Source organism: Dipodomys merriami, unplaced genomic scaffold (genome assembly GCF_024711535.1).
Source record: "Dipodomys merriami isolate MVZ:Mamm:240054 unplaced genomic scaffold, mDipMer1.0.p SCAF_2, whole genome shotgun sequence".
Classification (NCBI taxonomy): Eukaryota; Metazoa; Chordata; class Mammalia; order Rodentia; family Heteromyidae; genus Dipodomys; species Dipodomys merriami.
Genome location: NW_027203381.1, coordinates 56,655,786 through 56,944,143, shown reverse-complemented (window position 1 = coordinate 56,944,143; position 288,358 = coordinate 56,655,786). Strand labels below are relative to the sequence as shown.

General features: G+C 38.2%; 2 protein-coding genes and 1 non-coding gene across 13 annotated transcripts; 2 read left to right on the top strand and 1 right to left on the bottom strand.

The window, feature by feature from the left end:
* Positions 1-26,413: 26,413 nt before the first annotated feature.
* Positions 26,414-74,792, top strand: Dcun1d1 (defective in cullin neddylation 1 domain containing 1). 6 transcript variants are annotated; one of them, XM_070029668.1, is made up of 7 exons: positions 26,414-26,522; positions 45,582-45,798; positions 47,946-48,114; positions 50,153-50,283; positions 67,649-67,731; positions 67,962-68,058; positions 70,429-74,792. In XM_070029668.1, the coding sequence occupies exons 2-7, from the start codon at positions 45,624-45,626 to the stop codon at positions 70,506-70,508; spliced, it is 735 nt and encodes a 244-aa protein (XP_069885769.1). In that variant the 5' UTR covers positions 26,414-26,522; positions 45,582-45,623; the 3' UTR covers positions 70,509-74,792. The 6 variants fall into 6 exon arrangements, with proteins under 6 accessions (XP_069885769.1, XP_069885770.1, XP_069885766.1 ...); XM_070029669.1 differs by having other exon boundaries at positions 45,561-45,798; XM_070029665.1 differs by having other exon boundaries at positions 26,418-26,505.
* A 21,210-nt stretch (positions 74,793-96,002) lies between these two features.
* Positions 96,003-217,506, bottom strand: Atp11b (ATPase phospholipid transporting 11B (putative)). 6 transcript variants are annotated; one of them, XM_070029660.1, is made up of 31 exons: positions 217,224-217,506; positions 192,082-192,198; positions 188,238-188,327; positions 185,565-185,645; positions 181,247-181,354; positions 180,542-180,670; positions 179,905-180,008; positions 174,181-174,228; positions 171,639-171,703; positions 166,398-166,479; positions 159,510-159,660; positions 158,286-158,483; positions 155,888-156,130; positions 155,114-155,289; positions 154,085-154,153; positions 149,506-149,579; positions 149,322-149,425; positions 145,992-146,173; positions 143,719-143,922; positions 140,174-140,327; positions 137,824-137,926; positions 131,723-131,868; positions 130,630-130,689; positions 127,902-128,029; positions 127,276-127,414; positions 124,364-124,429; positions 123,778-123,881; positions 121,744-121,909; positions 118,504-118,589; positions 111,427-111,560; positions 99,181-99,261 (listed from the first exon to the last, which is right to left on the bottom strand). In XM_070029660.1, the coding sequence occupies exons 1-30, from the start codon at positions 217,248-217,250 to the stop codon at positions 111,455-111,457; spliced, it is 3,510 nt and encodes a 1,169-aa protein (XP_069885761.1). In that variant the 5' UTR covers positions 217,251-217,506; the 3' UTR covers positions 99,181-99,261; positions 111,427-111,454. The 6 variants fall into 6 exon arrangements, with proteins under 6 accessions (XP_069885758.1, XP_069885761.1, XP_069885759.1 ...); XM_070029659.1 differs by lacking the exon at positions 99,181-99,261 and adding an exon at positions 105,717-105,804; XM_070029657.1 differs by lacking the exon at positions 118,504-118,589 and having other exon boundaries at positions 96,003-99,261.
* On the top strand, positions 212,083-212,185 carry LOC138832759 (U6 spliceosomal RNA). Its single transcript, XR_011373687.1, has one exon. It is a non-coding gene; the product is annotated as a U6 spliceosomal RNA (small nuclear RNA).
* Positions 217,507-288,358: the final 70,852 nt, after the last annotated feature.

Genomic DNA, 288,358 nt, shown 5'->3' with positions numbered 1-288,358 from the left:
ATGTTTGCTAAGTATTTCTCTAGGGGCTGAGGGTGTGGCTGAGGGGCAGAGTCTGTGCTTAACATGTGTGAAGCTCAGGGATTAACCCCTAGTACATTCAATGAAAGAAAAGAAAGATTAGTTGGGTGCCTGTGGCCCACATCTATAATTGTAGCTATTCCAGAGGCTAACATGTGGAGGATTGAAGGTTGAGGCTAGCCAGGGCAGAAAATCCTGTGATATTTGATGCCAGTAGCTCATGCCTGTAATCCTTGCTACTCAGCTGGCAAAGATTTGAGGACCACAGTTCAAAGTCAGCCCAGGCAAGAAAGTCAGTGAGACTCCTATCTCCAAACACCAAAAAGCTGGAAAAAACCTTGAGAAAAAAAAAAAAAAAAAACTCAGAATACCCAGGCCCTAAATTCGAGTCCCAGAACCAGCACATATGTACATGCATACAGAGATTTGGACTGGAGGTGTGGCTTAAGTGATAGAATACCAGTCAAGCAAGTGCAAAGCCTTGAGTTCAACCTCCACTATAGGCCAAAAGAAAAAAAAAAATTAAGGTTCCAAAATGCCAGCCAAGAAAGGAAAAAAGACTTTTCATCCAAAAACCAATCCACAACCAAAAACAAAACAAACAAAAACACTAACAAGAAAACTTGGACTGAGAGTATAGTTCAGTGGTAGAGCACTTGACTAGCACGTGTGGGAGGCCTTGGATTTAACCAAACCACATTACACACACACACACACACACACACACACACACACAGAAGATGGAAGCAGACACAACTCCTCAGTTATAAACAACTGTATCATAAAGTATTTCAGGCAATATATCAAAGGCCTAATATCCATTATATGCAGGGAACTTAAGAAACTAATCCCTCCTGGATTGGGAAGGTGGCTCAGTGGTAGAGTGCTTACCCTGCATACATGAGGCCCTGGGTTCGATTCCTTAGCACCACATAAGCAGAAAAAGTCAGAAGTGGTGCTATGGCTCAAGTGGTAGAGCACTAGCCTTGAGCTGAAATGCTCAGGGACAGCGTCCAGGCCCAGAGTTCAGGCCCCACTATTGACAGAAGCAAAGAAAAAAAAGAAACTAATCCCTTCCAAATCTAACAAAACAATCATTAAATGGGCAAGGGTGCTAAAGAGAGACTTCTCAGAAGAAGAGATAAAAATGGCAAAGAAACACATGAGGAAATGTTCATCATCCCTGGCCGTAAAGGAAATGCAAATAAAAATAACCCTGAGATACCACCTTAGCCCAGTCAGGATGGCCCACATCCTAAATTCAAACAATGGCAAATGCTGGTAGGGATGTGAAGGAGGAACCCTACTGCACAGCTGGTGGGAATGTAAACTAATACAACCACTCTGGAAATCAGTCTGGAGGTTCCTTAAAAAAACTAAACATAGACCTCCCTCCCCTATGACCCAGCCATACCACTCCTAAGTATCTACTCTGAGCAACAGGAACCAGGATACAAGGACACATGCACCTCCATGTTCATTGCTGCGCTGTACACAATAGCCAAGCTATGGAAACAGCCCAGATTCCCCACTATAGATGAATGGATCCATAAATTGTGGTACTTATGAACAATGGAATATTACGTAGCCATTAGAAAGGACAAAACAATGACATTTGCAGGGAAATGAATGGAACTAGAACAAATCAAGTTGAACAAAATAAGCCAAGATCAGAGACAAAGGGCACATGGACTCCCTGATATGCAGATGTTAAATTCAAAATGCAATGAGATATGACAAAGTAAACAGGACTCAAGAAACAAAGGATCTCTTCTTAATTTGTCATTGTTTTTAGATGACTCTATGTTCTTGACTCCACATATAGTGTATACATGTACACATATGAGAGAAGCTAGGAGGAGAGCACAGAATCAGGGAAACGGGGAAAATACAGCAGAGGGCCCATCAGCTGCACTGGACATGGATGAAAATGAACTAAGCAACTCAAGGGCAACGATGGGAGGGAGGGATGAGAGAGGAAGGAACAGCTTATATTAAGCAAAAGGAAAGAAATGGACATATCCAATGTGGAAGAAATAGTTGTCAAAGTTTGTAGAGTGTACAAGCTTTATAGACCATGATAATGACAGTTTGTCCTGTAAAGATTAAAATGTGTTTGTGACTTTAGCTAAGTATCACTATCCCAAAATATTGTGAAATTTTTGTGATCACATAATAAGGAAATTGTAAAAAGTATGGGAGGCATAATAATAATAGTAGTAATAGTAGTAGTAGTAGTAGTAATGTCACCAGTGTCTCAAATCGCTAATCCTAGCTACTCCAGAAGTTGAGATCTGAAGATTGCCATGCAAAATCAGCCCTGGCAGGAAAGTCCATGAAACTCTCATCTCCAATTAACTACCAGAAAAGCCAGAAGTGGAGCTAGCTAGCTTTGAGCACAAAGGCTCAGGGACAGCTCTCAGGCCACAAATTGAAGTCCCATGATTAACACACACACACACACACACACACACACACACACACACACACACACACACAAAGTATTGTGGTTTTGGTTGTGTTGTTGTTGTTGTTGTGTTGTTTATTTTGAAAGAAGGTTCTATGTCAATTGTAGTTCTGGCTGGCATCCTTCCTAAGTCTGTTGCCCTGTTGCCCATCTGGGTCCCATTTCCACTCTGCAACAGCCAGCCTGAACCTGCTTCCCGACCCAGCATGGCCTATGGTGGTCTTTACCCTGAGCCTTCCCTACTCCTCTCATGGAGTCATCTGTCAGATACTTTCACCATGGGGCCACTTTTCCAGAGCACCAAGCAACAAATCATTCCTGAAATTCTACTGTATGTAAAATACTTCCTTCATTGTGCAAGTCACTATTATTTGTCACTTCCCAACTAAGTGTTGTTAAATAGGTACTATGCTCCCATGGGTAGAAAATGTAAAACTATGTAAGAAACCAAGAGAAAATGAATTTTATCAATAATGTTTCATTTTGTCTATAATCCAAGGAAAACACAATATCAATGTTTAGAAAAAACTAAAACCACATATTAAAAAGTAATTAATTCCCTTTCTCAGACATCCAGCTCTCCCATCCTACTAGCATTATGATTTGATTCTTTTGCATCTTTCCAATGTTTATATACTCAAAACAAAAACATAAGGACCTGTATTTCTAGCTACTCAGGAGGCTGAGAACTGAGAATCATGGTTCGAAACCAGCCCCGTCAGAAAAACTCATGAAACTCTTATCTCCAATTAACCACCAAAAAGTAGAAGTGAAGTTATGGTTCAATTGGTGGAGTACTAGCCTTAATCGGACCCTGAGTTCAAGCTCCATCACACACAAACACACACACACACACACACACACACACACACACACACACACACACACACACACACACACACACACACACACACACACACACACACACACACACACACACACACACACACTGGGGCCACCAAAAAGTAGAAGTGAAGTTATGGTTCAATTGGTGGAGTACTAGCCTTAATCGGACCCTGAGTTCAAGCTCCATCACACACACACACACACACACACACACACACACACACACACACACACACACTGGGCCCTGGTGGCTTACGCCTGTAATCCTAGTGTTAGAAATATCTCGGGATGTTGGATATTATTCAAGGACACCAACTTGAAAGGAACTCAGCAAGGCAAAGTTTACTTCTGCAAAAGGTACACCATCAGCCAAATATCTATAGCAAGTAAGCACACAGCAGGCAGGCTGATGCTCCTTTTTTTTTTTTTTGTCGGTCGTGGGGGCTTGAACTCTGGGCCTGGGCGCTGTCCCTCAGCTCTTCAGCTCAAGCCGAGTGCTCTACCACTTGAGCTACAGCGCCACTTCCTGATGCTCCCTTTTTATCCTAACACAACAGGCCCTGCCCCTCTACAACCATTGGCTAAACTCAAGCTCACATTTTGCAAAATGATGTGGCTAAATTAACAGGATGTAAGTAAAAAAGAGTTTCTAACAGGATATCTTAGTGAAAGTGCAGCAGGAAAAAGAAGTAACTAAAATGTAATTAACAAGAGCTAAAGCAGGAACTTTTCAGGAAAAACAATTCTCACAAGGTTAACAGAAAGGAATCAAACTACTTAAATAGAAAAGACACTTTTCTCATACTAACTACTTAGGAGGCTGAAATCTGAGGATTGCAGTTCCAAGCCAGCCCAGGCAGCAAAGTCTGTGGGATTCTTATCTCCAATTAAACTCCAAGGGGAAAAAAAAAACCTGGAGTGGAACATGACTCAAGGAGTAGAGCACTAGCCTTGAATAATAAAGCTCAGGGACAGTGCCAAGGCCCTGAGTAGAAGCCCCAGAATGGCACACACACACACACACACACACACACACACACACACACACACACACACACACACACACACACACACACACACAGAAAACAATAGTCTGAATTCTTCTTTTCATAGAAAAAGTAACATTCTGTGTCCGTTCCTCTGCATTTTTTATTCCATAATAATTTTTAGAAATTCATGCCAATAGTTTTATTTCACAGCTGCATAATATTCCATTTATAGCACTTAAAGAATATAGTCACTTCATCCAGAAAAAGCGCAGGGACCCAGACCAACAGGATACAGTGACATGAGATAGGGCAAGTGGACATGTCTGCCTTCATAAAAGGAATGCAGGCCTGCAAATACAGAGGCCCAAAATGGCTGAAGATATTTTACCAGTTCTCATCCGTTGGATTTGACTTTTTTTCTGTTTCATTTGTTCATCTCCATTTTATTAAAATATTCTTTCTTTAGTTAGAGAGATTCTCCTTTTTTTTCTTTCTTTCCTTTTCTTTCTTTTTTTTTTTTGTTTAAGAACTTGGGGCTTGGGTGCTGTCCCTAAGTTCTTTTGCTCAAGAATAGTACTCTACCACTTTGAGCCACAGAGCCATTTCTGGCTAATTGGAGATACAAGTTTCACAGACTCTCCTGCCCTGGCTGGCTTTAAACCTCAATCTTTAGATCTCAGCCTCCTTGAGTAGCTAGGATTATAGGCATGAGTCACCAGCTCCTCGATTCCTTGAGCTTTTTTCTCAAGGCTAGTCCTTTACCACTTGAGTTATAGCTTCACATCCCCAGCTTTTTTGGTAGTTAATTGGAGATAAGAGTCTCACAGACTTTACTGCCTGAGTTAGCTTCAAACTGTGATTCTCAGATCTCAGCTCCTGATTAACTAGAATTACAGGCACATTGTAATTGAATTACAGTACACACTGGAGTTTCCATTTTATTAGTGGACTGCCAGGATGTGGTTTCAGGGGATCCTGATTTGAAAAGCATGTATCTGCTGGGAAGTTGGCTCAGTGGTAGAGCGCTTGCCTTGTATGCATGAGGCCCTGGGTTCGTTTCCTCAGCACCACATAAGCAGAAATGGAAGTGGCGCTGTGACTCAAGTGGTAGTGCGCTAGCCTTGAGCTGAAGAGCTGAGGAACAGCACCCAGGCCCAGAGTTCAAACCCCATGACCGGCAAAAAAAAAAAAAAAAAGAAAAGAAAAGAAAAGAAAAAGCATGTATCTGTGCTTTCCTCAAAAGAGCAGAGTCAGCAGCATCGGCAACTTGAGAACTTGTTAGAAATTCAAAGTCACAGCCCTTTCTCCCTCCACTTACTGAATCAGGATCTCTGGGGAAACGCTCAGTCATCTGTTTTAACAAGGCCTCCCAGGAAATGTCCAGGAGTACAGATCTTTGTAGTTATGCTGGGCTGCTTCTTACAGCTTCTGGCTAGGAAAGTTGTTTCATTTGAGATGCACATTGCTAACTTGTTTGTTTCTTTTGTACATTCGCATTGTTTTCAGACCATTCGGGGAGATGTCTTGCTAATACCTTTATAAATGGTTCACAAAATACTGCCAGGAAAATCAACTTGGCGCATCTGTAAGGAGACCAATCCTTATTAGCTTCAGATTTCATTCATTCGTTCACTCATTCATTCATTTTATATTTTGTGCTTGAACTCAGTCTCTCTCTCTCTCTCTCTCCACCCCTACACTCTCTTTCAGCTTTTTCTGTTCATGGCTGACATTCTACAACTTGAGACAAACTTGTACTTCTGGCTTTTTGCTGGTTGATTGGAAATAAGAGTCTCTGAGATTTGTCTTATCCAGGCTGGCTCCAAACCTCAATCCTCAGATCTCAGCCTTTTGAGTAGATAGAATTACAAGCATGAGCCATTGGGGGGTCATCCAAATTTAATGTTTAAGCATATTTTCTCTAATAAGTTTGTTATTAATATAAGATTATCTCTAATAACTTTGTTATCAATACAAGATAATAAGTCAGCACTAGATTTACAGATGCAAAGACCTAATGGGATTAATCACACAGACTCTACCTCCAAGTGAAGTAATATGGGAGTGGGAATGCTTAGCAAGCAGGCTTGGAGCCTGTAGGTCTCAAAAGACAGCTGCTCCTCAGCTTTACCCAGCTAGTGCCAAGCCAAGCCAGGCAAGATTATGAGCCCATGGTGGTCATATCTTCCAGCTTATTGCATGGAATCTCTTGATTTTTAAATTGCATCAAGCTATTCAGATCCATTACAAATATTCTGTGTGCCTAAGTGCCTTTGGTGAGCACTTCTAGCTTGGAGGTAGCCAAGGAGGGGATGTATGTCCTTGCTGCCCTTCTGTGGGGGCATTTCGCTCTCAAAGGAACAAGCCAAACTGAGGCACCACCCTACTTCTGCTGGCCTCCAGCTGTGAATCAGAAACCCAAACCACTCCTGCCCCTGTAACAGGTTGGCCCACTCTTCTGAGCAGCTCCCTGAGAAGCTGAGGGTAGCAGTCATGGAAATCATCACAACATTCCATACTGAAAAATGGACAATTTTACATTGTGTAATCTATCAGTAAGCAAAACTACCCAGTAGTCAGGAAACTGGTTCCAGGGGCAGATCCAGGTTTTGTGGGTCCTGAAGCTGAAACAAGTTTTGGAAACCTTGAATATGAAAATTAGTGTCAGAACTGGGGTGTGATACAGCATGTGTTTAGTATGATTGAGGGCCTTGAAAATGTATGTATGTATCTATGTATGTATGTATGTATGTATACACACATATTCGGTGCCAGTGTTGGGCCAACTCAGGGCCTTAAGCTCTCTTTTAGCTTTCTCCTCTCAAGGCTGGCAGTGTACCACTTGATGCAAATTTTTACTTTCAGCTCTTTCCTGGTGAGTTGGAAATAAATGTTTCATGGAATTTTCTGCCCAGGCAGGCTTCAAACCATGATCCTCAGATCTCAGCCTCCAGAATAGCTAGGATTGCAGAGCATAGGTCCCTGGCATCTGGCCAAAGACCTTGGATTTTAATCCTCAGAACATATTAAAAAATGAAAGAAAAGAGAGAAAAAGAAAAGAAAAAGACAGAAAAGGAATTTAAAGACAAAGACATAAAAGAAAAAGAAAGCCAGGGACCAGTGGATCAGGCCTAGGTACTCAGGAGGCTGAGGTTTGAGGATTGGGGTTCAAAGCCAGCCAGGGCAGGAAAGTTTGTGAGACTCTTAGCTCCAATAAACTACTCAGAAAAAGCTGGAAGTGCCGGGCGCTGGTGGCTCACGCCTGTAATCCTAGCTACTCAGGAGGCTGAGATCTGAGGATCGCGGTTCAAAGCCAGCCCGGGCAGGAGAGACCGTGAGACTCCTATCTCCAATAAACCACCAGAAAACCGGAAGTGGCGCTGTAGCTCAAGTGGTAGAGCACTCGCCTTGAGCTGAAGAGCTGAGGGACAGCGCTCAGGCCCAGAGTTCAAGCCCCACGACCGACAAAAAAAAGAAAAAGCTGGAAGTAGCACTGTGGCTCAAGTGGTAGACACTAGCTTTGAACAAAAGAAGCTCAAGGACAGATCCCAGGCCCATAGTTCAAGCTCCAGGACTGGCAAAAAGAAAGGAAAGAAAGGAAAAAAAAAAAGGTGAATTTATGGCCTGGTGTGGTGACACATTTCTATAATCTCAATCTCTACATTCATGAGACTAAGGTAGCAGCATCTTGAGTTTGAATCCAACCTGGGCTGTATAGTAAGACTCTGGCTTCAAAACAAATAAACAAGCAAACAAACAAAAGAATGAAACTATGAATATAAAATTATCTATGAAAGTATCCATAAGGTTTTAACCTTTTTGGCAAAATTTAGATGCCAATAAGCTCTCCCCTAAACCCATAGTTTGTATATGCTTAGCATTGAGAACAACTGAAAAACCTGCAGAACTATTTCTTAGCAGTTCCCAGGAAACAGATTTAATTAATATTAACATTCTCCTACACTTAGACATTAAGAATATTTAAATTTTTATTATTACAAAATAATACAGCACTATAAGATTTGGTGTCCTTTGCTTTCTTTTTCTTATTGAGTTTGTATGCCCAAGGGTACATTCCTCTCAAATATTTTTTGCTAAAAATCATGACTTCCAGGCTGGGAAGTTGGCTCAGTGGTAGAGTGCTTGCCTTGCATGCATGAGGCCCTGGGTTTGATTCCTTAGCACCACATAAACAGAAAAGGCTGGAAGTGGCCCTGTGGCTCAAGTGGTAGGGCGCTGGCGTTGAGCTGAAGAGCTGAGGGACAGCGCCCAGGCCCAGACTTCAGGCCCCACAACCGACAAAAAATAAAATGAAAATCATGACTTTCTTGGTCCATTCTAAAGAACTAGAACTGGAATCAAAATGGGAGAGGGAAACAGTGAATCCAAAAAGAAACCTCAGCTGGGCACTACGGTCTATATTATCTATTAATGTCTATAATCTTAGATACTCAGGAATCCGAGATCTAATGCTCAAATTTGGAAACAAATCCAGGCAGGATAGTCTTTATGACTCTTATCTCCAATTAACCACCAAAAAAGCTGGAAGTGAGAATGTGGCTCAAGTGATAGAACACCATCTTTGAGTAAAAAAGCTACTGACAATGCTCAGGCCCTGATTTCAAGCCCCACAACTGGCATATACACACACAAAAAAAATCCTTTTATCCTTATTATCTTAATTTAATTCAAGACAAACTTTCAGCTTTTGTATTGAAATTCATACTATGTTCTTTTACTTTTCTTCAGTGACTATGTGTTTTACCAAAAGTGACAGAGTAGTTCACTCTTCAGAAAGCTCATTTTCCAAATAGTCAGAAATTATGGTAACTATCAAGAGAGATTTTTAACAGCCTAATCTCGCAGGTTTGCAATTACCTAATTTATGCTATCCCATTTTCATTCCAATTTAATGCAAAAAATTAGGATCTATATTGTCCCTATTTCTGTACTAAAAATCTGAACAGATGGTATACTGATTTTTATTCTGATTTGTGAAAGTTACTAAAAAGATACTTTTATTATAAATCTCATTCCCTTTGCTGTGAAGTCTGGCCATACAAGTGGGCAAAACACCCAGAAGGGAATGTACACAAAACATGGTCCCTCTGCACAAGTATTTTGTCATTTATTGGGAAACCAAGAATATACACTTCAATCAATTAATTTTCTAAATTTATGTCTTTCAAAAGTATATGTCAGTAACACTGTAGAAGGAACAGAACTGAGATTTTTGTGCATCAGTATTGAGCTGTAGAAGTATAATATTCTGTTCTCCATTTGATATCAGATCTCTTAAAATATATGTATGTAACAAAAGTATATGTCAGTAGCCAGGCACCAGTGGCTTACGCTACTAAGGTAGCTGAGATCTGAGGATTGCAGTTCAAAGCCAGCCTGGGCTGGAAAGTGTGTAAGACTCATATTTCCAATTAACCACACATACAAAAGTTAGAAGTGGAGCTGAGTTTCAAATGATAGAACGCTAGCTTTGAGTATAATAGCTCAGGGACAGTACTGAGGCCCTGCATTCAAGCCCCAGAATTAGCATACACACACACACATATACACACATGCATGCATGCATTCACACATGTGTGTATCTCAGGGAAATAATGCAAACACAAACTAGATATCTGAAAATATTAAGGATTGATTTTCAAGTAAGCTAATACTGGCACTGTGAATATTCAAGTGAAACATTATATAAAATTTGCATCAAAATTACACAGATCATAGGAATGAAGGGGGTTTGGAGGAGAGAAGACAGTTCTGGAAATTCAGTGATAGCTACATCTTTAGGGGTTAATTATACTATTTGGCCTACTTTGGGATGTATTTGAAAACTTGTAGCATAAAAATGATTACACTTAATTTTGTTTTCATTTGTGAAATCCAAACATTAACTATTCCTGGAGTTTGATTCCCTACACACCTTTTTTTGTTGTTGTTGTTGGTCGTGGGGCTTGACCTCTGGGTCTGGGCGCTATCCCTCAGCTCTTCAGCTCAGACAGTGCTCTACCACTTGAGCCACAGTGCCACTTCCAGTTTTCTGAGTGTTCTTTGTTTTTGTTTTTGTTTTTGTTTGGTCATGGGGCTTGAACTCTAGGCCTGAGTGCTGCCCCTCAGCTCTTTAGCTCAAGGCTAGTGCTTTACTACTTGAGCCACAGCGCCACTTCTGGTTTTCTAGTGGTTTTTTGGAGATACGAGTTTCAGGGACTTTCCTGCCGGGACTGGCTTTGAAACGTGATTCTCAGATCTCAGCCTCCTGAGTAGCTAGGATTACAGGCGTGAGCAACCAGCGCTCAGCTTTCTGAGTGGTTTATTAGAGATAAGGGTCTAACAGAGTTCTTGCCTGGGCGGGCTTTGAACTGCGATCCTCAGATCTCAGCCTCCTAAGTAGCTAGGATTACAGGCCTGAGCTACCAGCACCCGGCTGCCCTGTGTTTATTAGGTGCCTGTACTGGGAAGGAAAATGCTAAGCAGAAGAAAGATTTGTTTTTTTCAGACACTGCTTTCTTGAATCCTACCTAAAGTTTAATTCTATGCTTATTTGGCCAGTAGAATCCTGAATTCTCTGGGATGAGTCTACTCATGCTAAGTGCTAAATGAAACCTCACTATGGAAACCAGTCAGTCTCTTGCTGTATGTATTCTAACTGCAAGAAGCACCAACATTTGTCAGCATCTCAATTTCTGCCTTACCTGGCATTGGATTGAACTAATCAAGAGACTCTATAACTAGCATAAGGAAATAACCAAGTCAAAAATCTTCCAGTAAAACAAATGAAAAATTACAAAATTAAAGCTGAATTTTCTGCAATTTTTCAAATAAGGTAAAAGTTATTCCTCTTTAAAGAATTTTAAACTATTTTTAATTTTTTGAGTAGTTAAATTGATCATGTACACCTGGGCTGGTTGTGTAGCTCAAAAATAGAGCACTTACCTAGCATTCCCCAGGCCCTGAGGGCAGTAGATCTTTTCTTCTGGGGATATTGGGAATTGAACTCAGGGTCTGGCACTTGCTAGGCATACACTCTATCCATTTGTGCCATACCCCTGATCCTTTTTGCTTTCCTTTTGCAGATAAGGTCTTGTCTTTTGCTCAGGAAAGCCTCAGGTGTGATTCTCTCCGCTCCAGCTCGTCGGGAGCTTTCATGCCTGGAGATTTCAAGCATGTAACATCTTGCTTGGCATCCTGAAAGCATTTTTTTTTTGTATTCTCTGTTTATTGGGACTGTTTTCCCCAATTCAACTCATATATCTCTGCAATTATTCAAATCATTGTTACTAAATAGTAAATGGATGCTACCATTTCATGATATTAGGTTTATTATATATGATAAGAAAGAAAAATATTTAATACTTTGAAAGTTGTTTCTAATATCGTATTTCTAACATATATTAGTTCAGAGCTTCCCAACCTCTTCACTCTGTAAAATCTCTGTATTTCTGCCAACAGGGATCTTATTGTTAAGAGACTTTTCTGCAGCACACACTACACACCACATACACATAGATATCCTTCGTTATATCACAGTCCACTTATTGCAGCTTCACTATCGTGGATTTTAAAAAATGTGTATCTAATACTGTATCACAGTTTTTGCTATATCGTGGGATTTTGCGCTGTATAGGTATGTATATAATAATTATTTTAATTATTTGCCTAAAATATTAAAACAATATAAAATGTTAATCTAAACATATTAAATATTAAGTTTAAATAAAATACGGTATGTATTTCATTAGCGGATGAATACTACACCATACACAATGGAAATGCAGTGTGCCACTACTGATTGCATGAGTTTTCCAACATGGCTTGCACACGGCACATTATTGGCTGATGGAATGGAAGGTGACCAACCACAGCACTGTGTTCTGTATCCTGGCCGCTGATTGGCTCGATAATCGTAGCATCGTTCTGTTTGCTCTCCTGCACTGTGCCCAAACATTCAGCATCTCTCCTTGGCCACTTCACATCCAAGTCATTGTGTTGCTCTGCTGTGTTATGGTTTTGTGAAATTTTCATAAAAGTTTAAATTTATGGGCTGGGAAGTTGGCTCAGTGGTAGAGCATTTGCCTTGCATGCCTGAGGCCCTGGGTTCGATTCCTCAGCCCCACATAAGCAAAAAGAAAAAAGCCGGAAGTGGCGCTGTGGCTCAAGTGGTAGAGCGCTAGCCTTGAGCTGAAGAGCTGAGGGACAGCGCCCAGGCTCAGAGTTCAGGTCCACGACCGGACCCCTCCCCCCCCAAAATTAAATTTATATCAAGCCTTACGATGCCACCCAAACCTGCTTGCCTTCTAAGATTTCTGACAGTGAACCCTGGCATCTGAGTAAGATGCTTGCCATCCAAGAAAAGGTGAAACTTCTTGACATGTTAAAGGAAAGCAAAAACTACCTGGCTGTAGGTCACCATTACAGGATCAACAAATCTATTGTTCACTACATAAAGAAAGATCAGAAGAATATTAGGTCTACAACAACAATGACCTTTAACAAGACTACAAACAGGGTGGTCACTTCCCACAATAAAACCATTGTGAGGATGGCGTCTGCATTGGCCCTGTGGATAAATGACTGCAGGTAGAAGAATATCTCACCAGATACTAACACCATCCGGATGAAGGCCAAGAAACTTGATGGTTTTGCAGAAAGCACGGAGTTCATGATGGTGACGAGGATGAAGACAAGGATGACAAGGCAGAAGCAGGACTGTCGCGTGCTTCTCCCACCAGACCAACCCCAGTCAGTGCCAGCAAGGGCTGTTTTTCAAATTTCAAAGAGCTTTGGACTACAGAGCATTTCTCTGCATGGAGAAGCTGCCTCTGCAGGTACAGCCAGAGCCGAGGAGCACGTGAAGGACATGTTCAAATCCATCATCAAGGGAGGGGCTAAAAGCATGGATGAAACGAAGTCAGCAAGTTAAGAAGAGGATGAGGAATACAATGAACCATGGGATGGAGAAGAGGAGGAGGTTGCCCAATCACTGATCATCTTGCAACCATGGTCAGAAAATAGCGAAAGAACTTGAGAGTGGCTGACCAATGGAACCCACAGACGCTTCATTCATTGCACTTCGCAAATACAATCGAGAGTGGCATGTCAGTGTATAAAACCCTTCTCACTCAGAAGAAAAAGCAGCACCAGCAACTCCCCATAACTATGTTCATCACTCAGATGGAAGAGATCAGTTAAGCCTATGCCTTTAGTAGAAATGGAAGTTACTGACCAGGGCAAAGATACTGCACCACCTGATGAAGCGCTTGATGAAGCGGTGCCTTCAGAAGCGCTGTAACGCCCTCCTTGGCTGTGCAGTATATTCATCTCCTCGCCATCACCTTCATCGCCATCAGTTCTGCACAGCTACATAATTCATCCTTCAAATTGTACTATACTTCACTAGTGAGTACTCACATAGAATTTTATATGTTGTTAAAAGTACGTAGGTTTAAGAGTGTAGAAAGTGTTTAAGAACATATGAAGTGTTTTTATAAGAGTGTGGAAAAGGTTATAAGAGTGGGAAAGGTTTATAGGAGACTGGGAAGGGTTGGTAAAGCCTATATATATATACCTCTGCTACTTTGCAGATTTTCATCTATTGCAGGCATCTCTGGAACATAACATCTCTGGAAGATAACTCCCATGATAGGTGAAAGATCACTGTAATATATACATGTTATGTATATAATATATACATTAGGAAGTCTTGCTGTGTATCTGTGTATGTGTGTGTGAAAGAGACTCTAACCAAAAAAACCTTAGAGTTGAAAATTAATTTGGAATAACGTTTAAAACCAAGCTAAAATGAAATAATCCTACCTAAAGGAAATCATTTAAACTAAAATATTTCTTTTGTGTGTGTGTGTCAGTAGTGGGGCTTGAACTCTGGGCCTGGGCACTGTTTCTAAGCTCTTCAGCTCAAGGCTAGCGCTCTACCACTAGAGCCACAGTGCCACTTCCGGCTTTTTCTGCATATGTGGTGCTGAGGAATTGAACCCAGGGCATCGTACATGCGAGGCAAGCACTCTACCACTGAGCCACCTTCCCAGCCCATCTACTAAAATATTTCTATAACACTTCTATATATTGAAAATGGTTCCAGGCACCAGTGGCTTAGTTATGTAATCTGTAATCCTAGATACTCAGGAGGCTGGGATATGAGGACTGTGGTCCAGAGCTATCCTGGGCAGGAAAATCTGTGAGACTCTCATCTCCAATTAAACACAGAAAAAGCTGCAAGTGGAGCTCTGGAACAAGTAGCAGACAGCTAGCCTTTAGCACAAAAGCTCAGGTACAGCTCCAAGGTTCTGAGTTCAGCCCCAGGTTGGCATACACACACACAAATGGTCATGCCAATGAAGTGAGTCTGAGGTTCAGCCAAAATGTAGGGTGAAGGGTCTGTGGCTTCCCTCAGCCTCCACATATCTTCAAATTATCCTGGTGGTGGTCCACCCTGATAGGAAGAATACTGGAAAGGGAAGTCAGGGAAAGGTAGTTCAGATGCATTCTGGGCCAACATAAGTCATATTTAGAGAGAATAGATCTACTAAAAATCAAGTCAAAGCATGTGGATGATACAGACCATGAGTGGCTATTGCAATTTTGGAGTCAGAAGTGACAAGCGAAGATGATTTTTTAAAGACATTGATAACCACGCTGGTAAGGACAGATCAAGGGTCTGATTGTTTCAGTCAGAATATCAGGAGAGTGGTACCATATTAATCTGGAAGATCAACGTGGAAAGGAAAGTGGCTGAACCATGTGTAGGTTTGTGGTTATGGGCCAGTGTCTTAAAGCTTGCTTTTGTATGTTCAGGGAGGAAGAAGACAGCATTATAGACTGTAACCTATTCTTGAGATTAACACCTTTGTCCCATTTGGCATATTTTTTTTTGGAAAAGTTTTTTTTTGTAGGAGAGGGGAATAGGGAACTAAGCCTATATATGCTAGGTCAGTGCTCTACCTTGGAGCTATAACCCAGCCTGTTCATCTTGTAAGCTTAGAAAATTTAAACCGGATCACAGGGTTCTGAAGGAGAGAATGCCAGTGAAGCTTTGTTTTGTTTCAGGACATCCAAATATAGTAATTGAAAATCTTTTCTGTGTTTGAAGAATTTTCCACATTACGAGTTTGCCATCCCAGATCAAAGCCAGTAAGTAGTTCACTCTCCTAACTTGCTTTTAGGCTAGGAAGACTCCAATCTGTAAGCAAAAGGAAAGGAACAGTAGCCACACAAAATCACCTTTTATTACTGACCACTCTTTCATTCTATGAGGTTGACCATGTTTTCTTTATCCACTCTGTAAACGTTTGGATACGTTGCAGTTTTTGTACTACACACAATGCTACAGCCATTCTTGTACACATCTTTTCTTTCTCTTGGATAAATACCTAGTAGAGGAATTTCTGAGTCTCGTGGGGAGCTTTAAGACTTTTAAAGAAACTGTCAAACTTTTCCAAGACACTTTTTATTGTAAATTTCCACCAGCAAGGCCTAAAAGTTCTGGATTCTCTGTGTGCTCACAAAACTTAGGAAAATATAGCTATTCTGGTGGGTATGTAGTGGCATGTTTGGGGTTTCCTAGTGGCTAATAAGCCTTTTTTCCCCATGTATATTCGATCTTGGTAAAATGTCTCTTCAAATCTTTGAAGTATAAGTTTCTTGCTGGGTACCTATGGCTCACTCCCGTAATTCTAACTGTTCAGGAGGCTGAGATCTGAGGATTGCAGTTCAAAGCCAGCCTGGTCAGGAAAGTCCATGAGACTCTTATCTCCAATTAAGAACCAGAAAAGCTGGAAGTGAGGCTGTATCTCAAGTGGTAGAATGTTGGCCTTGATCACAAAAAGCTCAGGGATAGCACATAGGTCCTGTGTTCAAGCCCCAGGACTGGCGCGCACACACACACACACACACACACACACACACACACACACACACACACACACACACACACACACACACACACACACAAGTTTTTTTTTATCATTCCCTTTTGTAAGGCTTCTTTATGTATTCTGGATATAACTCTTTTTCAGGTATGTAGTAAATTCTTCTTTCTCTTTTTAAAGAAAATTTTAATTTAATTAATAAAGGTGATGTACAGAGGGGTTACAGTTACATAAGGTAATGAGTACATTTTTGTGGAATAGTGTTAACCCTCCTCTTTTCTTCCCACTTTCCCTCCCCCTGAATCCCCTCCCCACAAGTTGTGAAGTTCATTTCCAATCTTAATGTCTTGTGAGTATTTCTTCTCTTCTTCTTTTTCTTTTTATATTTTTATGATGTGTTACAGTTTAATTAGGTAATTTTATTTCCTCTCTCTTAAGACTCTTCTAGTCACCAAGGATAATGCAGAGGAGAGCTTTTTTTTTAATTTTTTTTAATTTTTATTCTTTGGGTCTGGTCGTGGGGCCTGAACTCTGGGCCTGGGCGCTGTCCCTCAGCTCTTCAGCTCAAGGCTAGCGCTCTATCACTTGAGCCACAGTGCCACTTCCAGCTTTTTTCTTTTTTTCTTTTTTTTTTTTTTTGGGTCCGGTTGTGGGGACTGAACTCTGGGCCTGGGCGCTGTCCCTCAGCTCTTCAGCTCAAGCACTCTACCACTTGAGCCACAGCGCCACTTCCGGCTTTTTTCTTTTTGCTTATGTGGTGCTGAGGAATCGAACCCAGGGCCTCAGGCATGCAAGGCAAGCGCTCTACCACTGAGCCAACTTCCCAGCCCAGAGCTTTTTATTTTGATATTCGCATGGAGACAAACTTTAAATAACCTTCTCCAGGGTTATATGCCCTCATATCCGGCAGAACTTGTCTTTTCTCAGTCTACATTTTCATTATAATTCTGTATTTACTTGTTACTTTTGAGATAGAGTTTTACTCCCCACCGAGGTGGATGCTTGAGCCACAGTTTGTCTACTTTAGGTTCCCTGTAAGTGCTGAGATTAAAGGCATGCACCATTGTATTTAGCTTCACTCAATAGTGATGGACCCTCAAGGACTTTCTGCTCATGCTGTCTTGGAACATCAATCCTCCCAATCTCTGCCTCTCACATAGCTTGGGATGATAGACATGAACCACTGACGCCAACTGTGGGTTAAGGAAGGGAGTCTCTTGAGCTTATTGTCCAGGCTGGCCTCAAACAGTGATCCTTCAGTGTTCAGTCTCCCAAAAACTGGGGTTACAGCTATAAGCCACTTGCACCCAGTTTTCTAATCTCTTTTAAAGTATTTTTCTTCCCTCCTGCATCTAGGTTTAAGAAGGATGCTAATTTGTGGTTTTAATTCCTTGATGTCTTCTTTTTGGCAATGAGATCTGGAAAATACTGGCTTCTTAGAATGACAACATCTGCCTTACTTCTTCAGGCATATGTGAGGAAAATTCTCATCACTGTGTTTTCTGCTGTTACTAATGTTTCGTTTTCCTCTTATGAAGCGATTTTCCTAAATTATTTTTAGGGAATGAAGCAGATCTTATCTATGGCTTTGACCATTGCATAATCAGTACATCATCTGAAAATATGCCTAGAGTTCTCTATTGGTAATATTACTGCAGACAAGAACCAAGACTGCTGGCGTGCCAGGACAAATGCCTTGGAGTAAAATTGCTCTGACCATAGACAGGAAAGGAAGTACCTCCTTCTGCTTCTCTTCTGCATTTTGGAGGGGTTAAAAATGTTTCCTAAGTAGTCACTAGCAACTGTCACCATAATTTCTTGGATACTTCCTTGATATCAGGGAAAGAAATGTGATAATGTTATGCAGATATTTTTGACCAATTAAATTGACTCTGCTGGTCAAAGTGTCTCTAGATGCCAGAGCTTCATCAGCTGGCAGAAGAATTCATGCTGTCATGGCATTTGAAGGGATCAGAGAGTGGATCTGGTCAATATGGTCCTCGTGGTGTAACATTAGACTTGTTATCATCATGGCTAATATGTGTTATTCTTTGGTCTGTGAAGCACAGAGGGCTTCTACCTGAGAGTGCCAATTTTTTTTTTATTTTTTTTTATTGTAAAGATACTATACAGAGGGTTACAGTTACATGAGTGAGGTAATGAGTACACTTCCTCTTGAACATTGTTACCCCCTCCATTGTTTTCCCCCCACCATCCCCCCCTCCCTCCCTTCCCCAAGGTTCTTTTTTTTTTTTGATTGTGATTAAGTGATTACATAATTTCCGGAAATTCACAGTATTGTGGAATAATGATGCTCATTTAAAGTCACAAGTTCATTCTAACTTTCCTGGAGCAAATTGTCTATCACAGTCTGTAATATATAACGGTGCTCACATGTTATATACCATATATGTGATCAGCAGCATGGGGATATTTGGTAGTGGTTCAACCAGATGAGTGGGAGTTCTTTGTTTCTTAAGTCCTGTTAGTTTTGTCATATCACCTAACATTTTGGATTTAGCATCCACTTATCAGGGAGACCATGTACCATTTGTCTCTTCGTTCTTGGCTTACCTCGCTCAACATGATTCCTTCTAGCTCCATCCATTTCCCTGCAAATGCCATTATTTTGTCATTTCTAATGGCTGCATAATATTCCATTGTGTATAGATACCACAATTTTTGGATCCATTCATCTGTGGTGGGGCATCTAGGTTGTTTCCATATCCTAGCTATTGCGAACAGTGCTGCAATAAACAGTGCTGCAATAAAATAGGGTAGATGCCTAGAAGTGGTATGACTGGGTTGTAAGGGAGGTCAATCTTTAGCTTTCTAAGGACCCTCCAGACTGCTTTCCAAAGTGGTTGTATAAGTGTACATTCCCACCAGCAGTGTAATAGGGTTCCTCTTTCTCCACATCCCCTCCAGCATTTGTCGTTGGCTGATTTGTGGATGTGGGACATTCTGACTGGGGTAAGGTGGTATCTCAGGGTTGTCTTTATTTGCATTTCCTTCACCACCAGGGATGATGAACATTTCCTCATGTGTTTCTTTGCCATTTTTATTTCTTCCTTTGAGAAGTCCCTCTTTAGTTCCCTTGCCCATTTAGTAATTGGTTTGTTAGGTTTGGGAGGGATTAGTTTCTTGAGTTCCCTGTATATACAGGATGTTAACCCCTTGTCTGATATATTGCTGGTAAATATTTTTTCCCAATTAGTTGGTTGTCTTTCTAGCTTGGTTGTGATAGCTTTATCTGTGCAGACGCTTTTTATTTTAAAGTAGTCCCATTTGTCGAGTCTCTCTCCAACTTGTTGTGACCCTGGGACTCTGTTCAGGAAGTTCCTTCCTGTGCCTATTAGTTCAAGTGTCTCTCCTACTCTGTCCTGCAGTAGTTTCAGAGATTCAGGTTTAATGTTAAGGTCTTTAATCCATTTTGAGTTGATGTTGGTGCATGGTGATAGGCTGGGGTCCACTTTTAGTTTTCTGCATGTGGCTGCCCAGTTTTCCCAGCACCAGAGGTTGAAGAGGCTGTGTTTCTTCCATTGTATGTCTTTGGCTCCTTTGTTGAATATCAGCTGGCTGTAGGCCTGTGGATTTATTTCTGGGTCTTCTATTCTGTTCCATTGGTCTTCGGGTCTGTTTTTGTGCCAGTACCATGCTGTCTTTGTTATTATAGCTCTGTAGTAGAGTTTGAAGTTCGGCATGGATAGCCCTCCCATATTGTCTTTATCCCCTAGAATTGTTTTGGCTATTCTAGGTCTTTTGTTGTTCCATATGAATTTTTGGACTGTTTTCTGTATTTCAGTGATGTACGTCATTGGGATTTTAATAGGAATTGCGTTGAATTTGTATATTAGTTTTGGAAATATTACCATCTTTACTATATTAAGTCGGCCTATCCAGGAGCATGGGAGGTCTTTCCATTTCCTAGTGTCTTCTGCAATTTCTTTCTTTAACTTTTTATAGTTCTCATTAAATAGTTCTTTTACATCTTTGGTTAGGTTAATTCCTAAATATTTTATTTTTTGGGAGGTTATTGTGAATGGGGTTGTGCCCTTTATTTCCCTCTCTTCCTGTACATTATCAGTGTATAGGAAGGCAACTGATTTTTGTGGGTTTATTTTGTATCCTGCTATTTTGCCGAAGTGATTTATGATTTCTAAGAGTTTGGGGATGGAGTTTTTGGGATCGTGGAGGTATAGTATCATGTCGTCTGCAAAAAGGGATAGTTTAACTTCTTCTTTCCCTATGCGGATCCCTTTAATGTCTTTTTCTTGCCTTATTGCCCTGGCTAAGGGTTCTAGGACTATATTGAAGAGGAGTGGAGACAGTGGGCATCCTTGCCTTGTTCCTGATTTTAGGAGAATTGGTTGTAGCTTTTCCCCATTAAGTATAATAGTGGCTATTGGTCTGTTATAAATGGCTTTTATTGTTTTTAGAAATGTTCCTTCTATTCCTATTTTCTCCAGAGCTTTTAGCATGAACGAATGTTGAATTTTGTCAAAGGCCTTTTCTGCATCTGTGGCGATAATCATGTGATTCTTGACCTTGGCTCTGTTGATATGTTGGATTACATTAATGACTTATGTATGTTAAACCATCCCTGTGTCTCTGGGATGAAGCCTACCTGGTCATAGTGAATTATTTTTTTTTATGTGTTTCTGGATTCTGTTAGCTAGGAGAGTGCCAAATTTTTAAAGAGATAACTTAGTGCCAATGGAAAAAAAACTGTTTCTTTCTGAATCATTTAATTGGCTATGATGTGTAATTCTTGAAATGATTCTCCTTTCTTGAAAATGGAACAAACCACTTGAGCTCAACAATTACTGTGGTTCATTCACAGAACTCTACTTACATGTTACCTTTTCTAAATGAGCCACTATTATTTGTCCAGTGTCTACCATCAGCATTACATGGAGGTTTTTTTTATAGAAGATAATTCTGGGGCACAGAGAGAAGTTAATAAATAGGTTAACTACTGGGTACTGGTAGCTCATGCCTGTAACCATAGCTACTCAGGAGGCTGAGATCTGAGGATCATGGTTCAAAAGTCCATGACACTCATTAAACACTATGTTGAAAGTGAACTATACAACTTGTGTGGGAGATGGGAGGGAAAACTGGGAAAGAGTGAGAGAAGGGGTAATATTGTCCAAAACGAAATGTACTCTTTACCTGATATAACCCCTTTGTATGTCACCTTTATAATACCAATTTTTTTTTTTTTGCCAGTCCTGGGCTTGAACTCTAGGTCTGGGCGCTGTCCCTCAGCTCTTCAGCTCAAGGCAAGCACTCTACCACTTGAGCCACAGCACCACTTCTGGCTTTTTCTGCTTATGTGGTATTGAGGAATTGAACCCAGGGCCTCATGCATGCAAGGCAAGCACTCTACCACTGAGCCACCTTCCCAGCCCCTATAATACCAATTTTTAAAAAAGAAAAAAATCCATGAGACTCTTATCTCCAGTTAACCAGCAAAAAGCCAGAAGTGGAAGTGTGGCTGTAGTGACAAGAGTTCTAGCCTTGAGTGAAAAAGCCAAGCAAGTGAGAGGGGACCTGAGTTTGAGCCCTAGTACAGGTGCAAACACATGCACATGCACCTCCCCCCCCCCACCAGAACACACATGTCATCATCAAATAATTATCACTGTGTGTTTCAAACACAGCTCTGGATACCTCCGGGGTCTCTTCTCTTCCTAAACACAGATCTCTACTTATAGTCTTCCAGAGGTCGCTCTTGTATAGGCTTCTCAGAGACCCATTCATCTTCTACCATAGCTCCCACATTGTTTGATCTAGAGTTCCTAGGTTGAGGAGATTAGACAGAGGTGCCGAGTCTATGTGGGTCTGTCACACACATCATACCCTGCTCAATGAATGTTGAAATAGATGACTTAATGAAAACAATTACAATGTCCTGAAATTTTGAAGGATGATTACAACTGAAGTGGAAAGGAAATCAAGAATTTATTGACTCCAAGCTTCTTTTGCTGTCAAGAGGACTGACAAGAGGAGGCAGGTATGATCTGCCTAGTCATCTGGTGAGAACCAAACTATAATAATTTTAGACTATCATTTCACCCATAAGCCCATTTCAGAAGTTATAAAAACTGATGCCATCCTTCAACATATGAGTAATATAAAAATGAAAATGTAAAAAGAAAATATCAAAGGATCTGAACCTCAAATAACATAGAAATAACATTGAACTGTAGTGACTCCATAGCTGAATATCAGTACTATTTATTAGATCTTTGGAAAACTCCTCCATCTTACTGGGTGCTGGTGGCTCATGCATATAATCCTAGCTACTTGGGAGGCTGAGATCTGACTATTGAAGTCCGAACCCAGCAGGGCAGGAAAGTCTGTGAGATTCTTATTTCTAACCACCAGAAAGCTAGACGTAAGGCTGTGGCTTAAGTAGTAGAGTGCTAGCCTGGAGCAAAAAAAGTCAGGCACAGTGCCCAGCCCTGAGTTCAAGCCTTAGAACTGGCAGGCACACACACACACACACACACACACACACACACACACACACACACACACACACACACACACACACTCCTCCATCTGAAAGACTGACACACACACACACACACACACACACACACACACACACACACACACACACACTCCTCCATCTGAAAGACTGAAATAAACTCAGCCCTTCTCAGGAACAAAAGCAACCAACAGAGTACTTGATTCTAAGTGGTGGGACTAAGACCCCAGACTCTGAGCTACAGACTTCACCCCAGGCATGTCGCCCTGTCACTTTTGCACAGATGGAGAAAAGTATTCTCTTACACATTTCACAGCTATGTTGTTACTCTGTAGGGCTGCATCCCCATCGATCAAGAATGACAATAATCTCTTCCTGTCTCTTAACCCCTCCCACTAGCTGTTCTTTCTAGCTGGACCTGATCTGCCAATTGTGCTGTCACCAGTGCCTCCCCAGAGCTCACCTGGCAAGCCTGCCCAAGGGCCTGGTGCTTGTTTTGCCCGACTCAACACCATACCTTCCATATCTTAGCTGTGGTCAGGCTACCAATAACATCAAGGGATCTTCTACTCTACTGAAAAAACAAACAAATGAAGTTCACATTTTTCTAAAATTTGTTATTTTGGGCCATCCTGATGATCTATGACTATAGCACTTTCTTTTTGGTCACAGAAGGATTTTTCCCTAATCTCTCAAAACATATTTGTCCAATTATATGGACTTAACTTTTTTCCCCCAGTACTAAGGCTTGAATTCATGGCCTTACTTTCTTGTTTAGCTTTTTTTTTATTCTGTCGGTCGTGGGGCTTGAACTCTGGGCTTGGGCGCTGTCCCTCAGCAATTCAGCTCAAGGCGAGTGCTCTATGGCTTGAGCTACAATGCCACTTCTGGCTTTCTAGTGGTTTTTATTGGAGATAAGATTCTCACAGACTTTCCTGCCCAGGCTGGCTTTGAACTGTGATCCTCAGATCTCAGCCTCCTGAGTAGTTAGGATTACAGGCGTGAGCCACCGATGCCTGTATCTTGCTTAGCTTTTTATGCTCAAAGCTGGTATTCTACATCTTGAATCATAATCTCCAGTTCTGGCTTTTTCCTGGTTGGAGATAAGAGTCTCTTAGATTTAACTGCCCTGGCTGGCTTTAAACCTTGATCTTTAGATCTTATCCTCTTTCTTTCTTTCTTTCCTTTTTTTTTTTTTTTTTGGGTTGGTTGTGGGGCATGAACTCTCCAGCTCTTCAGCTTAAGGCTAGCACCCTACCAATTGAGCCACAGTGCCACTTCCAGCTTTTTCTGCTTATGTGGTGCTGAGGAATCGAACCCAGAGCCTTATGCATGTGAGGCAAGCACTCCACCACAGAGCCACCTTCCTAGCCCTAGATCTTATCCTCTTGAGTAGCTAGGATTACAGGCATGAGGCACTGGTGCCCAGCTAAGGCTTCACCTTTTCTCTATTGATTTTCCTTTTTCTGTATATACGTGTGTGAATGCACATGCACACAAACAGAGGCACACATACACCATACATATGTGTGTAGTGTGTGTGTTAAATATATATTACATATGTATTCTATTTTTCCAGTTGTTTAATATTGGTAAAGAAAATTCTTCCTTTTCTAAAATCTTCTGTCTTCACTCAGCTGTTTGCAAAGGGAATTTTCTTTAAAATTTCTCCAATGATACTTATTTCCTGTATAGCCCTGAAGTGCTTGTGAAATGTGTTTTATTGCATCATCTATGATTTGACTGAAAAATTCAAGGTAGGAATCACATTTAGCAGAATGATGTGTTTAGGGGTCAGGAAGATTATTGGTACTTTAGGACATTTTTAGATTTGTACAGGTGGCTTTTCTGGTTTGTTAAACATCCTGAAAACATCTCAGAAATATGTTTTTTTAACCTACTAATTGTCCATTTGCCAAAGAGTTTTTTTTCCTTGAACTACATAATGTCCCAAGTACTAAATATTGCTGTGCTTCCTATTGGTTATATGTAAAAACTTAAGGTTTTTTTTTCTTCATGCTAGTACTGGGGCTTGAACTGAGGCTTAGAGCATTGTCCATAAGCTTTTGTGCTCAAATCTGGTGTTCTCTTAACTTGAGCCAAGCTCATTTCCGGCTTTTGGCTGGTTAATTGGAGATAAGAGTTCTCACACTTTCCTATCCAGGCTGGCTTTGATTATGATCCTCCGATCTCAGCTTCCTGAGTAGTTAGAATCCTAAGTGTCAGCCACTTGGGCCTGACTAACATTTCAGATATACTTTCCAGTTTTCTTTTCTTTCCTGGAGGTAAGAATATTTATTATTGAGCATCAACTTCAAGAAGAGAGCTACTGCCTAGGACATTGTGAGACCATTTATAGGACAAAACCTGTATGTGGCAGTTGAGCATTTATTTTTTTATTTTTTATTTTTATTTATTTATTTATTTTTTTTATTTTTGGTCCCGTTGTGGGGCCTGAACTCTGGGCCTGGGCGCTGTCCCTCAGCTCTTCAGCTCAAGGCTAGCGCTCTACCACTTGAGCCACAGCGCCACTTCCGGCTTTTTTTCTTTTTGCTTATGTGGTGCTGAGGAATCGAACCCAGGGCCTCATGCATGCAAGGCAAGCACTCTACCACTGAGCCACCTTCCCAGCCCCCTTGAGCATTTAAATATGGCCAGTCAGAATTCTTATGTACTTTAGGTAGAAAATACTGACCAGATTTCAAATTTGCTATGAAAAATATCTCAGGAATACTTTACATTGAATATATGTTGAGATGCTAATATTTCAGCTACCTTTGATTAAATTGTATTAATAAAAATATACAAAGCCCTTTAAAAACTTTCAAATGTCACTATTAGGAACTGTGAAACTTTACATTTACTCCAAGTTTGTGGTTGTATTATATTTGGCAAACATTGCTAGCCTAGAGACTTTGTATACTTGGAATAAGTGAATATGGTTGACTATACTTTCCTGATTATTATTTACTTATTTATTTATAGACAGGGTCTCAGGCAGGCTTTCAACTTGAGTCCTCCTGCCTCAGCCTCCCAAGGAACTACAGGAGGGCTATTTCCTGATATTTGAGGGCAGGTCACAATAGTCTATTAGGAAAGAATCTAACAAACTTAGGGTTTGATGAAAAATGTATTATAACAACAGAACTTTTTCATTTTGTATTTGAGAATACCAAGTCTTAGAGGAATTTTCGTGCTTTCTATACTATACCCGCTAACTATAGACAGGAAAGCAGGGGGTGATTTAGTACCAGACTTCCTCTGTCATCATTAGTGGATAATGTCTCAGTAATTTAACAAAAGTATATAGGGACAAATGCCCAAGATTCTATTGGGGGTATTGGTGGGTGTCATCTACCTTGCTCTTTGAATCTATTTCAGTATCGTATCTTTCCTTTCCTTTCCCTCCCTCCCTCCCCCTCTACCTCCCTCCCCCTCTACCTCCTCTCTCTCTCTCTCTCTCTCTCTCTCTCTCTCTCTCTCTCTCTCTCTCTCTCTCTCTCTCTCTCTCTCTCTCTCTCTCCTCTTTCTTTCTTTCTTTTTTTTTTTTGCTATTGAACAAAATTGTTTAGAATAAACACCCAAACTGAGCTGTGGTCTCATCTAGTTGTGACCAAACTGGGCTTGGCAAAGATGTTCAGGATAGACACTATGGCACATTATGACATCATCAATGATGGTTTCCAATAGTTGCCGATGGTTGGTCCTCCAGTTCCTGGCTGTTACTGCAAGTCCATTCCTCTACCATGAGTGTGGAGCAGCTAAAATCAACATATCCACATGTACCTTGAGGTGACAGACTGGCTCTGGTGATTATTCTGATTTCGCTATTTAGAAGTGATCTATGAGAATATTGCTTTTTATATTATGAAGTGGTTGATGATGCCTAATTTCTTGGGGACAGTCCCTGAGGTTTTTCCATTTGTCCTGATTAAGGAGCCCTCTTCGCATGGTTCAGAATGTGGAGGAAAGAGTCCCAGGCAGTCATTCCTTCAGCTTCACTGGTAATGTCTATTGGGGTGGGGGAGAGGAAAGCTTTTATGTCTAAACTAAACTCTTGTGAGTTTGGAGTGAACTTGAGACCATGGCCCCTACCTTAGACTTTGTGTAGTCCTGAGGCCTAATCTTATCTGCTTATTTCTTTAAAAATTGTTTTAGTCTGGGGGTTGAGAGTGAAGCACAGTGACACAATATGTGCTTATGCATGCATGAGGCCTTGGATTCAATTCCTATCAGAGACACACAAATTTTTCATAATTCTGAACAGATAAACTAACCACAAGCCAGGTGCCTGCCAGGCTATAATCCTAGCAAATCAGGAGGTTGAGATCTGAAGATCACAGCTTGAAGGTAGGCCAAGCAGACAAATCTAGTGGTTCAAGAGATAGAATGCCATCTTAAGCAAAAAAAAAAAAAAAAACAAACCTAAACAAGAGCACAAATTCAAACTCTAGTACCAGTGCACACATACACATAAAGCTCTGAATGTCCAGTTTAATTCAAACCAAAATAGGTTGCATTGGACATTATATAAATAGGACAGACGTACAAATAGGCAAGCTTAACCTGATATGTAAATATTGGACAAAACTGAGACTACATGAGTTAAATGCAAGAGGCTGGTGACTGTACATTTTAAACAGTGCCTCTGAACTTTAGTCATATATGTAGTTACCCTGGTTTAATTTTAGCTTGATGATGTACCAGAAATGTTAGCAATCTGTCTTTTCATAGTTCTTGTGCTCTTTCTGTTAAAGACAGAATCTAGAAGTGCAGGATCCTTAGTTTTACATTTTTTAAACAGTAAAAATTATTTTATCAGTGTGTATTTATCTATACATAAAATTTTAAGCTTTTGCAGCAACAATTATCCTCAGATTATTTACTTTAAAATAACACATATGTACAGATACTATGTTTTTCAGTATAGCTATATGTACAGTGTGTGTGTGCACACACACACACATGCACACACATGTAAACAGAGGGAAGGAGGGAAGATAGATTTAAGCTGGATTATTCTATTTACTTTTCTCCTTCCTTCCTTTTCCTTCCCTCCCCCCCCCTTTTTTTTTCTGGATCTGGGACTGAACTGATGGCCTGGGCATTGTCCCTGAACTTTTGTGCTCTGTGCGAGTGTTCTACCACTTGGAGCCACAGTTCTACTTTAGGCTTTTGGTGTTTAATTGGAGAGTCTCACAGATTCCTTGGCTGACACTCCTCAGATCTCAGCCTCCTAAGTAGCTAGGATGACAGGCATAAGCCACCGACATCTGGCTTCTTTTTTCTTTTCGTGTGTGTGTGTGTGTGTGTGTGTGTGTGTGTGTGTGTGTGTGTGTGTGTGTGTGTGAAAGACAGAGAGAGAGAGAAACTGGTTCATGTGTCAGAACTGGCTTGAACTCAGGCCTCATGCTCTCACTGGCTTTTTTTTTTGTCGGTCGTGAGACTTGAACTCTGGGCCTGGGCGCTTTCCCTGTGCTCTTAACGCAAGGCGAGTGCTCTACGGCTTGAGCCACAGTGCCACTTCCAGTTTTCTAGTGGTTTATTGGAGATAAGATCTCACCATGATCCTCAGATCTCAGCCTCCTGAGTAGCTAGGATTACAGGCGTGAGCCACCAGCGCCAAGCTTTTTTACCCAAGGTACTTTTGAGCTTAGAGTGAACTTGGGACTGTGGCCCTCACAATTAGACTCGTGTAGCTCTATCAATTGAAGCATAACTCCACTTGTGGCTTTAAAAAGAAATTTTTTTTGATGGCTAATTGAAGACTCACAGACTTTCCTGCCTGGACTGACATTGAACTTCAATCCTCAAATCTCAGTTTCCTGAGTAACTAGGTCTACAGGAGAGCTACTAGTGCCTGACTCATTTCTTTTAATTGTATTGAGTTTGTTGCCTAAGAAGTAATCTCTGGCTGGGTGCCAGTGACTCACACCTGTAATCCTAGCTACTCAGGAGGCTGAGATCTGAAGATCATGGTTCAAAGTCAGCCCCAGCAGGAAAGTCCCTGAGACTCTTACCTATAATAAACCACCAGAAAACAGGAAGTGGTGCTGTGGCTCAAGTAGTAGAGCACCAGCCTTGAGCTGAAGAGCTGAGGGACAGCACTGAGGCCCAGAATTCAAACCCCACTACCAAAAATAAATAAATAATCTCTGGGCATCAGTGGCTCACACCTGTAATCCTACCTACTCAGGAGGCTGAGATCTGAGAATCTCAGTTCAAAGCCAGCCCAGTCAATAAAGTCCTTGTGAGATACTTACCTCCAGTTAACCACTCAAAAACTGAAAGTGGCTCTGTGGCTCAAAGTGGTAGAATGCTAGCCTTGAGCAAAAGAGCTCAAGGACCTCACCCAGGTCCTGAGTTCAAGCCCCATGATCAACTCCAAAAAAGTAATCTTTACTAATTCTGTACTTTGAAAACTCAAAGCCTTACATCACATATTTGAAACCCCATGGAAAAAATTTATGCTTTACTTTCACTACTCTCTTCCATTTAAAAAATTTTAACAAATATGATGATGATTGAGGAATTATTCCCTATTTCACATTCAGTTCTGAGCTAGAAAGTGCAGAGATGGGACCAATTGTCCCTACATTTACTTTCTAACCACGTGGTACAACATATATCTGTCAGGGGCCATTCCATCACTTTAATAAACAATATGGGCTCTTTTTTTTTTCTTTTGGTGGTGTACAGGATTGAACCTAGATCCTGGGGGAACCTATGGCCTGGAGCAGGTTATGTAAGCATTCCACCACTGACCTATACCCACAGCCCTCAGCACAGACTTAAGACAGCTAGCATATACATAGATACATATATGTTACATAGATCAGCCCACGCTTTGACACTGAAAACTGAAAGATCTGTGTAACTTGGGTCTCTGCGATACAGCAGAGGGAGGTGGTTGTGGAGGCAAATAATTATCACATGATGTAACAAGTATATATGAGGGGCTGGGAATGTGGCTTAGTGGTAGAGTGCTTGCCTAGCATGCAGGAAGCCCTGCGTTCAATTCCTCAGTATCACATAAACAGGAAGAGCCGGAAGTGCTGTGTGCTGCGGCTCATGTGGAGAGCACTAGCCTTGAGCAAAAGAAGCTCAGGGACAGTGCCCAGGTCCTGAGTTCAAGCCTCAGAAACTGGCAAAAAATAAAAATAAAAATTATAGAAAGTATATATGAGATGGCAGAAGAAGAAAATGTGCGTAACTAATGGAATCCAGGGATTAGTCAGGAGACAGTCACTGAGAAGCTCTTCTTTGAGTTGATTATTGAGGTCATGGTATGAAATACATTGTGGTGGGTAAGAGAACAGATTGTGGCCAGGCTGAGTTTAAATCCCAGCTCTACTATTTACTTGCTGTGGAATCTTACACATGTTATTTAATCTCTCTGGGCTTTAGTTTTGTCTCCTATGAAATAGGCATTACTGAGCATAACTCAGCCAGTTGAAGTGAGGTTGAAGAGACTTATCATGGGCTTAGAACAGTGCATGATACAGGAAAAGTCCTTAGCCAAGTGCTGGCTAGTGTTGCCAGGAGTAGCAGAATGAGAGAAACCAAAAAAAAAACAAGAAGTATAGTAACTAAGCTTGCTAAAACAGAAAAATGAGTTATATTTGGGTGGAGAGTCATAATGAAGGGGCAAGGAAAATAGATGGATACAGGTAGAGGACCTCCTAGGCTACACCAGAGATGCTCATGATAAGTCAGTCCCTGGAAAGTTTTCAAGAAGAATTGCAGCTTTGCATTACAGAAAGCCAAGCTCTGGAACAGTATAGAGATAGATCAGGCAATTAGTTAATTGGATTTGGTAGTGCACATCTAGATTCTGATGGTGCACACCAGCACGCTGGAGTCTGAGGAAGGGAGATTGGGATTTTGAGGCCAGCTTGGGCTACATAGTGAGACACTTTGTCTATTAAAAAAAAAAGGCAACTGACAAGGAGATGATAAGATCTTGGCCAAGATGGAAGGTAGACCAACATTTCAAAGTGAGGAGAAAAAACTTGTGAGAAGTGACAACAGCTTAAAGATTAAGTAGAAAGTTATGGATGGCTTTAACTCCTACTTTGTATTTGATGAAAAGACAGGAAAGAGGCTTGGGGACTTGGGGTTTGTTGAGTTTCTGTGGCCTGTAAAATGGCCAGAATTAGGTGTAGGCCTGCCCTCCGGAGCTAGAAGTTAAGATTTTGGAATGCTTGGGACATAGGCAGTTACCACTGTGGGAACATGAGGACATAACACAGGCAGGTTTCTGGAAAGCCCAACATTTAAGATCAAGAAAGTACAGCCAGCCAGGAAGTAGTGGTCACAGAGGAAGAAAACAAAGAAGAAAATTGAGTCATAGAAAATGCTGGAACTTTGAGGAAGTGTTTTAGTGCAGGAAAGAGCTTAAGTAGAAGGAGAGCTATGAGCCACAGCACCACTTCTGGCTTTTTCTGCATATGTGGTGCTGAGGAATCGAACCCAGGGCCTCAAGCATGCAAAGCAAGCACTCTACCCCTGAGCCACCTTCCTAGCCCTCTTGCCTTTTCTTGCAGACCTGTTTCCCTAGGATCTAGCAAGAGGTTTGTTATGTGAGTGTCCACACACTAAATGCTGGTGGAGAGAAAGAATTAATGCTCTGCCTTAGTAGAGATTGGAAGATCCCCAGTGCATAGCTGTTTCCAGGAGGTGTTAGGAGTTACCATAAGAGTAGTTTTAAGAATATCTATGTTCTAGGACCGATCTGGTAGCTCCGCTTGTGTCGTGTGGGAAGGAGAGGCTACTCAGGATGGTATTATTATGTAATGCATGTAAACTCTTGACTCTGCTGTTGTGATTTTCTGCGTGGGGATGTCCATTTCCTTCTTTCCGTCCTTTGTATGTGAAGGTGCTTTCTCTTTCTTAAGAGCAAGTCTTTTGTAGTCCTTGCAAGTATGTATTAGTCCACGGGGTTCCCAGCTCAGAATTCTGTTAACTCCTCAGTTTAAGCAGACTTAGAACCCAGAGGTAGGTCAGATTCCTCTAGCTCGGTGAAGTTAATCCTGAGGGTAAAGATGTCCCCCCCCCCCAAACCTGTCCAGGGAAGGTTGAGCCCTGGGGCTTTGCAGACATGCAGCAGCAGGCTAGGCCCCATCTTGCGTCCTGAACTTGGGCCGTGGCCTCGCACAGTCCTCCCCCAGGCCCCTGCCACACTCAAGGGCGGCTAGACCAAGGTCTCCCCTGGGTCGTTCAGGTGGAGAAACTGATGCAGACCAGATCTCGGAGCCCGGCGAGTGCGGCACTAGCGGGGACAGCACGGCCGTTCACAGCTTTGGGTACTGGCGAGGAGGGGTGGCGCGCGAGCCTCAGCCATCCCCCAGGCGCTCGCCGCCCGCTCCTCGCGGCCGCCGCAGGTCTCCCGGGCCCGCGCCGAGGCGGCGGTGCGCGGGCGGAAGCGGCGGCGGAGGAAGCGGAGGTGGGGTGTCCCTCGGCGCCCCCCACCCTGCCGCGCGGGAGGCCGGCGGCGCGGCGGGAGGATGTCGGCGCGCGGAGGACGCGCACCGTCCGTCCCGCCCATTCCCCGGCCCCCGCCCGGGGACCCCCGCGCCCGGGAAAGCCCGCGACGGCCGCCGCCGCCGCCACCCGCGTCCCTCCGCCTCCCGAGGCCCGGGGCAGCCTCCGCGGGCCGCGCCGGGGCCGCCCCGCACTGCGCATGAGCGGGAGCCCGGCGAGCCCGTGAGAGGAGCCGTCGCCGCCGCCGCCGTCCATTCGCTGCGGAGCCGGAGGAGGAGGGGAGAGGCCTGGAGGACACCAACATGGTGAGGCGCTGCGGCCGCCCTCCCGCCCGCCCGCCCCGCCGCGCTCCCGCCCGCCGCCCTCCGCCCTCGGTCCCGCGGCGGCCCCGCCGCCCCGAGCCCCGGCCCCGCGGCCTCCGTCCCGCTCTCCGGGCGAGGGCTTGCTTGCCCGCCGCTCCCTTCCTCCTTCGCCCCTTCCCGCCCGGGCGCCGCTGCTACGCGAGAGCCGAGGAGGCGGAGCGGAGCCGGGCCTAGTCGGGAGCTCCGGCGAGTTTGGGGCGCGGGAGCCCCCCGGCGGGGCCCGGCGCAGGCTGGGGCGGGGGGAGGGGAGGCGTTGGGGCGGGGGAGGGGAAGGGGCAACGGCCCGGCCCTGCCGGGTCCCCGGGGCTGGCCCCATTGTGCCTGGCCGGGGGTCCCGGGTTCCGGTGAGCTCTCCCCCCCTCCGCGCCCGGCCCGGGTCGGGCCGGCTCGGGCGTTGGAACGACTTTGCCGGCGCGCCTCTCCCGCGCCGCGCTGCCCGGGCTCCTGCACCCCGCGGGTCTCCCGGCACTGGGGCTGGGAGCGCGGGGCACCAGCTCCTTCCCTTTCTCATCACACCTCCGCTGCGTCCCAGGCTTTTTGGAGGAAATGAGTTTCCCTGGCCTCGTAGTTGGTGGAGGTTCTATTTACCCCTTCTCAAAACGTGGGAGACGGCTGAGCTTGGGTGGGGGTCCGGAAGTGCAACCTGTTTCCTATAAAAATGAGAGAAAACAGACGTGCTGCCTCTGGAGCACCTACTTTATTTGCTTCGGGTGGGAGGAGTAATCGCTTTATTATAGCAGTTAGGGACCATTTGTGATTAAAAAAAGACAACAACAACAAAACCACAGTTTGCCAAGTTGCTCCTTATTTACTGATTTTTTGTTGTTGTTGTTGTTTGGGAGAAAAAGTCATCCAAGCTTGAAGACCCTTGCAGTCAAGTTGTTTACTTCGGTAATTAAGTGCCTGACCCGGGTGGATGCTCCTTGTTGTTTTTCCAGAAGTGTGGTTTGGTATTCTACAGACTGGGCTTGAGTGGAATTCCACTTAGGTTACTGTAGGAATAGTAAAAATGATACTGCCCTTTTGCTCTTGGGGAAGATAAACGCCTCTTTGAGTAGGGTGTGGATCGTGTTTAGGTGTTAGGGAATGCCCTGTTGTCTTCGGTTTTGTGTAATTTTCGCTAAAGGACTCTTAATTTAGTTCCATCCTCCAGCTTGGCAGTATTTTGGTGTCGTGTATGGATATGTGTATGCTGGTTTACCCTATATTCAAGATTTCTGTTCCATGGTAAGTCCCATGAGACTTTACCGTTTGTATTTGTAAGAAAACTTTCCTATGAAACACAGATTAATGTTTGAACTGATACTAAAATGTAAACCCAAAAGCTACACCAGGGAGTCTCAACGGTTTCTAATTTCTTAAGTATTTGGACAGGTTCATAGGCGTTTTCACACTAGGTATTTACTGGAGGATAGCAATCTTGAAGTAGTGAAATGCGTTCCTTGGTAAAAGGGCTTGGTAGTTAGGGTATTCTCCTATTGAGCCACATTCCCTAGGATCCTAGGTTTGAGGAGATTCTTCACCTCTTCAGGAATTCTGAATTGATGAATTCAGGTGAGCAAAGTGTTCAGCATGGGTTATTAGAGCTTGTAAACTTTTGTCCTTCAATTTACATTAAATGAGATAGTTTTGGAATTTAGCCATTAAGTCTTGTATTTGTACTGGTGGCAACAACATATTATTAAAACATTTTCCATTTTGGCTGAACTCGGTTTGTATCATCACAGTTGTTCCTTTAGAATCTCTCGTGGGCTGTATAAGAATTTTATGGTTAAAATATTTCATTGTGAACTTGTAATTGTTTCTTGATTGTTTGGGGGCTATTGTTTTTTGTTTTTTTGGTGTGTAGTGCAGTTTCTACATCAGATTGTCAGTTCTGGGGCACCCTAAATGATGAGATACCTGAAGTTTTTTCTACAAGGAATTATTCAATTACCTCTTTTACATGAGAGATCAGAAATAACCTCAAACTAAGACCATACTATTTTTTGGAAGTCTTTTTAAAAGTATGCAAAACTACAGGATTGGATTTGATGATATCTAAAGGTCTAACCAGCTTAATAACTTTGCTATTCTGATGATTTTTATTAAGTGTATGAGAAATGTGTAGATTGTGAAACCTACTAAGGTTTTATAAACTCAATATCGGAATTTTTAGACCTGAAATGGGTCTCAAAGATTTAATTAGCTCTCACAGAAGAAGAAAATCAGGCTCAGGAAGATTTTTTTTTTAAATTATTTTATTGTAAAAATGCTGTTCAGAGGGATTATAGTTGATCAGGAAGTTTGAGGTTCAAGTTTCTAAGATGGTGTAGAGCAGAAATATTTTTCTTCTGATGTACCTTCAGTTCTTTTGGTACCTGTAAGTCTTATAAATCACATTAATTCTAGAGAAGTGGTTGAATTATTCACTTGAAATTATTATTTTTTTTTGGGGGGGGGTCCGGTCGTGGGGCCTGAACTCTGGGCCTGGGCGCTGTCCCTCAGCTCTTCAGCTCAAGGCTAGCGCTCTACCACTTGAGCCACAGCGCCACTTCCGGCTTTTTTCTTTTTGCTTATGTGGTGCTGAGGAATCAAACCCAGGGCCTCAGGCATGCAAGGCAAGTGCTCTACCACTGAGCCACCTTCCCAGCCCTCATTTGAAATTAAATTGTGATACTTAAGACAACTTAAAATATTATGGTATGTTATGACATAAAATTTGAATTAATGGGTGGTTAATGATTCTAATTAGTATATTTTTAATGACTAAAACTATATGGACTATGAAATTTAAGATCCCATTTTCTGCAAGAACAGGAACTTGTAAATCTAAATCTGTTTCAGGTTGTCTGTCCAGAACTTGTTGCACTTTAAAGGAGGGTTCATCTAGAATGTGTGTCCCATGCCATATACTGTTGAAGGTACTGAGGATAGGTGTGTATGTCACTATACAGACACATTGCTCTGGGGAAGGTTACCTTTTAGGAGGGAAAGAGCAGTAATAAGTATATACGTTCGGAATTTTCTTACTGTGTTAGAAGGTATCAAGTGCTCTGGGGAAGGGGATTGGAGTGCTGAGGCATGGTGGGAGTAGAGAAGGACCCAAGGAAATAGAGTATATGCAGAAATATAGTGGAGATTTTGAGGAAGAGTAAGAACAGTGAGGCTGGCGTAATATGAGAGTGTGTAGAGAGGTTCATTAGAGCAAATAAAGTATGAATGTTATGGCGTGGGGATGGGTGTAAATGAACATTGTAAATAGTTACTACTCTCAAGAGAAATGGGAAGCCAGTAAGGGAGTAAGATAGTCCTTGTTTCTTGTGCCACATAGTGTTCTATGATAGTAGATAATTATTTTTGTGTTGGTACTGGGGCTTGAACTTAGGGCCTAGGCATATGTGGTTACCCTTAGCATTTTGCTCATGGCTGGTGAGCCACAGCTCCATTTCGGCTTTTGGGGGTTATTTGGAGACGAGTCTCTTGTAGCTATTTTTTTTTGAAAGTTACTAGAATTAGAGTTTTCTTTCTCATTAAGCTTTTATGTATAAAGTGGTTTATTCATGTGGGTACTGGGGCTTGAATTCAAGGCCTTGCCCTCTCTGCTTGAACCTCACTTTCATTCCAGCATTTTGCTGGCTAATTGGAGATACTATCTCTTGAACTTTTCTGCTTGGGCTGGCTTTAAATCTCAATTCCCACCTCTCATCTACCTGAGTAGCTTAGATTACAGGAATGAGCTTCTGGTGCCTTGTGCCTAGCAAACCTGCATAAAGTTTTAAGTTCTGTTTAGGATGACACTCCTAGTGTTCAATAAAAAATAGTTGACCATCAAGTTTACTTAGTCATACTACTGTTAATAAAAACACAACAAAACCTTTTGTAGATTGTGTTCTGGTGGTTTGTATGTGGTTTAATAAGACTGTATGCAGAAAATGGGCCTTTGGGGAGAAAAGAAATTGACATTTAGTAAGAATGTACAGTATGCTAAATTAGTTTACAACTGTTTAATCTGTATCCCCATTTATAGGCATTTTGTCAGCCTCCCTTTAGCATATCTGGAAATGTAGACTTCGTGGTTATAAACAGTTTGACCACAGTAAAGAGCTAGTATGTGGCAGAGCAGAGATTAAAGAGTAGTCTCTGGTTCCATGTTTTATTTTCCCAGTGGCTACGGTTTACCAGCAAACACCATTTTAGTATAGGTATGGAATTTCTGACTAATTTTACCTTGGTTTCTTTCTTGTCATAGTGAAGGCAAATTAGTTGTTTCCATATCAAATCATATGACATGATGTGAACATTAAGTATGTAATTGAAAATCAATCATGCCAGTAATCCTTGTTATGTGAAGGTAGATATAGGAGAATGATAGTCCAATACTTGGCTAGGCAAAAGGGTGAGATCCTACCTAAAAAATAACTTAAAAGGCAAAATGGTAGAGTGCTTGCCTAGCAAGTTCAAAATCCCAGTACTGTCCTCCCACCCCAATTAAAACTTTGGTACTTGTGGTTTAAAAAATAAAATAAAATTACTAATTTTAAATTGGAGAGTAGAGTCCATTTGAGTCAAATGGCAGTTTTGATTATGGTCTTCTAGGTTGGGCTAACTAAGCATTAAGAAAACCTGAGAGAGAAAAACATTTTTTTTTAGTGCTGATCCTGGGGATCCAATAGGCAAGCTCTCAACAACTGAACTACATCCCCAGCTGGAGAAAGCTGCCTTTTTAAATTCAGTATGTGGAGAGTCAGGCTCTGGGGCAGGGCGGGTTGGGGGGGGGGCAGTCCATACCTGTAATCCTTGCATTTGGATAGTGCAGGAGAGGATCATGAGTGTGAGTTTGAGGCCACTAGAGGCTATGTAGCAAATGTACAACCAGCCTGGGATACATAGTATAACCTGTCTCAAAACAGCCAGTCCTCACCAATATTGTGAACTTAACTATGTGGGGATCAAGTTGCAACCGTATTAGCCAGGCCATTTGATGAAGAGGAATAGTTCCAATAGATAATAGGATTCAGTTGCTGTGTGGACAGAAATAAGCTTTTTTTTTTTCTTTGAGGTGGTGGTGGTACTGGTACTGATTGTTGAACTCAGGGCCTTGTTCTTCTTAGGCAGGCCCTCTGCCTCTTGAGACACATTCCAGCCCTTTTTTTGCCTTCATTTTTTTCAGTAGGGTCTTGTATATGTGTCTGGGTTGGGACTAGCCTGTACAATCTGCCTGTTTAAGCTTTTCTTATGTCTAGGATGACAGGCATTCATCCAGCTACTGATTGAGATGGGGGTCTTGCATTTATGCTGGCCTTGAACCTTGATTCTCCCCATCTCTTCTTCCAGAGTAGCTGGGATTACAGATGTGAGCACCTGTTGCTCAACACTGAACATAAAAATAAATTGCTGAGGAAGTGGTGCTGTGGCTCAAGTGGTAGAGTGCTCGCCTTGAGCTGAAGAGCATAAGGACAGCGCCCAAGCCCAGAGTTCAAGCCCTATGACCGACAAAAAAAAAAAAAGAATAAATTGCTGAAATACATAACCTGTTCCATTATAGTATATTGGATATTTTTGTTTCAATAAACACTTGTTTATTTTTATACAATCTTAATATTTCTATTCAGAATGTATGTAGATGCCAAATCTTAGTTTTTGTTTTTCAAGGTTTATTCTTATTAAACAAATATTGTATGATTGTTGTATGCTAGCTATTGTAATAAGTTACAGAAATATAATTGACCCTTTGGTAATTATTTTTGAGATGGGGATCTTGCTGTATAGTGCGTACTCCTGGGCCATCTCTCAGGCTCCTGGGTGGTGAGGACTGTTGGTGTGAACCAATTTACCCCATTTGGAAATCAAATTTAAATTAGTTATTTCCATTGCTTGATAGAGGTTTAAACAAATTTGGGAGAACAATTGAAATCTGGCTAACAAAAGTAAAAATTTAAGGTTCTTTTTATCTCTTAGGTGGTCAGAACTAGCAAAAATAACTTTATGAGTCAAAACGTACTCTGTCCTAAAATCAAGATATTTTTGTATTTATAATGGTAGCCATCTTTTGAATGGTCTAATTCTGAAGAGTGATGAGGAGAAAATCATTTAACTTTCCATTAAAAGGATATTTTTGAAAAATCTATGGAGAAACCCAGTGCTGGTGGCTCATGCCTGTAATCCTAGCTATTCAAGAGGCTGAGATTTGAGGATAGTTCAAAACCAGCTTGGGCCGGGAAAGTTTGTGAGACTCTTAGGCCCAATTAACCACCAAATAAGACAAAGCTGAAAGCGGCACTAGCCTTGAGCAAAAAACTCAGGGTCAGCATCCAGACCCTAAGCCCTAGTAGTGGTACCCAAAACAACAAAACCCCAACAACAACAAAAATCCTATCGGGAAATGTTACAAAGTCAGTTTGTATTACAGATATACTTCCTGAGAATACATTAGCTGGCTTATTATGTATTGTTAGAGTAATTGCATGGCATGTTTAGAGATGGTTCATAGTAATAGAATGCCTCTTAAAGAAGAGGTCCATAATGTTAACTGCTCTTCATAGTGCAAGGAATTTAAGAATGAATGACAAGCAGCATAGGTCTGTCTGTAAGTAATAATTGTAAACTGTGGGTTATAATTTAAAAGAACACTGAAAGTTTTGTTTTTGCTTAATATTTGAAACCTCACATTGTTCCTTTTATTTATTTATTTTTTTTAGCAATAACCTGTGTTTGTTTTTTCTCTGTTTCAAGTCTTCCCATTGGAAAAGGAAAGTTTGACTACCAGTATCCCCTGATTTTTTTTGGGGGGGGGTGGGTGGTTGGTTGTGGCGCTTGAACTCTTGGCCTCAGTGCTGTACCTACTCTTCAACTCAAAGGCTCTACCACTTGAGCCACAGCGCTGCTTCCAATTTTCTGGTGGTTAATTGGAGATAAGAGTCTCATGGACTTTTCTGCTTGGGCTGGCTTTGAACGGTTATTCTCAGATCTCAACCTCCTGAGTATCTAGGATTACAGGCATGAAGCCATGGGTGCATGGCCCGATTGTTGTTGTTGTTTAAACCTCTTTACCAAAGCTATAGATTATTTTCAAGACAGAAGGTAACAACATGGGGCTGGGAAGGTGGCTCAGTGGCAGAATGCTTGCCTTGCATTCATGAGGCCCTGGGTTTGATTCCTCAGCACCACATAAGCAGAAAAAGCCGGAAGTGGCCCTGTGGCTCAAGTGGTAGAGCACTAGCCTTGAGCTGAAGAGCTGAGGGACAGTGCTCAGGCCAGCGTTCAGGCCCCACTACTGACAAAAAAAAAAGAGAAGGTAACAGCACTGGAAACAGTATTTCAGAAGGTAACAACACTGGAAACAGTATTTCTTGTTTTATTACTTGTCTTAAAAATGGCCTATTTACTTCACAACCCCCTTGCCCATCAAAAATCTATAAACATTCCATCCTTATGAAAAGACTAATGGAACTGCTTAATGGGACAATTTTAGAATTCTGGTTGTTAGTATGTGAAAAGGGAAAGGTTAATTCCACTGCCTACCACCCTTTTCATTAAAAGTAGGTTAAGAAGCTGATGCTTATGACCCTTTCCCCCAACCTGGCCCAGCACTCTAGGAAGTTAGTGGTTGCCCTTTTTGTTTTCCTTTTCACTTAAAGATGAGTAGAATAAATAGGAAGACTTCATATGCTTTGCTGAAGCTAGGCATCAGTTCTATTGTGGCTCTACTAGTTTTGGGTGAGTATAAGTAAATGACAGCAGGGGGTAGTGGCACAAACTTGTAGTCCTGGTGCTTGTAAAGGTGAAGTGTGAGGGCCACAGATCAAGGCCAGCCTGGGCTATTTTCTCTTGACTGTTCTTCGTTAGTTTATGGATTTGTAAGGAGTCTTTACTTATGTGTTAATGTTACATGAATTCAAGTTAAATACTTAGAACTGTAATACCTTGTTTATAGATGAGGAAATTGAACCAGAGAGATTAAACAATTTTCTCCAAATCACATAGCAATTAGAGGCACAGGTTAGATTGAACTCTTGCCAGTTATGTCTGTGAGTCTGCACTAATCATGTTATATTGTTTCTCTTGTTCAGGTAGAGGAAAATGGAAGATCTCCTCTTACTCAGATTCTTTATACTCAGAACTTTGCCCTAAAACTGAAGTTTCCTTTAGGAGCAGGTAGTCTCATTAGTTGAGTTGATTTTTCCTGCCCTTTTGACTTCAGATTCAGAACCTAGGAGAAGGTCTTTTATAGATTCTATAGAAGAGTAGTTTTAGATACTAGTAGTAACATCTGGTGTAGCTGCAGAATACTGTATATTATATATGAAAAATATGATTCTTTTAAACTAAAACTAACCTAAATTTTATGAGCTACAACTTAACAGGGACTCAACACAACAAGCTAATACAGATTGTGGACGATTTTGATGTTTGAAACATTGACTTCTGTGAACTAGATTACTAAAGTAACTAGAATTACATTTGAAAAGAAATTCCTTTAAAACTGTTAAAATCCTGAGTGTGTGTGTGTTTCTGGAGTTCAGATTGAAGTTGAAAGTGAGAAGATAAAAATTGAGGCTAATAGAACAGGCCCAAAGAAACATAGGTCCCATGGTTTTCCTTATTTGCAATAACTAACAGAAAAGGTCAAAAGCTATGTACATATGACCATATAAGATGATGTTAAGTGAAATGAACCCCAAGATAGGGACACACTTTTTTTCTTTCTTGCTATTGTTTTTATCATGTGTATAATATGTACTATATGATTTTTTTGTTTCTTTTATATGTTCTTCCCCCATGTTAGTATAACCCCTGTTTTCACTGTATTTGATTCCCGTGCCCTGCATCTTGTATATAAATTCTAATTTGGGGAGGGGAAGAGAAATAACAAAATGCTGAAATAAGGATACAGGTTGACCCATTGTAACAATGAGATGTACAAGATACTATGTTGGGGGGGGGGAAGTTGGGGAGGGAAGGGATAGTAGGGGAAAAACAAAGGAGTTAACAATGCTCGATAGGAAATAGACTCATTACCTTACTCATCTAACTGTAACCCCTCTGTAGGGTATTTTTACAATAAAAAACATTTCAGAAATTTTTACTGAAATGACCTTTACAGTTACCACAACCCTTTTAGCTCAGTCCTCTCATTTATGAATTCATTGTTTTGATGACAGTATATCTACGAAATTTTGGTTAGATTCTCCCATCCTTTAAAGTTGAAGGAGTGATCAATTTTTATTGCTTTTACAATTGTATTGTGGTAGAACTTACTTTTCTTCAAAACATGGTTCCATTGTACTGTAACGTATTTCATGACTGGGAAACAACCTAAGTTTGTTGTCCCTTGTAGAAATAAGTTTCTGCTACTCTATATGCTTTTGCAACAGTCTTAGTTTTAGAAATAGTTTTTTTTTTATCAAAAAATTGATGCTAATAGAAAAAGTGAAATGGATCTTTATATGTATGAGTTGTCCATTAAAATTATTTGTTTTGAAATTCTTAGGTATTAGTTGACCAAAAAAGGCATTTTCCCATGTTCATTGTTTTTCCTGGGGGAAATAGAGTGGGCAGATTTTCTTACTATTTTGCAATAGAGTTTGAAATTTCTTTTTCTGTTACAGTAGGTTTAGTGTAAAATATACTTGACTGTATTCCTGGCTATAACCAAATACACACTATCAATGTAGTAGTTTTTTTTTTTTGGAATAAGTATTAAAATAAATGGCATATACTACATTTGAATACTGAATCATTCAGCTGTTATGGTTTGTTCTTGGGAAGATCCCTATTGGGTTTGTAGGAGAAATAGAGAAATAACCTACTTTTTCTTCTACCTTCTCACCCCTCATGAAACAATTTTTTCGAGTTAGTCACACTTTTTCCTTTTACTTAGGTTGATAAGAAATTTAAACCTTTGATGCCACATTCTCAAATTGAGAACACCTTGCCACCAAGCAAGTTGGCCTGAGTTTTAAATAGGCCTGAGAAGAAGGCAGGTGTATGTAATCTAACATAGTCTTTGAGACTACAGAATTGAGTATATCCTTCTAGTGTTAAAATTTATTGTGGACTCAGAAAGCTGATGGAGCAATTAGAGTACATTCTAAGTACACAAGATAGAAAGTATTTAACACACTACACAGGAAAGGAATATCATAACCTTTGGGTGAAGCTGGAGTCTTTATTAAGTGTTATCCATTAGTTTTTATGATGCTGAAAATGGATATTTTCTAATATCTTGCTTTCTGATAGATTATTAATAAGAGTGAACACCTCTTTTTGGCATGCAGAAATGATTTAATCTGCATGATTTAAAATGATTTAAACTTTGTCTTCAATAAAGATGATTAAAACTTCAGGGAACAGTACTTGATTTAATGCAATATGGTAAAACCTCAAAAAAACCTGGTTATTTTGTTGCCTCCAACTCTTAGGAGAATGAGAGAAAAGTTAGGCAAGAAGTTATTTTACATTTTACTTTATTCTTATTTTTTGTGCCAGTACTAAGACTTGAACTCATAGTCTCATGCTCTCACTTAGCTTATTCACAAAGCTGGTGCTCTACTTCTTGCGCCACACCTCTACTTTTGCCTTTTTGCTGGTTAGTCAAGATAAAAGTCTCACAGACTTGCCTTCCCAGGCTGGCTTTGAACCGTGATCCTTAGATTTCAGCCTCCTCAGTGGGTAGGATTACAGGCAGAAGCCACTAGTGGCTGGCTTCTGTATTAGGTTTATTATAATTTCTATATGGCTTTGGGTAGGTACACTTTCAGATGAGTCTCCAGTGCCTCATACTGCGTTATGCAGCAGTCACTGGCGACTGCAGTGGCCCTTAGTATTTCTCTGTTCTATGTATTTACTGATTTATTTTTTGTTGGTAGTGGGGTTTGAACTCTGGACCTGGGCACTGTCCCTGAGCTCTTCAGCTCAAGGCACATGCTCTATCACTTGAGCCAAAGCACCACTTCTGGTTTTCTGGTGATTAATTGGAGATAAGAGTCTCATGGACTTTTCTGCCTGGGCTGGCTTTGAACGACAATCCTCAGATCTGAGTCTCCTGAGTAGCTAGGATTATGGACATGAGCCACCGATGCCCGGTTATTTCTCTGTTCTTGAAAGGCTCAGAGGAGAAAGGTCTAAAAGTTTAAAAATAGTTTTCAGTAACAAGTTGAAATAATTGATTTTCTTATTTAGTTTGAGTTAATTTCAGAAATTTAATTGGTTTCCTTCCTTGGTATTTGATTTCATTGTGAATAATAAAGCTTGTGGAGAAGATAGTTTTCAAAAAGGAAGAATGCTAGTTCTTTGAGAGCTTAATGTGCAACTATGTTCTATTTGGTGTTCGAGGTGGTAGCATCATAAGTGAATTAGCAGGTGGTTAGTGCATATATATATCTATATATTTATATATAGATATAGATATAGATATCTTAGGTTTTTTTTTCTTTTTGGGTGCTGCCCCTAATCTTTGCTTTCCTTTCTCTCTCTCTCTCTCTCTCTCTCTCTCTCTCTCTCTCTCTCTCTCTCCCCTTCCTCTCCCCTTCCTCTTTTTTCTCTCCCTTTTTTCTTTCTTTTTCTTTCTCATTCTCTCTCTTTCTGTCTTTCTTTCTTTCTCTCGTTCATTAGTTCTGCTAGCACTCTACCACTTGAGCTACAGTTTTACTTCTGGCTTTTTTGGCAGTTAATTAGAGATAAGAGTTTCACAGATTTTCCTGTCAGGGCAGGCTTTGAACCAGGATCTTCAGATTTCAGCCCCCTGAGTAGCTTGGATTAAAGTCATGAGCCACCATCCAGCTAGTTTCTTAGTTTTCATAGAGCACAAAGGTTGAGATTTTAATTATAAGCAGTAAAATTTGCAGAGAGAAGAGGTTAGCAGATAGATCAGATTCCTAGACATAAGCATTTTATACTATAAGAGATAGGGTTGGTTTTTGTATTTGCTTTTATAATCTTAGTTTTACTAAGACTGTGACAGGTAGAAATATATATTTATAAATATGTACAGCAAGCAGTGTGACTAATGAAAATGTTACTAAGACTTTGATTTGTGAGACTACTTTGTTTTTGCCTCATTTCTACTAAACAACCTGAGTGATTTGGGTGGTGGAATGGAGTCTTTACCAGGAGAGAGTGGTGGGCCCACTTTCCTTACCTCATTTTACTTTAGGTTCTGGTCAACTGAGAAATGAATCCTTGTCTGTGTATGGCAAGTGAAAAGAGGAAATTTGTCTCAGGCTGAGGATGATTCCTTCAGGGGAAGCAGAGGGGAGAAAGCCCAATTAAAAAATACCTCAGAACTGGGAATGTGGCTTAGGGGTAGAACACTTGCCTAGCATGCATGAAGCCCTGGGTTCTATTCCTCAGTAACACATAAACAGAAATGCCCCAAGTAGCGTTGTGGCTCAAGTGATAGAGTTAAAGAAGTACAAAGACAGTGCCCAGGCCCTGAGTTCAAGCCCCAGGACTGGCAAAAAAATATAAATAATAAAACAAAACCCCAAAACTCAGTTGGAAAGATGTTCCCTTCTATTTGAGTGAGAATATGAGACATTTAGTAGTAATAATAGGGTTCCTGAATACCATATAGAGAAATGTAGGATAATAATACTCTCTTGCCTTTCTCTACTTGGTAGAAATGGTGAGAAATCAAGGCAGATACTGTTGAGGAGAATGGTACTTATACATGCCTTATAATGGATCTTAGTGCTGTGGTGAACATATGTGCCTCACTGTCAGTGTCCTTTGGCTGAGAGTCCTTCATCTCTTAAGGTTTTGAGGTAGTTGTACTTCCCTTATAGAGTATCCATGTACTTGGGGCCTACCTGTGGAGAAATGAGGGAGGTGAATTCCTTACATCTGTGCTGCTAGATGCTTTTCAAAAATGGCACACATTTCATATTAAAACATTTCCTTGCTGAATAATGATAGATGAAAAATAAGTTTTAAGCTAAATATTTTAATGTTTATAAGTAAAAAATTACTTAGTCATTCATATAAAATTAAGAGTCTTATGTGATTTTTACATACTTTCAGTTTATTTTTTGGTTTCAATAGAACAAGTTGAAATCATCGCAGAAGGATAAAGTTCGTCAGTTTATGATCTTCACACAATCTAGTGAAAAAACAGCAGTAAGTTGTCTTTCTCAAAATGACTGGAAGTTAGATGTTGCAACAGATAATTTTTTCCAAAATCCTGAACTTTATATACGAGAAAGCGTAAAAGGATCATTGGACAGGAAGAAGTTAGAACAACTATATAATAGATACAAAGGTGAGTGTTTGTAACTTTAAATATTTTGACCAGGTTTTCCAAAGTTATGGGCTTGAGAGAAATGAACCTACTATGTAGAATATAAATTGAGTAGTGTGCCCAGCAGAACTCTGGTAGATCTCGAAATTATTTCAAGAAGTCTGAGAGGAGAAATGATTTCCTCTTCACCAACATATCTTCCTGATCCCTTTATTATCATCTCTTTTTTTTTTCTCTTTCGTTGTCCAATTTAAAAATGGGAGGTGGTGGCCCATTTTTATAAAAATCAGCTTAACCAGATTTTAAGAAAATTTGCACACTTTTATTTTTTGGCTGGTCATGGGACTTGAACTCAGGGCTTGGGCACTGTCCCTGAGTTTCTTTATGCAAGGTTAATGTTCTACCACTGAGCCACAGCTCTGCTTCTGGCATTTTGTTGGTTAATTGGAGGTAAGAGTCTCATGGACTTTATTGTCTGGACTGGTTTTAAAGGGTAGCCTCAGATCTCAGCCTCCTAAGTAGCTAGGAATATAAGCATGAGCCACTGGTACCTGGCTTTTTTTTGGCGGGGGGACTCTGGTTGTGGGGCCTGAATTCTGGGTCTGGGCGCTGTCCCTCAGCTCTTCAGCTCAAGGCTAGCGCTCTACCACTTGAGCCACAGCACACTTCCAGCTTTTTTCTTTTTGCTTATGTGGTGCTGAGGAATTGAACCCAGGGCCTCAGGCATGCAAGGCAAGCACTCTACCACTGAGCCACCTTCCCAGCCCCACAGTGACTTTTTTTTTTAAAGTATTATAAAGCAACATCTACTCTAAAAGGTAAACAAGGTTGAGGATGTAGCTCAGTTTGTAGAATGCTTGCCTATTATGCATGAGGCACTGGGAAAGAACTCCACAGCACTCAAAGAAAGGCAGGCAGGCAGGTAGTACATTATACATGAAAAAAGAGACTGGGGATGTAGCTCACTGGTAAAGCCACTTGGCTAGTTTGTGTAGGGCTGTAGATGATAGGGGAAGATTATAGTTATACTATCTTTTTCTTGCTTATTCTTCAGAGATAATTAGTATTTAGTAGCTTGGTATGGATCCTTCCATGTCTTTCATGTTTATAAAGAAATACATGGAGAAAATAGTATTGTATTATATGCTAACTTATGCTCCAAAGTTAAAAGATGTGCTTTAAAAAAAATGGAAAGGGGCTGGGAAGGTGGCTCAGTGGTAGAGCGCTTGCCTTGCATGCCTGAGGCCCTGGGTTCGATTCCTCAGCACCACATAATCAAAAAGAAAAAAGCCAGAAGTGGCGCTGTGGCTCATGTGGTAGAGCGCTAGCCTTGAGCTGAAGAGCTGAGGGACAGCGCTCAGGCCCAGAGTTCAGGCCCCACGACTGGACAAAAAAAAAAAATGGGAAGGAGAGAGAGATAGAGACAGAGAGAGAAAGAGAGACAGACAGAGACAGAGACAGACAGGCAGAAATTGTGATAATAGATTAAAGCCAGAGGCTTGCTTGTTCATTCCAGGGAAGCACTTTACCACTTAGCTACACTCTAGCTCAATGTATTTGTTTATTATTGGTAAAATTATTGCCAGATTGGTTTTAGGAAGGTTTAGTAAATCCTGTTTGATAATAGTATGAGAATGCTTCTATTTTCTTATATTGTATACAGTTTTCCTGTGGTAAATAAACACTATTTTTTTTCTTTAAATAGCAGATGTTTATATTATTGAAACTAAACTACTTAGTTTTTTTCTGATAGTTTTAAAAAGTGATTGTAATGGTAAAATGAACTTCAAGATAAAAAGAATTTCTGTATTTAAGACTACTAACTTAAAATGTCTCTTAAAATATGGATATGTTCAATCAGAACTTCTCATCCCCTACATAGGAATGTTTGATTTCTGGAATATGTACAAATAGGGGACTTTTTATATGGATAAATGAGAGTTTTAGAAATGTATCCATCTGCATATACATTCTCTTGTTCATTTTAATAATGCTGTGTAGAAGGCAAAATGATTTTAGCTATTATAAGGGGAAATCAACTATTAGTGTAATATTGTCACATGTCTTTGCTATATATTTTAAAATGGAAAATAAAGCATTGCCTTTAAAATTTAAGAATGTACCATAATAAAATATGCCACTAATTTGATATTGTATTATTTTTAAAGATCCTCAAGATGAAAATAAAATTGGAATAGATGGTATACAGCAGTTCTGTGATGACCTGGCACTTGATCCGGCCAGCATTAGTGTGTTGATCATTGCATGGAAGTTCAGAGCAGCAACACAGTGTGAGTTCTCCAAACAGGAGTTCATGGATGGCATGACAGAACTAGGGTGAGTATCTGACTGCTGTAGGAAATTAGACTCAGTACTATGAGGATATGAATTGAACTGTCATCAGTTCTTAAATGTAAGTTAAATTTCTACTGGCCCACAAATGAGCGAACATTCTAGTTCTCATGTGAAGTAGTTTTCTGGGTTTGTCAAGTATCTATACAATTATTACAGCCTACTCAGTTTGGTGTTATTCACACCACTTGTTTCTGAGAGAGGATGATGAGAAAGTTAATACTATATGCATTAATGGATATTAATGGGTTTAATATGGAAAAGTGAAATGAACAAGTTTAATGAAGTTTTTTCTTAATGTAAGGCTGTGTAGGATGGATTGATAAAGTGAAGACACCTTAGAAGTTGTAATTACAGTTTGTCCCAGTTGTGTCTTGACAACTGATTTATTGGATATGTATTTGGGTAAATAGATTGAAAAGTCATGAGTGGAGGTTTTACTTTGACCTTTAGTTGTCTGTTTTTAATGAGATTGTAGAAGTGTGTATTGTAGGTATCAGGCAACCTTCTGTTTTTAGTGGGTTGCTGTTGAATAATAATAGCTAACATTAGTTGGCCAATATTTTAGTAGCCATGCTGAGTGCTTTACTAAACTACATATTCACAAGTTTGTGAGTATTAAGGTACAAAGAAATTATAAAATATAATATTAGAGCCAGGATTGCAGTCTGGATTCTGCTGCTTGAACTTGAGGACATTGTAATCGGTCAGCGTCCACTCAAGGAAAATAAAAAGACACACTGGTAATTTGACCTGGGAAAATTTAATTTATTTGTTTTGCAGTGCTGGAGATTAAACCCAGGATTTCACAAGTACTCTACCATTGAGCTCCATCTACCCTAGCCCTGGCTAGGGGAAATTTAATTACGTGTTGTACTATGCAAAAGGAAATTCTTAGGATGTAACAGGTAGCAGTAACTGTAGTCATCCCTTGGACTGAATAAAATGAAGAAACCAGGAAGGAATTTAGAAACTAGAGAGTTGCCAGTGAGGCTGAGATCCAGTTCTTCTAGGAGGGAGGGAGGGAGGGTAGAAGTGTTGGGAGGCTCAGTTGATATTTATTATACTTTATACATAAAAAAAGAAGTAAATTTCCAAGAGGAACACTTACTCATCTAAAACAAGCTACTGTGTTTCTAGTTAGTTTAGGAGCTGGGCATGTGATTAACTACTAAGTAAGCAGTTATCTCTTGCAGTTTAAACTGATAATTGTAAAGCTGATTATTATTTATTTTATCAGTGTGTTGACAGTTCAATGAATTATGTATTTAAAAGTACTAACCTATTTTTCAAAGTAATTATTTCTAACATTTTATCATTTCAAATCTCTTCCTCAGCTATGCCCTTACACCCCTTAATCTATGGTCTTGCTTTTTGAAGCTTTAGTGACTTATGACCAACTGGTCCCAGATTATTAGCTGGAAAATTCCAGAATAAAGACAACTCATCAGTTTTGAGTTGTTCATTGTTCTGAGTAGTATGGTGAATTTTTGTATCACCTGCCTGACCTGCCTGGGATGTGTGTCTTCCCTTTGTCCAGCTTATCCAAACTGTAGATATTACTTACCCATTAGGCACTTAGTAATTTTTATTTACCAGATCAACTGCTTATGTTCAAGCTGAAAACTGCTTCCTTTAAGTGAAAAGGTATAAGATATTTTGAGATAGAGCACATTTATGTAAGAGGTTTTTGTAGTATATTGTTACAATTTTTTTTATTAACATTGTTAATCTCTTACTGTGCCTTACTTATAAACTTTTACATGTATATAGTATAGGAGAAAGTATAGCATATATATGGTTTGGTATTATCCAAGGCTTTAGTCATTTACTGTGGGTCTTGGAACATAAGCTCTGTGGATAATGGGGACTCCTTTGCTATTTACGTAAATATAAGAAGATAAAATTCTATATGATTTTTTAAAAAAGTTCTAGGAAATATAAACTTTCATTGGAAAAAAAAGCTAAGTTTTAAATTTATAGTGAGAAGTTAACCTTTTATAAACTTAATTTTGTAATATAGATGTGACAGCATAGAAAAACTAAAGGCCCAAATACCCAAGATGGAACAAGAATTGAAAGAACCAGGACGATTTAAGGATTTTTACCAGTTTACTTTTAATTTTGCAAAGAATCCAGGACAAAAAGGATTAGGTAAGACTATTTAAAAATTATATTTGGTGTTCAAATATATTTAAATACATTAATAGTCTTGTCTTTGCAGAAGCATGTTTTGCATATAAACTCATTATGAAAATACCAGTTTATTGGAAAACATTGAGAGGCATGGGACTTCAGTCAGAAGATACAGGGCTACTCTGGGTACCATAGGTGAACCACTGATTTTTTTTTCTACATAAAAACTATAAATACAGAGTATAAACAGTTGTTAATATTCCACTGATATTTTTATATATGCTTTCATTCATAGATGATCCTATAAAATAAAATGGTAAGATTTCTCAATCACAGAATACCATATAACTTTATTTTTTTAATTTGGAAACTAGAATAAAGACAAAATAATTATTAGTCATAAATCCTATTCAGAAATAACTGATGATAATAGAATCACTTAAGGATCTCACTTTGTTTAGATCAGTACTTTATACAGAAAAGATACAGTATAATTACAAATTTCCTAAAATGACAATATAATCTAAATGAACATGGTGGGGGGGAGAAGGGAAGGGAAGGGAAGGGGAAACAAAGGAGGAGGCAACAATGCTTGATAAGAAATGTACTCATTGGAAGTGGCACTGTGGCTCAAGTGGTAGAGTGCTTGCCTTGAGCTGAAGAGTGCAGGGACAGCACCCAAGCCCAGAGTTCAAGCCCCATGACTGACCAAAGGAAAAAAAAAAGAAAAGAAATGTATTCATTATCTTGCCCATCTAATTGTAACTCCTCTGTATGGTATTTTCACAATTTTAAAAAAAAAATGAACATAACGGTTTTAGAAAAAGGGAGGAATGACTACAAAATGCTTTCAGGGCAAGGTGACATGAGCTAAAGGATTTAGTATTTTACTGGATAAGGGAACAGAAAAGATGTCCTCTGAGGATAGTTATAAATGAGGATCTAACATCTCAGAAACAAGCTTAGATACTTTGTGAAAGAGAGGTGTTGGTTTGATTTTACTGGGAATGTTCATGTGGAGATGAAATTGGTGAGATACAATGAGGCTAATAACTGTAGGCTACTTTTAGAAATGGGATAAAAAGGTTTAAATTGGAATCTGAGGGAAATGAAGACCCCCTGGTTAATCCTTCTGATCAAAGATTTTGATGCTGTAATTTCTGCTAAATTCGAAATTGCAGTATGCATGGCAGTGTACTAAGCTTCGTGTCCATTATACCAGAAACTGAATAATTTTATGAGTTAATTGAGTACCAGGTATGTAGTAAGAAAGAGCAGTCGTTTTTTATCCTTAATGAGAAACTTAGGCACAAGGTTAAATGATTTGGAATGATGGAAGTGAATTTTGAGTCCAGGGCCTCATACATATTAGGCTAGAGCTCTACCACTGAGCTGCACCCTCTGGTACTGCATTTTTTTTGAAGGTACTGTAGTTGGACAGACTAATTGGGTTCCTTATACTAATTCTTAGTTATATTTTAGATGAAGTGGGGAACAGTATTGAGAAAAAGATTATATGACTCGGGGTTATATCAAGAAAGCAGTTGAAAGAGAAGGGATATGTATACTAGTTGTAATTGTGAGTTAGCCTAAAGTGGGAGTAAACATGATGGAACCAAGATTTTTGAATATTCCTAAGGCAAAATTTCGAATGCAACTTCCTTCTGGACTGATTGCTTTATAGGGTGGATTTTACTTTTTATTTCTAGTCAACAAAGAGTAGCTGCATATATTTATGAGGTATAGTGTGACATTTAAAGAGGTGTACAGTGTGTAATGATCAGATCAGGATGGGTTTTATTTTATAGGAAAAATCCTCATTTTGCGGATAAGTTTCCATTATATGTAGGGCAAGTTTCCATTATATGTAGCCATCAGTTAAGAGAGAGAGAGAGAGAGAGAGAGAGAGAGAGAGAGAGAGAGAGAGAGAGAGAGAGAGAGAGAGTGTTTGTGTGTGTGTGTGTGTGTGTGTGTGTCTTTTCTTTAGTTTCCTCTATCCTACAAATTAAAAAGCCCTTGAATTTGTATTAAAAGAACATTGGGTGCTGGTGGCTCATCCTTGTAATCCTAGCAACTCAGGAGGCTGAGATCTGAGGATCATGGTTAAAAGCTGCCAGGGCAGGAAGTCTGTGAGACTCTTATCTCCATTTAATCACCAGAAAACGAGATATGGTGCTGTGGTTTCTGTGGTAGAACGCTAGCCTTGAGCTGAAGAGCTGAGGGACAGCCCCAGGCCCAGAGTTCAAGCCCTATGACTCCCCCCCCCCCCCAAAAAAAAGAACATTGTGGTAGGGTACCAGTGCTTGGGCCTATAATCCTAGCTATTTAGACTGAGATCTGAGGATTGTGGTTCAAAGCAAAGACAGGAAAGACCATGAGACTCTTAATCTCCAGTTAACTACCAAAAAAACAGAAGTGGAGCTGTGGCTCAAGGGTTAGAGTTCTAGCCTTGAGAAAGAAATAAAAAATCCAAACAACTTAGGATAGCTCAAGTGTTAGAGCACTAGCCTTGAGAAATGTAAAAAACAAAACAAAACTACAACTTAGGGAGAGCACCCAGGCCCTTAGTTCAAGTCCCAGTACTGGTGTGTGTGTTTGTGTATGTGTCTCTCTCTTCTCTCCCCTTCCCCTCCTCCCCTTCTTCCTCTCTCTTCCTTCTCTTGTCTCTCCCCCTTCCTCCCTCCCTCCCTCTCTCTCTCTCTATGTCTCACTCTCTCACACAGAATGGTGTGATATTTAAAATGTAACACTATTTTTATAAGATTAAACAATGTTGTGAATGTCAAATTGATTTAAGGAACTGAATCTATTTGTTATTTATAATTTTACTCCTTATACGGGAGGACAAAAGAAAATGGTGTTTTAGTGAATAAAATAGTTTTGATTTTGAATCTGGTTTTTTATTGTACCGTGAAAGTAAATGACCTGATCCCTCAGTTCTGGGGGGCCTTGCATTCTCTTGACTTACTTGCCTTGCTGGTTTTATATTGTACCATGAAAGTAAATGACCTGACCCCTCAGTTCTGGGGGGGGCTTGCATTCTCTTGACTTGCTGGCCTTGCTGGCATTCTGCCACTTGAATTTTGCCTGTAGCCTAGCTTTTTGCTGGTTATTTTGGAGATGAAGACTTTTCTCTCTGGGCTGGCTTCCAACCATGATCCTTGAGATTGCAACCTTCTAAATAGCTGGAATTAAAGGCATAAGGCATTGACAGCTAAGATTAAGTTTTCTTTCTTTTTCTTTTTTTTGTCGGTCATGGGGCCTGAATTCTGGGCCTGGGTGCTGTCCCTCAGCTCTTGAGCTGTAGACTAGCACTCTACCACTTGGGCCTTAGCCCCACTTCTGGCTTTTTCTGCTTATGTGGTACTGAGGAATCGAACCGAGGGTCTCCTGCATGCAAGGCAAGCGCTCTACCAATGAGCCACCTTCCCAACCCCAAAGTTTTTGTTTTTTTTTTTTGGGGGGGGTCTGGTCGTGGGGCCTGAACTCTGGGCCTGGGCGCTGTCCCTCAGCTCTTCAGCTCAAGGCTAGCGCTCTACCACTTGAGCCACAGCACCACTTCCGGCTTTTTTTCTTTTTGCTTATGTGGTGCTGAGGAATTGAACCCAGGGCCTCAGGCATGCAAGGCAAGCACTCTACCACTGAGCCACCTTCCCAGCCCCCAACCCCAAAGTTTTTATAGCTATTGGATATATTAATATGTTAAATTGGAATTTTATATTACAGAAAAAGTTTAAAATTATATTTTATTTAAAATAACTTATTTAAAAATTGTATTCTAGTATTGTGCTTTAGAAAATTGAAATATTGTTTAGTAGTTATAGAATTTCTTTTCTGAAAGATAAGGAGAAACATGGTAAATTTTCTGTGTATTTAGCCACAAACAATATGAAGAGTGAACTCTGATATAGAAGTAGCTTTGGTTACTAGTAATGTTTCCACATTGATTTTTCAATTAGAAAAATGTACCTCACTATAGCAAGATGTTAAAATTGCTGGGAACTGAGAGGGAAAGAAAAGAAGCCTATGAGTGAGTGGGGGACAAAAAAGAAGGGAAAAGTAGAAGTAATAAAGACATGGTTTTTCTTTATTTTGCATTAATGTTAAGTGTTAGGAAAAGCTATGACTTATTTGATGAGCTCAATTAAAAAGAAAATTTCCTTGGCAATTTTTTTTTTTTTTTTTTTGCCAGTCCTGGGGCTTGAGCTCAGGATCTTGGCACAGTTCCCGGAGCTTCTTTTGTTCAAGGCTAGTGCTCTACCACTTGAGCAATAGCCCCACTTCCGGCTTTTTCTTTTTTTTTTTAATTTAATTTAATTTTATTTGTGAACATACTGTACAGAGGGGTTACAATTACATGGGCAGGATAATGTGTACATTTCTTACCAAGCATTGCAGCCTCCTCCTTTGTTTACCCTTCACATCACTTCCGGCTTTTTCTGTGTATGTGGTACTGAGGAATCAAACCCAGGGCTTCATGCATGCTAGACAAGCACTCTACCACAAAGCCACATTTCCAGCCCTTGACAGTCTTTTTTTTTTTTTTTTTTCCTTATTTTTTTTTTTAATTTTTTTATTGTAAAGATACTATACAGAGGGTTACAGTTACATGAGTGAGGTAATGAGTACACTTCCTCTTGAACATTGTTACCCCCTCCATTGTTTTCCCCCTACCATCCCCTCCCTCCCTCCCTTCCCCAAGGTTCTTTTTTTTTTTTTTTTTTTGATTGTGATTAAGTGATTACTTAATTTCCGGAAATTCCTTGACAGTCTTTTTAAGGGTTCATGGGGCTCTTAAATGACAAGATTTAGCTGAAAGAAGGCCTTAGTAGAAGAGGTGAGGCCCAAAGAAATTGGGAAAGAGTGGCAGTGACAACACTAATTTGTTAGTAAAGAGCCGTGCTAAATTACGAGTACTTTTGTTTTCTCGCTTTTTATAACCAGTCTTTCCCTTGTGGATCCCAGGGTCTCCTACATGCTAGTCAAGGGCTGGGTAATAAATCTACACCTACTGCCCAATAATTTGTTTTTGACACCAGAATAGAGTGCTTCTTCTACCACTATCTGCTTTAGATACCTATCATTTCTGTGGTGATTTGAACCTTGAAGTTGGAAGAGATTTCTTAAGTCCTCTATCAAATCTATAACCTACCCAAAGTAGCAACCTTAACTAATAATTCTCATTAAACTTTCAAACAAACAGGGACTGAACACACTTTGTCTTAAGATGTTCTATTCTCACAAAAATTTACTTTTTATAACATGGTTCTTTCTTCCTGCGATTATATCTTTGTCTTTATAACTTCCATCCTTGTTCTTATTTGTCCACTAGTGCAGCATAGAGAAAGTCTAACCACTTAAAGATCACTATCACTCATCTTTTGTCTTTTTTTTTCTAGGTCAGCATTCCAATTTAACTTTTTAATTTGAAGAGATATTTATTACTCTTATATACATATTTCTAGTTTGTTGGTTTCTTTCAGAATAGTGCACTAAAAGTTGAATACAGTATTCCAGAAGGAAGCTGTTTAAAGCAGAACACTAGGTTTTTGTTTTTGTTTTTTTTTTAATTTTCTTTTGCACTAACCCTAAAATTTGAGCACAGGGACCGAGCACTGTGTCCTTGAGCATTTTTGCTCAAAGCTAATGCTTTTAACACATAAGAGTCTCATGAACTTAGTTGCTCAGGTTGGCTTCAAACTGCAATCCTCATATCTCAGCCTCCTGGGTATAAGCCACTGGTGCCTGGCTGTTAATTCTTTTAAGTTGGTCAAAGATTATATTTGTTCTTAGCAACCATATCATTTTAAGAGCCATATTGAATTTTTGTTAGAGTAAAAGCTTTAGATTGTTTTCTTAGGAATTGTAGTTCAGGTGAAATATACCCATGAAGTGTATTTAAATATTTTAACATTATTTGTTAAACATTAAAGTTAGTAACAGTGATACATAGCTGTAAAAGGCTGCACTCAAGAGGTTGAGGCAGGAGGATTTTGAGTTCAGGGCCAGCTTATGTAACATAAAAGTTCCAGGCCAGGGGCTGGGAAGGTGGCTCAGTGGTAGAGTGCTTACCTTGCATGCCTGAGGCCCTGGGTTCGATTCCTCAGCACCACATAAACAAAAAAAGCCGGAAGTGGTGCTGTGGCTCAAGCTGTAGAACGCTGGCCTTGAGCTGAAGAGCTGAGGGACAGCACCTAGGCCCAGAGTTCAGGTCCACAACCGGCAAAAAAAAAAAAAAAAAAAAAAAAAAGTTCCAGGCCAGTCTGGTCTCCATAGTGAGACCCTAACTTGAAGAAACATTAATGTTTAGAAATAATTTACAGTATTATAAAGAATATTTTCACATGAACATTACAACTTGGAGAGGAATGGGAGAGTAGGGATAGTGGGAGAAAAATGAAGGAGTGGGTAGCAATGTTTGACAAGAAATGTACTCGTTACTTTTGTAACGTAACTCCTCTGTATATAGCACCTTTATAACAAATAAAATTTTAAAAAATGCAAAAACCCCCAAAAGAATATTTTCTTTTTTTTTTTTTTTTTTGGTCTGGTCATGGGGCCTGAACTCGGGGCCTGGGCGCTGTCCCTCAGCTCTTCAGCTCAAGGCTAGCACTCTACCACTTGAGCCACAGTGCCACTTCCGGCTTTTTTCTGTTTATTTAAGTGGTACTGAGGAATCGAACCCAGGGCCTCATGCATGCAAGGCAAGCACTCTACCACTGAGCCACCTTCCCAGCCCCCAAAAGAATATTTTCTTGTGTAATCACATAACAAGCTTTTGAGCTTAAGTGACAAATCATTATCCTCTCCATCATATAGGTAAACTCATAGCTAGAGATACTGACTTATTAACATCACATAACAATGATTAGTGAGACTAGTTCTCAGGTCTTAGGAGTATATTCTGTATGCTTTTTGTTGTGGTAACTAGAAGTATTTCAAAATAAGACATTGTCAATAGGTTTTTAATAATGATTCCCTTTGCTTTAGTGACTTGGTAACACTTTATTTCCCCCAGGGACTATTAATTCATTTCCATGTTTATCCCATACTGGATTGTTTTCATGAAGGTCCTACGTTACCATTGTTAATTTCATGAAGGTCCTACATTGCCATTGTTAATTTTGTTTGAATGAATAACATGGGTTGGCTGGGTGCTCAAATAGTAGAGTGCTCAAGCAATAGCTTGACTGCAGATGAGAAAATTAAGAGAATGACATTGGAAAAAAATGGAATACAAAAAATAACAGTACAAAAAATGATGCTGGATATTTCTCTGCTTGTATTTTAGCTTACTATAAAAATTAAAGGATTCATTCTACAAGCATCTCAGTTCTAGGCAATACTTTTTTGTTTTGTTTTGTTTTCTGGTGGTTAATTGGAGATAAATGGACATTCCTGCCCATGCTGGCTTTTGAACCATGATCCTCAGATCTCAGTGTCCTGAGGAGCTAGGATTATAGCCATGAGCCACCACTCCTGGCCTTAGGCAATACTCTTATTAAATTCTGTTACTGAATTCCTCTTCCAACAGTGCTTCAGAACATATAATAATTTAAAAAAATAACTTTCTATTTAAGTCGTTTGTCGGGCTTGAACTCTGGGCCTGGGCGTTGTTTTTCAGCTCTTCAGTTCAAGGCCAGCACTCTACCACTTGAGCCACAGCGCCACTTCCAGTTTTCTGGTGGTTTATTGGAGATGAGACTCATGGACTTTCCTGCCTGGTCTGACTTTGAACCCTGCTCCTCAGACCTCAGCCTCCTGAGTAGCTAGGATTACAGGCGTGAGTCACCAACACCTGGCTTAAAAATATTTTTAAGGCCCGGCAGGTGGCTCACGCCTGTAATCCTAGTTACTCAGGAGACTGAGATCTGAGGATCAGCGATTCAAAGCCAGCCCGGGCAGGAAAGTTTGTGAAACTCTTATCTCCAATAAACCACCAGAAAACCGGAAGTGGTGCTGTAGCTCAAGTGGTAAAGCATTAGCCTTGAGCTGAAGAGCTGAGGGACAGCACTCAGGCCCAGAGTTCAAGGTCCATGACTGACCAAAAAAAAAAAAAAAATATATATATATATATATATATATATATATATTTAAGCATGAATAAAATATTATTTACTAGGCAATCTTGTGAATATTATAATTTATAACACATTCATATTACATAATATGTATATTACATGAATCTTTACAACAGCTCAATGAGGCTAAGTATTGTTATTCTTATTTAACTTGAATTGGAAAGGTCAGCTTGATCAGAGGGTAACATCACTGGGGGGGGAGAGAAAAAGGCTTTTAAGAAACTAAAATTCATGTTCTAAGCTACTGTACTGAGCCTCTTTTCTCTGTCACTCAGACACTGCTATCTAACAAGATACTTTTCTTGTAGTTGTGTGTCAATTGTCATTTTATCCTTGTACAGTTTAATCTCATATATAATCTTATACATGTCAGCTTAGTTATAAGTTACCAATCTGAGCCCTTTATTTTTTTGTCAATCATGGGGCTTGAACTTGGCCTAAGCTCTGTCCTTCAGCTCTTCAGCTATAGATGGAGAAAAGATAGATTTAGGAGGTAATTAAGAAGAGGAGGAGTTTTCTCCAATGTGTCTCAGTACCTTTAACAGGGCATGTAGACATTTGTGGGGTTTTTGGTAGTCATAATGACTGAGGGCTTATTTCTAGCATTTAGGGATGCTGAATGTCCTATTGTGCCTAGGACATTTCTTCACAATAAGAAATTGTTTTTCAGTGCAGGAGGATAGTAGCATTTATTGAGAGAAAGGAATATGGAGGTAAGATTGAAGTTCAGTTTGAGCCCGGGCGTTTGTTGTTTGTGGGTACCTAGTGAAGAAATACCATAAAAAGGTAGCCATGAGTTTAGGAAATATAGACACAAATATCCTATTTAGGTGTTGTTGAGGTGTTGGATATGAAATACAAAAAAAAAAAAAGTTTGAAGATCCGCTATAGGATGTAGAAGTAGATGTTATTAATATACATTGTTACAGAACACCAGTAAAATAAATAGAAGCTGAAGGAAATGATATTTTTACCTGGGAAGTTCACTCCATTCTTTCAAATAGGATGGAGAGACAAAAGAAGGTCCTAAATGTATTTGGTAGCCAGAAGGGTCCTTCTGGGATTAGTTCAGTAGGGTGGGTGACAGAGGAGGAAATTTGGTAATAGTATTTATGGCTGTGTAGGAGGTGAGGAGAGGGCAGCAAGTAAATATAGACTGTAAGTTCTCTTTTTACCCTCTGAACTTTCAAACAACATATATGTATACTCCAGTTGACAAATGGACATTTGTAGATATGTCATAATTTGTAGGTATCTGAGTATTTCATTTTGTTATTTTATAAAAATAGCGAAAGAAAAAAATGGAAACACTCGTAATCTTAGTACTTACTGTATTTGAAGTGTGGGAACAGGCAAACTACTAATAGCAAATCCTCAGTCTCATTGGAATATTTACTGCACTCAAACCAGGTATATGTTGAGTTTCTAGAAAAAAGAACAGAATTAAAAAATAGTATTAAGCAAATTGGAAGAAATATTGAATATTGTAGAGCTTTAAAATAAAATAGGCTTAATCACAATAAAAAAAAAAAAAAAGAACCTGGGGAAGGGAGGGAGGGGGGATGGTGGGGGGAAAACAATGGAGGGGGTAACAATGTTCAAGAGGAAGTGTACTCATTACCTCACTCATGTAACTGTAACCCTCTGTATAGTATCTTTACAATAAAAAAATTAAAAAAAAAGGCATGTCTAACCATTAAATGCTTAAAAAATAAAAAATAAAATAAAATAAAATAGGGCCAGATGCCAGTAGCTCACACCTGTAATCCTATCTACTAAGAAGGCTGAAATCTGAGGATTGCAGTTTGAAGCCAGCTCACTTACAAGAATGACTCTTCTTTCCTCATAATTTGATTTGTGGCTTAAGTGGTAGAGTTCTAGCATTGAGTAATAAAGCTCAGGGACAGTGCCCAGGCCCTGAGTTCAAGCCCCAGAACTGGCATAAAAAGAGCAAAGAAACATAGGAATTTGTGCCTTTTTTTTTTTTTTGTGGTGGGGCTTGAACTCTGGGCTTGGGCGCTGTCCCTGTGCTCTTCAGCTCAAGGCGAGCTACCGCTTGAGCCACAGAGCCACTTCCGGTTTTCTAGTGGTTTATTGGTGATAACAGTCTCACTGCCCCACTGCCCGGACTGGCTTTGAAATGAGATCTTTAGATCTCAGCCTCCTGAGTAGCTAGGATTACAGGCGTGAGCCACCAGTGCCCAGCTGTGCCGTATTTTTTTTTTAAGTTGTGAAAATACTGTACAGAGGGGTTACAATTACATTGGCAAGATAATGAGTACATTTCTTATCAAGCATTGTAGAGCCTCCTCCTTTGTTTTCCCTTCCCATCTCATCTTCCCCCCACCCAAACCTCCCCCACCAACCAAAGTTGTAAAGTTCATTTTCGATATAACGACTTGTACTTCTCGTTGCAATGGGTCCACCTGTATCCCTATCTAAAAAATTTGTTTTTTCCCTTCCCCTCCACAAATTATAACAACATCAAATACAGTGGAAAGACTTGGAAAAAATTATATTAAGTGAAGTAAGCCAGGCCTAAAGAAACATAGGTCCCATAGGTCCCTTATTTGCAATATCTAGTATATGTCTGAGTCAAGCAGAAAAGGTCAGATAAGTTGATATTAGGGAAATGAACCCTAAGATATGCATTCAAATGTTTTTTTTCTTTCATGCGATTGTTTCTAACACATTTATAAGATTATTTCTTTGTTGCTTTGTATGTCCCTCCCCCACGGTGTATAACCCCTGCTTTCACTGTATTTTTTTAGTTCTCTTAAAACATAAAGATCTGATTTTTAACTTGCAGATATATTTTTAGGAATGATTGATGTATAAAGAGGGATCACACTCTTTCAGAATTGTCTATGAGGGTAGCTGGTAAAGGAAAAAGAAATATAAAAAATTTTAAAGTGATAATAATCTGAACATATTTCTCTGTGGAGTGTGAGAATAGGTAAAGGTTGTAAGTTGTTGAGAAGAGGATAGTTAGTCAACAAACATTAGTCCATGTAAAAGCAGGATGACAATGGATCCAGAGTAGGGATAAATGGGTTTCTACTTGAATAGAAGAAAGAAGGGGCACCTATTTGAGTTGGAAGGAAGATGAAGATGATGGATTTGAAGGTAAAAAATATATTCATTTATATATAAAACAATAGTTTATTTTTTCTGAATGCCTACTGTGTTTCATTCTACTGTTAGGGGATATGTATTTCTTGTCACTAAAGAGGATAACATTCACCAAGCACTGGTGGCTCATACCTGTAATCCTAGTTACTCAGGAGGCTGATATCTGAGAATCACAGTTGAAAGCCAGTCTGGACGGAAAGTCTGTGAGATTTTTATCTTCAATAAATTACCAGAAAACCAGAGTGTTTTTTTTGCTTTTTGTTTTTTTGTTTTTTGTTGTTTTTTGGGGGGTCCGGTCGTGGGGCCTGAACTCTAGGCCTGGGCGCTGTCCCTCAGCTCTTCAGCTCAAGGCTAGCACTCTACCACTTGAGCCACAGCACCACTGCCGGCTTTTTTCTTTTTGCTTATGTGGTGCTGAGGAATTGAACCCAGAGCCTCAGGCATGCAAGGCAAGCACTCTACCACTGAGCCACCTTCCCAGCCCCTGTTTTTTTTAATATGTATTTTTTATTGTAAAGGTACTGTACAGAGGGGTTACAGTTAAATGAATAAGGTGATGAGTACATTTCCTATCGAGCATTGTTACCCCTGCTTTGTTTTTCCCCTATCATTCCTTCCCTTCCCACCTTCCCCAACTTTTCCCCTCCCCCAAAGTTATAAAGTTTGTTTAGAAGTTGTGTTATGGCTCAAGTGGTAGAGCACTCACCTTGAGCTGAAGAGCTGAGGGACAGCACCCAGCCCCAGAGTTCAAGCCTCACAACCAACAACAAAATTGAAAAAAAAAAAAAAAAAGAGGATAACATTCAGTGAAGCTGGGAACTTTTCTGCCTTAGAGGTATTCTTTTTTTTTTTTGTCAGTTGTGGGCTTGAACTCTGGGCCTGGGCGCTGTCATGAGCTCTTTAGCTCAAGGTGAGCGCTCTACCCTTGAGCCATAGCACCACTTCCAGTTTTCTAAGAAGTTTATTGGAGATAATTTCACAGACTTTCATGCCTGGGCTGGCTTTGAAGTGCAGTCTTGAGATCTCAGCCTCCTGAGTGGCTAGGATTACAGGCGTGAGCCACAGGCGCTGGGCAAGAACCTGTATTTCTTTGAAGTAGGATGTGAGATTCTCTGCAAAACAGCTAAGTGTTAAGGAAATGGAAAAATCTGATGGGAGAAAATAAAAATGGCTTTCTTTTTTCTTTTTCTCTCTCTTTTTTTGTTGCTGAGGATTGAACCCAGGGTCTTACCTATGCTGATCATGCTCTGTCCTAAGCAGTACCCCCAGACCAAAATGATTGTTTTTAATAGGTAGATCACTAGACATCTCTTGTCTGTTAATATGATGCATTATTGTTGAACTGTGTCCCTCACTCTCAGAATTGAAGATATATTCATCTAGGATTAGAATTGTTCAGAGCTGTTGAATCTGAGAGGCAAAGCCAAAGTTATAAGGGATTAGAGGAAGGATATTGTTGAAATGAAACATCATGGAAATAGAATGGACCAGGGTGCAACTGAAGGACAGATAAAGTAGGAACAGAAGAAAGCAAGCAAGCTGACATGATTAGGGTATATATGAGATGGCTATTTTTTTTTAATTTATTAATCTAGCCAGGAAGCAGTGGCTCATGCCTATAAGCCTATCTTCCCAGGAAGCTGAGATATGAGGATCTTGGTTCAAACCTGGCTCAGGTTTGAAACTCTTTATCTACAGTTAACCCCCCAAAAGCCAGAAATGGAGCTGTGGCTCAAATGGTAGAGTTCTAGCCTTGAGCTAAAAAGCTCAGGGACAGCACCAGACCCTCAGTTTAACCCCAGGACTCATATACACAGACTCACAAAAATTATTAGCTTGAAATAATTATACAATACAGAGTGTATCTGTAGTGTATGCTGATCGATCAGGTTAATTACCATTTTCATATCCTCTAGACTGCTGGCTGTTTGGAGGTAGAGTTGCAGACTTTTCTGCCTATCTTTGAACCACATTCTTCAGATTTTTAGCCTCCTGGGTAGATAGCATTACAGAAGGCAGCCATTTATTCTTTCGGAACGCTTGAGCTCTCCTCTCTTCTAGATTTTCATTGTATAAAATTTTCACTGTAAAAGGGTCAATATACACTATAGTCTTTGTGTTGTGCAACACTAGACCTTATTCCTTCTAAAAGTATTTTAGAACCTGTTACGCAGCTTTACCCTTTACCCTTCCCACTAGACTTTTTGGCTTCCATAAATCAGAAATCAGCTTGCACAGGCTTATTTTGTTTCTCCCTTATTTCACTTAAAATGCCCTCCAGTTTTATTTGCTGTAAATGACAGTATTTGCTTATTACCTTTATGTCTGAATAATATTCCATGTGTGTATGTGCTACATTTGCTTTACCTGTTTATCCATTGATGAGAACTTGGATTGATTACATATCTTCACTATTTTTAGTAGTGTCACAGTAAATATAACATGCAGGTGTCTTTGGGCTTATTGGATAACCACCCAGAGGTGTCATATGGTAGATTATTTTTTCATTTGTGTGTGTGTTTGTGCACACGTGTATATGCATGTGTGTGTGTATGTTTTTCTCTCTGTAGGTTGTCTCTCTACTCTGTTTGCTTTGCTACAAAGCTTCTTAGTGTGATACAGTTCCATTTATCTATTTTTGCTTTTTGTTTCCTGTGGTGTTTTGGGGTTTGTTTTTTTCTTTTTTTTGCTTATGTGGTGCTGAGGAATCGAACCCAGGGCCTCAGGCATGGAAGGCAAGCGCTCTACCACTGAGCTACCTTCCCAGCCCTGGGGTTTGTTTTTTTGCTTTTTTTTTTTTTTTTTTTTGCTGGTCATGGGGCCAGAACTCTGGGCCTGGGCATTGTCCCTGAGCTATTCAGCTCAAGGCTAGCACTCTACCACTTGAGCCACAGCACCACTTTTGGGTTTTTCTGCTTATGTGGTGCTGAGGGCCTCATACATGCAATGCAAGCACTCTACCACCGAGCCACCTTCCCAGCCCCATTTAAAATTTTATAATTAACATTTTTTGTGTGTGTATGTGAGTTTCATCAGTGCTTTGTAAATTTTTATTGTAGAAGTCTTTCACTTCCTTGGTTGGATTTATTCCCAAGTATTTCATATCTTTTATGGCTATTGTGGATTGGGTTGTTTTCATGATGTTTTTCCCAACAAGTTCATAATTGTTATAGTATAAAAATGCTGGTGAGCTGGGCGCCGGTGGCTCACGCCTGTAATCCTAGCTACTCAGGAGGCGGAGATCTGAGGATCACGGTTCAAAGCCAGCCCAGGCAGGAAAGTCCGAGAGACTCTTATCTCCAATAAACCACTAGAAAACCAGAAGTGATGCTATGGCTCAAACGGTAGAGCGCTCGCTCGCCTTGAGCTGAAGAGCTGAGGGATAGCACCCAAGCCCAGAGTTCAAGCCCCACAACCTACAAAAACAAACAACAAAAAAAATGCTGGTGATTTTTGGATTGTTAATTTTGTATCCTGCAACTTTACTGAATCTGTTTATCTAGTCCAATAATCTGTTGGTGGAATCTTTTAGACAATAGGGCAGGTATAACCTGATTATATGACACAGAATGATGACAGAAGATAACATTAAGAAGGACTGTGAACTAGTTACCAAGGACATCAGTCGTGGATTTAAATAGAGGCTTCAAGATGATAGGGATGAAGGGAGAAGTGTTGCTACATGTTGTGTATTAAATTTGTCTCCATGAAGGCAGAAGAATGAAATTTGGTGTGTGGTCAATAGTTTCTACGAAAGTGACCAAACTCCTTTGGGAGGGATAACTGGGAACTTCCACTTGAAGGTAGGGCCAAACTTCAGAATAGCACAAAGGATTGAGGAAACATTTTCTGAAAAAACTCAAGATGCAGGGAGATTAGCTCTGGTGTAGTGGACATCATCCTAGGACACAGTAGGATCAGTTGAGGAGGATGGATAGGAAGTGAGGGAATCACAGATCCGGGATTAGAATAGGAGTACAAAAGATAGATAACTAGAGAGATCTGAATTTGTATAATACGTATGACAAAGAAATTAGTTGGCCTAAAAATTTAAATGGATCTGTTGTTTACTACCTTCTTACTTGAGTTTTTGTAGTATTGGGTCCACCAGGAGGGAGACAACAAAGATGGTGAGACTGGTTTATTGTGTTACTAAACCATTGTATTGAACATCCATCCACATTTGTGTTTTCTATACATGTAATAACCACACTTTATCTTCATGTAAGCCACTGATGAGATTCTTGAGTGGAGAAAGGATTATTAACAGAATAGTAATGTTCCTGGAGAGATTTTCCTTAAGCTTGGCCTTTTTCTCTTAACAGTGGGAGAAATGGTCATATAATCAGTTAATGTCTGCTTATTCTAGTTTCAAGTTATTTTTATATGATAGGAAAATTTCTTTTATCATCAGTTCATATTTCAGTTAATACACTTGCATACCACCCATCGTATTTATTTACAAGTTCATAAGCTAAATCTAGCTTCTACATACAAGGGAAAACGTATGTGTTCTTTGTCTCAACGCCAGCCTGACTTCACTTAACATAATTTTATAGAGGTCTTTCCATTTCATTATAAAGACAGAGTTCTTGAACACTTTCTACCTATCTGTTAATCCTCAGAAAATGAGATTGATTTAATACAATTTATTCATAATGAGCTTTTTCAGGTTTCTTTCCTTGATGATCTTTTAATTGATTTCTTATAAGTCAGAGGTTTTTTTTTGTTGTTGTTGTTGTTGTTTTTTGTTAGTCGTGGGGCTTGAACTCTGGGCCCGGGCACTCTCTCTCAGTTCTTCAGCTCAAGGCTAGTGCCCACTGCTTGATCCACAGTGCCACTTCCAGTTTTCTGAGTGGTTCATTGGAGATAAGAGTCTCATGGACTTTCCTGCCCAGCCTGGCTTTGAACTGCAATCCTCAGATCTTAGCCTCCTGAGTAGCTAGGATTACAGGTTTGAGCCACTGGTGCCCAGCTAAGTCATAGGTTTTTATCGGTGAATAAACACCAAATTTTTTACTTTTTAAAAATCGGAGCAGCATTTGCCCAACGTGGTCTTTCCTAATCTCTCATGCTTCCTCTATCAAAACTAGTTCTGAGATCACACCTGAATAGGTAGAATTTATTTGGTTTCTTGAGTTATAATTCTTTTTATCTTGGTGATGCAAATTCACTCATGAAAGACAACTTTCTTAAGTACTTTAATTCCTTGAGAAGGATAATAATTCATCCTCTCAGATGACAAGTATAGTCTTTGTCATATTGACAGTATTGCTTCTTTACCCCTTTTGGCCCCTTGTCTGCTTGTCTTTGGCAAACTTTGAAGAAAATCTTAAATTGTGGTTAATTTTGATGTTTAAAAAAAATTATTTTTCACTGCTAGAGAATCGAATGAACCCAGGGCCTTCTAGGTTTTTAGTTGTTGTCATTATTTTCATTTTTTTGGTGCCAGAAATGGGACTTGAACTTAGGGGGGCTGAGTGTTGCCACCGAGATTTTTTGCTAAAGGCTGGTGTTAGATCTACCACTTGACCCACAACTCACTTCTGGCTTTTTGGTAGTTATTTGATATTAGAGCCTCAGACTTTCCTGCTGGGGCTGGCTTGGAACCTCTATCATCAGATCTCAGCCTCCTGAGTAGGATTACAGATGGGAGCCACCAGTGCACACTCTTATGCATTTTAAAATCAATATACTTAAGCTTTCTTTGTAGTCAGGACTAGTTAGCAAAAATCTTGGTGTATAAAGTTTTTCAGATTTGGGGGAGCAGTCCTTTGCATTCCAAAACTACAAATTAATTCTCATCTAGGAACAAATTTCTCCAGTTCATTGCTTTTGGCCAATATCAGGAGTTGCTGAAAGTGTTTGAAATGCCTAGTTTGTGACACTTAATGTTAATGTGTAACAACATTTGAATAGTTATCAGCTTAATTAGGCTTAACTACATTATCTGACATCTTGGGACACCTCTATGAGGTAAGCGATATAATTTTTATCCTCAAGGCCTTGAAGTTCATTGATGAAGAAGTAGGATACAAACCTTGGACTTATAGGAAAATTTTAATAGGTAAATATTTAGGATGCAAGATTTTTTTTTAACACTTTCTTTGGTCTTTGGAGAACAAATGTTTATTAACATTGAAGTATATAAAATATTTTTAATATTGCAGATCTAGAAATGGCCATTGCATACTGGAACTTAGTGCTTAATGGAAGATTTAAATTCTTAGACTTATGGAATAAATTTTTGTTGGTAAGTTCACCTTTTCTGTAGTTTCATACGTTTTCTCTAAGATTATGTTGTGTTTAAAGATAAAACAACATTTTCAAGCATGATAAACTATCAGAACATCTGATATACAATGAGAAATTTGATTACTAGAATTCCAATCAGTTGTTTACATTCTTGTATTTAGTATTGTCTGGTCTGTATTTTTTGCAATTGTTTTAGGTTATTTAAATGTATTCTTATTTCTTAAATAGGAACATCATAAACGATCAATACCAAAAGATACTTGGAATCTTCTTTTAGACTTCAGTACAATGATTGCCGATGACATGTCTAATTATGATGAAGAAGGTAATGAAATTTTTTCCCCTACCATTTTTTTTTTTATAACCTGCCTTCCTATATCTTTTATTCCACACTCTTGAATTTTCTATCTACTTCTGTTTTCTTTGAGGTTGTACTTTTTTTGTTGTTGGTCATGGGGTCTGAACTCTAGGCCTAGCTGCTGTCCCCAGCTCTTCAGCTCAAGGCTAGCGCTCTACCATTAGAGCCACAGTGCCACTTCTGGCTTTTTTCTGCTTTTGTGATGCTGAGGAATCAAACCCAGGGCCTCATGCATGCGAGAGAAGCACTGTACCACTGAGCCACCTTCCCAGCCCTGGAGTTATACTTTCTTCTCCTGAACTTTTATCTGTGTTACTTGTTAGTTTCTTACTCTTTTTCTCTCTTTTGGGGAAATATTGGGCTTAAACACGGAACCTTATGCATGCTAACCACATGCCTCTATACTCTTCAGGATTTATAAAATACCGTTATTGTTAGCAATATATTTCTAATACTTCCTTTCAGTTCCGTCCTATGGGGTACATGTTGCTTAGAAGTAGGGTGCTTATCTAGCATGGCAACACCCTGGTTTTCATTCTTAGCATTGGAGGGGGAAAAACTCCAGGCAGTGTTGTTTCATTAAAGCACAGATTTTCAGTTTTCCTTTAAGAATGCATTTTCTTAAGTATTTTATTTACTTGTGTGTATTTTCAGTTTTTTTGTTAGTCTTTTTCCTTTTATTTTTTGTTGGTTGTGGGGCTTGAACTCTGGGGCTGGGCACTGTCCCTCAGCTCTTCAGCTCAAGGCGAGCGCTCTACCACTTGAGCTACAGCGCCACTTCCGGTTTTCTGATGGTTTATTGGAGATAGGAGTCTCAAGGTCTCTCCTGCCTGGGCTGGCTTTGAACCGCGATCCTCAGATCTCAGCCTCCTGAGTAGCTAGGATTACAGGCGTGAACCACCAGCGCCCGGCTTTTTTGTTAGTCTTATATGTAAGCTTGATTGTAAACTCTGTAAGTCCACTGACTGTCTAATTTGAAATGCTTTTCTGCTGCCTGGTGTGATACCATTGACATTCAGTAAATCATCAACGAAATGCTTCTGTTTCTTCATATATGCACAAAAACGATTCTCCATCCATTACTACCAGCACATGCACTTTTGTGGCTCTTGAAGTTGCGGTGATTTATATCGACTTCCTCTGTAGTCCCTTGGAGAACTGACAGGATGATTTTTTGAGATTATTAAATATGGAAATACTCTTTGAAAAATCTTTTATGGCCTTCATTCCTAGAACCATTTAGGCTGGCCAGAGATGATAGTTTTCCTTCTTCCCTTCTTCATTGTTGTGTATATATAGTCTTTACTAAAATGTGACAAAAATGTTGAATCCTTCCTGTGACTAATAATTGTATTTTCTGTTAGGATAGAGGGTTTACTTGTTATTGGGCAGTATTAGGGTTTGAATTGAGGGCCTCATGCCCATTAGCCAAATGTTTTATTGATTGAGCATACTCCCAAGCCCTCTGTTAGGTTTTTATATAAAGCTAGAAAACTTCCTAGCTTGTGTAATAGAGGTTTGGGGATAGGCATGTAGGTATATTCAGACATGTATATACTGACTCACTTTAAAATCTTTCAGTAATTGTCATGAAGTAGGATAGAGTTTGACACTATCATTTGTAAGAGCAGCTTGTTTCTTCCTGCAACAGTGGCAGTGTGCCATCATGTCTTGGTTGTCCCTTAGGCTACCAGTTTATATTCTTTGGCACTACTGAGATTAGAACTCTAGGTCTAGTGCTTGCTAGATAGGTGCTTTACTATATGAGCCATGCCTGTAGCCCTGCTGCCAGTTTTGACCAAATCATATTTCCATTGCCTGTCATTGGTTACTTTCAGAAAACTATAGTACTGTATTGATTGATTACCAGGAGTTATTTTCATCATTCAAGTAATATGAATACATAACATATTTGGTATAGAAACTATCAATACTAAGTTTTGAAAGACTTCTCATTGGGAATAGGTAAGAATGATATCTGAAAAAACTGGGCACTGGTGGCTCATGCCTGCTATAATCCTGTTACTCAGGAGGCTGAGATCTAAGAATCATGGTTCAAAGCCAGCCCTGGCTGGCTAATTAATCACAGAAAAGACTTGAAGTGGAGCCATGTCTCAAGTGGAAGAGTGTTAACCTTGAGCAAAAGGAGCTCAGGGCCAGTGCCCAGGCCCAGAGTTCAAGCCCTAGGAATGGCTAAAAAAAAAAAGAAAAAGAAAAAGAAAAAAGAATGATATCTGAGGAAGGAATTTGTAAAAGCCCCAAACGACTCTATTAAAAGACTAGCCCTATCTCTACTTTTTTTCTTCCATTTTTCCCACATTTTTTTCTTTGTTCCAGGAGCATGGCCTGTTCTTATTGATGACTTTGTGGAATTTGCACGCCCTCAAATTGCTGGGACAAAAAGTACAACAGTGTAGCACTAAAGGAACCTTCTAGAATGTACATAGTCTGTACAATAAATACAACGGAAAATTGCACAGTCAATTTCTGCTGGCTGGACTGAACTGAAGATCAATCCTCATATTCAAACTGAGGGTTGAGACAAATCTTTAAGGATACATCTTGGACCATATCGTATTTCATTCTCCTAATGGTGGTTTGGGCTTGTCTTCTAGTCTGGGCCGCTCTAAACATTTATAATTCCAACATTGTGGATTTCATCTTATATCTGTGGACCATCCTAGTTTGTTTTCCCATAAGTCTTAGAAGCTTTATGGTGATTATTTTGAGGTTTCCATTCTTGCATAAAGCACAATGCTGTCTTCATCAGAAAAGTTTGGCATAAGAATTAAACATAATGAACATCACAAACAATTTATAAAAACTTCTTAAATATATGCTTTGGGCTAGTTGCAAAGACTATGCTGATAGCACTTCCAGTGAGAGTGATATATTTAAGTGTACTGAATCTGGAATGGTGTTTTTGTTTTGGGGGGGATTTAATTTTTTCCTGGCAAATCACATGTATCATTGATATGAGTAGAATATCTGATGAAAGAAATGTCAAAATGAGAAAATTTTTTAGGATACTTGGTGCCTATCCAAAAGATGTATTGTGTTTTAGACTCTTGATTCCAAAAAGGTTCCACAGAACTAGTCTGCACTTACCTTTACCTAGGTGGTCCTACAGGGAGCTTTTATTTAGAAAACATCTGCATAATGCTAGATCACACTCTGGTCTACATTATGCACTATGTAATTGGATTTCATTATGCTTTTGAAATACTATATGCCTATCAGATACGTTAAACTATTTAATTTGTTTTGAATGTTTTGGATTGCTCCACAATACAATGTTCTAAATTTAGGCATGAGGGTTTATTTTTTGCTTTTTCCTTCTTTTTGGTCATCGCACTATGGAATACAAATGAAATTCTCTTAATTTATAAGAAGATAGTAGGAATTAAATTTTGGAAATGGTTGTGATGAGCCATGAAGTTCAATCTTTATAATATAGGTACTGCTCTTTCAGACAAGTAGTCCATTTTTGATGACTTGTTATTTTGTTGAAATTGCTTTAACTTCTAAATCACTGTGGTTGCCAAATATTTAAAAACTTCAAGAGCAAAGATTTTCAACCATCCATATACTTTATGCAGAATACCAATCTGGCTTTTATTTTTGTAAATTATTTAAACTTTTTTTTGTTTCTCTCAAATTAGCTCAGTTTTCACATTAAAGCAGTATGCTCTCTTGTATTTATTTTGCTCATTACAAGGCCCATGCACTGCTTTCCTGCTGAAAACACCCATTTGTGTTTACCTACATGTGAAGGCTTTAATTACTTTCTTAAATGTTTTGATAAGGCAAGTTAAAGATGATGAGCTTAAATTTTAGATGACCATGGCCATTATAGTAGAAAAAGATTTTCCTTGGTGTATCTTGGTACTGACAGTCTAGTATTGATATTAACAAAAGATGTACTTCAGAGTAGCAGTGCATTTTATACAAGAATATGTGTTTAAGAAACAATGACATACTAAAACTTGGATTTACTGATTTGAAATTGATTAGAAGTCTCATCCACCTAGATATTATGTTAATATTCCAGTTATAACTTCAAGGATACAGTTCTACCAAGAGAAAAATTTGAAAATTTTATTTGGTGAAAGGAATTATTAGAAAAAGCAAAAAAGAAGAATCCTGCTGTTTTCTTGATTTCATTGTAACTATGAAGAGGAACTTCAATTATGAAAAAAAATTCAAGAGATATTTTACTGTATTGTTTCCTGTCTTGAAGATTTTGAATTATGATATTGTTTTCAGATTATTCAAGTATGCTGTGTTTTGAAATGAGATTTCATTAACTTTTTTTCGACAATATAATTTTTTTCCATAAAAATTGGATATTGGTTGTGTGGCCTAGTGCCTTGAGTTTTACAAATATTTCCTTTTAAATGCAAGACCTTTTCAACAAAATAGTGTTTGTCATCAGTATGGTACTAAACATTTATAATTACTGTGTAATTATAAACAAAAATACATAAAGCTTTGAATATAATTATGTAGCATAAAAGTTAAGGTTGTTCACTATGATGGCATCTTAGAATTAAAACTATTACTAGGGCTGAAAAGAGAAAACTGATTTAATATGGTGTGATTATTCTGAGGATAAATGGTTATAGATAATGTTTTGTACTGAAAAAAGCTTACACATATGATTCTGTGTGTGTGTGTGTGCGTGTGTGCGTGCATGCGCGCATGTGTGCGCGTCTAAGAGAAAGACACACACTTGACTTGAATGCTTTAATTCACAAGCATTTCAGTCTTCATTCTGGTCAACTTCCCATGCTGATCTCTGTTTCAAACTGAACCACAGGTACAGTTTCCTTTTTTGCCAAATGTCAGAACAAGTACCCATTTTAAAATGTAATGCTTTTTAAATAGTAAAATGTATAAAATTAGAAGTACCCACATATAAAAATATTTGAGATCAAGATTATCTTTAGTGAATATCACCTGCATATATCTGTAAGTTCAACTGTGTTTCTTAAGATCCCTGTCATATTACCAACAGAGGCAATAAAAGCTTCAGTAAAATTGCCATGATCTTTTACATATTATTTCAGTGTATTAGTTTTATAAAAACTAAAGCATATCTGAAAACTTTCCCAGGAAGAATTAAGTACTCATGGAAAGAGTTTTGTAAGATTTTGGGGAGAAAAGATCTGCCAAATCCTGTTTACTACATTTGAAATGTTTACAACTATACTGGGCTGCTTTACTTAATTAACACCACTGTAGTTGTGTAATATGGCATTGTAAGTATATGTCCTTATTAGACTTTTAAAAAGACAAAGTAAATTAACAAACATGGGAAATATTTTAAATATCTTTTCTGGAGAATTCTTATTTATGGAAGGTATACTATTTTCCTCAAAGATTTAAGTGAAGTGTTATTTATTTTTTATTTGATGATAATCAAGAAATTTGAGTAGTTATAGCTAGTTTAATGTACACTCTGCTTAGATTCTTATACATGTTACTATTAGGATCACAGATTGTAAACTTGTAATTTTTACATATGAATGACAGAAGACCATTAGACAACATTTTAGAATAAAAAAAGACAGTAGTGCTGGGGAAATTGATTATGGTTCACAAAGTATGCCTTTGTAAAATTGAATCAACACTTAACAAGAATTAATTTATGTAGTTATAAATGTTGAACTGTGTATACTTAATAGGAACTACCTTGGCACCTCAATAGTTTTCTTTAAATGTTACCTTATACTTTTAATAATACGATTTATATTGAATACTTAGATGTTTTGATAAAATTTTATCAAATTTGATAATGTTTTCAAATGTGAATTATTTAACATATCTTAAGAGGACACAAAACGTGAATTGTGATTTCTATATAATGTGACAAATAGGGTTCAAATTATAGCTCATCATTTAATTGATTATAAACTTGAGTATATTTCTGAACTCTTTATTGCCTCCATTTTTGCAATCACAGCAGTAATTTTTATTTCATAGGTAGGTAGTTAAGGGCATTTGCCCTGACACTTTTACCTTTGATTCTTAGGGTAAAAGGGGGGAAAAGTTTTTTAGTTAATTGTGGGAATTCCTAATAGTACCAATGTCTTTTTCCAGGGTTATCCTTACCATTTGCTTTTTTGGTTGAATATGTGCTTTATTTTTATACCTGATTTTGGAGGCAGAAATATTCTTTAAACTTACAAAAACAAGTGTTTTTTTGTACTGCCTGTGACCAACTCATTTATGTGACAATTTTTTATTACTCTCAGTGGAAAGTTAATGTGGCTTTTGTGACTTGTTTCATTCATTTTTTCTTTTCTAAAAAAAATTGTCATAAGGAAATTATGATAAAAGGTGCACAGCATTTGTAGCAAATGGGATTTCTAAAAAGGTACATCTGTGGAGTTTTAAATGAAAATTAAAGGGAATCATTTTGTAGTTACTCTTTAAATAGAAATTTGAAAATATTTTTAATTTATGTGTATCTAAAAAATTTATTCTCTTACAAGTATTGCTTATTTTATCTATTGTAGGTTAGTAGTGTTTCATATAAAACTTGATTTGAGTTGTTTTGGTTTTCGTTTGGTTCTGTGGGGGTGTAGGGTGGGCAGGCAATGATGTATTTTGCTATGTATCTCTGATGACAGGCTTGTGATCTGCCTACCTTGTACCTCCTGTGTGCTGAGATTATAGGTGTGTACCACAGTGCTCAATTTGGTTGTTGTTTTTTTGTTTGTTTTTGTTTTGTTGTTCCAGTCCTGGGGCTTGAACTCAGGACCTGGATGCTGTCCCTGAGCTTTTTGTGCAAAGCTAATGTTCTACCACTTAGGCTACAGCTTCATTTCCATCTTTTTGATGGTTAATTGGGGATAAGAGGACTCTTCAAACCAGTCTTCAGATCTCAGCCTCTTGAGTAGCTGGAATTACAAATGTAAGCCACCAGTCCCTGGCTGTTATTTTTATTTTCTATTTTTTGTGCCAGTCCTGAGATTTGAATTTGGGGCCTGGGCACTTTCCCTGAACTTTTGTGCTCAGTGCTTTTGCTCTACCACTTGAGCCACAGTTCCACTTCTGGGTTTTTGGTTAATTGGAGATAGTGTCATGGACTTTCCTGCTTAGGCTGTGTTTGATCTCAGCCTCCCTAAGGAGCCAGTATTACAAGTGTAAGGCACTGGCAGTGGGCTTGATTTTTTTTAATAATTAAGAAAAAAAAAAGTAGGTAATGGCTGAGGGAACATCACCTCTCTGGAAAATCAGTGTACTAGAAATGTGATACCTGATATTAAAACTAGCTTTGAAAAGAACAATCTAAAGAAAAGAAGAATTTTGAACCAAAGCAGTGAAAATAAGTCATAATTTGAAACAGTGGAATGTTTGAAACATCTAGGGCATCATGTGAGTGGTCTAATGAGCAAGTAAAGGGAGAGGGAAGGAAAGAGTAAATATCTTTGTATTTAGAAAGTATATATTAAGTCCATGTTAAAGATTAATATTAAAGTTTTATTTCAGATTATGAAGTATTCTGAGAAGACACTGCATCTAGTGGTAAATTTGGGAATAGTAAATGAGGTTTACAACAAAAATGTTTTAGGGCATAAACCATCAGATGACCAAGAGGCAGTACTAATGTTACAGTGGTTCAGATTTATTTAGAAGCTTTCACAGAGATAGCATGTTTAGTTTCCAAGAAAATGCTAATGCTGTCAGCCCCACTAGTGTTGTTCTACTTTAGTATTGAAATAATAGGAATGAATGGGCTTATATTTCTACGATCAGGGGGGGGGGGAGTTAGCGGGGGAAGTGTTGGTATAGGTCCTGGTACTTGAACTCAGGACCTGGGTACTGTCCCTGAGCTGCTCTTTGCTCAAGTCTAGTTCTCCACTTGAGCCAAAATCCCACTTCTGGCTTTTTCTGAGAAGTTTATTGGAGCTATGACTCTTGCAGACTTTCTTGCTGGCTTCGAATCATGATCCTCAGATCTTAGCATTCCAGTAGCTAAGATTACAGACATGAACCACTAGTGCCTGGCAATTCCTAAGACTTTATTACAATATTAAAACAACCACCAAAACACAGCTTTGGTGCTGGGGATGTAGCTCAATGATGGAGCTTGTGTTAGGTTAAACAAGTCCCTGGGTTCAGTCCTCAGCACCAACCCCAGCTCCTTTTAAGTATAATCTATGTACCCTAACTAGCTATGTGCATTTCAACTTTTAGCAAATTCATAGAATATTTTTTTAAATCATCCAGTTTTAGAACACTTTCATCAGACAAGAAAGTTCCATTTATTTCTCTGCAGTTCACTTTTTTTTTGGGGGGGGGGGGAGGGTCCAGTCATGGGGCCTGAACTCTGAGCCTGGGCGCTGTCCCTCAGGACTTCAGCTCAAGGCTAGTGCTCTACCAGTTGAGCCACAGCGCCACTTCCAGCTTTTTTCTTCTTTTTGCTTATGTGGTGCTGGGGAATCGAACCCAGGGCCTCATGCATACAAGGCAAGTGCTCTACCACTGAGCCACTTTCCCAGCCCCTTCACTTTTAAAAAAAATTAATTGTTGCAAAGATGATGTACAGAGGGGTTACAGTTCATCAGGTAATGAGTACATTTTCCACAGTTCACTTTTGCTCCTTTGCCCAGCCTCGGGCACTCACAGGTAAGTCTTTCTGCATAAATCTTAACTATAAATTCCACCTGAGTAATAATACATTCCACTACACAATTTGTAGTGTTCCACGTTGTTCCCTGCTGTGTTATGTTTTATCTAGGTAATACCACTGTGTTCCATTATCACTTCATTCCATTATGAACAATGACAGCATCAATGTTCACGTACATGTCTGTGAAGATACTTTATCTCTTGCACAGATTGCCAGTACAGAATTATTGGGTTGTGTAGCAAATTTAATTTTTTTTAAAACAAACGTTTCCAAAATTGCTGTATCATTTAGACACATTCCTACTACAGCACAGAACAGTTTTTTCTCACGTCTGGGACAGGATTTTATTATTTCTCTTCTGGTGACCTACTATACCAGTTTATACCATGCTGTCTTAACCTATATACATGAGGGATGTACAATTTGGGTGAGTTTCAAATGGGGATTGTTGTAACTTAAGGTAAAGTATATGGACACCTACTTCCTTCAAGGTGGTATTTTTATTAGGTGGTTATTCCAAGGACCCTCAGTGGTCTTGGAGGAGAGGTAAAGTTTGGAGTGTCGCTGGTAGCTGGTGCTCTGACCACTACTGTACACTACTGTGTGTTTTACAGCTGTCCACCTAGTCAGTAGCTGGGGTCATTAACACTGCACTGACGATTACAATCTCCCTGTTTTCCACATCTTCCACTTCTGAGATAACTTTGGGAATGGAGTATCCTTAAAAAGTTTATTCACTTGTAGCTATCAACATTCTTATACAGGTATGGCCCAAACAACCTTCAGTGATTGCTTAAAAACCATTATAAAAAGCTGGGTACTGGTGGTTCACACCTGTGATCCTAGCTACTAAGGAAGCTGCGATCTGAGGATTGCAGTTTGAAGCCAGCCTGGGCAGAAAAGTCCCTGTGAGACTGATCTCCAATTAATCATGGGAAAAGCCAGAAGTGGTGCTGTGACAAGTGGTAGAGCACTAGCTTTAAGTACAAAGAGCATAGGAACAGTGCCCTGGCCAAGTTCAAGCCCCATAATTGACAACAAAACAAAAAAACTAATTACATGTATTCATACAGTGGGGTGATTTAAAAAAATTTAATAGGAAGTGGCACTGCGGCTCAAGTGGTAGAGTACTTCCTTGAGCTGAAGAGCTGAGGGACAGCACCCAGGCCTAGAGTTCAAGCCCCATAACTGACAAATTTTTTGGACATACACAAACAATTAGTATAATGAACCAGTATCAGCATGCTTCGTATGGCCGGTCTTCTCTATATGCCATCCCTCTTTTGGACCTTATTTTGAAGCAAGTCTCAACAGATCATTTAATTTGTAAGTATTATAATGATTTTTAAATATAATCATAATTCTGTTTTTCCATGTAAATACAATTTCTTAGTGTTAGTAACTAGTCAGTATACACTTATCCTGAAGTTCATCAGAATTCAAGAAAGTCCATAGGTTACATCATATGTCTTTATTCTAAACTTGAGGATCCTTAAACCTCTTGGAATTGATTTGAGAAAGCAGTTAAAGAAGTATAATTAGGTCAACTATATTGATTGCTTGTACTGGGTCCCTGGTTTGTTTGCCTGCCTTGCTCACTTGAGTGCTTTGTCACTTAAACCATGCCTCCAGCCCTGCATATTGCTGATTATTTTCGAGATGGAGTCTCTGACTTTTCTGCCCAGGCTGACTTTGAATTGTTAGCTTCTTAGGTCTCAGCCTCCTAAGTAGCCCAGCTTGTCAACAGACATAAAACACTTTGTTGAATTTAGAATATATTAAAGAGCTATTAAATCTTAGTAAAAGGACAGCTCAATTTACAATTATGCAAAATATTTGAATAGACACTAAAATACACAAATGACCAAAGTATGTGAAAAGATGTTCAGTACTGTTAGTCATTAGGGAAATGCAAATAAAAATGATGCTATATCTTGACCTCTGAGACTGCTTTAATCATATAAGTCAGGGTGGAGTGCCTGCCTTGCATACTTGGTGTCCTACGTTTGATCTCCAGCAGTTCCCCCCCCAAAAAGGAAGAAAAGATGGACAGTAGAAACTGAGGGTGTGGTTAAAAAAATTATAATTGTTGGTAGGATTGTAATCTGATGCAGCTGCTTGGGAAAACAATTTGTTCCTGGCAAAACATGGGAATTAGCATGTGACCCAGAAGTTTTACTTGGTATAAACTCAAAATTGAAAATGTATAAATATAAATATAAATATAGCATTACATAGAATATGGAAAAAGTAAAAACTGCAAATATTAATGTGACAAGATTATGGAATAGAACTTGGCAATGAAAAGGAAGTATTAAGATTCTATGGCGGGGCTGGGAAAGTGGCTCAGTTGTAGAGTGCTTGCCTTGAATGCATGAGGCCCTGGGTTCGATTCCCCAGCACCACATAAGTAAAAAGAAAAAAAAAAGCAGGGCATGGCACTGTGACTCAGGTGGTAGAGCACTAGCCTTGAGCTGAAGAGCTGAGGGACAGCGCCCAGGCTCAGAGTTCAGGCCCCACGACTGGACCCCCCCAAAAAAATTCTATGGCATGGATAATCCGTGAAAACATACTTGTGAAAAACCAGTCACTAGGGTACATCCTGTATGATCTCATTTACATGGTATTTGACAGACAAAGCTAATAAGGCTTGGTGGCTGGCCTGGGTAGTGGCAAATGGGGAATAACTTTCTTTTTATGATAATATGATAATGAAATTGTGACAGTGGCAGATGCTAAAAATGCTAAACATTGTAAAAACTAAGGTTATAAGGCAACCTTAATGGTATATGAACTATAAGGTTTTTTGTTTTGTTTTTAGAATACAGTGATAATGGCATTCTATAAATGTATCAGGAAAATAATGTTTTCTAACCCCATCTGATTTTAGAAACAATTCTGATGATCCATAGCATTGTTGCACTATTGCATGCACATGTGGCTCAAATTTTCCCTTTTAAAACAAGAAGAATTGCACCTTCAGCATCTTTGATGAAAGCAACTTGGTAAATGACTAAAATAGGGAATCCATCAGGACTTGAAGGTAAAAGTATACTTGGGTTATATCTGGAGAGAATGTGGGCATATGGTTTCTGACTGAAGCTTAGGGGCTGCTCAGCTTATTTTGGGTTCTCAGTGTTGTCCCTCTACTAAGTATCAAGGAAGACTAGTTGGTAGTTTCTGGGTACCTTTTTTTTTTCCTTTAGTGCCTGGGCTGGCTTTGAACCATGATTCTCAGATCTACGCCTCCTGAGTTATATTATTACAGGCATGAGCCATCAGCACTGGGCTTTGGGTACTTTTCCTATCAGTGGAAAATAATGACTGAAATGTTAATGCCCTACCCAAAGAAGTCTGTTCTGTAGTTCTTCTGAAGACTTTCCTGCTCTGGCTTCGATCTGTGAACCTCAGATCTCAGCTTCCTGAGTAGCTAGGATTACAGGTGTGAGCCACCAGCGCCCAGCTTCTCTCATCTTTTATTAGCACTTGGTCTTCATGCAAAGGAAAAGGTATTCTTTAGGCTAACTCTATTAGAGCTAGACCTTTTCCCAAGGTCTAGGTGGCACAATTAACGTTTCCAGCTTTGGCCTGTTTCTTGCCAACTTAAGCTGTTGAGCTATGGGGATTCTTCTAGGGGACAAGTGGTCTGTGATATTTATCATTCTCAAGACAAAGTTTCAACAAATTCATCAAATCACCAGTTTGGCTTTTATTCACAATTCATGAATCTAGTAGCAGCTCATCTAAAAAACAGGAGTTTCACTGAGTCTGGCAGAGGTAGTAGGTTTTTTAATAAGGAACATCAGATTGTTTCAGGTTCTTTTTTCCTGGTAAGGGTTATAGAAGAGGAGATGCTTATCAAAATGCTGGCTGACAAAGTCTAGAGTTTTAGCTGTTGACCTTCCTGGCTACCCAGAAACTTAGACGATAACTTAGTTTTTGACCTAAAGTGTTAGCATGTGTGACTCCATTTTGGCTGGTCTGTTGGGGAGTAAGACAGAAGTTTAGATCAGATCATTGCCTCTCAAGGTAATGAGTACATTTCTTACCAAGCATTGTTACCTCCTCCTCTATTTTTCCCCTACCATCCCTGCCCTCCCACCACCACAGCTGCACTTCCCCTTCCGTTTTATACCAGGCTGAGGAGGGAGGAGGCCATCCTTTGGTCTGAAAAAGACAATGGCAGGATGTGGCTCTGAAGGCAGGCTTGCTGTCACCCAAATGAAATTCAAGACCTGAATAATTAATTTGACTACTTAAGCTCTTTAATGACTGGTTTCTGTGGAGCCTGATCACTTGAGAGATGCTACCCTTCCATTTGCCCGTTGTTCAGGGCATATGGCCAATGTGCTCCTTTTCATTTAGTTTGAGGAAGTCATCCATGAAGTGGTAGTCCATCCAAAGAGGGTTCCTTTGGTTGCCAGTATCTTATTTTATTTTATTTTTTTACACCAGCCTTTCTCCTAACTAAGAGGTGTGTTATAACAGGTATATAGACGGGGATTAACTCTCCCTTTGTAGCCCAGGCTGGTTTTAGAGCTCTTGATTTTTCCAGTGCTGGAATTAAAAGTGCTCCTAAGAAAGTTTCTTGCAAGAATTTTGGCACAATCAACAGAGGACCTGATCTCTCTGTTTTCTTTTAGTTAAAAATCCACCTCTTTATATTAGAGAGTCTTGGAGATGTTACTTCCAGGATGTCTTAGAATATAGTTTGCTTCACCATTATTGGTTATAGGAGATTTGTAAAATAGATCTAGATCAAGTCTATTACTGGATGTATATTTTTTCATTGGTGGCTTATCTTTTTCCCCCATTTGTATCTCTCTCGGTAGTGCTAGGGTATCCTCATTTTCTTAATCCTGTTTAAATTTTTATTTTCCCATTGGTACTGGGGCTTTAATTCAGGACTTTGAAGGCTTGCTCTGCCTTTTTGCTCACGGTTGTAACTCTACCTACTTGAGCTATGCCTTCAGTCTGGCATTTTGCTGACAAATTGAAGATGGAGTTTCTCAGACTTTTCTGCCCAGCTGCCTTCAAACCTGGATCCTCACACCTCAGCCTCTTAAGTATCTGGGATTATAGGCATGAGCCATTGGCATATAACTTAATTTATTTTTTAAAAAGCATATTAGCCAGGCGCTGGTGGCTCAAGCTACTGAGATCTAATTCTGGCTACTGAGATCTGAGGATCGTGTTCAAAGCCAGCCCCGGCAGGGAAGCCCGTGAGACTCCTGTCTCCAATAAACCACTAGAAAACCAGGAGTGGCGCTGTGGCTCAAGTGGTAGAGCTCTGGCCTTGAGCAGAAGAGCACAGGGACAGCGCCCAAGCCCAGAGTTCAAGCCACATGACGGACCAAAAAGAAAAAAAAAATGTATTAGTTGTATAAAGAGAATTTCATTCATTGTGCTATTTCCATACATGCATATGATGTACATTATCAGAATCACCCATTCCATCACTTTTCTTCATCCTTTCTTTCTAAAGCAATTTAACAGGTTTCATTGTTCTGTTTTAGATATGCCATAAATATAAAGTACTTACATCATACTCACCCTCTCTATTGGCCCTCCTTCCTCCCACTGATTTCCTCCCTCTGCTGATACCCACCCCTAACAGAGCTTGCTTTACTTTTCTGTCCTGTATTTCTTTTTCATTCATTGTGCAAAGTAGGTTCATCATGGTATTTCAAACATACATAAACATATAGTCAGATCAGCCCCCGTTTCCCTGATCAGCTTTCAGTAACATTCCTTATGCCATCTTTCTTCACAGATGAAATGTATTTCAGCATCATTCTCCTCCCATCATTCGCTTCTCTCCTCTCTCCCAGACAGCCCTTTGTCTTCCCAGACAGCTCCATAGTTACAACCATGTTTTGCCTGTGTCTACAAATACTGTGTGTTTGCATGGGTGCACATGTATATAAGATTATGTATATGTGAATGTGTATGCATGTATGTACACGTATTTTTAAAGTCTAGATTCTACAAGTGAGCAAAAATGTGATATTTGGCTTTGTGAGCTTACCTTGCTCAACATGGATGATCTCCAGTTCCATCCATTTTCCTGTAAATGACAGTTTCATTTTTCTTTAGTAATATCCCATGGCATATGTAGCATATTTTCTTTATCCATTTGTTTGTTATTGGGCACCTCAGCTGATTCCACAGATTGGATATTGTGAACAGAGTTACAATAAATATTACTATGCAGGATTCTCTTTGTATTTGTTTTCACCCTTTGGGATAGCTTGAGTAGTATGGTCAATGGGGGTCATAAGATACCTATTTGCAGTGTTCTGAGGAACCTCCATACTGTTTCCATAGTGATTTCACTAAAGCACATTCCCACCAACAGTAGGAAGGTTCCTTTTTCCCAGCATTTATTGTTTCTTGATTATTGCCATTGTTTTTTTCATTTTTAAAGAATTTTTTGTTATTATAGAGGTTATTTACAGAGGGGTTACAGTTACATAAGTTAAGGGTAAAGAGTACATTTCTTTTTGAACAATGTCACCCCTTCCCTGGCTCTCTCCCAGTTTTTCCTTTCCGTCCCCACCTTTAAGTTGTATGGTTCACTTTCAACATAGTGTCCAGTGAGTACCAAGACTGCCATTCTTACTAGGATGAGATAGCAATCTTAGTGTAGACTTGATTTGCATTTTTTCCATGGTTAAGGTTTGAACATTTCTTCATGTAATTATTAGCCATTTGCATTTTTTCTTCTGGGAACTGAATGTTCAGTTTTCCCATTAATTTATTTGTTCTTTTCACAGCTTAGTAATTTGAACTCTTTGTATATTCTAGGTATTAAGCCTTTACCTGTTAAATAGCTGGCAAGGATTTCCTCCCATTCTGTGGTTCAACTTTTGGTTCTTATGATTATTTCTTTTCCTCTATAGAAATTTCCTCTCTCTCACTCTCTCTCTCTCTCTCCCCCCCTACTCTCCCCCCTCTTTTTCTTCTTTCTTTCTATTTCCTTCCTTCCTTTCATTCATTCATTCACTCTTTTTTTTTTTTTGTCGGTTGTGGGGCCTGAACTCTGGGCCTGGGCACTGTCCCTCAGCTCTTCAGCTGAAGGCTATCACTCTACCACTTGAGCCACAGCACCACTTCCAGCTTTTTCTGCTTATCTGGTGCTGAGGAATCGAACCCAGGGCCTCATGCATGCAAGGCAAACACTCTAGCACTGAGCCACCTTCCCAGCCCTATCATTCATTCATTCTTGTTGTGAGGCTTGAACTCAGGGCATTGAACTCAGTGTTTCATTCATGCTAGGCAAGCACTCTATCACTAAGCCACATTCCCAGTTCTCTACAGAAATATTCTAATTTGATCCAGTACTACTTTTCAATTCTTGCTCTTATTTTCTGAGCAATTGGAGATTTATTTAAAAAAGAAATTACCTGCACCTGTATCTTCTTGAATTGTCCTGTAGGTAGTTTCAAGGTTTCAGATCTTACATGAACATCTTTGATCAAAGAGAAGGGGGGAAAAATCATTGATCCAGGATGAGAAATGGGTACCTTGGGTCATTGTCCTACAAGTGAATAAACCAGGCTTCCCAGTTGATGAGGTTTTTTTTTCCCTTCCAGTATATATTTTATTTCTTTGAATAAAAATCAGTTATCTTGTAGCGGTGTGGTTCTGTTTCTGGGTCTTCTCTTCCACTGGTCTTTCTGTTTGTGTTTGTGCCAGTATTTTCGTTGTGGCTCTGTTGGTCTTCTATCTCTAGTATTGCTTCTTTGGTTGAAGATTACTTTGTTATTTGGAGGTTGTTTTTTTTTTTTTTGTCCATATAAATTTTAGATTTATTTTTCCATTTCAGTGGGCATTGTATTAAATCTAGAATACTTTCAGTACCATTTTAATGATACTGAACATGGGTGTCTTTCTTCTGGTGGTTTTATCAATTTTTTTTCTTCAAGGTTTTATAGTTTTCATTGTAGAAGTTCCTTATTTAAGTTTATGCTTACATATTTATTGTTCTGAGGCTACTGTGAATGGAATTGTGTTCCTAATTTCAGCCTGTTCATTGTTGACATATAGAAAAACCACTGATTTTTGTAAGCTAATTTTATGTTTTACTACATTGCTAAGTGTTTATTGGAATTGGTGGAATCTTTAGGGTATATAATATGTGTAGAATCATACCATCTGCAAATAAGGATAATTTGACTTCTTCTGTATTTGCATTCCCCCCCCACCCGCTTTTTTTTCTCTTTCCCTCTCCTTAGAACTCTGGCTAGGAATCCTAATACTATATTGAATGAGTAGAGAGTGTGGACACTCTTGCCTTGTTCCTGACTTTGAAGAAAATGACTTCAGTTTGGTCTCAATATAATGTTGACTGTACTCCAGTAATATGTAGACTTCATTATGTTGAGGTACATTCCTTTATCCCTAGATTCTTCAGAGATCTTAAGATGTACCAATCGATATGATAATGTAACTTTTGTCCTTGATTCTATTTATGTGCTATGTGGAATACATTCATTTACATATACTGAATCATCCTTTCATCCTGGAATGAAACCAACAATCTTGGCATATGATCCTTTGGTATATTGTTGAATTCAGTTTAGAAGAGTTTTATTGAGAATTTTTATATCAATATTCATCAAATAAATTGGTTTATAATTCTTTTTTTTTTTTTTTTTTGTCCGTTGTGGGGCTTGAACTCTGGGCTTGGGCGCTGTCCCTCAGCTCTTCAGCTCAAGGTGAGCACTCTACTGCTTGAGCCACAGCGCCACTTCTGGTTTTACTATTGGAGATAGAGTCTCATGGACTTTCTTGCCCCTGGCTTTGAACCGTGATCCTCAGATCTCAGCCTCCTCAGTAGCCAGGATTACAGGTGTGAGCCACCGGCTCCCAGCTAATTCTTTTTTGTTGTTGTTGTGTCTCTGTCAAGTATTGGAATGATACACTCAGATTTGTTTTATAGCATGCTTAGTAACATTCCTTCCTTTGCTATTTCATGGAAAAGTTTGAGGAGTCTTGGTATTCTTAAAAGTCTGATAGAATTTTGCAGTGACTCCATCTAGTTCTGAGCTTTTCTTTGTGGGGAGACCATTTGTTAATGCTTCAGTTTCATTGCTTGTTACAGATCTGGTTAGGTGCTTTATATCCTCTTGACAGAGTTTTTTGTTTGTTTGTTTGTTTTGTTGTTGGTCATGGGGCTTGAACTCTGGGCCTGGGTACTGTCCCTCAGCTCTTCAGCTCAAGGCTAGCGCTCTACCACTTGAGCCACAGCGCCACTTCCAACTTTTTCTGCTTATGTGGTGCTGAGGAACCAAACCCAGGGCCTCATGCATGTAAGGCAAATACTCTACCACTGAGCCACCTTCCCAGCCCTTGACACAGTTTTTGCAGAGGCAACTATATCTAGAAATTAATCCATTTCTTCTAGATTTTCCAGTTTGAGTATAGGTTTTTGAAGCATTCACTCATGATCCTTTGGATATGCCCTTTTTCATATCTGATCTTATTAGTCTGAGTCTTCCCTCCTTCTCTTGGTCAAATTAGCTATTTTTTTTTAAAGAACCAATTTCCAGTTTCCTTGGTTCTTTGCTTATTGTACTTAATTTTTTGCTTGTCTTCTTTTCTGCCCTAATCTGTGTGCCAGTTCTGGGCTTAAACTCTAGGCCTTCTGATCTTTCTTGACTTTTTGCTTATGCCTGGCAGTCTACTGCTTGAGCCACACCTCTAGCCCTGGCTCTTTTATTGATTAATTGGAGAGAAGAGATTCAGATTTGTCTGTCTAGGCTGGCTACAAACCATGGTTCTCAGATCTTAACCTCCTGGATTATAGACAAGAACCACTGGTGCCTGGCTTTGCCCTAATTTTATTAGTTTTTCCACCTGTTAATTGTGACATTGGTTTGTTGTTTTTCTTAGAGCTTGAGCTGTGTCAAACTTTGTTTTTATTATATATGTATGTATGTATATGTGTTTGAAATCTTTGTTTTTATTATGTATGTTTGTGTGTCTTCAAAGCTGTAAGCCTTCTTTTTAGCACTGCCTTTGTTGTGTCTCAAAGATTCTGGTAGGTTGTATTTTAATTTTCTTTAGTTTAGAAATCCCCCCTTTATTCCTTCAGTGACCCCCTGGTCATTCAACATTGTGTTCAGTGATTGTTCAATCTTTATATTGGAATATTTTTTTTCTGTCGAGTTCTAGTTTACTTCCACTAGGTCTTGTTTGTAGGGTTTTCTTCTTTTTTTTTTTTTCTTTCCAGTTTTCTTGTGTTAGAATTGCTATGTGTCATTAAATAATTATGATCTATTTTGGAGAAAGTTGCATGGGCTGCATGGACAGCTCTGTAAATGTGTTATATCCATTTGATTTATACTATCATTTAGTTCTGACATTGTTTTGTGGGTTATTTTGTATTGGTGAGATTTGCCATTGAAATTTTCCCTATTATTGTGTAATGTTTATCAGTGCTTTTGTTTTTTTGCAGATCCTGGAGCTTGAACTCAGGGCCTGGGTGCTGTTATCCCTGAGCTTATCTCCAATTAACTACCAGCTGGAAGTGGAGCTGTGGCTCAAGCGGTGGTACAATGCTAACCTTAAACACAAAAGCTCAGGGACAGCACCCAGGTCTGGAGTTTAAGTTCCAGGAGCCACACACAAACCAAAACCAAAAAAATTGTTCTCTTGATGGAATGTTAATATTAAATAACCTTATCTTGCTTGACTAATTTTACTTTTAAGTTTTATCAGATATATATATATATATATATATATATATACAGCTACTCATACCTGCTTTCAGGAGCCATTGGCTTAGAGAATTTTTTTTCCCTCTTTTCACTTTAAGTCTATATTTGTCTTAATCTGTGACATCTGTTTATTATAGACAGTAAGCTGTCAGGTATTGCTTTTTACTATAACTTGCTGTTCTGTTTTTGGTTTGGAGAGCTGAAACCAGTAACAGTTAGTGTTGTCTTTTTTTTGTGTGATGCTTGCTTATTTCTATTCTTTCATTAGCTACTCATCTGGTGAACTTTATTCTTTTCTGTATTTTCCTGGTTTTATCTTTCCCTGTGTATAAGGTTTCTTTAAGCATCTTCTGCAGTGCTGGCTTTGTCATAAATTCCTCTAGCTTTTGCTTATCATGGAGGATTTTAATTTCTCCCTCAGTTATGAAGGGTAAGTTGTACTGAATATACTAGTTGACAAGTATTACCTTTCAGGGAAAGTAGTATGTCCTTCCATGCCTTCCTTGCATTTAGAGTTTGGGGTGTGAGCTGTAGCTTTTCTTTTGCAGCTTCAGTGGTCTTTGTTTTAAATACTTAGTGTTTTAATATTGCTGCTTTACAGTCTTCAATTTGGTGGCTCCCTCCCCAACACTCCCGACCCCTGACCCCGTCCGTCTTGGGTTTTAAATTCAGTGTTTGGGCACTATTCTGAGCATTTTTGTTGAAGGCTAGCCCTCTACTATTGAGCCACGGCTCCACTTCTGGCTTGTCTGTTAACTGGAATTAGCAGTTTCATGGGCTTGCCTGCCTAAACTGGCTTCAAACTGTAATCCTCACATCTCAGCCTCCTATAGGTGTGAGCCACCAGCCCCTCGCTGTTTTTGTAAAATACTTTTTAACTATTTTAAGTCTTTGGCATCTAAATATAAATTTTAGCATCAGTTTTTCTTTTTCTTTTTTCTTTTTTGTCGGTCCTGGGGCTTGAACTCTGGGCCTGAGCTCTGTCCCTCTGCTCTTCAGCTCTACCACTTGAGCTACAGCACCACTTCCGGTTTTCTGGTGGTTTATTGGAGATAAGAGTTTCACGGGTTTTCCTGCCTGGGCTGGCTTTGAACCTCGATCCTCAGATCTCAGCCTCCTGAGTAGCTAGGATTACAGGCATGAGCCACCAGCGCCTGGCTCAATTTTTTCTTAAAAATTAATCTTTTCATAAAATCCTTCCTTGGTTTTGATAGAGATAATCAACAGGGAGTATATTTATTCCCATGTATGGCACCGGTGTCTTTCAACACTTTTAGCTTCACCTGGAGTGAGAAGTTCTCCCACCATCTAGTCGGCCCAGGAATGTCAAAAGTCAAGCCAGGTGCCAGTCGCTTATGCCTGTAATCCTAGCTACTCAGGAGGCTGAGATCTGAGGATCACGGTTCAAAGCCAGCCCAGGCAGGAAAGTCCATGAGACTCTTACCTCCAATGAACCACCAGAAAACTGAAAGTGATGCTGTGGCTCAAGTGGTAGAACACTCTCTCTGAAAGGCTGAAGAGCTCAGGGAACAGTGCCCAGGCCCAGAGTTCAAGCACCATGACCTCTCGCAAAAAAATGTCAATAATGCCAAGATCAAAAATGTTCAGAAACCTTGCTTTAAATCTACAGACTCATTTAGGAAAAGTGGTTATTTTAAGAAGACTGGCTTCTCCAAGCTGGAAACATACCATCATCTATCATTTATTTAGATCTTTCATTTCTTTAAGCAGGTTTTATAACTTCCTGTTTACAGGAATTGTACTGTCATTGTTTATTATTTTGAATGCCACTGTAATTTTATTTTAATTTCATGTTAGGTGCTTTGCTGAGAGTATATAGAACTAAAGTAGATTTTTGTACTTTGACCTTGCATCCTGTGACTTTGCAGAATGCCCTAATTGGCCTAGTACTTGTTTAATCTTCAAAGTTTACTACGTACAGGATGTGTCATCTGTGAATAAAGACAGTTTAATTATTTTTAAATCCATATGCTGTTGTTTTTTATTGCCTTATTTCACTGGCTATTACCATGTCAAATAGAAGTGGTGAAAATGTCTCCTCATACATTTCTCTTTGTCCCTAATTGTTGTTTATCATGGATGAATGTTAGATTAGCATTGTATGCTGCTCATGTGTCTATTAAAATTAGCTCTTTGTTTTGTTTTCTTTTTCATACATACCACATTAGGTAGTTTTGGGGAATTAAATGAATGACTCCTGTGTTCCTGGGACAAATCATACTTGATTCTGGTCTAGAATCCTTCCTATCCTATTGTCATATTTGGTTTGCTATGTCTAGTGATATAATTTGTATAACACAGTTATACATTTTTCTGTGCTAGTACCTGTGCTAGAACTCAGGGCTTCCTACTCTAATAGCTTTTTCATTCAAGTTCTGGAGGTCTCCCACTTGAGCCATAGCTCGCTCCACTTCTGGCTTTTTTGCTGGTTAATTGGATATGAGTCTTATGGACTTTCTTGCTATGGCCAGCTTTTATCTGTGATCCTCAGATCTCAGCCTACCGAATAGGTATGGTTTACAGGTGTGAGTCCCCAGAGCCTGGCTGGAAGTCGTCATCGCCTCCTCTTCTTTCTTCTTCCTTCTTCTTCCTTCTCCTCCACTTCCTCCTTCTTGTTCCTCCTCCTCCTCCTCTTTTATTTTTCCTCTTCCTTCTCCTCCTCCTTTTAAAATTCAGTGGCTTTTAGTATTTTCAGTGGTTGTTCAGTGATCACTACTATCACAATAAATTCTTCATTCACTTCTCTCTAGTCCCTAACAATCACTAGTGCATTTATTTTTGTCTTTATAGATCTATCCATCCTGGATATTCCACATAAATGGAATAAAACAAAATGTGTGACTGGCTTCTTTCATTCAGTATGATTTCAAAGTTTATTGATGTTGTGGCATATACATATTTCATTCCTTTTTATGACTATTGTATGGCCTGCATTTTGGTTATATGTTTATTGTTGATTGACCTATGAGTTCCTTTTTTGGACTATTAGATTGTAACTGTGCTATATTCATTTGTGTATCTAAGTGTTTATTTTAGCATTTGGTTTAGATAATATGCCTAGGACTGGAACTGCTGCTGCTAGGCCACATGATAATTCCGTGTTGAATTTTTTAATGAGAATCAGCCAAACTGTTTTACAAAGCAGCTGTACCAGTTCACATTTCTGCATTAATGTATGAGGGTTCCAATCATTCCACATCCTCATCAACACTTGTTATTATCTGTTTGATTAAAGCATTTGTAGAAGGTATAGGCTAACATTTCATTCTGGCTCTTTGTTCATTTGGTGGTACTGAGGTTTCAACTTGGAGCTTCAGGCTCACTAAATTCTATTACTTGACCCATACTCCAATGCCTTTTGTTCTGATTATTTTTGGTTGTTTTTTGCTTTTCCCCAGTTGTGGGGCTTGAACTCGGGGCCTGGGCACTGTCCCTGAGCTCTTTTTCCTTAAGGCTAGCATGTTACCATTTTGAGCCACAGTACTACTTCTAGTTTTGTGGTGGATCATTGGAGATGAGAGTCTCACCCACTTTCCTGCCTGGGCTGGCTTTGACCCATGATCCTCATATCTTACCTCCTGAGTAGCTAGGATTACAGGGGTGAGCCACCAGCACCTGGCTATCTTCTGGTATTTTTGAGATAGTCTTGATTTTTTTTTTTTTTTTTGGTCGGTCATGGGGCTTGAATTCTGGGCCTGTGCACTGTCCCTTAGCTCTTCAGCTCAAGGCAAGGACTTGACCACTTGAGCCACAGCACCACTTCCAGTTTTCTGAGTGGTTTATTGGAGATAAGAGTCTCATGGACTTCCCTGCTCAAGCTGGCTTTGAACAATGATCCTCAGATCTCAGCCTCCCGAGTAGCTAGGATTACCAGTGTGAACCACCTACACCTGGCTTAATCATTGTTTTTTTTTTTGGTGACAATTTATTTCACTTAGCATAATGACCTCAAGATCTGTTCTTATTGTAGTATGTGTGAAGACTTTCTTCCTGTTTAAGAATGAATGTTTATACTACATTTTACTTGTGTGTGCTTAGATCTTTGGGTAACTCCTACCTCTGGGCTGTGGTAGATCATGCTCCTATGAATCTGAGTATGCAAGTATCTTTTTGAACTCTTCTTTCAGATCCAGAAATGAGGTTTGCTAGGTCATATGATCACTCTGTTCTTGATGTGTTGAGGAACTGCCGTATTGTTTCTGCAATGGCATTCCCATTTAACAATTTTACCAACACTGCCCAAGGATTTCAGTCTCTGCAATTCACTTATCTTCTCTTGCACACAGTAGGCATCATTGTGATTTTCATTTGTATTTCTTTGATGGCTAGTGATTTTGAGCATTTTTTATTTCATTTTCTATTTTAATGCTAATTCCACATCAACTTGGTAGAAAATTCCAAATCCTTTGCACATTTTCAGTGGGGTTGGTTTGATTGTTGCTATAATTCTTTATGTATTCTTGATATTAGCCCCTTCACAGACAAGATTTGTATTTTCCCATTCTATTAGTTGCCTTCTGTTTACTGTGGCTATTGATTTATAAGACTTTTAAAGTTTGATATAGCTGGTTTGACTATTTTGCTTTTATTGCCTAAGCTTTGGTGTCATATTCAAGAAGTCATTGCCAAATGCAGTGCCATTAAGATCTTCCCCTTTGGTTTTTTTTCTGGGAATTTTAAGGTTTGGTATTTTGGGCTTAGATCTTGGAGAGGTTATATGAATTTTTATACATGGTATACATGTGGATTTCCAGTTCTCCCATTGCTTTCTCGTCAGCTATGCTAACCCATTAAATGGTCTTGTCACTGTGTGAAGACCATTTGATTGTATATGTCCAGGTTTACTACTGGGACTTTTCTGTGTATTGTCTTCATGCTAGTGTTACACTATTTCCACTATGGAACCTTTGTAATATGTTTGGAAATCAGGATGCTGAATACTCAAGAGCTTATTACTACTACTAATACTACCAGTCCTGGGAACTGAACTGAGGGTCTGGGCACTGTCTCGGAGCTTCTTTTGCTCAAGGCTAGCATTCTACCACTTGAGCCATAGTACCACTTCTGGCCTTTTCTGATTATGTGGTATTGAGGAATCGAGCTTAGGGCTTCATGTATGGGAGACAAGCACTCTACTACTAAGCAACATTCACAGCCCTTATTATTTATCTTGGCGCTGGTCCTTTGGCTTGCACTCAGGGACTGGGCATTGTCCCTGAGCTTTTGTACTGAAGGCTGGCATTCTAACACTTGAATCACAGCTCCACTTCTGGCTCTTTTGGTTGCTAATTGAGATAAGTCTCACTGACTTTTCTGCTTGGGCTGGCTTTGAAGCATAATCCTTAGATCTCAGCCTCCTGAGTAGCTAGAGAATTACAGGCAAGCTGCTGACACCTGGCTGTGTCCGCACAGTGGCTGTGGTTTCAGACTGGCTTAAGTTCTAGGAGGGGGTTGATTGATAGCCAATATGGGGGTTGGTGGGATCCAACAAGATGAATGAGATCACTGAAGCCAACCTTGTCAGCAGATCTGGAAGGCTTTCAGACATGAGTTAATAGTTTACAAGCCTGTGACTATTAACTAGCTTGGTGCCAGAAAAAAAAACATTTTGGCCTGCCAGAAGGGGCAGGCACTTGGATAGGTGGAAGGGTATAATTAATGTACAAGTGCCCAAGAAGGTAATCTCAATTCGCATGTGGGGTCTGTTCTTGTAGCTCAGAAGATACCACTAGTCTCACAAGACTGACATCCGTGGATCCACAGGCTGTACCCAAAGGCGAAGGGCATATTCTTAGCAGTATGTCCACCAACTGAAGGGAGACGATGCCCAGAGAAACTCCTGGTTGGCCAGGCTGAGGCCAGTGATTCCCACACCCAGGAAGCATGGGAAGGGCATCAAGCCAAGGTGCTTATTAAGACCAAGAAATCAAGTTCCCTTCTCGTATCTGTACCTAGTGGCATCAGTGGCCCTGTAGATTGCCTATTGAGAGAAACAAACTTATCTGCAAAAATAAATTTATTCAAATTATTTGAAGGGCCCTCAGATGGATTTATCTTAGGATGGATTTTTCTTTTTTTTTTAATTTTATTTTATTTTATTTGAGAACATACTGTACAGAGGGGTTACAATTACATGGGCAGGATAATGCATACATTTCTTACCAAGCATTGCAGCCTCCTCCTTTGTTTACCCTTCACCTCCCTTCCCCGCCTCCCCCCTCCCCCCACCCAACTATACCCCCCCTCCCCCCCCCCCCACCGACATTGTAAAGCTGGTTTTGACATGACATTTTGTACTTCTCATTGTTGCAACAGGTCCACCTGAATCCTTAAACGACTTGTTTGTCCCCATCTCCTCCACATGTTATACTGACATCAAATATAGTGAAAGCGGGGGTTACACTGTGGGGGAGGGACATACAAAGCAACAAAGAAATTAGGATGGATTTTTCTATTCTGCAATAAATACTACTGGAATTTTCATAGAGATTGCATTCATGGATTACTTTGGGTAGTTTTGACATCTTACTGTTCTTCCACTCTATGCACACAAGGGATCTGCTCCTTTGTGTCTTCTTTTAAATTCTTGTCTCCTTGCTAAGATTTATCCATAGGTATTTTGTCCTTTGTGATGCTATTGTAAATGGAATTAAAAAGTTTATTTGATGAATTTGATGCCTCAAATTCATGATCCTCTTGCTTCAGCCTCCTTAATACTGGGATTACAGACACGCATGACCATTTCTGACCTTTAATTTTTTTATTTGGATTGCTCATTGTTAATATATAGAAATGCAATTTTTGTGAGATTATGTTGTCCATTTTGCTTAATTAACTTATTAGCTCTACTAGTGTGTGTATAATAGTAATATTTATGGATTTCTATAACCTAAGATTATGTCATCCTTACCTGGCTGACCTTTTCTTTCTTAATTGCTTTGGCTAGCACTTCAGTATTACATTGAGTAGGGGTGAAAGTAAAGTATTTTTACTTGTCCTATTTCTGATTTTAGAGGAAAAATTTTGTCTGATATTAGCTATGGATTTTTCATGAGGTATTTTTTTCTACTCCTCATTTGTTGTGTGTTTTTGCCATGAAAAGGTGCTGAGTCTTTTTTCTAACTAGCACTAGTGGAGTAGTCATGTGTTTTTATCCTTCATTGTTAATGTAGTGTTTTATAACTGAGTATTGTATTTTAAACTATCCTTTCATTCTACTTAACAGTGGTATATAATCCTTTTAATGTGATGAATATAGTTTACTAGTATTTTGTTGAGGGTTTTTAATTAAACATGGATTTTGTTTTTATCTTTTTAGACTCTTTTTTTGGCATCAAGGTTAAAGCTGGCTTCACAGAATGAATTGGGAAATAATCCTCATTCCATCTTTGAACAAGTTTGAAGATGATTGGTATTCTTGATTCTTGCCTGTCCAGTATGGCAACATTTGAGACATACATCCACCCCCCCCCCCCAATACTTGGGCCAGTACTGGTCCTTGAACTCAGGGCCTGGGCACTGTCCTTTAGATTTTTCACTCAAGGCTGGTGTTCTACCACTTGAGCCACAGCTCCACTTAAAGAGGTACACATATTTTAGATGGCCTTGGAGGGTAGTTCTACATTAATTAGTGCAAGGAGTGTTTATATAATGTCTTTATTAATAAATGGACACAAAGTACACTCTATCATATTCTATGAAAAATGTCTATATTAATAGTCCTAGTAGAATATTTTGCCCAATGTGCTGGAACTCTCTGTCCAGCCAATTCATTCTATGGGTCTCATCTTTAATTGTTCCTCTTATGCCATCACTGTGAGTCCTAAATAGTCTTGTGACATTTGTCCTTTAAAATGTACGAAGCTGGAAAGGAGGAAGTCTGTTGGAAATGGCAAATGCAGGTAAACACAATACTTTAAAATAATTGTGTGCTTAAAGCAAAAAAAACTCATGTGTTTTATAACCTATAAAGTATATTGTGAAAATACAAAGGACTGGAAGAGGGACAAAAATAAAAAGGTCGATTGGTTCAAAGTGTTGAGTGCTAGTGGTTCATGCCTGCAATCCTAGCTACTCAGGAGGCTGAGATCTGAGAATTGCAGTTCAAAGCCAGATGGGGCAGAAAAGTCAGTGAGACTCCTATTTCCAATTAAGCAACCAAAAAGCCAGAAGTAAAGCTGTGGCTCTAGAGGTAGATCAGTAGCTGTAAGCAAATAAAGCTCAGGGAGGCCCTGGGTTCAAATCCTCAGCACCACATAAGCAAAAAGAAAAAAAAGCCAGAAGTGGCGCTGTGGCTCAAGTTGTAGAGTGCTAGCCTTGAGCTGAAGAGCTGAGGGACAGCACCCAGGCCCAGAGTTCAGGCCCCACGACTGGACCCCCCCCCAAAAAAAAAAAAAAAAGCTCAGGGACAGCACTTAGGCCCTGGGAGAGACTCTCTCTCTCTCTCTCTCTCTCTCTCTCTCTCTCTCTCTCCTCTCTCTCTCTCTCGGACACACACTCCAAAAAGCATCCTCCAAAAAGCAAAGTATGGAAGATACAAGTTCTAGGTGTAGCCACCAAAAACAGGCATACCTAAAATGCCTAAAGAGAATAACTATTAAAAAAAATTCTAAATCAAAACAAAAATAGAAAGGGGAAAAAAAAAAGGAAAGGCAAATGGGAGTTCCTGTTTCTGTTTTTTTGGGGGGCTTTTTTTTGAACTCACGACCTGGGAACTGTCCCTGAGCTTTTGCTCAAGGATAGCACTCTACCAATTGAGTCACAGTGCCACTTCTGGCCTTTTCTGTTTATGTGGTACTAAGGAATTGAACCCAAGGCTTCATGAACGTTATGCAAGCACTCTACCACATTCCCAGCCCAAAATGGGAGGCTTTTTTCTTCTTTAAAGAATATCAATAAAATACTTTTAATGCCTAAAATTTCTTGTATACATAAATTGCAAAACATTCACCTGTATTTGCAAAAGTATATTCTCTTGCAGGTCAACAGCATCAGAAAACAAGCTAAGCTTTGTAAAAGGTTTCCATTTAAACTTAGGCAAAAGACATGGATTTAATAACTCCAAAGAAATCTATATTCCACTTTTAATCATACACTACACACCTGAATATTTCTTAATCCACTCACAAAATAAATAGTAGTCTAATCAGCACACTGAAAATAAAATGACCGGTCTTATATTTATTCTCTTTCCAAAAATGTTTTTGATCTTCTATATCTCAGAAATGTAACGATAGCTGGTATGAAGTTACAAAATACAAAATTTATTTCTTGGAGAAAATCTTGGGGATTATATTTTGACATGCAGTTTTGAATTCCCATAGACTTTCTTATAGTCTTTGAACTTTCTCATGGCACACATGTAAGGCTGCCTGTGACATGTGGTAGGTGCCCTGGCCTCCAAAATGGATATATTTACATTTATAGTTTAGAAAAAATACACAGATAAGTCCTGAGAGTAGAAGGCTTAAATTCAAACATATCAATAAACATATTCAGTCAGGCTGAACATCCCAATGAAGACAGTGTAGATAAAAGCAAAACCTTGCTAGATGCTGTTTGTAGAGCTGTGCTTTAAATATGAAGAATAGGTTTAAAATAAAGGACATAAAAGATACACAGTACGACAGGATACTGGTAGCTCACGCCTGTAATCTGAAGATCTGATGATCACAGTCAGAAGTCAACCCAGGCAAGAAAGTCTGTGAGACCCTTATCTCCAATTAACCACTTAAAAATAGCCAGAAGTGGAGCTCTGGCTCAAGTGGCAGAGCACTAGCCTTGAGCAAAAAAAGAGCTCAGGGACAGTGCCCAGGCCCCAAGTTCAAGCTCCAGGACTAGCACCACCCCCCCTCCCCAAATAAAAAATGCTGCAAACAGTAAAGGTAAGAGATTTACTGCAGTTATGCAGTTACATTCATAACAAGGAGGGACATTTCAAAATGACAAATGGCTAATTTATCAAAATACAACAATCCTAAATATACATCTGATAAGTTTCCGAATGTATGAAAAAAAATGAGACAAGTAATTCCCAATTTAGTTGGAAATTTTACCAGATACCATTCAGTAAATGATAGAATAGTTAGGCACTCCAAATATTTTGAAATCAGAATACCACTACATCACCTGGGAGGTCACAGGAGAAAAACCATAAAGAAAGAAAATAATACAATACAAAACATACAATACAAAAAAAGCAAAATGCAACTTGCCAAATTTGACACAAGAAATAGAAAATTTGAATAGCTCCATATCTATTTCAGCAATTGATGATGTGATCTAACTTTACCATGAACTCTAGATGACTGCAATGACAAATTCTTGAAAATACAGTAGTAAAATATCCCAGATAATATAGAATGGAACTAACAGAGCAAATCAACCTTGTATGTACTACATGCAGCTTTTGATTTACTATATGCAGTTTTGACCAATTGTAGTAAAAATTATCTTTTAAGCTGGCATCAAAGGCTTATGCTGTAATTCTAGCTACTTAGGGGGCTGAGAGCCGAGATTGAGGTTCAAAGCTTGCCCTGGGCAGAAAAGTTCATGAGACTCATCTCCAATTAAGCAGCAAAAAGCTGGAAGCAGAGCTGTGGCTCAAGTGGCTAGCCTTGAGCACAAAACCTCAAGGACAGCACCCAAGCCCTGAGTTCACACACACACACACACAATATCTTAAAAAAAATAAGTTTCAAAAACAAAGACTTTAAATTCCTGCACATGCATTCCACAGCTCAGTTTGGGGAGAAGCTCTGTTGCCAATGCCTTCTTCAGTTTAAATCACCATATAATGTGTTTCTTTACCCTTAATTTTGTAAAATCTACTTTCCCCCAAGCAAGGTAAAAATGTGCTTAGAGTAAGTGAAACTTTGGTGTATCTTTAGCAAAGGTGGTGGTATGATGGAGAAAGTGAATCAGGCACGTGCAGTGCAGCATTGAACCTGCATCCTGAGTGCACTCTTTGGAGCCATACCCACAAGATGCTATTAGCAAATGCTATGGGTTCAAGTCCCCTAAAAACTCACAATGAAGTCTGACTTCTCTATGTCTGTTTACCACTGTTCAGAAGTTCGGGCCCAGTGTGACAGGGTAATAATAGAAGGCCTCTGGGGATACAGCATTAGCTTGCTTAGCAGGAGTGAGGCTCTGGGTTAGAAAATTTAAAAAGTTAAAACTTTTATTTTCCAATGTGTATGGGAAAATCTGAGACTCTACAATGGAAAAAAGGAAATTAGACCAAATGAGCAAATTTAGAAATCTGTAGGTCATCATAAAGTTAATTCTTTCAAACCTGCAGCCTACATTGAACTCCAGGTATTCACACAGGTAGAGTAAAGGAGGCTACCCGGAGTGGAGGAATCCAAAGGAGTAACTCCTCTGAACATTTACTGTTTATCAAAATGAGTTCCAGGAAATGGAAACATGGGTCTTTGTTGGTGGTGTACTTGCTTTTGGCTTTTTCTTTTTAAGGTAGGACAAGCAGGGACATAGGGAAAATGGGTGAATAAATGCAGTAGTGCCATTTGGTACTATATGGAAAATGAACTATGCAATAATTAATGGGCAGGGACAGGAGGGGAATATTGGGGGCAGCAAAATAATTCTATTCATTACCTGACATGAAATCACTCTGTACGACACCTTAATAACAGCAGTAAAATTATATATAAAAAAACAACTGTGTTCCAAACAGATGACCCTATAAGAGGGCTGAGAGGAAGATCTTCTGTCTGCTTCACTCCAGACACACACATCAGCCTGAGGGGATCACAGGCCTGCCTGCAAAAGGTAAGAATGTTATCAGAACACAGGAAAAGGGTTTCATGACCATTGGGTTCTCAAGGAGTTTTAAGAAGCAAAAAAGGCACTTAGAAAAAAATGGGACTTTATGACTATTAAAAAATGACCATTAAAAATGGCAACAATAAATAATCTGATAAAGTACTTAGCCTTACATAAAGGATTCTTTACCTTTTGGTAATAAAAGGAACCTAGTAAAAAAAAGACAATCTGAACAAATACATCAGAAAAAATGGTAAATCACCAATAGGCATATGAAAAGGAATTTAACAGCCATCAGGAGTTGAAAGTCGATTAGTTAGCGTCCACATCTGTTAGAACGGCTTAGACTAACAAACACCCCACGACTTGCAGCATGTGCACATCCATTTTTATTTATTTACTCATTTATGTGTGCCAGGGTCTTATGAGGCTGACCTCCGATTGTAATCTACCCCTACAGGACCTGGCATTTTACAGGAGTCCACCAACATGCATTGCTTGCTTTTTTGACATAGTGTCTGGCTTGCCTGGGATTATGAAGTGACATATGCAGCCACTTACAAACAGCTGTTTATATACATGTGGTAACGCTAGTCTTGTTTGAGTCACCTCTTCAATAACTTTTTAAGTGTTTATTGTAAAAATACTGTACCAGAGGGGTTACAGTTACATGAGTAAGGTAATGAGTACATTTCCTATTGAGCCTTGTTACCTCCTCCTCTGTTTTTCCTCTACCATCCCTTCTCTCCCCACCACCCCAACTCCCTCCCCCCAAGTTGTGACATTTGTTTTCAACATAGTGTCTTGTACATCTCATTGTTACAACGAGCCAACCTGTATGCTTATTTCTGCATTTTGTTGTTTCCCTTCCCCTCCCCAAATTAGAAAAATGTATTTACAAGATGCAGGGCACAGGAATCAAATACAGTGAAAACAGGGGTAATACCATGGGGGAAGAACATACAAAAGGATAAAAAAAAATCACGTAGTACATTATAAGTACATTAAAAGCAATAGCAGAAAAAAGCACTTGTGTCCCTATCTTGGGGTTCATTTCACTTAACATCATCTTATATGGTCATATGTTCATAGCTTTTGACCTTTTCTGCTTGACTCAGACATATACTAGTTATTGAAAATAAGGGAAACCATGGGACCTGTGTTTTTTGGGCCTGGCTTACTTCACTTAATACAATTTTTTCCAAGTCTTTCCATGGGAGATGTCATTCTTTCTGATGGAGGCATAGAATTCATATATATATCACATTTTCTTGATCCATTCATCTACTGAGGGGCATCTGTGTTGGTTCCATATCTTAGCTATGGTAAATAATGCTGCAATAAACATAGTTGTGCTGGTTGCCTTAGTATGACCTTGTTTGTGATCATTTGGGTAAATGCCCAAAAGTGGGATTGCTGGGTCATAGGGGAGCTCTATGTGGGGTCTTTTGAGGAACCTCCATACTACTTTCCAAAGTGGTTGAACAAGTTTACACTCCCACCAACACTGCAGTAGGGTTCCCTTTTGGCCACATCCTCTCCAGCATCTGTTGTTGTTTTGATTTGTTTCTTTTATGGCTAGAGAACCTTTTACTTTTATTAGGTGTATGTCCTGGGGCTTGAACTCAAGGTCTGGGGTGCTGTCCCTGGCACTCAACCACTTGAGCCACAGTTCCATTTCAGGCTTTTTGGTTAAATGCAGGTAAAAAGTTTCATGGGCCTTCCTGCTCAGGCTGGCTTCTAACTGCAATCCTCAGATCCCTACTTTCTGAGTAGTTAACATCACAGGTGTGAGCCACTGGTGCCTAGCCTTCAAATTGTTTGAGTTCACTAAATTTCCAAGTGAAATGCTTCTGTAAGATTTTTTTTTTTGGCATATTCTTCAATATGCACGTTTTGTGATGTTCTGTGTTAGATTTGTCTGCCCAGGCTGGAAATCTTTTGATTTAAAGCGTTCATTTATTTAGAGACAAGGTCTCATTGTATAGCCCAAGATATCCTTGAACTCAGTATCTTCCTCCTTTAGACTCACTGTATGATGGGATTACAGGTATGCACCACCAAACAGATAGAGCTCTTTAAATACTTTTTAAAATACAAAAACAGATGCCTAGTATGGCATGGTGGCCAGCTTGAAATCCCAGCTCTGGGGAGACTAAGGCAAAGCATGAGGCCACAGCACAAAGCCACCTTGGCTATGCAGAAAGGCACTGTCTCACAATTTACACACACCATGTTTAAACTGACCTGACCACAACTGTGTATCTGAGAAATAAACCATATAACATGTATTTCATACTTTGTAAATACTAACACATGGGCAGAGACATCAGTTTAACTTCAAAAATGAAGATTAAACAATTGTCTGTGCTCTAACTGGCAACTAGTAAGCCACAGAACCCTACAAGCCTACATCCTATCAGTTCCATTCCTTGAAGGCACACTTTCTAGCTCGTGGGCATTTCCAAATACATAGGCATTCTCATCTAGCTTTTCACAAGTGATGCTATTTTTAGTAGGGATGTCTGTCTCTACAGTTAGTGCATTTTTCTATCTTATAAAAGCTGGGTGTTCAAAAAAGTTCTGTATTAAAAAAATCCTTAAATGATATTCCTGTACTGTACAGATGATATAGTTAAATTTAACAAGACAAGTTTGTATTGCTGGTTATGATAAGCAGAGTCGTAAAAGTCATTAAAAAATAGAGCAACAATTAATTACATAGGAAAACTTTTATTTGGTAAAGATAATTTCATAAATTTAAAAAATTACTGAGGGTTATACAATAGATACAATTACTGATGTCAAAAACTTTTAAAGGTGTACATTAGACAGCCACAGTGTGAGGTCTGAAGTTTTAAACTTTGCACTGCTACAGTATTTCCAGCTGTGCACTCCTCATAAAATTCATGTCACCTTTACAAACACCACTGTGATTTTTTTGTAGGAATATCATTCAAGTTACTCACATTAAAGAGCATATTTTTTATGAAAATAGATGACACATTTTAAGTTACAAATAAAAGCATCCCTCTAAAGGGGGCCAAAATTTAATTACATAACATTTACATAAAATTCTTTGGTTAGTTTTATTAACACTTATTCGTATTATACTCCAAGCTGATTTTTACAGGGAAAACAAGCCTGGAACCAAGGAACATCTCTCTCTCCCCTATTCACCAGGATGTCTTCAGAGTAGCATGTATATATTTGTGCTGGTCCTGGGGCTTGAACTCAGAGCCTGGGCAGTGTTCCTGAACTTTACTTGCTCAAGGCTAATGCTTTACCACTTCAGCCATAGCTTTGCTTTGCTTTTTGGTGGTTAATTGGAGACTGTCCCACAAGACTTTCCTGCCAGGCTGGCTTCAAACCTCAATCCTCTTGATCTCAGCCCCCTGAGCAGCTAGGATTACAGGAGTGAGCTGCCTGTATGTGGCTTCAAGGTCACATATGTTGAATTGTAAAAATTTTAGTGGCCTTTACTTCTGCTTATCAGAGAAGTTTAATTCCACAATCTTCTGCAGAAGAAATAACCTCAAGTTCTGGTACTAGAATAGGGCTATGTGTAAACGTTTCCTAGGAGGGTGATTTGCTGTTTCCTACTCAAGGTTTGGGTCAGCTCTGAAAGCCTTTATTATATTCCCGAGCTTTAAGCCCAAAAGAAAGTTGAGAAATGAGACCATTAATTCTCTCCCCTCTCTTTAGCCCCATATCAAGCTAAATTAGCAACTGTAGTTCTCCTTTGCCAACACTGCTCCATCTGAGCAGGGAGCCCAAGCCCCTCTAGAAACTAATGGCAGCTGTGAAGAAGAGCAGAGTGCTTGTCACTATCTTCAGGTCTACAGGCTTGAGACTAGGCAAAGGTAAGCGGGGGGGGGGGGGCAAATAGATTTGAGACCATTTGTTAACTATCATGAACACATTTAGCATCTTGCTCTGGGTTTGGCAGATAAATTAGGTACTTCCCAAAGAGCTTGAAAGCAAGATTTTCTGACTACTTACTTTGTAGTTTTAGAATATGAATATTAGCACTGGAAGACTACTGAGAGATTGCAGAATGCACTGATACTTTCTTAAATCAACAGGAGAAAAGCCCCATTTAGAATGTATACTGTTTTTAATGACAAATTGGCAGGATGAGTACACAAGTGGATGCTGTTTAGGGTGCTAGGACGCAATGCAGGCCATCACCCATGCTAAGCAAGTGCTCTACGCTCAGCTACACTCTAGCCTTATTTATGAAAAAAATTTTTGAGAAAAAAATACGAGCTAGAGATGTAGCTTAGTGATAGAGTGCTTGCTTAGCATGCATGAAACTGAATTTGACCTTCAGCACCACCAAAACCAAACCCAACCCTTCTTAACTAACTATAAATGGTAAGTGCAAAATATTCCTACAGTCAAGCTCACCAGAGCTCACGGTGGAGCAGCTCACCTCCTGCTTTGCTACAGTTGTCCACGAACCACTCAATGACTCCAGTGTCCTTTGTGAGTAGCCTGTTTACTTGATGGCCCTGTAAACATTAGAGGTCATGCAGGCCTACTGAATGTTATATACTTTGTAAGACTATGTAAAGAAAGCAAATTTCGGTCTCTGAAGTATCCTACTATTTCTAGATAAGTTGTTTCTGAGCATGAACAGGTGAGTGTAAACACTGTGCATTATATTATCCCTTTCATGCTGTTCCAAAATAAAAAACTTTCCTAAAGCTATCTATGCTACAGTTACAAAGGGCTATTTATGATCACATAAAGTCTAAAGTAGGTAACAATGTCCTGGCACTGTTAAAACAGACAAGTAAACAAAGACTTAGCAAACAAAGGCAACGTCTCAATTCTTGGTTTGCCATTCTTTCCTTAACAGCTCAAGTCCAGAAGACATACATTCATAAAACAAGAAAGGAGTGGAGAGCTGAATAATGAATCTTCAAAAAGCAACTCTATTCTCAAGGGAACACCTTCATTTAACCATTTTCTTACAATTTTAAATGCACTTGTATTTAATCATTATACAGCGCCAAGAAAATGTTTTTAAACCTATACTCATTTATGAATCTTCAAACATTTAGAAAAGTAACAACACTGAATCTACCTGATAAATTTGGGATGGAAATTTGAGATGCAATAAGTTACTTAGGAGTTTAACTCTTCATAGCATCATAATTTCCTACAGCTACAGTTAATTTTCTGCCAATAAAAATTTAGCAATTTATGCTGCTTCCTTTACGTTTCATAGCCATTTCTGACAACATTCCTCATGAAGGGACCTAGGCAACATTTACTTTACTGGGGTAGTGCCATGTCTTAGATAGCATACATTAACCTAAAAATAGCAAGATTCTAAAGTCTAGTTTCTAAAAAGGCTAGAGCAATTACAAGCTGAAATTGTAAGTTGTGGGCAACTTATAATTCCAGAAAGAGGCACAAAAGAGGTATTCCTCTTTTTATTGATTTAATTACTTATATTTTGATTTGTAAAATCAAAAGTATTTGCAATATTTAAATACTGTCCAAACTTGTGTTTTATTGATATATCTGACCGTTACAATATTATCACAAAATAACTATAAACAGAACCTTTAAAGAGACAAACAGGAAATCTACATGTATTAGCCATATTAAAAGCATGCAAAGGATCCAATGAAGACACTAAATTAATAATATAATGGTATCTAATTTATCCATTATAGGTTCTTCACATTCTATCATAAAAAATACTAGTTAAGCCCATCAATTTGAAATTTGGCAAATGGAAGTTGATTTCTGACATTATATGTATGATATACCCTTTGCATTTATATGGTTAACTTTACTAATTGTATCACAGCACATTTAGAGAAATTTGGAATCAGTATAAATTTACCACTATACTGCAGTAAACAATAGTTGTAAGTGCATTCTCCTAATTTGCTCTGTGAATTTATAAAGCATTAATGAATTAACAACAAAGGTCACTGAGGACCAAGATTCCTTAAAATTCACATTAACTTTTCCCATGAAAAACTTTAAATATAACTCTAATAAAAAAATAAGAGTTCTCAAGGCAAACTTGCAGCATAATTTACAGAAGCATATTTAGATAGAAGATTTCATAACCAGGCTAATCCTAAAAAATACACATAACTAATCTTTTTTTTAATGTTGGTATTAAAATACAATGACCTCAGAAACAGAGTGAAATGCTATCAGAAGTCCCAAAGCAGAAGGGACAACCCAGACAAAGAGATTGAAAATAACTCTTTATTCACATATTTTAATAGGTCCAGATTAAAATTAAGGAGAGAGAAGCACAGTTCATATTGATGTTTTCTGTTTGTTTGCCACTTTAATTCTGAGTGAGTATGGACTACACCAGAGATGTCACAAGATAATTTTGGAACTATTGTGGCCACTTTCAGGATTATCACCCTGAATCTGCAGAAAGGAGGAGAATCATCTCCACAAAGTACTACTGCCTTTTAACAAGTAGATGAGTCCATTGTGGAGAGTGTCAAGATGCTCCTGTCGTTGGTATAGAAAGGATCCGATGCACTCCATGATCTAAAGCAACAATAAGAAAAAAATTTGGCTCACCAAGACCTATGTTTAAATTGAGAGAGAGAGAGAAAAAAAAAAATCCACTCAAACTGACTTTAAACTTAGGACCAAAATGAAATTTGAATTTTAAAATAATCAGTGATGGATGCATTTTTAAAAACTAGGGTTCTTTGGATTAGGACTGAGTGTTCATCTATTTGTACAATACAAAAATGGGGAAAGTTAGTTCTAATCATCATATAACATTAGCCAAAATTCAGAATTCATTAGTATTAAAACAACTTCTATATGAAGTATGAGATGCTTAAAAATCTAATAAATTTAATGAGTGTTTAAGTTATTAAGAATTGTATGGATTCAGTTTTACAGAAAAGCAACTAGGTCATATTTTTGACATAATAGGAAAAAATAATACCCAAATTCCCACTTACCAAAAGCCTTGGAATAAAATAGTAGTATGTTCATATTACTGGCAACTTCTTCTCAGCTATTCATTCTACACTAAAGATTTCAGGCTAGTTAGCTTCAATGTAGTAAATAGTTTATTTAAAAGATATCAAAGCCGGGCACCAGTGGCTCACACCTGTAATCCTAGCTACTCAGGAAGCTGAGATGTGAGGATTGCAGTTCAAAGCCAGCCTGGGCAGGAAACCATCAGAAAACTGGAAGTGGTGCTGTGGCTCAAGTGGTAGACTGCTGAAGAGCTCAGGGACAGCACCCAGGCCCAGAGTTCAGGCCCCAAGAGCAAAAAGGAAAAAAAAAAAAAGATATCAAAGACATTTGCCAGTAACAAAAAAAAACCCAACAACCCTTTTCTGGTCTGGAAAAGTTACCTACCATCTGAATAATATGGCATGTAAGCAATTTAATCTGTAGCTATATACTTAAACTAGCCAGAGTAAATTTAAAGTAACTCAAGACCAATAGTAGCCAGATAACGTTTTAACAGATTGTCCTATTTTAGGATGACACTACCAGGACCACCAAACAAACGTAGCTTTTTGCGGTGGGGGGGGGAGGGGAAGGGGGGTCAGTCATGGGGCCTGAAATCTGGGCCTGGGCGCTGTCCCTCAGCAATTCAGCGCAAGGTGAGTGCTCTATCACTTGAGCCACTGTGCTACTTCTGGCTTTTTCTGTTATGTGGTACTGAGGAATCGAACCCAGGGCATCATGCATGAAAGGCAAGCACTCTACCACTGAGCCATCTTCCCAGCCCCAAAAGTAACCTTTTTGATGAGACTAAAAACATTTAACAATCAATACTGTTGTTTTTGTTTTTTAAATGCTATTACTTGGGCTTAAAGTCAGGGTCTGGTGCTCTTGCTGGGATTATTTCATTTTTTATTTAACATGTTAGGTTTCCCACTTCTCCTAAACAGGGACATAAGAGGAAGAAATTGGTATTCAAGATGGCCCCAAGTCACCAGTAGTCAGTATTTTGTTCCCTAGAGACTCACTCTGCATGCAGTGCCACGCCGACCCCAGTAGAGTCTGCTTAGCATGGGAAACCATCTATCAGACCATGATAGGGGCTTCAGAGACCTATCTCTGAGTTTTGGGACTTCACCAAAGTCTACCTCAGAGAATGGGGCTTTACAGAAACCTATCTCCAAGTTTTGGGACTTCACCGAAGTCTACCTCGGAGAATAGGGCTTCTAAGAGGCCTACTCCTGGAAAAAGGCTGGCAAACCCCTGGGAAAAGATGTGTTTCTGTCTTTCTTCCCTCATAAGAGTGCCTGTTAATCTTTTACTGCTTCTACTGCTTTTTGTACTTGCTCATTGTCAACGTTCCCTTATTCAAAGCTCTCTCTTAAGAGTGTTGACGACTCCAATATCTGATGAGTGTCTTAAAAATATGACTAACTCACCAGAGTTAAGTGCTAACCTGAAACCCCTCTTATGGAGGCTAGGAGACAAGTTATAAGTAAATATAAAAGTATTGGGGGTTTCACAAAGTCACTTCAGCAGAAGGAATTATTTGTAAGGGATTTACAAGAAGCTATAGGCTCAGCTAAAACAGAAAGAATGTATGGCAATTGCTGAGATAATTATTTAGGAGAGAGAATTTCCTGCTATTTACTAAGAGAATTGCTAGGTCTCCTTAAAGTTTACTATTAAAGAAGAGACAGGAAAGATCTTATGGGAAAGTTAAGGCCTCTATAAAAATAGGTAATGGTTAATTGGTGACAAACATCGAAACCCAAACCCATTGTATTCCTTAGAGATAAGCCGAAGACAAATGCCTATCAGGTGCCCAGCTGGTGACCACCCAAGAAAGAAGCCATGCAGCAAGATTGTGTAACCTTTTGCCCTTTCTCATGAGACTTCTGTTATAAAAGGTTGCTATCCTCTGCATTAAATCGCACTCAGCACTCAGCATCCACTCCTCTTGTGTGTGAGTTGTCTGTTTGCCATCTCCCCACCTATTCCAGGTTCCTCCCTTAGGTGTCCTCCGTCGCCCCGACAGAACCCGGTCCGCGGCAATGCAGTTCAAGTTTATATTAATGATTAAATGAGCACAATCACAATGAAGTCTGGAATCTCAAACTTTTGCAAAGTTGTGCAAACAGAAAACAAGCAGCGACTATACCAGTCTTTCAGCATTTCCAGAAAAGCTTGAAAAAGCTTGAGCAACATCTACCTTAGATTTGGAAAGGACTCACTCACCACTCATCACTCAGATCTGTGTCTGCTACATATTAGGCTTTCATTATGTGCAGAAAAAAAGTGAGCCAAAATAAGAATCTGAGGATTTTTTATAGGGTATTTATGAGAGGAAGAGTTTTAACTGTAACTGTCTACACCCCAATTATCTGGAGTCTAGTGTCCAATTCCAAAGTGCTAATAATATATATATATATATATATATATATATATATATATATATGCTTTTTTTCTTCTTTATAGTAATTGTTTAGATAGAAGAAATCTGATCAAATAAGGTTTCCTTCATTAAAAAATCCTTTTAAGAATCATTTACCTTAAATACCCCTTTGATGGGTGGGAGGGGTGACTCAAGTGGTAAAGCACCTGTCTAGCCCAGCATAAGGCTGAGTTCAAACTCAGTACTACCAAAGAACTTCTGGCATAATGTTAAGTACCTGATCTATATATTATTAACTCCTTTCTTTTTCCTGTTTTCCTTTTGGCATGGGGGCTTGGACATAAGGCCTTGCACATGCTAGGCAAGCACTCTGCTTGTGAGTTACTCCTCCAGCCTTTTTGAGACAGAATCACTAAGTTGTGCAGCCTGGTCTTGAACCAGGCTGCAATCTCCCTGAGTGGCTGAGGTTACAGGTTTATGACCAGCGTACCTCTTTTAAAAGGTACAGAAAACAATTCATTGCTGAAATACAGCTCTTTAGAATATAACATACCATATGGTTTACAGTGCTCTCTTTGCAAATACCAGAGTTTGTTCCATGGCATACTCCTCTGGCAACCAATGAAAAAAACGTAACTAAAATTTTTATGTCTGGATGGCAAAATTTACTCATCATTTGAAAACACAGTTACATTTCTCAAGTACTGCTCCTTGACGTTACATTTAATAAGTCAATGGAGCAGTTAGTTCAGGGCTTCTATATCTTGCAACTATATCTTGTAGTGGAGGTCTCAGCTTTGCTCTATTCTTTAAATTAGACATAAAAAAAACATTGGGTAGAGGGTGTTCCAAAATAAAAATGGCAAACATATTTCACAACATAACTATACGTAGAAAAAACTTGTACATATAAAAATGACTACAATGTTGAAGGACCTGCGACAGCTGTCATACAGCCCTTTGGAAAGCACCAGGTAGCTCTATGCCTTGTAGGATCTTATCCCCTAGAGAAAGTTAGATCTGAAAAGACTTTTTAGATTATTTCTCTGAGGAAGAAAATCACAATAGTAAACAATAATACATCCTGACATACTGGGAAACTCTGGAAAGGCATTTATATTCTGCCAAATATGACCATTATTAAATAGTTAAACATTCGATTAGAAAAGAACCTTAGAAAAGAATATGATACATTTTTGAGTGAATATCAGTATAGACACTAACAGTCACCTTTTGAGAGAACACATCAAAATAAATCCAATAACCCTTGGGACAGGTTAAAAGGGATAATGAAGCAGAAAAATGGCTGCATGAAGAACTGGACAACTGATATAGGGAAGCAGATATGTGTGTGTATAATGCAGAATTTCTGGCTCATTTAAAATTAATTAAAAATCATTAGCAAAGCTGTATATTATGAATTTCTCTTGAAGTAGAAATTAAAATTATATACAAGTTCAACTTGTATATTATTCTGCTTCCAAATTTGTCTCTGTGCAGTAAAACCATGTTAATAAGTCCCAACAAATTTAACTGTTCATAATAATGTTTATGCAGGATGGAATTATTGCATAATTATATCAGAGAAAGAAATATTTTGGATTACAGGTTGTGATTAAATTAGAATGGGAATTGAAATTATAGGTATTATATTAACAAAGAAATGTGATATGTCAATTCAACTCTTCCATAAAGACGTGGCAGAGTGAAAAGTAGAAGTGAACAGCTAGAAAGCTCACCAGTAAAAGTTATTGGAATTTTACAATACATGAATGGTACCATAACTCATAACTTTAAAAACACAAAGCTAAAGAAGTTTTAAACATTCTTTTATCAATAGGTAAAAACAGTGCCTCCCCACCCTTTATTCACTGCTCGTGCAGAAGGGACAGTATCCACGTAGCACAGTTAAAGTCAGCATCTATCAGTGGTACACTGTTGCTCTAATTTTGGGATATATTTGACTAAAGAATACCAAAAGTAGAAAAAGCTATTATCTATTCTTTAATATCCCTCAATAATGATTCACAATTTGGGTAAATATAAAGAAATAAATCCACCTCACTTTTTAAATGAATTTTAGATGGCATTTACCAAAACATGGTATTTCTTTTGTTATTTAAACTGCGATAAATGTAATCAAGAAACAGATCTAGGAGGGACAAAAATGCTAAGACTATTCTGATCAATAATTTAAATAATACCTAAAATTTGTAGGTCAAGTTGTGTTCTAACTTACAAATTTTTATTCAGACACTAAATACCAAATAAAAAACTTAAAAATCACATTATAAACATCTTTAAGATGGGGGAAGGAACAAAAATACAGCTTGTGTTTAATTTTGAATGACTAACTATAAAATACACATGAGGAATAAGAAAAGCAAAAACTTGACTTCCCTATATATGGAAAATGTTTTGTAAAGACAAAAAGCAGAAAACAGTAGGAAATGAAACAGTATAGTTATAATAAAAAAGTTATACAAACCAAGAAAGAATACCATTTATACACTCCTATTCACCATATTTCAGGAAAAAAAATGTAAGACAGAATAAATTCTTTATTCAATGGGCGGAGTGTCTTCAAAGATGCTTTCTCTTGCTTTGTGAGTGGAAGATCCCTACCACAAAGCCATGAAGTGAAATCTACCATCAAAGTGTGTTGTGCTAATGACTAGTAGACTCTCTCTCCATTGGAACAATCATCTGCTCATTTACTGGGTAGCCAAAGCTGCAGGCTCATCCTGTTCAGTTTACAGGATATTCATCTGCAGCAAAGGCTACTTAAAGAAATGTCACACCTGCTGATGTGGGCGGGACTACATCTTCCTATAACTCGTTCCAGCATTCTTCTAACAGATGCGCATGCTGTTTCTCCTTCTGGGAAACAGCACATGGAGTCCAAGCACTTGATACTTGAATTTGTTTCAGTAATCTGGAGGAGTAGAAGGAAAGGGGAAAAAAATGAGCTATTTATAGGTTTGTACTCACCTGAACACTAAAGCAATGTACAAAACACCAATTAAAACACAAGGAAATGTATATAAATGAACATGTTTTTCCTATAATATGGAAAGGAATGAAAAACTTTAGCAGGTTATAATCTTATAAAATATTAAGGCTTTTGTTTCTAATTATAAGGCTAGCAAATAATTATATAAACACGAGTAGCCATTTAAAGCTACAAGGATTTAAATTTTTTTAGTATTTTAGTAATTTATTATGGTCAAACTGGTTTGACTCAACCATTCAGAAACTTAGTGAATTCTTTCTTCGTGGGGCTTTTATTCAGGTGAAATGTTGCTGCAACTACAATAACACATGTCCAGCAGTTGTGAATGGTGGAGTTAAGAAACACCTTGAAGGCTGGTCAGTAACAGCCAGGCAGGACTAGACCCAGGTAGGTCTAGGTTGCTCCTCAATAAGAATGGAAATAACAACACAGTAGCAAACACTTAAGTCGTACAACTATAAGCCAGTTCTAAGCACTTTACAAGGACCTACTCCACAATCATCTTTGAAGAAAGTATTCATTCCTATAAGCAGTTTATTCTGATTTTAACAATAAGGGGGTGGCACATGGACTGAAATTTATTAAACAATAAGTAGTAATATTAAGATTTAATTAATATTAAGATCTCATTCACCAGTTTCTCAAATATGCAAATTTATTTAGGTATAAATATCCCTAATCCATTCCATACTATTAACAGTTTTAATTATTAATTTGAAAAACAAATGATCTGACCACATACTGAATGAATCCCAACCTATTTTTGCTAGGGCTAAATTTCTGAGTTGTCATTTAAAAAAACATTGAAATTCACTTCCATTTACATACATCACACCTTACACAACAAATCTTCTAAAGATCAGAGGACAGAAGAATAAAAGTAAACTCAGTAGAGGGTTTACTTCTGCAAGGTTGGGAATCAGCATGTGGTGGCACAGCAACACAGGACGTTTGTGGAGACAACTGCAATGGACAGAAGATGGATGCGACAGATGCTGGAGGGTGTAGACAACCTGGCATTCTGAGTGTAAGCAACTGGTAAGATCCTGCAAGGTCTATGCTTGGAGTGCTCCTGGCACAGCATTGAATATCAACACCGAATTTACCTCGTTTGGCAATTGTCTGGCTGGCTGAACTAATGTCCTAAAGATCTGTCCTATGAAAAGAACTAAACCTTATTTATTCTTTTATTAAAACACCATTTGTTTAGGATTGTTTCTCTCCCCATCCTCCTCCCTTCTCTTCCTCCCTCCCTTCCTTTAATAATAATTCAGGGCTTGCTTCTTTCTTGCTAAGAAGGCATTCTACCATTTAAGCTATGCTCTAACCCTCTTTGCTCTGGCTATTATTGAGGTAAGAATATCAGCTTTTCTTGGGCAGCCAGTTATCCTTTTCATACTTCCTGCATAGCTGGGATGACAGATACAAACACCACCATGTCCAGATTTTCTGTTGAGATGGGGTTTGGCTAATTTACTGCCTGAGCTGGCCTCAGACTGCAATCATCTCTCTCATTCACCTGAGTAACTGGGACTACTGGTATGAATCTGTTTATGGTGTTGTTTCTCAAACACTGTTTTGTGAGATGTTTGTAGACTTTTTTTTTAATGTTCTATGGCCAACTAAGCTCGGCAAACACTAATTCAATCTAGTTCTAAACAGACTTTTGAAGTACAAGACTGTCAACGATTCAAGATAGTCTTCAAAGAGAAGACTATCCTAATTCAACAACCTGTGCTTTCAGTAACTGCTCCTTCCTCATGAAAAAGGAAATACTAACAAACACCAGAAGGAACATTAATTTCACAGGAAGAGTTTGGGAGATGGTGGTTTAGGAAGGAAACCGTTTTTCTGTTTTGTCTTTGGGTCCCTGGGCTGCAGTTTCAATTTGCTCCCACAGGAGGGCTCCGGTGCTGCCATATGCTCAAAGGATACACAGCACACACTTTACTCCCTGAAGGTTGTCCTCTAGCTCCCTGCTTCCTCCTGGCTCTCCTTTCATGTAGTCTGCACATTAGCCAATTGGATATGTCAGAGTTGTCACCATAGGGTCAAAATACTAATCCATACCACAATTTACTTTAAATTTCTTCAACTTCAGGAAACTCCCTACACCTTTCCTATCATGAGTAATTTTCCTTATGGCTTCTATTCTACTCACTAGCATCACTTAAAGTCAACTCGTGTTTTCTAAGCAAGGTTCTGTGCCAGGGGAGAGCAACCCTGTCCACAATCTGGTGAGGTAAAAATAATGAAAAAAAGTAGAAGAAAAGGTAAGTCAGCTGCAAATAATAACTGCAGTTATATTAATGGAGTGATTAGGTATGTGTCAGTTACTAAGCTAGAAGCTTCTCAGGATGATTTCATTTAAACCTATAAGTCAGAATAGGTACTATAATCATCCCATTTCAGGTGAAGAGAGGTCAAGCAGGAGCTTGGATTTGTTTTCTTCCATTCTAGAACCCCAACTCTTGCCAAGTGCCTATGTTGCCTTTTTAAAACTGTAGTGTGGGAGGGAAGAATGGTGGGGGAAAAAACAAATGAGGAGGTAATAATGCTTGATAGGAAATGTACTCATTACCTTATTCATGTAACTGTAACCCCTCTGTACAATATTTTTACAATAAAAATATATTAAACAACAACAACAAAAAACTGTGGTGTGAAGCAGATTACTCAGAAAAGAAGGCTGGAACCTAGATGTTACTAGGAAGAAAGCATGGAGGATCTGATGAAAAATGGCATTTGAAATGTACCTTGGAGTATGGGTGGGGTTTCAATAGCTGAAGGTGTAATAGGAGGATAGCTGTGATTGGACAGAAGTATAGAGTCAGCACAAGCATGACTGAAGGGTATGGAGCAGTTACTACTACTGACCCCATATAAAGTGACCAGGGTGACTGAAAGTAAGCCCCCTGGCCCAGTGGTAACCTGTGAGTACACTGTGACTGCCCATAAAAGTGTCTGCTCTGTCAGAGTTAGTTTAGAATGTCTTAGAGAAATTTTATAACTGTGGAATACACTAGTAATTTTTAAATTGGGGATGATTTTATTATATTCATTTTTTATTATATTCATAAAAGTACTGGTGCCTGAGGGATAGGAAATTAAGAACAAGAAAACAACAAACTGGTCCTTTCGCACATTCGTTTGGGAGTACTGAACTAAAGCAGTAACTAGAGAGCAAAAGGTCTTAGTTGAGTAGCATGGGCTTTGCTCACAGCTGGTATTAAGCAGCTTCCTTTTAAGGACTCACTGAAGATGACATCCACAGGGTCATAATGAGTGCCATATGTGCAGAGTGCTGCTTTGGTTTAGATCTGATGTTAGGTAGTTATCTTCAAAGGGGGGAAAGGAAGGAAGTGACTTCAGAAATAATAAATACTACCTGACTTGTTTTCAAAGGGATAAGTGCCAACAGGTTGTGGGAAAACCTGACTAGGATAGAATCTGGGATAAAGAATAATTTATCACTCCCAAGAAAGATTCATAAGACATTTAGAATAGACACACAAAACATGTGAAAGACAAAATGGAAAAGAACTAAGCCAAAATGAGAAATGGCAAAGATGGAAATGTTAGGTTAGTTCTCCCATGGCATGTCCCAAGCGTGAGAACACAGCAAACGAGTCCCCTGGAAGGTTCAGTGCAGTACTACCTAGTACATGCAACAACTGTCCTGCTGGCTGCAAGCCTCAGCTAGCAGGTGCCTACTGTCCTCCCTTCTGTGCTGGCTTTCAGCAAATTCATATGCTGAGCCGACTGAACCCTTATCTTCTTCCATCTAGAAGAACAGAAAAGCAACAAGTCTCATGTTACAGAATGATCTTCTCGTGTATATATAGGTTTAGAATTAAAACAGTAAGTTGGGTCTCAATCTGAGGCACAAATGATTACCCTATAACACATTTACTTTCGCAAAACAGGGCTCACAGAAGCTTAGGGGAAACACCACCAAACAAACAAAGCTATCACTTCCCGGTGTACAAAGCTCTCACTTCACATACAATCTAGTTAAAACTAAGTTTCCTTTAGTAAAACCCAATTTCTTCTTTAAATTAATTGCCACCAATATTTCAGGTTTTTCTTGGCAAGTGGTATCTCTAATTTCTCAACTGTCATGTTATGTCAGACATGTAAATGATGGGCTTGACCTGAATTTAACAAAATATTTTTTCTCTCTACGTTGTGTGTGTGTGTGTGTGTGTGTGTGTGTGTTTGTGTGTATTAGTTGGTTCTAGGCCTTTTTGCTCAAGGCTTTACCACTTGAGCCACAGCTCTACTGTTTTCTTGCTCGTTTGTTTTGTTAAATGGAGATGAGAGTCTCATGGACTTTTAACCTGTCTTGTTGGTTTGAAGAACAATCCTCAAATCTCAGCCTCCTGAACAGGATTACAGGGCCACTGTCACTTGGACCTTAAACTATGTTTTTAGTGAAGGGTCAACTATTTCATATGAATTTCAGTTCTCTTTAAAAAATGTTAGAGGCCTTATAAAGACATTTAATTTTAAAATGTACTGTAGATACCTTATAAATAATAAGAAATGTTTGCAATGAATACAAGATAACTTGCCTCATCTCTGTGTTTTTCTGCTCTTAGGACTAATAACTATTTCTCTAAATACTATGGCATATTTTGTAAATAAATTCAGTATTTTCATGGTATTGAGAATAATCATCTCAGGGCCTTAGCGTATGTAGTTCTCTTATTACATAGTTTTTACCCTTTAATTAATTTAATTACCCTTTAATTGCTTTAATTTTTGGAAAGGGTCTTGATTTTTGTCTGGGGCTGACCACCAATCACAAATCTGTTGTGGTGTTCTCCTGTCAATCTAAATAAATTTTATTTTAATTCCTTGGTTTTAAGAATACAGTAAGTTTGTGTGAAGATAGCCTAGAAAATAAGAACAGAAAACGCTCCAAATGAGCTCCTTTAGTTAAAAGAATCTTTAAAAAGTTTATGTTAAAGGTTCTTAGGAAGTATCGACCTGATTAAAGGTGTGAAAGCTCAAACTACTATCTAGACAACTGTCCTTTGTCGTAAGAGTATACAGACTATATCAGGAGAGACATATATGAACACTTGTTCTCCATATAGCTGTGTACAGATGCCTGCCTAGTAGACACTCAGTGCTTATGTGAGCAACTGTCATTTCTATCTGGCTTTTGGATAAACATTGTGCTTGTGTGTTTGCTTTTGTTTGTTGCTGATGGTGAGGAAGTTAATAGACCTCAATAAATAAATAAAAAAAACTACCTCATAGGCCCAGAAAGGAGACTACATTGGGAATGTATTTGGTTAGGACACTTTGGGAGTAGCAAGAAGTGGCACTACCACTCAGATTGACAGCTGAGCTCTTTCTTCCTTTTGTGACATTACCTGACTGGGGAGTGGCTTCATGAAGACTACCTGTTATAATGATCCTTCAGAGATGAATGTTAAACAATATTATGGCACCTGGATCTCGGATTTATGATCTAGTTTCCTCATTCTTTTTTATTTAAGCCTACATAATGTGAAAATATGATTTTATAACAATATGGTTAATCATAATGCAAAAGCTATCTTCACTTGACAAAATAAGGCTATAGTGTACTTTAAATAATGAGCTCTTCTACTGCAGTAAAATTAAATAACTAGATGTTAAAAAATGTGATAGTCATGGTCTACAGGAAACCACCTATGTATTGTTATATACATCTGTGCCTCAACTAAAGTGAAAGCAAATCCTCACAAATTTTTAGTTTTATTTTAAACATGAAATTTAGTTTACCACTTATGTACCCATTTGCATATTTCTTTGTGACTCATAATCATCATTCTGCTGGAATTTAGGATATTTTTAAAAATCTTGAATCTAATATAACATCAAAAGGTCTGGTAAAATTTTAAAGCAGCTCAAAATTACAGATTCATACAACTATGTAAAGATTAGGTAGGACTTTGTCAAAGCCATTTCTCTCTCTCTCTCTTTCTCTCTCTCTCTAGGTCCAAGTATCTGCTGCTTTTGCTCATTGGCTAGTGCTTCATCAACTGAGCCGTGTTGCCAATCCCTAAAACCATTCATTTGATCAAGTGAACATAGATAAGATTAGAAACTTTCAGAATAAAAAATAATTTAAAAAATACAGGATTATTAATTAATTTATAAGATATTAAAAGGTATCAAAACAAATATACTTTGGCTATACTGCTTTTTTTCTTTAAGATGAAATGAAACTAAATACATCATTTTGGTATGCTACTATCAAAAGATCTAGGACATCAGCTTTTATTCTTCTGTCAAGATACTTCTAGACTAGTGATTATTTGTGTGGAAACTGACAGAAATGATCTCTGTAGAGATAATGGTAAATATAAAATATATAAAACATACTGTTCAATTTATGGATGCAGGATATAGTAGAAAGGATAGTAAATGCTTAGGCAACCATTACTGTGTACAAACACAAAGACACACAAAGTATTTACAACATAGATTAAGGCAAAGTAAAAAATGGGCAATTCTTACTTCCCAGTAACTACAACTTAAATTTTATGAAGAATTTCTGTAGCTTTAGTTGCTCAACATGCAGATGCATTCTTAAGTATGAATAATATGACAAGCAGAAGCATTAGAATTGTGCTAGAAAAGATAATTAAGGTACAACAGTATATTACAAGGTACAGAGATCTCTGTCCTCGTATGTTCAATTTTCAGCTGAATTTTTTTCTCAAAGAAGATATATAAAAATCTAATTAGAGATAGAACTTGCTAACAAAAATTGCTCCATCTTCATTCATGCCTCTGCCCATCTTTTGGACATTGTTGAATTGACCTTTAGCATGCAGAAGTTAATGAGATTCTACTCCTACTCTACCTAAGTTTGCTCAGCTGATTCCTTGCCCTCGGCAAAGGCTGCAGTGCGATGAACTCGTCACTTAAAGCAACTGTGTTGGAGTACATCTATAAGTGGACAGAAAAGGGATGGGACACACAACAAGTCAGTGAGCTGTATTCATCACCTACGAGACAGACACAGGACAAGGTTTGTAAATGCCAAACATCTACTCCCACAAAATAGGAAATATGCATGGTACATATACATGATTGACATTGGCAGGATACTGGTTTTGCCATTAAAAAGTTTATTATTCAAGGGCTGGGAAGGTGGCTCAGTGGTAGAGCGCTTGCCTTGCATGCTTGAAGCCCTGGGTTCGATTCCTCAGCACCACATAAGCAAAAAAGAAAAAGCCGGAAGTGGTGCTGTGGCTCAAGTGGTAGAGCGCTAGCCTTGAGCTGAAGAGCTGAGGGACAGCGCCCAGGCCCAGAGTTCAGGCCCCACAACCGGACCCAAAAAAAAAACAACCATAAAAAAAAGTTTATTATTCATTCTTAACATAGTGTTATTCTGGAGAAATGCAAAGCTTACAATAAATACTAACAGTTCTTTTGATTTTGTTGGCTACATTGAAGTAGTTATTAACTACTTCAATGAACAATGAAGTAGTTAACAACTTCCCAGCTATTTCTCCAATATTTTGGAATCAGAAGTAGTGGTAGAGGCTGAGGGACAGCACCCAGGACCAGAGTTCAGGTCCCAGGACCATATACATACATACATACATACATATATATATATAATTTGGAAAAATATTTGGAGGGGGGATTGGGAGTAGAAAGATAGATGCGGTACATTGTATGCATATATGGACATGTCAAAATGAAACCCCCTTGTACAACTAATTGATGCTTTTTTTTTTTTTGCCAGTTCTGGGCCTGAACTCAGGGCCTAGGCACTGTCCCTGAGCTTCTTTTGCTCAAGTCTAACACACTACTACCTGGGCCAAAGCACTACTTCTGGCTTTTTCTGTTTATGTGGTACTGAGGAATCAAACTCAGGGCTTCTTGTATGCTTAGGGAAGCACTCTACCACTAAGCCACATTCCCAGCCTTGATACTTTTTTTTTTTTTTTTTTAAAGATAGTTCAAAAGACTCATGAGAAAATGACTCTTTACTAGTGGGAACTTGTGAGCACAGTTGAGATGTTTGAAATAATTACCTTCAAAGTAAGAATGAAAAAGTCTCTATGACTATCAGGAGTTTAGGTAGGGCTGAAACTTAAAGATGCCTGATAATGAGACAGAGGAAGTTTCTTCAATATATCATAAAATATCCTTTCAATTTGATTAAAAAATAATGAGTTTCCAGAAGAATGTACTATTTTACTATATTTCCAAAGACAGCTATAAGATATGCAAACTTCTGATATAGATTTAAGCAATATATTACAGAAAAAAGGGAAGTGTTTGTCCATATTGACTCCTATACATATAGGCAGATAGAGTGAGTAGAAAGATTCTGTATTTTTTCAGCCTCATTTGGAAATCAGTGTCACAGCGCAGTACTCTTTTCTGTGTGATGGATCACATAACAGTATCAGGTGCTTCATATTCATTATCTCATATATGTAAAGTAGTAATTATTATTTTCTTTTTACAGAGAAGAAATTGAGGCCTAGCAAAGTGACTGGATCAAGGATATATATCTTATAAATGATTGAAATGTTAAGCTTCACAGGCCTATGCTACTTCAATGGTACAAAGGTGTATATTAGTTAGGATTAAATTACCAAAGAAGGCAAATGCTACAGAAATGTGGAATTATCAACTGAAATTTAAACCAATGCACTGCTTAGGAAACCTAATTCAAATGACTACATATTCACAGAGCACTTTTCTTTTTTGCAGAATGATTACACAATCACATTTTCAAAAGTTTAAAAAAAATTGCTTGGCATGAAGCAAAAATTTAAAAAAATATTGAGAATAATTTGAAATTCTGAAGAGCTAAATGATTAATAAACTCAGCATTTACTAGTGAATAAATGCTGATGAGAATATACCAAATACTGTGTGGTACAGTTAAAAGGATAAATTCAAATATATTCCTGGCTCATGTGCCAGTCAAATATACAAAAAAGGCACATTCAAATAAGTAGTTATCATTTTAAAAAGGATCTACTCTAAACATTCTTTCATTTATTTCTCAATATGAAGGGAATGGAAGATATTTCTATCATAATTTTCATGAGGAAACAGGCTCATTAAAGTGTTATCAAGAGGCAGCACTGGGATTTGAACTGAGATTTATCAGATCCCCAAAATCATATTCTTTTTTCTTTTTCTTTCTGTGCCAGTCCTGGAACTTGAACTCAGGGCCTGAGCACTGTCCCTGAACTTATTTTCACTTAAGGTTGGATTCTCCCACTTGAACAACAGCTCCATTTCTGGGCCTCTTTTTGGGGGGTGGGGGGAATGGGTGGGCGTTAACTGGAGATGATAGTTTCAGGGACTTTTCTGTCCTGGCTGGCTTCAAACTGTGATCTTCATATCTCAATCTCCTGAGTAGCTTGGATTACAGGTATAAGCCACCAATGTCCAGCTTCAACATATGCTTAAGCACTATGTAACAAATGATTAACTGTTGTGTTTTTATTAGAAAATAGTTAATGAATATATCTTATAGAAATCATTCCATAAAAATTACTTAGTTTGAAGAATTTTTCACATTATTTTGTGAAAAACAATATGAAAAATTATTACTCAAAATCAAATGTTTCTAAAGGTATTTTTTTTGGGGGGGGGGTCCAGTCGTGGGGCCTGAACTCTGGACCTGGGCACTGTCCCTCAGCATTTCAGCTCAAGGCTAGCGCTCTACCACTTGAGCCACAGCGCCACTTTTGGCTTTTTTCTTTTTTCTTATGTGGTGCTGAGGAATCGAACCCAGGGCCTCAGGCATACAAGGCAAGTGCTCTACCACTGAGCCACCTTCCCAGCTAAAGGTATTTCTTATAGTTAAATCAATCTGACAGAATACTGTATATTAAAATTTTACAATTCTCTGGACTTAATTTGAGAATTTGATCATTAAAAACCCAAATTCAGTTTACAAAAATCAGTGAAAATAGAAATAAATAGAAACAACCTTGAACAATCATATTTAATAGTTTTATATTATTAAATGCATGATACAGAAATGTGCAGAGATAAATTATAATCAGTTATTTGTTACTAAAGAGTTGCTAATAGAAAGACATTGAATATAAGAAACGCTTACCTGTGCCTTTTCAGTACTTGTAGGATGGAGCTGCCGGTCAAATACTTTCTTCACAACATCAAGAAGCAGACAAGTAACAACCATAAGGATTATGGAAAACCAAACAGACCCACTTGATAGGAGCTGAATAAATACAAAGTACATATTCTGGGAGCCCAAAAATGGCCTGCAAAGAAAGATAGCGTGCTTTATAAAACTGAAAAGTAATGAGTGTGATGTCATATGCCTATAATCCCAGCAATCTAGAGGCTGAGGCAGAACAATCTCAAGTTTGCAGCCTAGGATACAGAGTAAGACCCTATCTCAAAAAGAAAGAAATGAACAGTGAAAATGAAAGACAAATCAAGACATGAAAAAACATGTATTTCAAGGAATATTTAAGAGTACTACAGGAAAAGGTTCCAAATTGAAATTGGTAAAACTTAATAGATATTACACACACACACACACACACACACGCACGCACGCACGCACGCACGCACGCACGCACGCACGCCGGGTGTGCCGGTCTTTAATCCTTGCTACTCAGGAAGCTGAAATCTGAAGATCATGTTTGGAAACCAACCTGGATAGGAAAGTCTTTGGGACTTTATTGCGAATTAACCACTAAAAAGTTGGAAGTGGAGCAAAAAAGCTCAAGGACAGCACCCAAGCACTGAGTTCAAGTCCCAAGACTAGCACAAAAACAACCACCACCAATTTATTTACTTTTAGTGGCAATTACATTTTATACTGATAGAGAATATAGGGTTCCACCTTAGTAACAGGATTTCAAGGAATAATGTAGGAAAAAGATAAGATTACAAAACAAGAAAAGTTAAAAAAATAAAATGAAAGGATTCATTAACTAAATCTTAGACTGGAAGATTTCTCTTCTTTAGAAACATATTTTAAACTCAGAAATACTAGTTCTACAAAGTAGCAGTTATTGTAAAGATATTCTTTTGGGGGGTTATCTTTTGAGGTATTTGTATGTATCAATTCAAAAGACCATAAGAAAATAGAGAAACAAAAAAATGAAAAAGGATTATAGTCAAACAATATGCATAAAAGTATCCTTTTATGATCCTAAATGGGAGGTGATTGACCAATTCAAGTTTTTTGCCTAGTGGATTAAAGGTACATCAGGCAAATGTAAATTTTCCAAAAGAAAGACACTAATCTTCAATAACTTACAAAGAATCTTAAAAGCATGAACTTTTTAACTGATCCTATAATGAAGATGAAGTAACTTTAAGAGAAGTTAGCTCAACTATCATAATTTGATAATTCTATGTGACTTCTTTTATTGTATACATGAATAATTTAGAGATAATGTGGTTAGTGTACAGAACATTAATTGTAATTGTAATGGCAATACAGCTTAAGTTTAGCCTATTATTTAAATTAAAGTAAATCCTGTTTTTATTTTTTTATCTCTGTGATGCTCAATCTCACATAAAAATGAGAATAAAATCATGGTAAGAGTCAATATTTGGGCTGGGAAGATTGCTCAGTGGTAGAGCGCGTGCCTTGCATGCCTGAGGCCCTGGGTTTGATTCCTCAGCACCACATAAGCAAAAAGAAAAAAGCCCGAAGTGGTGCTGTGGCTCAAGTGGTAGAGTGCTAGCTTTGAGCTGAAGAGCTGAGGGACAGCGCTCAGGCCCAGAGTTCAGGCCCCACAACCGGACAATAAAAAAAAAAAAAAAAAAAAAAGAGTCAATATGTTATCTAATATAAAATGTCTAGAAGTTTCAGATACTCAAGAAATATCAAAAAGGTAAACTTTTTATTTTTTATTTTTATTTATTTATTTTATTTTTTTGGGTCAGTCATGGAGCTTGAACTCTGGGCTTGGGCACTGTCCCTGTGCTCTTCAGCTCAAGGCGAGCACTCTACTGCTTGAGCCACACTACCACTTCTTCAAAGAAGTAAACTTATTATCAAGTAGTGTCTCAAAACTATTCTGAGCAGAATTTGCTCATAATATAATCTATCACATAAATATTTATTGTCATTAAATCAATATAATTAAAATACAATATAGATACTCACCAGAGAATACCGCCATAAAACAAAGAAAATATAAAATAAAATATAATAGATCCCCAGGTAACAAGATGGTTGATCCAAGTCCAAAAGTGAGTTTCCAAAGCCATCTAAAAAATTTTTTTGAAAAAAGGTCTTAGAAATATCAAATAATAAAGTTTTACTTTAACCTCTTAGATAAAACCTAAGAATTAAACGTATGAATTATCAGTATCTAAAAAATTACATGGCATAGTCCTTCAGAAGATAAGATATTAATCAGAGGGCTGGTAGGAAATTACATAATTTCAAGTTGAATATTTTTTTTCCTGTAAGAAAATTCATACATGAAATTTCATACATGACTCTACAAGTTGTGGTGTTTCACACAATACACAGAGAAGTATAATTTCAGTTATTTTTATTTGACCAAGATTAGATGCTTTCCAACACAATTTAAGAGACCTTTGTGACAACATTTAGTAAGTTATTAAATTAAAAACCAATGAATTTACAGCTAAAAACAGAAAATGGAAAATACAGAAAAGAGGAAAATTAACTGCCAACTCTATAGACATAAAATTTGTTCACATTTCTAGCTTTAGTACCATACCTTAACTGTGACTGTAATAACCATGACTGTGAAGACCAAAGTGCCAAACGTCCAGTTTCCAAACATCTAAACAAAAAGAACAGAGTATGATTTTATGTGTTAACATGTTAAATCCAATGAAAGGTAGTAAGTCATTTAATTCTCTACTAAAAATCATGTAATTTAAGCCAGTTATGTATGAAATGTGTCAGTATATTAATGAAGTTGTATACGAGAAAAAGCACTGCTATACTTATTACTATAATGCACAGTGATCCTTTGGATAACATCTTTTTATCTGAAAACCCAAAGAAGGGTTTATAGTTGTGTCCCATAGAAAAGTCATTCATTTAGAATGAATAGTCCTTAGTGATTGCTTTATTCCTGTCTACACTATACAAATAGTAGAAAAAGCCTTTTCAACAAAGAATTACTTTCAGAGAACTAACTAAAATTTCTAAAAGGTTCACTGGATAGCTTGCCACAGTATTTCTGGACACAAAATAGTAAGCAGGAAAAAAGAAATTAAAACAACATCTGACAGACAAGAAAATGGCCAATGGAATGCCTTCAAGTATTCCTTATAAAAATGCAGTTAATACCAGCCAGAAAGTCTTCTGAGCTATTTTTTTTGGTTGTGGGACTGAACCCTGGGCCTGAGCACTGTCCCTCAGCTCTTCAGCTCAAGGTTAGCATTCTACCACTTGAGCCACCATGCCACTTCTGGCTTTTTCTGCTCATGTGGTATTGAGGAATTGAACCCAGGGCCTCATGCATGCAAGGCAAGCACTCTACCACTGAGCCACCTTCCCAGCCCAGCCAGAACTTACTAAGGTTCATCACACATACAAAATCTCAAAGTAATATCAAGGATCTAATTTCCACAAATCAAAATATAATCAGAAACAACGTTAGCTTAGTTTACAAAGCAGTCACAATCTCAACAGTGGTTTAAAATTTCACTTGAAAGATTGTTTTGCTTAAAAATAGTTATAAATCTCTAATAATTAGTATTTGCTTGAGAAATATTCTACCTCTCTGAATCATACAATGCTTTGTAAAGCTACCATTCTACTATTTACGCCACCCCACCACTTCTGGCTTTTTGTTAATCATAGAGACAAGTCTCACAGATCTTTCTATCTAAGCTGGCTCTGAACTTCAATCTTCAGAACTCAGATTCCAGAGTAGCTAGGATTACAGGTGCGAGTCACCAGTGTCTAACTCTGAGAGGTTTAAAAATTAGGGTAAGCAAAAAGAACAGAATATCTGATACATAATAAAGAAATGTTAAATATTATGCTAATGAAGCAAGCAAGTGGAACAAGCACAAGTCTTGAGTTCAAACTCTAGTGCCAACAAAACAATAAAGATAACTAAATAAAATTAAAGGCAATAGTTAAAGTCATACTCAAACCATGAGTACTTTTCCAGTTTTGTATCTCTTGAATAATGACCACTAAATACTGAAAATTAGTGAGCTTCAACTTAATCCTTAGGGGAGTTTCAGTCTCCTCTTTTAGGACTATTGGGGCAGATTCTTTAAAACAACCAGTTGACCTTGACCTGGGAATGATAAAACTTTCGGTACCTACTATTATTTAATACATGTTATATTCCTTTCTTGGGAAGGAGAATTTAAGGCTTCCACTTGCATAAGTCCCTAGAAGGAACAGAAGTGTGCTTTTTTTTTTTAAATTTAATTTAATTTTATTTGTGAACATACTGTACAGAGGAGTTACAATTACATGGGCAGGATAATGGGAAGGGATGTGAAGGGTAAACAGAAGTGTGCTTTTGTGAGAACTTTGCGCTTGCCTTGAGCTCAAGAGCTGATGGAAAACGCCCAGGCCCAAAGTTCAAGCCCTATAACTGACAAAAAAGAGTGACATTCAACTGTAACATCAGATAAGAGAAATGCTCCATTCTGACACCTCCTTGAGCTGTTGTGATGAAGTAGCAGAGGGATTTTTGGAATCTAAGGAGAAGTGCATTAAGTTTATACTTGCTCAAGTTGTAATTATACTGACAAGAATTCTTTTTTTTTTTTTAATTGTGAAAATACCTTACAGAGGGGTTACAATTACATTAGCAAGATAATGAGTATATTTCTTATCAAGCATTGTTGCCTCATCCTTTGTTTCCCATTCCCATCCCTTCCCATCTCCCCACCCCCATCCATTCACTCCCCCCCCCCAAAAGTTGAAAAGTTTGTTTTCAACATAACGACTTGTACATCTCATTGTTGCAATGGGTCCACCTGTATCCCTGGATTCAAACAATTTGTTTTTTCCCTTCCCCTCTCCAAATTATACCAACATCAAATACAATGAAAACAGGGATTATACTGTGGGGAAGGACATGCAAAGCAACAAAGAAATCATCATAAATATGTTAGAAACAATAGCAAGAAAGAAAAATCATTTGAGTCCTTATCTTGAGGCTCATTTCGCCTAACATCAACTTATCCTACTGTTTCTGACATACTAGTTATTGCGAATGAGGGAAACCATGGGATCTATGTTTCTTTGGGCCTGGCTTACTTCACTTAATATAATTTTTTCCAAGTCTTTCCATTTCCTAACAAATGGGGCAATGTCATTCTTTCTGATGGAGGCACAGAATTCCATTGTGTATATATACCACATTTTCTTGATCCACTCATCTACTGAGGAGCATCTGGGTTGGTTCCCTATCTTAGCTATGGTAAATAATGCTGCAATAAACATAGTTGTGCTGGTAGCTTTAGGTCTTGTTTGTGATCATTTGGGTAAATGTCCAAAAGTGGGATTGCTGGGTCATAGGGGAGCTCTATGTGGAGTCTTTTGAGGAACCTTCATACTACTTTCCAAAGTGGTTGAACAAGTTTACACTCCCACCAACAATACAGTAGGGTTCCCTTTTTGACAAGAAATCTTTAAAAACCATTTTACCTGGCCATTTGCAAGCAGAGATATATCTTTTCCCATTAGAAAATAGGATCCAAAAAAGAAAATAAAGGCATGACTGAAACCCAAAATGGTCCAATAGAGAAATGTTTGAATGCTTAAGAGGCGATTTTTACTAATGTCCCTGTAAAATTAAAAAAGAGAGGCAGAGAAAAAATGTATTAGGACTTTTACTTTCTAAACAATTACAACTGGGTAATTTTATAATGAAAATTTTAAGATGACTGAAAAATATTAGCAAACATAATAAATCTAATTTTACAATTACTTCTAATAACAGCATTCATTTATGTAATCGAGTTTACATAATAAATTCCAATAATTTTTTTTTGGGGGGGTTGTGAGGCCTGAACTCTGGGCCTGGTGCTGTCGCTCAGCTCTTCAGCTCAAGGCAAGTGTTCTACCACTTGAACCACAATGCCACTTCCGGCCTTTTCTGTTTATGTGGTACTGAGGAGTCAAACCCAGGGCTTCAAGCATGCTAGACAAGCACTCTACCACTAAGCCACACCTCCAGTCCCTATTTTTAAAATACTGTTAAAGTTGACAACTATTCAATATATTACTTGTAATCTGAAATGGATAGCCTTCTAATACTGGAAAATACTTACCGATAGAGGGTGGGCTTGTTCTGTAATACATGAGGGTCTATATGCTGTTCCAAAAGACTATACATCAGAACAGGTAGGGAAGTAAAACAAATATTGTATAAAGTCAGGTACACGCTGTCATATAGTGTCTAGAAAGAGAGATTTGTAGACATTTTAAGATTTAAATTATGCTTTTTAAGTTATGCATATAATCATAAAACATTAAAATAAGCACAAAATGAGTTTTTTTCTCAATTCATACCAAAATCCATTTTAATAAATCTAATAAGTAATTCCAATTTGTTTTTTACACAGATATAAACATAATGGCTTAGGTTTATAATCATTGCAGGATTGAAATAATTTACTGTTAGGTGTTTTAGAAATGTAGTGAATTGGATATTTGTTTCAAAATCTCCGTAATTTGGTCATAGTGATGGAGTTTTACACAATCCTTTTATATTCCTCTGACATGGTACACTTATATTTTTTCTTCTATGGTTTTGATCTCCCCATCTACACCCCACATCTATCTTTTTTTTTATGTTGGTCATGGGGCCTGAATTCTGGGCCTGGGCACTGTCCTTGAGCTCTTCAGCTCAAGGCTAGTGCTCTACCACTTGAGTCACAGCACCACTTCCAGCTTTTTCTGCTTATGTGGTGCTGAGGAATCGAACCTAGGGCCTCATGCATGTATTCTACCACTGAGCCACCTTCCCGGCCCCCTACATCTATCTTTTTAAAGCACAGAGCACACATTCTTTTTCCTTAACAACTTTTCATAGTGGCCCAAGTCCTTGATGATAGATAGGGTCCTTCTCTAAAGAGCCACAGGTACTACTGTTGGTAATAATGGCTGAGTGCTCTATAATTCATATAATGTTTTTAGTGTGATTAATACTGTTTTCTTGAAAAACCTGATCAAAACAGTCAGGTAGGTCCTCTTGACATGGTCTTATTTCATTGTGGTACACTGTTACTAGCAATCAATTTTGATTTAAGAAGAAATATAGAGATACAAGTACAAGCAGGTGAAAACAGCATTTTCAGATAGGAACAACTAATGAAAAGCCTAAGATAACTAAGCTCTTATTTTTTTCAATAAATTAGAAGCAATGTCTCAACTAACCTGTCCAATTTAACAGACATTTGAACACTTTTTTTTGTGTGTGTGTGCTGGCCCTGGAGCTGGAATTCAGGGCTGGGTACCGTCCCCAAGCTTTTTCACTCAAGGCTAGTGTTCTACCACTTGAGCTGCAGCTCTTTTTATGGCTTTTTTTGGAGGTAAGAGTTTCACAGACTTTCTTGCCTGGGCGAACTTCAACTGTGATCCTGATCCTCAGACCTCTGCCTCCTAAGTAGCTAGGATCACAGGCATAAGCCATCAGCGCCCAGCTTGAACACCTTTTTTGTATGTGTCAAGGGTGCTTCTCTAGTAAGAGGCAGTAGGCCTAAGTCATGGCTCATTCATAAACTTAGCTACGTGATCTTAGGCAAACTGCTTAATCTCTGTACATTTTTCCTATTTTTTCTAAAAAATACGAGTATGTCAGGAATGGTAAATGTGTGTGTGACGTGTATAACAAAGACTCACCCTGTGACATTAATGCTACTAAAAACAAACTGTATTGCTTCTCTAAACCTAAAGCTTCAGAAATCTTTTTGGTTCACTACTCTATGTGCTCCTATCAATTCCTTAAAGCCAGCTTCTGAGGTAAAGCTTACATTATCCTGACTTGGAGTAAACTACTAAAGTTCCTACTGCATTTTAAAAACTTTGGAGAAAAAATAAAAACGAAGTGAATCTCTAATAGTTATTTGATATGGCTTTATATGTATTCTACAGAAAAAATATCAAAAATTATCAAGTCATGAGAATATCTTTTTTAATGTTTTTTATTATAAAAATAGTGTACAGAAAAAAAGTGTACAGAGGGGTTACAGTTACATGAGCAAGGTAATGAGTACATATTGTTACCTCCTCCTTTGTTTTTCCCCTACCATTCCTTCTTTCCCCACCTCCCCAGCTCTCCTCTCCCCCTCCCAAGTTGTAAAGTTCGTTTTCAATATAGTATCTTGTACATCTCATTGTTAACAATGGGTCAACCTGTATCCTTATTTCAGCATTTTTTAAATTTCCCTTCCCCTCCCCAAATTAGAAAAATGTATATATAAGATGCAGAGCACTGACATCAAATACAGTGAAAACAGGGGTTATACCATGGAGGAAGAACACACAAGAGAAACAAAAAGCATTTATAATTAAAACAGATTGTGAGTGAGGTCCTGGTGGTTCATGCCTGTAATCCTAAATAGTTAGGTGGCTTAGATCTGAGGATTTTGGTTCAAATCCAGCCCTTGCAGAAAGGTCTGTGAGACTCTTATATCTTAACTAGCGAAAAGCTGGAAATGAAGGTGTGGCTCAAGTGGTAAGGTTTCAGTCTTGAGCAAACAAAAAAGTTACAGAACAGAATGAGGCCCCTGAATTCAAGCCCTAGGAAGTATGTGCATCCCTCCCCTCCCCCCACCACATATCAGAGGTATCCAGGTCATAGGTTATGGTATCAACTATAATCTCAAACTGAAAACCAGAATAAATATTGTGACTATTATGTTGACTACTACTCAGGAAGTTTCATCTTGTTATTGAAAGGATTAAGAATAATGAAAAGCCACTCTAAATATCTCCCAAGATCAGACCACATCAGCTTATCTTAAAAAGGCAAAATACAAGCTTCTGTTTACTTACTTGTTGAGAAAACAAACAGTAGAACTGATATAAAAACTGGGGTGTGATAAAGCATACATTCTGAAAAACAGATTAAATGGAAATACTTAAAATGTTTAAGTCTTAAAACAAAAAAAAAATCTAAAGAAGGATCCAAAAACAATCTCAATGGATATAATCAGGAGATTATCTTTCCATAAGGACATTCCACATAAAATAGGAACATAAAATTCTTATTTTATTAAAAAAATTTCTGGCAGCATTTGAAGGAACAGTGAAAATATTACAATGAAGTACTCTTAGCTCCCATTTTTGTCAAGTGATATCATAATTTCAAATTCACAAGCTTGAACATTCTTATTCACTATTTTCATATGTAGCATAATAAATAAGTCACTTAGAACTTAAGAATATGGTAAATTTATAATGTAAAAATATTTAAAGCACAATAAATGGAACTATTAAAAGCTCTACCTCAATATTCTCATTTTATAAGTGAAAGCCAAAGAATAAACTAAAAGAAAACTGCCATATCATCTTATAATAATACACAATCTGTTTGTGTTATGGTATATAAGTTGTTTTGCTAACAGGGACTATTAACATAAGTTCCACAGATTCCTACCATTCCCCAAAAAGCCGGATATAGAACAGTTTTCCATCATCATTAATTTCTTTCTATTCTTAAGTATTTTATTTTGAGCATATCAAAACACTTTATTGAGGGATTCATACATTTTATTAGTCTACCAAAAGACCATCCATGGGACAAAAATGGTTAAGGAACTTTACTTGAAACTCTACTTGATAGAGTTCAATTAAAACTTATCATTCACTCAAGATAAAGTAAAGAATATGTATTATGGTATGATTTTCATAGAATAAAACACATCAATTTTAAGAATAAATTCTGATATCTGAATTTATAAACCATTTTTATAAGCCATTATTATCACCATAAAATTAGGACAATTTTTTTCCTTATAACTTTTCTAGTCAATTACTACAATGTATATCCTTGCTGCTCCAGGCAACTAATAATTTGCATTCTATTAGTATAACTGGAATTATTACCGTATCAGTGATTGATTCCAAAAATCCACAGGAAACTCACCTTATAAAAAAAATACTGTACAAGGGTGGCTATTCTAATATAATAAAAATGACCATGAACAAAAAGTAATTTGGAGAGGAATTTAAATCTAGCTATTGCATAGTCACTGTTTCGTGCAGCTTGTCTTCCTTCTTTACCCATAATTCCTGAAATAAAGAAGACAAAATACTGACATGTTAACTGATAATTCTAAAGTGAATTTCATAATTCTGTCAATATCTCAACTATTGATATATACTAGCTGAATCTGTAGTTAGAAAAAAAAAGTTTTTTGTACGTGTGCTGGTCCTGGGGCTTGAACATGGGAAATGGACACTGTCCCTTAGCTTTTTTGCTCAAAACTAACATTTTACCTACCACTTGAGCCACAGCTTCACTTCTGGCTTTTTGGTGGTTAACTATAGATAAAGAGTCTCATGGACTTTCCTGCTCAAGCTGGCTTCAAAGCTTGATCCTCAGAGGCAACAATGCTTGATAAGAAATATACTCATTACCTTGCCCATGTAATTGTAACCCCTCTGTATGGTATTTTCACAATAAAAATAAATAAATTAAAAAAAAAGCTTGATCCTCAGATCTCAGCCTCCTAGCTACTCAGCCAGGATTATAAGCATGAGTCACTGGCACCCAACTTGGAAAAATTAAGTCTTAAAATATATCTAGCAGCTATCAAAAGGTTGTTCTAGTTAAATGTTTACTACAAAGCTAAAATCTATGCCAGACACACATCAAACCTTTAGGGAATTAGAATAAATAAATATAATATTGAATTGACACACATAATCTTAGGTACTTAAGAAGCTGATATCTGAGGACTGCAACTCAAAGCCAGCACAGGTAGTAAAGTCTGTGAGACTTTTTTTATTTTTATTTTTTTGGGGTCCCGTCGTGGGGCCTGAACTCTGGGCCTGGGCGCTGTCCCTCAGCTCTTCAGCTCAAGGCTAGCGCTCTACCACTTGAGCCACAGCGCCACTCTGGCTTTTTTCTTTTTGCTTATGTGGTGCTGAGGAATCGAACCCAGGGCCTCAGGCATGCAAGGCAATCGCTCTACCACTGAGCCATCTTCCCAGCCCCAGTCTGTGAGACTTTTATCACCAAATTCATTACAAAAAACCTAGAAGTAGAGATGTGGCTCAAGTGGTAGAGTGCCAGTTTTGAGTAAAAAAGCTAAGAGACATCACTCAGGCCCTCAGTTCAAACACTAGTACTGTCACAAATAAATAAAAATTTAAAAAATGATAATACTGAAAATTTAGGAGTTGGCAGAAGCAACAATTATTGGACTAATAAGCAAAAAACACTGGGTAATAAACAGAAGTTAGTTAGCTTTAAACTCATTATTTCTTACTGATAAAAAAATACTGAATTCAAGTAATTTGAAACTAACAAAATATAAGCATGTTTAACTGTTTTAAAACTGTGGTGTTTTAGCCAAATTGTGCCTTTTGGGGGGGGGGGTGTTAGTTGTGGGGCTTGAACTCTGGGCCTGGGTGTGTCCTGTCCCTCAGCTCTTAAGCTCAAGGCGAGTGCTCTACCACTTGAGCCACAGTGCCACTTCTGGTTTCTGGTGGTTAATTGGAGATAAGAGTCTCATGGACTTTCCTGCCCAGGCTGACTTTGAACCATGATCCTCAGATCTCAGCTGAGTGGCTAGGACAGGTGTGAACCACTGGAGCCTGGCTAAATTGTGCTTTTTAATAATAAAAAACATAAATTTGAGGACTGGGAAGGTGACTTAGTAGTAGAGTGCTTGCCTTGCATGCATGAAGCCCTGGGTTTGATTTCTCAGCACCACATAAGCAGAAAAGCCAGAAGTGGTGCTGTGGCTCAAGTGGTAGAGCACTAGCCTTGAACTAAGGGACAGCACACAGGCCCAGAGTTCAGGCCCGTGACCGACAAAAACAAACACACAAACAAAAAAATGTAAATTTGAAGTAAACTTTCAAAAAGAAAAATGTACAATCTAAAATCAGCGTATCATTTTCTCTGGAAAATATAAGCTTTATTTAGGTTATAATATTTAAATGTTTCAAAAGAGCAAAAGGAGTTACTGCCTTTTTTGTTTGAACTGAAACTTTAAAAATTATTATTATTATTTTTTGGGTCCGGTCGTGGGGCCTGAACTCTGGGCTTGGGTGCTGTCCCTCAGCTCTTCAGCTCAAGGCTAGCGCTCTACCACTTGAGCCACAGAACCACTTCCAGCTTTTTTCTTTTTGCTAATGTGGTGCTGAAGAATCGAACCCAGGGCCTCAGGCATGCAAGGCAAGCGCTCTACCACTGAGCCAACTTCCCAGCCCCTAAAAATTATTTTTTAATAAGACTTTTTGTCATAGAAAGTTCAAGTTATTGTAAATGGATACAATTGTAAATGGAAAAATCATCTAGCCGGGCGCTGGTGGCTCACATCTGTAATCCTAGCTACTCAGGAGGCTGAGATCTGAGGATCATGGCTCAAAGCCAGCCCGGGGAAGGAAAGACCATGAGACTCTTGTCTCCAATAAACCACCAGAAAACCAGAAGAGGCTCTGTAGCTCAAGTGGTAGAGCGCTTGCCTTGAGCTGAAGAGCTGAGGGACAGCACCCAGGCCCAGAGTTCAAGCTCCATGACTGACAAAAAAAGAAAGAAAAATCATCTATATTTATAATGCCTAAAGAAAAAAGTTTTTAATCTTTTAGACATTCATTTGGCGTATTATAAAAAACATAACAAGCACTATATAAAATGTGTAAATATATGGACAATGTATATAGTTATTTTCCCTCCCTACTTCCATCCCTCTCCATTTTTATACCACCACTTCCTTTTCCCTCTTCTGTTTCCTTTTTCCTTTCCTCCTTCCTCCCCCCACACTCTTTTACTCTTTCTCTTTTCTTGACCTTTTACTCTATTAACTTCCATTCTGGAATCATATCTGCTTGCTTAGTCAATGGCTCAGAGCATCACTTTGTTCTTCTATGGTCCCAGAGGTATTGATATGCTGGGTAAACTCTACTCTGTTAGGCTCCTCTAGAATTCCAATACGTCATATCTCATTTCTAAGTGTGTGTGTGTGTGGCTTGAGCTCAGGGACTTGTGTCCTTGCCTGGCTTTTTCACTGAAGCTTGCTCTCTACCACTTGGGCCACACCTCCAGTCAGGCATTTTACTGGCTAATTAGAGATGGAGTCTCAAAGACTTTTCTAGCTGAGCTGGCTCCAAACCTCAATCCTTTAGTTCTCAGCCTCCTAAGTAGCTGGGATTGTAGGCATGAACTATCAGTACTTAGCCTTTTCTTCCTTTTTTTGGAGACAGGTCAGCACTGTGCAACTCATGGAATTGAGATGCTCAAGTTATAATATAGATGCCCAGTTATACTATACATCTCCAACAATATGTTCTTTTCCCTTCCTTCCTTCCTTCCTTCCTTCCTTCCTTCCTTCCTTCCTTCCTTCCTTTGTTCCTTCTTCCTCCCCGCCCCCCCCCCCCCCTCTTTCTGGTGCTAATCCTGGAGCTTAACCCAGAACCTGGGTATTGTCCATTAGCTTTTTTTTGCTCAAGGCTCTACCACTCAAATCTACCACCTGAATCAAAGCTCCAATTCTGGCTTTTGGGTGGTTAATTGGAGATGAAGAGTCTCATGGACTTTCCTGCCTGGGCTGGCTTCCATCTGTAGTCATTAGAGCTCAGTCTCCTAAGTAGTTAGGATTATAGACGTGAGCCACCAGAGCTGACTAACATGTTACTTTCTTATAAGAAATTCCTGAGCATGTAATTAGGTCATTAGACACACACAGTTAAGATTTTGTCATGCATACTAATGAAGGAATGAATTGCAAGTTTACTGAACACTGTACATATTCATCTGTCAACATATATCTTTGCTAACTCTATTAATCTTCATAACTGTTTCCAATCTGACAGATAATTTTAACTTTCATTTCTTTGATGGTGAAAGAGACTGAATACTTTTTAAATATATATATATATATACATACATAGTATTTATTCATTTTAGTTCTCATTTTGTGAAAATAGAGGGCTATTTCTCCTGGAGTGTCTTTCTTATCCTTGTTAATTTATTAAGACTTCACATTTGGGAATATTGAGACTTTCTTATCTATTATATAGGTATTCTTTACTAGTCTGTTTAAACATTTTTGATTTTGGGAGTTTGTATCTCTGCCATATATACTAGTCTTTTCCATATAGCTAACTACAATTCTCTGCTTTGGTATGATGCCTGTAAAAGATCTTCACACAACTCCAACATCAGAATTATTTATTGAATTTTCTTCAGTACTGTTCAGTGTCTTTAAAAATTATTTAAAATTTTAATCCATCTAGAGTCAATTTTTCTATTGTAAAGGAACTCAACTTAAAAAAATACCTAGTTTTATCAAAATTGTTTACTGAATAATTTGTTTTTTTACTTGAACCATTTCCTTTGTTATTTAAAAAAATAGCATCTTGTATTCTTGCCCAGGCCTTCTGGATTGTAATCCTTCTTTATTTACCCTGGGATGTAGCAGGCACATGCTCATCTTTTATTGGTTAAGATGGATACATGGAAAGAAGACTTGGAGACTTGCCCATTCAGAACTTGAACTTTGATTGCCCAATCTCAGCCTCTCGAGTAGCTAGGATCATACATCACCTGGCTCTAAATAAACTTTTTTAATGCTTAGTATATGAGATAGGGAGCAATCAAACTGTTATGGACTGTTTAAAAGGCAACTGTATACAAAGTAGAAAGGAAATTAAAAATTCAAAATGAATAGCAATGATCTCACACAGGAACTGATTTGGGAGATAAATGGCCACATCAGGCTTGACAGTTACTCAAGACAGGGTATTTTTTGTTTGTTTGTTTGTTTGTTTTTTTGTTGGTCGTGGGGCTTGAACTCTGGGCCTGAGTGCTATCCCTCAGCTCTTCAGCTCAAGGCGAGCGCTCTAGCACTTGAGCTACAGCACCACTTCCAGTTTTCTGGTGGTTTATTGGAGATAGGAGTCTCACGGTCTTTCCTGCCCGGGCTGGCTTTGAACCACGATCCTCAGATCTCAGTAGCCAGAATTACAGGAGTGAGCCACAGCGCCTGGCTGCTTGTTTGTTTTTTAAGACAGGGTATTAAAAAGATGGGCTAGCAGGTCTTCTCATTCAAAATTTTTACCCTTTAGTGAAAAATCCAAACCTATGCCTTTCTCTTGCTTTGTATTTGTAAAATAAAACAATAAAGGAAGAGAGGCCAAAGTATGTTAAAGTAGGAACTAGTAAGTAAATCATTATTAAATAGAATAATAGTATTTTAATTGAAGTTTCAAAAGTAAAAAAATTTGAAGGTTATTAAAACCAGAAAACTGAGATATCATTTTATTTTTTGGAAGTACAGGGGTTAAAACTCAGGGCTTTGTGCTTGTACTTTAACACTTGGGCCATGTCTCTAGCCCTTTGTGCTTTCATTATTTTTCTTAATATGCTTTTGTCTAGGCCAGCCTAGACTGTAATTTAACTATAGATGTTTCCCATATAGGATAATAGGTATAAGCTGAGTATTGATTGAGATAGGGAATCTCACATTTTTTTTGCCTGGTCTGGCCTTGAACTGTAATCTTCCCAGTAGGATTATAAAATTGAGTCAATGTGCCTGGTTGGCCGACATTTCATGTTTTAATTATCGTTTTGTCTAGTTTCTTGTCTTTAAGTAAATTTCAGAATCTCTAGTTTCATAAAGTAGTAAGAGTAATTCTAAAACAAGACTTTAAAACCATAAAAGCTATATAAATTTAAATATAATCTATATAAATCATAAACTTAAGAGTTTAAAAAGGGTAAAATAATGTATGAAAGTACTTTGTAAGATATAAAATGACATAAAAATAAAGAGGGAAAATGGGCAAAGATAATATTTACTAATGAAGCATTTATTTTCTCTAAAATTTAGCAACTAAAAATCCTCAATAGTGGGCTTAAGAATAGGATTCTAATGGGGACATCCTATTATATAGTACCATGCTGCATTTAGTTTTCATTCATACGTTCAGTATTTCACTTTAATCTATGGAAGCAAAAATCAAAACCATCAAATAAATTATAGCAACTTTAAAATTTGGGGAAAGTTGAATCACCTATGCCAACGTGTGCTTCTTGTATCATGCTTACATCATTAGCACCATCGCCAACAGCCAATGTTATTGGTTTCTCAGGTGAGATTTTTATCAGTCTTATTACCTGAAAGACACATAATAAATTAATTCTTTATGATAAAATTTCAATTTCCTTTTACCTGTGTGTTATTTATCTGAAGTAACTCTATAGTAAGAACAGTAATAAAATATTTAATACAATTAAGATAATAATAATCATTGAAGTATTTTTCAGACAGTAACCTACATTAAGAGTTTTAGGAATGCTTTTCAGAAATATAAAAATGCAATACTAGGTTTGAATTATAAAGACTATTTTAAAAAATCAAACAATTAGTAACTTATTGTGTAAAAAAAGAATGCACCTAGTGAACTTTGGATAAAATTTTAGGTTTACAAAACTTTCTGATAGAAGGAATACCAAGTGTTTTGCCTGATAATGAACAAAATCTAAAGTTAAAAAAAAGCTGGTGGTTCACACCTGTAATCCTAACTACTAAAGAGACTGAGATCTAAGAATTGCAGTTCCAAGTTAGCTGGGGCAGAAAAGTCAATGAGACTCTTACTTCTGCATAACTACCAAAAAAGCCAGAAGTGAAGCTTTGAGCAAAAAAAGCTCTGGGATAGTGCTTAGGCCCTGAGCTTAAGCATCAGGACAAATACCAAAAAAAACAAAAAAGGGCTGGGAATGTGGCTTAGTAGTAGAATGCTTGCCTAGCATTCATGAAGCCTTGGGTTTGATTCCTCAGTGCCACATAAACAAAAAACAAAACAAAACAAAATACCCCCCCCCAAAAAGTATGAAATTCAATGAAGTCCAAACAGCTTTCTCTGAAACTCTTGAATGTTTACATTCTCTCTCCGTCCTTCTTTTTTTTTTTTTTTTTTTGGTGCTAGTTCTGGGGCTTGAACTCAGGGCCTGGGCATTGTCCTTGAGCTTTTTTGCTCAAGGCTAGTTAGCACTCTACTCTTGAACCTCAGCTCCATTTCTGGCTCTATGGTGGTGTCATGAACTTTTCCTGCCTACCATCTTCAGATTTCAGCCTCCTGAGTAGCTAGGATTACAGATTCATACTTCTGTATGAATGTAATTTTATATACAACACAGGAATTAGCTTTCTTTATCTCCAGTTTTGGTCTGGATAGGCTAGGATACAAATTATAATGTAGACATCATAACCAAATTTCCTAAAACTTAAAAAAATTAAGTGGCTACTTTATTAGATTTATATATGTGTAACAATCAGCACTTAGACATATATTGCCAAGAATATTTGTGAAAGATACAGCTTAAGATCTCAAATTCCAAATACAGAATGACATATAATTTGAATAAGCTCTCATTTGCATAATAGGTTGTTGAAATTTAAACTTCCGGTAAACAGCCTCACATTACAAATTAAATGGCTCTCAACTTTTTTGGTACCAGTCCTGGGGCTTGAACTCAGGACCTGAGCACTGTCCCTAAGCTTTTTTGCGCAAAGCTAGTGCCTGCCACTTTAGATATAGTTCCACTTCCAACTTTTGGTGGTTAACTGGAGATAAAGTCTAATTTTCCTGCCTGGGCTGGTTTCAAACTGTGATCCTCAGATCTCAGCCTTCTGAGCAGCTGAGATTAATTACAGGTGTGAGCCACCAGTACCTAATTTTGTTTTCAACTTTTTACTAGGGGCCTATTTAAAACTGAATAGCTACCTCAAAGAATAAGCAGGGATCAACAGAACCACCTAACGTTTCTGTAATTCAAGTCTCCTAAGCTCCTTCACTAGCTAAGTAACTAATTTGGATAATTATCAAAGTTCAAATTGTTTCAGCTGCTACCAAACAGAAACTTTCTGGAACAATATGAGTATTTGAAACTTCAGTATTTTTTCTGAGCATTCCAGAGTATAATGTACATAGGTGACAATTCCCTAATAAGATTCATACACTGAGTAAAACCAAATGGAACTATGTAAGGTATTTAAAGAACATACTTTAAAGAATATCTATCTATCTATCTATCTATCTATCTATCTATCTATCTATCTATCTATCTATCTATCTATCTAATCTATCTATCTGAACTCAGGGCCTGGGCACTGTCCCTCAGCTTCTTTGTGCTTAAGACGAGTGCTCTACCACTAGAGCCACAGTGCCATTTTTGGCTTTTTTGAGTAGTTTTGTGAAGAGTCTCATGGAAACTTCTCTGCACAGGCTGGCTTCAAACCACGATCCTCACATCTCAGCCTCCTGAGTAGCTGGGATTACAGGTGTGAGCCACCAGTGCCTGGCTTTTAAAGAATATTTTTAGAACTAAATAGCTGTGGCCCTTCTTACAACATATACATACTTTTGCTTTCTGCAGGGGTGCCATACGACAGCACAATACAGCTGAACAATTTCTGCAGACTTCCATAAATAATTTTTCATGTTCCCTGAGTGCAAGAGATAAGCTGGTTCCATCCACTACCAGTCCATGCTGAATCACATGATCTTCAGTGATTCTAAAGAAGAAAAAAATAATTAAATAATCATATCCTCTGTAAGACCCTACCCCACTCCCATCTCTATCTCTAGTAACAGGATTGAACTGATGGTCTCCTTCATGCTCAGCAAGTACTCTACCACTGAAGCCACACCCCCAGTCCATTTTGCTTGTCTCACTATGTATGAGCTACCCTCAAACTCACAATCCTCCTGCCTTTGCTTCAAGAGTAGATGAAATTACAGGTTGTTCTACCATGCCCAGCTTGTAAGTCATTTTATTCACATTCATAGAATAGTACTATTAAAGGACGGACAGTTCAAAATGGAAAAACTCAGTTGTACTACCTAAAGGTAAGATTAAACAGAACCAAGAGTCACTATAGGATGAGTAAAACATAGGATACTGAATTTTACAATGAAGTGTTACATAGAAATAGCAACTGTATTTTCTACAATGTGAATTGTAACATAATCTAAGATTATAAGAACAAAAAAAGAAATATTATTATTCAGTTAATTAAATTCTAATCTTATGTACAAGACACTATGTTGAAAATGAACTTTACAATTATGTAGGGGGGAAGGGAAGAGTTGGGAAGATGGGGAGGAAAGGGATGGTAGGGGAAAAACAAAGGAGGGGGTAACAATGTTTGATAGATAATGGACTCATTACCTTGCTCATGTAACTGTAACCCCTTTGTACAGTAGTATCTTTACAATAAAAAATATATATTTAGCCGGGCGCTGGTGGTTCACACCTATAATCCTAGCTACTCAGGAGGTTGAGATCTGAGGATCGTGGTTGAAAGCCAGCCTGGGCAGTTAAGTCCATGAGACTCTTAACTCCAATAAAGCATTAGAAAACTGGAAGTAGCACTGTGGTTCAAGCCGTTCAGTGCTCGCCTTGAGCTGAAGAGCTGAGGGACAGCACCCAAGCCCAGAGTTCAAGCCCCATGACAGACAAAAATAAAATAATATATATATATACACACACATATATATATATATGTTTACAAATTCTAATCTTAAGAATATATGAAATCAAGATTATTCAGAAAAATCTATAAGCTAGATAACTGATGTTAAAAGATTGCCCTATAGTGGATGTAACATCAGATATTATGGTCAAACCTGAATAACCCCTATGTGTGGCCATATAATTAAAATAAGTGCTATTCAAAGTGTTGCCTGCTTACTTAAGTAATTATATCATTAAGTGGACAATTTTGCTCAACTGTTTCCCCAGTGGCCCCTTGATAATAAGACTTTCTTAAGAGCTTTTGTTTTTTTATTTTTTATTTTGTCGGTCATGGGGCTTGAACTCTGGGCTTGGGCGCTGTCCCTCAGCTCTTCAGCTCAAGGCGAGCGCTCTACCACTTGAGCTACAGCGCCACTTCCGATAATAAGACTTTCTTGATGAAGGAAGTAGTATAAAGATTTTTGAAAGGCAGTCTTCAAAGTAGCCCTGTGTTACATACACACCACAAAAAGTACCATCAATTTATAGGTTGCTCCATTTTAAAATGAGAAGAAAGAAGACTACTAGGTGAGCAACAAGCTAGAAAAGCTGAAGATACACTGATTAAGACTTAGTCTTGTAACATAAAACCCTTTTATAAGCTGCAGGATGACTTTCATTATATGTCTAACTACTGTGTTGCACTGTAACTTAATACAAGTAATAAACCATTCACTTTGCACCATGAAAACTTCAAAACATCTTTCTCTTCCTTAACCCGCAGGATCTGAAATCAACATCAACATTGACTGGCTTCTTACCTACTTAGAATCTGTGCTACTGTTAATGCCTTGAGCCTGATTTGAGTACTATCTAAGCAGTGTGCCTCAAAGGGAATAGTTACCAATAGTGGGACAGATCAGGGGCTGGGAAGGTGGCTCAGGGGTAGAGCGCTTGCCTTTCATGCATGAGGTCCTGGGTTCGATTCCTCAGCACCACATAAGCAGAAAAAAAAAAGCTGGAAGTGGTGCTATGGTTCAAGTGGTAGTGTGCTAGCCTTGAGCTGAAGAGCTGAGGGACAGCGCCCAGGCCCAGAGTACAGGCCCCACGACCGGACCCCCCCACCCCCCAATAGTGGGACAGATCAGACTGCTTTCCTCAGGACTCTCCCATGGCACATTATCTGATTTTCCTCTGAGTAGTCTTCATAAACTACCAATATGCTCTCACCATCTATGGGATATTTAAAATATGTGGAGGCCAGACCTGGTAGCTCATGCTTGTAATTCCAGCTCCTTGGAGAGGCAAGCAGATTGGGAAGAACTAACAATTTGAGGCCAGCAAAAGTTAGTAGACCCCATCTCAAGAAGTATGTCAGGCATGGAAGTCATACCTTGGAGGCTTAAATACGACTGAGGTCCCAGCTACCCCATGCAAAAAGCCTACAGCTAAAAACATTGAAAGCATAGCTCAAGCAGCAGAGCACTTGCCTACCATTCTAGCAAACAGTAGGTAGCGGAGGTTCTTCACTGTTCCCCCATACTCTCCTATTTATCTCCATTATCCATCTATACTTTATGGTAAGTTCCTTAAGTATTCCCATCTCTCAGCTCCAGGACTTTGCATCTGCTGTCCGCTTTGCTTCCTGATGTCACTTCCCAGCTAACATTTCGTCTCTCAGAGTTCATCCAGAGCTCTTCCTGATGTTGCTAGTCTCCAATGTCCTATGCTCTACTGCTTCTGTTGCTCCCTGAGTTACCATTTACTTCATAGGTCTATAACAGTGTTTACTTCTCTGTCTTCCCCATACCTACATCCTATGTGAACTAGATCCCATTAATGTTGACTGCTAAACTATAATGTATTTATGTTTTAATACCACAGAACTGTATCATAAGATTTTAGGATTCATCTTTGACAATGTTGCTTCAAAAAGGACATATAGCTGACATCTCACTGCATAAAAAATACACTTTACCATGTAATTAAAAAAAAAATAATCCATACTCCACTAGGCCTTACAATTTTGCCATTAAAGCCCATTTTTCTTTTCTTATTTTGTCATGACAGCTATACATTGACAATATAAAATAACAAAATGTCCTAACATGGGACACTCAGAACATTATGGAGTATAACTGTATGACTTGTAGAATACCAAACAACAGTATGAAGTGCTGAGAGAGGACTTCAGGTCTCTGCTGCCAAAACTCAGTTCATGCTGTAGTGATAAATTTATGTGGTTGGGTTCTAATCAAACTTCACAGACACTGAAATCTAAATTGTATGTAGCCATGAAGCATTCTTCTTTGGATTATTTTTCATCCATCATCAAATGTAAAGTGATTTTTAGATAATGGACTGACAGTCAGTGGCAATGGGTTATATCTGACCTGGTATTATGGTTACTTAATTCCTGGATTGTATGATCCATATACCTACATTCTTACCTTCTGGCCAGCTGCCTCAATTGTTCGGCACATTCATTGTCTGATTTCTGGTTTATCAGTTCAAGGATGTTCATGGTTCTGTGAAAATGTCCACAGGATAAGCTCACACTAACAGCTGTTTCATGTTTATCTCCAGTAAGTACCCACACTTTGATACCAGCCATTCTCAATGCTTCAATAGTTTCTCGAACTTTATCTTGCAGTCTGAAAATACAATAAACAAAACTAGTTAAAGAAAACACTTTTCTCCTATATGTTTAGTATAAACTAAAGAGAATAGGTAAAGTCTGCACTAGACTTGGGCATGTTACAATATATCAATTTATCTGAAATTGAAACCCTCTAAGAAAGAAATAAAAAACTGATTAGTGATAACCTGATTTATATAAAATCAACCAATTAAAATATACAACTTTGTGTTTCAAGAGTTTATCTTCAAAATTGATTTTTTTTTTTGGCCAGTCCTAGGGCTTAAACTCTGGGCCTGGGTGCTGTTCCTGAGCTAAGCAATACGACTTAAGCTACAGATCTACTTCTGGTTTTTTTCTGTGATTAATTGGAGTTAAGAGTCTTACAGACTTTCCTGTCCAGGTTAGCTTTGAACTGCAATATTCACATCTTGGTCCCTTGAGTAGCTAATATTACATGTGAACCACTGGTGCCTGGCTAAAATTAATTTAAGATCAAAATAACTAGGTGGTCTTCATAAACCATTTAAATAAGATCTCTCTACTTCCTCTCCAATCTTATACCCTCCCCTACCATCCCCTATCTTGCCCTAGTTCCCTTTCTTCCTTCCTCTTCCATCTCTGTCTCTATCAGAGACTGGACCCAGGGCCTCATGCATACTAGAAAAGCACTATGATGCTGAGCTATACCTGAAGTCTCTAGGAAGTCTTTAATTTCAAGTCAAAATGAGATCTGAATTATGTATGTACCTATCTATAAGAAAATTTCTCAAATTACTAGCAGCTAAAAAAAATCAGACTGTGGAAAAAAGAAGGCTATATACCATATAACTTCAAAAGATTCTAAGAAATTTCAAGAAAATAAGAAAATGAAAATGTAGATTCAAAAAAGTATGTATCTAGGGGGTAGAAGAAAACATACATAATGATAAAAATTGTAGAAATCAACTTAATTCATAGGATTCAACTTAATTCAAGAAAAACATTGAGATAATTACTGGGTAACCAAGACAAACTACATGGACTGCAAAGAATTCATAATTACAAGACAGTACAACAAAGGTATTGATACAATTAGATACAATTACCTATAAAACACAGAAACTTCACAAAGGTAATATTTAATCCTATCAGTAAAGATCTTACTGGAGTGGGATTAATATCTGAGCTATACTTCTGGAATAGGTATCTAAAGATAAATAGAAAGAAACATCCACAAGGCATGGCTTTAACAAGGAACATGTAGCTGGTGTGCAGAGAACTATAGCTGGTGTGGAACTACTGAAACATAAGGTAGAAACATGAGGCTGGAGAATTAATGGACTGAGGAATAGTCAAATATTTCAAGAGTCTAAATTTTCAGAAGAACCACAGATAATTGTTTTCCTTCATCTACTTCAATGTCTGGTTAAAACAAAACAGTATACATTAACTAGAAAAAAACTAATGCTTTAATTCTCTATTTTGATTTTAAATATCATAGAAAGTTAATAATTTATTTCATACACTAGAAACACTTAGCTAAAATATTGTTAAGAAAAGATATGTTAAAATAAAGCAAAACAAAACAAAAAAGACACAATGACCATGGTGATACACATAAAGCCAAGATGCAAATCGATCCAATTTCTTCTTTTTCTGGATATAATAATGTTCGATCATCACTCTATCTATTCATTCTGCCACTAGTCACATATTCTATTTAAGTAGTAAGTGGCTTTCTATATTTGAGAAGATACAGATTAGGTCTATGAAAAATATGGTTTCACTTTTTAAGAAGGTTGGTTCTAGCCAGGTGCCAAAGGCTCACACTTGTAATCCTTGATACTCAGGAGGTGAGTATCACAGTTTGAAGCCAATCTGAACAGAAAAAGTTGGAGACTTTTATTTCTAATCAATCATCAGAAAGCCAGAAGTGAAGCTGTGACTCAAGTGGTAGAGCACTAATCTTGAGCAAGAAAACTCAAGGATAATACTCAGGCATTAAGTACAAGCCCCAGGACTGGCACACTCAAAAAAAGGAAGGCTGCTTCTGAAAAAAATTTCTAATGAGGAAGAAACAATACTAACTGATCTGAGTCTTACCTGTCTTCCACTGCTGTAGCTCCCAGTAACATCAGATCTTTCTCTATGAACTGGAAGACATCTGCCAATTTCTTTTCCCGTTGTTGCAAGGCAGTCCTGGCTTCAAATAGTCGTTTGTCTATTTCTTCATATTCTTTAGGTGTAAACTGTCTATAGGCTACACACAGAGTTCGTAGCCCTTTCTAAGGTTAAAAAAAATTAAAGGCAAAAAAAACTCAGCACAAATTAACTAATGAAAGAAAAACAAAAAGGTTACTGAAATAAACTGAAGACCTGGCATTCAATATTAGAGCCTAGGAAGACCATAAAGATTACCTTTTTTATATTTTAAAACTATTACATGAAAATGCAAAGTTTAAGAATGTCAAGGTAGGGACTGGGAAGGTGGCTCGGTGGTAGAGTGCTTGCCTTGCATGCATGAAGACCTGGGTTCGATTCCTCACCACCACATAAGCAAAATGGAAGTGGCGCTGTGGCTCAAGTGGTAGAGTGCTAGCCTTGAGCTGAAGAGCTGAGGGACAGCGCCCAGGCCCAGAGTTCAGGCCCCATGACCAGACCAAAAAAAAAAAAAAAAAAAGAATGTCAAGGGAGACAGGTTCCTATTTTAACTCAAAATCCTAGAGTGGCTCATGCCTGTAATCCTAGCTACTCAGGCAGCTGAGATCTGAATATCATGGCTCACAGATAGCCCTCACAGCAAAATCTGCGAGACTCATCTCTAATTAACTAGCACAAAGCAGGAAGCAGAGCTATGGCACAAGAGGTAGAATGCCAGTTTTAAGCAAAAAAGCTAAGACAGAATAAAAGACCCTGAGTTCAAGCTCCAGTACCAACCTCCCCCTGCCAAAAACAATCCACTTTTACCTACTTCATACATTTCATCCTATGACCAAATTTGTCATTTCAAATACATCAGCCTTGTTCATTATCAAACAAGCTCTATTGCCTGGATCTATCAAATGAGGTTTATTTTAAATAATATATCTCCTGTGAGGGAAAAACTGGGAGAGAGAGAGGGAAGAGTGACATTGTTGAAAAAAATGTACTCTTTACCTGACTTATGTAATGTAACCTCTTCGTACATCATCTCTATAATAACAACTAAAAATTTAAAAAAATCTTCAGTAAACCTGAACTACTGAAATGTAGGGCCATGTCTGATTATGTGATTCTTTCTGCTCATTTAAAAAAAAAATCTCTGAAATGAAGGACTGCTTGAGTGGCTGAAGTGGTAGTGCACCTGCCAAGTAAATGTAAGGCCCTAAGTTCAAATATCAGTAACATCAAAATGAATGAAATAATAACAATACTAATAAAAAAAACTCTGAAAGGCAGTATATGAAGCTAAAGGCTTATAACTACGTATATATGCTTTCTGTCTACCATGTATTTTTTTTGAAAAATACACAATAAATGTTCTGACAGTGGAACTGAGAGTAGTTAGAAAAATATATGATAGTACTGTTTTTTTTAACCCAATAGCCAAAATATTTTCTAATAATAGTTATGAGCCATTAGTTCTTAATATATAAATTAATTTATTCTACAATAAATGCTTATTAAGCATCAGCTATGTGTTAGTACTGTTCTGGATATTAATACAGTGGTAAAGTTCAACAATGTCTCTGCTCTAACAAGTATTATAATGGGTAGATGAACACATCGTCAATTCATAAACAATGGAAGATAATACTTATAAACTAGTAAAAGGGATAGGTAAGAAGGGATGAGTATGGAGCATACATTTACATAAATATCATGAATTATTGCTCTTTGTTCTTGTAAGATACCCCTATATTCTCTTTTTAATAAAAATATAATTCACATTCCACAAAATTCACCATTTTATTGAATTTATTAATTCCATGTTTTAAACTATATTCAGAGTTGTTCAATCATCACTGCTTCCTAATTCCAGAATATTTCATCACTCCCCAAAGGAATACATACCCATTAGCTCCTGGCAACCACGAATCTGTTTTGTCTTTCTCCCATCTGCCTATCCTGGACATTTCATATAAATGTCATATGTGGCTTTTTGTGACTGGCTTCTTTTGCAGATCTTTTCAGGGTTCATCTGTGTTGTATGTAGCATGTATCAATACTTCATTCCTTTTAGTGTCTTGGTAATAATCCATTATATGGGTATATTATATTTTGTCTACCTATTGACCAGTCATCTGGGTTTTTTCCATTTGTGTCTATTACAAACAATGCTTATGAACATGCACATGTTAAGATCTTTTCTGTGGATGTTTTCAATTCTTTTTTGGGGGGAGTGGGGGGTTGTTCATGTGGCTTGAACTCAGGGCCTAGGCATTGTTCCTGAGCTCTTTTACTCAAGGCTAGTACTCTACTACCCTGAGCCACAGATCCACTTCCAGTTTTCTGGTGGCTAATTGGAGATAGGAGTAGGAGTCTCACAGAATTTACTGCCTAGGCTAGCTTTGAATCATAATTCTTAGATCTCAGCCTCCTGAGTAGCTAGGATTACAGGTGTGAGCCACCACTGCCTGGCATGTTTTCAAATCTTTTTGGTATTTACCTAGGAGTAGAATCACTAGGTCATATAGTAATTATGCTTATTTTTTGAGAAACTGCCAAACTTCTCACCCAAGTACAATTCTATAATACTATTTTATTAGGTCCTCTTCAGTGAATCAAGGGCCTTGAACTGAGCCATATATACAACCTTTTTTTAATTTATTGATTTATTTACTGATTTATTTTAAGGAAAGCTCTTACTACACTGCCTTCACTATTACTGAATTCTTGGATCCTTTGGTCTCAGTCTTTGTAGTAGGTGTAGCTGCAGGCATGCACCAAGCCTGGAAAAATTCTTTCTTTCCTACCCTTCTCTTCCCTTTCTCTCTCTAAAGAAAATACATGGTAGACAAAAAAAGCTTATAAACATAATTATAGGCCTTTAGCTTCATATATTACCTTTCAGAGATTTTTTTATTAGAGTTGTTATTATTTCATTATTTTGATGTTACTGGGATTTGAACTCAGGGCCTTATACTTGCTTAGCAGGTACTACCACTTCAGCCACTCAACTAGCCTTCCATTTCAGAGTTATACCCCAGCCTCTTTTTTTTAAACAGCATAGTTGGGGTCGTACTTGCAACCAAAAGCACCCGTTTTAAGAGGTATAAAGATATGACATTGTAGCAGATTAAAAATTGGTTTTTACATAAAGAATGGAGCCAACACATAATAAAACATAATTACAAAATTCTAATAACTTGGATAAGTAACTTAAAAATAAATTCCAAAATCATTCAAAAATACAACCTTTTGAGTTTTTAAATAACAGAAATTTGTACTTACCAAAGCAAATTCATCTACATGAATTCTAGTTTTTTCTATTTCTCCGCCTACACATTTAGGGAGAACTGACGATTCAGCTCCTTTAGCAAATAAAAGCTTCTCCCCTGAAAGGAGAGGAAAAAAAACAAAGCTCAATCTCTTACTATTAAGTAAATAAACAATCATGAAAATTTAGATTGGTTACCTGAAGGTGCCTGAACAATTACACTCATTCTCCTACGATCTGAATCAAATTCCAGAATATGGAGCAATTTGTACCTAAAGAAAAGAAGACAAAAATCTTATCTTTTAAAAAATGTGCAAATATGTGAATGGAATAATATATGAATATTTGGAAAGAGTTAAAGATGTTAATTTAAAATAAAACATTGGGGCTGGGAAGGTGCCTTAGTGGTAATGCTTCCTTAGCATGAATGAAGCCTTGCGTTTGATTACACAGTATCATATACACAGAAAAAGCTGGATGTAGTGCTGTGGCTCCAGTGGTAGAGTGCTAGCCTTGAGTAAAAGCAGCTAAGGGGCAGTGCCCAGGCCCTGAGTTCAAGCCCCAGGCCTAGCGCCAAATAAATAAATAAGTAACATTAATATCAACTACATTTTCATAAGGATGGGTTATGTATCATTAACAGGAATACTTGACAGAAACAAAAGAAACTGACTTAGAGTCATTACTAAATGACAGGCTTTACATGCCTTCTTATCATTTAACTTCAGTGAAAAATGAAGCTATTATAAAGATTAAGTAACTAAAGTTAAATAAGCTGTGAACAGCAGAACAAGAACTGGAACCCAAGTCTGCCCAACTACATGTTTCAGTAAATAAAAAAGATAAGTGATTCTCAACCACTTTAACATATCCAACTAATGCAGCATACATACATACTATGTCTGAACCTTGGTGTGTATGGAAAGAGGGGCACACAAAGGCTTCTCCAAAGGGCTGAAAAAGCATTTGTATGGATAGGTGAAAGAAATATGGCTTCAAAAACCTTCCACAGAATCTTTTTTTTTTTTTGTGAAAATACCATACAGAGGGGTTACAATTACATGGGCAAGGTAATGAGCACATTTCTTATCAAGCATTGTTGCCTCCTCCTTTGTTTTCCCTTTCCATCTTCCCCTTTACCCCTGCCAAAGTTGTAAAGTTCGTTTTTCGACATAATGGTCTTGTACATCTCATTGTTGCAATGGGTCCACCTACATCCCTATTTAAACAATTTGTCTTTTCCCTTCCCCTCTACAAATTATACCAACATCAAATACAGTGAAAATGGGTTATACAGTGGGGGAGGGACATACAAAGCAACAAAGAAATCATCATAAATATGTTAGAAACAATCTCAAGAAAGAAAAAACATTTGAATCTTTCGCTTAACATCAAGTTATCTGACTGTTTCTGCTTGTCTCTGACATATACTAGTAATTGCAAATAAGGGAAACCAGTAGTATGGAGGTTCCTCAAAAGACTCCACATAGAGCTCCCCTATGACCCAGCAATCCCACTTTTGGGCATTTACCCAAATGATCACAAACAAGACCATACTAAAGCTACCAGCACAACTATGTTTATTGCAGCATTATTTACCATAGCTAAGATATGGAACCAACGAAGATGTCCCTCAGTAGATGAATGGATCAAGAAAATGTGGTATATATACACAATGGAATTCTATGCCTCCATCAGAAAGGATGACATTGCCCCATTTGTTAGGAAATGGAAAGACTTGGAAAAAATTATATTAAGTGAAGTAAGCCACAGTCTCTTATACAATACTTTTCATGTCTTAAAGAAAAATACCACATTGAACAGGGCGCCGGTGGCTCACGCCTGTAATTCTAGCCACTCAGGAGGCTGAGATCTGAAGATCCTGGTTCAAGACTCTTATCTCCAATAAACCATCAGAAAAGCGGAAGTGATGCTGTGGCTCAAGTGAGAGTGCTAACCTTGAGATGAAGAGCTGAAGGACAGTGCCCAGGCCGAGTTTAAGCCCCATGACCAACAAAACAAACAAACAAACAAAAAACCCCATCTCATTGAATGATGGTGTGTAAATTGATAAAATGAGCTCACCCAGAGTCACCCACAGTATAGCAGTCAAAGAATGGCCCCTACTTAGCATGAAAAGTATAGCTGGAATTAAAATCTATTAAAATCTGTTTGTAATTGATAAACCTTAGAAGGTGTATACAGTAGGTATGGACTAATTAATCAGAGTGGAAATATAGGAAACAGACCTCTATTCCTTAAGGTTTAAGCATAAATTCTGGGCTGGGAAGGTAGCTCAGTGGATTAGTGCTTGCCTGGCATGCATGAGGTCCTGGTTTCAATTCCTCAGCATCACATACACAGAAAAAGCCAGAAGTGGGCGCTGTGGCTCAAGTGGTAGAGCACTCACCTTGAGCTGAAGAGCTGAGAGACAGTGCCCAGGCCCAAAGTTCAAGTTCGACGACCAACAAAACAAACAAACAAAAAACACAAATTCATAGAAAACATAAGGAAAATTGGATTGGGGTATAGCTTAATGGTAAACCACAAGTCTAGCATGAACGGATTCAATTCCTAGTGCTGCAAAAACAAAATGAAACAGAACAAGAGAACAAAAACAGGATAAAAAATTTTTTCTTTATTCAGTGAGTAATATAAGAAAACTAAACTCAAGAATGTTCAAAAATAAGGAGAAATAAATTTAGGAAGTAAAATACAACACAGATCAAGAATTTAGAACACAACACTGTGATAAATATGATGAGATACAATATAATATTGGCATTATTTTTGGATGGTACTGAGATTTGAACTTAGCATTTTATACTTGCTAGGCAAACACTCTACCACTGCACCCATGCCCTCAGCCCTGTGAACTTTAATTTTGTTTGTGTTTGTGTGTGTTCACTTGTGTACATGCAAAGTACCAGTATTAGGGCTCAAACTCAGAGCCTGGGCACTGATTTTGTTTGAGATGGTGATTTACCATTTGAGCCAAAATGCCACTTCTGGCTTTTTGCTGGCTTAGAATCGAGATCCTCAGATCTCAGCCTTCTGAGTAGCTAGGATTAGAGGCATGAGGCTCAGGGTCCAGCTCTTTTAAGTTTGTTTTCGATAGTAACTCCATTTTTGCCTAGGCCCATCTCAAACCATAATCCTCTTTACCTCTCTTACAGTTGGGATTACAGGCATATATCACCACACTTGGTTAATATGGACATCATTCTAAAACAAAGGTCTGCAAAAAGTTTTCTGTAATGAGGCAGATAGACATGTTGAGACAAGTAAGACAAGTTAAAAAGCCAAATAAAGGACAAGTTAAAAAGTAAAATATGGCATGTTTTTGTTCTTGTGTGAAATCTAGACTAAAAATGGTGATGCCAATAATAATAATAATAATAATAATAATGATGATGATGATAATAATGAGACTGATTAGACAGAGTGTTAGTGAAATGAGTCCCTTGCCATAGCTTAGTCCACTCCTTCCCTTCTCCACAGCTTAGCATGCTCCCTTCCTAGGCAACACGAGGCCCATGTAGTAAAGGCAGTAACTAATCAACTTCCAGCCCCCTTTACCTTGGGATGGCATTTCTCTGGAGAAGCTACCACCATATAAGGCAGCAAGAGCCCCTTAGAGTGACCTTCAGGTCTGGGCAGTTACAGGACGCTTATCTACTCTTTGGACAGCAGCCATAAATCCTAGTCCGCCATGATGAAGCCCCTGGCCCACATGTCCACACCAGGGTCTCCGCCTCCTAGCCCCTTCTAGCCCCTCCTAAACTTCCTAGGTTATATAGGTCACCCCAGACAATAGCCGGTGCTTCTCATTCCTCCCTTGTGAGAAGGAGTCTTGCCAGCCCCCTTTCCCCGCCAATAAACCTTTCTTTGTTCATAGACCACTTATGGTCTGACTTCTGGAGATGAACAATTACTGACAGGTGGAAGGGAACAGAAGCAAATCAGGACAATGTAAAGGTCTGAGCTTCAGTAGATCTGAAGTGGCTTGTGCTTTTCTACCCAGAATCAGCAGGCTTCAGTCATGTGTTAGAGGAGGAGAAAGGAGAAGGTACACGGGTGAGGAGGATCACTGTACTTTACACATATATGAATATAGCATAGTGAAACCTAGTAAATATTTTTTGATAATGAGAGTGAGGAAGCAGAGATATTTTGGGAATATAAAAGAGGTTGTGAATTTGTTCAAGTACATGTACACATCTATGGAATTTTCCCCTTATACTATTAATGTATACTCATCTAAATAAAACAAGTAAGAAGATAAGTGTTTCAGGCAATTGGGGACCTACAAGGTCTCTGCTGGATTTTCCTTTTTGAAACTCTTTCCAAACATAACATAGCTTATGGATGCACAAAAAGAAATTGGAGGTCTCTAGTTTGTGAGCCATAGTTTGCAAATTCCTGTATTGTATTATACTATTTAGATACTGTTTGGTAAACTAAATTGGCAGCCGGGGAAAGAGAGCAGCACGTGGTATTCAGGCAAGGGAAAAGGTTTGTTTGTAGGCCACCTCAGGTCAAGTTGGAAGCCCAAGCAGGAATATAAAAGGATTAAGCCACAGCTTGGCCATGACTTATCAAGGCCAGGGGTGGAAGGTGTGGCCACACTGGATTTGGATGTGACCTTGGGGGTGGGATGATTGTCTCCAAGTGTGTCAGGTATTGGTGACACAGGACTTAACCAAGAGGAGGAGTCTGCTCCACCTTCCCAGGGTGGACCTTACAGATAATATCACAAAATATGACAAAAACTTACCGTTCTAGTTTTCCAAGTATTTTAACTTCCATAGTTTCTTCAGAATTGCCAATAAAGACAATGCCAATTCTAGAAATTAAAAGAACAATTAGCTGGGAACTCATGGCTGTAACATAAGCCATTTAGGAGGCTGAGATCTGAGAACTGGGGTTGAAGCCAACCTTGGCAGAAAGTCCTTCAGATTCTTATCTTCAATTAATGACAAAAAACTGGAAATAGAGGTATGGCTTAAGTGGTAGAATGCCAGCCTTGAATGAAAAAACTCAGAGACAGTACCCAAGTCCTGAGTTCAAGCCTCAGTAGCAACATAAAACAAAACAAAACAACATGCCAATTGTAACTTAACTTCAATGAAGGTATTTTAAATAAAAGTTTAAAATGTATTTAAAAATAGTTCCTCTCTTGGGCTGGCAAGGTGGCTCAGTGGTTAAGGGTGCTCGCCTTGCATGCATGAGGCCCTGGGTTCCATTCCTCAGTACCACATACACAGAAAAAGCTAGAAATGAGTGTTGTGGCTCAAGTGGTAGAGCGCTAGCCTTGAGCGAAAGAGCTCAGGGACAGCACCCAGGCCCAGAGTTTAAGCTCCATGATGATCAAAAATAAAAAAATATATCCTCTCAATAATTATTATGATTATTTTGGCATTACTAGAGTTTGAACTGAAGATCTTACACTTTCAAAGCAAGCACTCTAGCACTTGAGCTATGCTCTAGCTCTTGTAGTTTTAGTTTGGTAGGGTCTCATGCTTTTGTCAGGCCCAGCCTCAGACCACGATTATCCTATTACACCTCCCAAGTAGCTGGGATTATAGATGTGGATAACCACATCTGACTTGTGAATGATTATTACTTTAAAAAACTGAAGATTTAGAATAGGTCAAGACAAGAGAAGTACAAGTACTTCTTGTAAATTCTATTAAACAGATTTCATACTAATCAGATGTTTAAAGAATTTTTTTAAAAACCCCAAACTGATTTGTTAAAAAATTTGAATGTGCTTTTTGAGTACTGGAAAATCAAATGACATTACCTTGCAGCAGCCTCCACTAGAGCCTTTTCATCTGGTGAAGATGCATAGTATTCCAATTGGGGGGGTGCCAGGTTGGATTGCCAAGGACCATCACCAATGCCATCAGGTTGAACATTACTGATCTGTACAGTGTGGCAGAGACTGACTGCTTTAAAGAAGAGATCATGTTCTTTAATCTGTGGAAACACCCATTTGTTGATATGAAGTGTTGTGAAAAACCTCCTCCTTCTCACCCCCTGTCTGGCTGGCCTCAAACTATATTCTCTGATTTCTTCCTAGTAGCTAAAATTATAGGCTTGAGCCAGTGTCCAGTTTAGTAATTTAAAATACCTGAAGTTAGTTGGGCTATGGTGGCTCATGCCTATAATCCTAGCTACTCAGGAGATAAGATCTGAAGATAACAGTTCAAAGTCAGCTTGGGCAGGAAAAGTCCATGAGACTCTTATCTCCAGTAAACCACTCAGACAACCAGAAATGGCTCTGTGGCTCAAGTGGTAGAGCACTAGCCCTGAGCTGAAGAGCTGAGGGATAGAGCCCAACCCCAGAGTACAAGTCCCAGACTGCCCCCCCCCCAAAAAAATACCCGAAGCTAAATATTTAAAGACAAAATACCAATGTTGATATTTTGTAGTATTGAGTCAAAGATTTACATTTCAAGTAGTATACTTAATTCTACTCCACTGACAGGTATCTGGCCCTTACAACCCAATCTATCATATATTAAAGAGAGTTAATTCATATGAAACCCTTATTTATTAACTGGAAGTTGCTTACTAGTTCAGTTTCGTTGTCAGGACTGGTCCTAAAAGAGGAACTAGCTGTAAGATGGGATAAGTTGTTAAGATGGGATGAACTACTCAGATAAGATAAGTTTCCTTCTGAAGAGTCTGGTGTTGGTCCTTCAGGTACCAATCTACCATTAATTTCTTGGTATTTCATGCCATTAATTGAACATTCCCGAAACTGCATTTCATTTTCTGTCAGTGTTCCCGTTTTATCCGTGAACACATAGTCCACCTAGAGAAGAAGAAAACTGTGTTCATAGTCTAATCATGAACAACAAAACTTTGTCCTCTGTCACTTGAAGTCTAATTGGCCTATTAACATCAATGTACCAATAAGGGGATTCTTATAATTAAACCACATAAATGTCAAGGAAACAAAGCAAGACAACACAAAATACAGATACTTTTGAAGTTTATAGCTCCATTAGATACATGTTCATTCCTAGAGGTGACTGAAAATGTGGCATAAGAATTTCATTTGTATTATCATTCAAGAATTATCATGAAAGTGGGGCTGGGAAGGTGACTCAGTGGTAGAGTACTTGCCTCACATACATGAGGCCCTGAGTTCAATTCCTCAGTACCACATAAGCAGAAAAAGCTGGAAGTGGCGCTGTGGCTCAAGTGGTAGAATGCTAGCCTTGAGCTGAAGAGCTGAAGGACAGCGCCCAGGCCTAGAGTTCAGGCCCCATGACCAACAACAACAACAAAAAAAAAAGTAAAAATTATCATGAAAGTAAGAGTGAAAGGAATATTTAACAACCTAGAAAATGAAAGGGCCAGGAGAAATGGCACTGTGGCTAGCAGTGAGAACAAAAATATCACCAATACCAAAAGAGGAAGAGGTATTGTCCAAAATGGAAGGAATTCAAAACTAGGTCAATAAATAAATAGTGAAAAAGGTATTACAAAGAAAGGAACATATTTTTGAAAGGCAGATAAGATTATTTTATTAGTCAAATTTAATTATTTATCAAATTCCAGAAAATTAACTTTAGAAGGTAGGCCTATGAAGAGAAGGATGTCAAAGGTAAAGTCTCAATTCAAGGATTATGAAAGATCTGGTTACTACAATGATGGCTTAAGCAGCCACTTGAAAAGGAGGTAGCTATCACAAACAACAAAAGCCCTACATACAATTGTCCATCATGAATGAATATGTATTAATATATATCTATACCTATCACACAAACTAAGTTCAGAAGCATATAAAATGGGCTGTGTCCACCAAGTACATGGGATTTTTCTCCAGAATGCAAAAAAAAAAAAAAAAAAATGCCAGATGAAGGATTGAGGATTGACGTGTCTTTAATTCCAGCTACTTAGGAGACAAATAAGGAAGATTATGGTTTAAGGAGAATAGGAAAATCACAATAGGGCCAGACTGGGGCAAAAAGCAAGAACCTATTCAAAAAGTAACAAAAGCAAAAAAGGCTTGGAGGTGTGGCCCAAGTGCTATAACTGGCTCTGTAGCAAGAACAAGGCCATAAAAATCAAATCCTACTACCAACCCCCAAATCACTGTAATCTACCATATTAATAAAATGACACTTGTCCTTTATTAATAAAGTTAATAGTCCTATTTCACCAGGAGTGAAATACCATGGTGAAAAACCCTTGAATAATTAGCACACACACACACATACATACATATACACCCACACACAAATGAGTGCTGGGGAGATCACACCTGTAAATCCTTAGCTACTCAGGAGGCTGAAACCTAGAGGATGGAAGTTGGAAGTCAACACAGACAGAAAAGTCCTCATGACTTCATCTTCAATTAACCAGCAAAATGCCAGACCAGCCTGAAATGGCAGAGTTCCCACTGTAAGCAATCAAGCTGAGAGCAGAAGGCTCTGAGTTCAAGTCTTAGTATTGGCAAAAAAAATAAAGACCTCAGATAAACTTGTGTTCCTTGAATATAGAGAGATACTACATATATATTCTCAAAGACATCTTTTAGTGGTATACAGAAATTGAGCAAGTGTAAAAACAGAGAAATTAACTCTCAGGGAAAAATAAGTAAAAAGTAAATTTAGTTATAGTATTACAAAAAAATCTGTAGAGAATTAGGAATTAATGAACAGTATTAAAATTGATAACAAATAATTTTAAATTATTATGAAACTATTAAATGCCTAATTATGATATAAAAATATTCAGGGTTTGAGGAAGGAGAGTGAGTGTGTATGTGGGTGGAGTAATGTGATGGCTAAAATTTTAAAATCAGAGAAGAATAGCATGAAGAAATGCATTGATAAATACTAGGAATTAGTAGTAACTAGAATATGCTCTGTGAGATTTTCTTTTGTTATGGTGTATATATAATGTATATTAATACTTTGATAAAAACAAAAAATTAGAAAACATTAGAATCATTTCACCTGTCCAAGCTCTTCATTCAGATCAGAAGTATTGACTTGAGCCTTCTGACCTGATTCTTCATGATAGAGATCAAGATCCCAGCCAATAAAAAATGATCCAAGAAATTTCTGCATTTCAACTGTCACATATAATGAAATTGGAATGATAAAATTGTAGAGTACCAAAAAAGCAAGGAAATCAGAAATAAATCTCAGAATCTAGAAACAAAGAAAAATGAAATGATTATTTGGTAAGAGAAAATCTGGATAATTTTCTCCAGCAAATTTTATGTCTAAATAGACCATCAATTATATTTTGAGGTAGACTAGTTATCATAAATTAAAATTAACTTATTCAATTGTTTTTCTAATACTTCATGTCCTCTATTTAGAATCTTGACCAAAGTAAAGGAAGAAAAGGTTTGCTTCAAATAATGTTACATTTTAGAAGTGAAAGTTACCTGGAATGACTGAAACTACCTCTGGCAAAATTATAATTCTATCCTCTGGAGTGCACCTAACCATTCTGCTACTATGCTTCAAAACCACGAATAATCAAAGCTGTAACTTAAAATAATTCCAACATAATTGTTAGAAATTGGTACAATTGTGAGAAATGGTCTGAATTGTGATTCTACATCAATAGCCTCCCTCAATGTCATAGCAGAGCCACATTATAGTATGCAGTGTGTGGAAGGTAAGGTGCCTAACAACGAAAGATACAAAAGGTAGCAGTCCATGTTTATTTCTATGGTCTCCTGAAATATAAATGTAACTTTCAATATGCATAGTTTAAATTGAAACTTGGAGCACTATTCTCCAAATTGTAGGTTAAAGTCTCTTGGCAGTCCATATTTAATCAGTTTAAAGCTTTATGTGATACTTATTTTCAAACTAACCCATCAGCAAATCTGGCAGTAAGATTTTATTCACAAAAAAATTGAAAAAAAAACTTATAATTGAAACCATTTGTAAACTATAATAAATGGAACAGAAAGCTGAATCTGTAGTACTGAAGTAAAATTAAACATAGATATGAAATTTGGGGATATTTTAATTATACACAGAGAATATAGTAGCTTATGCCCTAAAAGCTTACCATTATAAACAGGCTGATTGCTCTTCATTTGCAATATCATTCTGTCAGTATCAATGGTGTGAGGTCACAGTGGCCCCTCCAATCAGAAGATATTAACAAGTATTAGCTGTGCCAAAAATTAATTTATACCATCTATAAACACATACCTTGCTACTATTTCTTTGATGTTCTGTTTTTTGGTTATACCACGGTTCATCCCATTTTTCTTCAGCTTGCCATGTATATTTCAAGATAGTACTGATGATTGCTTCAGAAATAAGAATTATCAGGTAAATTATCAAAAATGTGTTCATTGACCTAAAGCAAGAAAAAGAGAAAATAAAACATCAGTGTGTTATATTTGTTTAAAAATACTTGTATCAGGGCTGGGAAGGTGGCTCAGTGGTAGAGCACTTGCCTTGCATGTCTGAGGTCCTGGGTTCAATTCCTCAGCACCACATAAGCAAAAAGAAAAAAGCTGGAAGTGGTGCTGTGGTTCAAGTGGTAGAGCACTAGCCTTGAGTTGAAGAGCTGAGGGACAGTGCTCAGGCCCAGAGTTCAGGCCCCATGACCGGACCCCCCCCCCAAAAAAATACTTGTATCAAGAAGATAGTAAAATATACAAAGTATTATTAGAGCTATTTGAAGGACACATCTTTATTTTCAAGAACCATACAACAAAATCTACTTACCAGCAACAAAAGAACCAATACACGCAGATGTTACAGTAGAGAACAGTTTAGGATACTTATTTTAACTATATGTAATTATTCCAAAATTTTCAAAGATATTTTCAGGGCTTATCTAATTACAAGTACAGTAAATAAAATTAACATGTGCATGATATTAAAACCCAATAAAACTTTAGTAACATCAACTTCTTAGAAACCCTGCGAAGAATTTGCTACATCCTTTTTACTGATAAGTAGTAATTCAGACTCCCTTCCTCTTCAGACAAGCTAAAGTTTCATGTGACAGCTGATATAAAATTTAAAAACATGAATATTTGGTACAATTTAAAAAATAGTTCCTTATTTAAAACTTTAAATATACAAGCCACCTGCTGGTGGCTCACACCTATAACCTTAGCTACTCAGAAGGTTGAGATTTCAGGATTGCAGTTTGAAGATAGCCCAGGCAGGAAAGTCTGTGAGACTCTTATATACAATTAACAACTATTACTCAGCCTCCTGAGTAGCTAGGATTACAGGCTTGAGCCATTGGTTCCCACTTACTGCTTGCATTTTTTAAAGATACAAACATCTGATTAAAGGAATGAAAACAACTGGCCTCAGTCCAGATAGCTAATAAGTATATCTAAGTTAAAATCTGACTCCAAATGCCAACCTCTTTACACTTACCTAGTCATATGTCCTTGTTATTCTGCTATACTGTTTGGTTTATCTCTACCCACTATCTTTGCTCTTGAGTCCCTTAATAAACATTCACCTTATGACCTACTTTTAAATGCTTAATTCAAACTCTATCTCCTTTCTGAAGTCTGCCTTAATTGCTATAGTTTTAAATAAATCTTTTACTTAAATTTAAAACTAGTATCATGTAACTGACATCCAAATTTTCATTGTATATTAGTTTTAACTTCCAACTCCATTGCAAACTCCAGAGAAAAGAAATTGTATCAGTATTTAATTACATTTAGTCAATTCATTCAGTCATGAAACTGCAGAGTAGGAACAAATAGCATGGCAAATTTTCTATATTTACTAATGTATTAAGTCTCAGCAAAGCTCCTTTCCCCATATCTACGTATTATCACAAATACTCAATTTTATTTACTTTTCATGGTATGTCTGAAAATATGGAATCTTTCATGAATTTGTTCTAAGCCTTTTGCCTGGGCAATGCTAATATTCTACGTGTTGTAGTAATTTTTTTTTCTTTTTGCTTATGTGGTGCTGAGGAATCGAACCCAGGGCCTCATGCATGCAAGGCAAGCGCTCTACCACTGAGCCACCTTCCCAGCCCTGTTGTAGTAATTTTAATATGTGTGCCAAAGCAGCACACACATATTCAACTCTAAATTTAAAAACAAATTTGGTTATGAAATGTATCATGGAAAATTCAAACACATACAAACAGAACATTATAGTGTACCCCATGTGTCCAATACAACCTCAGTAACTATCAACATTTTATTCTCATTTCATCTATACTTTCTTGCCTTCCAATTATCCCTTTAATTCTTATTTTTGGGCTTCTTTTATCAGTTATAGGCTCATAGGAAGGTATAAAAATAGTACTAAGGTTCCTATCTACTCTTAAGTCTTAATTTCCCCAATGTGACATCTTGCATTTATTTTTTTGTGTGTGTGCTGGTAATGGCACTTGAACTCAGGGCCTTATGTCCTCTCTTCCTCATAGCTCAGTCTACCACTTGAGCCAAGTCTCCAATTCTGGCTTTTTGCTCATTAACTAGAGTCTTAGGGATTTGTCTGTCTGGACTGGCTTCAAACTGAGATCCTCATATTTCAGCCTCCTGAGTTGCTAGAATTTTAGATGTAAGCCACTTGCACCAGGGTGCTGTTTTGTGTGTGTGCACATGCACAGTCATGGGAAAAATAGAGGACATTGTACTAGGCAGATTCATTACTTCTGAGCTACATCCCAAATTCAATAGTGATATCACATATGGTGGTAGTACAATATTAAAGCATGAACATGCCAGGCACAGGTGGCTGACACCTATAATCCTAGCTCCTCAGAAGGCTGAGATTTGAGGATCACAGTTTGAAGCCAGCCTGTGTAGAAAAAAAAACTGTTAAACTCTCATCTACAATCAACCAACAAATACCCAGAAGTAGAGCTGTAAATCAAGTGGGAGAGTGCTAGCCTTAAAGAAAAAAGAAAAAAGAAAAAAAAGGTCAGGGACAGCAGCTCAGGCTCTGAGTTCAAGCCCTAGGACCAGTACAAACAAACAAACAGAAAGCCATGAACAGAACATTAGTACATCAGTGAATTTAACCACAGGTTAATGTTCAATGACAATGTAATGCCATCTATATATTAGGGACCACTCCTAAGAACTGTTCCATCATATAACAGAGCTCTGTCATGCTAATAATGGTTCTTTTTATTTGCATACATTCTTTATATATCCTTGCTTCCTGCAGCAATAATCTATTTTCCATCTCTATATTTTATAATTTTGAAAATGTTATATAACCATAATAATAAAGTATTATCTTTTTAGCTTGAGTTGATAAACATCAAGCTCATGTTCATTCTGATACATGTATTAATAAATCATTTTTCTTGAATAGTATTCCACTGTATACATATACAAGGTTTTTCATCCAACTAGCCACCCATGAAAGGGCACTGGGCTATTTCTTTTTTTTTCTGTAATAAATATAGCTGTTTGTAAAATTTTTTTATCAATTTTTACATAAGCATAAAATTTATTTCTCTGTGATAAATGCTCAAGAGTACAACTGCTAGGAGATACAGTTTGTATATTGAGTTTTGCAAGTTAACTGCCAAACTATCTTTTATAACAGGTATCACATTTTTCATTCCTATCAACAATGAATAAAAGATTCACTTTCTCTACCTTCTGGCCAGCACTTGGTATATTCCTGCTTGTTTTTTTTAACTATTATGGGAAGTGTGGTGATAACTTACTATGGTCCTAATTTGCTTTTGTTCAATGAGGCTGAATTTTTTTTTTTTTTACCAGTAGATCAATTATTTTTATTTTTTAACTGTTTTTGTGTAGTTGATATACAGAGGGGTTACAGTTACACGAATCGGGTACAATCACTACAATTCTTTTTGATCCATTTTCCCCCTTTGGTTGTTCTCTCCCAATCTTTCCCTTCTGTCCTTACCCCATAAGATATCAAGTTATCAAGTTCATTTTCTACATAGTGTCTGTTAATCCTCCCATATACAAACAAAGTAACAAACAACACAAAAGAAAAAGAAAAAAACCCAGCAACAATGGCAACTGAAGAATGTCACTTGTTTCCTTTTTTTGGAGTTCATTTCATAGAATACTATTTTATATGATTATTTGATAGCTATTGAGCTCCTGCCCACTACTCCTATGCCTCCTTTGGCCCTGCATGTTAATGACTGGGTCCTATATAATTTATCATGGCCCAGTTTTATTTGTTTTGGTCATTCAGTATGTTTACTTGTAGATTTATAGGCACATCTTAGTTACCACAAACAGGGAAACCATGCAGCCTATGTTTCTTTGGTTCTAGCTTCCTTTGCTTAATATATTTTCCAAGTCTTTCCATTTCCTTGCAAATGATACAATATCATTCTTTCTGATGGATGAGTAGAATTCCATTGAATATGTATGTCACACACACACATATATTCAATGGAATTCTACTCATCCATCAGAAAGAATGTTTATGTGTGTGTGTGTATATATATATATATATATACATACATACATACGTGTGTGTGTGTGTGTGTGTGTGTGTGTGTGTGTGTGTGTGTGTGTGTGTGTACATTTTCTTGATCCATTTGTCCACTGAGGGACATGTAAGTTGATTCCATTTCTTGGCTATGATAAATAATACTGCAATAAATATGGTTGTGCTGGTGGCTTTAGTTTGCACTGGTTTATAGTCCATTGCCCAGGAGTGGAATTGCTGGGTCACAGGGAAGCTCTATGTTTAGTCTTTTAAGGAACCTCCCTATTGCTTTCCAGAGTAGTTGAACAAGTTTACATTCCCACCAACAGTGTAATAGGGTTCCCTTTTGGCCACATTCCTGCCAGCATTATTGTTAGTTTTCCTGATAAGGGCCATTCTAACTAGAGTGAGATGGAATCCCAATCTTGCTTTCATTTGCATTTCTTTTATGGCCAGAGATGTTGTACACTTCTACTTTTGCCTATCAGCCATTCTTTTTTCTTTCTCTTTAAGTCATTAGTCCATTAGGTTTTTGAGGGTTTATTTTTTGGGAGTTTAATTTTTTGAGTTCTAAGTATATTTTGGATATGAGGCCATTGTCTGATTTATAGCTAGTGAAGATTTTCTCCCATTCTGTGGACTTTCTATTTATCTTGCTATCTATGTCTTTTGCTATAATCCCATGCATCCAGCTATTCTTTGATTCATTGTGATTCTGGATTTTTATGAAGTTTCACCCTGAACCTAGAAGGCTTAGGGTTTCCCCTACCTCTTCGTGTAATATTTCACAGTATCTGGTCTTACACTGAAGTCTTTGATCCATTTAGAGTTGATTCTGGTACAAAATGATGAAATATGGTATCTATCTTCAGTTTTCTGCATGTAGATAGTCAATTTTGCCAGCACCATTGGTTGAGGAGGCTGTCTTCCAACCTGTGTTTTTGGCTCCCTTATCAAATAGTAAGTGGCTATAGGTTTGTGGGCTTATTTCTGGGTCTTCAATTCTGATCCATTGGTCCTCAGGCCTATTCTTGTGCCAGTATCAAGCTGTTTTTTATTACTGTGACTTCTTAATAAAGCTTGAAGTTTGGTATCTATATTCCTCCAGTGCTGTTCTTCCTGCTAAAGATTATTTTTACTATTCTGGGCTTTTTATTATTCCATATGAACACTTGGATTGATTTATCTATTTCTTTGTAGAAAGTTGTTGGGATTATGATGAGTAGTACATTGAATCTGTATAATACTTTGGGCAGAATTACCATTTTTACTATGTTAATTTTTCCCAGAAGTTGAGTATTTTTTATGTGCGTATTTGCCATCTGCAGCTCCACTTTAGTGAAATGTATATTCATAAATTAGGCTTATTTTTCATTACCTCTTTGGGTTACTATTTGCTTTGGAAGTTTGTAGTTCAGAAACTAGTGCCTCTTGAAGGTCAAGGCAGCATTCTACCACTTGAGCCATGCCCCCAGATGTAATTATTCCCACTCTTTACCTTGTCTTTCCATTCTTTACAGAGGATTTTTAATTTTCATGAAGTCCAGTTAATTATTTTTCATTTAGAGACTATGCTTTTTGGTGTCATGTCTAGTAATTCTTGGCCCTAACCATAAATCCTGAAGATGTTCTCTCTCTCTCTCTCTCTCTCTCTCTGTGTGTGTGTGTGTGTGTGTTTAACTCTTTCCTTCCCTTTCCCTTTCTTTTTTCCTGTTCTTTCTTTTCTTTTCCTTTCCTTTCCTTTTTTTTTGTATGCTGGGAATTGAACCACACAAAGGCCTCACTGATATTCAACAAGTATTCTGTGTCGGCTTATTTTTTATTGCATACTGGACATTATAAGTAATAGTTGCAAAGAGTTTATATTCTTTCATGTTCCTCAACAGAGTACAGTAGACAGCTAACTTGGTTGGACTCTTAACACCTAACTCTATTGCAATGGGTTCTTTCAGTTTCTTGTTGCTGGTTCTTTTTTGTTTCTGTCTCTCTTGAACATTCAACAGTCAGCCAGGATCTGGGCAGAGTTTACATGTAGTTTTCAAGTCTATTCCCTTCTGTAGCTCTCCCCTTTACATATTTTCACCTTTTTAGCTTTTCTTCCAACTTTAAACCTTATCTTCTCATACTGCAATCTAGTAAAGCGTAGATTGTTTTTCATCTTTGGAATGCTAGAGGTTAAATCTAGGGCCTTGCACATGCTAGGTAAGTGCTCTACCACTGAGCTATGCCCCCTAGTCTGAGCTGAGACTTGATGCCTCAAGAAGCTTGGAAATCAGGGCATACCTTCTAACAAAAAGCTATACTTGAAGTTTTTCCCAGGCTGTGGACATCTTTCAGCTAAATTGGACTCCTTGCCAGTTTCCAAGGCACTTTCCAGTTCCTAATAGTTGTTTAATATTTTTTTCTTTTTAATTATTATCATGGGAAAGTTAATTTGATCAAGATTCTACAATTTACCCCACTGTTAATTTTTAAAGTCATACTTTAGTACTATATGGCAAACACTATGCAAAACACAACCTGTATATAAAAATATATAACATTATTCCTATTGCCAAGGATGTCACTTTATTCAGTTGATGTGATAAATATATTTTAATACATATGAATTAATAAACATATATGTAACTATATTATGTATACATAAATAAAAAGTTTTCTTACTTTTCTACAGCAGATCGTTTCTGTGACTTGCTCTTGTAATTTAGTGCCATCTTAGTTTCCATTCCAGTGTATATAGCAACACCTACAAAACAAAACTATTCTTTAAAATAATTCTCTAGATAGAAGGTATAGGATTGGAGAGGTAGGTTGATTGGATCAGTAGCCATCTGGAATCTAGGCAATAAGGCAGGAGAGGAGCTGGCATGCAAAGCCAGTCAGAGGGCCAGGCAAGGTGGGCCCCCATCTTGACATACCTGCTCCAGTTGCAGATACATTAAAAAGGAAAAACAACAACAACAACTGTGCTACAGAGCTTTGAGCCTTTCCCTCTGTGAAATAAGAAATGTAAAATTCCAGTCCCCACCATTATCCATTTACATGTCAGAATGCAGTTGTAAAAGTTACTGACAAAAAATAAGTTATTGACATTTTCTTAGGAATGGAGTAACAAAACCTGCTGTGAATTATCCCTTTAAAGAAAGCAACTAGATGGAATTTCTCCAATGATGACAGCCTTAAAAATGACACAAGTTCTCAAAGTAAGTCCCATATCACCCAAGAATCACCTGTAACTGTACACTGACACTGGGAATTCAAGGTTTGCTTTGCCAAGTTAGTTTCACAAGGCAGCTCAAACTTTTCCTGGGGATATGCAAGGCAAGCACTGTACCACTGAGCCACCTTCCCAGCCCCTCAGCCAGTTTTTATAGGTTTTACAAGTCTAACTTAAGGAACCCAGTCATTCAACCTGCTGGATGAGGAGGCCATAGGAGTCCTGGTTTTGAGTCATAATAGGTACTGAATAAAAGAAGTAATATTTAAGTTAGAATTGAAGGGGGGAGGAAGATGGCAAAGATAGATGACCGTCACAAATGTAGCAAAAGGTGGAAATAAAAAGTACTGTTAAAGCAAGAACAATGAGTTGGAGTCCAGAGTGTGAAGGGCCAGGAATGCCAGATCTGGTATCTAGACATCATTCCAAAAGAGTTTGAAAAATAACATGTGCATCTGTCAGAATAAATTAAGTAAGCACAAAGAAAATCCTTTTTTAGGGGCTGGGAAGGTGGCTCAGTGGTAGAGCGCTTGCCATCCATGCTCGAGGCCCTGGGTTCGATTCCTCAGCACTGCATAAGCAAAAAGAAAAAAGCCGGAAGTGGTGCTGTGGCTCAAGTAGTAGAGTGCTAGCCTTGAGCTGAAGAGCTGAGGGACAGCACCCAGGCCCAGAGTTCAGGCCCCACAACCAGACCCCCCCCCCAAAAAAATACTTTTTTAAGAATGTGAAAGACTCTGAGAGATAAGCAAGAATGACAGTAATAATGGAACTAAAAGTTGGAAACAAAAGGAATCAGGCAAGACAAGCCTTATTAGAAATAACTTTGCAGTTAAGACTTTGTTTCACATACTCTGTCACTTTCACATATTTGGTAAGTAATCAATCTCATTTTTCCCACTTTTTTTTTTTTTTTTTTTTTTTTTTTTTGTCAGTCGTGGGGCTTGAACTCTGGGCCTGGGCGCTGTCCCTCAGCTCTTCAGCTCAAGGCTAGCACTCTACCACTTGAGCCACAGTGCCACTTCCTGTTTTCTATGGTTTTTATTGGAGATAAGAGTCTCATGACTTTCCTGCCCGGACTGGCTTTGAACTGAGATCCTCAGATCTCAGCCTCCTGAGTTGCTAGGATTACAGGCGTGAGCCACCAGCGCCCGGCATTTTCCCCACTTTTAAATAGGGAAAAAATACCTTATAGTAGTTGTGAGGTCTGTGTGAAAAATTAGTATAATGCCTAGACTGAAAAGATAATCAGTAAATGTTTATATCTTCCCTCCCCACTGCCCCCTCCAATCTCTGCCCTGGACTTTCCTGTCTGGGCTGGCTTTGAACCTTGATGCTCAGATCTCAGTCTTCCAAGTAGCTAGAACTACAGGCATGATCCAGTATTAGAATTATTCTTTAAAGGTGGGAATCACAGGGGGAAAGGGTAGGAATGACAGATGAGAGAGGGAACTAAAAACTATAGAAAGCTGAGAAAACTGAATGAAACAAAAGGGATGATGGTGCTAAGATAAACAACAAAAGACAGACCCCAGCCCTAATTTAAGGTATTTAAATATACATTTTCTAAACAAATTTGGGCCCAAATGTTAAGGAAGGAATACTGCTGGGAAAATGTGTTAAAATTCACTGTGATATTAGAAAGTTTAAAACTCTAAAAGGTTTACTCTAGAACTTGAATTCATGGTCTAGGTGCTATCCTGAGATTCTGTGCTCAAGGCTAGTGCTCTGCCACTTGAGACATAGTTCACTTCCAGCTTTTTGCTGGTTAACTAGAGATAAGAGTCTCAAGGACTTTCCTGCAATCATTAGATTTTAGCCACCTAAATATATAGGATTACAGGTGTAAGCCACTGGTACCTGGCTTATAATTTTTTTAAGAGTGGAAAAATACATAAAATATACAATTTAACCATTGAACCAATTTAAGTTGTAAATCAGTAAATTCACAATTTTGTGAGACCATATTATTCTCTAAGTGGAGGATAATTTCATCATCTTAAAAAAACAAAAACCCTATACTCATTAGATTATCATTCCTTAATCTTCTCTTATCCATAACTCCTCAGACAAACAAATCTGCCTTATCTCTGTGCATTTGCCCATACCAGATATTTCAAATAAATATGAGGTTTTATGTCTGACTTCTTTCACTTAACATAGTTTCAAGATTCATCCATGTTGTAGCATAAACTGATACTTCATTCACTGGATTCTATCACATTATACATCTATTCCACATTTTGTTCATTTGTACCTGAAAGACTGACCCCCACCCTATTGTCCCAGGTACACACAGACACCAGACAAAATCCCAGGTATGTGTGAACATGTTTGATCTGTTGGCAGGGCAATCTATGTAAACCCAGATGAAAACATCCTATTGTGGGCCCAAATGAAAAGCCCCCACCTCCCTTGACCTATTGGCTTTTTCATTAACCCCTGTCTCCTTGCTCAGACCCCATATAAAAACCCAACTCCTGTTCCAACTTTCTGGCACAACCTTCAAACCCGTAAGAAGGTCTGTGCCCCATACTGTTGACGATGGAATCTAGCCTATTCCTTTTCGATTTTCCTCCATTTTCCCAATAGTACCCTGTGGCAATTGTGAATAATGCTACTGTGAACGTTCTTATGCAGGTTTTTGTTTGAACACCAATTTTTCAGTTCTCAGGGTATATACCACATATGTATAGTGAGACTGCTGGGCCATTTTGTAATACAGTGTTTAGTTTATTGAAGAGTGGCCAAATTTTTCTTAAGAGACTGAACACAACTACTAACAATGTACCACAGTGCAAATTTGTTCATATCTTTGCAATTTTCTTTTTCTTTTGTTGATGTCAGCACTGGGGCTTGAATTCAGAGCCATGGTGCCTATTCCTCAGCTTTTACCCTACCACTTTAGCTACAACTCCACTTGTGGGCTTTTAGAATATCATGAACTCTTCTGCCTAAGCTGGCTTAGAATTGTAATCTTCAGATCACCATCTCCTCAATGGCTAGGATTAGGGGCATGAGCTACTAGGGCCCAACTTCTTTTTCCTTAAGAAGAAAAAAAGTGTGTGTGTGTGTGTGTGTGTGTGTGTGTGCGTGCGTGCGTGCATGCGTGTGTGTGTGTGTGTGTGTGTGTGCGTGCGTGCGTGCATGCGTGTGTGTGTGTGTGTGTGTGTGTTTGCTGTCATTTGGACTACTGGGATTTCAAACCTCATACTCTAATGCTTAAACCACACTCCTACCTATTTTTGCTTTATTTTTTCAGATAGGGTTTTGTGTTTTTGCCTGAGGATAATCTCAACCAAGATCCTTCCAAGGATCTTTGCCTCTCAAATAGCCCCTTTACACAATAAAATATGATTACTTTATCAGATACCTTGAGAGCTAAGATATAGCAGCACAGCAAATGTAAAAGACAAATAAGGGGGATGGGGAGTACGGAGTGTAGCTGAGGAGGTGGGAGGGAAGGGATGGTAGGAGAAAAACAAAGGAGGCAACAATGCTGGATAAGAAATGAACTCATTACCTTGCTCATGTAACTGTAACCCTTTTGTACAGTATTTTCATAATAAAAAACTTAATTCAAAAAAATAAAATAAAAAATTAGAGCTGTGGGTAACAGTGGGCCAGGATACTAAAAGGTTATTTCTAAAATGGAAGGAGCTGGATGTCAGCTAAAGGTAATTTTCAACTTCATAAGCTGATAATGCACTGATTTGGATTCAGAGTATATTGAGTTAATTTAGAACACTATTTATTCATCTTTTTGATATAATAAAGTACATATCCCAATTGTACCTGGTATACATTCAGAGGTTTGTAAGAAATTGAACATACATACCTACATACATGCATACATATAACGGTACTTATTATCCAACTTTGGAATAACCATAAAGGAATTATAGAAAAGGCTTACTACACTATGTTAGATTATATTGGTTCTCATCCATGTAACTCAAAGTACTAATTATTTTCTTAGCATTCAGTTTTACAAATTTTCAGAAACACAATAGAAAGGTTCTAGTTTATTATTCAAAAGCAAGATTAACAAAAACATATGAATACAATTTTTGTAAGAAAATAATGACATACAACATTTAGGTAATGAATTAGTTCAACCCAAAAGGCCACAAATACTGTGCTTTTAAAAATATTTCACATATTTTCACCTGTAATCCTAGCTACTTCAGGAGGTTGAGATCTAAGAATCATAGTTTAAAGCCAGCCTGGGTAGCAAAGTTCATAAGACCCTTTATGTCCAATTACCTACCAAACACCCAAAGATAGAGGTTGTGACTCAAAAGGTAGAATATTAGCCTTGAGCACCAAAGCTCAGCAACAGAGACCAAGCCCAGAGTTCAAGCCTCAGGACTGGCACATGCGCATGCATACACGTTTCTTTCATCTTTGGGTCCACGTATACATACGTACATACATACACACACACTTTTCTTATTTTTATCTTTAGGTCCAAGACCGGGACCGTAAATTAGTATTATTTTTGCTCACTGACTAGCACTTTACGAACTGAGCCATGCCTCCAACCCCACAAAAATTCTTATACTCCATGAATAGTAGAGTTCACGCCTACCACCAGCAAGCATCCTGAGTTTGAGGGAAAAACCCTCAAAAACTCCATATCAAGCATCGATTCAAAAGAATAATAAAAAAAAATTAAAGTATATACTAACCAAAAATTTCTTTTGTGTTTTTTAATCTGGCTCCACGAAGTAAGAGACTCTCTGGTCCCAGCGGTCTAAAGAAAAAAAGAAAGCCAAAAGCACTAAATACATCAAAGCTTCAGTTCAATTAAATGGTATCTTCAGTAGGAGATACTTCTGTAGCAGATACAGTAATTATAGCTACAACATCACTTTTATAAAAATCCTATAAAGCTACTATAAAGCTGCCTAGGCCAATCATGATGTTAGTTATGATAACAACAAACATCTGCTTTAGCATTTTAGTTACTTTAAGGTTAGTGGCTCAGAAATAAAATTATGCATGGAAAAAAATAAGACACTAACTCCAAATTTTTTAAACATAAAATACAGTAAGATAAATGATTAAGAATGTTTAGAAGATAAAAAGTTTTAAATTTGAGCAAAGTAATAAACAGCCTTAGGAGGGAAGATACAGGATTTACAATGCAACATAAACATAAAATTATAGTATGATCTATATATAAATGCATGAGTTTTGCACAATTAAAGTTATGCTGACTATAAATATAATGTAAAGAGTAGATTAGTGTTTTTTGTCAGCAAGACTGCACAGTATAGCTTGACTACTTGCATTGCATACTTCTTGGAGCACAGGTCTTCTTGCTGTTTGAATTTCTCTCCATAAAGGAGATATAAAACGACAAGGAATAACTAGAAAGAAAATTGTATTTTCTTAGTAAAAGCAAAATGATTAAGACTCTACTATGGTCAAGTTTAAAAACCTTTATTTTGTTGATTTTTTTTTTTGGGGTCCGGTTGTGAGGCCTGAACTCTGGGCCTGGGTGCTGTCCCTCGGCTCTTCAGCTCAAGGCTAGCACTCTACTACTTGAGCCACAGCGCCACTTCTGGCTTTTTTTTTTCTGCTTATGTGGTGCTGAGGAATCGAACCCAGGGCCTCATGCATGCAAGGCAAGCACTCTACCACTGAGCCACCTTCCCAGCCCAATTGTTGATATTTTTTATGCTTTTCTAAAACATACATATAAATTTACTTAAACAGAATCTGGACAATTTGTGAAAAAATTTACAAACTCAAGCACTGTTAAAAAAATGCCTTTGGGCCAGTGTTAAGGACATGACTAGCAAGTATAGCTTTATTTTAGTTGTATTTGTAGAACACCCTGGATATTCCAAAATTAATGTAGCAGCTCACTATTTTATAGTTTTTCACTTAGAAGTGGTTATACATGAAGAGAATGCTTTGAGTTCACAATGGCATAAAAAACTAAGAAGTAAGGATAGCTTCATTCCACTTGCTTTAGTAGAGTATGGTTATATTCTTAACCACTTTAGGAGCTGACTTAACAATTGTTATTTTTCTTTACCAGACAAAGTATCTTTATGTAATTTAGAAGATATGTCTACATTTTTCACTATAAAAATAATTCAGCAGGGATTTTACACATATGCAGGTCTTGTTACGAAGTTATTGGATGAGCTTCTATGTTAGCATTTATTAAAAATATGACTGAGTGCTGATACATACTTTTGGAGGCATATCTTGAGGATTTCAATTAAAACTGCTCATGTCTTTCTGGAACCAGTATAAACTGAACATATCTCCAAAAAAGAGGTGGCATTATCAATTTTTTTGGCAGAATTAGGGTTTGAACTCTACCTTATGCTTGCTAATCAGGCATACTTATCCCTTGAGCCATTCTATTAGTCTCTTGCATTTATTTCCAAGATATGGTCATACTTTATGCCCAAACCAGTGCAGACTGCCTTCATTTTACTTGTGCACACCAAAACTGGACCAAAAGGGCAATCCCTCAATCTCTGCCTCCCAACTAGCTAGGATTATAGGCTTGAGTCAGCTCAAATTTGATTAGAAATTAAAGGACTAATTCAGAGATTAATTCCAAATTAAGCCTTTGGGTCATAAGTAACAAATAACTTCATTTTATTAGCCAATCTTTGAAGTGCCAAAAGTTAACCTGAGTATAGAAGGAAAATAAATCAAAACCAACCAACCAAGCAAAAGAACAGTAAGAAGAGTAAGTGAATAGTTCTGGTCTGGTCACGAAATACTCAGGCTTGCAATGAATGATTTTGAAGAACATCATAGTATTCATAAATGCTACACATTAAACATTTTTCATATTCTTGGGGGTTTTGGGAGAGTGAGTACTGAGGACTGACCCCAGGACTCCCCACATGCTAAGTGTGTGTTCTTTTACTGAACTACACCCTCAATCTTCACATTTTTTACTTTTAAGCATGACTTTAAATGGATAAGGACATGAATAAAAGCAACTATGCCTCTTTTTAAGGTTACTACGTAATCTAGAAAATAAATATACAAATCTTATTCAATAATTTTTTATCATTTCATGGTCTATTTCATTCTCACTTATCATTGCTACAAATTACTAACAGATGAAATGTTAAATGCTTTTAAATTAACTTTTTCCCATTACATGCTTCTATTTATCTAATTTCTCTTTACTTTTTAGTTCAGTTCACCAATATTTCTCATTTATGATTAGATAATATGAATTATTCATACCTGACAATTTCTTCCATTTGTTGACTTATTATCATCCGTCCCATAAATCTATAAAAGAATATACCATATTACAAAAATATAACATCAGCCAGGCACTGGTACCTCATGCCTATAATCCTAGCTACTCAGGAGACAGATCTGAGGATTGCAGTTCAAAGCCACACAGAAATGTCTGTGAGACTCTTATCTCCAATAAACCACCAGAAAACCGGAAGTGGCGCTGTGGCTCAAGGGGTAGAGCACTAGCCTTGAGCTGAAGAGCTCAGGGACAGTGCCCAGGTCCAGAGTTAAAGTCCCATGATCAACAATAAACAAAAACAAAAACAAAAAATGAAATCAACAGGTAGAATATATTAAGAACTTCAACACTATTCACAGACATGAAACAATGTCAGTCTTTTAACCAGGCCCTACAGGTTCATGCCTGTAATCCAGGCTGAAATTTGGAGGACTGAGGTTCAAGACCAGGCTAGGCAAAAAGTTTACAAGACCTATACAACCAATAGCTGAGCTTGGTGGCAATATACCTGTCATCTAACCGATCTATGTGGGAGACTGTCATCAGAGGATTGTGGTTCTAGGTCAGCCTAAACAGAAAAGACGTGAGAATTTATCTCAAGGTAAGATGGTGGGAGTGGTGATGAGTGCTTAGATGTAAGCCACAATGGGAAGTAAAAAGTAGGAAAATCACGGTCCAGGAGCAGATCTGGGAAGGAAGTCTATTTAACCAGTGCAAAAATGGACTAGAGCTATACCTCAGTGACACAGAACTTGACTAAAAAGTGGGAAGCCTAGCTGGGTGCCAGTGGCTCATGCCTGTAATACTAGCTACTCAGGAGGCTGAGATCTGAGGCTCACAGTTCAAAGCCAGCCCGGGCAGGAAAGTCCGTGAGACTCTCATCTCCAAGAAACCACTAGAATGCTTACCTTGAGCTGAAGAGCTGAGGGATTAGAGCCCAAGCCCAGAGTTCAAACCTCAGTACTATTAAAAAAAACCCACAAAACCCAAAAATTAAATATGTGTGTGTGTGTGTAAATGAATGGTTCAGTATTCATGCTTTAAATTATAAAAGTATTTAATTTGTAAAGCTTTAGGTTTAAAAATTGAATGTTCTTGCCATCTCTACTTCAGCTTCTAATGAGGTGATGAATAAAAATATGTTGGGTTTTTTGTTGTTGGTTGTGGGGCTTGAACTCTGGGCCTGGGCTCTGTCCTGCAACTCTTCAGCTCAAGGTTAGCGCTCTACCACTTGAGCCACAGCACCACTTTGAATTGTCTGAGTAGTTTATTGGAGATAAGAGTCCCATGGCTACTTTGGCAAAGTAGCAGGTTATAAAATTAACCCCCAAAAATCAATGGCTTTTCTGTATGCCAACAATGAGAAAAGTGTGGCTGAAATTAGGAAAGCAACTCCATTTGTAATAGCCCCACAAAAAATAAAATACCTAGGAATTAACTTAACTAAAGAAGTGAAGGACTTCTATGATGAAAACTTTAAGATCTTGAAAAAGGAAATCAACACAGAACTTAAAAAATGGCAAAACCTCCCATGCTCCTGGATTGGAAAGATTAACATCGTGAAAATGGCAATACTTCCCAAGGCTATCTACAAATTCAACGCAATACCTATCAAAATTCCAACCTCATTCTGAAAGGAAATAGAAGAGGCAATCCAAAAATTCATATGGAACAATAAAAGGCCCCGAATAGCAAAAACGCTCCTCAACGGAAAGAACACTGCTGGAGGAATATCAATACCAAATTTCAAACTCTACTATAAAGCCATAGTAATCAAAACAGCTTGGTATTGGCATAAGAACAGACCTCAGGACCAATGGAACAGAATTGAAAACCCAGAAATGAACCTACAGACCTATAGCCATCTAATCTTCGATAAGGGAGCTAAAACAATAGAATGGAAGAAAGATAGCCTCTTCAGTAAATGGTGCTGGCAAAATTGGTTAACTACATGTAGAAAACTAAAGCTAGATCCTTATATATCACCCTGCACCAGAATCAACTCCAAATGGATCAAAGACCTTGAAGTCAAAGCAGACACTCTGAAAACATTACAGGATGGAATAGGAGAAACCCTAGGTCTCCTTGGCTCAGGCCGAAATTTTTTGAATAGAGACCCGGAAACACAACAAATCAAAGAAAGGTTGGACAAATGGGATTGCATAAAGTTTTCTGCAGGGCAAATGACATAGCTAGCAAGATCAATAGAAAGCCCACGGATTGGGAGAAGATCTTTACTAGCCATACAACGGACAAGGGTCTCATATCTAAAATATACTTGGAACTCAAAAAATTAAACCCCCCAACAACAAATCCTCAAAGAAACAACTGCCCAATAAATAAGTGGGCTAAAGACTTAAAGAGAAACTTCTCTGAAGAAGAAAGAAGGATGGCCAATAGACACATGAAGAAATGTTCAACATCCCTAGCCATAAAAGAAATGCAAATCAAAACAACATTGAGATATCACCTCACCCCAGTTAGAACGGCAAAAATCAAGAACTCTAACAACAACAGATACTGGAGGGGATGTGGACAGAAAGGAACCTTACTTCATTGTTGGTGGGAATGTAAACTTGTTCAACCACTTTGGAAAGCAGTATGGAGGTTCCTCAAAAGACTTCACATAGAACTCCCCTATGACCCAGCAATCCCACTTTTGGGCATTTACACAAATGTTTACAAACAAGACCACACTAAAGCTACCAGCACGACTATGTTTATTGCAGCATTATTTACCATAGCTAAGATATGGAACCAACCCAGATGTCCCTCAGTAGATGAATGGAACAAGAAAATGTGGTATATATACACAATGGAATTCTATGCCTCCATCAGAAAGAATGACATTGCCCCATTTGTTAGGAAATGGAAAAACTTGGAAAAAATTATATTAAGTGAAGTAAGCCAGGCCCAAAGAAACATAGGTCCCATGGTTTCCCTTATTTGCAATATCTAGTATATGTATGAGTCAAGCGGAAAAGGTCAGATAATGTGATGTCAGGAAAATGAACCCTTAGAAATGTATTTTAATGTTTTTTTTCTTTCATGCATGTGTTTCTAACACATTTATAAGATTATCTCTTTGTTGCTTGTGTATGTCCCTCCCCCACAGTATAACCCCTGCTTTCACTATATTTGATGTCAGTATAACTTGTGGAGGAGATGGGGAAAAACCAGTTGTTTAAGGATACAGGTGGACCTGTTGCAACAATGAGAAGTACAAGTTGTCATGTCCAAAACGAGCTTTACAACGTCGGTGCGGGGGGGGGGGGGGGGGAGGGGGGAGGGGGGGGGAGGAGAAGGATTGGGATTGGGGGGGAGGGGGGAGGCTGGGAAGGGATGTGAAGGGTAAACCAAAGGAGGAGGCAGCAATGCTTGGTAAGAAATGTATGCATTATCCTGCCCATGTAATTGTAACCCGTCTGTACAGTATGTTCACAAATAAAATTAAATTAAATTAAAAAAAAAAGTCTCATGGCTGGGGCTGGGAAGGTCGCTCAGTGGTAGAGTACTTTCCTCACATGCATGAGGCTGTGGGTTCGATTCCTCAGCATCATATAAGCCAAAAAAGCCAGAAGTGGCGCTGTGGCTCAAGTGGTAGAGCACTAGCCTTGAGCTGAAGAGCTGAGGGACAGTGCCCAGGACCAGAGTTTAGGCACAAAGAGTCCATGGCCTTCCCTGCCTAGGCTGGCTTTGAACCATGATCCTCAGATCTCAGCCTCCTGAGTAGCTAGGATTACAGAGTGAGCACCAGCACCCCTCTCATGAATAAAAATGTTTTAAAAATAGTAATGTTGATGTTATATGTTACTATTATTATAGTTTGGTCATCACTTAAAATTTGCTACAGGAAAATGTGCATACATTAACATTATACAATGAATATTTGCTACACAAAACAGACCACTGAACCATATCACATATTTACTTATTTATTCAATAGATAATTCATTGGGCGCTATACATATGGTGTTAAGTAGGAAGGATAAAATGGCAAAAACCTGTGTGTCTGAGCTTTTCTTAATCTTTTCATTTTGTTTATGTATTTGGTTGGTCATGGGGCTTGGGTCAGGCCCTGGGTACTGTCCCTGAGCTATTTTGTGCAAGGTTAGTGCTGTACCATTTGAGCCACAGTTCCACTTCTGCTTTTCTAGTAGTTAACTGGAAATCAGAGTCTCATACACTTTCTTGTCTGGCTGGTTTTAAACCATGATTTTAAACTCATATTACAGGGTTAAGCCCTGTCAGTTTAAGTGGGGTTTTTTTTGTCAGTTGTGGAGCTTGAACTCTGGGCCTGGGCACTGTCCCTCAGCTCTTCAGCTCAAGGCTAGCACTCTACCATTGAGCTACAGTGTCACTTCCAGTTTTCTGAGTGGGTTATTGGAGATAAGTCTCATGGGCTGGCTTTGAACGGTGATCCTCAGATCTCAGCCTCCTGAGTAACTAGGAGGTGGCATGAGCCACCAGTGCCCAGCAGTTTAAGTGTTCTTTAAAGCATGTTTCCAAACTTTTTAGTTAATTGGAAAATTCTATAGTACATTTGAATTTGATAAAAAGGCAGGATTTTATAACACTACATAGAAAAAAGTTCTATTATAAAAACAGGAGTTGCAAACAAATATATGTACGAAATCTGAAAAAGCCAATGACTTAAAGGTAAGATTTTTAAACACTTCAATACAATTCAATTGTGATATATAATACAGTAAGACACTGAGGGTGGGTTTTACAAAATTCTACTAACTTATAATCTAGTACCAGTTATTAAGTAAACATGAGCTTAGTTTTTCATGCATTCTTAATGGAAAGTTGTTTCCATTCCACAGCCCACTGTAACTGGCAAATCACTGAAAGATGCGTCATGCTGTATTTAAACAATTATAATGTGAAAAGGAGTTCTATGCTCCTTTCAGAAACAGGATCTTTTAAAAATCTAACAAACTAAAACCATGATTTTTAAATCTGTGCTTACTGAGATCAAATAATCAATGAGTGAAAATAATAAATGAGTAAGTTTTGTCCTTGAGGAACTCATAGGATTTAAGGATAATATTTATATAAAAATATAGGCACTAATAGCTAACACCTGTCATCCTAGCTACTCAGAATCTGAAGGGGATCTGGAGGATGGCTGTTTGAGACTAGCTGGGGCAGAAAGTCCTTGAGAGACTCCATTTCCAACTAAAATGCTGGGCTGCAGACATGGCCCAAATGGTAGAGTACTGGCTAGAGTACTGGCCCAGGAAGAATGAGGCCCTGAGTTTAAACTCCAGTAATAGCCAAAAAAAAAAAAAAGTTTTTTCACTCTATTTTCTGCTATATACCAATATATAAACAGAAAGACACAGCCTGATTTCATGAAGACTATAACAAAATCATTAGTATTATTTTAGTCTAAGGAAATATTCTAATAACTACTATAACTACTGGTAAAGCTATAAAATAAGCATGTTATTTCATTGTAATGTAGAAGAAATCTGAAGAAAAAAGCCTTTTCAAAAAAATCATTCTTTTAGAATTCTAGCAAGGTCTACTATTAGTTCCCTTCCACCTTAATTGTATTCCCTTCCTTGACACTCCCCAAATAGGATCTCCAGTTAGATAAAGATTTCATTTTGGGTTACAAAATAATGTCATTTATGGTTACAAAATAAGATCTGCTAACAAGACTTGAGATAAGTATGTTGCACATTCCACCATACCTGTACAGGTCTGCTTCTGGCTGCTGGCATTCTATCACTGCTATAAGACTGTCCAAACTGGAAACTGTTTGTAATACTGCTGTCTCTGGAACAGCCACATGTGTCTGGAGAGAGATAAAAGGATGAACCTCTAATAACTCGAATGTGACCTTAGATATCAACGACTTCAAATGTCTTACAATTGAAATCTTACAAATGATATATTGTACTTGAGGTCAATAACTAGACAGCAAAAGACAGAATAATGTAAAAGAAGCAAAAAACAAAAGGATTGCTAAAATTTTTTAACTACAGACCATTAATTATTAGGAAATTAAATCATAAGTGAATAAGCATTATTGTCCAGAATTAAAAATAAGCAATTTAAAAGAAAAAAAGTGATTCTCATTCTTAATTTTGCTTTGCAATTGATAAAATACAAACTGTACCTCAATTTAAAAAATTATGTAAATTTAAGATTATATTTAATAACTCTCTACTCTTAGCGTGAATAAACCAGGTAAAACTACGCTTAAAGTACATATAACTTTGAATTTTTAGGAAAGTTTACATTTTTTTAAAGTTCTAGTAATTTAAAGCAAAAACATATTATAATGCAGAGCTATCTTGCATATACAATCAAAACACATGAACAAACCTTCAGGTTAGTTTCTCCATCCAAACTGGCAGTTGTAACATGACACGAACCATCAAGTCGGTCTGAGGACAGAAGCACCAAATCTGCAGGGAAAATCTCATCTTTGGCTATTCGAACAATATCACCTACCTATGAAGAATGTGGGGGAAAAATAAATATATACAAGTTTTTAAAAGCAAGGACTTTCACTGGGTCCTATATAAGTGGCCTATAAATTTTAGTTTTATTTCCTCCTTTGCAGTTGTGGGGATGAACTTGAGCACAACTTGATTGTACTATAAAGTACTCTACTACTAAGTTGTATAGTCCCTATCCATATCACAGTGTTTAGTGTAAGAAAACAGGCTTTAAACTAAAATATAATTAAGAGAGAACTGTGATATAAAAAAATATTTTTTTTTCCAGCCAGGTGTTGGTGGCTCAAGCCTGTAATCTTAGCTACCAGAAAGCTGAGATCCAAGGATTACAGTTCAAAGCCAGTCTGAGCAGGAAAGTCTGTGAAACTCTTAGCCCCAATTAATTACCAAAAAGCTGACATGGAGCTGTGGCTAAAGTGGAAGGGCACTATTCTTGAGCATAAAAGCTAAGGGATAGTGCCCAGACCCTAGGTTCTAGTCCCAGGAATGGCACAAAACAACACACAATAAACCAACCCTCCTCCCCCTGCACAATTTTCTATTATTTATCATTATTTCTATTATTTACCCGGATGTTTTTTGATCTGGTTTTTACAAGGCCACCACTTCGAACAACATAAACAGGAGCTCCATTTACTTCATTGTCTGAGTTATGCCGTAACCAGTCCTCATATCCCTATAAACATATCCAACAGAAAAAAATCCTTTTTAGTATAATTAAAGATACTTCCATTAAATAAGGAAAAAATAAGCCAAGTGCTGGTGGCTTACGCCTGTAATCCTAGCAACTCAGGAGACTGAGACCTGAGGATTGTGGTTCAAAGCCAGCTTGGGCAAGACAGTCTGTGAGACTCTTATCTCCAATAAAACCACCAGAAAACCAGAAGTGGCACTGTGGCTCAAGTGGTAGAGCACTCGCCTTGAGCTGAGGAACAGTGCCCAGGCCCAGAGTTCAAGCCCAACAACCAACCAAAAAAAGAAGAAAAAGAAAAAAAGAAAACTTTACCCCAAACATTTCATGTACCAGAATTATATTGATTTTAATGTTATTTATTTATTTATTTATTTTTGGTCCGGTGGTGGGGCCTGAACTTTGGGCCTGGGCGCTGTCCCTCAGCTCTTCAGTTCAAGGCTAGCGCTCTACCACTTGAGCCACAGCACCACTTCCAGCTTTTTTTCTTATGTGGTGCTGAGGCATCGAACCCAGGGCCTCAGGCATGCAAGGCGAGCACTCTACCACTGAGCCACCTTCCCAGCCCTTCAATGTTATTTATATAAAAGGATTGTATATTATTTATGTGCCATTTTGATGTATATGCTTATTTCCACTAGAAACATGACCTTCTTCTGGTTTTCATTATGCACACGTTTTCACAGAACCTCTCTAGTTATCTTTTCTTTATTTCCTTGCTGGAAATTCCTTCTGTGTCTCCTTAAAGGAACCCTTTCTCACATTTTATATGCGATAGAAAATTTACTCTATTTTATCTATTCTTACATGTTTAAATATTACAAAATATGCTGGTAATTCTGAAATTTATATTAATGGCTCATATTTCTCTTCAGGATTTCCTACTTAAGTATCTAGATGTATTTATTAATGGCTCTACTCTTATGTTTCCTAAATATTCAACACTAAATTTAGGATGTTAATTCCCAAAAATCTGTTGCATTTCTCATGTTTCCCACCTTAGCAAATAACATCACTATATATCAGCAAATCATGGCAAAAATGGGGGCATCATTCTTGACACCAATTTTTTTCCAACATCATTTTTCCCTATTTTTCTCAATCAATCATGACATTTTTTTTTTTTTGGGGTCCGGTCGTGGGGCTTGAACTCTGGGGCCTGGGCGCTGTCCCTCAGCTCTTCAGCTCAAGGCTAGCACTCTACCACTTGAGCCACAGCGCCACTTCCGGCTTTTTTCTTTTTGCTTATGTGGTGCTGAGGAATCGAACCCAGGGCCTCAGGCATGCAAGGCAAGCGCTCTACCACTGAGCCACCTTCCCAGCCCCCATGACATTTTTTTTATTTCTACATACAAATGGTTTTTAATTACACAGCATAAGGTTACACAGCATTACAGACATAAACAAAGAGAAAATATTTTTAAAACTGAGGCTGACTTACTTTATTTTAAACAATAGAACATAATTAGTTAGAGCATCCCTAATCTGAAATAATAAAATCACAAATGATCTAAAATTAAATTTTTTTCATGAAGTAAATATTCCAATTTCACATATTAATTGCCCAACACTACTAAAATACTGCATAAAAATACCTTCCAGCTAAGTATATAAAGTATATGTAAAATATTTTGAAATGGTCAATGATAGACTAAAAGGAGAGAAGGGAAAGTTGAAACTGGCAACACTCGCTTTTACAGTTTCTCCAAAGTCTGTGCTATTGACTTACAGTGATAGACATATAAATCTGAACAATATATGAAAGTCTCTTCTGTGTGGTTATTAAATGACTAAAACATGAAAAGTTATTGTAATAAGAAGACTTTGACTGAAAATTTAGTTTTAAGAAGGAAGAATATCCTTACAGATTAAATTTTCAATCTGAAATTATATAACCATTTTTATTTCCTATTTTGCCGTCACTGTCAACTGTAGTAATTACATTACACAGGTTTGCAATACAATTTTCTAATTCTTACCTTCAGATTTTTATGCATTTCAATCTATTTTAGAAGACAGGTTATTTACTTTAATTATATTAAAATCTTATTATTTAAAAGTATGTGTTCATTACAAACTTTCTCAACTCAGTTAATGTATCAGTTTCTAATTAAATGCAGTCTATATTTGGTCAAATGTACATTTAGAATAAGAGCAGGAAATATTGCAACATATTGCCACATATTGATGGTTTTCAATTTATATCTATCTTGAAATGATTCTTTGTAATCTAAAGATACACATATAACTATACAACATTTCCACTTGTATATCTCACAAGAATTGTAAACAGAATTCTGGGTGACTTTCTCCCTAAAATGACTTATTTTCACTGTTCCCCTCTATATGAACAGTACCACTGCCTTACCACAAATATTGGCATCCTTTTCCTTTGATTGTTTTTATCCCCACCCTCAAGATCTTTATAAGGATCCAATAAAAAGTATCATTCATTTATTCAGCAAATATTTAGACCTCTACATGTACATGGCTATATTCTAGTCACTTGAAATACACTGGAGAAAGAGAATACAAAAGTCTCTCCCTGGAGAAAGAGAATACAAAAGTCTCTCCCTTTGCAGCACCAAACATGTACATCAAAGTAACAAACTAATATAGACAACACTAGATCATGACTAGTGATCTAAAGAAAAATGATTCAAAAAGGAAATGAGAAAGTAGTACAGAGGCCAGGAAATGCCAGAGTTTAAGTATCAAAGAAAAATGAACTTTTCAGGAAGAGAGTGTAGCTTGGGACAACAGCATGCTTACTGTGCTTGAGGATGAGGAGGGAAATGTGGCTAAAGGAGAGTTAGTAAAAGACAAATGGAGGAAACGAAGGAACCAGACAGTTATTTCTGTCCCTGTAGATCACTGAAGAGATTTCTGTTTTTGTTAGAGTTTGATAAGACACCATTAATCAGCTTTACGCTGAAGGGCAGTTTGATCTGATTTTAAGAAATAACAGGAGAGCAGGAACAGAAGGAGACTATTATCCCTAGTGGAGATGAAGGATAATAGAGAGTTGATCTAATTTGTTAGATCTTGAAGATGGGGATAAAAACAATCAAAGGAAAAGGATGCTAATATTTGTGGTGAGACAGAGGTACTGTTCATATAGAGGGGAGCAGTGAAAAATAAGTTGTTTTAGAGAGAAACCCACCCAGAATTCTGTTTGCAATTCTTGTGAGATATACAAGTGGAAATGTTGTATATTTGGAATACAAAGAATAATTTCAAGATAGATATAAATTGAGAACCATCAATATGTGGATGGTACTTTGAACTACTAGACTAGATGAAAAGTCTTGGGAGACTTTTTTTAAGACACTTAAGAGAAATATATATACAATGAAGTCTGAGGGATTAATATGGGACTCTGATGAAATAAATGACATCTAAAAAACTAAGAATATATGCTGACTGTATGGGGTGATTGAGATGCTTATTGATTTACACAAACTCTAGTCTCAAACAGAAGGGTGAAGAAAGAAAAATCAAACTTACTGAAAACTGTGACAAAATATTCTGACCCAGTACATGCATAATGTTATTATCAACTACAGGCTTCTCTCATCCTTTATCTCTTAATAAAAATGAAAGTAAACATAATAAAGTAATATACTTCATCTCAGAATTGTAAAGTATCAATTTTATTTCTACATTTCTTAATATGTTTATCCAATAATCTTATTTCTCTATAACTAAATTTTAACTTGGTTGAAACTTATTTTCATTAGAATGCAACTTCACATAAAAACTTACTTTACTGAGACAAGTTGTAAAAAGTACAAAAGCACTTTACAATTTTTATTTTTATATAGTCATGCTAGAAGTAAATGCTCCATTCTTACAAATATAGCCTCTTTGAGTTTTATACTTCTTTTAAGCATCACCAAACTTTATAAGATGATTATAATGAGTGTTTCATATGTAAAGTCATTTGTACATATAACCTTGTTTTTAGATGCTTCTTATTTCAAAGGAGCATCTTTTAATGGTGGTAACCATTCATGGTCACAAGGTACCTAAAATATAATAGGAGTGGCTAACTCAGTTTACCTTTGTCACGTATCCAATACATTTGCTGCCTTCTTGTGAAAATTACATCTATAATAATAAGTGTTTGCAGTAGAAACACTTAGCAACTTATGAATGGATTTGGAAAACAACAATAAGAAGAAGCATTTCATACCTGCTTTATGGCGGTTACTGTAATCACAAAGAATAATGGAAGTCCACTGGTAATTGGACTGGTAGGTGTATCAATCATAAGCTAGATTTGAAAAAAAAACAGCACAGCATTTTTATATTGCATATAGTAGACTATTAATACTCAAAGCCTCAGGCTATTAAGCAGTGGGTATAGTTAGTTCACAATCTTAAAACCTTACAATGATGCATACTGTATGCTTATACCCAAATATATTAGGACTCAAGGACTAGAGGACTCAAGATACTCTTGATTTGGTCTGGATTTTGAGACAGGAATTTACCATGTAGCACAGGCTGGCCATAAAGGTTTTTTTTTTAAGTATTAAAAAAATCATCTTTAGTTGTAGAAAGGAGTTTTAATTCAACAAATCAGTTCATAAGTACATTGCATTTCCATCCCCCTCTCCCACGTTGCTAGAACTCAGGGCCTCACTCTCTCACTCAGTTTTCTTGCTCATGGCTGGCACTCTATCACTTGAGTCATACCCCCAGTTACACATATTGCTGGCTAATTAGAGATGGAGTCTCACAGACTGTTTTGCCCAAAATGGCTTTGCACAGAAATCCTCCAGGTCTCAGATTACTTAATTAGGATTACAGATGTGAGCCACTGGTACCTGACTAGGTCTTGAACTCTCAACTCTCCTGACTCTGCCTCCTGGTCTAAGATCATAAGTGTGTACAATTATGCCTGGCCAGTCTGCTTTCTTAACATACAGGGTATTCAAGTTCTTTTTCAATAATGCTTAGCAGTAGAGCTACAACTATTCATATCTTATATCACATTTCCTTTCACATCCTGAAAAATGCTGAAAATTCTATAGCAATTTTTATCCTAGGATTCAGAATAACTTTAAGACTGTTTTTCCCTCTAAGAGTGATTTAGTTACACCCAGAAAAATTAGGCTGTAATTATGATGTAAGTCATAACTGAAGTTTTGATAAACTGCTAGGGAAGTATATGCAGTAATTATATATAGTTATCTAGAACACAGATCTTATAACTTATTAATGTTCCTTTGCTCTGGATAGGCCAATTAAATTTCTTCTATTCTAAAGACATGCTGATTCCTCATCTTAGCTAGTAGTTTCAAAAATACATGTGTTATGTAGATATGGTTAGTATTTCTCATTTTTTTCAAGAAAACCAAGCAGATTTTCTATTGATATAAAATTAGAAATTCCTTCTCTGTTCACAAAGAAAAGTGATGTTTTAAAAAAGTAAATGCTCCAAAGCTTTAAAATAATTACTTGACTAATATTAATTTTGCTTTTGAAATCCTAAGTTCTACTGAGAGAAATTGTTCAGAGTTTATACACAAAAATTCTAAGCCATACAGAAAGAAATTTCTAAAGTTTCATTAGGAAAGAATTACCTCCTTAAAGGACATTGATAACCACTATATTTATACCTTTATTTACAATGGAATTTCATGAGTTTTTCTCCTGCTATTTTGATATACAAAGCACAGTATGAAAATTCAGATGCTATTTGAACAGCTGGGCATAATGGAACACACCTCTGATCCTAGCTACTCAGAAGGGTCATGATCTCAAGGCCAGCCCAAACAAAGGTAGTGTCCAGACTATGTCTCAAAAATAAAATGAAAACAAAAGGCCAGAGGGTACAAGCTCAAGTGGTAGAGTGCTTTCCTAGCATGTACAAAACTCTGGGGTAAACTCACAGTAAATCCACTCCCCACACACAGTTAAATAAGCCTATAATGAATAGATTGTAATGAAGGAAAGGTCTCCTGGGCAAAGAACGTACTCAAAGGGATGCTTAAAACTACAACAACTGGCTTGGCATGGTGGCACATATCTATATCACAGCACTTGGGAGGCTGAGGCAGAGCCTGGGCTAAAGAGCAAGACTGTATCACAAAATTGAAACAAACAAGCAAACATATATACAAAAGAAAATTTATCTAACTTTCTAAATAAAAATAAAATTCATGGGCTAGGATGTGGCTTAGTGATAAGAGTGCTTGCCTAGCATGCATGAAGCCTGGTACCACATAAACAGAAAATGCCAGAAGTGGCACTGTGACTCAGGTGGTAGAGTGCTAGCCTTGAGCAAAAGAAGCTCAGGGACAGTGACCAGGCCCTGAGTTCAAGCCCCATGATTGGGAATAAATAAATAAATAAATAAAATGTATTTCTTTGGGATACGGCTCTTGTTATGTTGCCAGACTGACCTCACACTCCTAGGGAAAAAAAAAAGATTCTCCTTCCTCAGCCTTCTGAATACTTGGAACTACAGGCATGTACCACCATATATTGACTAAAATGAAATTTTAATTAAAAGTCAAAAAATTACTTCCTACAAAGATAATTCCATGCACAGATAAGTGCCAAAACATACAGTACATATTAACAACTAAGATCTTTCTACTCTGAGGCAGGCATCTGACAGAAAGTTGACAGATGGTCAACAGTAATGATATAAAATACAACTAATATTCTAAGTTATAATTCATAAGATATTGTTTAGAACTCTACACACGACTTACATAATTTATTCACTGAATTCAATGGGAAGCTTTACAGAAAAAAGGTCCCAAACAATTAAGAAAACAAGATAATTTTTTCATATTCTAAGATGTATTTTTTAAAATTGTTTACAAACAATCCATTGAATGATAAAGCTTACCTGAACCAAAAATATTATAAGAAAATAAAAGTTTGCCACTCTTCTGAATTGCTCAAATAAATTTTTTGGAACAAAATTCCACACAGTATACTAAAAAAAAAAAAAGGAATGAAAAATCAATAAATAGACATTTTAAACAATATAGTGTATATAACTATAGAAGTAAAAACAGATTTTCTAAGCCTTCAAATTTGTATCTATTAATATTACAGAAACTATTTTTCTACTTTCTAGAGTTCAAAACTTTCATTACATTTTTTTCTTTATTTTACTGCTTAATGGAACTTTTAGTATACTTAAAAAATGAGATAAACTGGAAATTATCAGTTTTGCTACTAACTTGCTGATATTTTTAGAAGGCAGATCTAAAATACTGTTTAAATAATTTAGTTTGAACTTTATATATATTTATATATATATATATTCTACACTTAATGGTAGAGATGGTTAAGAGTTGATAGAAATGACACTATTATTTTATTATTTTATATTTTCCTTGGCTCAGTGTTAGGAACAGAAAATAGTGTAATAATTGAATTATTTTTTACTATAGAATATAGAAAGATTACCTAGACTGTTAAGAAGTAAGAATGTCTTAAGTAATAACCTCAATAATTAAAAAAAGAATAAGAACATGAAATTATTACAAAGTCAATTTTTAAAGGTAAGAGAAGAAGATAAAGAGCAAGACATGGAAGATTAAACCAATGTGGCCCCAATCTTAATTTACACTCAATAAATAGTATTGCATTTAATCTCTCTGTGCCCCACTTTGATCTTCTAGAAAGTGAAGACAATAAGAATATCATATATGGTTCTTTAAAAGATTAAATAATCTAAAGTATTTATGGGGCACTTAGGACAGAGTCTGACTTGTACTATTTGCTACATGTGTGTTATTTAATTATTATTAATCAGCTCATTATCCTATAATGCTATATTATGGTGCAGACCAAACTAGACATTTTATTTGTATTATCACTTAAAATATAACAATATATATGAAATGGAAAGCTTACTGAACTTTCACTTTTCACTGTCTTTCTTCTAGTAGAAGGTAGAATCCCTGAAGCCAGGGACATCATTTTATTTGTTGCTCTATCCTTATAGAACTACTGGCACATAGCTGGAGGTCACAAAGTTTACTGAACCAATGAATGAATAAAAATGGTTACAAGTATTGTTGTGTTTTTTTCTTCTCAAATATCCTGTTGTTAGGCCAGGAAGTTTTAGTGGTTATTGATTAATGTAAGATTATTTTTTAAAAGCAATTTACTTAAATTTCTCAGGTTCAATGTGAGATGGTTCTAATTTCTAAATTTTTGTATGTCAAGGTTTATGTCTGCATTAGTTGTTTGAGCCCTGAAGCATCCTACCCATATTTTATAAACAGTTCAGTTCCCCAAAAAGGCATTAAAGCATGTATACAGGGGCATGTAAAGGTGATAATACCTGACAATCTTTCTTTCTTAGGTTATATTACATTTCCAGTTCTAGTCTAGGGTACATGAAATATATTTTTCCCTTGGTAGCGGCAGCACCAGTGGCTCCCTCTGGAATTATGTTTAGGGGTCAAGAGAGGACACAAACTTTCTGGTAAAAAAAGAAGTCACTGCATAAGATGTATGTGAGATGTAGATCTGGTTGGGTTATCTCCAGCAATCTTAACTGTAGTAAAAAATAGCTGTACTACACAGATCAGAATATCTCCATGTATACTCCCCCAGCCACTTTATCCAGTGGATAAAATTTTATAGGAATTAAGTTGGAGATGCCCTAAAGTTATGATAAACTATATAAATCATAACAGTAATCATATATTTTATCTTCTAGAATCTTAAGGAGAACAATTAAATAAAATAGTAGTACGTAACAGGTTTGGGGTATTTTATTTTTCAAGCTCAGTAACACAAGAAAAATTTAGAACAAATAAAGTTTCATATGCAAAGTAGTTGCATGGTAGAAATGTTGTTTTCATGTTTTCTGAATATAAACATACTGAACAAGTTTAAATTCTACACTTCCCATACAACAGAGAGAAAGAATTCCATTATTATAATCTTAATAAGGAAATATTTCCAAGAAAAATAATTTATTAAGCTTTAAAGTTCTATTAACTATTATGTAATAATTCTTAAAATACATTAATTACTACAATACCCCGAGAGTTTATATTTGATTTTAGCATCAATTTTTTTTTCTTAAGGTCTTAACACTGGTAGAATGTTAGGCCTATGACCTCAGCAGATAGGAATTATAAAAATTATACTTAAAAACTATTTTAAAAACCTGTAAAAATGGGAACCTAAAGAGGCAGCTTTAGAACCATTATCCAAAATAAGGCAATTAATAGATATTTTGTATATGTAAATGAAGTCATGGTAAAAAAAGGAAGGGGCAGGACAAATAAATTTCTAAATTAAGGCAATATCCTTAGGAAGGATCAAATCAGGATTAGAGAAAAATGTTAGTATCTCTCTGAAAGGAAAGAAAGGAGTGATATAAAGATACTTCTTACAATGCCCTATCAATGCTCTGATCCAAGGAAAACTTTATCCTCAGCCTCCTCGACTCACATCTTCTGCACCTGTATTGTCCAATAGGAAGCCACTAGTCACAGCTCTTTAAAATTTAAATTACAATCAACTGCAAGTTCAGTTCCTCAATTGTACTAACCACATTTCAAGTCTCAAAAACCCTATGTGGGAAATGATAATCATAACAGTGTGAAAAGCATTTCTATCATGACAGAAAAGTCTATTAGACAGCCTTACTCCCAAATATTCAGCTTTGGGCTGGGTGGCTCAGTGGTAGAGCGCTTGCCTTGTATGCCTGAGGTCCTGGGTTCGATTCCCAGCACCACATAAGAAAAAAGAAAAAAGCCGGAAGTAGCGCTGTGGCTCAAGTGGTAGAGCGCTGGCCTTGAGCTGAAGAGCTGAGGGACAGCGACCAGGCCCAGAGTTCAGGCCCCACGACCAGACCAAAAAAAAAAAAAAAAGCAAATATTCAGCCTCAAAATAAAGACATCTTAAAAATGTTTGAGAAAAGTGAAACAAAGAACAAATGAGTGAAGCAGTACTTTGGGACCATAAAATATTTTAAAAAAGAGATCATACAGGCTTTAAAGTCATATAGAACTGAGTTCAAACGTCAATCTAGGCACTTAATTAGGTGCAAATCTTTAGAAAATCATTCAATTTCCAAAATGTTACATGGAAGGAACTAACATAATATGAATATAACATTTTGTAAAAGAGGCTTACCAATAGCTACTTCACAGGGTTGTTGAAAGGATTAAAATATGTAACATGAGAAGAAAGTAATATAGTACTTGATAAACACTAATGTAAAAACATTATTTCCTTAGTTGAGCTGCAAACTGAAGATAATTTTTTGGCCTGATGACAATCTGGTACCAACTAGCAATTCCTTTTATTTCAGACTTCATCCTTTTGGTTAAGATAAATATATCAATTACCAGTTTCTTAACTTTGTAAAGACATAAAGACATACTCAAAGCTAGTTACTGGGGGCTCACACCAATAATCCTAGCAACTCAGGAGACTGAGATCTGAGGATTTTGGTTTGACGCCAGCCCAGGTAGAGAAACTGAGAATCTTATCTCCAGTTAACTAGCAAAAAGCCATAGTGGAGCTGTGGCTCAAATGATAGAGCACCAGACTTGAGCAAAAAAGCCAGGCTGGAGTACAAGGACTTGAGTTCAAACCCCAGTACCAGCACACACACACACATACAAAAAGATATGTTCAAACATGATAAATTACTTTTTTTTTAAAAAAAGGATAAATATCTACAATTTTAATGATACAAGTATTAATCTTACCTTGGATGAAATGATCCGATTATCTATAAATTTCTGAGGTGTGTAAAGGCCATTCTGAGGAAACCTGTTGGCTATATAAATAGTTCTTGTGTCACTTTGATGTGGTGGGTCAAAACCCTAAGACCAAATGAAAAGAATAAAATAACAATGGTGAACAAGTTTAGTTGTCATGATACTTTACTCTTGGTTTTATTTAATTGATCAGATTATATGTATTATTTCTGGCCTTAAGCTGCAGATAAAGTTAATGTAATTGTTAGAAGTGAAATCATCTTTTTGTTTGACTGGTAAATAGGTACATTTACTTCAGATACAAATGAGTTAGGTAATACCTTCAGTAATAAAAAAAACAATTCATACTGTCAGATGTGCTACAAGGAAAAAAATCATGTAGGATATATAAAAGCTTTTTGGGACAAAGCTTGTTTCTACACTGCATTCCTTCTTTCTTTTCACTTCTTGCCTTCTCTTAAAATGGATTTATTGGGTCACATGGAATCTGTATAGCCAGCAGACAATTACTACAACTGATGACACTCAGATCAACTTAGTTTCAAAGAGCATTTATCCCTTGAAGATTTATAATGTGTCACACAATACTGTCCAATTCATGCCACATAATCATTTATTTATGTCAGCTATAGTACAACTGACTTCCTAAAATACTGTCAGGAATGTTACAATATTCCTTAAGGAATACATATTCTCCCTCAAATTCAGAAGACTTTTTCAAAGGTACAGTGGTAATGATCTCTCCTGGAAAAGGTCTGCGATAAGACTACTAGTACATTATTTCTGTAGTATTGTCTTTTCTTTGAGGGTTGTAAGTACATCTTCAAGACTACTTTAAGGACTTTGGGAACCCTCCCAAATGTAAAATTTTATTTGGTTCTAGCAGGCAAATAATCTGAAATTTTAATTTCCACTTTTTAGAGATGATATTTACCAACTTATTCAATATTTAATTTAGTACTCATAAAGTACAATGATCTTTTAGATATTTCTAAAAAAGTCAATTTAGTAATTCACAAGAACACAATCTGGCTATCTTTTAATGTTTTGCACTCCTACAACATTTCCAATAAGCACAGACTTACACAGATCTAGGAATTCCCTTATTTCTAGAAGGAACTTTGTTTTAGTTTCTCAGAATTCTAAATATTCTGTAGCGTGTTCCACTGCTATTCTTGGTTTTAAGTTTTTATTTCATGATAGCAGAAAAAGTAAATATAAAACTATACAAATTTAGTGTACCATAGGTGAATTTATATGTTCAATAAAATACATGATGTTCAATTTTAGTTGCTCATACTATTTCAAATTCTGTTATTTTCAACCTTACTGTTCCAACACTTTGGGCTACTGATAACCACATTTTATAGATGCATGTATTGCATCAGTCTGATTTCAAAATCAGTCTCCTTCAAGGAAAAATATGGTGGTAGGCATATTTTCCTCATAAAATTTAAGCATTTCATCATTGTTTAAATAAGTGAACAAGTAAGTAAATGAACAAATAGTTTGAATGCTATAACTTCATTTCTCAAAGAGGTCCATAGAACTGGGTCTATAATCTGAACTACTCAGAGGTTGAGATCAGAGGATCATAGTTTAAAGCAGTCTCAGACTTGGCAGAAAAATCAGGGAGATTCTTATTTCTGGTTCACCAGAAGAAGAAGAAGAAGAAAAAAAAGCTGGAACTGGATGTGGCTAACGTGGTATGATGCTAGCATTGAGTGAAAAAGCCAAGTATGTAAGGTCCTGAGTTTAAGTCCTAGAAAGGGGCTTAAATATAAAGGGGGGAGGGACTTCACAGGAAGTTTATCTATAAACAGGTAACTAAAAACAGTAACCACTCAAAGCATATTTATCCACTTCAAAACCATGTTACCATATGCCTGCTATACTTCTTCCTATTCTCTTAATGTTTTCAGTAACATTCTCCATTCAGCTCAACTCAACAGATTCAGATGAAAACCTGCTGGAGCTAACTACAATTGATAAACTATACAGGAATATATTATACAGAAATAAATCAAAGGACAATAGTAAATTTGTGAATCTGAAAGAATATATAAATTTTTAGAAAGATATCAAGACATTAATCAAGATGCATTGTACTTATAAATAGGTATGTTGAACTGAAACCCCTTTGTATAATTACTTAAATTAAAAAAACAAAACAACAACAAAAAACAACCAGCCAGGCACTGGTGGCTCACATCTGTAATCCTATCTACTCAAGGAGGCTAAGATCCAAGGATAGTGGTTCGAAGCCAACCTGGGCAGTAAAGTCTATCAGACTCCTATCTCCAATTAACCAACAAAAAACTGCAAGTGGACTATGGCTCAAGTAGTAGAGTGCTAGTCCTGAACAAAAATATACAGGGACAGCACCAAGGCCCTTAGTTCAAGTCCCAGGACCAGAAAAAAAAAGATAATTTTTAAAAACTCAGAAAAAGATGACAAGGTAAGATTAAGGATTAGATAGAGGTTTCTTTCTTTCTTTTTTTGCTAAATTCCTACCAAGACTGGAATTTATTATTATATATATCTAATGTTTAGAAAAACTAACAAAGTACTAAAAATAACAAACAGCAAAAATAACAAAACAGCAAAGAACATCATTCCTCACCGTAAATCACTAGATGACACAAAACACTGATCATAAGCTACAATTTTGGAACTCCTGAGATCTGTACAATTATTTCAAGGTAATATATTGAAATCTTTCCTCCAAAAGTCAATGTTCAATAAAACTGAGTTTAAAAACTTTTAGATTGAAAATCCATATTCTAAGATAACACAATTTAAAGTCACAGTTCCAAAAAATAAGCTTTTTTTCTTATTCCCAAAGATGATCTACTTATTCCCAAAGATATATCCATTTATGCATTCTAAGACTTATTTCAGTTGTGATTAATTCATATAACCTCATCCAATAATGTCATAATCAATGCCATGTATGGGTATACCTGTTTGTATGTTTCTGTGTACTTCTCACAATCAAAACAGTTAACAAGTTGATATATATGATTATAGTATAACTATCCCTTATGGAAATCAAACCTTTAACTTCAGTTCTTTAGTATCTATCTCTTCAACAAATTAAAATTAGGCATAAATATCTAAATAAAAATAAAAAGAACAAAAGAAATAAACTGACTTGCAGAATTTATGAATGGGTTCCAATTTTGTGTATCTCTAAAGTTATAAGAAAATTTGCATATATACATTTTTCTGATAAATGTGCATACAATTAACCAGGTTTTCAAGCCATAAAAGAAGTTTAAAACTAATTCTTGCTTTGTAGTCAGTTTCTTATCCCCTACTTTCTATATAAAACTGCCTACAGAGTTTTAGCTTCTTTAGCAGGAGTTAAAACATATATTTATTACCAAAATAAATTGTATATATTATTAATATGAAGCTAAAGTATTGTTTCATATTATTTCTAGAACATAATATTAGTATTTCCATGGTAGTGGAGAATAAATACAATCAGAATGCTCTGATCACCAAATCAAGGATATATGCCAGGGTTCTGAATCCTTTGGCAAATAATTCATTTTTCTGTTGTCATCCTAGATATACATTCACATTCTCAATCCCTTGATACATGCCAATTTCTCTCTACTCTGATGTATCTTGTCTTGGAAAAAGGAACTGAGATAGATTAATGCTATTGCAGAGTTTTTATGTCAGGTTGTTGGTGGCTCAAACCTGTAATTGTAGCTACTCAGGAGGCTGAAAATCTGAAGATCATGGTTTAAAGCTAACCCTAGCACAAAAATTCTAGAGACTCCACCTCCAAAACAACTAGCAAAAAGCTGGGCTGGAAATGTAGCTCAAGTGGTAGAGATTCAGCTGAGCAAGCAAGCCACTGAGTTCAAACACTGATACCAGCAAAAATAAATGAAATTAAAAAGTAATGAAATATTTAATAATCTAAGAAGCAGCTGCATATGCTTGTTTAGAATTTAGGAAAGAGCACTAGACTTGAGACTGGCACTCAGTAAGTTTACAGTGAGTATTACAAGGACATATATGAGATTGCCTACTAAGAATGTAAGGTAAGTGTAAGAAATGGAATTCTCAGGGCCATCATTAAAGTTACATGGGGAAGAAAAGAAACATCACCAGAACAGAAGAATTTGGACGGTAGGAACCCAGGAAGAAATTCGAAAAAGATGAGATACAAAAAGATGAGAACTGGAGGGGAGAAAATGTACTGAGTTAAATAATTAGAAAATTGGTAGTTGCTTTTAACAGCGCTGTTTTAAGTTGTTAAAGGGGTTGGAGGAGTGTTTCAAGTGATAGACACCTGCCTACTGAAGCTCTGAGTTCAAATTCCAGCGTTGATGAAAAATAAATAAAGTTAGCCTACAGTAGGGGTGAACGGAGGTAGAGAGGAAGGGGGGGGGGGAAGTGAGGAAGGTGAAGAACTTGAAAAGCTGGACGAAGTCAATAATTTTTAGCTTAAGCTGATTATATTTTTAGATGTGTATCATAGACCTGGTAGTAAGGGAAAATGATTAAATGTTGGAAAAGAATAAAATTATTGAAGGATCAAGGAAAAGAAAACATAGAATCAACTAACTGTAAAGTATTAACTGGAAACATAAAACCTTTTCTCATCAGAAAGGGATTTTTAAAAGCCAGGCACCGGTGGCTCATGCCTGTAATCCTAGCTACTCAGGAGGCTGAGATCTGAGGATCACAGTTCAAAGGCAACCAAAGAGTCTGTGAGACTCTTATCTCCAATAAACCACTAGAAAACCGGAAGTGGCTCTGTGGCTCAAGTAGTAGAGCGCACACCTTGAGCTGAAGAGCTGAGGGATAGCGCCCAAGCCCAGAGTTCAAGCCCTACAACAGAACAAAAAAATAAATTAATTAATTTAAAGATTAAAATGAAGAACATTGAAAGTGTTTACTCTAATATTTTCTATCTTGGCAATAAATCTATGAAATAACTTTGTGAATAGTTGATATAGTATGTATGTAGGTTGACTAACTTACTGTCCTATGACTTTGTGGGTGTGCTAATATCTCTATGAAGGTTCAAACTGCTACAATCAGATCAACAGTTCCTGTCTAATTAAACTCTGAATCTCACATTCTTGATCTGAGGGTATATGTAGCTAAGGGCTCTAGCTTCAGACTCAGTTTATAAATAAGTAAAAAATTAACTAAATAAATTTCACAATCTCTTACAACTAATGTAATTCTTGCACAACAAACATAAGACAGTTACAAAACGTAGAGAATTTCCCATTGTTAACCATATTAGTCTGATTTCTTTCTTTTTTTTCTTTTTTTTTGGGGGGGGTCACTCTTGGGGCTTGAACTCAAGACCCTATGCACTGCCCCTGGGCTCTTAAACTCAAGGTAACATTCTACTGCTTTCAGCCACAGCACCACTTCCGATTATCTGAGCTTAACTGGAGATAAGAGTCTCAAGGACTCTTCTACCTAAGCTGGATTTGAACAGTGGTCTTCATATCTTAGCCTCTTCAGTAGCTAGGATTACAGGTGTGAGCCACAAGTGCCCTGCAATCAGCCTGATTTTAATAGTGAAAGTAGTTTCAGGTTTCACAGACCAATAAAATATTCTTTTAAATTGGAAAACTGCCATAAGGTTACCAACTTTTATTTCTCTAAGCAAATACATTAAAACAAAAGTATGAAAAACAATGATTTTAAAAAGTTTTCAAAACTCTGAGAAACTGACAGTTCTGAAGAGTCTATAAGTACTTTTTCTTGTCACAGGCCTGTTTTGCGCTGGCCTCAAACTTATGATATATCTTCCTGCCTGAGTGCTAGCACTGTGCCTCACCATCACTTACTAAATTTAACTGTATGCATCTATATCCCAGATAATCTTGAGGGAAAAAAAAGATATTAGGAAAAAAACAAAAAAATCTAAATAAGGCATGGAGAGTTTAATTAATAATAATGTATCAATACTGGTATAACAAGCATAGCACAGTAATTTAAGATGTTAATAACTAGAAAAAAACTGAGTGGGAGAGGAGTGCACTGCACTGAACTACCTGTACTATCTTTACTATGTTTTTGTTACTCTAACACTATTCTAAAAAAAGCTAAAATACAGGGATATACACAAACTTACTTATATAGTGCTGAAGGAATGGCTCAAGTGGAAAGACCCTGAATTCAAACCAGAGTATTGCCAAAAAAAAAAAAAAAAAAGAACAAGCAACAACAACCTATAAACTTAAGCAAACACATGTTAAACTAATATTTTCCACTTTATCACAGACCATTAAAAGCTTTATTCAATCTTCATGAAACATCAATAGCAAATCCATGGTCTAATGGGCCATAAACACAGCTAACGTTCATGTGAACGCTTAATATTTTTACTTTGACTCTCTCACTATAAACTACCAAGACTACCTTTCTTTCTTTCCTTCCTTCTTTTTCTTTTTTTAGTTCTGAAAGTACATGCAGGATCATTATCAGGTGAACACATACATTCCCTTGGACTTTGCATAAAAAGTTAGCTCCACAAAATCTGAGCATGTCCTACATACTTAATTTAGAAGCTAATTCCTTCACAACATTTAAATCCAACATAAAAAGACAAGTTTAGAGAACTACTTTCTGGTCTCTGGACACTAAATCAGGTCTACTGTAACTATTACAACCTTCTGAAATCACTGATTTTAAAAAACACAATAAAGAATTAAAATAAACAAGATCTATATTTCCTCTGTAGTCCAGAAGATTTACAAACAAAACAATTTCCAACTTTAATGTTATGAAGATCTGAATTAACTATATTACTACTCAATTACATTCATTAAAAAAGGACTAAAAAAAAAATCTTAGGCACTGGTGGCTGATGCTTGTAATTCTAGCCACTCAGGAAGCAAGATCTCATGGTCATGGTTAAAGCCAGCGGAAGTAGAAAAGTCTGTGAGAATCTTAATCCAAATAACTACCAAAAAAGCTGTTAGTGTGGGTGAGGTGTGGCTCAGTTACTTGAGCAGTAGCCATCCAGCAAAGAGGCAGGCATTGAATTCAAGTCCCCGTCTTGGATCTAATAAAAAGGAAAAGAAGTGGAAAAGCCAGAAGTGGAGCTATGGCTCCACAAGGTATGGTAGAATGCTACCCTTGAGTACACAAGCTCAAGGACAATGAGATCCTGAGTTCAAGCCCCAGGCACAAATTTAAAAAATTAAATAAATATTAGAATATCAAGAACATGAATATTTAGTGAGAAAGATGTATCTGGTATTATCATAGGTATTGTACTAAATTCTAACAAAAACATTTCCTATTCTGAAATATCAGGCCATGTAAAATGTTATCTGTTAAACTGTATAGTTTAATTTTTAAAAAATAATTTGCAACTTTTTTTTACTTTTTTAATAAGTTTTTTATTGTGAAAATACTGTACAGAGGGGTCACAATTACATGGGCAAGATAATGAGTACATTTCTTATCAAGCATTGTAGCCTCCTTTGTTTCCCCTTCCGATCCCTTCCATCCTCCCTCACTCCCCTCACACAATCATCCCCTCCCCACCCCCACCAAAGGTGTAAAGTTTGTTTTTCGACATAAGGACTTGTACACCTCATTGTTGCAATGGGTCCACCTGTATCCCTATTTAAACAATTTGTTTCCCCCTCCCCACAAATTATACCAACATCAAATATAGTGAAAGCAACTCCCCCCTCCGTGGGGGAGGGACATACAAAGCAACAAAGAAATCACCTTATAAGTAAGTTAGAAACAATCACATGAAAGAAAAAAAAACATTTGAATACATATCTTAGGGTTCATTTCCCTAACATCAACTTATCTTACCTTTTCTGCTTGACTCAGACATATACTACTTATTGCAAATAAGGGAAACCATGGGACCTATGTTTCTTTGGGCCTGGCTTACTTCACTTAATATAATTTTTTCCAAGTCTTTCCATTTCCTAACAAATGGGACAATGTCATTCTTTCTGATGGAGGCATAGAATTCCATTGTGTATATATACCACATTTTCTTGATCCATTCATCTACTGAGGGGTATCTGGGTCGGTTTCATATCTTAGCTATGGTAAATAATGCTGCAATAAACATAGTCGTGCTGGTAGCTTTAGTGTGGTCTTGTTTGTGAACATTTGGGTAAATGCCCAAAAAGTGGGATTGCTGGGTTATATGGAAGCTCTCTGTGGAGTCTTTTGAGGAACCTCTATATGGCTTTCCAAAGTGGTTGAACAAGTTTACACTCCCACCAACAATGCAGTAAGGTTCCCTTCGGTCCACATCCCCTCCAGCATCTATTGTTCTTAGAGGTCTTGATTCTAGCCATTCTAACTGGGGTGAGATAGTATCTTAAGGTTGTTTAGATTTGCATTACTTTTATGGCTAGAGAGGTTGAGCATTTCTTCATGTGTCTATTGGCCATCCTTCTTTCCTTTTCAGAGAAGTTTCTCTAAAAGTCTTTAGCCCACTTATTTATTGGGCAGTTGTTTCTTTGAAGATTTGTTGTTGGAGATTTAATTTTTTGAGTTCCAGGTATATTTTAGATATGAGACCCTTGTCTGTTGTATGGCTAGTGAAGATCTCCCAATCCGTGGGCTTTCTTTTGAGCTTGCAATGTCCTTTGCCATGCAAAAGCTCTGCTATTTCATGCAATCCCATTTGTCCAACCTTTCTTTGATTTGTTGTTTCTGGGTCTCTATTAAGAAAATTTCAGCCTGTGCCAAGGAGACTTCGTTTTTCTCCTATTCCATCCTGTAATGTTTTCAGAGTGTCTGCTTTGACTTCGAGGTCTTTGATCCATTTGGAGTTGATTCTGGTGCAGGGTGATATATAAGGATCTAGCTATAGTTTTCTATAAGTAGTTAACCAATTTTGCCAGCACCATTTACTGAAGAAGCTGTCTTTCTTCCAATCTATTTTTTTTAGCTCCCTTATCGAAGATTAGATAGCTATAGGTTCATTTCTGAGTTTTCAATTCTATTCCATTGGTCCTGAGGTCTGTTCTTGTGTCAGTACCAAGCTGTTTTGATTACTATGGCTTTGTAGTAGAGTTTGAAATTTGGTATTGATATTCCTCCAACAGTGTTATTTCTGTTGAGGATCGTTTTTGCTATTCGGGGTCTTTTATTGTTCCATATGAATTTTTGGATTGCCTCTTCTATTTCCTTTCAGAATGAGGTTGGAATTTTGATAGGTATGGCATTGAATTTGTAGATAGCCTTGGGAAGTATTGTCATTTTCATGATGCTGATCTTTCTAATCCAGAAGCATGGGAGTTTTTGCCACTTTCGAAGTTCTGTTTTGATTTCCTTTTTCAGGTTTGTAAATTTTTCATCATTAAGGTCCTTCACACTTCTTTGGTTAAGTTAATTCCCAGGTATTTTATTTTTTGTGGGGCTATTACGAATGGAGTTGCTTTCCTAATTTCAGCCACACTTTTCTCATGTTGGCATACAGAAAAGCCATGGATTTTTGAGGGTTAATTTTATACCCTGCTATTTTGCCAAAGTTTTGAATCAGCTATTTACCTAGATTGAAGAGAGTGGACATCCTTGTCTCATTCCTGAGTTAAGAGGAAATGGCTTTAGTTTTTCACCATTAAGTATAATGCTGGCTGTAGGCTTGTCATATACAGCCTTTATTATATTGAGGAGTGTTCCCATGGATTCCTAATTTTTCCAGAACCTTCATCATAAAGGAGGGCTGGAACTTATCAAATGCTTTTTCTGCATCTATTGAGATAACCATGTGGTTCTTATCCTTGTTCTTGTTGATATGATGAATTAATTGATTTGTGTATATTGAACCAGGTTTGCATCCCTAAAATCAATCCTGTTTGATCGTGGTGTATGGTTTTCTTCATGAAAGCAATTAAGTGCAATGCTCATTTTTTACAATTGTTTTTATTTTCCATGGGCTTTGGACTGAGGTTGTATATCAGTCATACAAGGCCCTGGGTATCATCCCCAACACCACAATAATCATCATCCATCCCACCAACCACAGCAAACTGTTAAATAGTAAGGTGAGTAAAATTCTTATTGAAATAGCATTAAATAACTCAATTTTTTCCTATAGAACAGGAGTAAACATATTCTTCTGAATAGTTAAATGTCTAATTTCATTATAAAGTTATAATAAACTTAATAATAAAAATTTATCTTGCCAGGCACCGGTGGCTCATGCCTGTAATCCTAGCTACTCAGGAGGCTGAGATCTGAGTATCGAGGTTCAAAGCCAGCCCCTGCAGGAAAGTCCGTGAGACTCTTATCTCCAATAAACCACTAGAAAACTGGAAGTGGTACTGTGGCTCAAGCGGTAGAGCGCTCGCCTTGAGCGCAGGAACAGTGCCTAGGCCCAGAGTTCAAGCCCCATAACTAACCAAAAAAAACATCAACAAAGAACAAAACTTATCTCTGTTTAGCATTTTCATTTTCTAAGTCAATATCACAAACTTTTTTTTTTTTTGGGGGGGGGTCAGTCGTAGGGCTTAAATTCTGGGCCTGGGCACTGGGCCTGAGCTCTTCAGCTCAAGAAGAGTGCTCTTTCATTTTGAGCCACAGCTTCAATTCTGGTTTTCTGGTGGTGAACTGGAGAGAAGAGTCTCACTGACTTTACTACCCTGGTTGGCTGGCTTTGAACCTCGATCCTCAGATCTCAGCCTCCTGAGTAGATAAGATTACAGGCGTGAGCCATGCACATCTAGCTAGGATCACAAACTTTTAAACTATCAAAATAATTTTTGGTACCCCAAGTTCAAAAGAATAAAGGAAAAATTAAAAAATGTGCCATGCTGTTTGTTTGAAGTCAATGTCCATAGCTGAGTAGCTAACTATAGAAATTCTTAATAATTTCTTTTCCTTTTCCTCTACAAACCTGCCACTATTAACTCTAAAATATCCTTGCTTCCAAGAATTCTATCTTCTAATCCATTCACTAGACTTGCCTTACTCTTGGGCAGGTTTAACATGGCAGGATAGAAAAAGAGAAGGTAACAGGGACCGGAACTATGATTTCCTTTATCCTACCACAAATGCTGTCCCATTGATAACTTGTTAGAAAAATCTGTCTTCTTTACTTTCTGTATGGTATATTCATGAACATATAATCGGGAGGGTGGAGGAAGGGTACAGAACTCAAGGGAAAAAGGATTAAAAGGTGCAGCAGTGAAGATCACTGGACACTGACCAAAGTGAACTATACAACTCGTGGTGGATGAAAGGAAATGTACTCATTACCTGAGACTCATGGAATTGTAATCCCTTTCTATATTGGTTTGAATCCTGACACTAGCTGTTGATAAACTCTCTCTTCTTATTAAGATTATTTATCCAGGATTAAAGGAAAAAAACTCATTTCTATAATGAAGGGCTGAGCCTTTGGAACTCTGGGGTGAACTCCAATGCCATACTTAGGATTCACAGCATTCCCTCTGTAAGGGTCCTAGGTGAGGGTCAATGAGCAGTAATGTGGATCCAAGATTTGGACCTTTCAAAGGAAGCTGGGAAATGCTAAGTACCTTATTATTAAAGAGTAGAGCACACCCGTGGCACATACTGTAATCCTAGCTAATCAGAAAGCTGAGATCTAAGGATCACAGGACTAAGCCAGCCCAGGCAAAGTGTCTGTGAAACTCTCATATCTGATTAACAACAAAAAGCCAGAAATGGAGCTGTGGCTCAAGTGGTAGAGTACTAGCCTTGAGCACTAAAAAGTTCAAGGGCAGCGCCTAGGCTGAGTTCAAGCTCTAGGATGAGCAAAAAAAATGTTCATCTATATATAACAAATCAAACATATACACATAAAGAACAGTAATGAAAAAAAATCCAATAGTAAATACTGGGAATGAGAAATAGTTATCTAAATTGTAATTTTAGTGAGGTAATTATTGAGGGAACCATAATTAAGGAGTTTCCACTGAAAGTAACAGCGAGAAAAATATGAAAATGTATAAAAGATGCTAAAAGCCATGGAGAACAGATTAAGAGGCTTCAACATATATTAAGCCATGAGGTCTAGAATGAGAAAATTAAAGGCTAGGAAGCAGTCATTTCTTACAAAAGTGGCTCATTTTTTTTTTCTATAGAAGTAAAAGAGCCTTCAGACTGAAAATACTCAAATGCAGAACAAGAAAATCAGAATGAAAAAATATGATAGACATAGTAAAGATGTAAACTGTCAAGGAGAAAGATAATATTAAAAAATAATGTGGAAACCGGATGCCAGTGGCTCATGCCTATAACCCTAGCTACTCAGGCTGAGAGCTGAGGATCATGGCTCAAAACCAACCCTAGGCAGGAAAGTTTGTGAAATTCTTATCTCCAACTAACCAACACAAACCTACAAATGGCTCTGTGGCTCAAATTGGCACAGCGCTAACCTTGAGCAAAAAAGCTCATAGCACGCGGTCCTGAGTTCAAGCCCCACGACAGACCAATAGTAATGATAATAATAATAATAATGATAATGATAATGTAGAATAGAATATCAACAAAATAATGCAACTAGATTAAACATTAATAATACAAGAAAGCAATGGAACAAATTGCAATACTGAGCTAAAGTAACTGTTAATCTAGAATTTTGTATGTAACTGGATTAGCATGGAGTTAATTATGAAATAATTTTTAGGCATTAAAAACTACAAGTTTGTCACTCATGAATGCTTGCTTAAAAATAACCAAAGTAAGGTCATGAAGGTGGCTCAGGAAGGAGTGCTTGCCTTGCATGCATGAGGCCTGTGTTCAATTCCTTAGCACCACATAAACAGAAAAAGCTGGAAGTGGTGCTGTGGCTCAAGTGGTAGAGTGCTAGCCTTAAGCTGAAGAGCTGAGGGACAAAGCCTAAGCCCAGAATTCAGGCCCCACAACCGACAAAAAAACAAAAACAAAAACCACAAAGGACATATTTCACCAAGAATAAAAGTGAATCCAGAGGGCAGAACTGCTTTGTGAGAAACAGTTGTGTGTAATAAAGAATCATCAGGGTTAGGGGTGTTGCTTAATGATTGAATACGTACTACTGTCAATAAGACGGTGGGTTCAGGGCCTAGCATTCCCTTTCCCAAATCAGTAAATTGTGTGGATAAAGTAAAATGAGTAAGTAAAAAAATGAAAGAAAAGGAAAACAAAAGGAAATAACTCACCAAATATTTAGGTTTAAAAGGTAGAATTACAACCTTTATGGAAGAAAGTATTACAAGTTGCATTTCTGATAAGAGTCTTATATCCAAAATGTATAAAGAATTCTTTAGACTCAGTAGTAAAACAAATAAACCAAATAAAATGTGTAAATATTTCTTTCTTTCTTTCTTTCTTTCTTTTTTGTCAGTTGTGGGGCTTGAACTCTGGGCCTGGGTGCTGTCCCTCAGCTAGTGCCCTACCTCTTGAGCCACAAAGCCACTAAAATGTGTAAATATTTCTGAATAGGCATTACTCAAAAAAAAAAAGGCATAAACATGGGCAATTAGAATATAAACATTATTAGTCATTAGGAGAATGTAAATCGAAATGATATAAAGATAGCATTCCTACCCATTAGGTAACTATAATCAAAATGAAAAATACTGACTAAAATACTAAGACATTAGTCCCCTCATATTTTGTTGGTGAGAATGTAAAATGGCACAGGCAGTTTGGAAAAATGGGCAAACAGGCCGACAATGCCTTACAAATATAAATATAATGATCATGATCTAGTAATTGTACATGTTAGCCTTATACCTAAGTGAAAACAGCATCCATACATATAGTCCTATATTAGTATATAAAGATACTTATTTATTTTTGTCATTTGTGGGGCATGAACTCTAGACCTGTACACTCTGTCCCTCAGCTCTTCAGCTCAAAGCTAGCGCTCTACCAATTAAGCCACACTGCCTCTTCTGGTTTTCTGAGTGGATTATTGGAGATAAGAATCTCACAGACTTTCCTGCCCAGGCTGGCTTTGAACCGCAATCCTCAGATCTCAGCCTCCTGAGTAGCTAGGATAAAAGGCGTGAAGATCCTTAATAATGAAGCTTAGCTAGAAAAATAAGTAAAAAGTAAAAATACAACCCACAACTTTTCATCTTTAAAGGAAAAATAATAAATACATGAACCTTAACTTCAACTCAAAGCCTTTTAAAATCTTCCTTAAGAATTACATAAACTAATAGTATGTGTCCTATATGTAAGAGTATAGGTCCAATGAGTTTCTGGAAGTTGTGCCCTGCCAGATACCAAGACTTACTATAAGACGATGAACAACAATGAGGCAAAATAACATTCCATAGGGAGAAAACAAACTCCCTTATTTTATATACAAAAATCAATTCCAGATATATACTTATATGTTGAAAATGAATTTTAAAACAAAACACCAGAAGCCAGGTACCAGGGGCTCACACCTGTAATCCTAGCTACGCAGAAGGCTGAGATCTGAGGATCACAGTTCAAAGCCAGCCTGGGCAGGAAAGTCCGAGAGACTCTTATCTCCAATAAACTACCAGAAGACCGGAAGGGGTGCTGTGGCTCAAGTGGTAGGGTGCTCATCTTGAGCTGAAGAGCTGAGGGACACAGCCCAGGCCCAAAGTTCAAGCCCCACAACCAACCAAAAAAAAAAAAAGAATGGTCACTACAACAGTTTCTTTGTAATACAGGGGGGAAAAACTAGCAACAATTCAAGTATTCATTAGGAAAAAAGACTTCTAGAAAATTTGCTGATGTGGAAGGGATAGCTTCATTTTGGTTGTTCCAAATCCTAGCAACTTATTATCAGTTAGATATTCAGAAAATGTTTGAGTGGATTAATAAACAAATGAGAAAAATGATGTTACCTAGAAGGGGATATAGAAGAGACAAATAATGACGGAGTATGTTAACTACTAGTATGTGCTCAAGGAAACAAGGAAAGGAGAACTGGAAGATACTTTGGGGGAAAAGAGAGTATAATTTGATCATGAATGGCCATTAAAGGGTCACACTGACTAATAGAGTCACATTGACTAATCTGAGAACTGAAGGGAGTGAAGGAGCCAGTGATCATCTGGGAGAACATTCCAGTTAAAGGTAACACTGAGGAAAAAGACATTGATATGCCTGGGACAGCTGAACTGCAAGGAGTCCAGTGTGAATAAAACAGAATGAAAGGTAGAGTGGGATGGAAAGTTCATACAGACCAAGCAAAGACCTTGGCTTTTTCTACACAAAGAAGGCAAGCCCTTGGGAGGTTTTAAACAGAGGATTTACATGACCCTAACATGTTTCACAAAATCCCTTCGGCTGCTAAATGATACAAGGGGAGACAGACACACAGAGGAACACTTCAGTGGTGCAGGTAAGAGATGAGTGGTTTAGTCTAGGATAGCAGCAGAGGAACAAGAAAGAAAAGGAGTCATCATTTACTTCCCCCAAACAAAACTGCATTCATTCTTTCATTTTTAAAATGCATTTTCACTTTTAAACTGACATATTATTTATAACATATTTTAAATTGACATTATATATAACATGATATTTTCTAAAGTATTTGGGGATTCATAGAACTTATTTCTTCTCCTCACATATATAACCACCAGAAAGGAGTACAACAGACTTTCAAAGAACCCTGCTGTTTACAACTTGAGATTGGAAAGACGAAAAGGACAAACAATGCATGAGTCATACCAAAAATTAGTTATATATTTAAAAGAATTTACCTTTTGGAGTCAGAGGAACACTTATGGATAAAATTATATAATGTCTGGATTTGCTTTAAAGTCATTCAGAGAGTAAAGATAGTGGAATAAATCAAAATTAGTCATGTGATGATAATTATGGAAGCTGGGTAAGGCTAAATGGAGGTTCATTATACTCTTTTCTGTACTTTTGCATGTGCTTGAAATTTTCTAGAACTCAAGGTTTAGGGAAAGAAATGCAATTTGTACCAAATATAGTACCTTTCTATGAGAATTAATTGTTTATCCAGGTGCCAGTGGCTCAGATCTGTAAACTTAGCTACTGGAGGATTATGATTTAAGCCAGTTTGGATAGAGAAGTCTGTAAGACTCCATCTCCAAATAACCAGCAGAAGTAGTAGAGCACTAGTTGTGAAGAAAGAAGAAAGCTGAATGAGAGAAACAGATCCTGCATTCAAAAGGAGTGGTAAGGGGGAGGGGAGAAAGGGAATACAGTAAGAGGAGAGAGGGGAGAAAGGAAGGGAGGGAAGAAGGGTAGGAAAAGAAGAAGGGAGGGAAAGAAAAAGGGAAGAAAGAAGAATTAACTGTACACACCTGGTTTTGTTCCTAACTTTTGCAAATATAAGGAAATAGCTAAATGAAAGCTGCTATGCATATTATCCCACTTTTCCTAATTTTCTGAGAGTGCTTCACTTACAGATGAAATGTGGACTTAATTACTATTAATTGACATTTAATCTAAAATATGGATAATCTAGTAATCTTAAAGAGATTTCAAAAAGTTTTAGGGATTTTTTTAGATTACAATTTTCTGCATAAGCTAACACTGAGTAAACTAGACTATATATTACAAATTTGGAAATAATCTGGCTGTATAGTTTAGCCCATCTATGGTATAGTCAATTGCAAATACTTGGGGGGAAAAAAGCTGTACTGAACATGTAAAGTCTATTTTTTTTTTTTTTTACTATTTTTTTTGTTTGAGATAGGATCTTGCTATGTTGCTTAGGCTGGCCTGGAACTTGAAATTCTTCTGCCTCAGCCTCCTGAGTGCTCAGAATTTTTTCTTGGCTTTATTTCATAACCAGTACAGCATGACAACTATTCACACAGTGTTTATAATTACATATTTTAAACAATTTGGAGGTACATTCATGAGATGCAAATACTACCTATTTTATACAAACGACTTGAGCATCTGCATATTTTGTTCTGGGGTTGAGGGAAGGGCAGTGTCCAGAAATGAAGTGCCCATCACTATCAAGAAATAACTGTACCACGTACAAGATAAAGAAAGAAAATTTAAAACTTGGACTATACACATTTTAAGCAAGCCAATCAACATCAAAATTCCTTCAAGCTGCCTTCTAACACTCAGTTTCCTCACAGTCATTTCCAGGTGGTAAGAGTAACAGAAATTCAATGTCTACCACATTCACAATACTGGAAAAAAGCTCACTGAGTCTATGGTACCTACCTATACAGAAGAACTGAATGCAAATACGTATTTGTAACTTCTGTGTGTATATGTGTGTCAGTCCTACAGTCTTGAACTCAGGGCCTAGGCACTGTCCCTGAGCTGTTTTACTCAAGGTTAACATTCTACCACTACAGCCACCACTCCATTTCTGGCTTTTTGGCAGCTAATTGGAGATAAGAGTCTCATGAGCTTTCCAACCTGAGCTGGTTTTGAACTGCTGTCCTCAGATCTCAGCCTCCTGAGTAGCTAGGATTACAGGCACAAGCCATGGGAGCCTGACAATATTATCCATTTATTATACTACAATTTATAATAAGGAAAATTTGAGGTAAATAATCAAAATAAAGAATATTTGTAAATACAATATAGTATATATATAAATTGAAATATTACATAGCTTAGTTTTACTATTTTGAAGAAAAATACATTTCTGGCTTTTAAAAACTAAGTTAATAATTATTACATTATTTGCAATGACCAGACAACTTTGGTCATTTGGGCAGTATTAATTTAGACTATGGTAATTATATTTAACCTCTGGAATAGGCAAATTCATGGTTTGGCTATGTCAGGCAAAAAAGTCTAAGAGAGATCCTTTCTCAACCAATCAATACCTTGTGTAGTATGCATGGCTGTCATCCTAACTATTTGAGGAAGCTTACAATAGGCAGATGGCAGTCCAGGCACATGCCCAGGCTTCCTATCAAGAGCCTATCTCAAAATTAACCAGTGAAACCAGGTGCCAGGGGCTCATGACCATAATTCAAAGTCTGGAACCAGACTGGACAGAAAAAGTTCACCCCCAAAATAACCTGCAAAAAACTGGGCTGGAGGTATGGCTTTAGTAATGACGCACAAGCCACACCCTAAGTTCAAGCCTTGGTCCTACCAAAATAAATAAAACCAGTGTAGAAAATGAGCTGGATAGCTGATGCCAGTGACTCATGCTTTTAATCTTAGCTACTCAGGAGGACGAGATCGAAGAACCAAGGTTCAAAACCAACCAAGGCAAGATAGTCTATGAGACTCTTATCTCTAATATAGCACCAAAAAAGCCAGGTACTCAGGGATAGCACCTAGGCCTTGAGACTAAACCCCAGGACTGGCACACCCACACAAAAAAGAGCTGGAGGCACAACTCAGTGGTAGAGTGCCTTCCTAGCAAGTATAAGACCCTAAGTTTCCATACTAGCACTGCCAAAAAAAAAAAAAAGAGAGAAAGAGATTAAAGAAAAAGTAAACAAGTATTAATTCAATAATACTTTATTTAACCCAATATATTTGCTTATTTATATAACTCATAATTTCAAAATCTTTTGTATACTTAACACTTCTGATAGATTGCAACTCAGAGTAGGCACATTTCAAGTCTTCAGTAGTCATCTGAAGATACCATCTTGCACAGTATAGTTTTAGAAAATATTTAATGACAATAAAGGCAACCACAAAGCTCTGTAGGATCTAGTCACTACTTTAGTGCTGCTTGGAATACCTGAGATTTCGCTAATGCTTTACTCTCTAATCAATTTTTAATGAAATATTTAATAATATATATCTGAACCAGACATGATTCATGCCAGGAATCCTAGCACTCAGGAGAGAAGGGGCTACACAGTTAAGACCCTGAGTCAAATACAAAACAAATACTATAAGCCTTCATACAGAAATAAAAAATTGCACATTCAAAGATACGTTACTAACACACAGAGAAAGTATCAATAAAGGTCAGTGCTTCCTTTCGTGTTCCCTCACCTGAGAGACAAAGGAATAAGTAATTCCAAACTAATGCTGAATTAAATCTAATTCTCATTCATTTATTCACCAATATTTGGTGGGTATCTACAATAGGCCAGCAGTGTCCTGAATATAAAGGCATCAGAGACAGTAAGATATGGTCCTTATCCTAAGATATTTACAGTCTATCAAGTATGATATCTAGACTTAGATAATGTAGTATACTGTATAAGAACACAATTTCACTTTTAACATCATACAATAGCACCAATCAGAGCATAGCAGGAACTACAGATGTAAGTCATACACATAATTTAAAATTTTCTAGTAACTGAATTTTTTTAATTGTGAAAATACCGTACAGAGGGGTTACAATTACATGGGCAAGGTAATGAGTACATTTCTTATCAAGCATTGTTGCCTCCTCCTTTGTTTCCCCTTCCCATCCCTTCCCATCATCTTCCCCCCCCACCCCCACACCAAAGTTGTAAAGTTCGTTTTTTGACATAACGTCTTGTACATCTCATTGTTGCACTGGGTCCACCTTCCCCTCCACAAATTATACCTATATCAACTACAGTGAAAACAGGGGAATAACTGCATTTTTAATTAAAAGACACAGTTACATTACCTGACTTATGAAACAATAACCCCTCAGCACAACACCCTAATAATAACAATAAGATTATATTTAAAAAAAAAACTGAAAACTGAGATATTTTTCACATTTTTTAAACTGTTTTTTTACATTTAAGACTATCTCAACATGAACTAGCCACATTTCAAGTGTATTGGAAGGCACTGTTATGCAAGATAAAACTATTTTTTTAGTCTACTATTTAATCAAATGAAAAACTGATGCTAATTATTGGAAAGAATTTAGCAATTACAGGTATAGGAAAAAGCAAGAGAGCAGAAGGATGCTTGAATTAGGCTAAAGGAAAAGTGAAAGGGCAAATATTTTAATGCTAACAGATGGAAAGTGTAGAGAAGGAACAAAGGAACTGCTGCTGGGAGGTGGTGGCTCATCCATATAATCCTAGCTACTTAGGAGGCTGAAATCTGAGGATCACTGTTACAAGAACTTCCAGACACAAAAGTCCTAAAGACTTATCTCCATGCTTGCTTCAGCAGCACATATACTAAAACTGGAAGGATAGAGAGAAGATTAGCATGGCCCCTGTGCAAGGATGACATGCAAATTCATGAAGTGTTCCATATTTTTAACCCAAAGAAACATAGACTCCATGGTTTCCCTCATTTGTAATAATTAGTATATGTCTACAATAGTCCTAGCAGATGAGCAGAATAGCTTCAACAGCTATGTACATATGACCATATAAGATGATGTTAATAAGCTAAATGAACTCATAACATGGAAACAAGAGGTTTTTCTTTATTGTTGTTGTTTTCAATGTACTACGTGATTTCTTTTTTTTCCTTTTATGTTTTCTTTTTCCCCTATGATCTATCCCCTGTTGCCAATGTATTTGATTTTGGTACCCTGTGAATTGTATCTACATTTATCTGAATTAGGGAAGGGAAAGAGAACAACAAAATGGTGAGACAAAAGACAAAGGGTGAGCCAATGTAACAACGATACTCACAAGACAGTATGTTGGAAACGAACTGTATAACTTGGGGAAGGGATGGGGGGAAGTGGGAGAAAAATGAGAGGGGGGGTAACAAATTCAACAAGAAATGTACTCACTATTTTCCATATGTAACTGTAACTCCTCTATACATCACCTTGACAATAAAATTTAAAAAAGGAAGGTGGCTCAGTGATAGAGTGCTTGCATGCATGAGGACCTGGGTTCCATTCCTCAGCACCACATAAGCAGAAAAAAAAAAAAGCCGGAAATGGTGCTGTGGCTCAAGTGGTAGAGCGCTAGCCTTGAGCTGAAGAGTTAAGGGACAGTGCCCAGGCCCAGAGTTCAGGCCCCATGACCGATAAAAAAATAAGTACATAAAAGAAAAGAAAAAAAGGAAAAGAAAAAAAAAAGACATCTCCAATTAACCAGCAAAAAGACGGAAGTAAAAAAAAAAAAAAAAAGATGGAAGTAGAGCTGTGGCTCAAATGGTACACCATGAGCCTTGACCAAATACACTAAAGGAAAGTGCCCATGCCCAGCACCAGTACTGACAAAAGTAGTAAATTTAATAATAATAATAATAATAATAATAATAATAATAATAGCACAGCTAAATGATTGGCTTGGAAAAGAGGATTGAATTTTGTTTTGGGACTGGTAGATGGAACGAAATAATTGGGTACAGAAAAAAGCAACTGCACTAAGCATGAGAGACACTCATGAACAGAGTTGAGGAAGAATAATCAGAAGTTTGCCATTTCTCTCTGAATCAGAAAATAATCTTATCAACCTGTTTCCAATCACCAATACAAACATAAAGGGATATTTGTGAACAATTTAAGCCTCACACACACACACACACACACACACACACACACACATACCTGACTGCTAAGATTACAAGAATGATGGATACCCAAGTAAAGTAATAGTTATTTGTTAGGTTGTGCACATGTATAACTACTCATTTTTCTGGTTTTCTTCTGGACTAGTCAGTCTTGAATTATGTCACTGTATCTCTACACATAAAAATATTACTATGGATTCAATGTTTGTTTTCTCACCTAGTCATCATTTATTCAATAAACATACTCAGTGCCTACTCTGAGAATATATGGTACTGAAAACAGAGCTGCATAAGGTCCTCACTGACTCCCATGTGTATCCTCAGTATTCAACATTTTATTCCACCTACACACAGTTAGTGCTAGGAAAACACAATATTACACTGTCCTGTAAAGAAATAATACATGTCATCTAAAATATATGTTGACACTTAAGTCTGAATAAATCAGTGCTGTCCAAAAGTTTTTCATACTGAAAATATTCTGAGCTATATAGTAGTCAAGAGGTACATGAAGGAAATTTTTATTTTAATGGCCACATATGGTAAACAAGTATCATACAGGTCTAAATATCAGAATACAACAGGTAGCTAATGGCACTGCCACTATTAAAATCAAGGTGCTGTTAATAAGCTAGTATAATATGTTGCTGAAAGTGAGTACCCTGGGAATAAAAACTGTTAGAAAGATACTCTAGTTTTCAGTGTAAAATAACATGTACATTCTGAGCCAAAAAGAGAACAGGGAAAGAAGGATAGTTCAGTTTTTCACTTTATTTTCCTAAGGAAAAAACATCAATTATTTTTGTCAACTTTTTACTTTTCTTATATCAGACAGGTCAAATACTTGGTATATATAGGAATCGAATACTTTTGAAATTAGAACTAACTAGAGCATAATTGTTTCTATAATAAAATGATGGAGAAAATGGAGGGGGTAACACTGTTAGAAAATAAATGTACTCAGTACCTTACTTATGCAACTGTAATCCCTCTGTATATCACCTCTACAATAAAATAAATTTTTAAAAAATGATACTTTATTAATGGTATAAACATAAGTAGTTAGAAATCAAGATTCAAATAATGAAGAGAGTACTTGTAACAACTTAACTCTTGCAATTTTTCCAAATGTTTCATTTATCTGATTTTAAAATAAACCTAATTTGACCTGATTAAAATACTGTATATTCCACTAGTATGTGAACCTCCTCTTAAACAATTAGCATATACTTTAAAAAAAAGGGCTGGGAAGTTGGCTCAGTGGTAGAGCATTTGCCTTGCATGCCTGAGGCCCTGGGTTCGATTCCTCAGCACCACATAATCAAAAAGAAAAAAGCCGGAAGTGGCGCTGTGGCTCAAGTGGTAGAGCGCTAGCCTTGAGCTGAAGAGCTGAGGGACAGCGCCCAGGCCCAGAGTTCAAGCCCCACAACCGGACCCAAAAAAAAAAACAAAAAAAAAAAACGTTGAGTGCTTGGTGGGTTCACACTTCTAATTCTAGCTACTCAGAAAGCATGACACCTGAAGAATCTTAGTTCAGAGTTATCTCATAGAAAAGTGCATAAGACTCCATTTCAATTAACCAGAAAAATGTTAGGCTAGAAGCATGGCTCAAGTGGCAGAGCACTAGTCATAAACAAGAAAGCTGATCAAGAGTTCCAGGCTCCCAATTTAAGTCTTGGCACACATGCATGCACACACACACATACACGTACACAAGAATGGAAAAGAAGTGTGTGTGTAGAGGGGTACCACTGGGAGGAGGAATGGAGAGTAAAGGAAGATGAAAAAGGGTAAAATGGTAAAATACTTTATGTACATATGTAAAAACTGAACAACGACACTTGTGGAGACTGGTTTGGGAAGGAAGATGAGAGAGTTGTGGAATGACTGAGTTAGATCAAGGTACACTTATGCTTATGTGGATATGTCAAAATGAAACCCCCTTATACAATTGACTAATACTAATAAAAAGGTAGGAAAATAAAAATAAAATAAGCCCAATGCTAAAACACATGGTGACTCAACCAACTGAGTAAATGTTAGTATACCCTAACTTTTGAAATGAATAATTCCTGTTATAGCCACTACCATAGCTATTTATGACTGGATGGTAAAATATACTTTCACTACTCTGTCCTTAATGTATAATTTAAGTGACTACACAAACTTAAGTAGAGATACAAAGTCCTACATTAGCACAGGTCTGATTACATACTTAGAAGATCTGATAACTTAAAAGTAAAACCAGTGAGGTGAGCAAATGTCAGAGATAGCACATTTTATGCATAGTAACTTGTTCAATTTAACCATTCCAGTAAGACTGCTTTGTAAATTAACTACACAACTTCGAGTCCTTCATTTCTTCTGGAGTCATCTTCTCTAACATTTCCAGATTAGTAACACCAAATAATAGTGTCTCAATCTACTAAGAAAAGTTTTTAAAGAACCACTTTAGAATGTTCTTCCTGCCATACAGAACAACATCAAGTAAATATTAAATCAAGCCTTCTATATATACATTGCAGTCTTGGTAATCAAAGCAGATCAGATCTGTAATAATTAACTCCCAGAGTCAAATGATTGCCACAGCTCACTGCAACAAAGCCAAAGCACTACAGTATGGTATAATGACATCATTAGCTTGGTTTCCTAATAAAAGCATATTACCTGAATTTACGGTTACTAAAAATAGTCAACATTTGTCTATGAGAGTAGCAGGCGGCTCTAGTTTTTTTAGAATGATTTTTTTAGAATGATGCCTATGGCAAACTGATTTCTTAGCCTTGACATGAAAATGCTGTTCTACTGGGGGTGGGGAGGGGGAGAGATCAATGTTTTAATCCTGAAAATTAGGTTCTGCTTCACCGAGATTTACCACTGTCTTCAGAACTAGTACAGTAGAAGCATGTAATTAATGTGATTGGAAACCAACAGTAACAGACCTCATACATGTAAGGTTTAGAGATCCTTCACCCAGAAGTAATTTCTGTCCTAATTGTCACCGTTTCCTTGGTACTGCACTTTCTGGGTTTGCAGTTGCCAGGAGGCAGACAAGATTTTTCTCTCTGAATTAAATCTGGAAAAGGTGATTTTTTTTATACGCCTTACATCACCCTTTCCTAAGATTGTCTCCGTTCCCTCCTCCCCCCTCCCCCCACCGCCCCAGTCCAGATTTCCTAGTAATATAGAAAAGTTAGCCACGGCTTTCAAAACTCTCTGGTTTGAACCGCCGAACTGGGAGGAGAAAGTGTGGTGCAAGTTCATTCACAAGTGTTCTTGGGATAGGGGTGGTGAGGACGAGCAGGAAGAAAAAAAGTGTAATCCTTCCTGACCTGTGCCTGTCCCAGTCCTCTCGAACCCTGCCTCGGAGCTGGAACGACCTCTCCTTCGCCAAGGCTGTGAATGGAAGAGGTACCCCAGTTCTCCCACACCACACTGAGCTGCGTCCCTCTTGGCCCGAGACGGCGACCAGAGAGGGCCGAGACCAGCCCTCGACCTCCACACCCGCCGGGTCCCAAACTGCCCCAGGCAGGAAGCCCCAGCCGTCCCCAGCTCCCCAGGACCCGCTGGGGCGCAGCTCCACGGCGCGCTCCGGACGCTGCTTCCGACCGGGCGGCGGCCGCTCAGGAGGAAGCGCCCGGCGAGCACCTGCAGGAAGCGGCCGCGCGGCGCCCACCTCAGAGGCCCGGGCTGGCGGGAGACCTGGGCTCCGGGCTCCGGAGCTGCGCGGGGCTTCTGCGGCTCGGGACTCAGGGCCCCGCGCTCGCCTCCGCCGCGGCCTAGCCCGGCGGCCCGCCACCGGGGGGAGAGGGGAGTCTTACCAGCTGCTGCCGGACCCAGCGCCACATTCCCCCGACGTCGCGGTGGCGGCCCCGCGGGGGGCCGAGGGGCTGCAGGGTGGGGGGGAGAGGTCGAAGAGCCGCAGGGGGAGCGGGCAAGCCCCTCGGGCAGAAGTTCCGCTCTCCGCCACCGCCACCTCACGCCCCGCACCCGGTCCACATCGCGCCGCGCCCGCCCCGAAGTCCTACAGGCGCGGCCCGGGCGCCGTCCCCGCCCGGAGGAGCTGAGTCGGAGGCCCCGCCGCAGCCACCTTCATTACTGACCGTTGTCACCCGAAAGCACCCCCGCCACCCACCCCGCCCCGCCCCTCCCGGGCCCAGCCTGCTTCGCCCCGCCCCTGCGCTCTGGGCAGCCCCGGACGTGACGAAAAGAGGTGCGCCGACCGGCCGAGGGGGACCGGAGCGCCCCGCAGCCGCGCGTCCCCCGGGTCTGGAGCGGGAGTAGGGCCCCTGACGGCCCCAGAGAAGCCCGAGGGGGGCGGGGGCGGGGGCGGGGGGCGGGGCGAGCAGCACAGGACGTGGTGAGCGCGAAGGGCTGCGGTCGGAGCGGGGCGAGGGGCGGGGTTGAGAGCCGCTGAGAAGACCGAGGAGGCGGGGGATGCATATGGAGAGCAGGGGGCGGGGCGAACCTCGGGGGCGGGGCGAGGCTCGGGGGCGGAGCGAACCTCGGGGGGCGGAGCGAACCTCGGGGTTCGCATTGAGCGCGTAGGGCCGCTCGCGAGGGCCGGGCGGCCCGTGAGGGGTGGAACGGAAAGGCAGGGCGGGACGTCCCACGGCGCCCTCCCACAGGGGGTGGGCGGGGGGGGGGGGGAGCTATCACGTGACGTCAGGGCTGGAGTCGACCGCCTGGGCGGACTCAACTCTGCACCACTTGTTGCTCTGCGCCCCCACCATTCCCACGCAGTCGCAGGTAGGGTCGTGTGGCTGAGGGTTAGTCACCGTTACTCTGTTTTGCTTCTGTTAAATTGTCAGAGACAGCCGGGCGTCCGTGGCTTCTCCCTGTAATCCTAGCTACTGCAGAGGCTGAGATCTGAGGATCGTGGTTCAAAGCCAGCTCCGGTAGGACTCATCTCCAGTAAACCACCAGAAAACCGGAAGTGGCGCTGTGGCTCAAGTGGTAGCGCGCTGGCCTTGAGCTGAAGAGCTGAGGGACAGCGCCCAGGCCCAGAGTTCAAGCCCCACGACCGACAAAAAAAAAAAAAAAGAAAGGTCAGACTTCATTTTAACACCCTTAGTGATGGAGATGGGTTTAGTGATTTGAAGAGGAGTGGATTTCCCCGTGCTTCTGAGAGGATAGGAAAAATAATCTGACTTGTTCTAAATTGGACAGTTGAGGAAGGAGGGGGAATAAATACTTCAAATGAAAGCGAGTACTTTTTGGCTCTGAAGCTCTGCGTGTATTCAAAAGCAGCTTCGTGTACATTTTATACATCAGTATTGTGTGCTGTTTTTGCATAATTAAAGCACACGTCACTGGCAGCTGTTTGTGCTTTGAAAAATAAGCAAAAACAAATCTAAATTAGCATGACTAGGCAGACGTTACATATGTATATTTAGTCTTTTGGTAAGAATTCTTTTTTATGTAATGCTTATCCAGTACCACAAATAGAACCTTTAAGAGTTTACAAAAGTAGCAATAATATTATAAAAATCATCCAAATTAAAAATATAAATATTTAAAGAAAAATTATAATTGTGCTTTTCTTCTGACTGAAATTTACCTTATAAGTCCCAAATGAAGTTTCAGATACTTATTTTTATAGTGAAAAAGCATTACTCTCATTCCTAGAACACTCTATCCCAAGACTAATATCAAGTTCTTAGAGCTGCCGGACATCAGTGGCTCACACCTGTAATCCTAGCTACTCAGGAGGCTGGGATCTGAGGATCATGGTTCAAAGCCAGCCCCAGCAGGAAAGTCTGTGAGACTCTTATCTCCAATAAACCACTAGAAAACCAGGAGTGGCTCTGTGCCTCAAGCAGTAGAGCATTCACCTTGAGCTGAAGAGCACAGGGACAGCAGCCAAGCCCAGAGTTCAAGCCCCGTGACCGACCCAAAAAAAAAAAAAAAGTTCTTAGAGCTAGAGCATGCTCTAATTTAACCTTCATTAATTTAGGTATTATTCCAATTGTGTGGATGCAGAAATAGACTTAGATTCTGGGGTGTCAAGCAATAGAGAACATGCTTTTAGAAACACATAGGCATGCATAAAAGCCCAGCAATTACAGAGGCAGAGATATGAAAGACAGATTCAAGGACAGCTCCTGCAAAGAAAGTAAGTGAGACTGGATCTCCAGCCACAAAGGAGACATAAGGAGGATCACAGTTCCAGGCCCCACAAACAAACATAAAACTATTATATTCTTCTGTAAATATTTGATTACAAATTATGCCTGAAAAGTTTTATTTATACACCGCTAAAGTTTGTTCCTAACATAGGAAACAACAATCTAGAGAACACTGTAAACTTTGAAAAGTAGAAGTAGGTGGCAAAGAGCAGTTGATTCTGAGTGTTACATTGCAGTGTGCAGTGTGGTAGAAAGTCATCTCACAACTATGTAAAGATTATAGTTGAAGCTCAAACTGACAGAGACAGAATAAAGTGGTAAGCAGGATTTTGTTCTAAACATTTTTTTTTTCAGGAGCAAGATTATATATCTCCTGGTAACAGGACCAGCCAGGCGGTAGCTACTAAGGAGGCTAAGCTCTGAGGATCACCATTTAAAGCCACCTTGAGCAAGTCTGTGAAACCTTTATCTCCAATTAACCACCAAAATGCCAGAAGTGGAGCTGTGGTACAAGTGATAGAGCACTAGCCTTGAGTGAAAAAGCTTAGGCATAACACCCAGACCCTAAATTCAAGCCTCAGTACTGCCACAACACACACACACACACACACACACACACACACACACACACACACACACGGCATAACACCCAGACCCTAAATTCAAGCCTCAGTACTGCCACAACACACACACACACACACACACACACACACACACACACACACACACACACACACACACACACACACACACACACACACACACACACACACACACACACACACACACACACACACACACACACACACACCAGGAACTTACGTTTGAAGACTGTTCTTAATAGTTACAACTCTTTAGTGGTGGTGAAGTCCATTAAGTGTGACATGATAGTTGTTTTTTTAAAAAACAATAGAAAACATTGCAGAATGTAAGTGATGATGTATTTTGTGAAATTTTGATTCCAGTTTTGTGTGTATGTGTATTGCTACACAAATATATACGCATACCTGGTCACAAGATAAAAGAAATTTCTTCCTGTTGGTTGTGCAAAGGTTGAAAAATACTGGGATGGGCAAACACAAGACTTGAGAAAGCAGGCACCACTTCTAAAAGAAACAAGCACCAAACAAAAACTCTGGAGTCAGCAGTAAATTCATTCATTCAACAAGTATGTCTTAAATATTTTGAGCATCAAATGTAAGCCTAAAATTGTCTAAAGCTACGAGGGGACACCAATGTGACTTTAAAGTGGGCCCCTTGGCTCTAGCTAGAGTTGATAATCTACATGGAAAGAGACTTTGTAGAAGGGAATTGGTAACAACTAAGACTGTGTGGGATTAAGTTCTAAAGAGTTATACTTACAGCAGTCACTAATTTCATAAAATTGTGGACAATCACAATTAGGAAAGGCTTCAGAAAAGAAAGAACTAAGTCTTGTATTTACTTGTTTTATTTTTATGGTGCTGGAGTTAAAAAACCATGTCTCTCCTGCCACTGAATTCCAATCCCTGTTTCCAGAGCTGAATTTAAACTGAATTTAAAATGAAGGGAGACCATGGTATAACCTCTGTTTTCACTGTCTTTGATTCTAGTGCTCTGCATCTTTTATATACATTTTTCTAATTTGGAGAGGGGAAGAGAAAAAAACAAAATGCTTAAGTAGGGATACAAGTTGACCCATTGTAACAATGAGATGTACAAGAGACTGTTGAAAACGAACTTTAAAACTTTAGGCACGGGGTAGGGGAAAGGGTTAAGGGAAGGTATGGTAGGGGAAAAACAAAGGAGGGGGTAACACTGCTCGACAGGAAATGTACTTATTACCTTACTCATGTAACTGTAACCCCTCTGTACAGTATCTTTACAATAAAAATATATATTAAAAAAAGAAAAAAGAAAAGATAGGGGAGAACAATGGTAAGATACAACATAGATGAAGATACATAGTATTTATAAACAGATTTGTTGAATTGAAGCCCCTTTATACAGCTACTTAAAGATAAAATTTAAATTTAAATAAAATAAAATCAAATGAGGGGAGAAAACATGTTTTCTGGCCAGAAAAATTGTAGGAACAAATGCTTTAATGAGGTAAGCTACAGGTATTTGGAATAATGTAACTACTTTGAAATAATAAAAAGTGCAGCTGGTTATGTAAGGAGAGGTATAATAGTATGAGGAAAGTTTCTGACTAATCCCAAGAGCTTAAAAAACGGTCCTGGGGCTTGAACTCAGGCCTCAGTGTTATCCCTGAGCCTTTTTGTGCTCAAGGCTAGTGCTCTACCACTTTGAGTCACAGCTCCACTTCTGGTTTTTGAGAGCTTAACTGGAGATAAGAGTCTCATGGGGACTTTTCTGCCCGGGCTGGCTTTGAACCACAATCTTCAGATCTCAGCCTCTTGAGTAGCTAGGATTACAGGCGTGAGCTACTGCACCCAGCTTGCTGGATATTTTTGAGATCGAATCTCATGAACTTTTTGGGGGGGTTGGAGGGGAAGTGAAGGAGGGTTGGCTGGCCTCCAACCTTGATCCTTCCATTCTCAGCCTCCCAAGTAGCTAGAATATCAGTGTGAACCAACAGTGGCCAACCTGGAATTTTCTCTGAGGAAATGGTAGAGTTTTCATCAGTGCTGGTCCTCAGACATTGTGTGTGATAGATTGGAGAAAAAAGATAGGACAGATAGGAAACTATGCTAAATTGAAGCATTGAGATAAAAAAAAAAACAAAAAACGTTGAACTGGCAAATGGCCAAAAGTGAAGCATTTTATAGAAAAGTGTGCTACAGTGTCAAGGAAACTTGAAATTTAGGCCATTCTAAGTGAGGTGACAGATACTCCCAAGACAGGAAGTTTGCCAGCATCACAGCCACTGAGCATGATAATAAAACTCTTTGTTAATTATACTTGTAAGATGTGTTTATTCTCAGAGTTTTGTCTTCTTTGGGTTCCTCTTTTTTTTTTTTCCTTTTTTTTTTTCTCAACTGCAACTCCAGATCACACAGACAGCCAAAGTTCAAGAACAGTGGGAGAAATGGCCTGAACACACCCTTACAGGTTTTACTGTGATAACCCTTTTATTTTTCACCACTGAGAATGCTGTTCACTGGTCACACTGCACACCTGCAGAAATTACGTAGTACCAGATGTCACTAATAAGATGTTCTCTTGAGCAACTAGTTACTTTTACAATTGTGTGAGTATTCTGACTTGTGTAATTGAGTATACTTCCTGTGGTGGTTGTACTTATTGAAAAATTTAGAAGCTTACTTACAGCAAGTTTTCAGACCTTACAGTATATATTTTATGTTACTTTTAGCCCAATTTGTTATTTTGTCGACTCTTACTTGCCCTTTGCTTGATTATTCCCCTTCTTGATATATTGTACCATATATATTATAAATAACTTTCAATCTTTTTGAAAAGAAGGGATAAAGGAAAACATAAGTCATAACTATATGTGATATGTGATTACAAATCATAAAGTTAAGAATTGACAAATGCTGGGTTGGAAGAAGCTTCCATCTGAGAAGCAGGAAGAACATGGCTACATATTCAAGGGGGTAGAGTGAATATCTGGTTTTGGTAGTGCTTATAGCTTATGTTCAGCAGAACTTGGGGGCAGCATGGTAATGACTATGAAGGGACCCTAGAGAGCAGGATCAAGTGTCCTGGACAGAGTCCCAGGTGCTCTGAATGATTAGCAGAAAGCATGTAGCTTTCTTAGTGCTCAGGGAGGCAAGAACACAAGATCTGAAATAGACTAAGGATAGTGGCTTGGGAGGAATTGTTTGAGCTTGGAGGAGATGGTGTACTGGGGCAGAAAGAGAATGCAACCAGGAGAAGAAGTCACACTTCTCAAGGACTCAGGGGATCCAAAGTTGTGGACAGAAGGTTGTTGAGATCTGGTGATGGGGAGTAGAAATCCTAGTTTTGTTACAGGGTCTGGCACATAGTATATGTTTGAAGCTTTGTGGCGAGGCTGGTAGTATATACCTGTAGTCCTACAACTTGGGAGGATAAGGCAGGAGGACTGAGAGTTTGAGGCTGGCCTGGACTACAGTCTTGAGGCCATAGGTTATGTAGGACGTAGTGAGACCTATCTCAAAAAAGCAGAAAAACAAAATAAGGAAAACCTTTGTTGTATAAGTAGGGTTAGACAAACTGACCTCTTTTATGCTATTGTGATGGCCTGCCTGTGGTTATGTCCTGCTGGGCTCTCACAGCAGGACTGCTTTTCCTTGAGGTGGAAGAGTGTGCCTTTGAAATAACTACCTAAAGAGAAGAAAGGGAGCCTTGTGCTACCACTGTGATTTCAGCTAACATTGGGTCATTTCTCACATTGCCGGTGCCCTCTCTCTGTCTGGAAATCTTTCTCCTACTCTCTACCACTTTCTTACTCAGGAAATTCTTCATCATCGACGTCTTAGCTTTAAATTTACCCCCTTCAACGAAGGTCAGGACTCCTTATAGAGCATTATGACATACATAACCCCAGAGTACTTCAGAGTCTGGTGGCTGCCACCCCCAACCTAAGTAAAAAAGAAAATAAAGTATGAAGCCAACTTTTATTTTTGAAACAACATACAACAAAATATACACATATGACTTCCCTCTATATCTGCCATAGTGCTGTCTTAAGCTCTTTGTTTTTTGGTTGTTTTTGTTTTTTTATTGTTTCCTTTTCTGAACCTTCTTTACTGGTGCCCCAGGCAGGTGCTGAGTCTGCCAGCCACATCATCCTGCAATTTCCCCATTAAGCATTCCCACAGTGCCCTGCACCCAAGAGCAGTACGTATTGAGTTACAGGTAGCTGGGAGCAAGATCTCAGGTCTACTGTAGACTCCAGAATAGGAATGTAGATAATCACCACATACCGTACATTTCAAAAAGCTAAAACAAGGATTTTGAAAGTTTTCACAATAAATAAATCATAGACCTGTAAGGCAAGACACACGTTTTACTGGACTTAAACTTTAAATGGTACCCCATTAAAACGTATAATTTGTGTGTTTTTTGCATCAGTTGGCAATCAACTAATAATAAATTTATGAACCAAGGTCAAGACACTGCCTCAGAATTAAGATTATCAGCAATATAATTTTATGTTTACCACTTTGAATAAGTATAACAAGTGGAAGCATTCAAAAAGTTATAAAATAAAACAAATGGAAATATTTTGAAAAGTATTCCTATCTGTATAGGAACGTATATGTTCACAGAGTAAAGAAAGTCTAAAGATAAAGTTTAAACATTTTTCTGTCATCTCTAGCTTAAAGCCTACTTGCTCTCAGTTGTTCATCTAAGATGTGGTAACTTCTTGGGTGGGGCAATACTTCCTGCTAATCTGCAAGCACACACACAATGACATTGCATGCAAAAACATCCTGTCTGCAAAAAAGGGAGGCTGCACATCTTCTGTACACACAGCAAGAGAGATTTGTGTGCTTGTGTCAAGAGGAGAAGATATTGGGAAGTGATATGTGCATCATTTATTACTTGGTTTGCTTGATTGTTATTCAGAGTTATTAATAGGAGTGCAAGTATAGGCTCAACCCCTTGAGGTAGTTGTTAGCTTTACACAAAGGAATATCTCGTGCCATGATCAGAGATTATACTTCCAGTCCTGAAATGTGACGAGAGAGCAGGCAACTCGGTGGAATCACTGGCAAGACTAGACATATAATGACCTTTGTTGTAAATGAAGGAGAGGAGCTTGCTGTTAGATATCCATTGTAACTTTGTATGTCACTGGAAAAACGGAGGAAGAACCTTCCATCATCGTAGAGATATAAAGCAACTTTTCTAACTTCCATACATATGTACATGTTTTCCTCTGAGTTGTTTAACTATTTTTTATCTATATACTTGTGCAGGAAGATGTAAAGTCCATTTCTTCTTGAATAATACAATAAAATATGTACAAATGCCAACTAATAGGCTTTGGTTCTACTGAGTAATTAATGACAAATTCATTGCATGTGAGGCTGCATTATAAGTCCAAATGACATTTTGTTTTTTCTTTGAGTTGTTTTGATATGTCAGACAAGTACTTTACTTTTCTCCTGAGTTAATTAATTAAATAGCATATTGTAAAGATGCTAGTTTTTATGTTGCTCCCACATTTTTATTTTTAGATCCATCTAAAATTTTTCAAATTGCTGTTTAAATTTTGATAAAATACTTCGTCTATAGCTCCAATATTGTCCCTACTTACTTCCCTAAAATGAGAATATTGCTGACTCAAATATACCCTATGGTCCTTAGCATCCCGGTGGCTGTGCTGACTCACCAGAAATAACCTCTGATTTCAGCCAGTTGGACATATCAGAGCCTCAGAATCTTGACAGTTCTTAGTGGGTCTTCTTCTATAATGTATAGATGGAATGTGTCTCTGGTTGAAACCTGGCAGTCTCCTCTTATTGGCTCTTTCTTCTTCTTCTTGCTTTTTCCTAGACACTGAGTTTCCAACTTCATCCTACCTCCTGAGTCAAAATCCAGGGAAATGTACTACTGAATCCAATCTGTAAATAACACAAAGAACTTGCCTTCTTCAGAGTAGAGAATTTAACCTACTCTTCTACTATTGATCACCTATCTAAGCATAAATCAAATACAACAATATTAATTTTTTGTTAATATTATTTTATTTAACATAATTGTTTAATGAATAACCTAGTTTTTTATCCTTTATATCAGAGGTAGCCAAATACAATTTCTCTCTCTCTCCTTCTCCTTCTCTCTCTGTCTCTCTGTCTCTCTGTCTCTGTCTGTCTGTCTCTCTCTTTATCTATCTCTGTCTCTGTCTCTGTCTCTGTCTCTCTCTCTCTCTCTCTCTCTGTCTCCCTCTCCTCTCCTCTCCTTTTTTGGCCAGTACTGGAGCTTGAACTCAGGGCCTGAGCACTGTCCTTTTTCATATAAGGCTGGTGCTCTTACAGCTTGAGCCACAGCTCTACTTTTGGCTTTTTGCTGGTTAATTGAAGTTAAGAGTCTCATGGATTTTCTTCCTGGCTAGCTTCAAATGGAGATGTTAAGATCTCAGCTTCCTGAGTAGTGAGGATTACAGGTATCAGCCACCAGTGTCAGCTATTCCACCTGCTCTTTAACTCCTCTTTTCTCATCTGGCTCAAATTTCTATTGTGAATTTCTGTTAAAAATCAACATTAACCAGGTGTCAGTGGCTCACGCCTGTAATTCTAGCTACCCAGGAGGCTCAGATCTGAGGATCGTGGTTCAAAGCCAGCCTGGGCAAGGAAACTCCGTGAGATTCTTATCTCCAGTTAGCCACCAGAAAACCAGAAGTGGCGATGTAGCTCAAGTGGTAGAGCATTTGCCTTGAGCTGAAGAGCCCAGGCCCAGAGTTGAAGTCCCATGATCGACCTCCCTCCCCCAAATATATATAAATCAAAATTCCCTCTCAACATTAGAGGGAGAATTAAAATATGCTCAATTATATCAGGCTACTTTGAAATGCTGTTGTTGAACTGGGGCTCAATGATCTCATTATTAAACACTATGCATTCCTGTAATGAATATAGAAGGTATCTTTATAATGAATTCACTTATTAACAAATGAGAAGATCTCAGAGAAAATAATTAGAGAATAAAAGGCATCCCTCATGAATGTACAGTGTTGGAAATTGCAAAGTTTCTGTTACTTTTTATTTCTCTCACACAAATTGTCAGTAGATCTTTAATCTTGTGCCCTTACCTGTTTTACTATCTTTATCACCAGGTTTTAACTTTCCTCCCTTGCAAGCAGTTGTCTTTATTTCATCATTCAACAGACTGAGCCCTCTGCAAGCTGTGAATCAACAGAAGCCAGAAAATTACATATGCACAATGCATGTTTAGTAACAGTGTACAATCTGATTACTATAAGTACAATTTTGTTTCCAAAAACCAAATGTCTGTTCAAACAATGTTTATGTGGATAGTAGCCTTGTTCTCTCAGGCTTACTTGAGTGGAAAAAATTCTCTTGGAGGTTATAATAGAACTTGTATAATGTTGATTAGTTGGTAATACAAATTAGCACTGAATTTTCCATCAAATTCTGGAGAAATATATTTGGATCAGAAAGTAAAAGCCTTGGTTTTGGTTTTATGCTTCCTGGTTTTGTGGTTGATACACGCAGACTTTACTTCCCATATCTGAAATAAAATCCTTGAGAAGAAAATACTATTTATTTTCATTGTCAATAAGTTCAATAGAATTTTATTTCCTCTCAACCACATTTTCCAAACCACTATTCTGCTAAGTGTTCCCTGGGGACAATCAGGTCACAGTAAAATGACAAAGCAATTTGGCAATTAATTGATTTAAACTGAGTGCCAAGAAATAATCGAGACTCAAAACCTACAGCCTAAAAATCCATTAAATTATATACTTTAGTGAATATTTACATTAAAAATAAGCAGATTAGCCAGGCACTGGTGGCTCATACTTGTAATCCTAGCTACTCAGGAGGCTAAGATCTGAGGATTGCCATTTGAAGCCATCCTAGGCAGGAAAGTCTGCAAGACTCTTTTTTTTTTTGTCCATTGTGGGGCTTGAACCCTGGGCCTGGGCACTGTCCCTGAGCTCTTCAGTTCAAGGCAAATGCTCTACTCGGTGAGACTCTTATCTCCAATTAACTACCAAAAAAAAAGTGGAGCTATGGTTCAAGTGGTAGAGTGGTAGCCTTCAGCACAAAAGCTCAGGGACACAGCCTAGGCCCTGAGTTTAGGCCACAGACTGGGCACAACGGCAATCACAAAAAGTGAGCAGATGACTTAAAAATAGGCAATCACAAAAAATGAGCAGATGACTTAAAAATAGCCATTTCACTTTGGTTACACACTGATAATGTAAGGAAGTACTGTGTAGTATTAGAAAGTTTTCAAAGTATTCTCAAGACTTGAGCTGATATTTATCATAAAGAAAGCCATTATCTGCTTGCATATTCAGCTGAAGTTTTGCTCAGTACATTTCCAGAAATGAACCAATGAATTTTAAGAATTATGATTTATGGGCTGGGAAGGTGGCTCAGTGGTAGAGCGCTTGCCTTGCATGCATGGCGCCCTGGGTTCGATTCCTCAGCACCACATAAGCAGAAAAAAAACAAAAAAACGGAAGTGGCGCTGTGGCTCAAGTGGTAGAACACTAGCCTTGAGCTGAAGAGCTGAGGGACAGCACCCAGGCCCAGAGTTCAGGCCCACAACCGGACCCCTCCCCCCAAAAAATTATGATTTAAGTTGTTTTGAGGATGCTAAAGTCAATTTTATCATTTTTGTCAAATTTCTTCATATTGTGCCTCCTTTGGTCTTCTGTCAGTTTGTCAGATAAAATTATGAATTTAATTTTCTTTTGTACCGTATGATAAATTAGATGCTTATATTATATTATTTTATAGTAGTTATTCCTGATTTTTCTTAAAATTATTTACTGGTTTTCCTTACTATTTCACGTGATGTCATGTAACCACACAATATAACTACAACAATCATTTAGTAATGAGAAGATTTTTTTTTTTTTTTGGGTCCGGTCATGGGGCCTGAACTCTGGGCCTGGGTGCTGTCCCTCAGCTCTTCAGCTCAAGACTAGCACTGCACCACTTGAGCAACAGCGCCACTTCTGGCTTTTTTCTTTTTGCTTATGTGGTGCTGAGGAGTCGAACCCAGGGCCTCAGGCATGCAAGGTAAGCACTCTACCACTGAGCCACCTTCCCAGCCCATAATGAAAAGATCTTGAAGTATGTATTTTCTTGGCTGAGATTGGTCTGTTAACATTCCTGCAGTCTTTTTAGCTATACTCCAGACATTAAGCAACACAGCAACATCTATAGAACCATTCATGAAAATGCCTACCATTTATTGAACACTAGGAGCTAAGTCTTCAATTAAATATGTACTACACTTTTTTTTCTTCATCCTCTTTGTAATTTTGAGGATAGCACTATTTTATCCCTATCATGATGATGTCATCATCACATTATTGATATAATTTATTGAATTTAGTATGAATTGAGCACTTCAAATATGTCATTTCATCCTCTTAACTCTCAATTTTAGGTACAATTTCATCAATGATATGCTTCAAATAGTAGCTAAAATATTGAAGTCTTTCCATAGTTGTCCATGAAGATCTGCTGACCTGAAGATACCAAGTGCCTTTTCTACCCTGTTTTTGCCTTTATGGGGCTCTTCTCCTGAGGATCCATCAACCTTGTTGTCTTCAAATTCAGAAACTAAAGAGTTAACCCCGGGCCCTGCTGGGGCTCCCGGAATCCTTTTTCAAATGACAAGAATCCATTCTGTTTGGTTGGTGCCCAAACTGTATGAGTTGTTAGATATAGGGATATAGGTATTCTTATTTCTGTTTTGTTGATGGGGAAACTTACATAAGTGCATAACAGTTAAGCAGCTTATCCAAGATCATCCACATAAAAAGAAGGAAAGTCAGGATTCTTCTCAAGAACAAATCCTTGTTCTTAATGAGTATGATGTACTACTACAAATTACAGCCAACTAGTCATTGATGCTGACTTCTCAGACCCAATGAGAATAGCTGCACTGTATCTATTTATATAGAATTTTTTAATTTTTTAGTGATTTTTTTAATACTCAAAGCTGTGAGAATATTTTTTCTTAATTGTTTCCCAGGCATAATAATGACCATATGAGTAGTAGGTTGATGATGGGTATTTCTTCTCATTCTTCTACTAACATCCTGTAGTCACAAATTTAGCTCATGTTGTATTTGTAGTAATCTCTCCATAGATAGAAATACTTGCCTTATTCATTGAGTTGTAATTGTGTCCTCATATCAGCCACCATGGAATTCTGCCCAACCATTAAACACACCAAGAATACTAAGTTACAGCAGCAACTTTTAAAGTATACTTCTGAATTATGTTTAATTTTATTTTGTTTTCATGTCCAAAAATTTGAACATCAAAGGCTACAAACCTTTGGCCTTAACTTTTGCTTCTCTACTTCTGTCTCAACTAGCATGCCTTTCCATTCCTGATGAAAAGCAAGCCTGCTATGTAGTGTCCATAACATCCAAAACATTTATATAATTTAATTTAATTTTTTTTTGGTCAGTTGTGGGGCTTGAACTCTAGACTTGGGCGCTGTCCCTCAGCTTTTCAGCTCAAGGCAAGCACTCTACCCCTTGAACCATAGCGCCACTTCCGGTTTTCTGGAGTTAAGAGTCTCAAGGATGCTCCTGCCTGAGCTAGCTTTGAAATATGATCTTCAGATCTCAGCCTCCTGAGTAGCTAGGATTATAGGCATGAGCCTGGCTTATAACTCAATTTTTTTTTTTTTTTTTTTTTTTTTTTGTCTGTGGGGCTTGAACTCTGGGCTTGGGCGCTGTCCCTCAGCTCTTCAGCTCAAGGCTAGCACTCTACTGCTTGAGCCACAGCGCCACTTCCGGTTTTCTAGTGGTAATAGTTTGCCAGGGTAACCAGCTATGTGATTAGAAGTTGGAAATTATAGACCCACCCTGGGCTAGGGGAGGTAAGAGGGACAGATGGTTGAGTTGATAACCCAATAGTAGTGATTTAATTATACATACTTAATGAGGCTTCTGTAAGAAAATTCAAAAGGTAGCCAGCTGTGAGATCTGGAGAATTTTGATTTAGTTGGGGGTAGAAAAGTTCTTAAGACCCCATCTCAACCAATAGCTAGACACAGTTGCTCATAGCTGTTGTCCCAAGCTTTGTGGGAGACTAAGATCAAGAAGTTCTAGTTAGGACCAGGCATAAAAGTTCATCAGATCAACCTCTCCTGGAGGAAAGCTGGATGGAGTGGTGTGCACTTATGATCCCAGTGACAGTGGGAAGCTTAAAAGAAGGTGGATCTCACTTCCCTAGGTGTGAAGAGAGATCCTATCTCAAAAATAAACAACCAAAGCAGGACTGGAGACATGATTTGTAAAGCACCTACCTAGCAAGTGTGAGGCCTTGTGCTCAAACTCCATTACTTCCTCACCTCAAAAAAAAAAAAAAAAATGGAGCTGTTGTTCCTGGAAGGCAATTTGCCTGGAGAGGGCCTGAGAGCTCTTTACCCTTAGTCCTTTCTCCTGTGCGTCTCTTTCCTCTGGCGGTTTGTCTGTATCTTTTTAGACTAGACCAATAACTGCAAGAGTTTCTCTGAATTCTAGTGAATTGAACCTGTGCAAAATTGGGGGTTTTACACCTGGAGGTTTGAAGTATGGGCAGCTGGAGTCTGAGGTGTTGGACGGATGTGTAAGACTGAGCTCTTGACCTGTGGAATATCTGATGTTATCTTATGGTACATGATAATAAAATTGAGTTGAACTAGAGGACACCCATCTGTTTGTCTGATAGAGAATACCCATTGCAGAAGTGCTTTGTGTGGGGTCTGGACTGGCACATTTTGAGGATCACAGAAGTGTTCTGTGATAGGAAAACATCATAGGATAAACTAGCTTTGTTCTTTTCTGTATCTGTCGACTTGCTGGCTCACTCAAGGCTAGGGTGTCTGAGGCTTTTGGGGCCAGCTGAAAAGTAGGCCTACAGTAGCACCAAGCAACCTGACCCCAAAGCAACAACAGATAAAATACCTGCCATTTCTCCTGGGCCCCAGCAACACCTGAACCCCAGGAGTTGTGATCACACTGCTGTGGATTTAATCCTGGGATTTTCAGTAGCATTTAAGAATGACTGCAGGCTGTCCCTACATCAGAATTCCAAAGGTACAAAGTGACTAAGTGAGGATCTGAGCTCAGTGGGTTGTAGGAACAAAACTTAAGCTGGTCTTTTTTTCTCCTTGTTGTCCATAGGTCATCAAAATTCATGAGGAGAAATGAAAACAAGAGCTATTGTGGTTACTGAGGACTGGAATTAGCAGCATGAGGATCCTCTGGGATTCTGATAGAAGCCAGGAGGGATCTGGAGGAGGATGGCTGAATCTACCAAGTGCCCCCAGAGAGTTCTGAGCCAGTGAGGATTGTGTTATCCTTGTTTCTTTGTGGTATTGCCAGCCCTACCCCCTGCCACTGGGAACCTGGAAACTGCCTTTAAAAAAGTTATCCAAATTGTGGGGACTTCTCTTCTCCTTAAGGCTACACTGAGATGAATGGTCAAGTTGTTTTGCAGTAGTCAGAGACATACTGTAAGAATGGAAAGCAACCTCTCCCGTTCTTGTGGGAGGCTACCATTCTAACACAGTTATTAAGCACTCGCTATGTGCCAGGAGCTGTATTTTCTATGATGTACTTCAAGAGAGATAAGGAAGAGGAGGGCTATGGCACCTAGAGGACACAGCTGATTTCTGAATGTCATCTTTACACATCCACCACCATGTTTATATTCTTCAGCTGAAATGCAACCTGGGAAAATCCTGCTCACTTGTAAAGATGTACACATTTTGTAATTGAAAAGCTTTTTTTTCTTAATATGTTTTTTTCTTGTAAAAAATATTGTACAGAGGGGTTACAATTACATGAGTAAGGTAATGAGTACATTTCCTATTGAACATTGTTTTTCCTCTACTATCCCTTCTCTCTCCACCTCCCTAACTCTGCCCTCACCCCCCCCCCAAGTTGTAAAATTTGTTTATTTGAAAAGCTTTGCTTGACATTCATCAGTGGAGAGGGGACTGCTAAGAGAAGAATGGGGGACTGTTTCACAAGTCCAGTCCAGGCACACTTAATGCTACCATGTTAAGAAAGCCACTTACATATATTTATTTCTGCCCTGAAGTAATACCTAGGGAGCAAACCAGAAACCTGGGTATGAGCTATACAGACTCATTTTCTCCATGACACAAAGTAACTGGGCTTTTTATGGCTAACCAGATCTATTTACCATTCATAGTTCTAATATGTCAAGTGGATGGCAAACCCTTTTGTTTCTTTAAGATGACCTTGTGTATCTGTGATGGTTTTCAGCTGATCTTATTCCCCATTCTTTGAGGTTATTGCTTTATTTCATGGACTGTGGTAGTTGTAGAATGACTATGGAATTTAGTTGCTAATTATTTTGAAATCCTTCCTAATTTTACATTCTTTTCTGGAATGGAAGTGATAAGGAACATGGAAACTATCAATAACAAGTTAAGATTAAAATGAGGATTTCCTAATGCTTAACCCTATGATCAACTCAGTAAGGTTCAAGAGTTAATTCTATGTTATTATTGCTATTTTAATTAGCATGCTTATTACTTAATAGGGCACTAAGGTGCCAATTAAAAGAAAAAAAGCCCATTATATACTAAGAAAATAACTGATTAAATTTCCTAGAAGTAAAATCTTTGGGAGCTTAAAAAAATGTTCTGTAAAATTACCATCACCTGGACATACTGTGATTTTGGCTCTATGGGTCAAGAAAATGGTTAAAGCCAGAAAATGATCCTAACTGGATAAGCGAGGACCCTGTCAGTTTTAAATCAGGTAAACTCAATTTGGTTGCTTTCCAGTGAGAACTCTGGTTAGTACACAGATTCTAGACTGCATCCAAGGCTTTCTTCCTGCTCTACAAGTGCGTTCTCCAGAGCCAATCTTAGCTTGCTGTTCTAAATCCTGCCAGATCCCTCACAGTCACCTTGTTTTGTTTTCTTTTTGCCTTGTTTGTTTGTTTACCTGTCTTTGGCAGGGTAAGGGGGAACACAGAAATAGAGGGAAAAAGGGTGAACAAATGAGTGAACAAATGCAGCAGTGGTACTTACTAGACACTATGTTGAAAATGAACTATACAACTTGTAGTTGGAGATGGGAGGGAATAACTGGGACATTGTCCAAAAAATACATTCTTTACCTGATTTATATAACTATAATCCCTCTGTACATCACCTTTATAATAACACTTTAAAAAAAAAGACAAAAAGTGCCAGGCCCTGAATTCAAGCCCCTGTACTGGCACCAAAAAATATAAAAATTAAAAATTAAAAATACCCTTTCATCCTTTCAGTTTTGTTTTGTGATTGAGAGTGTTGAGCCTGAGTGTTGCTCCTGTGCTCCTGAAGTTTTTAATTTTTGACGTTACTTATCCTTTTCAAATGCCTCCTTATCTCTCTTTACCAGAGCCTATTTTCTGCTCCATGGGTTTTTTTGTTTAGCCTTTTTCAACACTTCAGTAGCATATGAACTATTCTTCCATATTTCTTTCTTAAAAAATTATAAACCACAAGCATATTTCTGCTATAAAGTAGACCTCCTGACACTGGCATTCTTATTTAAAACTTAGGACAGTCCCCAATCTAAGGTCACTTAAACCCACAGACTCTTATTAAATGTATGTGCTGGATGAAACAAGAGGTGTGATTGATAGAGGTAAAAACAATTTTGTTAAGAACAATTGTCTTAATTAGGGGATAAAATCATGGTGAAAGAGTTATAATAGCAAGTGGCAGTTACTGACTTCTTGATATGTGCCAGGACTAGGCCAACAACATTACATTCACTTAATCCTTACTACTCCACGAATAAGTGCTGCTGTTATTATTCCTAAAATACAAATGAAGTGTTCAAATTTTAGGTGATAACCTGCTCTTTGTCACATCCATACTAGACTGGCATAGCAGAGCTTGGAACCTGGTCTTTCTGAACTGAAAGTTCATGGTAGGCACAGTTATGGAAGACAAACAGTATTCTATTTAATCATGATTTCCTCCAGGTGTTTATTGCCCAAAGCCATGCACAGTAAACAGAGTCTATAGACATTGTCCAGTAAAGATTGTTCTGGTTAATTTTGTGGCAGCTGGTCAAACATTATTCTAGGTGTAGCTTCAAGGGTATTTTTGGATGCAGTTTACATTTTAATTGGTACTTTAATTTACATTGCAATTGGTTGCAACCTATAATGTGGGTGAGCTTTGTCCAATCAGTTGAAGGGCAGAATAGAACAAAAAGACTCCAACCACACCCCCCAAGAGAGAACATTCCAGTAGACTGCCTCTGTATTTTGCACCATCAGCTTTCTTCCTGGCTGTCTACCTAGTAGCTCATACCACTTTCTATAATCTGTATTTGCCAGTTTCTATAATCGCATAAGAAAATCCTTACAATTATAGCTAGCTAGCTAGCTAGGTGCATCTTGTTGGTTCTTTTTCTCTGGAGAACTCCAACTAATACAAAAGAATTTCAAGACACCCAAATAGAAGCAGTGTTTAAATTTTGCAACACTGATACAGAAAGTTGATGTGAAAGTTGTTTTTTCTTCCCATGACTCATTTTCCTAAAATAATGTATTCCCGAAAATTTTGAGCAGATGATCTTATATGTTGTAATTGCTTTTGCTTTAAAAAAGAAGATAAAAGAAACAGGTTTTAGGTTTGTCATCACCAATTTCTTTCCATATTGTTCCATTGGTAGAATGGTCTTGTAGAATGATGGAAGGGATAACATTGATCAAAATGCAATCTGCTTATAAGGCAACTGAAATCTCTTGAACTAAAACCTCTTTGTACAACTAAATATAATTTAAAAATAACATAGAAAGAAATTATATTGCACTACTATTCATGGAATAAAATTATGTGTTAGGGGCTGGGAAGGTGGCTCAGTGGTGGAGTGCTTGTCTTGCATGTATGAGGCCCTGGGTTCTATTCCTCAGCACCACATAAGCAGAAAAAGCCGTAAATGGCACTGTGGCTCAGGTGGTAGAGGCTAGCCTTGAGCTGTAGAGCTGAGGGACAGCACCCAGGCCCAGAGCTCAGGCCCCATGACCAGCAAAAAAAATTATCTGTTAATCCAATACTAGTTGGCAGACCTCATGAAAGTATGGCAACTAGTCACTGATCCCGTGTAGCTCTGTTGGGAGCCAGACAAGCTAAAACCATTAAACTATAACATGACACTTGCTGTATTGTGGGCATGTCCCAAGCTAGTAGTACAAAGAAATGGTGTCTAATTTTCAGGGAATTCAGGGAGACAGCCCTGACAGATCCTTAGATCTCAGCCTCTTGGGTACCTAAGATTACAGGCATGAGCCACCAGCACCTGGTCTCAGAAGTGACAGTTTTAATATTAAAATCAATTTTGATAGGTTATCACAAGCTTATTTTTCTTTCAGACTTCCATTAAAAGTAGGCTCCATGTTGGATCAATACAAAGAGATCCTTTTCCAACTATTTTCCTCTCTTATTTCTTGGCCTTCTCTGCCTAGTTCCAGAGTTAATGAGGATTCTACTGTAAGACTCATGGGAGATTCCTGTTTTCCTTAGCAATATCATTATACTCGTTCTGTCCTTTAGACACTTGGGAGGATGGGTTTCAGAGCAGCATTTTGCTGAGTGAAATTGTGCATGACCAAAATGCAGCTGCATCTTTTTTTTTCCCCTCTTGTAAACTCCAGATCAGTAGTGTCAGCATAGCAAACCTGCAGAGAAAGAGGATTCATTTCTCTATTGGTTTTCCACACAATTAAAGAGTTTGAAATTGTTTAAAATAACAAGCTTTGCCACTTTTACTTCTTGCATGGATTGCTTTTTCTTGTGAGCCATTCCTGGGAAGTCAAATTCAAGAGCTTGATCTTCATTGACATTGATGAGATTCATTGACATTAAACAACCCCTTTATGCTTAGAGGCTCAATCAAAAGGAAGTTTCATCTCTTCAATGCATTCAAGAACTTTAGTGCTAAGAAATTGGGTACGATGCCAATTTGTGTCTCCTAGCAACTTTCTTGTTCTCATTAGAATCTTCACATTAGAATATATCTTCACATCTATTAATAAGAGATTAGACAGTAATGATCAGATCTATAATTTAGAATTGATCTACTTGTATGTGTCCATGTACCATATATACTATTTGGTAAAGAGGGGTCGAGTATATTTCATTAGCATAAAAGGCTTTCTGTCCTTTGCTGTCCCTTTCCTCATAGAATGGCCTTTTAGATGGCAGCACTAGGTAAAAGAGATCTTGAGCTAAGAGAGACTTGTGACTTAGTGGCCAGGACATAAACGATAAAATACATGCAATGCCTTACTGTTTGGAAGACATAATGGCTTAATATTTTGTTAGGGTTGGAAGTAGTGGCATGCAAGAAATTTGAGTTTTAGTCACACAGAGGATGATGGCCAAAGGGGATCTAATTTGAAGAGGTGAGATATACCATATTCCAGACCTGGAAATGAAGGCAGCAACAGCCAGGAGGCAGTGAAGATACCAACCAACTTGTTAAAGTTCAGAACTGTGTTCCGATGTTATATAGCCTTAAAAAGGAGGTTTTGTGGCTCAAGCGGTAGAGCGCTTTCCTTGAACTGATGAGCACAGGGACAGTGCCCAAGCCCAGAGTTCAAGCCCCACGGCCAACCAAAAAAAAAAAAAAAAAAAAAGGAAGGTTTGACCAAGCAGCAGGAACCATCTATAAACTTGGTTAGGTCAAGTGATACTAGATAGAAATAGTTGCTCCTTGGTGTATATGAGCATCTGGGGCTTGCTGTGTGTGTGTGTGTGTGTGTGTGTGTGTGTGTGTGTGTGTGTGTGTGTGTGTGTGTGTGTGTGTGTGTGTGTGTGTGTGTGTGTGTGTGTGTGTGTGTGTGTGTGTGTGTGTGCATGTTGGTCCTGGGGCTTGAACTCAGCCTAAGCACTGCCACTGAGCTTATTTTGCTCATGGCTAGTGCTCTACCACTGACTTTTTTGGTAGATGAATTTCATTGACTTTTCTGCCCTGGATGGCTTTGAACCATGATCCTCAGATCTCAGCCTCCTGGGTAGTTAGGATTAAAGGCATGAACCACTGGTACCCAGCCTGAAGCTTACTTTTCATTATGAAATGCTTTAGTGAGCACACAAGCATCATGCTCAGTGGAGGAGCTGGTAGGAATTAGGCTTGGTCTGAGGAAAGTCAAAGGTTAGAATCAACTTTGATAACATTCACAACTGGATCTTGGCCTAATTTGGTGTGGCCTGGGACTAAGAACCACAGACTCAGAAGGGAAGACCATGATGCAAGCTGTTCACACACAGGAATATGTAATATTCCCTTTAAATGTATCATTTTCCAAAATTTATGGGCATGACCATAAACAGCTGGAAAGTTTTTTGTTCCAATGGCAGTTTGTCCAGATAAAATTGGGGTTCTGATAAGAATTAATATAGAGAAGTAATTAGCACTGTTTTTTTTTCAGTACTGGAGTTTGCACCTGCTAGGCAGGCACTCTACTGCTTGAGCCATGACTTCAGCTCTTTTGCTCTTATTTTTATGATAGGGTTGCACTTTTTGTCTGGAATGTCCAGGACTGTCATACTCCTATTTATACTTTCCACTATAGCTAGGATGACAGGCATGAACCATCATGCCCAGCTTTTTCTATTGAGATGGAGTCTTGAGCACTTCTTTGCTTCTAATTTTTTTGCTGCAAACTTTTTTTTTTGGTCTGGACTGGCCTGAAACTGCAGTCTTCTCAATCTCAGCCTCTCCTGTAGCTCAGATGACAGGTATGCACCACCACAATAGTGGTTGGGATGGGCTTTCACAAACTTTTTGCCTTGGCTAGTCATGAGCTGAGAGCCTCCTGATCTCCATCTTCCACGTACCTAGGATTATATAATAAGCCACCTGTTCCCAGCATCAATTAGCAATCACTCTGGGCTCTGTAAGATTATTTCCTTAAAGGAAATCCTTACTGTCACTTCCCAGTAGTTAACTACCCAGTAGTTAACTCAGTCCTATCATCTGTGAAAGGGGCACATCACTATCTAGCCCACAGTTTTATGGAGATTAAAATAAGATTAAATAAAGATATATAGATATAGATATAGATATAGATATATCATTCTAAATACATGTTGGTTTCCCTGGTATCAAGCTGATTCTGCTTTTTTGCTCTGTATGCGCTAGTACTAGTGCTTGAACTCAGGGCCTGTGCTATGCCCCATAGCTTTTTTAGCTCATGGCTGGTGCTCTGCCTCCAGCTCTGGTTTTGTGACAGTTAATTGGAGATAGAAATTTCAGGGACTTTCCTGCCTGAGCTGGCTTTAGGCTATAATCCTCAGATCTCAACTTCCTGAGTAGCTAAGATTACAGATATGAGTCACTGGCACCTGGTTTGATCTTTTTTTTTTTTCACTTGCTACTTCCCTGGCATTATTTTATTTCTTGGTCATGATTACCCTGAAGATCATTGTAGCCACATCTCACCTACACAAGCAAAAATACAGAACTACCTAATTCACTTCAGATCCTATATTTCCAAGGAAGAGATTTGGTAGGATAAGTAATGTTATCTGAATTCTTGGCATTTCACAATTGTAGGTTTCATGACAGCTTTTTAATAGACTTACCAATTTGGTATATTGTCCTAAAATATTTAAGTATGTCATCCAGAAAGACAGATTAAGATTGGACTTTATTTATTTATTCATTCATTATTGTAGAATTGTTATACAGAGGGGTTAGTTACATGAATTAAGTAATGAGTAATGAGTAGAATTCTTTTTGAACTATGTTTCCACTTCTGTCACTGTCTCCTGTGTTTTCACTCCCATCTCCACCTACAACATACCCAGTTCATTTTCCATGTGGAATCAGTGAGTTCCACTGATGCATTTGTTCATCCTTGTTCCACCTTTTATGTGCCCTTCCATCCCCTCCCAAATACAAACAAACAAGACAAAAGGAAAAGAAAATAAAAACAGCAACAATGGTAACTAAAAATGTCTCTTCCTTTTCTTACAGTTCATTTCATGGAATATTGTTCTATATGAGCCTCTGTACATAGCTGTTGAACCTTTGTCCACAACTCCTATGCATATCCTCCTTTAGCGTCAGTATGTGAATGACCAGGGTCCTATATAATTGATCATGTCCCAGAGTGTGTGCATATATATGTATATATGTACATGTATTTGCTTATTTTAATCATTTAGTATGTTTACTTGTAGATTTATAGACAAATTCTAGTTACCACAAATGAGAGAAACCATACAGCCTATGTTTCTTTGGTTCTGGCTTACTTTGCTTAATATAATTTTTTCTAAGTCTTTCCATTTCCTTACAAATGGTATAATATCATTCTTTCTGATGGATGAGTACAATTCCATTGTGTATATGTGCCACATTTTCTTCATCCATTCATCCTCTGAGGTTGATTCCACATCTTGACTATGGTAAACAATGCTGCAATGAGCATGGTTGTGCTGGTGGTGTTAGTGTGGCCTGGTTTGTGATCTATTGGATAAATTCCCAGGAGTAGGATTGCTGAGTCATAGGGAAGCTCTATGGAGTTTATTTATCCTTCTGTATCAGAAGGATAAGATCCAGGGGAGGCGAGTAGACAGTGAAGGCAGGAAGTGTGGGCAAATGCAATAACAATATTCAACACATCTCTGTGAAAAATGGAACTAGGAAAATTGAGGGGATAGGTAGGGGAAGAGAGATGGGGGAAATGATGAAAGGGGTGACATTTGATCAAGATACATTGTGACTTGTTTAATTGAGACCCTTCCATACAAAAATATAAAGATAATTTAAAAAATAAACGTTATTAGTTTGTGTGTCTGTTGTAAATGCAGACTACGGAACCTAACCACTGCGATGATTTTGATCTTACAATAAGATATTTCTGGCAGCATTTTTCTCTTTTTCAGGTGACTGTCACCTGTTGTACCTCATTATATTCATACCTTTGGCTCCACTTCTTGTTTGTTAGTGCACTGTTAAACTTAGATTAGATATGAACTCATTGATAAACTGAGTGGTTAAAAAAGTCCCATCGACCCTCCCCCACAGTATAACCCCTGCTTTCACTGTATTTGATGTCGGTACAATTTGTGGAGGGGAAGGGGAAAAACAAATCGTTTAAATAGGGATACAGGTGGACCCATTGCAACAATGAGATGTACAAGTCATTATGTCGAAAACTAACTTTACCACTTTGGTGGGGGGAGGGGCGGGGAGGATTGGGGGGGCAGGGGGAAGTTGGGAAGGGATGGGAAAGGGAAACAAAGGAGGAGGCTACAGTGCTTGATAAGATATGTACTCATTATCTTGCCATGTAATTGTAACCCCTCTGTAAAGTACTTTCACAATAAAAAAAAATAAAAATACTTTAAAAAAATTAAAAATTAAAAAAAAATTAAAAAATGTCCCATCGGAATGGCACTGTCTGACTGCTCTCTTTTTGACCTCTCTTTGCATTTATTTCCTTCCTTTCCTTCTCTTTCTTTCTTTCTTTCTTTCTTTCTTTCTTTCTTTCTTTCTTTTTTTCTTCTCTTTCTTTCATCTCTCTTTCTCTTTCTCTCTCTTTCTCTTTCTCTCTCTCTTTCTCTCTCTTTCTCTCTTTCTTTCTCTCTTTCTTTCTCTCTTTCTTTCTCTCTTTCTCTCTCTCTTTCTCTCTCTCTTTCTCTCTTTCTTTCTCTCTTTCTTTCTCTCTTTCTTTCTTTCTTTCTTTCTTTCTTTCTTTATCATAGAAACAGGCCCCATCCTTGCAAGGCAAGAGTAGCATAAATGCTGTCTCAGTGATGATTTAATTCAAAAGTTAAAGGCTTGCCAGGCACCGGTGGCTCAAGTCTGTAATCGTAGCTACTAAGGAGGCTAAGATGTGAGGATCGTGGTTCAAAGCCAGCCTAGGCAAGGAAAGTCCATAGAAGTCTTATCATCAATTAACCACCAGAAACCTGAAAGTGGTGCTGTGGCTCAAGTGGTAGAGCACTTGCCTTGAGCTGAAGAGCTCAGGGATAGCACTCAGGCCCAGAGTTCAAGTCCCACCACTGACCAAAAAAAACAACAAAAAACAAAAACTGGTAAAGGGTTTAAGAGCAACTATTCTGGCTTTGAAAGAGGGTGGGAGAAAGGGGCTTATTGCCCAAGTAGCTCTGAGCTCCAGTCTCCCAAATACTCTTGAGTCCCTTCACTTTTCTCTCATCAGGTCCCAGATACTCCCCTTGGCATGGTCTCTCTGTCCCACTTAGGTTTACTTGTCCTTACCTACTTCAGTGATCAGGTTGCCTGTAGAACATAGGCAAGTTGTGCATTGAATGTGAGCTTTGGAATCACAATGATCTGTAACAAGCTGGAGCAAAAGCACCTGGTTCTCAATGTTCTGCTGTATGTCATGGAAATAAATCCTATTTCTCAGTTATTTTGAGAATAGACTGGAAGAAAAAAAATGTACTGATGTATATACATCTAGGCATACAGTAGACATCCTAAAGAGGTTGATTTATTTTCCTCTTTATTAGTATTCCTCCTCTAGCCATTTCTGTATTCTTTTTTTTTTTTTTTTTTTTTTTGAGACAGGATCTTGCTGGCCTCCAGTTCTCAATTCGCTTGCCTCAACCTATGGAATGCTGGGATTAAAAAGCTAAAATATGTGAGCCACCATTCTAGACCTTCCAGCCCATTTTACCTTTAAAACTATACTACTCAAAATGTGGCACCTAGGCCAACAAGAAAATGAGAAATCTGGGCTACATTTAGAGCCTCTAAATCAAGCCTGCTGTCTACAACATCACTGATCTTTCATGTCCATGAGCTCAAGAAACCTTGCTTCTGAGCAGACTTCTTCCCCTGACACCCATTTCCCAAGGGAGAAAGGACAATAGCTGCCATAGATAGTATCTGTCTATTCTGTGCCAGGTGCTTGTTTCCTAACTGCATTTCCTCCTACAAGGCATTGTCACCTCCCATTAATCTAAGAAGAAATTGTGACTATTCAGTCCCTAGCCTATTCACTAGCCCAGAATTGAGTAGGAATGACCTGTGAGTTCAAACTCAGGTCTTTTTGACCTGAATACCACTCCCAAACCACCTGAGCTTACTGGCTTTTATTGTAGGAGATACAGACAGAGAGGGGAAAAAAATAAAATTATAGTCAAACCCCTGAAAAGATGGAGACTTACCTTTTTCATTGTTAGAATAATCTATTTTCTTTTTAAAAAATTGTTACTATTAATGTGCTGTAGACAGTTATAATTCCATAAGTCAAGTAATGAGTACAATTTTTGTACAATGTCATGGCCTACCCACAAGCTGCAGAGTTATTTTTCATAGTGCATATTGAATACTATGGCTGCATTTGTTCATCCTTTCTCTCTCCATTCCTGAGCCCCCTTTTACTCCCCTTAAATGATAACAGCAACAAACAAAACAAAACAAACACCAATACCAAAAATATCAGCAATGACCAACCCCCTGGCCACGTTCCCATTTCTTGGAATTAATTTTGATAAAATACTTCAGATGTGCAGTGGAGTTATGCATTTGGATTCCTCACCTAAGAGTATCCTTTAGTCTGTTGGTTTGTGTGTATGAATGGAGTCCTGCCTAAGTTATCATGCCCAGTTGTATTTTAGATTTAGTTAAGATGGAGACTTACTAAAGGTAACGGTGAAATCAATAGAGAACCAGAGTCTTGATTCTAGCTGTCCTCAATACTTTTCTGGGCTCCCTGCTCTTTACTGGGTAATAACATAATAAATGATAGTAAAATGTTTCTCAACCACAAAGTGGTTGTTCAATTTTCAGCCTCAATTTTCTTTTTGTTAATTTTTTTAAAGTAATCTCAATGTGTGTGTGCATGTATGTGCGTGTGTGTGTGTGTGTGTGTGTGTGTGTGTGTGTGTGTGTTTGGTGGTCTTAGGGCTTGGATTTAATGACCTGGGTGCTGTCCCTGAGCTTTCTTTTTTTTTTTTTTTTTTTTTTTTGGGTCCGGTCGTGGGGCCTGAACTCTGGGCCTGGGCACTGTCCCTCAGCTCTTCAGCTCAAGGCTAGCACTCTACCACTTGAGCCACAGCGGCCACTTCTGGCTTTTTTTTTTTCTGCTTATGTGGTGCTGAGGAATCGAACCCAGGGCCTTAAGCATACAAGGCGAGCGCTCTACCACTGAGCCACCTTCCCAGCCCCTGTCCCTGAGCTTTCTTGCTTAAGGCTAGCACTCTACTACATAAGGCACAGCTCCACTTCCAATTAATCTCAATGTTTTAAATGTATTATTGCCTTATTAATTTATTATTGTGTTATAACTAAACACTATGAATTTTGAAGACTTCCCTCAAAAAAAAAAAAAAACAAATAAAAAACCAAAAACAAGTTAGGGGACACTTCATAAAATAATGAGTTGAAAGTATTTGATAGAAGTTTTAATAATAACTGGGCACTGGTGGCTCATGCCTATAATCCTGGCTACTCATTAGGCTCAGATCTGAGGATCTCGGTTCAAAGCCAGCCTGGGCAGAAAAGTCTGTGAGACTCTTATATCCAATTAACCACCAAAAAAATCTGGAAGTGGAGCTATGGTTCAAGTTCTAAAGTGCTAGCCTTGAGCAAAAAAGCTCAGAGACAGCACCCAGGCTCTGAGTACTGGTCTAGAGCTGGTACAGGCAAGAAAGAGGGGTGGGGGAGGGTGGGCGGGCCAGCAAGCAAGAGAGAGAAGGAAGGAAGAGAGAAAGAAGAAAGGAAGGAAAGAAAAAGAAAGAAAAGAAAAAAGAAAAAGAAATTTTAAAAAATTAACTGAATGGTTGAGGTTATATAGTGGTAGAGTGTAAACTTAGCATGCTCAAGGCCCAATAGCAGTGCAAATAAATAAAAGGTGACGGAAATGTTTGTTTCAATCATGAATTTTAAGAATTACACCAATGATTCTACCTAGATAAAAATAAATAAAATACAGTACATTTTTATGTAAAATGTACCTTTGAGGTGTTATGAAACAATACAAAATATGCTGACGCCATGGGATGGTCTTGTTCCTTAAAGACAAGTATTCTATAACAAACCAGCAAAACAGCATAGAGTGATACAGATCCATATTTGAACTAATAGTTTGAATGATTATTAATTCTAACAAACTGCATGCATTTAAGTTTTATCCATGCATTTAAGCTTAACCTCAAATTTCTAATGGATCAAAAGACTGGTGATAACTAATAAATAAATGAGATGAGGTACTTTCTCTTTTTATAAGTACTGTTTGTGAAAGCTCATTAAGACATTCTGAAGAGAGGTCTGTTGTCCAATGTTATCCCCTTCAGACACCAAAACTGTGACTGTGGAAGTCCGGGTGTCTGTCCTTTTCAGAGTGCTAACTGCTGTGGGAATGGATTTCAGTTCTCAGATTTATCTGTGCGGGCAATAGGCCTGTCTGTTTCCGTCCCCCTCCCCCTTCCTCTCCCCTGCCCCCATCCCCAGCAACTGACATCTGACTCTGAGCCCTGACCCTGCCAGCAGGCAGAACTTTGACTCAGTTTTGATTGGTTAAGATTCTAGGGAAACACTGACTCATGTGGTTAGTGACAATGGAGCACACCAGTTTCTGCTGAAGCACCTGGGCCTCATCAGCATTGTCTCAGGATTTAACTGTTTCTGGGCCATGGATAATCATGGGGACCCAGGAGTCCCTATGCCTGGGGCCCATCATCCTAGGAGGACTTGCTTCCTCCTCTGGGCACTGCCATCAAGCAAAGCCTATGTTCCTGATATTGCTCAGAACCCATGAATTTCTGCTATCTTGTTGTTGTTGGGATTCAGGGCTTGGAGCTTTTATGCTCAAAGCTAGTGTTCTACCACTTTGAGTCACAGCTCCACTTCCGGTTATCTAGTGACTAATTGGAGATAAAGGTCTCTGTGACTTTCCTACCCCAGCTCCAATAGAACCATGATCCTCAGATCTCAGCCTCCTAGGTAGTTTAGGATCACAGGCCTGAGCCACCAGTGCCAGCATTCTGTGTCTTTTTTGCTTTAAAAATGCTTTCCTTAGCAGTCTGGAGGGTCCTTAGAAAGCTAAAGATTGACCTCCCTTACGACCCAGTCATACCATTTCTAGGCATCTACCCTGAACAACAGGAACCAATATACAAGGACACGTGCACCTCCATGTTTATTGCAGCACTGTTCGCAATAGCTAGGATATGGAAACAACCTAGATGCCCCACCACAGATGAATGGATCCAAAAATTGTAGTATCTATACACAATGGAATATTATGCAGCCATTAGAAATGACAAAATAATGGCATTTGCAGGGAAATGGATGGAGCTAGAAGGAATCATGTTGAGCGAGGTAAGCCAAGAACGAAGAGACAAACAGTACATGGTCTCCCTGATAAGTGGATGCTAAATCCAAAATGTTAGGTGATATGACAAAACTAACAGGACTTAAGAAACAAAGAACTCCCACTCATCTGGTTGAACCACTACCAAATATCCCCATGCTGCTGATCACATATATGGTATATAACATGTGAGCACCGTTATATATTACAGACTGTGATAGACAATTTGCTCCAGGAAAGTTAGAATGAACTTGTGACTTTAAACGAGCATCATTATTCCACAATACTGTGAATTACCGGAAATTAAGTAATCACTTAATCACAATAAAAAAAAAAAAAAGAACCTTGGGGAAGGGAGGGAGGGAGGGGATGGTAGGGGGAAAACAATGGAGGGGGTAACAATGCTCAAGAGGAAGTGTACTCATTACCTCACTCATGTAACTGTAACCCTCTGTATAGTATCTTTACAATAAAAAAATTAAAAAAAAAATAAAACACCTACCCATAAAAAAAAATGCTTTCCTTTAGTTCTGCTCCAAGATGCCCCACGCTATGTTTTCTATGAACTTAGATTTTACAGAAAACTAGAAGAGTTTTTGACTATGTATGGATGTTTTCAGCTCTAAAAATTCCTGAGGGAAGAATTACAAAGAGTATTCTTTTTTGCTGGAGACTGGGAGAAGAGAAAAATGGGAGAAATGAGTAAATTAGAAATTTTAAAAATTATTTTGATGCAGGTCTATACCAATCTCTCTCTTTTTTGGGGGAGCGGGGGGTCTGGTCATGGGGCCTGAACGCTGTCCCTCAGCTCTTCAGCTCAAGGCTAGCGCTCCACCACTTGAGCCACAGTGCCACTTCCGGCTTTTTTCTTTTTTCTTATGTGGTGCTGAGGAATCGAACCCAGGGCCTCAGGCATGCAAGGCAAGCGCTCTACCACTGAGCCACCTTCCCAGCCCCATACCAATCTCTTTAAAGATAAAGATACAGTTCTGGTATGAAGTTTAGTGTTTCCTGCAGCTGAGAGCAACTGGTGCCCAGATTTAGGTGTGTTTTGAGTTCTTTGCCTCCCACTCCCCTCAGTTGTGTTAGTTCTTCTCTAGATGATTTCTTCTGACCTTGTTTCAGCTAAGAGGCTAGTTTGTTATAACATGGGCCATTTACATTCAGAGTCATGTTTGCTTTCAGAGTTCTTTTTTTCATAGTTCTGTGGAGAGTCTTAATCCAAAGAGAGACAGAGGGTTGTTCCTCTCAATAGGATGAAGAACCCTGTGCATCTACTGTACCTGGTAACCTGTACAGACTTCCCTCTGGCCATAACTTAGGCACTTTTTGTCCCTTGATTTCCTTATATGCTTCTTCTCTTACTGCAACTCCTGTGGGGCATTTTACACTTCATTTAGTAGGTAGAGATATGTTTTTCTTGATGTCTGAAGAGAAATGAGATCTCTAAGTTGGTTTTGGTTTTAGTGCCAGTCCTGGGCCTTGAACTCAGGGTCTAGGAGTTTTTTAAAGCACTCTACCATTGGGGTCACAGCTCACAGACTTTTCTGCCAGGACTAGCTTTGATGTGATCCTTAGATCTCAGCCTCTTGAGTAGTTAGGATTACAGGTGTGAGCCACTGAGGCCCAGCTCTAATTTTATTCACTATATTGTAGAACATATATGCATGTTTTTCATTTGGGGGTTTTTGAGAAGGAGATGTTAGTAATCTAACCAGGGCCTCCCACATACTGGGCCAACACTGTTCTAGTAAGCTACATATACCTCCAGGCCCAGGATTTTATAAATTACCTCCTAATTTTAATGTACTAAGGTATGTTTTTAGTACACTTTTTGGAAAGTGAAGAGTTGCCTGATAATTTCTCTTTACAGCATGATGAGATGGATGATAACATGATTCAGAATCAGACTGTTGAGCATTTTCTAACAATGTCATTATCACATTCATTTAATTAATAAATTCCCTAGAGCTTTGCAAATCTTATCCATGGTTCCCTGTCAATCTAAAGGGAAAAGTCACAGAGTTACTGATTAATTCTATCAAGTTGAAATGCCAGAGTATTAAGCTGATAGAGGAAGGTTTAATCTCTTAATTCCAGTGAAATTTACAAAATGCCTTTGTGGAAATAGCCTATTAATCTCCACAGAAATCACAGTTACCATTTGTTTGATTGATTGGCCACTTGGTGGGCAAGTGTGTGCCCTGTGGTTTGTGACCTGTGAAGCTGGAGGCCCATAAACTTTCCATGTGGTTCACTTTCATACCTTGAAGCATCTGGGTAGATCTGGGATGGGTTAGTATGAGGGAAGAGTAAGATCTCCCTTGTTTGCAAGCTTATTTGATGTTGAATTATACTTGTCAAAGATCTGTGTTATGCTTTCTACAACTCCATAGAATACCTGTAAAGTCAGCACTGCGATCAGCCACTAATTTCCTTCTCTTCTTGCTTTTCTCCCCTTCGCTCTCGCCTATTCCCTTTTCTCTTTATTATCAGCTCTATTATAACGTCTGCCTATTGTTCTTTACTTTTTCTCCAGGGCCATGCAAAAAAAAAAAACCCATCCTATAACTAACTAGAAACAATGAATATTATCTTTGTGTACATCATCTACAATTTTCAGCTAAGATAAAAGAAATTAGTCTATATTAAAAGTTATAGATTCCTTCAAGCCTTTTGTGTGTGGTTCTGGATTCAAAAACAGGGCCATACACCTGCTAGGTACGTGCTTGATCACTGAGCTACACTTACTCCCAAACATTATAAATTAGTAAAAGCTAATATTTATTGAGTGACTATTATGTACCCTAACCCTAGTATGTGCTTATAAATCCTTTACAATCATCTTATTTATAATGTGGTAAATATAGCAAAAGGCTTTTAATAGTGATCAAAATATATTAATATATATTCATTTATTATTTATATCTCCAAAAGAATTTAGAGGACTTTTGACTCAACTATAGTGTGCTACATTTATCCACCTTTTCCCGCTTGTATTTCTACAATTAAGCTGAGGCAATCTTTTGGCTCCTCATGAGCTATTTCTCTTTTGTTTCTATTTAACTACATATTTTGTTTCTTAAATCTACTGAAAAGAATGTTTAAAGATTAAAAATGGAGGGCTGCATTTTTCAAATCTTGGGGCTACTCTGACTCTAGGCTGGACCTTCTTTGACCAGTTTTCTGAGATCTACTTCATTAGCAGAAGACTATCCTGAGTAAAAATAATAACATCTGAGTTTCAGCTCTGGCTAGAAGACCACAGAAAACACAGCTTAATTTTGAGTTCCACACATTAAAATTCATCTTACTGGAGTCAGTTTACTGAGCTACAATCTAGTTCAGTAAAATGAATGAGAAGAATGAGTACCTTTAGTTCAGCATTATGGAGATACTGGGGCCTGCTGCCACTCCAGTCTGAGAACTGTTATATGAATGGGGTTTAGGGAAAAATCATTTAGTGAACAAGCATCTATCCGGCTCTGTATTGGAACTCAGTATTACTCTGTTGCCCCTACAAGCATCCACTTTGACTTTGGGGCATTTCCTCCCATTCATGTTTCTTTGAATTGGAAAGACCTACAGAACTGGTCTAAGTAATGAGACAGACCTCACCAGGATGCTACTTTTCAAGGAGGAAAGTACTATGGAATGAGGAATTCCTGGACAGATTCAAGGAATCTGGAAAGAAGCTCGCTGGAAAAAGATGTGTAATTTGATCTTGGGTGCTACTCCATCCCAAATGGCGCTGAGAGCTACTTCTGCTCCAGCCAATCTCACAGATCCTTCTCTGCTATTCCTCTGGTACCCACCTTCTAACTTTGATCTCACATAAAGTTGATCAGTCTTTGTAAGTGCAACAGGTCACCCTTGGTTATCAGCCAAGTCACAAAATGTCAGGTCCCAAAGCTCATTTCCCACAAAACTAAGAAAACTTAGGCAGCAAAGTCTATCTTGCATGGTCCTTTTGCCAGGTCCTGAGAGGGGTTCTAGAGATACATTTATATTGTTAAAGGATAAAGGAACATGGATTATTTATTTTTTTACTGTGATGCTGGAGATTGAACCTAGAGCCTTATTCATGGCCATTTGTTCTACCTTTGCCTCTAGCCCGGAGGATACTCTTGATGGAGGCGATCACTATTGGGATTTGAACTCAAGTCCTTATACATGTTTGCTAGGCATGTATTCTACCACTTGGGTCATGCTCCCAGCCCTTTTTTTTTACTTTAGTTATTTTTTTTTTTGCCTGGGGCCTGCCATAACCACATGACCCTCCTACAACAGCTTGCCATATTTGGGATCACGAGTGTATATTACCATGTCTGGGTTGTTTGTTGAGATAGGAGTCTCATTAACTTTTTGCCTAGGCTAGCCTAATCTCTGCCTCCTGCAGGGATTTTAAGTGTGAGCTATTTTAAGTCTGTACTCAACCCACAACACATTTTTAAGAGCCCTGAATCATGGTTCTCATATAAATGAAATGAAGATATATCAAACATTTTATTTGGCTCATTAATTAATGAAGAAACCAAGCAGAGATTACAAGAAGTTCCAAGGAGAATTTGAACTACACACACACACACACACACACACACACACACACACACACACACACACACACACACAATTAGAATTGCTGAGTTACATTTAGATATAGAATTCAAAGTATCGAATATCCACAGATCAATAATCAATTGTGTTACACAAGTGATGTGACTTTGTGTTTCCATGGATACAAACATGTACATTAGTGTAAGTTTTCTGCATTTTATAGAATTGTAAAGTATCCCAGAAATGATGAAGAGCACAGCCCCCCACAGAACCAGACAGCCAAGCAAGGAACTTTTTGTAGATTTTTTTGAGGGTGTGTGTCCATTTCAATGTCATTTGCTTAAAAAAATTCATATGGTTTAGTAATCAAAACAGCTTGGTACTGGCACAAGAACAGACCTGAGGACCAATGGAATAGAATAAATGAACCCGCAGACCTATAGCCACCTAATCTTCAATAAGGGAGCCAAAAAATAAGATGGAAGAAAGACAGCCTCTTCAGTAAATGGTGCTAGCAAAATTGGTTAAACTTTAGAAAACTAAAGTTAGATCCTTATATATCACCTTGCACCAGAATCAACTCCAAATGGATCAAAGATCTCAAAATAAAAGCAGGCATCCTGAACCCTGAAAACATTACAGGAAGGAATAGGAGAATCTTGAGGGCTCCTTGACATAGGCTGAAATTTTCTTAATAAAGACCCAGAAACACAACAAATCAAAGAAAGGCTGGATAAATGGATTGCATGAAACTGCATAGCTTCTGCATAGCAAAGGACATAGTTAGCAAGATCAGTAGAAAGCCAACGGATTGGGAGAAGATCTTCACTAGCCATATAACGGACAAGAGCCTCATATCTAAAATATACTTAGAACTCAAAAAATTAAATCCCCCAACAACAAAGCCTCAAAGAAACAACTGCCCCATTAATAAGTGGGCTAAAGACTTACAGAGAGACTTCTCTGAAGAGGAAATAAAAATGGCCAATAGACACATGAAGAAATGCTCAACTTCTCTGGCCATAAAAGAAATGCAAATCAAAACAATATTGAGATTCCACCTCACCCCAGTTAGAATGGCTATAATCAAGAAATCTAATAACAACAGTTATTGGTGGGGATGTGGCCAAAAGGGAATGTTACTGCACTGTTGGTGGGAGTGTAAACTGGTTCAACTACTCTGGAAAGCAGTATGGAGGTTCCTCAAAAGACTCCATATAGAGCTCCCCTATGACCCAGCAATCCCACTTTTGGGCATTTACCTAAATGATCACAAATAAGGCCATACTAAAACTACTAGTACAACTATGTTTATTGCAGCATTATTTACTGTAGCTAAGATATGGAACCAACCTAGATGCCCCTCAGTAGATGAATGGATCAAGAAAACGTGATATATATATATATATATATATATATATATATATATATATATATAAATGAATTTTATGCTTCCATCAGAAAGAATGATACTGCCCCATTTGTTAGGAAATGGAAAGACTTGGAAAAATATTAAGTGAAGTAAGACAGGCCCAAAGAAACATAGGTCCCATGGTTTCCCTTATTTGCAATAATTAGTATACATCTAGAATAATCTTAGCAGATGAGCAGAATATCTCAATAGCTATGTATATATGACCATATAAGGTGATGCGAAGTGAAATGAACTCCAAGGCATGGACACAAGAGGTTTTTCTTTGTTGTTGCTGTTTTTAATCTATTATTTTTTTTGTTTTTTTTGTGTGTTCTTCCACTATGGTCTATCCCCTGTTGTCACTGTATTTGATTTTGGTACCCTGGTATTGTATATACATTTATTTGAATTAGAGGAGAGAAGGGGAACAACAGAATGGTGAGACAAAGGACAAGGAGGGAACCAATGCAACAGTGATATACACAAGACAATATGTTGGAAATGATCTGTACAACATGGGGGGAGAGTTGTAGGGGAGAGAATGTAGGAGAAAAATGAGGGAAGGGGTGATAAGTTTGACAAGAAATGCACTTATTTCCTTACTTATGTAACTGTAAACCTTCTATATATCACCTTGACAATTAAAAAATCTATATGGTCATATTTTTCGCAAATTTTCAACAAACATTTTATCTACAAACCATTTATTTTGCTGTAATTTTCCTATCCAACTTTCCTTTCAGACTACTTCCCCCATTGGCCTAGGATGGCCATGAAGGTTTTGGAGATCCAGCTAAGGGATAATTGAGCTGGCAGTGTCTTCAGCAGAGATCTGGTAGGTGCATGCACATAGTTCACTGTGGCTCTTCGGGATGAAGTGATTCCTGGCTATCCCAGTACAGGAGTGAAATGACTTCCCAGAGCATCTAGTCCAATCTCTGTGCTGATTGGTGTGTTAGTTTTCACCCAAAGGAGAACAGGGCTGGAATTCTCATGACACAAATGTGTTCTTCAATATCTTATGGAGAAGCAACACAGTTTCTGTGGTTAGGAGCCAGAAACTGGTCTATGGGGAAAAAAATCCCGAATCTTAAAGATCAAAAAGAAAACTTCATGGTAGAGCTTTCCTGAATTCAACATCAAAAATATTTACATGACATGATCAACTATGAATTGTGAAGCTGAAGTAAGTTTTGAAGTACAAAAACAAAAGGTCAAAGTACTGAGTTATTTTTCTGTTTGCTTTATGGAAAATATTATGAAATACCTTTCAAGGAAAGAACAGGATAAGCAATACATAGAAATATAGCAACCAAGTACTGTACTATAATGGGTTCCATGCATTCATTATTAAAAAAATATTTTTCCTTTTTGGATCTCATGATACATGTCATGTGCTAGCTTTTTTGAAATGTATAATTAGTTGGACTGATTTTCACATTTTAAGTAAGTATTCATGTTAATACTAACTTTTCTATGTTTTCTACACTTAGTTAAGTGTTCACAAGCTATCTGGGCACTGGTGTATACCTCTGTAGTCTTAGCTAGGATCCTAGCTTGAAGCCATCCTAGACAGACAAATCCATGAGACTCTTATCTCCAATTAGTCAGCAAAAGGCCTGAAGTAGAAGTGGTCAAGTGCCAGCATTGGTGAAAAAGCCAATCAAGAGCATAAAGCTCTGAGTCCAAGCCCCAGGGCCAGCACACAAAGCAGTATCCATAATCTGACAACAAATATGCATTGGGTGAAAGCATAAACTATCTCAATGTTTGGTGGTTAGGTAGACTACAATGAGGGTGTACTAAATTTGGGTTTGAAGAATGGATAGGATTTGAAGAGGGGCAGTTGCAAAGGCTACGCTGCAGAAAATGGGAAAATTATAGAGCGATCAGAGAATAACAAACAGGTAAAACTGGATGGATCCAATATTTTTATTGAGTAAGGGTGAGAGAAGAGGGAAGAAAGTTGTAGACCACATTGCCATAGAAGAATTCGGAGTACCAGAGTAGGAAAATTAACTTCATCACATAGCTGTGGGAGATTATATTGGACATCTGTTGCTTTTGCCTATCTAGAACAGATGCTCTCCTCTGGAAATAGAACCCTTATGTTCTATGGGAGCCATACTTTTCCCACGCTTAATCCATGCAGTTTGGGAGGGTGGCGTCACCCTCCTAACCAAAATTGAGCCCATGACTCAGGCCTCATAAATCAGAATCAGTGTTGGGTATTCTGTTGTATGACTGAGAAAGAATATTCTCTTCCTGCTAATGATGGTGCACTTTGGCAGTGTAAGTCTACAGGTGGTGGCTGGGCAAAATGTACCTAAGTGTGAAATCAACCCATAGCCATGGGATGGAGGAAGAGAGATTCCCAATGGCATTCCTTGAGTACCTAAATCTACCCCCATTTGGAGGTAGTGATCATTGACTTTTTTTCTCTTAAGTATGTGCCAATAAGCTGCTATTTTTTCAGCTTAAACTTGGTTTGTTATTTTCAACAGAAAACTTCTGATTAATATAGATGACAGTGGCTGGGCACTGATGGCTCACACCTGTAATCCTAGTTATAGGAGGCTTGAGAGCAGAGGATCACGGTTCAAAGCCAATAAAGCACCAAAAAAGCAGGAAGTAGAGCTGTGGCTTAAGTGATAGAATGCTAGCCTTGAGCAAAAAAAGCTTGGGCACAGTGCTCAGGTCCTGAGTTTAAGTCCCAAGAAAAGCGTGCATGCGCGCGCGCGCGCACACACACACACACACACACGCACACACACAAAATGAAAAAAGAGGGCTCAGTAACTGGAACAGGAAGAGGAAGAAAATGACTGCATTTTTTACTCTGACTCATTAACTGAATGAAAGTGCCATCTATAGAAGTTTGTGAGGTCAGAAAGAGCTTGCATGTTCCCCTACTTACTCTCAGGGTAAATCGATTTTTTTACCCTTATAGTCTTTGAATTTGAAGTAATGATAGGAAAATCAAGTGGAAATTTTTAGGAGATAGTTAAACATATAATATAATTAAATAATATATATAATTAAAACTCGGGATAAGCAAATATGCTGCCAAGATGGGTGTGGGTAGTGATCTGAGGGAGAGCACAGACAATAGAAAGCAACGGGCTGATGGACAGGACTGTCAAGAGGAACAGGTCTAGGAATGAAGTAGATTGTTCCCCCTGGCAGCCATCTGTTCTCCACCTACTAGGATAGGCAAGGCCAGACCTGAGCAGTTGAAAGACCCAAGTATAGGTGAGATTTGCAAGACGTGGAAGGGGAGGGGAGAAGTGATGACTAATGCAGAGAAAGGCAGAGAGGCCAGAATAAATGTTTCAGGGGAAACTGCAGATCCACTGCCTTTGTGGAGGTAGAATTAGATGCCACTGAAAGTGAAAGAGAGAAATAAAAGTTGAAGCAGTGGCAAGACACCAGTAGCTCACACCTGTAATCCTACCTACTCAGAAGGCTGACATCTGAGCATCAAGGGTTGAATCCAGCTCAGGAAGGAAAGTCATTTCCAAGAAACTGCCAAAAAGTACGGAAGTGGAATTTTAGCTCAAATGGTAGAGCACTAGCCTTAGGGAAAAAACCTTAAGGACAGCTTCCAGGCCCTGAGTTTGAGCCCTAGGACCAGGGAAAAAAAAAAAGTAGAAGCAGTGGGTGGAGACAAAAGGTTGGCATAGAAGGAGAGAGGGACAGGGTAGTCTCCTATTGCAATTCAGCCTCAGGTTTTGTTTTCAGGGACAAAAGGGCTTGTTTCAGAGGAGGAAAAGAAGAGAATGACCAGTAAATCAGAAGAGAGTGAAAATGAGAGAAGGGGGGGGGGAGAGACAGAGAGACAGACAGACAGTCAGAAGATGGACAGATAGAGAGACAGAGAGATTTGATGGATTTATCATTTGGTGAACAAGCAAGTGGCAAGAGCAGCCTTACATTCTTGTCTGAACCTGGTAGAGAACACAAAAAAACAGGGTGTAAACAGAGGTGCCTGGAAGTAGAATAGAGAGGAGCTGAGGCCTCTCTAATGTGTTTTCAGCACTGATAAGGCAGTAACACGAGGTGTCTGTGCATTCAACTGACTCTGAGAATCAAGTTACTGTGGGCATGTCCAAATTGCTTTTCTCCTCATGAGGCCTCATGGAAGATTATGTTACAGTAAACTGATGTTTGAGCTAGAAAAAAATAAAGGGGACACAGTCTGCTGCACATGTAAGCCATGTTAACTCTCAACACGTGATTATTTGGAGTGATTATTTATGTTGTCATGACAAGAAATAGATAATGCAACCCCACCATGACATAATATATACAGTACAACTTGCTATCCCTTATCTAGAGCAAAAGTACACACTTAATGGAAGGTAACATAAATTTCATAATGTGTGTTCCTTTCGCTGGGAGGATTTCAGAGAAGCCAATTATCAAGTTTAAGGGCTGGGGTTTAGTCCTGTGAGTAATAAATCTATCCCAACAAGAAGAAAGGCTTGTTATGAATCAGAGGCAGAGGCAGGAGGAAGGCCACCCTGGCTTTCACTATCAGATCAGACTACTCAGAGGCAGAAGAACTGGAGAAACCTGCTAGGAAAGAGAGAGTCATGGAGCCTTGTCTGAAAAAGTTTGCTGCCTTCTAATTTTATCTGTGTTCCTCCCCTCTCCTCTCTTCCCTTCCCTTCCTTTCCTTTCCCTTCCCTTCTCCCTTTTCTCTCCTCCCCTCCTTTACCCCTTTCCCTTCTTTTCCCTCCCTGCTCTGTCATTATGTCAAATTATTTCTCAAGGCAATTACCTTTGGCCTGGAAAAGTATCCCCTACCATCTTTTGAATCCAGTCATTTGGCTTGCTACTCTAACCTTGTTCCTTCCTAGCATGTTCTGGCTCCTGACACACACTTCTTTGGATCAATGGAAGGAAATAGCTACAGCAGGACTGGTTAGGCTGGTGAGTGAAGCAGGGAAGATTCATTTATTAAGACCTTCTTCTTTACATTTGATTACTTCAAAGTATGAGTTCAATGGGAACTCCAAAATGTCAGCTGATGATTGTAAGGGCAAAAGTGTAGGAAAATGTAATTATTTCTTGTAAAATAAAGTTGCTGGAGCTCTGTGTCATTAGCTACTAATGGCACAGATTAGATTAGATTAGATTAGATTAGATTAGATTAGATTAGATTGTAGGACTGTGGGAAATGAAGTTGTCCAGGATCAAGGGCGGCACAAAGAAAGAGGCCCCCAGGGTGCTAGCTTCACCCAGCTGAGAACTTAGTACTAAACTTCAGCGATTTTAATCTGATGGAGCAAATGATTTGGAAATATGATCCAATTAAATTGAATGGTTTATACCAATTAATTTCAGTGCCTCTGTGTGTGTGTGTGTGTGTGTGTTTGTGTTGGTCAGCTCAGTTCCTGAGCTTTTTTTGCTCAAGGCTACCTCTCTGCCACTTGAGGCACAGCTTCACTTCCAGCTTTTTTAGTGTTTAATTGGGGAGTCTCATGGACTTTCTTTTCTTCTTTTCTCATGGACTTTCCTGCCCTTTGAACCTTGATCCTCAGATATTAGCTAGGATTATAAGCATGAGCCGCTGTACTCAGCTTCTTCAGTGCTATTTTTAAATATGAAGGACAATATAATAGGAATGGACTCTGGGTTGGTGGAGAATAAATAAAATTGGTTGAATCAATCTCTGAAGTAAGATATAAATGATCTCTCATTCCAAACCTTTGAAATTTAGATACCATACAGCAAGCCAGATGCAGGCAAGGATGTAGAGTCCCTGAGCATCAGCCTTTTGCACTTTGACCCCTTTCCCAACAGAAATCTCTTCTAATATCTCAGAAAAGTGTTTTCTAGTAATGACTGCTTTGCTCATCATAGTGATTGACAATTTAGCAATCCTTTACACTTAGGTTATCATGCTTTCTGCATTCTACTGACAACTCCTGTTGGTTTATCGCCACTTTTTTTTTCCAGTTCTTCAGTCAACCTACGTCTCAGTCATCACTGTCTCTTTTCTAAATTCAAATACTCTCCCATTACCCTCAATCCATCCTCCATACTTCAGCCATAGAAATCTCCTTGAACTATTCTTCAAACCATATCACTTGTGAGTTTCAAATCTTTCAATGGCCTCCTGTCTACTTAACCTCCTTATAATTCTCTCTCCTCCCTCACTTTTACCTCCAGTATGCTCCAGCCACACTGTTCTTTCTTTCTGTTTCTCAAATACTCAGCTCCTTCTCTGCCTGGGTTGCTCTTTATGGGTCTGGCAGAGTCTCTGCTCCAATGTAATCTTTTCCAGATTCTTCCTAGCCCCTCCCACTCTTATCTAAAATAGACTCTTTGCTCCTATAGGTCCTAGTTCCTGCAATATCAACACTCTGAAATTATTGTTTATTTGTTCACATTTTTGTTGCTTTTGTCTATTAGCATAAGAACACAACAAGGTTGGGATCTGTTTTATTTGTATGTGCGTGCTGTATTAGGGCTTAAACTCAGGGCCTGGGCACTGTCCCTTATTTCTTCAATGCTAACCTTCTACCACTTGAGCCACAAGCTCTACTTCAGGCTTTTTGCTGGTTAGTTGGAGATAAGAGTCTACTGGCTTTGAACCACAAGCATCAGATCTCAGCCTCCCAAGTAGCTAGGATTACAGGTATGAGCCACTAGCACCTGGCTTTATCTTCTTTTTTTTTTTTTTTTTTTTTTAACAATTTTCTTACCAGTCTTTCACGTGTCACACATTCAGTAAACATTTGATCAATGGATGAGTAGAAGAATGAGTAAAGTTGGTTTTTTTCTCATCGCAGTCCTGTGAGATAGGATGAGAATATATTGTCAACCTTTTCTCAAGCTATCTATTGTAGCTGCTCAAAATTTGCCAATGTCACACAAATAGCAGAACCTAGCAGGTTCTTCTCATTCTCCCTACAGAACATTCTTTTGTTTAGTAAGGTATATGAAGTTAATTTTAGTAATTTTCATGGAAGGAAGAAAGAGAAAATGATACAAAAAGAGAAGCTTAAAGTCATGACCTCATACACATTCACATTCACACAAATTGTAGCCACAGATAAGGGAGATTCCCTGCCATCATTCATGTTCTCTCCCATCTCTGTCGACTGAATCCAGCTGGAGGCAGGATTGCATGGTATTCACAATGTGGGCTTTGGAGAGAGACAAACCTGCATTTCACTCCTAATTTTATGGAGTACTTTGTGTCTTTGCTGATACTCAGTTTCTTTTCTTATAGAAGGAAAGTAACACTACCGACTCTAAAGTTCTTTGGGAAGTGAAAGGAGATGTGTCTAGGGTTGGTCTAGAGAAAGGGCTGAATTAAGGGTTTGGTGTCTGAATGTCCGGAGGATGGAATTGAATGGGCCTGAGAGAAGTTTAGGTTTCCAACACTGTTTTCCTCCACCTAAAACTATAGAAGGAAAGCTAGCATTAATCTGGGTGTGGTGGTTTACACCTGTAATCCTAGCTACATGGAAGGTCAAAATTATAGTTTGAAGACAGTTTTAAAAGGGAAAAAGCTTTAAGACTTCATCTCAACCAACAAAAGCTGGTCTTAGTGGTATGTGTCTGTCATCTTGGCTAGTTGGGAAATGTAAATAGGAGGTTCCAGGTACAGGTTGACCCATGAGTAAATGAAAAACCCTATTAGAAAAATAACAAAAGTGAAAAGGGCTGGGAGTACCTGTCTAGCTAAGATACTTATATTACACTTTGAGGAAACTTAAGACCAGAGAAGATGGTGACTTATCTGGAGTCACTTGGCTAGTGGTATAGGAAATGAAAATGGAAATGGAAACTAAATAGACTGACTTTTTTTATTAGTCAGCTTTTCATCACCGTGACAAGATCAATTTAAAAGAAAGGTTTCTCTAGCCACACTTTCAGAGCTATCACTTTCAGAGCTATCTTGGACAGAACATCATATCAGGGCTGGTGTGGTGGAACAGAGCAGCTCACCTCAGAGGAGGTGGCTCAGAGAGACATGTGGCTAGAGTCTCCTTTCTAATAGGCTTCCAATGACCTAACTTGCTTCCTTAGACTCCACTTCTCTAAAGTTCCACCACATCCCAGTAGTGCCATAGACTAGTAACTAACTGAGCATTCATCATACAGCCTTTGGAGGACATTTAAAATCCAATCCATTGCGCTATTGTTTGCTTATTTTGCTGCCTGTTGAATTTGTAAGGTATGGAAAGATCTGATTATCCTGATCCTTTTCTTGGCCAGTATATCAACAGAAGTTAGAGTCCCTTTGGAGCAAGTTGGATTAGAAAGGCAGAGGTAGGGCCTATGTGGTCCTGTTGTCTTCCCCAAACACAACTGTGAAATTTGGGCTAAAGGCTGGGAAAGTGGCTCAGTGGTAGAGCGCTTGCCTTGCATGCCTGAGGCCCTGGGTCCAATTCCTCAGCACCACATAAGCAAAAAGAAAAAAGCCGCAAGTGGCGCTGTGGCTCAAGTGGTAGAGTGCTAGCCTTGAGCTGAAGAGCTGAGGGACAGCGCCCAGGCCCAGAGTTCAGGCCCCATGACCGGACCCCCCCCCCAAAAAAAAATTTGGGCTAATCACTTCCTCTCAGAGTCTTACTGCACCATATGTAAAATAGGGATAATAATAGTGATCTCTTAAGAGTTATTACAAAGAGTAAATGAAATAATCCATATAAATTTGCCTGCAACAAAGCAAACAATACAAGCCTGTTTCTAAATTTATATTAAAAGTGATTTTAAGATGGCCTTTGTGGGGGAAGATATAGATTTTTTATATCCTACAGGATGGTATATAATAATATCCCACTAACATTGCAAAATTCAAAATGCCTAGCTCTAAAGAAATTTGATTGCCATTGAATATGTATTCCCCAAAGAGAAATAAAATAATACAAATTGACTAGCAAGTTAAGTATTCTATTACACCAGCAAGCAATGCTGTTTTATTAAGTGTGAGTAACTGAAAAATGAGTTATTAAGACTAGGAGTTTAGTTTAGTGGTAAAATGCCTATTTAGTATGTATGTAGCCCAGGGATGAGAGACATGTACCACCATGCCTGTGTATTGCCTTTAAATGTGTTTTCTGATGTTGGGGGTTAAATCATAATAGAATCCTCTTACCCCCACATAAAGGCATAAGATAATTCGAACAATTGTATGCATAGTCTATACCAAGTAAATGTATGAATAAAAACATGCACATCGGGTAATGCACCAATGATTCATGCCTTTAAACCTAGTCACTAGGAAGGTAGAGACTAGAAGATTTTATATTTAATTAATTAATTAATTTATTTATTGCTGATCCTGGGGCTTGAAATCAGGGCCTGGGCACTGTCCCTGAGCTTCTTTTGCTCAAGGCCAGCACTCTACCACAGCACCACATCTGGCATTTTCTGTTCATGTGGTACTGAGGAATTGAACCCAGGGCTTCATGTATGGTAGGCAAGCATTCTACCACCAAGCCACATTCCCAGCCCAGGAGGTCATAATTTGAGGCTAGTTCAGTCCAAAAATTTCATGAGACCCCCATCTCAAAAGAAAAAGCTGAGCCTGGCAGTGCAACTTGCTATCCTAGGCCAACATTGGCAAAAAGTTAGAACTTGTCTCAAAAGCAACCAGCGCAAAAGGGGTATGGTACCTGCCTAATAAGTAGGAAGCTATAAGTTAAAATCTCAGTACAGGCACTCACCAAGAAAATCTAGGCACAACACAAACAGCAATAGTAAATAAATGTGAATTAATTTCTATCCAACTAGTGATAGGACATAGAGTCAAACAAATATTTCAGTAAAAATGAGTGCAAAGTACAGGAACAAATAATTACATGAAAGATATACCAGAACCATAGGTGTGCAGATACTGGATCTAGTAGCTCACAGAATTATTAGTATACAGAGAGCAACAATGACACAAACCAAATTCCAACAGAAAGCAGTGTAACAATGAATGCCATGTCCTCAAGACAGTGAAGAGAAAAAAGAAACATGAGGTTTCACTCTCCAGCTTCAGAACTCAGGAACCTTTCCCTCGAAGATCTGACAAATGCCAAGCCCAAACTCTTGTTGGTACTGAGTCCTGATGGGTGATCCTCAGATCTCGGCCTCCTGAGTAGCTATGATTATAGGTGTGAGCCACCAGTGCCTGACAACAGTGGTTGGTTTTTGAGAAAAGATTTTGCATTTTGCCCTGGCTTGCCCCTGGGCCACTATGTCTATTTTAGGCTTTCTGCCATAGCTGCAATGAAGTTGTGTGCAACGATACCTAGCTTACTTTGTTGAGATGCAAGTCTCAGGAACTTTTCTGCCTGGCCTAATCTGGAACTAATTTCCTTTCCATTTCAGCCACTTGTAAGCTGGATTACAGGTGTGAACCACTGTGCCTACCCCTTGATTGAAAAGTGCTTGTATGCCTGGGCTGGCCTTAATCACAATCTTCCCTATCTCAGCCTTCTGAGTAACTAGGATTACAAAAGTGATTCATTGGTGCCTGCTTACATTTTTTTTGTGCCAGTTCTGGGGCTTGAACTGAAGGCCTGGGCACGGTCCTTGAGCTTCTTTTGCTCAAGGCTGGCACTCCACCACTTGAGCTACAGTGCCACTCCAGCTTTTTGTTTTCTTTCTGAGGAATCGAACCCAGGGCTTCATGCATGCTAGGCAAGCACTTACCAGACTAAGCCACATTCTCAGACCTCCTGTTTTCATTTTTGAGACTGATTTTTTTTTTACCACTCTTCATTTGCTTTATAATAGTAGGTTTTCTATCAACTCGCTGTGTATTTTTTTGTTTATTCAAGTCTTTGTAATTTTCTTGGCTGTTATAAGAACTGAACATTTTGGTAGCTCTATTGTAGTCTTTATTTCAAAGTATCTAAACACTACATTGATTAGAATGGTAGAGAAATGCTTATATTGCCTTTCCCCTTTCCTTCCTTCCTTTTTCTCTCCATCTTTCCCTCTGTCTCTTCCATCCCCCCCCCCTCTCTTTTCTCTTGAGACATAGTCTCACTATGGAGCACAGGCTGGCTTCAAACTTGTGATCCTCTTATCTTAGCCTCCTAAGTAGTGGGATAATAAGTGTCTACCAATCATGCCCATGGATTGCCTTTTTAATGTGTGTGTATGGGGGGTGGTGGTGGTGGATGAATTTATGGTCTTGCTCATGCTAGGTAAGTGCTCTCCCACTGAACCCTTATAACCATGAATTATGCTCAAACAAACCCTTCACTCTAAAGTTAGATAGAAACTATTATAGTTAACATCCCTGTCTTAATAAACTTTATGACTTCCTATAACCCCTAAAAGATGTTTCGTGTTTCTTCCTGCCTCCATTAGGAAGGTATGTTGATTGCTGCCAGTTGCAACACTTCTTGTCCACTGGTGCTGGATTTTTAAACTGGCCATACCTAAGTTGACATGGTATGGTTTTTAGATAACTCTTTCAATGGGAAAACATATAGTCTGCCCTTGACCAATATGAGAGTCTAAATTATTTGTGCACATATACACAATTTAAATCCCAGTGAAATTCTTTCCCAATGGTGTAACTTATTTCAGTAAAAAACGTGATTCACAGAACACCTATGTCAGAATCCCTTAGAGGGCTTGTTAAACATCCAGGTTCAGTCTCTGTGTGCCCCGCTCCCCTCTGCCCCATCCCCATTACAAACCCTCCCGAATTCAAATCTTATTTTTAACCAAGTCTCAAGTTGATTTGAGGCCCACTTGGGTTTGACAACCTGGGCATCTTGCCTCAGGTGTGTTCTCTCCTGTGACTCAGTGAACGAGAAAACTGGTTAAGGGACCATTCTTTCTTGATGCTCAGTTGCTGTGTCAAGTTTGGGCTCTGCTGGGATCCCCAAGGTGTTTAAACTCTTGCATTGGAATGTGGACTTGATTATTTGCTGCAGATTCTCCAGTCCCTCTGGGTGATCATTTATTTTCTTATCATTCCCCCCTCCCCCAGGCTACTTTGCCAAATGCTCTGCTCATCCTGACATCTCTGTGGTTCCTGAGTGAGAGGAACCAGTTTCAGGGCACTTCACTCCTCAGTTCAGATGTGCATAGAGAAGGGATAATTGGAGACACTGCAGATTGCTTCTTTACTCAGAGACTATGCCTTAGACATTCCAAAAGACAAACAAATGCAGGGAACTACGTTTCTGACAGAAGACAAAATTAGACATCAGTAGAGGTAATGGAGGGAAGTTTGTGTGTGTGAGAGAGACTAATGAACTTTCTAAGATGTAGAAATAAAGAGAATTCAACTGACTTTCCACACTGAATTCAGGCAGAGTTCTTTATATGTAAGCTTAAACAAAAGTCTGAGTTTCTGTGGTGTGTTCTTCACTTGGATCATGAGAGAATTTGGAAGGACACTGACTTGCTAGCAATGTGGAATGTGGCCTTGAGTCACCACCTATGTCCTTCAGCTGAAGAACTAGTAACGTTTCATTGCAGGCATATATAACCCTTGCTGGTGATTCTTAGGTGTTCATAGGTAGCCTGGTTTTCAGCAGGAGGCAAAAATTAAAATTTGTAATTGTGTATAAGAGTGGTCTTTTGGTGGACAGTCCACATAGCAAGGTACAAGTTAGTCTATTCAGACATGGAAGGAGGGTGTTGAAACTGTGTGTGTGTGTGTGTGTGTGTGTGTGTGTGTGTGTGTGTGTGTGTGTGTGTGTGTGTGTGTGTGTGTGTGTTGGTACTAGGGGCTTGAGTTCAAGGCCTGGGTACTGTTCCTTAGCTTTTTGCTCAAAGCTGATGCTCTACCATTTGAACCATACCTCCACTTGCAGTTTTTGGGTGAATAATTGGAGCTAAGAGTCTCATGGGCTTTCCTGCCCACCAGGTTTCAAACCATGATCCTCAGATCTTAGCCTTCTGAATACCTAGGATTACAGGAATAAACCAGTGATGCTTGGGTGAACTTGATGATTAAACATTTTTAAATCATTATTATAAAGGTGATATACAGAGAGTAACAGTTATGTAAGTCATGCAAAGAGTACATTTATTATTGGACAATGTCATCCCTTTCTCACTCTCTCCCTTAATTTAATGATTTTTGAGAAAGTAACTTTAATCCAGCTGAGCTTTTCATTTCTTCACCATTGTGTTTGTTATAAGAACTGAATTAAGGGCTGGGAAGGTGGCTCAGTGGTAGAGCGCTTGCCTTGCATACATGAGGCCCTGGGTTCGATTCCTCAGCACCACATAAGCAGAAAAAAAAGCTGGAAGTGGTGCTATGGCTCAAGTGTGCTATGGCTCTAGAGTGCTAGCCTTGAGCTGAAGAGCTGAGGGACAGCGCCCAAGCCCAGAGTTCAGGCCCCACGACCAGACCCCCCAACCTCCCCCCCAAAAAAAGAGAACAGAATTAAGTTGCCTAAGTAAACACTCTGTACAGTGCTCTCTGTCTTCATCCTATTTTGCTAATATGTCTGCTGGCTGCTTACCACCCATACTTTTCAGAGTATTTGTCAAGACATCCTCAAATCTCTATATAGCTCAGACTTTCTGTATGTCAAGTACCATACTGTTAATTCTTTTGAATTGCTTACCAGTCCTAAGGGATAAGTACTGCTTTACATAGCCATTCCCACTTCACAGCCGGGGATAATGGGCTCATGAACATGAAATGATTGTCAAAACTAGCTAGAAAGTGGCTACACTAGAATTTGCACCCATGCATCTGCCTCTGGAGTTCTACAGCCTATAATCTGTTTGGTATAATTCCAGGCTGGTACCTTTTTCTTTCTTCTTCTTCTTTTTTTTTTTTTCTGGTGCTGGTACTGGGCCTGGGCTCTGTCTCTTAGCTTTTTTACTCAAAGCTAGTGCTCTATTGCCTGAGCCATACTACTACTTCCAGCTTTTTTGCTGATTACTCTGAAAAAAGTGACTCACTTTCCTGCCCTGGTTGGCTTTGAACAGCAATCCTCACATTTCAGTCTCCTGAGTAGCAAGGATTGCAAGGGTAAGTCTGTAATGCCTGTCTGTAATGCCTACCTGGCTTCCAGAATGGTTCTTAAAGTTTATCAAGCAAAGACTTAAACCTAAACCCCAGCCTAGAGTCTAGCTAGGAACTCAGACTGACTGTAACTTAGCTGTTTAAAAAAATTTTTTTTTATTACTCCCCCAACTTTAGACATCCAGTAATTGTTGTTGCCTAAGACTAATCTAGAGCTTTTGTAATTTTTAAAATTTTCTGATCACTTAACCTTAGAAGGAATGCTTAGGACCTTGTGGCCAAGTCATTGCAGGTGAAGTTGAAGATCTACTCTTTTTTTTTTTTTGTCAGTTGTGGGGCTTGAACTCTGGGCCTGAGCACTGTCCCTCAGCTCTTCAGCTCAAGGCCAGAGCTCTACCACTTGAGTTATAGTGCCACTTCTGGTTTTCTCATGGTTTATTGGAGATAAGAGTTTCACGGAGTTTCCTGCCTGGGCTGGCTTTGAACCGTGATCCTCAGATCTCAGCCTCCTGAGTAGCTAGGATTATAAGTGTGAGCCACCAGTGCCTGGCTAGAGAAGGTCTACTCTTAACCTTCACATTTATCTTGCCCTCTTATTACCCATAGCGGTAGGCTTTTTATTTTCTTGGAACATATGCTCAGCGAGTCCAAAGTCATAATTCCTTTATTTGTCTTCATGTCATGAGCTAATTTAATGGTCCATTTACCTCTGCTTTTCTGTATTATAGACAGGATTGCTGAAATTAATTTGAACTCAATGTTAATGGTTAAGAATTTTTGTTTTCTTTTTGAAAAAAATGGAATCCTTGTTTGATTTTTTTTGTGACTACATACAATACAAAATTTGCCTAATTAGCAATATTAAATGTTCAGTTTGGTAATGTTAAGTATGTTCACATCACTGTGCCAAAAGTAATTACTTCTAATAAGAAAACATTTTTAAAACATTATAGCTGTGGGTAGGTATTATTATTGTCAAGGTAGGGAAGAATAAAACTCTCAAATGTTGTGAATTTAGTTACTTGAAAAATATTGATAGGGAATTTATGAGATGTAATTGGAAAGTAGGAAATTAGTGAAGGTAAAAATAGGGAATTCCGGAGGGCACTAATTTGGAGATCAGGCAATGGTGGTAATTTCTGAGTTGTGTTATGCATAAATATTTAAATATTAATATTTTAATGAATATTTGAATTGTGATGGTTCTACTGTAATCTACATGTGCTGCTTTTACCTACCAGACCAGTAATAAAAGAAAGGAACAGAAATGTGAATGTGGTCAGAGTAAAAATGGAGTCAATTGTGTCAACCCTAACAAGAACAGCAACAAAGAAAATACAGCTGGAGACCATGAAAGATGGATCTCACATGACTGACTGTCGTAGGTATCCCAAAAGACTCTGCCAGAGTCCCCAACTTGCACATACCATGGCAACCTTGCACAAAAAAGCACTTCCACAAGGACCCTAACCTAGACTCTTCTACCACAGACTAATATCACTCTAGTTATTGATCATTGTGGCCAAGGATTATTGTTTCAAAATATATGATGTGATCCCGATTGTTTTCATGTTTAAAAATCTTCCCCTTAAGCCAGGGGATAGTGGCTCACACGTGTAATCCTAGTCACTCAGAAATCTGAGATCTGAGGATCTTGGTCCAAAGCCAGCCTGAGCACGAAAAGTCCATGAGATCCTTATCTCCAATAAGCTAGCAAAAAGCTGGAAGTAGAGCTATGTATGGCTTTTAGCCATAATCAAAAAAGCTAAAGGAACAGCATCCAGAACACGAGTTCAAGGCTCAGTACCAGCAAAACAAACAAACAAAAAAACAAAAAAAAAACCCAAACCAAAAAACAACAGCAAACTTCTCCTTATCCAAATCTCTTGGAATATGGCTAGAGTACACTATAAAATGCATATTCTCATTCCAATGAGACTAGCTCTGAAAAGCAATTTCCAAAGAAATACCATTATTCTTTGGGGAATCTCTTCTTTGAGAGATAGGTGAGGAGTTAGGTGTTGGTGCTGTTTCGTAACTGAACATAAAAACATAACTTCCTGGAGAAGCATATATGCTACAGACGTGTCAGTGTGATGGAAGGTTACTCTTCGAGACACATTTTTAAGGGAACATTCCCTGTCCTACCAAGATGAAGTCATTTTGTTTATTTTTTTTAAATACATATGTTTTATTGACAATACCAGCTTAAACTTATGTTCAACAAAGAAGCCCATAATAGCACTATGGTTAGTATCTAGCTTACTTTTCCAAGCCATAACTGATAATTGATCTAATGTTCTCATCCACTTGGTATATTCTATTTTATATACACAATGTTAAAAAGTTCCATTTGTAACAGCTGAGAATTCTTTCAGTAAAAGCTTTCAAGATGAGTTTACAAATTCTGTTCAAGTTTTGCTTGTTAACTTAGTGTCAGTTAGGAGGAAGTCCCGTGAGTGGTTGCTTAATCAAAGCCCATTATTTTTAAGTCATCAGCCCTTACCATCTTGTTAAACCTTAAATTCTTATTTTCTTTCAGTTATTGAAAAACTAGTTGGATGCCCTTAGGTCAGTCCTGTAATCCTAGCTACTCAGGATGCTGAGTTCTAATGATTCTAAGTTTGAAGCCAGCCCAGGCAGAAAAGTCAATGAGACTCTTATTTCCAATTAACTGGCAGAATGCTGGAAGTGGAGCTGCAGCTCAAGTGGTAGAATGCCAGCCTTGCCAACTAAGAGCAAAGGCTCCAAACCACCATCAACAAAAAACCATTATAATAAACCAGAAGGGCTACTTTTAATTCTTCAAGATAAACCCATTTAAAGAATACTTACCAAAGCCAGAGTGGAAAATTAAGCCCACCAAGTGAAACAGATTTGTCCACTACAACCAGTTCGAGTACACTTACATCACTTGGTTTTGTAGATACTCTACACTCTAGAACAGGATAAAGACAGAAACAAGAGCTTTAAGCTATAGATTCCTAACTTTAGACATTGCCAATATCAAAAAGATATAAAAAGTAAATTTGAAACTTCCCATTCTTTTATATTGTTCAAGGAAATAAACTGTAAAAAAATACGTACTTTTTATAGACATAGATTTAAAAGACTTTTTGTCTTAAAAATTTAGAATAGTCTCTATTTGTAACTAATGAATGAACTTTATGTCAACTATTGGCCATTATGAGGCTAATAAACTAATTCAAACCAGATCAAATAGGGCAGGTATAAAAGTCCTGAGCACTTGGACTTTGTCTTCAAGAAGTATTTCTGGGAAAGCTAATTGCAGACAGGAAAAAGTTCAAGATGAGACAATTGTGGATGTCATGTGCAGTTGCGTTATGATGTTCTTCAAAGCTATTCCCAAAGAATAGCCTTAGTCTCTTTTTTTGGTTTGGTCGTGGGGCCTGAACTCTGGGCCTGGGTGCTGTCCTTCAGCTCTTCAGCTCAAGGCTAGCGCTCTACCACTTGAGCCACAGCACCACTTCCATTTTTTTCTTTTTTGCTTATGTGGTGCTGAGGAATCCAACTCAGGGCCTTGTGCATGCAAGGCAAGTGCTCTACCACTGAGCCACCTTCCCAGCCCAATAGCCTTATTTTTTTTTTTGCCGGTCATGGGGCCTGAACTCTGGGCCTGGGTGCTGTCCCTCAGCTCTTCAGCTCAAGGCTAGTGCTCTACCACTTGAGCCACAGCGCCACTTCCAGCTTTTTCTGCTTATGTGGTGCCGAGGAATCGAACCCAGGGCCTCATGCATGCAAGGCAAGCACTCTACCACTGAGCCACTTTCCCAGCCCCAATAGCCTTATTTTTTAGACAATCTTTTTTATTTAAGGGAAGGGGTGGGGTGGGGTAGAGTAAGTGGGTGGGTGGGTGGGTGGGACGTATGTAACAATGCTGCTTTTAGTGTAACAGAAAAACAGCCCAGCTTCCTAGTAGAAGTTGAATACTTATGTTGTAGTCACAGTATGGGTGCAACGAAAGGTTACTTTGACACACTTTTGAAATTTTGGGTTTTAACCAAGGTGAGGCAATTTAAGACATTTAGTCAAAAAATGTTTAAGGAAGCTGCTGGTGGCTGATCTTGTTTTATTCCTAGACTTTTCTGGCTAATGGGAACACCTTGACCAGTATATAGAACTACAGATTGAAACGTTCTTTGGTGCCACCTTATGCTCAATCATAGAATTGCACCTACTTAAGCTGGCTTCATACACTATGAATTAGAGGTAAGGAATCTATTTTTTTTGTGTGTGTGTGTCGGTCGTGGGGCTTGAACTCTGGGCCTGGGCGCTGTCCCTCAGCTCTTCAGCTCAAGGCGAGTGCTCTACCACTTGAGCTACAGCGCCACTTCCGGTTTTCTGGTGATTTATTGGAGATAGGAGTCTCACGGTCTCTCCTGCCCGGGCTGGCTTTGAACCGCGATCCTCAGATCTCAGCCTCCTGAGTAGCTAGGATTACAGGCGTGAGCCACCAGCGCCCGGCAAGGAATCTATTTTTAAGTATATATTCTTTCTTTTCCTTTTTCCCTTTCTTCCTTCCTTTCTTCCTTTCTCTCCCTCTCCAAAGCCACTCCTCTCTTCCTTTTCCTCTCTTTACTCTCTAGCTTTCTTTTCTCTCTATTTTGCTTTCACTTTTCTTTTCTTTTCTTTTTTAAAATTTCTGTACTGGGGCTTAAATTCAGGCCCTCTGGCTCTTGCTTAGCCTTTCCTCTGAACGCTGGTGTTCTAACAGTTGAGCCACATCTTCATTTCTGTTTTTTTTTTTTTTTTTTTTTTGATTAATTGGAGATAAGAGTCATGGATTTGTCTGCCCAGGCTGGCTTTGAACCGCCAATTCTCAGATCTCAGTCTCTTGGATAGCTAGATTATAGGAATCAGCTACTCTGCCTAGCCTCCACTCTTAATTTCTTTTCTGCTTTCAAATTCATTATCATGTGAGCTTATAAGTATGGCTTTGATACTAAGATTCATGAATCAGTTAAATTTACCACCTGGGTAAATGTTAGTGTGAAATCTATCTATCTACCTACCTACCTACCTACCTATCTATCTATCTATCTATCTATCTATCTATCTATCTATCTATCTATCTATCTATCTATCTATCTATCTATCTATCTGTCCATCTATACCTCTCTCTCTCTCTATATGTGTGTGTGTGTCAGATTCTCTTTCTGTTTGTATCACAGCATTTTCTAAAAGTAATTTGGTATTTGTATATGACATGACTGACAAAAGACAAGCTAGAAATTCCATGGCTAACTGGAAGGGAGAAAGTGATTACAGTAATGACATGTGTAATCGTTATGGCAGAGATAGTCACATATAGAATGTACTTAACACGTGCCAGGCCCTGATGTTGGCACTCATGATTAACTCAACCCTTTCCACAACCCTGTGTGGTTACTCTCTCCATTTTAAAGGTCATGAAATAGAGATGTAGAAACATTTAGTAAGTTGCTTAAGGTTATACAGTTAGGTAAGCAGCCAAGCTAAGATTTGAACTTTGAACCTATGGATTTTGTTGGAAAGTCCACAGGTTGTGCATGTGTGCATGTGTGCGTGTGCATGTGCTGCTACTAGGTTAAACTCAGAATCAGGGCTCTCTCCCTTAGCTTTTTCCACTCAAGGCTAATGCTCTACCACTTGTGCCATAGTTCCACTTAGAGCTTTTGATGGTTAATTAGAGACTTGACTGGGCTGGCTTCAAACTGCAATCCTCAGATCTCAGTCTCTCGAGCAACTAGGATTATAGACATTAGCCACTGACACCTGGTTCAGAGCCTATAGACTTCAGGTGTTATCATTAAGACAGTAGAACTAATAATTTCCATTATTTTGCGATTGCCTTGGGTTGTAAGTGCCTCATATGCTTCATCTTTTTTAATCCTCACTAATTTAAGAAGAATGTGTTCATTATCTCAGAATCAGGAACCTAGACTTGAGGAAGTTAAGAACTTGTCCAAGATCACACAGCTGCTAAGTGCTGAATCTCGAGTTGTCTGATTTTAGAGTCCTGGGGTGGTGGTTCTTCTTTGACCTCCTCCTCCTCCTCCTCCTCCTCCTCCTCCTCCTCCTCCTCCTCCTCCTCCTCCTCCTCCTCCTCCTCCTTCTCCTCCTCCGCCTCCTATACCTTCTCTTCCACCTCTTCCTTCTCCTCTTCTTTCTTCTTCTTCTCATTCTTTCTTCTTCTTCTTTCTTCTTTTTTTGAGACAGAATCTTGTTGGTTAGTCTAGTTTGGCTCAAACTCACTATGTAACCAAGGCTGGCCTGAAACTTGAAATACTTCTGCCTCAACCTCTCAAGTGCTGGGATTATAGGCATGTGTCATGACATCTAGCAAAAAGCCTCTTAACCTCTCAAGCATTGCTTAATTACCATGTGACAAGAAGATAGCAGCTAGTATAGTCTCTTATTTGAAATGCTTGGGACTAGATGAATTTTAGAGTTCAGATTAAATTTTTTGGAATATTTGCATATACACAATAAATTATATTGGAAATGGCACCCACATCTAAATTAGAAATTTATTTATTCTTTGTATATACCGTATACATGTAGTCTGAAGGTAACAATGGAATATCTTTGATGCACTTGGATTTTTACAGCAACTGTTATGTGATGTCATAAGTGGGATTTTCCACTTGTGGTATTATGTCAGCTCTCAAAAAGATTCAGAGCTTGTTGGATTTCAGAATTTTAGACTAGAGATGTTCAACCTATGTAGCGAAACAGTAATTTCAATAGGTGAGTTATACCTCCATATGCTCCTACTTTAAAAAGGCATTTGATTGTGTTTTAGTAGGGCTTTTTCTAGAACACATTTCCTGTCTTTCTCAAGGAAACCCTTTTAAAAACTTTTTGCCATTTGTATTTAGCTACAATGCCCTACCTGAGAATTAAAGTGAGTTTCCTTATAAAGTGGATCGAAACTGCCATACTTTTTGATACATTACATCTTTATTTTCAAATTCTCCCTCTGGCTTTAGGTTGTGAGGCTATTTCTCATTCCTTCTGGTATATTTCTATGGACAACTCAGGTTTCATCTCTAACATCAATATGGTGTTTGTAACTGAGAGAAACAAAAAACTAAGATAAAAGAGAACTAAGGAATAGGAATGCACTAAGAGAGAAGCAACACTAAAAAAAAGGTGCAAGGTCTTTCTATGGTGTGTACAGGAGGCTTAGTGAACAAATAATGCTTAGTCTACTCAGATATTGAATATATGTTCATACATTACTTTTGTTCTCTGAATTCTTTTTTTTTTGTTGGTCATGGGGCCTGAATTCTGGGCCTGCGCACTGTCCCTCAGCTCTTCAGCTCAAGGCTAGCGCTCTACCACTTGTGCTATAGCACTACTTCCTGCTTTTTCTGCTTATGTGATGCTGAAGAATTGAACTCAGGGCCTCATGCATGTAAGGCAAGCGCTCTACCACTGAACCACCTTCCCAGACCCCGATCTCTGAATTCTTGAAAGAGGAAACAGCTAGATAGCAGGCTTCTGAAGAGAAGAAATGTTACCACATATAGCAATAAAATGGCTATTTTGACTTTATGGCTCATTTTGGGACATGTACTATTTAACATCTGTTCACACATTTAATCTGGTAATTGGAAAATGATTTTCTTTAGGGTTTTTTCATGTAAGCACTTACCTTTCAATTGATACTGTAATTGCTCTTCTATCATTTCATTTTTCAAGAGTGGCAAAAAAAAGCATACTACTGACTGATCTTGCACTGTCAGTGTGTTCTGTCTCTTTGGTGGTGAGATTGACTATCTCATGCTCAATTACCACTCAACTACTACTCAGTGTTTACCTGTTTTGTGCCATTTGTGACTTTTATCCCTGGTGCCATGGACTGGTCTCTTTCTATTCCGAGACCATCTCAAGTGGCAGAGATGACCTCAGCTAAAGTATTGAGTGGCAGAGGACACTGAGGCCCCACTGGGGATGAGGGAGCGAGAGAGATCAAGACGGGTGATCTAGGTTGAAAACAGGACTTTGATTGTTTCAGAAAGTGGTTGGGCGGTGGTGCAGCCTGGGGGTGAGAGGCAGCACTTTTCTCAGGTTGCTTACAGTCTAAGTGGCTGTAACAAACAATGAAAAGCCAGAGAGAGGGAGGCCAGAGCTGGGAAAGCAGCTCCACATCCTGTGTACATACCCAGGGCTTCTGGTTTCCTAGACCCGACCATGATTCGTGGTCTTCACTAATCCCCATGAAAGCTACTCTCTGATATTTGTTCTTCTTTTCTTTCCTTTTGGTTATAAGACTACAGCTAATTTAGGAGGGGAAAATATTTACTAAGTGTGTTAAATCATAATCAGAGACAAGATCTACAGGCTACTTTATTCAAAGCTACCAGAGTAATGTAATACAAGTCATTCAGTCTCTCCACATGAAGAACTTTTGATCACACTTGAATAAAACCTTACCAGGCCTTGCTTATTCTGGCCTTGGCCATGCTGAAGGCATGTCTGCTACCCTCCTCTTACTCAGTCTCTTTCAGGTACTTTGCCTTCCTGCTGTGGTTCTGAGACTCAAGCACTTTCTTGCCTAAGGGCTTTGAACCTCCCTCACCTGCCTAACAAGCCCTGTGCCAGGATTTATGTCGTTCTTTACCTCCGATCTGTGTAGATGTATTGACTTTCTTATTGTCTTTTTCATCTTCTTGATGGCAGGACTTTACTGCTGCATCTCTAGGCTCTCATATACTAGCTAAATGGGCAACTAGGTTGGTGACTAGGTTAGAGGTGGTTTTAGGAATTTCAGTGGCAGAACCAAAGGTATTATATGGCATCGTTACTGAAAACCAGAATGGAATATGCCATATTTTTCTTCTGAAAATGAACTAAGAGCCAATTACATAGTGATCAATTACTATATTGAGATGTATCAGAGTGTAGGAGCTCAGGATATGAATATACTACTTGATTATTTTGTTGCTAGCTTAAAAGAGACAGCTGTGAGGTTGAGCAGGGAATAAAAAGGACATTCTTGATAAGTAACATCCGGCTCCGACTTCTTAGACTTAGAATATAGAATAAAAATGAACTGAAGGAAAACCAATTCTTGTTTGGTCTATACCTATTTGATCCAATGGGCATTCTGGAAAATTCCAAGGCCAGATGATCTGATCACTAGTGCTTCCAGGTACCTCAAGAGAAATAAGAGAAAATAAACTCTGGAAGACTATACTGCTATTATTTCTCTTACAATAACTATAAATAACTTTCCATATTACATTAGACTTTATAAGTTAAGTATCCATTTTGTAGTTGTAAAAAAAAATCTCTCTAGTGACTCAGCAGGCTGAGAACTGAGGATCACAGTTTGAAGCCAGTCCAGGCAGAAAATATTATGAGACTCCCTTTGAACACATAGCTGGCCCACAGTGGTGTTTACCTGTCATCTCAAGGTACATGGGAGGCTGAGATTGGTAGAACTGTGGTGCCAGGCTAGTCCAGGAAGAAAAGATTATGAGTCTCTCTCCATGGAAGGAAGTTAAACAAGGTGGTACAAGCCTGAGATCCCTGTAAAGATGGGACATCTAAAAGAAGGCAGATGGCAGCTCAGGTAGGGGACTGGGTAGAAAGTGAGACCCTATTCTAAGAAAAACAGGCTGGACATGTGGTTCAATGCTATCATGCCAGTCTAGCAAGTATGAAGTTGTGAATTCAAAACTCCAGTACCACAAAAGACTGTATAACTTTCAAATAAATAGGAAAAATAGAACAATAACAGACAAAACAAAACCAAGCAATAGCACTACACAATAAGGGAAGAGAGGACTGCAAAAAGAAAGACTATAGGATGAACAGATAAATAGAACGTATACAGCAATATGGTAAATAAAGATAACAGTGATTACATTAACTATAAATGAACTAAGTGCTACAGTTAAAAACATTTGTATAACTGGATATGTGAATATATATGTATGGATATATATATATATATATATATATATATATATATATATATCTCAAACAATGTACCAAAGGGATGAAGATGATAGCACACAAAAAGGCAGGAATCAAAATTCTAATGTCTTCCTGAGTCTATGTGTCAGATCAAATAGAATTTAAGGAGGAAACATTAAGAGATGGAAAGACATATCTTGTTCATGGATTTGCATTATTATTATTATTATTATTATTATTATTATTATTATTATTATTATTATTTTGTTAGTCATGGGGCTTGAACTCAGGGCCTGGGCACTGTCTCTGAACTCTTCCGCTCAAGGCTAGCACTACACCAGTTTGAGCCACAGCACCACTTCTTATTTTTCTTGTGGTTAATTGGAGATTAGAGTCTCACAGACTTTCCTGCCTGGGCTGGCTTTGAACTCCGATCCTTAGATCTCAGCTTCCTGAATAGCTACGATTACAGGTGTGAGCCAATAATGCCCAGGAGATTGGTGATATTATTAAGATGGATACACTAAAGTCCCTTCAAAATACCAATAATATTCATCACAGAACTAGAAAAATCCTAAACTTCATATAAAAACACAAAGCTCCACAAATATCCAAGGCAACTTTAGACAAAAAGAGCAATGCTAGAATCATCATGATAGTTTAGTCCATAATATCCTACAGAGTCATAGTAACAGAAATAGCATGGCATAAAGATCGGCATATTGACTGAGTAGAATAAAGCAGCGCAGAACAGAATAGAATAGAACAGAATAGAACAGAACAGAACAGAATAGAGGATCCAGGGATAAACCCATACATCTACAGCCAATTGATTCTTGACAAAGGGAGTGCCAAAAATATACATTGGAGAAAGGACAAATTCCTCAACAAATGGTCCAAAGACCCCCTTCTCTCAATCTATACAAAAACAACTCAAAAGGAACAAAACAGCTTAATGTAAGACCTGAAATATTGATGAAAACATAGGGAAAACATATAATGAAAACATAGGGAAAACATTTCAAGACACAGACAATAATTTCCTGGATAAGATTTAGAAAATAAAAACAAGAGTTAAAATTGAGTTTCATCAAATTAGAAAGCTGATTTTTGGGCCTTACTGGTGTTTTAACTCAGAGTCTGCATACTGTCCCTTAGTATTTGTTTAAGGCTTCGCTCTACCACTGAGCCACGGCTTCACTTCTTGCTTTTTGGTATTTCCTTGGAGATCATGGTCTTTCCTGCCCAGTCTAGTTTCAAACAACGATCCTTTGATCTCATCCTTCTGAGTGTCTAGGATTATTTGCATGAGCCACCAGCACCTGGCTCAAATTAAAAAAGCTTTTGAATAACTAAAGAAACAACTGAATGAAGGAGAAACCAAAAAACAAGAGAAATTCTTTATCATCTGATAAAGAGGATCTGAGAGAGGATTGATATTCAGGACATATAAAGAACTAAAAACGAATCCAATTAATGTAATTGCAAATGGGCAAAGAACCCAAATAGATACTTTTTCAAAGATAAAGTACCAGTGGTCAACAAATATAAGAAAAATACTCAATATCTTTAATTATCAGAGAAATGCAAATCAAAACTACATAGTCAAAATGGCTATTACTAAACAAAACTACAGCAATAACAAGCTCCAAAAAATAACAACTGCTGGTAAGGATATAGACAAAATAGAACCCTATATCCTGTTGTAGGAAAGCAAACTAGCCCAGATTTTATGGAAATAATATGTAGCTTCTTCAAAAAGCTAAAAATAATGCTGGATGTTGGTGGCTTATGTCTATAATCCTAGCTACTCAAGAGGCTGAGATTTGAGGATCACTATGTAACTATAGTCTAATAAGATAGTGCAAAATATATTAGAATTTTTTTTTTTTTTGGTCATGGGGCTTGAACTCTGGGCCTGGGCGCTGTCCCTGAGCTCTTCAGCTCAAGGCTAGCATTCTGCCACCTAAGCCACAGTGCCACTTCTGGTTTTCTGGTGGTTTATTGGAGTCTCACGGACTTTCCTGCCCTGGCTGTCTTTGAACTGTGATCCTCAAAATCTCAGTCTCCTGAGCAGCTAGGATTACAGGTGTGAGATAACCTGAACCAGGTAGAAATTATTTTTACCTGAATAATAAAGTATTGCATGTTAAATTTATTAATATTGAGTTAGATCAATATTTAGCAGAGAAATTTTATTGCCTTAAATGTATAGATTAAGAAAGAAAAAAAAGGCTGGAAATCATTTAGATAAGTATGGATCTCAGGAAGTTAGAAAAGAGCAACAAAGCACAACTGATGAGAACTTAAATTGATGAGTAAAACAATCAATGGAAAGGACCAACAAAGCCAAAGGTAGTGATTTGAAGACCAATATTGATTTGCTGCTGATAGGGTTTACCCAATGGAAACGAAAGGACAAAGGAACAACTAACTAAAATTGGGAATAAAAAGTTGCCAGTCATTGCGAACATTGCAGACTGTAAGAAGATAATATGAACAAAAGAACTGAGAAATTAGCTGTAATGTTGATATTTGTAGAAACTTACCAAAAGGAACACAACCTGACCAATTTACCAAAACTGACACAAAAAAGAAAAAGAAATTCAAAATAATTCTATAATTTAGAATAAAATTCCTAAATGAATATTCTTCCTATAAATATTCTAAGCCTGATTCGCTTAATTGGACAGTTATACCAAACATCTAAGGGAAATATTGGCAATATTCTGTAGGCTATAGTTGATATTAGAAGGAAAAGGAGTACTTTGGCTAGTCAGCTGACTAATTAAGAATACTTAAGATCATTAACTTAAAAAGTTAAGAGTTATAAAGAAAAAAGCATCTATTTTGGCTTGTAGTTTTGGAGGCTCTAGTCCATGATTGATTCTCTGTATGATTTTTGGGCTTGTGGCGAGACAACATATCATAGTTGGAGTATGGCAGAGCAAAACCATTTTCATCATCAACATAGCCTTTCTTACCTACAATCCCATGAGAACTCTGGTTTTTCTTATCTGAAGTTCTATCAGAACTTGGACCTTCTGAACTCCTACCAGCATCACCTACTAAGCTTTTATTCACACCATTCTAGGTTTTCTCTAGCCTTTCCCAAATTCTTACCAGAATCTAGTCTGAAGGCTTCAGAACCACATAGCCAGGCAAGTCATAACCATGGTTTTACTTTGAAGTATCAGTTTTCTGTTAGCCAGCTTTCCATTGTTGTGACAAAATACCTGAGAAAATCAACTCTAAGTAGGAAAGAGTTACTGTGGCTCATGTTTCTGAGGTTTCAGTCCATGGTTTTATTGCTTTGAGCCTCAAGCAAGACAAAATCATGGCCTTGGGAGCATGTGATAGAGTAGCCTGCTCACTTCCTGGCAGCAAAAGAGAGAAACAGAGGCACAGATAATGATAGAGATGCTACAGATTGAGAGAAGGGGTGAGGGTCACCATATATTCTTTGAAGGCATGCTCCTAATGACCTAATTGCCTCATACCTCTTAAGGGTTGCACCACCTCCCAATAATGCCACAGGTTTGGGATCTTTGGAGGGTGTTCAAGACCCAAATCTAGAAGCCCCTTTTATCTAAGTCTAAAATGCCAAGCATATTTCTCTGTCTTCAACATTCCCAGGCCCAGGTACCAGCAAGGAACGTGTTCCATAGTAGACAAATGCCTAAGTTTTTGTCATTCAGAGTAGCCAGTCTTTGTTATGCTTTTTGGTGATGGGGTTTTACCCCAGTGCCTCATGGATGCTCTGCATATGCTTTGCCACAAAACGATGCCTCCAGTGTAGCCAGACTGAAACAGTCCTTTCCTTACCCAATAAAGGTGATGGCCCTGGCTTTTCCTTTGCTCTTGCTTCTGTCTCCAGAACACAGCTGGTGCTCCCTAGCTGACTCTGTGTGGCATGGTGTATTGTCTTCTCTTGGAATGTATTATTCTTTCAATGGCATTGTTATCTCCATCAATTAAAATGCAATGGGTACAAATTAGACAATTAGGAACAAATACAAAAAAGCCTACTATTATATTTTCACTCATGATTTTAGCTGAACCCCACTCAGAGCAGTAAGGAAAAGAAATAAAATGTAAAATATACTCTTGGCAATTGTGGGGAGTTGCCCTGCAGATACCAAAATCTATAGATGATTAACTCAGTCATGGAAATATGTTTGTATAAATAGGATTTGCATAAAACTAACTTATCCATATATCTCAAATTATTTCAAGATTACTTGTAATATTTATAAAATATAAATGTCAAGTAAATACTTCTTATATTTTTGAGGACAAAGATGTATGCACATGTTTAGTATAGATGAATTCGTTTCCCAAATTTTGGTAACCATGAATGTTTTACTAAGATACTCTTGGTCATGAAGACTTATTGGGGGAGAACAATGGAAGGGTGATATTGATCAAGATGCACTGTACAAATTATTTGACTTGTTGAATTGAAACTTTTATACAACTACTTAAAAAAAAAGGTAGACTGATGGCTTATGCCTGTAATCCTAAAGACTCAATAGTCTGAGATCTGAAGACTGATGTTTAAAGCCAGCCCAGGACCAGCACATAAAAAAGAAAAAATTAAAAGAAACAAAGAAAAAACAAAGAAAAATAAGACCAATGTGAGAAGATCTACAAACATTAATTAGGAAGCATCATCTGGTTCAACAGTCAGCAATCAAATAAATATAATAACGAATTAAGACTAATACATTGGTGTATGAACTGATTATATTGATTGGTGAATTGATTGTACTGATTTTGTTGTTGTTGTTGTTGTTGGTCATGGGGCTTGAACTCAGGGCTTGGGCACTATCCCTGAGCTTTTCTTTTTCTTCTCTCAAGGCTAGAGCATCTACCACCTTGAGCCATAGCTCCACTTACAGTTTTCTAGTGGTTAACTGGAGATAAGACTCATGGTCTTTCCTGCCTTGGCTAGCTCTGAACCTTGATCCTTAGATCTCAGCCTCTTGGCTAGCTAGGATTACAAGTGTAAGCCACTGGTTCTTGGAGGTTGTTTTGATTTTATGGTACAGGAGTTGAACTTAAGGCCTTGAATTTGCATGGCCATTCTTGAACCACGCTCCCAAGTCCTTTCTGCTTTAGCTGTTTTTAAGATAGGGTCTCACACTTTTTGCCTGGGCCAGCCTGATAGTGATTCTCCTACCTACACCTCCCATATACAGTACCTGGGGTTACATGTATGAATCACTGCCTGGCTTGTTCTTAGAGACAGAATCTCAGTAACTGTTTTGCTTAGCTTGCCTTGAATTTTATTTTCCTGTCTCCACTCCCAAGTAGCTGAGATAACAGCCATGTGCCACAGAACTTAGGCTCTCTCTTGCCTGCCTGCCTGCCTTCCTTCCTTCCTTCCTTCCTTCCTTCCTTCCTTCCTTCCTTCCTTCCTTCCTTCCTTCCTTCCCTCCTTCCTTCCCTCCTTCCTTCTTTCCTTTTCCCTCCCTTCCTCCCTCCCTCCCTCCCTCTCTCTCTCTCTCTCTCTCTCTCTCTCTCTCTCTCTCTCTCTCTCTCTCTCTCTCTCTCTCTCTCTCTCTCTCTCTCTCCTTTCCGTCTTTCTTGTGCAAGGATGTAAATTGAAGTCCTCAGCTTGTTAAGATAACAAAAGACCTTAAAGAGCAAAACTATGTCTTAGTGCGAGCAATAAGAAGGCAGAGGGAGAGAAAAATGTACAAAAAGCCCAAATAAATACATGCTTATGATGTTGTTACAGTTAAAAATATAAAAGGCATAGTTAAAAGTACATAAGAAATTTTAAAAAAGGAAGAAAGGCAATTGACTTGGTCTTTCTAGACACAGGAGAAATATATCTCCACTGTTGAAGCTAGAATTACGGTATGAGGCACCAGTGCTGGCTTTTAGGGTACTTTTAATCCAAAGATTTGCATATTACATGGAAAGATATGTAGATCATTGAATTGCATATCTATCTATACGTGCTTTTTTATATACGTTGTGATAATGATGATTCATTAAATGTGTATAAAAAGGATATATTTGCATCCTTGAATAATTCCAAATGAGCAAATTTACATATGAGTATGTGTGCTGGTCCTGGGGCTTGAACACAGGCACTCTCACTTTACCTTCCTTCTTTTCTTTTCTTTTCTTTTTTTGGTCAGTCGTGGGACCTGAACTCTGGGCCTGGGTGCTGTCCCTGAGCTCTTCAGCTCAAGGGTAGCACTCTACCACTTGAGCCACAGCACCACTTCTGGCTTTTTCTGCTTATGTGGTGCTGAGGAATCAAACCTTGGGCCTCATGCATGCAAGGCAAGTGCTCTACCACTGAGCCACCTTCCTAGCCCTTACCTTCCATTTTTTGCTAATGGCTGGTGTTCTACCACTTGAGCCACTTATTCAGTTCCACAGATTTACATCTGGAGAAAAGATCTTTGATAGTTCAGGGCATCTGACTGTTAGTTTAGAAATTGTGCTCGACAATGGCCACAGTTCTAAGGATCATGATCTTGTCTCTCCATACAGAATAATTCCCCAGCTAGAGTCGTGATTCCAAAGCCCAGCATGAAGTCTTCATAGCCTCAAGAGGGCAGATGTCACAGACACAAAAAAAAAAAAACTGAAGCTGGGTTGCAGGCTCTAAGTTGCCTCTGTGCAGTTCATAACCTAAAACTCAGTGAAAGAGCCAGGTGCTGGCTCACCCCTGTAATCCTAGCTGCTGACAACTGAGGATCAAAGTTCAAAGCCAGCCAGGGTAGGAAAGTCTATGAGACTCTTAAGTAATCAGAAAAAACCTGGAAATGGACGTGTGACTCAAATGGTAGAGCCTTGAGTGAAATGATAAGGGAGAGTACTCAGGCCCTGAGTTCAAGCCCCAGAACTGGCACAAAATAAAAGAAATCCAACAACAGAAGCAGTAGCAGCAACAACAAGTAAATGAATCACATCAAAACTACTGAAAACTTCTGTACTTAATTAACATTTTAGATACCTTTTGGGTAGTAAGTCTTGTAGAAGGCACCTCATCAGTGTTGCTAAAATATCTGGTCTTTGCTTTTTTTTTTTTCCTCTACTGATATTTCTTCTTCCTTTTCTCAAGGCCTGTAATTTCTATGGACTTGAGAGCAAACATTAAGAAATAAGTTGGTGTTACTTGAGGGTAGACTGTGGGTAAGGGAGCAACACTCAAGGTATGAGTGTTGCTGTTGCTAGATTCAGGAGTGACAATAGAAATAAGGAGGAAAATAATAATAGCTTTGAAGATGATTTGGCAGCAATTTTATTTGTTGGTGCTATGAAATGGCTGGCCTGTAGCTGTATATGTAGATTTAGGAATAAACTTTCAAAGCATGCTCAGGAGTCATGCATGGTAATCCCATTATCTGATAACAGGATTTGTGCATGCACCTCCCACGTGCTGCAGGAGTAACCCACTCGTTTAACATTGCTGTGAAATGTAATTTGTGAGCAGATGACAAGTTTACAGATCATGGGTCTGTGCCATGAAGCTCAACAAAGCCAGCGCACTGTGTGGCAGGGTTTATGAACCTGACCCCTGTCGTTCCCACAGTCTCTCTTCTTATTGATTCCCATCCTATGGCCAAGCAGGCTTTGTAATGGTCTGCATAGACCCCAAACTAATAAAATGAGCTAATCAAGTTGGCACAGTAGTGATCCACCCCAAATTTCTAGGTACTTCTGAGCCATGCCACACATAGAATATAGCTAGATAACTATAAGATGGGTTAAGTAGAATGTGCAAGGTGAGGAGACAGGCGTGCAAATTAGTTATCTTTACAGAAATGTCCATAGAAATAGGGAATGCCAAAACTAGAGGCAAGTGTGGAGGGGATATAATGTAGGTATTGCTATAAAAATGAGATCCTCCCATCCCCGCCTGGATACATTGAACCATTGAGCCACATCCCCAGACCAAAATGAGGCCTCTCTACTTATATATTTTGGTTTTGGTTCATAATGCTTTACTGATCTTCTTTTTTGAGCTCATCATAAATATAACAAATCTTCACATAACTATAAAAAGAGCAATGGTGGTTAGTGACAGAAACTGCTTTCAGAATGCAGAAAAGAGTACACTATAACTACTGGTTGCAGTAGATTCATGCTTCTATTTTCTAGAGAAAAGTTTATATAGTAAATTCATACATTGATAGGTGAGATTGTTGATTCTTCCAAAAAGTCAATCAGGAAAGTTATTAACTACATAATACATTAACTGAATATTTTATGCCAACTGTTGCTTTTTATTGGCTTGTGTTAATTATTGCTTCCTCATTTTCTTATTAGCATGCATTAGTTATGTAAGGGGTGAATTCACTGTGACATTTACACACACACACACACACACAGTTTCACATTTCATCTTACCCAATCTATCACTCTCCCTTACAGTTATTGCTTTTTATAAAATGTGATTGTGGTTTAAAGAATGTACTATAAGATAATGTTTACTATATTAAGCATTCATTACAGGTAAAGTAGATTCAGTTAGGGGAAATTCTAAATTTGAAATGTAGTCTAAAACTTAATTTTGGAATCAGCATATCTTTTGTATTAAAAATATCTAAGTGGAAAGTTGATCAAGAATGTACAGAGTCTGAAGATCTATTTGTCAAGTCTTGATATCTGAATAGTATTGTGTTCATCTATGAAATTTGTACATTTATTGAGCTTTTAAATTTGTTTTAATGCGTCTTGCTTTTCAGTATACAGCCTTTTCATTATTTTTTATTGGATATATAACTGAATACTCCATATTTTTATGTTATACATAATTCTGCTGTAAATTTTTTCTGTTCCCAATGAGTTAGTACAAACATAAAATTACGGCCAACATTTAAAAATATGGGCATTGTATCCTACAGTCTTGCTGAATACTGTCCTTGAGCATTTTTGCTGAAGGGTATCATCAAGCAACTCTACTTTTGGCTTTTTGGTGGTTAATTGGAGATAAGAGTTACACAGACTTTCCTGCCTGGGCTGGCTTCAAACAGTTATCCTCAGATCTCAGCCTCCTGAGCAGCTAGGATTACAGGCATGAGCCACGTGGCTATTTGTTTGCTTTTTAATCTGTGGCAAATCACTGGAGATGGGCTTCTCCATAAAACATTTATATTTTCTTTTGTTAGGAAACATGGGTTTATAACCCTAGAGTTCTTAAAGTCATTTAGAAATCTTGGCTTACTGTGTGACTTCCAGGTTCAGCTTCTGAATTTTTGTCTAGGTCAAGATCCTGTGTAGCTACACAGCTCAAGTATGGCTTTTTTCTTTAGGTCCATTCACTTTCTCCTTTGTTTTACTGTTGAACATATGCTGGTGGGGATTTGGCCAAAAGAAAGTGCTACTACACAGTTGGTGAGAGTGCAAACTTGTTCAACCACTCTGGAAAGCAGTGTGGAGGTTCCTCAAAAGACTAAACATAAAGCTCCCCTTTGACCTAGTAATCTCACTTCTGGGAATCTACCCAAATGACCACAAACAAGGCCACACAAAAGCTACCAGCACCACGATGTTCACTGCAGCATTATTTACCATAGCTAAGATGTGGAACCAACCCTGATGCCCCTCTGTAGATGAATGGATCAAGAAAATGTGATATATTTGTATATATATCATATATATGTATATACATATATATGTATAATGGAATTATATGCTTCCATTAGAAAAAATAACATTGCTACATTCATAAGGAAATGGAAAGACTTGGAAAAAAATCATATTAAAGTGAAGTAAGCCAGACTCCAAAAAAAAGTAGGTTACATGATCTTCCTTATGGTAAGAACTAGAATATGTATATGATATTCTTTTTAATATAATTTTTTTGTGATTAAGTGATTACATAAATTTCACAGTATTGTGAGATAGTGATACTTAAAGTCACAAATACATTCTAGCTTTCATGAGGCAAATCGTCATTATCATGGTCTATGAAGTTTGTGAATCTTATGAACTTTGACAATACAGCTATTTCTTACACATCCGGTGGTATGTACATTTCTTTCCTTTTGCCTAGTGTAAGCTGTTCCCTCTTTCCCTCTCATTCTTTTCCTCCCATTGCTAAGCTTGAGTTGTTTAGTTTGTTTTCATCAATGTCCAGTGCAGCTGATGGGCCTCTCTGTTGTATGTTTTCCCGTTTCACTCTGATTCTGTGTTCTCCTCTTGGTTTCCCTTAGATGTGCACATAGTATATAATAGTCTTAACAGGGGATCTCAATAACCCAACAGTTTAGTGCATGTAATGAAGCATATCAACATGAACTCCAATATATGGAAACAAAAGGTTCTTATTAGACCCTGTACGTAGTTTGTTCTTTTTCTGTTATTTTACTTTTTTCTTCATTTCTCTTAGTTTTTTGTACCTCGTGTCTTGCATGTAAGACTAGACAGTATGTAGAAAGGAAAGGGAATCACAGAAACAGGACAATGGATGAACTAAAGCAACATTGATACTCGACACCTTGGGGGAGGAGGGGAATAGGGAGGGGTAAGTGGGAGATAATGAGGGATGGGGTAACAATGAGTAAAAACAAATGTACTCATTGCCTTGCTTATGCAACTGTAACTTCCCTGCTCATCACCTTTTCAATAAAAAAAAACACTTTGTTGGAAGGTATATGATGAACATTTCCTCTTTCCCTTTCAATTCAGAAATGCATTAAAGGATCATTTAGGAGATCAACTCTTTTGGGGGGGGTGGGGAGGAACTTAAGAACAGTTTTCCTTGTTCCCAGATAGAAGAAATCTGAGGCCCCATTCTTATTTTCAAGTGTTTCTTTAATATGGTTTACAAATCATTCCTTAGATGCATTTGAGTAAGGTAATTCAGACAGTAGAAGACATCTTCCCAGGATCAAGCAGCTTCACCTGTCTCCACTTTTATGACCTCCTCATTTACTTGGTCTTGTGGAAGGAATAGATACTTGCCAGGGAAGGCTAGATTTAGAATGTTCACATGAGCAATTATCTCTTTACACCAACACAAGCCATGCATACAATTTGGCAGATTGAAGATTACATAGAGAAGAGACTTGACGCTCCTTGCAAAACAAATAAAGGACTGAAAACACTGCTAAGTGGAATCCAATGAGCTCCATCTCTATAAAAAGTTGATAAAAAACTGAGAAATTAAGGACTCAACATTAATGAGATTTACAGTCTTTAAAGCTCCATGATTTTTTTTTCTCTTAAACTTTCAAATATCCAGAGCATAGAAGGCTTTTGGGTGAATAAGAGACATGCAAAATTTGTTTTCAATGTGTGATGTTGAGTCTATGGAAGACTGATAGCTATTTTTTTAATTTAATTTAATTTTATTTGTGAACATACTGTACAGAGGGGTTACAATTACATGGGCAGGATAATGCATACATTTCTTACCAAGCATTGCAGCCTCCTCCTTTGTTTACCCTTCACATCCCTTCCCAGCCTCCCCCCTCCCTCCCCAATCCCAATCCTTCTCCTCCCCCCCCCCCCCCCCCCGCACCGACATTGTAAAGCTCGTTTTGGACATGACAATTGTTTACTTAGTTGTCTAAATTAAAATATGACTAACATCTAAACCACAGACTTATCTTAAACAATTATCTGGGTGAAATCTTTATATATATATGTATGCTTGTATTCCACAATCAGTACTATCTTTCCACAACCCATACTATTTGAAAGATGCCATATGCAGTTTTTCCATTCAGAAGTTACCATGTCAATCTAGGTAGGAACCATGGGTATCAGAACAAAGTGAACTTGCTCTCAGGAAGTGAACTTCAGGATTGATCTTCACTGGGAACCAGGCTGGTTTGGAGTAGTGGAAATTCTGGGTAGGACTGATTTGCAGTTACTTGCTGTTTCTTGACAAATACACAAGCTTGGGCATGCAGAGCCTTGATCACCACCCAGAGGTAAAGCACCTCTTCAGTTTTTATAAAATGTAGTTTTTCAGTTCCTCTCTCTGGGTCTCAATTACTTTTCTAGACTTTGAAGAGATAACACCACATACTTGCGAAGTTTCTCTTAG

What these genes read in the sequence shown, in the direction of transcription:
- Atp11b (XM_070029657.1), bottom strand. Translation starts at nt 217,250, where the DNA reads ATGTGGCGCTGGGTCCGGCAGCAGCTG. An exon ending in CAGTAACCGCCATAAAGCAG is followed by an intron (nt 181,355 to 185,564) that starts GTATGAAATGCT and finishes ATATGTTTATAG; the next exon opens with GGATATGAGGACTGGTTACG. An exon ending in CAAGTACTGAAAAGGCACAG is followed by an intron (nt 111,561 to 121,743) that starts GTAAGCGTTTCT and finishes CTACTCCTCCAG; the next exon opens with ATTACTGAAACAAATTCAAG.
- Dcun1d1 (XM_070029664.1), top strand. Translation starts at nt 26,673, where the DNA reads ATGTGGAGGAAAGAGTCCCAGGCAGTCATTCCTTCAGCTTCACTG. An exon ending in GATGGCATGACAGAACTAGG is followed by an intron (nt 48,115 to 50,152) that starts GTGAGTATCTGA and finishes TTTGTAATATAG; the next exon opens with ATGTGACAGCATAGAAAAAC. An exon ending in GTCTAATTATGATGAAGAAG is followed by an intron (nt 68,059 to 70,428) that starts GTAATGAAATTT and finishes TCTTTGTTCCAG; the next exon opens with GAGCATGGCCTGTTCTTATT.